The sequence below is a fragment of the Carassius auratus genome, chromosome 8 (genome assembly GCF_003368295.1).
Source record: "Carassius auratus strain Wakin chromosome 8, ASM336829v1, whole genome shotgun sequence".
In the NCBI taxonomy this organism is placed as follows: Eukaryota; Metazoa; Chordata; class Actinopteri; order Cypriniformes; family Cyprinidae; genus Carassius; species Carassius auratus.
The window spans coordinates 26,828,300-27,051,894 of record NC_039250.1 but is presented as its reverse complement, the minus strand read 5'-3'; the positions used below and the strand labels follow the sequence as shown (position 1 = coordinate 27,051,894).

The 223,595-nt window shown below is 37.9% G+C and overlaps 12 protein-coding genes across 28 annotated transcripts in view; 10 read left to right on the top strand and 2 right to left on the bottom strand.

Annotated features, from left to right (window-relative positions):
• Window positions 1–15,155: 15,155 nt before the first annotated feature.
• Window positions 15,156–22,902, top strand: LOC113107821 (nuclear factor 7, ovary). Its single transcript, XM_026270571.1, has 6 exons — window positions 15,156–15,699; window positions 15,779–15,874; window positions 21,652–21,882; window positions 21,964–21,986; window positions 22,063–22,181; window positions 22,388–22,902. The coding sequence occupies exons 1-6, from the start codon at window positions 15,307–15,309 to the stop codon at window positions 22,885–22,887; spliced, it is 1,362 nt and encodes a 453-aa protein (XP_026126356.1). The 5' UTR covers window positions 15,156–15,306; the 3' UTR covers window positions 22,888–22,902.
• Window positions 22,903–26,505: 3,603 nt separating this feature from the next.
• Window positions 26,506–34,243, top strand: LOC113107820 (nuclear factor 7, ovary-like). The gene is made up of 6 exons (XM_026270569.1): window positions 26,506–27,174; window positions 27,254–27,349; window positions 30,843–31,073; window positions 31,155–31,177; window positions 31,258–31,376; window positions 31,583–34,243. The coding sequence occupies exons 1-6, from the start codon at window positions 26,788–26,790 to the stop codon at window positions 32,080–32,082; spliced, it is 1,356 nt and encodes a 451-aa protein (XP_026126354.1). The 5' UTR covers window positions 26,506–26,787; the 3' UTR covers window positions 32,083–34,243.
• Window positions 34,244–35,694: 1,451 nt separating this feature from the next.
• On the top strand, window positions 35,695–47,852 carry LOC113107819 (nuclear factor 7, ovary-like). Its single transcript, XM_026270568.1, has 6 exons — window positions 35,695–36,447; window positions 36,527–36,622; window positions 40,103–40,333; window positions 40,415–40,437; window positions 40,518–40,636; window positions 47,048–47,852. Exons 1-6 carry the CDS (start codon window positions 36,061–36,063, stop codon window positions 47,545–47,547), a joined length of 1,356 nt encoding a protein of 451 aa, XP_026126353.1. The 5' UTR covers window positions 35,695–36,060; the 3' UTR covers window positions 47,548–47,852.
• A 16,760-nt stretch (window positions 47,853–64,612) lies between these two features.
• tprg1l (tumor protein p63 regulated 1-like) lies at window positions 64,613–71,851 on the top strand. Its single transcript, XM_026270566.1, has 6 exons — window positions 64,613–64,896; window positions 66,521–66,612; window positions 66,819–66,869; window positions 66,950–67,075; window positions 67,225–67,378; window positions 68,643–71,851. The coding sequence occupies exons 1-6, from the start codon at window positions 64,723–64,725 to the stop codon at window positions 68,835–68,837; spliced, it is 792 nt and encodes a 263-aa protein (XP_026126351.1). The 5' UTR covers window positions 64,613–64,722; the 3' UTR covers window positions 68,838–71,851.
• Window positions 71,852–72,066: 215 nt separating this feature from the next.
• Window positions 72,067–82,004, bottom strand: wrap73 (WD repeat containing, antisense to TP73). The gene is made up of 13 exons (XM_026270565.1): window positions 81,863–82,004; window positions 81,029–81,101; window positions 80,772–80,924; window positions 80,350–80,466; window positions 77,815–77,887; window positions 76,832–76,935; window positions 75,949–76,035; window positions 75,340–75,474; window positions 75,171–75,248; window positions 74,245–74,347; window positions 73,641–73,766; window positions 72,993–73,184; window positions 72,067–72,714 (listed from the first exon to the last, which is right to left on the bottom strand). Exons 2-13 carry the CDS (start codon window positions 81,095–81,097, stop codon window positions 72,605–72,607), a joined length of 1,347 nt encoding a protein of 448 aa, XP_026126350.1. The 5' UTR covers window positions 81,098–81,101; window positions 81,863–82,004; the 3' UTR covers window positions 72,067–72,604.
• Window positions 82,005–82,092: 88 nt separating this feature from the next.
• tp73 (tumor protein p73) lies at window positions 82,093–125,019 on the top strand. Of its 4 annotated transcripts, XM_026270561.1 has the most exons (14): window positions 82,093–82,722; window positions 86,700–86,795; window positions 86,951–87,089; window positions 93,009–93,254; window positions 113,330–113,516; window positions 114,692–114,807; window positions 115,906–116,015; window positions 116,483–116,625; window positions 116,719–116,807; window positions 116,884–117,008; window positions 117,867–118,015; window positions 118,899–119,031; window positions 121,738–121,831; window positions 124,100–125,019. In XM_026270561.1, exons 2-14 carry the CDS (start codon window positions 86,737–86,739, stop codon window positions 124,424–124,426), a joined length of 1,917 nt encoding a protein of 638 aa, XP_026126346.1. In that variant the 5' UTR covers window positions 82,093–82,722; window positions 86,700–86,736; the 3' UTR covers window positions 124,427–125,019. The 4 variants fall into 4 exon arrangements, with proteins under 4 accessions (XP_026126346.1, XP_026126345.1, XP_026126348.1 ...); XM_026270560.1 differs by lacking the exon at window positions 82,093–82,722 and having other exon boundaries at window positions 86,683–86,795; XM_026270563.1 differs by lacking the exon at window positions 82,093–82,722 and having other exon boundaries at window positions 86,684–86,795; window positions 121,692–121,831; window positions 124,100–124,265.
• On the bottom strand, window positions 99,396–102,280 carry LOC113107816 (zinc finger BED domain-containing protein 1-like). The gene is made up of 2 exons (XM_026270564.1): window positions 101,040–102,280; window positions 99,396–100,735 (listed from the first exon to the last, which is right to left on the bottom strand). The coding sequence occupies exons 1-2, from the start codon at window positions 102,060–102,062 to the stop codon at window positions 99,944–99,946; spliced, it is 1,815 nt and encodes a 604-aa protein (XP_026126349.1). The 5' UTR covers window positions 102,063–102,280; the 3' UTR covers window positions 99,396–99,943.
• Window positions 125,020–131,298: 6,279 nt separating the features above from the next.
• On the top strand, window positions 131,299–136,666 carry rer1 (retention in endoplasmic reticulum sorting receptor 1). Of its 4 annotated transcripts, none has more exons than XM_026270559.1 (8): window positions 131,299–131,440; window positions 133,124–133,209; window positions 133,302–133,406; window positions 133,562–133,661; window positions 133,748–133,826; window positions 134,956–135,091; window positions 135,215–135,269; window positions 136,201–136,666. In XM_026270559.1, exons 2-8 carry the CDS (start codon window positions 133,129–133,131, stop codon window positions 136,209–136,211), a joined length of 567 nt encoding a protein of 188 aa, XP_026126344.1. In that variant the 5' UTR covers window positions 131,299–131,440; window positions 133,124–133,128; the 3' UTR covers window positions 136,212–136,666. The 4 variants fall into 4 exon arrangements, with proteins under 4 accessions (XP_026126344.1, XP_026126341.1, XP_026126340.1 ...); XM_026270556.1 differs by having other exon boundaries at window positions 135,215–135,343; XM_026270555.1 differs by lacking the exon at window positions 136,201–136,666 and having other exon boundaries at window positions 135,215–136,135.
• A 1,340-nt stretch (window positions 136,667–138,006) lies between these two features.
• Window positions 138,007–184,386, top strand: aak1a (AP2 associated kinase 1a). Of its 8 annotated transcripts, none has more exons than XM_026270552.1 (19): window positions 138,007–138,990; window positions 152,384–152,502; window positions 154,197–154,305; window positions 154,389–154,531; window positions 155,936–156,057; window positions 156,144–156,225; window positions 156,383–156,515; window positions 157,115–157,218; window positions 159,529–159,608; window positions 159,737–159,894; window positions 163,605–163,774; window positions 165,398–165,591; window positions 166,254–166,432; window positions 166,562–166,648; window positions 170,044–170,145; window positions 170,554–170,622; window positions 172,647–172,802; window positions 173,393–173,509; window positions 175,360–177,265. In XM_026270552.1, exons 1-19 carry the CDS (start codon window positions 138,837–138,839, stop codon window positions 175,452–175,454), a joined length of 2,373 nt encoding a protein of 790 aa, XP_026126337.1. In that variant the 5' UTR covers window positions 138,007–138,836; the 3' UTR covers window positions 175,455–177,265. The 8 variants fall into 8 exon arrangements, with proteins under 8 accessions (XP_026126337.1, XP_026126329.1, XP_026126330.1 ...); XM_026270544.1 differs by lacking the exon at window positions 175,360–177,265 and adding an exon at window positions 181,827–184,386 and having other exon boundaries at window positions 138,008–138,990; XM_026270545.1 differs by lacking the exons at window positions 170,044–170,145; window positions 175,360–177,265 and adding an exon at window positions 181,827–184,386 and having other exon boundaries at window positions 138,008–138,990.
• Window positions 184,387–184,786: 400 nt separating this feature from the next.
• On the top strand, window positions 184,787–195,114 carry ddx51 (DEAD (Asp-Glu-Ala-Asp) box polypeptide 51). Of its 2 annotated transcripts, none has more exons than XM_026270553.1 (16): window positions 184,787–184,969; window positions 185,432–185,748; window positions 186,495–186,682; window positions 186,770–186,920; window positions 187,151–187,296; window positions 187,627–187,698; window positions 187,778–187,884; window positions 187,976–188,084; window positions 189,722–189,864; window positions 190,057–190,234; window positions 190,311–190,426; window positions 191,472–191,588; window positions 191,677–191,778; window positions 191,872–191,935; window positions 192,067–192,201; window positions 194,974–195,114. In XM_026270553.1, the coding sequence occupies exons 1-16, from the start codon at window positions 184,947–184,949 to the stop codon at window positions 194,998–195,000; spliced, it is 1,995 nt and encodes a 664-aa protein (XP_026126338.1). In that variant the 5' UTR covers window positions 184,787–184,946; the 3' UTR covers window positions 195,001–195,114. The 2 variants fall into 2 exon arrangements, with proteins under 2 accessions (XP_026126338.1, XP_026126339.1); XM_026270554.1 differs by lacking the exon at window positions 194,974–195,114 and adding an exon at window positions 193,218–193,277.
• Window positions 195,115–195,869: 755 nt separating this feature from the next.
• Window positions 195,870–202,358, top strand: golm1 (golgi membrane protein 1). Of its 3 annotated transcripts, none has more exons than XM_026270542.1 (10): window positions 195,870–196,026; window positions 197,319–197,488; window positions 197,580–197,759; window positions 199,344–199,398; window positions 199,489–199,591; window positions 199,685–199,790; window positions 199,868–200,039; window positions 200,969–201,103; window positions 201,201–201,365; window positions 201,572–202,358. In XM_026270542.1, the coding sequence occupies exons 2-10, from the start codon at window positions 197,357–197,359 to the stop codon at window positions 201,685–201,687; spliced, it is 1,164 nt and encodes a 387-aa protein (XP_026126327.1). In that variant the 5' UTR covers window positions 195,870–196,026; window positions 197,319–197,356; the 3' UTR covers window positions 201,688–202,358. The 3 variants fall into 3 exon arrangements, with proteins under 3 accessions (XP_026126327.1, XP_026126326.1, XP_026126328.1); XM_026270541.1 differs by having other exon boundaries at window positions 201,183–201,365; XM_026270543.1 differs by having other exon boundaries at window positions 201,204–201,365; window positions 201,572–202,353.
• A 17,516-nt stretch (window positions 202,359–219,874) lies between these two features.
• LOC113106795 (taste receptor type 1 member 1-like) overlaps window positions 219,875–223,595 on the top strand; it is a 3,874-nt gene continuing 153 nt past the window's right edge. Inside the window, exons 1-6 of the mRNA XM_026268818.1 lie at window positions 219,875–220,056; window positions 220,168–220,465; window positions 220,606–221,352; window positions 221,606–221,818; window positions 222,386–222,506; window positions 222,814–223,595. The exon at window positions 222,814–223,595 is cut by the window's right edge and continues 153 nt beyond it. Of these exons, the coding sequence (XP_026124603.1) occupies window positions 219,875–220,056; window positions 220,168–220,465; window positions 220,606–221,352; window positions 221,606–221,818; window positions 222,386–222,506; window positions 222,814–223,595 (2,343 nt within the window). The remainder of the gene's footprint in view (window positions 220,057–220,167; window positions 220,466–220,605; window positions 221,353–221,605; window positions 221,819–222,385; window positions 222,507–222,813) is intronic.

Sequence of the window (223,595 nt, the reverse complement as noted above, 5' to 3'; positions counted from 1 at the left end):
CTATGGTCTCAACATGACACAGATATTGGATTAATAAAATCAGCAAATCCAGTAAGAGTTCAACTTAAGCCAAATGCACGTCTACCTAGAAAAGCACAATATCCTTTACGGGCAGATGCTGAAGCAGGAATAAAGGAGACAATTGAATGCTTAGTGAAGGCAGGAGTATTGATAGAAACTACTAGTTACTGTAACACTCCAATTATGCCTGTAATCAAATCAGACAAAAACAGATGGTTACTTGTTCATGATTTACGAACAATAAATGACATAATGGAAGATTTGCCAGCTGAGGTACCAAACCCGCACACTTTACTGACAAATGTCCCTCCTGATGCCAAATACTTTACTGTAATTGATCTTAGCTCTGCCTACTTCAGTGTACCACTTGCAGAAGAAAGTAGATATCTATTTGCATTTACACATGCAAATAAACAATATACATGTTCTAAAATTCCCCAGGGATATAAACATTCACCACATATATTCAACAAGATTCTTAAGGCTGATTTAGAAGATCTCGTAATAGATGGTACACTATTACAATACATGGATGATTTAATTATCTGTTCTACCTCACTAGAACAATATCACAAAGATTCAATTAAGGTGTTGACAAAATTAGCACAAGGAGGACACAAGGTGTCTAAAAATAAATTGCAGTATTGCCAGCCTCAAGTGGAATACTTGGGAAGATTAATTGCATTTGGCACACAAGCTATAGCTCCAGCTCAATTAGAAGGTATAAGTAAAACACCATTACCTCAGACAGTAGGACAAATGATGACTTTTTTAGGAATGACTGGTTTTAGTGCCGACTGGATAGAAGACTATGCAGTAAAGACAGGGCCTTTGAGAGAAATGATGAAACAAGCAGGATTACAACATTTAAGCAATCCATTAAAATGGAACACAGATGCCTTACTAGCATTTGAAACAATAAAAAATGAATTACAACAGGCCCCTGCCCTGGGAATGGCAGAATATGATAAAATGTTTCATCTATATGTGGCAAATAGAGTTGATGGTTATGCATCAGCTGTATTGATGCAAGAAACCTGTAGTGGAAGGAGAAAACAGCCTATAGCATACTACAGCACAAAGTTAGACAATGTAGCCCAGGGACACCCACCATGTTACCAACAGGGTTTAGCTGCAGTGTATTATGCTTATGAAAAAGCATACACAATAACTATGGGGTACCCAGTAACTATATATACCCATCACAAAGTTGTGGAATTAATAGAGCAAGGGAAATTTGTTCTGACACAAGCTCGAATTCTAGCCTATTCCTCATTACTCATATCCAGATGTTACCATTAAAAGATGCCATACAGTTAATCCAGCTGAATTAATTCCTTTGGCTTTTGAAGGAGAACCTCATGAGTGTGTGAATGAGTCCTTAGCATTTACTAGATTACGACCAGATCTGGAATCAACACCTATTCTGAAGCACAAGTTACTTACTTTGTAGATGGTTCTAGCTTTAGAGATAACGAAGGAAATCATACAGGATATTCAGTAGTGAAGAAAAACAAAAAAGAATTTGAATCTGTGATATCACAACATTGTGTATATCCTTGCTCTGCTCAATTAGCAGAATTAAAAGCTCTCACAACTGCATGTCAGTTAGCAAAAGGACAAACTGCTAACATTTTTACAGATTCAGCGTATGCTCATGGTGTATGTCATCTATTCGGAGCAGTGTGGAAACAAAGAGCTTCAAAAGGGAAGACAAACACCCCCCCTTTTTGATCGCACATTCCAGTGAAACAGAGGCACACACATTCATGAGACGCACATACATTCACAAACAGGCTCAAGCATCTTTGGCTAGCCCATGGACCTTTTTTTTTACTAAAACTACCTCTAAATGTATTTTAATGTCTCCCTTTTTGTGCTCAAATGTATGTATGCGGCATAGTGGAATATATGAATGTTACTGTGTGTTTAATGCAAACTTTATATGCATTTAGTTAAGAAGAACTCTGTATCTCTGTATACTGGATTGGTAAAATCATAGTTCTTAGTGTCTGTATAATCGTAAAAACACGACTGTAATGAATCTTGATAGCAAATTACAAAAAGATGCATTGTTTCAGAGGAACGATCTTGCTTAAGAAAAATGTTTAATTTTGTCATCGCCATAAATTAGACCAGTGGGCGGAGATCAGCAAACAAAGAAGATTTTTCCCGCCTTAGTTTGTTTACACTTCATTGGCTCATACTGTAAAATAGGTGTAAACCTAGATTTACGTAAAAGCTCAGGGAGAAAAGGGGGTTCCCAGCTTTGAAACCGGACTTCAAGAAGTTCTCCGTTTATTCTTCTTTACTTTTCGTTTCATTCTAGTTTTCGTTCAATTGTCTTCACGAGCCAAACGAACTTAAGTCTAATCATCTTTTGGCAAAGTTTACCTTCGCGTTAACCATCGAGCTCACGCATCATCTGCTCTGGAAAGATCCGCGGTGAGGCCGCACGGACGGACAATTTGAGCGCAGCTACGCACAAGAGCCAGATCAAAGCAAGTACTTTCTTATATCGCAACTAAAATTGCTGTTTAAGGTTGTCTAGGCTATTCCATGTTTGTGAAATTATTCAATGACTTGGGGTCTCTTGCAAAGTTAACTGTTTGAAATTGTCACGCTGCGATTGGTTCTCACTTTCACTTTCTCTCCCTCTCTCTCTCTTTATCTCTCTCTCTCTCATTTATCTCATTATTATTCTTGTTCGTTTACCTTGTTTAAATTGTATTTTCGTTTTGCTATATACTCATATTTACTCCGTGTGAATTGTAGTTATGTACTCTTTAGTCTGTTTTTATTAAATCCTATAATTTGCTTGAATTGAATTGTTTTATTGCTCATTGAGATCGAAGTCCCTGAATCGTGTGATCTACGCTACAAGCTTTGTTTTATATGAATTAATTTCAGTAATCTTAGTAGTACAGACACAGAAAATATAGTTTTTTCCTGATCAGAAGATTAATATTTATTGGAGTTTGTAAGAAGAGTATTTTTATTGAATTTTGATAAGGAAGTCTAGCTTCCAGTTCGCTGGACGAAAAGATTGTCTAAATTAACTTAAATTAATTCTAGTAAAGGTTACCTTTAAATGATTAAATATTCCCTCTTTGGGTAATTTAATATTTGTAAGCAATAAGCACATTATATTCATAGACTCATGAATATTCACTTCATTTGAGTTAATTATTCCCCAGAAAGTGATTGTTGCTACAGTGACACCAATAGGCCATATTCCAACACCTGAAGGCCCCTTTAAACATCTTGCATGCGATTATGTGGATATGATAAAGCGTGTACAAGGCAAAAGATACATGCTTGTTATCATAGACAGGTTTAGCAGATGGGTGGAGGCAGTACCATCCGCAGATCTAGGAGCAGGAACGGTAATTACATTTCTAACAAGAGAGGTAATTCCTAGATTTGGAATTCCATCAGAAATAAGTTCAGATAATGGGTCGGCATTCATACAAAAAACTGTGAAACAAGTGTTGCAACAATTAAGAATAAAACAGAGACTAGGATGCGTTTATAGACCTCAATCACAAGGGTCAGTGGAGAGGGTTAATGGAGTTATCAAGGCCAAAATAAACAAAATATGTGAAACCACTAAACTTAATTGGATTGATGCATTACCGCTCGCACTAATGAGCTATCGCATGCAAACTAAAAGGGACATGCACTTAACACCACATGAAATGCTTACGGGTCGACCCATGCCTCTGCCATATTGTAGAGGTCCCTATAAAGGGCCGCCTCTAGAACAATTACAAATGGAACTTCGCTCTTATATGAAGAAACTAACTGCCATACATAAAGCTATCTATTTACAGGAAAAAAGAAAAGAGTCCAGAGAGGAATTGGAGACTGCCTGTCCAGTTGCTCCAGGGGACCAAATTTATCTGAGGGTATTCCGGAGAAAGTGGAATGAGCCCAGGAGAGAAGGACCCTACACAGTGGTGAGAGCTACTCCAACAGCAGTCCAAGTGGAGGGAAGCACAACCTGGTATCATCTAAACCACTGTACTAGAGTTCCCACAGGAAAGGAAAACAGACAACCAGATATTCAGGAGAGAGCAATGAGGAAAAATCAGAGACACATGATGAAGTGCAAACTGACGAGAGCTCTTTCCTCCTGTCAGACAAAATGGAGAGGACAGAGAATAAGTCTCACAACATGTCTGAAGACCATTCTATGCCTAATGCATCTCATAATGCAGACTCAAACTCAACCAATAGAAAGCAACCTGACTTCCCTTCAATTGACTTTACAACCTTTGAACAAAAGTGACAATGTGATCAACTCAACAGAACCAATGATAATCAAAAATCGTAGAGACATTGATTATGATGTTCAAGGTGATGAAGACTTTAGTCAAATTGATGCATTATGGGATACAGCCCAAAATAATGAATGGTATAAATGGGCAGCCTTTACAGCTAAAGAAACAGGAAAAGAAAATTGCTTGCTGTGCTCCAAATCTCCGTTAAACAAAGTAATAGCCATACCAAATCCATATGACTACCGAAAATGCAAAAAAGCATGCCCAATTTAGGAGAAACTTTTGTCATTTAACAGATTTTACCAGGCCATATTGTATTGCTGAATGCCTAGGATTTTTAGGAAAAATCCTAAATTAACAGATTATTTCTTTAGACCACTCTGGGGATCCTGGTGTCAGTATTCAGATATCGGTCAACATATAAAAATTGAAAAACAAAAAGTAGAGATTCCAAAATTGTATAGTATAGATTATAAACAAGAATATGAGTGTTTCCATAAACCAAAAGGAACCCAAGATGTGGGTAAATTCAAAGGAAGATGTGCTATTATTTGGTATATAGATAAGAAAAATTCTTGGAAATCAGGAGTTCCTTCTAGAGCTCCAGAACTTTTAGCATTCGGAACAACTAAATGAAGTAAGATAGCACCTGAAAAATGTGAAAATCAAACTATAGCCTTACCTGCAATAGAAATTTATGAAGATCAATCAATCAATCAATCAATCAATCAATCAATCAATCACCTTTATTTATATAGCGCTTTAAACAAAATACATTGCGTCAAAGAACTGAACAACATTCATTTGGAAAACAGTGTCTCAATAATGCAAAATGATAGTTAAGGCAGTTCATCATTGAATTTAGTGATGTCATCTCTGTTCAGTTAAATAGTGTCTGTGCATTTATTTGCAATCAAGTCAATGATATCGCTGTAGATGAAGTGACCCCAACTAAGCAAGCCAGAGGCGACAGTTGGGGGGCCAGTTCTCCTCTGACCAGACGAAACCAGTAGTTCAATTCCAGGCTGCAGCAAAGTCAGATTGTGCAGAAGAATCATCTGTTTCCTGTGGTCTTGTACTGGTGGTCCTCTGAGACAAGGTCTTTACAGGGGATCTGTATCTGGGGCTCTAGTTGTCCTGGTCTCTGCTGTCTTTCTGGGCAGTAGAGGTCCTTTCTAGGTGCTGATCCACCATCTGGTCTGGATACGTACTGGATCTGGGTGACTGCAGTGACCCTCTGATCTGGATACAGACTGGATCTGGTGGCCACGGTGACCTCGGAACAAGAGAGAAACAGACAAATATTAGCGTAGATGCCATTCTTCTAATGATGTAGAAGGTACATGTTATGTGAACTGTTTCCGGTTCCGGTTTACCTAATTAATGCAGCCTAAAAATCCTTTAACGGATTTGAATATTAAAAGCACATTAGTATGTTATGTGTAAGCCAGGTTAAAGAGATGGGTCTTTAATCTAGATTTAAACTGCAAGAGTGTGTCTGCCCTCCCGAACAATGTTAGGTAGGTTATTCCAGAGTTTAAAATCTATAAGATGTTTGATAGGGAGCCAGTGCAGTGTTGACAGGACCGGCTAATATGGTCATACTTCCTGGTTCTAGCAAGAACTCTTGCTGCTGCATTTTGGACTAGCTGTAGTTTGTTTACTAAGCGTGCAGAACAACCACCCAATAAAGCATTACAATAGTCTAACCTTGAAGTCATAAATGCATGGATTAACATTTCTGCATTTGACATTGAGAGCATAGGCCGTAATTTAGATATATTTTTGAGATGGAAAAATGCAGTTTTACAAATCCTAGAAACATGGCTTTCTAAAGAAAGATTGTGATCAAGTAGCACACCTAGGTTCCTAACTGATGACGAAGAATTGACAGAGCAACCATCAAGTCTTAGACAGTGTTCTAGGTTATTACAAGCAGAGTTTTTAGGCCCTATAATTAACACCTCTGTTTTTTTCTGAATTTAGCAGTAAGAAATTACTTGTCATTCAATTTTTTATATCAACTATGCATTCCATTAGTTTTCCAAATTGGTGTGTTTCACAGGTACTCCATACTGCACTTGTGATCGATATGAGACATCTTCATTCACTGCTACGAACTGATGGCGGTCATATAAGTACGATTTAAACCATGCTAATGAACTTCCACTGATGCCAACAAAGTGTTCAAGTCTATGCAAAAGAATGCTGTGGTCAATTGTGTCAAATGCAGCATTAAGATCCAATGAAACTAATAGAGAGATACACCCACGATCAAATGATAAGAGCAGATCATTTGTAACTCTAAGGAGAGCAGTCTCAGTACTATGATACGGTCTAAATCCTGACTGGAAATCCTCACATATACCATTTTTTTCTAAGAAGGAATATAATTGTAAGGATACCACCTTTTCTAGTATCTTGGACAGAAAAGGGATATTCGAGATTGGTCTATAATTAACAAGTTCTTTGGGGTCTTTGAGGCTTAATAACAGCCAGTTTGAAGGTTTTGGGGACATATCCTGATCATAAAGATCAATCATTAATAATAGCAGATTTCTTTTGGATCTGTGGAGGTGAAATATTATTGCCTTCTTTACCAGTTGGATGGAAAGGTACATGTGTAAGAGTACGGTTACTTCAAGAAGTTAGCATGGCACAATGGGGAACAGAACAGAGCACGAACAAGGAAGACAATAGAACTAAAAGGGGATACGAGCCAACCCCAATGTATATTTAGACTCAATTGGACAGCCAAGAGGAATTCCTAATAAATTCAAGGCAAGAAATGAAATAAAAGGAGGTTTTGAGTCAATCCTGGTTTGGATCACACCAAACAAAAATACAGAGTGGATTAATTATATTTATTATAATCAACAAAGATTCATTAATTATACTGATGAGGCGTTAACCTTATTAGGCGACCAAGTGCATGCAACAAGTAGAATGACATTGCAAAACAGACAGGCTCTTAATTGGCTCTTGGCAGACAAGGGAGGAGTTTGTGTTATGTTTGTGTCATGGTCTTGTCATGATCCTGTCTCTATCTCTCTCTTTTTCTCTCTCTGTCTCCCCCTGCTGGTTTATCCCCTCCTGTCTCCCTCGCTCTTCGCTTCTGTGTCACAGCTGTCTTCACTTCTCATTAAGATGATTTCCCCTCCACCTGGTTCTCATCCTGCCTCGTTATTTGGGCTACTTCTACCCTCTCGTTCCCGTGTCTCTTTGTCAGATTGTTACTTCCGTATGAAGCCGTTGCCTTTGACGTCTACGTTAGCAATTGGTCCAGCGAGTGGCAGCCCGTTCCAGACCGCCGTTGAGCACCAGGGCGTCCTCCTCGGGAAGCATGAGGAGGACATCTCCGCGACCTGACACGCCGTTGGTTCTTTGGCCGCCCAGATGTCCGAGCTGTCCAGCCAGGTCCACAACCTCCGTCTCCAGCCTTCCGCCTCTTATTGTCCTCCTGGTCAGACGGAGCCTCGGATAAACAATCCTCCGGCCTATTCGAGTGAGCCAACCCAGTGCCGCGATTTCCTTACCCAGTGCGAGGTGGTTTTCTCGCTCCAGCCCGTCACATATGCTAAGGAGAGGGCCAAGGTGGCTTTCGTTCTTTCACTCCTCCACGGGCGGGCTCGCGAATGGGGAACGGCCAACTGGGAGACTGAGGCAGAGTGCATCTCAAGCTTTGAGCGCTTCAAGGAGGAGATGATCCGGGTCTTCGACCGCTCCGCCTACGGAGAGGAGGCTTCCTGTCGGCTTTCCACACTCCGGCAGGGAAGACGGTCCGTGCCGGATTTCTCCGTTGAGTTCCGGACCCTCGCTACCACCTGTGGGTTGAACCAACCCGCTCTGACTGCTCGCTTCCTAGAGGGCTTGTCTCCAGAGGTGCGGGACGAGGTCCTCGTCCGTGAGATCCCCGCCCGGCTCGACGACCTTATCGACCTGGCCATCCGGGTGGAGAGACAGTTTGATCAGCGCCGTCGTGCTCATCGCCTAGAGGAGAGTCTCTTCTCGCCGCCTCGAGTCAACCCCTCCCACTCAGAACCGGAACCCATGCAGCTGGGTGGCCTGCGTATTTCACCTAAGGAGCGTCAGAGGAGGATCTCTAACCGCCTCTGCATGTACTGTGCTAGTGCCTCTCACTTTGTGTTTTCGTGTCCAGTAAAAGCAAACACTCGCCAGTAGGAGGAGGGTTACTGGCGAGCGCTACCACTAAGACCATCCCTTCCACTTCCTGCACGACACTTCCAGCGCATCTCCAGTGGGCGGGGTCGTCAGCCTCCTGTGCGGCCTTGATCGACTCTGGGGCCGAGGGAAACTTTGTGGATGAGAAGTGGGCGCTCCAACAAGGTATTCCGCTCACACCGCTAAGAGACTCCACTTCTTTATTTGCCCTTGACGGCAGTGCCCTACCTAGGGTACAGAAACAGACTATCCCATTAACTCTAACCGTTTCTGGCAACCATAAAGAGACAGTTTCCTTTTTTATTTTTCAGTCTCCTTTTACTCCTTTAGTACTGGGGCACCCTTGGTTAGAACTTCACAATCCACACATTGACTGGGCTAAGGGGTTTGTTTTGTCTTGGAAGTTGTCGTGTCATGTTAAGTGTTTAGCCTCGGCTGTTCCCCCCGTGTCTTCTGTTTCTGTGTTGCAGGAGGAGACGGGAGATCTGACTGGGGTACCGGAGGAGTATCTCGATTTGCGAGGGGTTTTCAGCTCGTTCTCGAGCCATGTCTCTTCCGCCCCACCGTCCGTATGACTGCGCTATTGATCTCCGCCCGGGGACCACGCCCCCTCGGGGTAGGCTCTATTCTCTTTCTGCTCCCGAACGGGAGGCTTTATAGAATTATTTATCTGAGTCTCTCAGCGCCGGCACAATCGTTCCGTCCTCGTCGCCTGCCGGCGCCGGATTCTTTTTTGTTAAAAAGAAAGACGGCTCTTTACGCCCATGCATAGATTATCGGGGGCTGAACGACATCACTGTTAAGAATCGTTACCCCCTGCCACTGATGTCCTCAGCCTTTGATATCCTGCAGGGGGCAAAAGTCTTTACCAAGCTCGACCTACGTAACGCTTACCATCTCGTACGCATTCGGGAGGGGGACGAGTGGAAGACCGCCTTTAACACGCCCCTCGGCCACTTCGAGTATAGGGTCCTTCCCTTCGGATTGGTTAACGCCCCCGCTGTCTTTCAAGCTCTGATCAATGACGTCCTTCGGGATATGCTCAATTTATTTGTTTTTGTCTATCTCGATGACATTTTGATTTTTTCGCCCTTTCTCCAGATTCACGTGCAGCACGTTCGCCGCGTTCTCCAACGTTTGCTTGAGAATCGACTCTTTGTTAAGGCCGAGAAGTGCTCCTTTCATGCTTCGTCTATAACGTTTTTAGGCTCCGTTATCTCAGCAGAGGGGATCAGTATGGACCCTACCAAGGTCCAGGCCGTGCTCGATTGGCCCGTCCCTGATTCTCGTGTCTCGCTACAGCGCTTTCTCGGTTTTGCTAATTTTTATCGCCGCTTTATACGCAACTTCAGTCAGGTGGCCGCGCCACTCACCGCCCTCACTTCGGTTAAATCTCGTTTCGGTTGGTCCGGTTCTGCGCAGGAGGCGTTTGACCGACTTAAGACCCTTTTTACGTCCGCACCCATCCTCCGCACTCCAGATAGCTCAAGACAGTTTATCGTTGAGGTCGACGCCTCCGAGGTAGGGGTGGGAGCCGTTCTTTCCCAGCGGTCAGCGTCGGATAATAAGATACACCCTTGCGTGTACTTCTCCCACCGCCTCTCCCCCGCTGAACGTAATTATGATGTCGGGAATCGTGAGCTCCTCGCCATCCGCCTGGCATTGGGAGAGTGGCGGCAGTGGTTAGAGGGTTCCTCTGTCCCTTTTATTGTTTTGACGGATCATCGCAATTTAGAATACATTCACTCCGCCAAGAGATTGAACTCACGTCAGGCTCGTTGGGCCCTTTTCTTTACGCGTTTTGATTTTGTCATTTCATACCGTCCGGGCTCTAAGAACGGTAAACCAGACGCGTTGTCTCGACTTTTCGATCCCTCGATCGGCCGCACCCCCCGAGAGGAGATTATTCCTCCCGGTCGGGTGGTGGGGGCTACGATCTGGGGGATCGAGAGACAGGTTAAGCGCGCTCTCTCTCACGTCGCTACTCCCCGTAACTGCCCTAGGGGCAGCCTCTTTGTCCCAGTTCCCACACGATTAGCAGTTCTTCAATGGGCCCATTCCTCTAAACTAGCGGTTCATCCCGGTGCTCGAGGTACTATCGCATTTATCCGCCAGCGTTTCTGGTGGCCCTCTTTAGAACGTGATGCGCGCCGTTTTATCGCTGCCTGCTCTGTTTGTGCCCAGACCAAAGCGGGCAACTCTCCGCCTGCTGGTCTCCTCCGACCGCTACCTGTTCCCTCTCGCCCGTGGTCCCATATAGCTCTCGACTTTATCACCGGTCTTCCGCCCTCAGCCGGTAAGACTGTCATCCTGACGGTAGTCGACCGCTTCTCTAAATCGGCGCACTTCATTCCTCTTACCAAACTGCCCTCTGCTAAGGAAACGGCCCAGATTATGATTGATAATGTGTTTAAGTATCACGGGTTGCCCACCGACGTCGTGTCCGATAGGGGTCCGCAATTCGCCTCGCAGTTCTGGAAAGAATTTTGCCGTCTCATAGGTGCCACTGCTAGCCTTTCCTCGGGTTTTCACCCACAGACTAATGGCCAGGCCGAGCGAGCCAATCAGATTGTCGCCCGCATGCTCCGCAGTCTAGCCTTTCGCAATCCCTCCTCTTGGGCCGAACAGCTTTCCTGGGCTGAGTATGCTCATAATTCCCTCCCTTCCTCGGCCTCTGGTATCTCTCCCTTTCAGTGTTGCCTCGGCTATCAACCGCCCTTATTTTCATCCCAAGAGACCGATTCTCACTGCCCGTCCATTCAGACCTTTATCAGTCGCTGTAAGTGAACCTGGAAGAGGGTGAGATCCGCACTTTGTCGTTCTAAGAGACGCATGTGCGTGGCTGCTAATAGATCGCGTGTCAAAAGTCCTCGCTATGTCGCGGGTCAGAAGGTTTGGCTTTCTACATCTAATTTACCCCTCCAGTCTGACTCCCGTAAACTGGCCCCCCGCTTCATCGGGCCGTTCCGCATTATCAAGATCGTTAACCCTGTCGCCGTCAAACTCTGGTTGCCGCAGAATCTTCGTCGTGTTCACCCGGTGTTTCACGTCTCCTGCATTAAACCGGCCTCTCGCTCCCCCCCTCCCACATCCTTCTCTGCCGTTCGTATCGAAGACTCCCCGGTCTACACCGTCCGCAGGATCATAGATAGGCGGCGTCGGGGTCGTGGACACCAATATTTAGTCGATTGGGAGGGGTATGGTCCTGAGGAGAGGAGTTGGGTCTCCCCTAAGGATATCCTGGACCCCTCGCTCATTGATGATTTCCTCCGGTCTCGCCAGCATTTCCCCGCTGGAGTGCCGGGAGGCGCTCTTTAAGGAGAGGGTACTGTCATGGTCTTGTCATGATCCTGTCTCTATCTCTCTCTTTTTCTCTCTCTGTCTCCCCCTGCTGGTTTATCCCCTCCTGTCTCCCTCGCTCTTCGCTTCTGTGTCACAGCTGTCTTCACTTCTCATTAAGATGATTTCCCCTCCACCTGGTTCTCATCCTGCCTCGTTATTTGGGCTACTTGTACCCTCTCGTTCCCGTGTCTCTTTGTCAGATTGTTACTTCCGTATGAAGCCGTTGCCTTTGGCGTCTACGTTAGCAATTGGTCCTGTCCTGTCCTGTCCTGTCTAGTCAGGGTTAAGTTAGTTTTCTGCTATCATTACCTGTACATCTCTGTGCTCACCCATTGCACCCCACAGAACCTTACCTGCTGCTCTACGCCGCGACCGCCCCGCTCTGCGAGCTCCGATCCCCGGTTCTCCCCTGAGCCCGGTCAAGCCTCCGCCTCGCCAGCCTTCTGGTCATTCCAGCCACAGAGGTTTCCTGTGTTATTTATACCCAGCCTTCGGGTCTTCCTTGGTTCTCATCTTTTGTACTCCTTAGTTGGATTTTCCTGTGGCTTTCCTTTGTTTAATTAAAGACTGTCATTTTGCCCTCGCACTTGAGTCCTCTCTCTTCAATACCCATCACAGTTTGGAGATCAATGTTGTACATTTATCCCAAATAACACCGCCCCTGGAGGAGCTTTCAGTGAAGTTATGACAAAAATTAAAAAAATTAAGAAATGAAATTACAGCAAATGCCGGAAGAGACCAACACATTTGGGATTGGATTGATGTGGAATTTGGAGCATGGGGAGCATGGTTTGTTAAACTAGGGATGTTTTTAGGAGTTGCCATATTAATAGGAGGATTATTATTTTGCTGTGTATTACCGTTATTAACATCATTAATCGTCAATGCTACTGTTAAGCAAATGGAAGTGATAAAAGTCCCGAATAATCAACAAAGGATCACTGAAAGGAGTCTGGAGGAATATTATGAAGGATGGCTAAACTAACTGAACTTAAATGAGCAAACTTTTGATGATAGTTCTATTGACTCTAATGAGGATGATGAAGATGTCTAAAGGTGAACCATACCCTGGATATAAGTGCCAGTTTAACTTCGGCCCTGGGAGGCTCTCTACGATACATAAGGTATCTGAGCTGAAGATCAACTTTTATAATCTTGTGATATTCAATAATTGATGTAATGTATGTATTTTATGTCTTTTATAAATAACTGCGATAACCACAGTAAATGCTGAACCAATTGCACGCTCAAGCTTATAACATTGTGTACTATTAAAGAAGGAGTTAGGGAGACTGGATCTTTTACTCCCTCCTCATCAAAAAAGGAGAGAGATGTTTGGTCCAGTAATCCCTCAGAGTGGAATTTCATAATCTAGTCACTGGTGATGATACAATGTGACTTATTTAGTCACTAGGTAGTGTAACTAATATGACTGGATTATGGAGTAGCACTCTGGATAAGAACAATCAAATGTGAGACTTATTAAGTCTCAAAGGGGAGAATATGTGAATGTGAATCTAGCCATTTTTGTCTGCTAGTATTATTCTATTATATTCTATAGGTAATAGAAAGTTGCCTACGTGCTGGAATGTACAAAACTGATGAGAAATATGGTCAGACATATATACAGGGCCTTTCTTTAGAATAAATCAAGCAGGGGGCCTCTCCTCTCTAGGGAGGTATTAAAATTGTAATCATAAAGAAAAGTTTGACTATGTGGAACCGCCCCATATAGTGTATTTAAGGAGATACCAAATAACATTCGAGAGATCTCCTTGCAAAGACTCTCACTTTATTTTGCTTAAAATAAAGTATTTTCTTCTGAGAGAAAAATCCCTGACTGAGTGTGATTCTTCTGAGAACCGGCAGACGACACTACACCAGTTTGTTGACATGACAAAGTTAAAAAAAAAAAAAAAATTATTTACCCATTAGGCACAGCCAGACTTTTTGCCTTTATTAGTGTCAAAGATAGATGTGTTGATAGATGTGAAATTATCAACATATTCAATTCAAAACCCAGACAATGACTATGACTTGTTTAGAACAGATATCAATAGAAGAGTGAGCACAAGTGAGACCCAGAATTATTATTTCTCTTTTCTATCACACTGTCTAGCCTATCCCAATAACCACATTTGGGGTCTTAGCCCCTTGAGTTTGTGCATATGTGGCAGGAAGTGCATGCAGATGTCTGTCCCAGCTCTTAAAAATGCCAAAGTTCAGTTCTCTAAATGCACACAAAACCCACACCACATCTATCAATTCTGTGGAACGCTATTTGAGGCTAAGCTTTTCCATTTATTAATCATGTTCAAGAAATCACTAATGCAGGCATGCGCCCAGAATTTTTTGATTAAACATAAAGTGTGCATAACTTCATTGGTACGGAGATGAGTGTATGTTTTGCAAAACAATTGCAATTGCTTTTTATCAGTTATATAAGAATAACCACAATTAAATTGTGTCATACAAAGGGACATTCAAGTCAGAGATGGAAGAAACAATAATAGAAAAGACGGCAAGGCAAAGTATGTTCAATTTGTGGAGTGAATGAAGGATGAGAGGAGCAAAATGTAGATGCAGAATATGGAGCTTTAAAATATGCACACAATTAAAGTTCATTTAATGTGTTAAGAGAACATAGACAGAAAAAGCCTGATTACCATTCTAACTCTTTTTTAGCTTTTGTTAGACTATCTGTTATTGCATTTGTTATAGTAACTTTTTTAAAATGTTGCATGAGTTTATAATATTTAGATTTCTATTCAGATTTTATCAAACATGTTCTATCAGTTATTTTGAATTTCACACATAGATTGAGTTAAATGATGATTTTTTTCTCAAAGCATAGGCTTTTTTTGGGGGGGGGGGTACATATGTTGTTGAACATGTATGCTTGGTCATATGGGTTAATAAATCATGTGTTTTGTTGTTGTTGTTTGATCATTTTTAATAAATAATGGGATGACCCACTTTACCAGACCAAGGCATGCCCACCATAAAAGAAATGAAATTTTTGATCTCAGAATGTTTATTGGTATTAATGGTAATCAAACTCAAATATTAAAGGTGGACCTTGAGGTTAACTAAAATAATAAAGCAAAGAAAAGAAGTATAACAACAAAAACATTTAGGAATATAAATGACATTTTACAAAAAGTGGCTCACTTTGTTCCTCTAATGAAAAGTTAACCACTATTGTGGTTTTAATGCTAGCTTGTGCTTATTTGTGCAAAATACAGGAAATGCGTCATTAACTGTAGGTAGACAAGTACTCAAGTACCGATACCACAGGTGTTGTTATTATTTCCTACTTGACAAAAGCAAAAAAGATTCAGTGATCAATGAAGAACAATGATAAAAACTTTAAGGATCTTGTAGAAGTTTGACTCTAAACAGACAACAGAACTTTGTGATTATTGTGTTTGTTTTATTTTTTCTTAAAGTTTCAATTGCTGGAGCTCAAACAGTGAAAATGGATTCACTAACTGTAGAGGAACTTTCTTGCCCTGTGTGTCTTGAAATCTTTAAGGATCCTCTTCAATTATCATGCAATCACAATGTCTGTAAAGAGTGTCTGCAACAGCTGTGGAGAACCAAGGAAACTCGGGAGTGTCCTGTCTGCGGGGGAACATCCTCAAAAAATCCTTCCTGTAATCTTGTGTTAAAAAACTTGTGCAAGTCATTCCTGAAGGAGAGAAATAAGAGGTGTTTAGCAGGATCTGAAGAGATCTGCAGTTTACATGGTAAGAAACTCAAACTCGTCTGTCTGGAGGACAAACAGCCTGTGTGTTCAGTGTGCAGAAATACACAGAAATATGCCAATCAAACGTTCAGACCCATCAGTGAAGTTGTTCCATCATGTAAGGTAAGACAGGTTTACATGAGGATAAGTATAACTTATATTACAGAAAGAGTGTCTTATGGATTTTCACTTTGAATTTCAGGAGGAGCTCAATGCAGCACTGAAGTCCTTACAAGAGAAACTTAAACAGAAAGAAAACCTTAAAAGAGAGTTTGAGAAAACAGTTCAACATATCAGGGTGAGGATTAATTCTACTGACACATTAAATCATTAAATTACTAAATTACTAAATATTGAATAGTTCAATTCAATTCAATTCAAGTTTATTTGTATAGCGCTCTTTACAATACAAATCGTTACAAAGCAACTTTACAGAAAATTACGTTTCTACAATATTTAGTAGTAGCTTATGGTGGTGACTGTCAGTTTGTGCACGTTTGACAGGATTTTAAAATTAATACAAGCTGTAGTCTGCCAGACGATGAACATTATTAATATGATTCATTAATAATTATTATATGATTCAGTTGTACACTTGATTCAGTTGTACACTTGTAGCAATATTTGTTAGTTCTGTTTGTTGATTCAGGGTTAGCATCATCTGAGGTCCTCTGATGGTCAGCATCATCTCTTCTCAGGTGTTCTGGTTCCAGACTGGAGCTTGTGTAAATCCTAGTTACATGGCAAAACATAGAAACAAATAGAGACATTGGCATAGCTGCTTATCCAACAAAGTAAAATTAGTTTAACCAAAGCTAATGAATAAGTATGCACATTTGATCAGATGCAGCTACACTCTAGAGATATCTTTAAGAGATACATTTATTTGAATGCTTGGCGAAAGAGATGCATTTTTAATCTAGATTTAAACAGAGAGAGTGTGTCTGAACCCTGAACATTATCAGGAAGGCTATTCCGGAGTTTGGGAGCCAAATGTGAGAAAGCTCTACCTCCTTTAGTGGACTTTGCTATCCTAGGAACTACCAAAAGTCCAGCGTTTTGTGACCTTAGGGAGCGTGATGGATTGTAACGTGGTAGAAGTCCTTATGAAAGGAAAATATATTTACAAATATATTTTTTAAAATATATTGTGATATATTGTAATATATTATTTTCCCTTTTTATTTTCTCATATTTTATATATTTGAACACATTTAATAATATATTGATGATACATATATTATATAATATATTGCAAAAAATACAAATGATTGCCGCTTTCAATATATTGCAATATATTGGAAAAAATAAATATATATAAGAATATATGCCTAATATATTACATGATATTTTCCAATATACTGCAATATATTTTTGTTTCAAAAGGGAGGCTAGTTAGGTACGCAGGAGCTAAACCATTTAGGCCCTTATAGGTAATTAATGATAATTTGTAACTGATATGGAACTTACTGGAACTGGAATAGGTAGCCAGTGCTGAGACTGTAAAATTGGGGTAATGATTATATTTTCTTGACCTCGTAAGGACTCTAGCTGCTGCATTTTGGACTACCTCTAGCTTGTTTATTGAAGATGCAGGGCAACCACCTACAAGTGCATTACACTAGTCCAGTCTAGAGGTCATCTGCATCAGAAACAGATAACATGTTTCGTAGCTTGGCAATGTTTCTAAGATGGAAGAATGCAGTTTTTGTAACATGGGAAATATGATTTTCAAAAGACAAATTGCGGTCTAATATAACAACCAGATTTTTGACTGTAGAGGAAGTAACAGTACATCCGTCTAGTTGCAGATTGTAATCTACAAGATTCTGTTTAGTGTTTTTTGGTCCAATAATTAATTATCTTATCCGAATTTAATTGGAGAAAATTATTTGTCATCCAATATTTTACATTTTTAACATACTCTGTTAGCTTAGATAATTTAGAAGTTTCATCTGGTCTCGTTGAGATACATAGCTGAGTATCATCAGCATAACAGTGGAAACTAATTCCGTATTTTCTAATAATATTACCAAGGGGCAACATGTATATTGAAAATACAAGGGGACCTAGGACGGATCCTTATGGCATTCCATATTTTACTGATGATAAATGAGAGGACACCCCATTTAAGTAAACAAAATGGTAGTGATCGGACAGGTAGGATCTAAACCATCTTAGAGCCTGCCCTTGAATACCTGTATAGTTTTGTATTCGATCTATGAGTATGTCATGATCTATGGTGTCGAACGCAGCACTAAGATCAAGTAAGACTAGAAATGAGATGCAGCCTTGATCTGACGCAAGAAGCAGGTCATTTGTAATTTTAACAAGTGCAGTTTCTGTGCTATGGTGGGGCCTGAAACCTGACTGAAATTCTTCATACAGATCATTTTTGTGCAGGAAGGAGCTCAACTGAGCAGACACAACTTTTTCTAAAATTTTAGACATAAATAGAAGATTTGAAATAGGCCTGTCATTTGCCTGTACACTAGGATCTAGTTTTGGTTTCTTAATAAGAGGCTTAATAACCACCAGCTTGAATGGTTTTGGGATGTGACCTAAAGATAACGACGAGTTAATGATATTGAGAAGCGGTTCTTCGGCTACAGTTAACAACTCTTCAGTAATTTAGTGGGTACAGGATCTAATAAACATGTTGTTGGTTTAGATACAGTGATAAGTTTATTTAGTTCTTCCTGTCCTATGGTTGTAAAGCACCGCAGTTTATCTTTGGATGCGATGGATGAAACTGAAGTGTTAGACGCTGTAGAATCTACATTCGCTATTGTATTTCTAATGTTATCTATTTTTAGTGAAGAAATTCATAAAGTCATTACTATTAAACGTTGGTGGCATATTTGAATCAGGTGGCGTCTGGCAATTTGTTAATTTAGCCACTGTGCTAAATAAAAACCTTGGATTGTTTTGGTTATTTTCTATGAGTTTGTGTATATGCTCTGCCCTAGCAGTTTTTAGAGCCTGTCTATAGCTGGACATACTGTTTTTCCATGCAATTCTAAAAACTTCCAAGTTAGTTTTTCTCCATTTGCGTTCAAGACTATGAGTTACTTTCTTGAGAGAGTGAGTATTACTGTTATACCATGGCACAGTACATTTTTCTCTAACCTTTTTCAGTTTGATAGGGGCAACAGCTTTTAATGTATTAGAGAAAATAGTGCCCATGTTGTCAGTCATTTTGTCTAATTCATGTGTATTTTTGGGTACAAATAGCAGTTGAGATAGATCAGGCAGGTTATTTGCGAATCTTTCTTTGGTGGCTGGAACAATAGTTCTGCCCAGACGGTATCGCTGAGACATATAGTTAATATCAGTGATATGCAACATGCACGATACAAGGAAATGGTCTGTAATATCATCACTTTGAGGTACAATATCTATAGCAGTAAGATCGATTCCATGACATATAATTAAATCTAGTGTATGATTAAAATGATGAGTGGGCCCGGTGACATTTTGCTTGACTCCAAAGGAGTTTATTAGGTCAGTAAACGCAAGTCCTAATGCATCATTTGTATTATCAACGTGAATATTAAAATCTCCCATGATTAGCACCTTGTCAACTGTAACTAGAAGGTCTGAGAGGAAATCTACAATTTTTTTTTAAGAATTCTGTATACGGCCCTGGTGGTCTATACAAAGTAGCCAGAGCAAGAGATACATTAGATTTCTTTTGCACATCTGACAGTGTAACATTAAGAAGAAGTATTTCGAATAAGTTAAACCTGTATCCTGTTTTCTGGGTAACATTGAGAATATCACTATATATTGTTGCAACACCTCCGCCACGACCAGTCTGACGGGGCTCATGCTTATAACAGTAGTTTGGTGGAGTAGACTCATTTAGACCAAAATAATAATTTGGTTTTAGCCAGGTTTCAGTCAAGCATAGTACATCAAAACTATTATCTGTGATCATTTCATTTACAATAACAGCTTAGGGTGTGAGTGATCTAATTTTTATGAGCCCAAACTTTAAAAATTGTTTTTGTTCATTTACTGTACATGTTTCTGGTTTAATCACGATAAGATTTTTTCTAGATCCTACATTATATTTATATTTCGACATCACTATTCAGGGAACAGACACAGTCTTAATAGTTTTTACAGCACAAGTACTTTTATCATTTAAGCGGGTGGAACAAAACTCATCATAATAGTTATTTGAGAATTGTCTTACTAGTCACATGGAGCGAAGTGTCCTGGAGATGTTGTCAGAGAGCAGCCCCGCTCCGATTCTGCTGGGGTGCAATCCATCAGCGCGAAACAGCCTAGGATGCCCCCAGAAAAGATTCCAGTTATTGACAAATAGCAGTTTCTGTTCTTTACACCATGACAACAACCATTCATCCATCCGCTGAATGGTCATCATCTTCCGCTTAATCCGGGGCCGGGTCGCGGGGGCAACAGTCTAAGCAGAGACGCCCAGACTTCCCTCTCCCTAGCCACTTCTTCCAGCTCTTCCGGGGGGACCCCGAGGCGTTCCCAGGCCAGCCGGGAGACATAGTCCCTCCAGCGTGTCCTAGGTCTTCCCCGGGGCCTCCTCCCGGTGAGACGTGCCTGTAACACCTCCCTGGGAAGGCGTCCAGGAGGCATCCGAAATAGATGCCCGAGCCACCTCAGCTGGCTCCTCTCGATGTGGAGGAGCAACGGCTCTACTCTGAGCTCCTCCCGAGTGACCGAGCTTCTCACCCTATCTCTAAGGGAGCGCCCAGCCACCCGACGGAGAAAGCTCATTTCGGCCGCCTGTATCCGGGATCTTGACCCACAGCTCACGAACAACCATTAATTTAAAGCAAAAAGTCTGCTTCCCCACGGCCTCGAGCTCACAATGTGTCCCCACCTGCAATCAAAGGTGGACATTCATCCACCATTAAAGCAAGCAACAATGAGTACAGCGAAGTGTCCTGGAGATGTTGTCAGAGAGCAGCCCCGCTCCGATTCTGCTGGGGTGCAATCCATCAGCGCGAAACAGCCTAGGATGCCCCCAGAAAAGATTCCAGTTATTGACAAATAGCAGTTTCTGTTCTTTACACCATGACACATTACCACAAATGTGTGTGGTAATGTGTGTGAATATAGTATTAGCAATGTAAGTGCGTTTAGCAACAACCACGCTTGCTGATGCTAATGGGCTATAAGCTAATAGCTGACCCGGGAGATCAAAATAAAACTAATGATAGCGAGGTGCTCTGATTGTTTTTGTTGTAGAATACAATAGAGGATATATTCACACGTTATATAAACGGAAACGATGGTGTATAAAAATTATTTTTAAGTTAAAAATAGTCGATAAAAAGAATATAGTGACGGAGCTCAAACGCAGTACAGACACCAACAACAAACAGGAAGTGACGCGCCATATAATAGAACAGCTTAATTTTTGTCAGACATAATTACATGTTCCTTTAACGACTGTAACACTGTAAACATATATATCTCTTTTAAACCTTAGCATTCTCTATTATAATTGTATTTATTTTTTTATTATATAAAAAACACTTGACCCTCTAACACTTGCACTCTATTCGTTTTCTAACTGCTTGTTTTCTTTAACAACAAAAAAGCCTCTAACTCTAGCTTTCTCTTTTCTCTCACTTTTTCTATAATATTTTGAAAGTCTCTTGACTCCTCACATTCAGTTATGAATTACACGCACATGAATGATAAATGATAGTATTTTTTTTTTTTTCAAAATGGCTAAATTTGATAAAGTTGAGTAGTTGCATCACTGCATTAATTGATCGACCTGGGTATAAGCACAGTGAAACACATAAAAACAAGAAAAGACTGAATTGACCAATAATGTCTCAAGGATCATACTGTAGGTCCACAATTCTCAAATGTCTGATTAATATGGAAAATGTGCCTTTTCATGCAGACATGGTTGCCACATTTTCGAAAGTTTGTTTTAAAACGATATTAATGACTTTTACAATATTACTTCAGAAAGTTAAAGTTGTAGTTAACTATCTAACATTTAGCAACTCATTCTTCATGCTGCTACAGAATTAGTTTAATCTTTGAGATGAACTGAATGTGATTTGATTTCAGTCTCAAGCGGAATACACAGAGCATCAGATTAAAGAGCAGTTTAAGAAGCTTCGTCAGTTTCTTAGAGATGAAGAAACATCTACAATTATTGCACTGAGGGAGGAAGAGGACCAGAAGAAGCAGAACATGAAAGAAAAGCTGGATGACATGAACAGACAAATCTCAGCTCTTTCACACACTATCAGAGATTTGGAGGAGACAATGAAGACTAATGACGTCTGCTTTCTAAAGGTCTGAATTCAGATCATTCATTGACTGATTCATTGATGAATGATGGACTTGTTGATGATAAATTGTATGTTTGTTCTGCAGAAGTTTCCAGTCACGATGGAAAGGTGAGTGATCTGCTGGTGTTTTCTCTGCTTCTTAAGCCAAAGCCACTCCAGTTCTGACCTATGAATCTTCTTCCAGAGTCCAGATCTCACAGCCAGATCCACAGATGCCTTCTGGAGTTTTAATTGATCTGCCCCGTTACTTGGGCAACCTGCCATACAGAGTCTGGAAGAAAATGCTGAACTCTGTCCAAAAGAGTGAGTCTGGAAGCAATCTGTCCTGTTGCACACACACTGGAAATGATGCATGGGGGGAGACTGAAAGAATTAGCATTGATTTTTGCACAGTGAGAGGAAGATGTCTGATGTCGAATTGACATAATTCATAATAATCTGTGTACACTTCACTCTTTATCATTGTATGAGCATCATAATAAAAGCACCTGTTGGTTTTGTCTTATCAGCTCCAGTGACTCTGGATCCAAACACGGCTCATCCACATCTCATCCTGTCTAATGATCTGACGCGTGTCAGATACATTTGGGACGAACAACAGCTCCCTGATAATCAAGAGAGATTTGATATCTGTGAGTGTGTTCTGGGTTCAGAGGGTTTTAACTCAGGAATGCACTTCTGGGAAGTGGAGGTTGAAGAGAGTGAATGCTGGAGTCTTGGAGTAACTACAGCATTAAACCAAAGGAAAGGACGTGATTTCTGTAACTCGAATGTCTGGTGTGTGCAGTATGATCCATACAAACTGCTTGGGCCTGGTTTTCCTGTTAAACAGGAGCTTAAGTGTGTGAGAGTTGATCTGGACTATGACAGAGGAACAGTATCATTCTCTGATCCTGTAACTTACACACATATACACACATTCACAACCACCTTCCCTGACGTCATCTTTCCATTTTTCTGTAATCTTGATGAAGTTAAGTGTCTGAGGATTTTACCAGTTAAACTGTAAAAACAATCACTGAATCACTTAATAAATTTAAATGCATTTACTTGTGCCATCTTACATATTTACTATGTTAAAGTCTGAATTTTGCGAAAATTAATCTCAACATATTTTACAAAAGCGAGCGAGGAACAGTTATGTTGCCCTTTTCACAGCCTCTCACTGAGTGAAGACACTTCAATTTCTCAAACAATCCAATGTCTTACAACCAAGCTTTTTCTTCCTTTCTTATATTTGCTCTCTCTGCATCAGCTCATTCGTTGTGTTGATGGGGCACAGGTGTGACCACTCAGCCCGTGATGAGCAGGTGCAGGTGTGACTGCTCAGTTTTTAGGGTGACGCTAATGAGAGCTCGGGACACGTGTCCCTCTCCACCGCGGCGTACCTTTGTTCCGCTGGGGTCAGCTTTCGGCTTATGTATATCACCGGGTGTTCCTCACCGTCGTGGCCCCAACCTGGTGTAGGATGAGTCCATCTGCAACAGGAAGGGGCAGTTGAAGTCAGGGGCTCAAAGGTGACGCTTCCGTCTCGGGGGACCACGGGACCTTCTCCGGCTGCCCCTTCCTGGTCAGGTCTGTCAGGGGAGAAGCTAAGGAGGAGAAGTTAGGGATAAAGCAGCGGTAGTACCCTGCCAACCCCAAAAAGGCTCATCCCTGCATCTTGGAGGTGGTCAGCGGCGTGGGGAGGATAGCTGCCACCTTCTCTTGTGGTCTAATGAGTCCGCAACCCACCTGGTACCCCAGGTACTTAGCGTCGGCGAGGGCCAGATGACACTTCCGAGGGTTGGCGGTCAGGCCAGCCTGGCGTAGTTCCAACAGCACCCTCTGCAACCCCTCGACATTGTCCCTCCAAGTCTCTGAATAAATGACGTCGTCGAGGTAGGCCGCCATATATGCTTCGTGCAGCCGGAGGAGGACATCCATCAAATGTTGGAAAGTTGCCCGGGCCCCATGTAGGCCGAAGGGAAGGACCCGGTACTGCCTGTAGCCACTTGGGGTAGAGAATGAGATGAACCGGACCCTTCCCAAATGGTCCAACAACTCATCGACACAGGGTATTGTGTAGCAGTCAAATTCAGAGACTTCGTTAAGGTGGCGGAAGGCGTTACAGAAGCAGAGGGTGCCGTCGGGCTTTGGAACCATGACGATGAAGCTGGACCATGGGCTGCATGATGGTTCAATTACCCCTAAGCTCAGTATTTCCTGTACCTCTTCCTCGATGGCGGGTCGCCGAGCCTCCGGGACACGGTAGGGCCACTGCCGGACAATGGTCCCCGGTGATGTGCGGACATCATGCGCCAAGATGTGGGTCCGCCCAGGCTGGAGGGAGAACTCATCCAGAAACTGATTTTCCAGGTGTTGCAGCTCCGACTTCTGGGCGGCGGAGAGTTGGGGGATCCATATCAACAACCACGGGAGTCAAGCTGGTGTAGGCAGAGAGCTGGGGCACAGTCCCGACCCAGCGCTCCAGAAGATTGATGTGGTAGAGCTGATCTGCTTTCCTTTTGCCTGGTTGCCGCACACTGTACGTAACGGGCCAATCTTTTCGGTGACAGTGTACAGTCCCTGCCAGGTGGCTACGAACTTGTAGGCAGCTGTGGGAACCAGAACGTGGTCTCCTCGCTGGAACTCCCGTGGTTGGGCTGCCCGGTTGTAGTGACACTGCTGCGCTTGTTGTGCCTTGACGAGGTGTTCCTGGACGATGGGCATGACTTGGTCGATCTGCTCCTGCATCTTACGCACGTGTTCCATGGGCAACGTCAAGCAGACCGCGGAGTTGTCGGCCGAAGAGCAGCTCAAATGGCGTAAAGCTGGTGGAGGCCTGAGGGATCTCTCGGATACCGAAGACAGTGTTGTGCCTGAACGCGTTCATTGAACGATAGTTCATGAACTCGTTCATATTTTGGGCGAACGTGAACTGAACGTGCTTTATTAATGCCTGATGAACGTTACTGTCAACTCGTTCATTCAAAACCCGGCTAAAACACACCGTAAACGGGTCTTAATATGTAGCGGAAAAACACCCAATCTGGCAACACCAGCCACCAGTGTCCCACCGCCGTCCGCCGCATGCGTGACGCCTCATCAAACCTCACCGACCTTGTCATAAACATCATAAAATTATTTTAAATGATCATACACCTTCTTGCTACATGCTGCTGTTGCCTCCGTGCTTTAAAAAAAAAAAAAAGCATGGAGGCGACAGCAGCATGTAGCAAGAAGGCGTATGATCATTTAAAATAATTTTATGATGTTTATGACAAGGTCGGTGAGAATGGGAGACAAAGCATTAAAGTAACAAGGGGGAAATGCTGTCCCCTCAATGCTAATGTAAACCCTGGTTGGATAAGGATTCAAAATTGGATATGAAGATATTGTCATTGTTAAAACTGATAAAATAATTGCTGTCTGTGATTCTATATGGGCTGTTGCAATAATTTTGAAAAATAATAGCTCACAGCAACATATGGAAAAAAAGAACTATGAACTATGTTCATCTTTGGAACTGTGTGAACTTAGTTCAAAATTTTGTAGTTTGAACGATGAACTGAACTAGTTCATTTTAAAATTTGTGAATTGAACTTTGAACTAGTTCATGTAGAAAGTGAACTTTCCCAACACTGACCGAAGAGCAGTGTGGGTCCTTGCTCTCCCGTGCGCAGTGGGGCTGGCGGTCACACACTGCTCTCTGTAGAAACACATAGAGTAAGGAATTAGCCAAGTCTTGTAGAGACATCGCTCACCTCTGCGTTCGTTTGCTGGGTTTAAATAACCAGAGCTTGATGGGGTGCAGGTGTGGCCTCTCAGCCTGTGATGAGCAGGTACAGGTGTGACTGCTCAATTTCCACGGCGATGCTGACGAGATCAATATATCTGTGAAACTTGTGTTAACACATGTAAGATAGATTTTTGTTGTTTATTGGGTTAAATAGAGAAAATAAAGTATAAGTGCCATCTAGTGTATATGTTGTGTGAATTACAAGTATATAATATTCACCACTGTTTTCATAAAAATATATATAAAAATCAAATGTATTTACCCATTAGGCACAGCCAGACTTTTTGCATTTAATGATGTATATACTAATTTAAATGTTTTTGTAATTAAAAAATAATAATATATTATTGAGAGATTAATATTTTATTTTCACATAATTTTTTCTACTGAAACTGATCTGTTATGCACTAAAAATGTTTCAATGTAGATTACCCTGTTTACCCTATGTATTAAATTATTTCATTATGTATTTTACAATTTAGATGTTTCTACATTTATTCACTTTTGATTAATTTGGTCCTCAATATATAGGTTTTTCTGTAAAATATTTTATGACATTGAATTCAACTATTAGAATTAAGAAGTGAAATAATAATATCTTATTTGAAAAAGATAATAATTTATATAGCATAATCTAATACTTTATCATGTATTATGTATTAAGATCTGCTATATGTATCCCCAACTTCTGTTTGACTTCTTGCTAAAGCATTGTATTTAATTTTTTTTATTCTGATAATTATTAGTTTTATAAAAACTAATCTTATTCACGGCAAGGGCTTTACATATTTTACACTTGTCACCTTATGAATTTTTGCTGATCAAATTGTTATCCGATTGGATATAACTGTTCCAGTTACACTTGGCCACGTAAATGTGTTTCTGCAAAACGAATATAAATATGATCTCAAACACACATTTAAAAAGAGTGGCTCACTTTACCTGCATTTACTCTAAAAAAAGTTCTGCACTCTTGTGGCCTTCATGCCCAATTGGGCCAAATGCAGGAAATACGTCATATACTCTATATAGACAAGTGCTCAATTGCAAAGAGAACAGGGTGAGGTTATTTTTTTTTTATAAATTTTTTTTTCTAATATTTCGATTCCTGAAGCACAGACAGTGCAAATGGATTCACAAACTGTAAAGGAACTTTCTTGCCCTATGTGTCTTGAAATCTTTAAGGATCCTCTTCAATTATCATGCAATCATAATGTCTGTAAAGAGTGTCTGCAACAGATGTGGAGAACCAAGGAAACTCGGGAGTGTCCTGTCTGCGGGGGAACATCCTCAAAAAATCCTTCCTGTAATCTTGTGTTAAAAAACTTGTGCAAGTCATTCCTGAAGGAGAGAAATAAGAGGTGTTTAGCAGGGTCTGAAGAGATCTGCAGTTTACATGGTAAGAAACTCAAACTCGTCTGTCTGGAGGACAAACAGCCGGTGTGTTCAGTGTGCAGCCAGAAATATGCCAACCAAACGTTCAGACCCATCAGTGAAGTTGTCCCATCATATAAGGTAAGACAGGTTTACATGAGGATAAGTATTACTTATATTACAGAAAGAGTGTCTTATAGATTTTCACTTTAAATTTCAGGAGGAGCTCAATGCAGCACTGAAGTCCTTTCAAGAGAAACTTAAACAGAAAGAAAACCTTAAAAGAGAGTTTGAGAAAACAGTTCAACATATCAGGGTGAGGATTGATTCTACTGACACATTTCAAGACTAAATAATGAACAGTTTAATTTATTTGTCAGAAGAAAAAATAATTTAAATAAAAAATATTCAAAATACACCAAATATTTTTATTTGGTGTATTTTTTATTATTCTCTGGTTGTAAGTGGCTTTGGATAAAAGTGTCTGCTAAATGAATAAATGTAAATGTAAACATGTAGGACTAGATAAAAGGAAACATATTAGGCTAAAGGGGGTCAGGAAATTTAGAGAGTTGAAATAGAAGCTATTTTTGTGAAACTATAAGAATTGAAATTATGATATGATTAGCAGAGGCAACATAACTTTTTTTTTATTTTTGTATTTTACTTATTATTAGTGGTGCTTGCCATAGGCAAATATTATTATTATTTTACGGGGGTTTGGAGTCTGTATGGGTTTGTTCTACCTCATTTAGGGGTGGGTGATATAATAAAAATTTACCACATTTTATTTTAGAAAGATCAAGATTTTATCCAGATTTTTTCTCATGTTGGTTTTTCTATTTTGCAAGCTGTTTGAGCATCACAGCCAAACTAATTTCCCTTTTATAAAGCCTTTTAAGGTAACAAAATATGAAAAAGTGTGGCAGATATTTAGGCCAAAGTGCATGGGTAAAGATAAAAATCTTTGTCATTATTTTATCTTTGTTATTAAAAAAATAGAACAAATATACAAATTAAAAAAACAGATATTATACAAATAAAGTTACAAATTATTACAAATTGCAAATTATTTTCAGGTACAAGAGATGTATTTAGCAGGAGCATTAAAAACATTGAATGAACAAATATAAAAATAAAACACTACACTGATTCCTATTAAAGCAACTGAATTAAAGTTTTTCAGGCAAGAGTATTGAGTGATTTTTCTCTGTGTGTTTGGTGTTTTATTAACATTAAAGGAATAATTCACCTAAAAATTTAAATATTGAAGAAAAAAATCTGAATGAGTTTCCTTCTTCTGCTAAACATAAACACTATTTTGAAGAAGGTGGAAAACCAAACAGTTGCTGGTTCACAGTGACTTCCAGAGTATTTTTCCCCCTACTATCATAAGTTATAAGTTAATGTGGACCAGCAACTGGTTATCAGCTTCTTCAAATAATCTTCTTTGTGTGCAGCACAAGAAAGAAATTAATATACTGAAGGTTTGGGACAACATGTGAGTGAATAAACAATGACAGAAATTACATTTTAGGATGAATTATCCCTTTTATTACAGTCGTCAGCATGTCGACTGTTTATTTCAGTTGTTTATTTCAGTACATGTATCCGTTTATTTCAGTTTTTTACTTTCACTGTAGACATATCCAACTGAGTCTATACATAAACCATGTGTTTTGACAGTATTAGCACAAAACATAACTTAGTAATCAGGTACAGTTTGAAGGGCTTTTTCGTTTTCGTGCTGCGCTTTGATGGTGCTCAGAAAGACCGCACGTCTGAATTAAAGCAGATGCAAAAAAAAAAAAAAACTGAATTTGTCCCGCTGAGTTAACTCTGATGTTAATGTATGTCACAGTATATTGATTCCGCTGGGCCAGAACTGCAGCTGATAGAATATGTGCAGCAGCACAATGCAACAATATTTCTTCGAAAGCAGATAGTGGAGACAATTTTAATGTCCACAACCAAAAATATTATCATCCTATCCTCAGCAGAAATTGAGGACAGGGGGCAGACCGGACCGCTAGGGCACTTTAGCGTTGGACCTCAAAGTCGCAGGGGCTAAGACCACCTAAAATTACATTTATTTGAAAGCAATTGTGAGAGCACTATTATGAGTAAATTAGTCCTGCCTGTCTGTGCAGTGTCCCTCTACTTATACTGAAGCTGTGGATTTTGATTACTTCAAAACACAAATAAATTTTCGCTATAACTTTTCTGTTTCCAAGCATTTTATTGAAAAATCAGGGCAGCGTGTGTGTGATCCGTTATGTGTCTGTATGTGAGTGCGTGCACTCCTTGTAAGTAAAACTTGTTTAGAACGGCTTACGTCATTCATTTTGCTATTGATTGAGCAGTAATGGAGCCCTCTTAGAGCGAGCGGAAACCAGAATCCTCTGACTTTCAGACAAAACCTGTTTCAGTCAAAATCAGGCTGTTCAGCTCTCGATGCACTTCGATCCCATACGCTGCTTTGGGTGGCAAATGGGGTGGCAAAACTAATTTTCCCTTGTGGATACGCCACTGCTTTAAAGCTCTGCCAGGTAAACATTTCATTAGTGTTCTTTTCTCACATGATGCACTTTTTCTGAGCACGTACGACCAAAGCACGTGCACTGTCAAACAGCGCCAAACTGGATTTTTGTTGGGTCAGACCCATCTGCTAGCGATGGAAAAATATACACAAAACAATCACCATTTACATTTTAATTTATCATCAGAGGGACAGATCATTTCTCAAGGGAGGCAGGACTTATCCTAGGGGAGGCACTGCCTCCCCCTAGACACGCCCCTGTTACCAGCACTCATAACATCAGCACAGAATCAGTTCAGAATCAATCTCTAAAGCCCCTTTCACACTGCCATTCCGGCAAATACAGGGGTAAAGTGTTCCTGTAATTGTTCCCTGGTGGCTAGATTTGGCACTTTCACACTGCCAGTGATGACCTGGTATATGTGCGTGCTTTCACACACAGCCCTTGAAGATCCCGTAACGACACGTGACATCAGCGCGTGATGTGTAATGTACGAGTTGACAACGCTTGGCACGTTATACTTTAACTGAAGCAAGCAAACGATCTCGGCGTCAGCGCGGAAAGTGAGGAACTAACTGATCTCTGCTTCATTACAGTTTGCACATATTTTTTCGTCGCGAATGTTGATCTTCCTTCAAAACAGCCGGTAAAAGAATCGCGCGATAACGCGCGTCATCACTTCGTTACGGAATTAGATCTGGCTTTTGTTCACACAGCACTCGTTCCGGATCGATTACCGCAATGTTATTAGGTCCCCGACCCGGGTTCAATTCGGTAATCAATTCCGGGACGTGGTTGCTTTCACACAGAAGGCGACCAGGCAATGTTACGGGAATATTGCGGGTCCGACGTGCAGTGTGAAAGGGGCTTAAATGAACCAGTTTGGTACAGACGCGCTGTGTGTCAGCAGTGGCAGTATGGCGATTTTTGTTCACTTATAGTAAAGTGCTTCTTTTGATCGAGCATCTGCCTGAAATTTACGTGATGAACAGGTTGTGCATTTATCATATTTTCATCAAATTTAGTATGGAAATTAAAAAAAAAGTTATTTTAAACACTTTTTAAAAGTTAAGGTGCTATACTTACAAAACTGTAATTTTGTGAAGAGAAATATCAGTATTTTCACCCTACAGACACAGACCATCTATTACAATACTGCTTCAGAAAGTTAAAGTTTTAGTTAACTAACTAACATTTAGCAACTCATTCTTCATGCTGCTACAGAATTAGTTTAATCTTTGAGATGAATTGACTGTGGTTTGATTTCAGTCTCAAGCTGAATACACAGAGTATCAGATTAAAGAGCAGTTTAAGAAGCTTCGTCAGTTTCTTAGAGATGAAGAAAAATCTACAATTATTGCACTGAGGGAGGAAGAGGACCAGAAGAAGCAGAACATGAAGGAAAAGCTGGATGACATGAACAGACAAATCTCAGCTCTTTCACACACTATCAGAGATTTGGAGGAGACAATGAAGGCTAATGACATCTGCTTTCTAAAGGTCTGAATTCAGATAATTTGTTGACTGATTCATTGATGATTGATGAACTTGTTGATGATAAATTGTATGTTCGTTCTGCAGAAGTTTCCAGTCACTATGGAAAGGTGTGTGATCTGCTGGTGTTTGTTTTCTCTGCTTCTTAAGCCAAAGCCACTCCAGTTCTGACCCATGAATCTTCTTCCAGAGTCCAGATCTCACAGCCAGATCCACAGATGCCTTCTGGAGTTTTAATTGATCTGCCCCGTTACTTGGGCAACCTGCCATACAGAGTCTGGAAGAAAATGCTGAACTCTGTCCAAAAGAGTGAGTCTGGAAGCAATCTGTCCTGTTGCACACACACTGGAAATGATGCATGGGGGGAGACTGAAAGAATTAGCATTGATTTTTGCACAGTGAGAGGAAGATGTCTGATGTCGAATTGACATAATTCATAATAATCTGTGTACACTTCACTCTTTATCATTATATGAGCATCATAATAAAAGCACCTGTTGGTTTTGTCTTATCAGCTCCAGTGACTCTGGATCCAAACACGGCTCATCCACATCTCATCCTGTCTAATGATCTGACGCGTGTCAGATACATTTGGGACGAACAACAGCTCCCTGATAATCAAGAGAGATTTGATATCTGTGAGTGTGTTCTGGGTTCAGAGGGTTTTAACTCAGGAATGCACTTCTGGGAAGTAGAGGTTGAAGAGAGTGAATGCTGGAGTCTTGGAGTAACTACAGCATTAAACCAAAGGAAAGGACGTGATTTCTGTAACTCGAATGTCTGGTGTGTGCAGTATGATCCATACAAACTGCTTGGGCCTGGTTTTCCTGTTAAACAGGAGCTTAAGTGTGTGAGAGTTGATCTGGACTATGACAGAGGAACAGTATCATTCTCTGATCCTGTAACTTACACACATATACACACATTCACAACCACCTTCCCTGACGTCATCTTTCCATTTTTCTGTAATCTTGATGAAGTTAAGTGTCTGAGGATTTTACCAGTTAAACTGTAAAAACAATCACTGAATCACTTAATAAATTTAAATGCATTTACTTGTGCCATCTTACATATTTACTATGTTAAAGTCTGAATTTTGCGAAAATTAATCTCAACATATTTTACAAAAGCGAGCGAGGAACAGTTATGTTGCCCTTTTCATAGCCTCTCACTGAGTGAAGACACTTCAATTTCTCAAACAATCCAATGTCTTACAACCAAGCTTTTTCTTCCTTTCTTATATTTGCTCTCTCTGCATCAGCTCATTCGTTGTGTTGATGGGGCACAGGTGTGACCACTCAGCCCGTGATGAGCAGGTGCAGGTGTGACTGCTCAGTTTTTAGGGTGACGCTAATGAGAGCTCGGGACACGTGTCCCTCTCCACCGCGGCGTACCTTTGTTCCGCTGGGGTCAGCTTTCGGCTTATGTATATCACCGGGTGTTCCTCACCGTCGTGGCCCCAACCTGGTGTAGGATGAGTCCGTCTGCAACAGGAAGGGGCAGTTGAAGTCAGGGGCTCAAAGGTGACGCTTCCGTCTCGGGGGACCACGGGACCTTCTCCGGCTGCCCCTTCCTGGTCAGGTCTGTCAGGGGAGAAGCTAAGGAGGAGAAGTTAGGGATAAAGCAGTGGTAGTACCCTGCCAACCCCAAAAAGGCTCATCCCTGCATCTTGGAGGTGGTCAGCGGCGTGGGGAGGATAGCTGCCACCTTCTCTTGTGGTCTAATGAGTCCGCAACCCACCTGGTACCCCAGGTACTTAGCGTCGGCGAGGGCCAGATGACACTTCCGAGGGTTGGCGGTCAGGCCAGCCTGGCGTAGTTCCAACAGCACCCTCTGCAACCCCTCGACATTGTCCCTCCAAGTCTCTGAATAAATGACGTCGTCGAGGTAGGCCGCCATATATGCTTTGTGCAGCCGGAGGAGGACATCCATCAAATGTTGGAAAGTTGCCCGGGCCCCATGTAGGCCGAAGGGAAGGACCCGGTACTGCCTGTAGCCACTTGGGGTAGAGAATGAGATGAACCGGACCCTTCCCAAATGGTCCAACAACTCATCGACACAGGGTATTGTGTAGCAGTCAAATTCAGAGACTTCGTTAAGGTGGCGGAAGGCGTTACAGAAGCAGAGGGTTCCGTCTGGCTTTGGAACCATGACGATGAAGCTGGACCATGGGCTGCATGATGGTTCAATTACCCCTAAGCTCAGCATCTCCTGTACCTCTTCCTCGATGGCGTGTCGCCGAGCCTCCGGGACACGGTAGGGCCACTGCCGGACAATGGTCCCCGGTGATGTGCGGACATCATGCGCCAAGATGTGGGTCCGCCCAGGCTGGGGGGAGAACACATCCAGAAACTGAGTGTCCAGGTGTTGCAGCTCCGACTTCTGGGCGGCGGAGAGTTGGGGGATCCATATCAACAACCACGGGAGTCAAGCTGGTGTAGGCAGAGAGCTGGGGCACAGTCCCGACCCAGCGCTCCAGAAGATTGATGTGGTAGAGCTGATCTGCTTTCCTTTTGCCTGGTTGCCGCACACTGTACGTAACGGGCCAATCTTTTCGGTGACAGTGTACAGTCCCTGCCAGGTGGCTACGAACTTGTAGGCAGCTGTGGGAACCAGAACGTGGTCTCCTCGCTGGAACTCCCGTGGTTGGGCTGCCCGGTTGTAGTGACACTGCTGCGCTTGTTGTGCCTTGACGAGGTGTTCCTGGACGATGGGCATGACTTGGTCGATCTGCTCCTGCATCTTACGCACGTGTTCCATGGGCAACGTCAAGCAGACCGCGGAGTTGTCGGCCGAAGAGCAGCTCAAATGGCGTAAAGCTGGTGGAGGCCTGAGGGATCTCTCGGATACCGAAGACAGTGTTGTGCCTGAACGCGTTCATTGAACGATAGTTCATGAACTCGTTCATATTTTGGGCGAACGTGAACTGAACGTGCTTTATTAATGCCTGATGAACGTTACTGTCAACTCGTTCATTCTGGTGTCTGTGAACGGCACGCTCTCTCAGGTTAACTTCGTTCAATAGGGTGCCAGATTTCTATAGAGCCTTTCAGGCGAAAACCCGGCTAAAACACACCGTAAACGGGTCTTAATATGTAGCGGAAAAACACCCAATCTGGCAACACCAGCCACCAGTGTCCCACCGCCGTCCGCCGCATGCGTGACGCCTCATCAAACCTCACCGACCTTGTCATAAACATCATAAAATTATTTTAAATGATCATACACCTTCTTGCTACATGCTGCTGTTGCCTCCGTGCTTTAAAAAAAAAAAAAAGCATGGAGGCGACAGCAGCATGTAGCAAGAAGGCGTATGATCATTTAAAATAATTTTATGATGTTTATGACAAGGTCGGTGAGAATGGGAAACAAAGCATTAAAGTAACAAGGGGGAAATGCTGTCCCCTCAATGCTAATGTAAACCCTGGTTGGATAAGGATTCAAAATTGGATATGAAGATATTGTCATTGTTAAAACTGATAAAATAATTGCTGTCTGTGATTCTATATGGGCTGTTGCAATAATTTTGAAAAATAATAGCTCACAGCAACATATGGAAAAAAAGAACTATGAACTATGTTCATCTTTGGAACTGTGTGAACTTAGTTCAAAATTTTGTAGTTTGAACGATGAACTGAACTAGTTCATTTTAAAATTTGTGAATTGAACTTTGAACTAGTTCATGTAGAAAGTGAACTTTCCCAACACTGACCGAAGAGCAGTGTGGGTCCTTGCTCTCCCGTGCGCAGTGGGGCTGGCGGTCACACACTGCTCTCTGTAGAAACACATAGAGTAAGGAATTAGCCAAGTCTTGTAGAGACATCTTTCACCTCTGCGTTCGTTTGCTGGGTTTAAATAACCAGAGCTTGATGGGGTGCAGGTGTGGCCTCTCAGCCTGTGATGAGCAGGTACAGGTGTGACTGCTCAATTTCCACGGCGATGCTGACGAGATCAATATATCTGTGAAACTTGTGTTAACACATGTAAGATAGATTTTTGTTGTTTATTGGGTTAAATAGAGAAAATAAAGTATAAGTGCCATCTAGTGTATATGTTGTGTGAATTACAAGTAAATAATATTCACCACTGTTTTCATAAAAATATATATAAAAATCAAATGTATTTACCCATTAGGCACAGCCAGACTTTTTGCATTTAATGATGAATATACTAATTTAAATGTTTTTGTAATTAAAAAATAATAATATATTATTGAGAGATTAATATTTTATTTTCACATAATTTTTTCTACTGAAACTGATCTGTTATGCACTAAAAATGTTTCAATGTAGATTACCCTGTTTACCCTATGTATTAAATTATTTCATTATGTATTTTACAATTTAGATGTTTCTACATTTATTCACTTTTGATTAATTTGGTCCTCAATATATAGGTTTTTCTGTAAAATATTTTATGACATTGAATTCAACTATTAGAATTAAGAAGTGAAATAATAATATCTTATTTGAAAAAGATAATAATTTATATAGCATAATCTAATACTTTATCATGTATTATGTATTAAGATCTGCTATATGTATCCCCAACTTCTGTTTGACTTCTTGCTAAAGCATTGTATTTAATTTTTTTTATTCTGATAATTATTAGTTTTATAAAAACTAATCTTATTCACGGCAAGAGCTTTACATATTTTACACTTGTCACCTTATGAATTTTTGCTGATCAAATTGTTATCCGATTGGATATAACTGTTCCAGTTACACTTGGCCACGTAAATGTGTTTCTGCAAAACGAATATAAATATGATCTCAAACACACATTTAAAAAGAGTGGCTCACTTTACCTGCATTTACTCTAAAAAAAGTTCTGCACTCTTGTGGCCTTCATGCCCAATTGGGCCAAATGCAGGAAATACGTCATATACTCTATATAGACAAGTGCTCAATTGCAAAGAGAACAGGGTGAGGTTATTTTTTTTTTTTTTTTTTTTTTTTCTAATATTTCGATTCCTGAAGCACAGACAGTGCAAATGGATTCACAAACTGTAAAGGAACTTTCTTGCCCTATGTGTCTTGAAATCTTTAAGGATCCTCTTCAATTATCATGCAATCATAATGTCTGTAAAGAGTGTCTGCAACAGCTGTGGAGAACCAAGGAAACTCGGGAGTGTCCTGTCTGCGGGGGAACATCCTCAAAAAATCCTTCCTGTAATCTTGTGTTAAAAAACTTGTGCAAGTCATTCCTGAAGGAGAGAAATAAGAGGCATTCAGCAAGATCTGAAGAGATCTGCAGTTTACACGGTAAGAAACTCAAACTCGTCTGTCTGGAGGACAAACAGCCGGTGTGTTCAGTGTGCAGCCAGAAATATGCCAATCAAACGTTCAGACCCATCAGTGAAGTTGTCCCATCATATAAGGTAAGACAGGTTTACATGAGGATAAGTATTACTTATATTACAGAAAGAGTGTCTTATAGATTTTCACTTTAAATTTCAGGAGGAGCTCAATGCAGCACTGAAGTCCTTTCAAGAGAAACTTAAACAGAAAGAAAACCTTAAAAGAGAGTTTGAGAAAACAGTTCAACATATCAGGGTGAGGATTGATTCTACTGACACATTTCAAGACTAAATAATGAACAGTTTAATTTATTTGTCAGAAGAAAAAATAATTTAAATAAAAAATATTCAAAATACACCAAATATTTTTATTTGGTGTATTTTTTATTATTCTCTGGTTGTAAGTGGCTTTGGATAAAAGTGTCTGCTAAATGAATAAATGTAAATGTAAACATGTAGGACTAGATAAAAGGAAACATATTAGGCTAAAGGGGGTCAGGAAATTTAGAGAGTTGAAATAGAAGCTATTTTTGTGAAACTATAAGACTTGAAATTATGATATGATTAGCAGAGGCAACATAACTTTTTTTTTTATTTTTGTATTTTACTTATTATTAGTGGTGCTTGCCATAGGCAAATATTATTATTATTTTACGGGGGTTTGGAGTCTGTATGGGTTTGTTCTACCTCATTTAGGGGTGGGTGATATAATAAAAATTTACCACATTTTATTTTAGAAAGATCATGATTTTATCTAGATTTTTTCTCATGTTGGTTTTTCTATTTTGCAAGCTGTTTGAGCATCACAGCCAAACTAATTTCCCTTTTATAAAGCCTTTTAAGGTAACAAAATAGGAAAAAGTGTGGCAGATATTTAGGCCAAAGTGCATGGGTAAAGATAAAAATCTTTGTCATTATTTTATCTTTGTTATTAAAAAAATAGAACAAATATACAAATTAAAAAAACAGATATTATACAAATAAAGTTACAAATTATTACAAATTGCAAATTATTTTCAGGTACAAGAGATGTATTTAGCAGGAGCATTAAAAACATTGAATGAACAAATATAAAAATAAAACACTACACTGATTCCTATTAAAGCAACTGAATTAAAGTTTTTCTGGCAAGAGTATTGAGTGATTTTTCTCTGTGTGTTTGGTGTTTTATTAACATTAAAGGAATAATTCACCTAAAAATTTAAATATTGAAGAAAAAAATCTGAATGAGTTTCCTTCTTCTGCTAAACATAAACACTATTTTGAAGAAGGTGGAAAACCAAACAGTTGCTGGTTCACAGTGACTTCCAGAGTATTTTTCCCCCTACTATCATAAGTTAATGTGGACCAGCAACTGTTTGGTTATCAGCTTCTTCAAATAATCTTCTTTGTGTGCAGCACAAGAAAGAAATTAATATACTGAAGGTTTGGGACAACATGTGAGTGAATAAACAATGACAGAAATTACATTTTAGGATGAATTATCCCTTTTATTACAGTCGTCAGCATGTCGACTGTTTATTTCAGTTGTTTATTTCAGTACATGTATCCGTTTATTTCAGTTTTTTACTTTCACTGTAGACATATCCAACTGAGTCTATACATAAACCATGTGTTTTGACAGTATTAGCACAAAACATAACTTAGTAATCAGGTACAGTTTGAAGGGCTTTTTCGTTTTCGTGCTGCGCTTTGATGGTGCTCAGAAAGACCGCACGTCTGAATTAAAGCAGATGCAAAAAAAAAAAAAACTGAATTTGTCCCGCTGAGTTAACTCTGATGTTAATGTATGTCACAGTATATTGATTCCGCTGGGCCAGAACTGCAGCTGATAGAATATGTGCAGCAGCACAATGCAACAATATTTCTTCGAAAGCAGATAGTGGAGACAATTTTAATGTCCACAACCAAAAATATTATCATCCTATCCTCAGCAGAAATTGAGGACAGGGGGCAGACCGGACCGCTAGGGCACTTTAGCGTTGGACCTCAAAGTCGCAGGGGCTCAGACCACCTAAAATTACATTTATTTGAAAGCAATTGTGAGAGCACTATTATGAGTAAATTAGTCCTGCCTGTCTGTGCAGTGTCCCTCTACTTATACTGAAGCTGTGGATTTTGATTACTTCAAAACACAAATAAATTTTCGCTATAACTTTTCTGTTTCCAAGCATTTTATTGAAAAATCAGGGCAGCGTGTGTGTGATCCGTTATGTGTCTGTATGTGAGTGCGTGCACTCCTTGTAAGTAAAACTTGTTTAGAACGGCTTACGTCATTCATTTTGCTATTGATTGAGCAGTAATGGAGCCCTCTTAGAGCGAGCGGAAACCAGAATCCTCTGACTTTCCGAAAAAACCTGTTTCAGTCAAAATCAAGCTGTTCAGCTCTCAATGCACTTCGATCCCATACGCTGCTTTGGGTGGCAAATGGGGTGGCAAATCTAATTTTCCCTTGTGGATACGCCACTGCTTTAAAGCTCTGCCAGGTAAACATTTCATTAGTGTTCTTTTCTCACATGATGCACTTTTTCTGAGCACGTACGACCAAAGCACGTGCACTGTCAAACAGCGCCAAACTGGATTTTTGTTGGGTCAGACCCATCTGCTAGCGATGGAAAAATATACACAAAACAATCACCATTTACATTTTAATTTATCATCAGAGGGACAGATCATTTCTCAGGGGAGGCAGGACTTATCCTAGGGGAGGCACTGCCTCCCCCTAGACACGCCCCTGTTACCAGCACTCATAACATCAGCACAGAATCAGTTCAGAATCAATCTCTAAAGCCCCTTTCACACTGCCATTCCGGCAAATACAGGGGTAAAGTGTTCCTGTAATTGTTCCCTGGTCGCTAGATTTGGCACTTTCACACTGCCAGTGATGACCCGGTATATGTGTGTGCTTTCACACACAACCCTTGAAGATCCCGTAACGACACGTGACATCAGCGCGTGATGTGTAATGTACGAGTCGACAACGCTTGGCACGTTATACTTTAACTGAAGCAAGCAAACGATCTCGGCGTCAGCGCGGAAAGTGAGGAACTAACTGATCTCTGCTTCATTACAGTTTGCACATATGTTTTCGTCGCGAATGTTGATCTTCCTTCAAAACAGCCGGTAAAAGAATCGCGCTTTAACGCACGTCATCACTTCGTTACGGAATTAGATCTGGCTTTTGTTCACACAGCACTCGTTCCGGATCGATTACCGCAATGTTACTAGGTCCCCGACCCGGGTTCAATTCGGTAATCAATTCCGGGACGTGGTTGCTTTCACACAGAAGGCGACCAGGCAATGTTACGGGAATATTGCGGGTCCGACGTGCAGTGTGAAAGGGGCTTAAAAGAACCAGTTCGGTACAGACGCGCTGTGTGTCAGCAGTGGCAGTATGGCGATTTTTGTTCACTTATAGTAAAGTGCTTCTTTTGATCGAGCATCTGCCTGAAATTTACGTATGTGCATTTATCATATTTTCATCAAATTTAGTATGGAAATTAAAAAAAAAGTTATTTTAAACACTTTTTAAAAGTTAAGGTGCTATACTTACAAAACTGTAATTTTGTGAAGAGAAATATCAGTATTTTCACCCTACAGACACAGACCATCTATTACAATACTGCTTCAGAAAGTTAAAATTTTAGTTAACTAACTAACATTTAGCAACTCATTCTTCATGCTGCTACAGAATTAGTTTAATCTTTGAGATGAATTGACTGTGGTTTGATTTCAGTCTCAAGCTGAATACACAGAGAATCAGATTAAAGAGCGGTTTAAGAAGCTTCGTCAGTTTCTTAGAGATGAAGAAACATCTACAATTATTGCACTGAGGGAGGAAGAGGACCAGAAGAAGCAGAACATGAAGGAAAAGCTGGATGACATGAACAGACAAATCTCAGCTCTTTCACACACTATCAGAGATTTGGAGGAGACAATGAAGGCTAATGACATCTGCTTTCTAAAGGTCTGAATTCAGATAATTTGTTGACTGATTCATTGATGATTGATGAACTTGTTGATGATAAATTGTATGTTCGTTCTGCAGAAGTTTCCAGTCACGATGGAAAGGTGAGTGATCTGCTGGTGTTTGTTTTCTCTGCTTCTTAAGCCAAAGCCACTCCAGTTCTGACCCATGAATGTTCTTCCAGAGTCCAGATCTCACAGCCAGATCCACAGATGCCTTCTGGAGTTTTAATTTATGTGCCCCGTTACTTGGGTAACCTGCCATACAGAGTCTGGAAGAAAATGCTGAACTCTGTCCAAAAGAGTAAGTCTGGAAACAATCTGTACTGTTGCACACACACTGGAAATGATGCAGGGGTCATTAACTGGCAAAGGTGGATGGTCACAATCACTGTGTCACATGTCCGGGCATCAAGCATGCTGAGTTGGTGTGTTTGGATGAGTCATGCACGCACTGGGGGAAGATGACCATTTCTGAGTTGCAATCGAGACCTGGTACTTTGGTTAGTAGCCTGGGTGGTCTGAGGGTTATGGTGAGGTTTTTCCATCCAAAGAACAAACCTTCCAGGGCACCTCACATGCTCTGTGACCAGTGGAGTTGCCCGGGGAATGTGGTGGAGCTAATTGGAGTATAACAGCCATATCCTTAGGTGCACCTCCCGATTCTTCCTGGAGATGTACGAGGAGCTTATTAGATTGGATGGCACCTTTTACTGCCAGAAACAGGCCCAGTATCTCCACCCTCGACTCACTATCCTCCAAGGTGGGGCAACCAAGGGGTACACGGGGGTCCAGGCCTCCACCTAGCCTGGCAGCAAGCATAAAGGTAGGAAGTTCAGGGTTGGGTGACCCAGAGATGGAGAAGACAACTCTACAGGTGGTTTGTACAGGCTATGTGTAGCACACTTCAAATTGCAAAGTAAAAAAAGTTTCAGACAGTTTTTCTGTGATGTGGTAAGGTTGGGGGGTGTTTGGAGGAGGTGGAGGAGGTGATATGGCCCATGTTTCAGGTGGTAGGGGGTTTGTGTGGGGTTTCAGAGGAGGGTGGGGTGATTTGAGTTCAGGGCTCTCAAAGCCTGGGGAAAAAAGCTGTTGAGCATTCTGGCGGAGCTGGTTCTGATGCTCTGGAACACTCTTCCTGATGGTGGGAGATGGAAGAGACTGTGGGAGGGATAGGTGGGGTCCTTCACAATACTGTTGGCTTAGTTGGAGCATCGTGTAAGGAAAATGTCCTGGGTGGAGAGGAGGGGGGCACCAATGATCTTTGCAGCTGTGTTCACTGTCCACTGGAGGGTCTTGTGGTCTCACTACAGTTCCCTACAGTGATGCAGCTTGTCAGCATGCTCTCAATGGTACCCCTGAAGATGGGTGGAGGGAGACTTGCTCTTTTCAGCCGGCAGAGAAAGTGTAGGTGCTGTTGTGCCTTCTTGGAGAGTGACATGGTATTGGTGGTCCAGGTGAGAGACTCTGTTATGTGCAACCCCAGGAATTTAGTCGAGCTGTCGATGGTCAAGTAAAGTCAAGTCTGCTTTATTGTTAATTCATCCACATGTACAGCATATACATACAGGGAACTGAAATTGCATCACTCTCAGACTCTTGGTGCACACCAGTAACACTAACAGTAGAACATAAAGATACAGATAGATACAGATTAAATATAAAATACAACTATAAAAATAAGTAGGGCTGTGCAAAAAATCAAATGCGATTTTCATGCGCATCTCGTCAGTAATGGGGCTCCTAGTATATATCCAGCACGTGCGTTCAGATCAGGATTGCCAGGTTTTCAAAACAAAACCTGCTCAATTGCTTCTCGAAACTATAAAATAAAATAGACATTTTTTGGCGGGTTGCCTTGGTATTATTCGTATTTTATGGGCTAAACATCATGTTATTGGGACTGGGGTCGCTTCGACCCGCGAGCATGAAAAACAACCACAGACTTAGCAACACTGGTTGGCCTTTACCACACAGAGCTGTAGTTCATTGACAATCTACACAAAATCGATTTCAAAATCACAGGGGATTAATTGCCGATTTTGAAAGCGATTTTGTGTAGATTGTCAGTGAACTACAGCTCTGTGTAGTAAATGCCGCTCCACCGGAACCAGTGTTGCCAAGTTTGCGGTTGTTTTTCATGTCGGAGGGTTAAAGTGTCCCCAATCCCAATAACATGATATTTAGCCCCTAAAAGCCAAAGTGTACAGAGGCAACCCTGCCAAAAACATGTATTTTAACCTGGAAACGTGGCTGGACTAGCAACCCTGATCTGAACGCAAGTGTTGGAGATATACTACTTATTACAGGAGCGCCTTTACTGATGAGATGTGCATGGAAATTGCATTCAAGTTTTTGCACAGCCCTACAGATAAGGACATGTAAAAAAATATATAAAGTTATGGGATTATTGTATTGAATGCTGAGCTGTCGATGTCGATGTCGAAGTCGATGAACAGCTTTCTAACATAGGAGTCTTTATCCTCTAGGTGAGTAAGAGCCAGGTGGAGGGTGGACGGTTTGCAAACTGGAGCGGATTGAGTGTGTTGGGGAGGCTGGTTTTGATGTTTTGCATAACTAACCTCTCAAAGCACTTCATCATGAGTCAGCACTTTGGAGCTGTGCAGCATGCAGCTGAAATCTTTCAGTACATGGCCAGGTATGTTGTAAGTACCCATTGCATTGCAAGGGTTAATCCTAGATAGGGTCTATCTTAATTTTGCCTGGTGTCCCCAAATTCAGGGGCATCCAGTGCCCCTAAGTGAAGGCTGGCAATGCTCATGTCTTGTGCCACCCCAGGAGGTAGCAGATACCATCACTTCAGCACGAGCACCATCTACTAGCCACGCTTATGCCTTGAAGTAGAACCTGTTCATCAAGTGGTTTTCATCTCAATGAGAGGACCCCCGAAGGTGCTTGATCAGAGCCGTGATTTCCTTCCTGCAGCATGGGTGGGAGTGAAGGCTCCCTCCACCCTCAAAGTATGTGCTGCTGCAATTTCTGCTTATCATGCCCCATAAGAGGCAAGGCAGTAGGGAAACACAAAATGCTCATTAGGTTCCTCAGGGGGGTGGGAAGTTTAAATCCTCGTCGCCTTACCTCCATACCCTCTTTGGATTTGGCTCTGGTGCCTAGAGCGCTTCAGAATGTCCCATTCAAGCCTTTGCAATCAGCAGAACTAAATATTCTAGCTATGAAAACTTTGCTACTGATTGCTTTGGCCTTTATCAGGATGGTAAGTGACCGGCTGACTCCAGTGTAATTTTAAACTCTCATACTGGCTACATACCTGGTCCCTGAATAAAGTGGTAGGAACCAGGTGGTGCACCTGTAAGTGTTGCCCCTGGAAGAGGCAGACCCAGCTCTAGCTTTGCTCTGATCCTGTCCATGCTCTGCAACTGTACATGGACTGAAGGCAAAGCTTCAGGACCACATAGCAGTACTGTCTGTCATGGAGGCCAGTAGAAGGGTGAAGGCTGTCTCTAAGCAGAGGATGTCCCACTGGATAGTTTGATCCCATCACCTTGGCTTACCAAGCTCAATGAATGCCTTGCCCACTCAGGTTACTAGCTCACTGGGAACCACCCAACACTTTTGCTAAATTCTCAGCCTTCATGTTGAACCGGTCTCTTCCTTTGTTCTAACTTCATATGGGTAGAAACACCAAGAGGCCCAGCTTAGGGTCGGCTTGCATCATAGTAAGTGTTAATTTTGCTCCAGAGAGTTGCTGGTTGGGCAGACCATTTTGAGTTCCTCCATTACCTTCAGCAGCCAGACATGGTGGAACACCCAGCACCAGGCCTTCATTTGCTGTATTCCTGAAAACCAGTGTTAGGCTGGGTGCCCATGTGTAGTGACCCTAAATGGATTCCATATGTGTATTCTTACATTGTATAGTTTCTAAGCCTGTGCCTTCTGCAAAAATCTAGCCTCCTCTCTAACTAAGTCTGAGCCACCCCAGAGATTTCCATATGCAGTAAGTCTTCCACACGCAGTAAGTCCATATGTGTAAATTCCACTTAGAACCTCCGTTCTGAGGATGTGGCTTCCGCAGTGTTCCTTTCCAGGGTGATGAGCACACACTTTCCCAGTGTTATCCAAGCCTCACCAAGTCCTATTTTCTGCCCTAATAGGCATTGATTTATCATTCTTAAGGACACTGTAAGGGCAGCATCAGTGGTGTTTTAGTAGGGATTCCCAATTCATCAGTACATTGAAAGTGACCGACTGAAAGGGAGCGCCTCGGTTACCCCTCATTTTCTGAAGGAGGGAACAGATAGATACATCATGTCCCATCACCACAGTTTCTGGGTCACTATTAATACCTACATAGCAGGGCATTGCGGTCAGATGCAATTGTTGCATGCCAATGTGCATTGGCTCATTTAGTTTTCATTCCAAGTCGATTTGTCTCTCTGGCGAGATTCCCAATTTGTCAATCACAGACATTATGTCTCCATTCCCTTCTTCAGGGAACAAGGGTTACACAAGTAACTGAGATGAAAGTGAAAGTGACGTGACATACAGCCAAGTATGGTGACCCATAATTTGTGCTCTGCATTTAACCCATCCAAAGTGCACACACATAGCAGTGAACACACACACACCGTGAACACACACCCTGAGTAGTGGGCTGCAGCACCTGGGGAGCAGTTGGGGGTTCAGTCACGGGAGAGAGCGCTGTACATTTACCCCACCAACAGTCCCTGCCGGCCTGAGACTTAAACTCGCAACCTATGGATTACTAGTCCAAATCTCTTACCATTAGGCCACAACTTCCCCTTACTGTGTTACTGATGTTACTGTGATACATATCCACAAAACAGCTTAAGGCTAAAAGTAGCTCCTAACTCTCTGATTTAGAAGAAAATCTTAAAAAAACAAAAAATAACTCCACATGAAGTGGCGAAATCACTCAGTCCGTGACGGACAAATCATTAACAGCTGGTCTGTGTGGTAATATAGTACATTAGGCAGGACATCCATATGCTCACCTAAGATTCATCGACCTCAAATATGATTTATCATATGAGATATGTACAGTATGTAGTTGCAAATTTACATGGCAGCTCAATCTAATGTTAACCTTGAAAAAAGTTAGCATGTTTGTGCAGAGTTTGGAAGCTGAACAGTAGCGCGCTTGATCTACTGCAGGAAAGATGGAGGCACTGCTGCGATCATTTTAAAATACTTCTTAAAATACTTCATAATTTTGGACATACAGATAAGAGTAATGAATCTTTTGTATCTGTAAAGACTGTGTGCACTCAGAATAGCAACAAAAAGTTGCACTTTTGTAAAATAATGAAAGTAAACATGATGTGCTTTCTGCCATCTTGGACTCTGTGAACTTGAGCATGTCACTCTGTGTATGCTTGCCTTATTACAGACATGAAAAATATGTCTATAGAGAATGAAATGAACCAATTCAAACAGAAAACAAATATTCTCACATTATGAAATCCGCATGAAACATGCATACAGGTGGTGCAGAGATTAGTCACTGTTGCAGACTTCATCTCTTAAACCGAAAACAGAAAGCACTAGTGTAACAATAAATTACAACATTACAATAAATTAAAATGTTAATGCAGTGTACTTGCTGTATTTCCTTAACAAGTTCACAATTATCATATTTGACAGTGCGCTGAGGCAAGCCTTTTTGCATGCGCTTGAGCACTTTTTACTCTATGTAGGCAATTAAAGGCTCATTATTATGATATATATGGTTTATTAATAAAACTGCGACTAATAGTTGACTAATGCTTACAATGTACGACTTCTAGTAGACCAGACAGTCCTAATGCATATTGACTAATTGTTTTGAAAATTAGCTGAATTATATAGCCTACTTGTTTAATAAGTAACACTTGGCCTGCATTCTAAAATCTTTTATTGAATATGGCAACATAATATTGCGCTCTGCGAATAAATCTCTGACAAAGACTATCAGCCTATCACTGTGTATAGTTAATAAGAATGCTGACATCATGCATAGCAACAAGGTCAACCCCGCCCTTACTCTTAACTTAAAACTTAAAACTAAAAGAGAACTCTTAGTGGTAAGATAAAATGTTTTGTGAAAACAGGCCCTGATCTCTACAGTTATGTTTAAATGCTTGTATTTGTCAGTATCAGGCCCTATCCACACAAACACAGTTATTTTTAAAACCGCAGCTTTTTCTACACGGTTTGGCCATTCGTCCACACAAAAAGCAAATCCAGGTCACTGAAGAAAAAAAAAAAAAACAATCCCTGCCAGGGGGAAGATTTTCAAAAACTCTGGTCACAGTGCTATTGTGTAGACAGTGTTTTTGGTTTGTGATGTCGGAGCCTGCCGTGTTATCACCACCTAATGGAAACTTTTTCAGGCTTCTGATTGGCCAACATGGCTTTACAGTTACCAGTAATTCTTAGCATGTGTTTTCATATTCATGTGGATGGAGATATTTTTTTTAAATCAGAAAGAAGGATAACTCTGTTTATAAAAATACCTGTCTAGGTGTGGACATGGCCTCAGTTGACATCAGATGCAAATCTGAAATTTCTCAAGCACATATTTACTATAGCAACACTGACAGCGATCAGAGGAAAATGTCTGATGTGCTTGATCAATAGGATGAGTGTCATTATTAATAATAATCTGTGATCGGTTCATTTTTTTATCATTATATGAGTATCAGAATAAAAGCACCTATTGATTTTGTCTCATCAGCTCCAGTGACTCTGGATCCAAACACGGCTCATCCACATCTCATCCTGTCTAATGATCTGACCAGTGTGAAATACATCTCGGACAAACAACAGCTTCCTGATAATCAAGAGAGATTTGACATCTGTGGTTGTGTTCTGGGTTCAGAGGGTTTTAACTCAGGAATGCACTTCTGGGAAGTGGAGGTTGAAGAGAGTGAATGCTGGAGTCTTGGAGTAACTACAGAATTAAACAAAAGGAAGGACCTTGGTTTATTTATGGCTGATGTCTGGTGTGTGCAGTATGATCCATACAGACTGCTTGGGCCTGGTTTTCCTGTTAAACAGGAACTTAAGTGTGTGAGAGTTGATCTGGACTATGACGGAGGAACAGTATCATTCTCTGATCCTGTAACTGACACACATATACACACATTCACAACCACCTTCACTGACGTCATCTTTCCATTTTTCTGTAATCTTGATGAACATAACTGTCTTCGAATTTTACCAGTTAAACTGTAAAAGCAGAAAATCAATGAAGCATAATTTGGGTCATATGTATAAAGCTGCTCAGAGTAAAATAATATTCTAGAGGGTCTTGGAATATTGTAATCTTAAGTTATTCAGAGTTTAACAAGTGATATGATACGGTCTAATCATTTATTAAATTTGAATGAATTGTTTTAAACTCTTTTACTGTGAAAATCTAAATGTTAATAAAACCTTTCAAATCAATGATGAAGATAATCAACCATTCATTTCTTTATTATTACTTGGAATTCACTTTACAGTAGTCAAGTAAGTAATCATGTGCATCCAGCAGCATGCTGTATAAATCCCAGTAACAGTGAAAATCGTACTCAGTTACTTAACGTAACCTAAGTTCCCTGAGATGCTAATATGGGGGAAAAAAAAAATTCTCCTGAACTATAGCCTTTTTTCATTCATGCAGTGAAACAGCGCATCCAGTGGTTCGTGCAGTAAATTTAAAAACTAACCAATGGCTAGGCAGTGGAGCTGCACGAGCCTAAGGTGACGAAGCCCGCCAAGCCTGCCAAAGCCCGCCAGAATGGGCGGGGCGATCTGACTATATAACAAGCGTTCAGCAAAGGATTGTCAGGTTACTTTGACTGAAGCAATAACTGAGTCTTGCAGCTACATAGCATGGCTAGCAACAAAGTACTCACTCCTGTATTTCAGGGAACCGAGTTTACGCTAAGTAAATGAGTACATTTCCTTTGCCTTCTGTACTGCATCTTGCCAGAAGCATATGGGAACACAGTACAATCACGCCATCCTATGAATGTAGTGGAACGATTAAGATTTCAAACTTCCATAAGCAATCTATTGCAATAGAGAAGTTAAGATGGGTTAAACCCCTGTGGTCACACCTGGCCTGGTTAATCGTTCCAATTTACTCCTGCTACTTCGACACCCAGGGGCCAAGAGGTGATAGGTGAACTGATGCAAGGGGAAGTCATGGCCTAATGGTTAGAGAGTCGGACTCCCAATTGAAAGGTTGTGAGTTCGAGTCCTGGGCCGGCAGGAATTGTGGGTGGGGGGAGTGCATGTACAGTTCTCTCTTTACCTTCAATACCATGACTTTAGGTGCCCTTGAGCAAGGCACTGAACCCCCAACTGCTCCCTGGGCGCCGCAGTAAAAATGGCTGCCCACTGCTCCGGGTGTGTGTTCAGAGTGTGTGTGTGTGTGTGTTCACATTACGCAGCACGTGTCACACTGAGACTTCCAGGATATATAACATTGCAAATGTAGATGGCGAGGCCAAGCAGGCAGCCTCACAAATATCTGCAATGGACACATCACTGGACTATGCCCAAGACGAGACAATGCCTCTAGGTGAGCAGGTCCGTACTCCAATAAGGTCATTGAAGGCCCAAGGAAGTGTACGCCAGCGAGATGGAGTCTACTATCCATCTAGGGAGTCTTTGCTTCGTGACCAGGGCAGAGAGCTCTGACGGGGCAGAGCAGAGATAGCTCTCTATCCTCTTAAGCCCTATTCGGACGGGACTAGTTTTACAGGGGGTCGTTAGAAAAATCTGCGTTTCACAGACGTACTTGGTGATTTTAATCCCGTCCGAATCTGCCACGTCTGTGTTTTTCTCACACAACCTCTGTGATAATTCCAGAGCAAATTACCTACTGTTTTTCAGCAAACTCAGTGATCCTGTGAGAAAACTGATCCCGTCCAAATGCGAATGTCTGTGATTGCCGGTGATATTTTATTTCACAACGCGTTTCCTTTTGTTTTTGGCCAACGTGAATTACTGTCGATACTCTTACCGTGCGCATGTCTGATATATTTGCTTACCGCCAAATAAATAATAATAATAAAATCAAGAGCAAGATCAAGTAATACCGGCTATTGTAATATCAGCATCAGGTAAGATTACTCACGTTCATTTATGTACTCAGTTATATAATGTTTTAATTACATTTCACTAGCTAGGACCACGCCACAAACCAGCTATGCAACTGGGGAAGAGTAGAAAGAGGATGAAGGGGTCGAGGGAATGGGATGATGGTCAGGTTGATCAGGGAATCTTGAATTGATGGCTCAGGGAGACTCAGGGTGGGGGTACCGTCTCTAGCGTATATTTAGGCCAGACAATGAGGACCCTGATACAACCTGATAGAAATATAATGTGGGATAAGGTTGGTTGAATGGATGAGAAAGGGAGGGAAGGGTGGGTTCTCGAGAACAAGACTAGCAGAGTGGTGTGAGGTGGCCCGGTATATACGGAGGTTTGGAAGTCAGGTGATTGTTTGAGGCGTGGCCCTGCTCCTGAACTTTAGTTAACCTCACTTAACCCCATTTAATACAAAAATAAATAAATAAAAAAGGAAAACAAGTTAAACTAAAGGAACCACACATTAACATGGTTTTGTTATACTAGCCATTTAGTATTTATTGTGTAATAATACTAAGGCAATCATTCTGAATGAATGCAATGCACGCATACAGAGCGCGCAGTCTCTGTGACGCCCAGATGCACAAAACAGACCCTCCCACCTCTGTAATAAACACGGAGATGTTAGTCCTGTCCGAATTGGTACAGTATTGTTCAAAATAATAGCAGTACAATGTGACTAACCAGAATAATCAAGGTTTTTAGTATATTTTTTATTGCTACGTGGCAAACAAGTTACCAGTAGGTTCAGTAGATTGTCAGAAAACAAACAAGACCCAGCATTCATGATATGCACGCTCTTAAGGCTGTGCAATTGGGCAATTAGTTGAAAGGGGTGTGTTCAAAAAAATAGCAGTGTCTACCTTTGTACAAACTCAAAACTATTTTGTACAAACATTTTTTTTTCTGGGATTTAGCAATCCTGTGAATCACTAAACTAATATTTAGTTGTATGACCACAGTTTTTTAACACTGCTTGACATCTGTGTGGCATGGAGTCAACCAACTTGTGGCACCTCTCAGCTGTTATTCCACTCCATGATTCTTTAACAACATTCCACAATTCATTCACATTTCTTGGTTTTGCTTCAGAAACAGCATTTTTGATATCACCCCACAAGTTCTCAATTGGATTAAGGTCTGGAGATTGGGCTGGCCACTCCATAACATTAATTTTGTTGGTTTGGAACCAAGACTTTGCCCGTTTACTAGTGTGTTTTGGCTCATTGTCTTGTTGAAACAACCATTTCAAGGGCATGTCCTCTTCAGCATAGGGCAACATGACCTCTTCAAGTATTTTAACATATGCAAACTGATCCATGATCCCTGGTATGCGATAAATAGGCCCAACACCATAGTAGGAGAAACATGCCCATATCATGATGCTTGCACCTCCATGCTTCACTGTCTTCACTGTGTACTGTGGCTTGAATTCAGAGTTTGGGGGTCGTCTCACAAACTGCCTGTGGCCCTCGGACCCAAAAAGAACAATTTTACTCTCATCAGTCCACAAAATGTTCCTCCATTTCTCTTTAGGCCAGTTGATGTGTTCTTTGGCAAATTGTAATCTCTTCTGCACATGCCTTTTTTTTAACAGAGGGACTTTGCGGGGGATTCTTGAAAATAGCTTAGCTTCACACAGACGTCTTCTAACTGTCACAGTACTTACAGGTAACTCCAGACTGTCTTTGATCATCCTGGAGGTGATCATTGGCTGAGCACCACACCCATCAGTCTCCCCAAGAAGCTAGGGAGACGGTTTTCGTGGGAATCTGCCTCGGAATCCTCGGCGTTAGAATCAGCCCTGCCTGAGACCGAACTTCCCCAACCAGTCTCAGACCCAGCTGTGACCTCTGCAACGCGGCCAAGGAGAAAGAGGAGGAAGAAGGGGTCTTCCGGTCCTGCGTCAGTGAGCGCGGACCCCGAGCCAGCTGCGGTGAGCACGGACCCTGTATATACCAAGTATATTTGTTCCGCCTAAATAAAGATCGCTTCATCCCAACTTCTTCCTCATCAGCATTTCCCACATTTTCACAGCAGCTTTATCAAGAACAGGATTGCTCTGTGGTAAGTGATGTGGGTCAAAGACAAGGAGTAGAAGAAGAGAGTAGTTGAATTAGTAAAGTGCTTAATAGGGACTCACAACGGAGGCAGGCATTTAAATCTAACCTAATGTGTGCGTTCCCCTCAATTTTTTGGTCAAGTCAAATGTGTTCATAGAGGTTTCTATGGGCCAATGCGAATAAAAAAAAAAAAAAAAAAAAGATACGATATTGTCGGACCTGACTTTTTATACTTATCCAAAACAAGATGTGATATGCATGGCCGTACACAGGCTTTGGAGGGATGACTATTTTTAAAGCTTACCCTATTTATTGTATCAAAATGTACTATATTTAAAGGTGGATAATTTTATCAGTTGTTTATTGCAACAATACATAACTACAATAAATTTGTCTAGTGCTCTTATGAAAGTTTATAGCATGATTTGTGAATTTTTTTGCCAGATATTGATACTGAAACAAACAAAAAACTTTTTTTCCAATGGCCTTTAAGGTGGATGGACATAGACCAGAAGTGAAGCGGTCTTGTAAAACTAAAGAACTGAGCCAACAGAGCAGTGGATGGGGTCACACTGATGTTGGTAACACCAAGAAGATAAACATTCAATTTGAGTCTATAATGTTCCCTCGTAGCTGGAGCTCTAGAGCTAAGAATGGTCTCCACAACATCAGTTGAGAGACCATTCTTTATGAGTTGCCTCAATCCTCTGTACTATCTACAGGACCCATTGAGATAAATTCGGCAGACTTTTCCATTTTGTCAGACATTCTACTAAGGGAACTAGCCTCTCAAGGCTGGCCTCTGGTGTAATTTGAACAGCTAGTTCGGGGACCTGAAGCCGAAGCGCAGGAACCACCCGAGCTAACTGCTCTTGAACCCCCCTCAGAGGGAACGAGCCTGACATTGCGTCCCGAGGCACCAAGGGTGGCGGGGTCGGCAGGACGGCCCCGTTAGAGCATCAAGACGGGACGGGCACCGTATACTGAGGTGTACACCGCACCGTCTCGATTGGGGCTGCCCTCACAGGTCTGACCCATTTGGCGTTAGGACCTTTTCTTCTGAGCCTAAGCTTTCTTAGCGAGAAGAACGGTCCTCGGATCCGGCTTCTGCTTAGATTGCTTTGGCTGTGAGTGCTGGCTTGGTCCCCATGATTTTTGAGGATGAGGGCGAGACGCAACACTCGCTTTTTGAAACACATGATATGAGGAGCATGACGGCTGGAGCTGCCTTGCACGCCCAGCAGCCTCAGGAGGATTAGATCGGCAAGGGAGAAAACTTTTAAAAGCTTCAGATTGTTTTTTTATTTTCTTGAAATCTTTCAACCACTTCATTCACAGCATTACCAAACAGACCTTCATGAGAAATGGGAGCGTCTAAAAGAAAATATCTATCTTTATATTTAATATCTGAAAGATTAAGCCAAAGGTGTCTTTCTGTAGAAACCAAAGCAGCCATAGATCTACCAATAGCACGTGCTGTTTCTTTAGTCGCCCTTAGAGAGAAATCCGTAGCCCGACGAAGTTCACGAATTTCGTCACAGCTGACTCCCTCACTGTTATCTAACTCCCCCAGCAGCTCAGCCTGATAAGCCTGAAGCAAAGCCATCGAGTGAAGGCAAGCTTCAGCCTGACCTGCTGCTGTGTAAGCTTTACCCACTAAATTAGATGTCATCTTTAAAGGCTTCGTGGACAAAGTCAGGTTCTTAATAGATGATGCTGAACCAGGGGAAAGATAGCTCGCGAGCGTCTGTTCCGCCCGGGGGATCGCATCATAACCATTTTCTTTCAGCCCTGAAAAGACGTGACGAATATGGCTTATTCCACGATCTAGACAGCTCACTATGAAGATCAGGGAAAAATGGAAGACCCCATGATGTAGGAGATGTTTCAGAAGACAGAGAACGCTTGTCTAATTTGCTTTTAGGACGAGCGCTCTGTTTATCAGATGGCCAAGATATATGTATCTCATATACACTACCATTTTTCCAGAACTTAATCACGTCTCAGCTGAACTTCCAGAGCCTCGTCACATCCTGTCTGTTGCACCCAGCAATGTTCTCTCAGCCTGTTGTGTTGCTGTCAAGGAGACTGTTACTGCTGTGGAACCTCCAGAGGTGGCGGCAACTGCTGCAGAACCTTCGGAGGCATCAGTAGTATCCATCCATGAATTTTCGTCATGTCCTGTCACGGCTATGGAGGCCGCCTATGAACTCATTGCATGTCCTGATATGGCCACAGAGACTGCTCAGGAACTCACTGCTTGTCCTGTCACGGCCATGAAGGCCATCCATGAACTCACCACCTGCCCTGTCATGGCCAAGGAGGCCATCTACCATCTCATCACGGCCACGGAGGCCCCAATTAACCTGTCCATGTTCTCTGTTTCAGTCCTACCTGACCAGACTTGCTCTGCTGTGCCATCGACTCCACTGTGGTGTTCCTAACAGTCCAGTCCAGGTTTCTGTCTCATCTGCTGGACTGTGGTGGTCCTCTGCTCGCCTTGGTGGGCTTCTATCCTGTATGCTCAGCTGTGGTGGTGCTCTCCGCTCCACCGCCCTCCAAAATTGTATAGAACGTCTGGAAGCTGCTCCTTGGAGGAGGAAGGCTATGTCACGATCTCTAGCTGGAAAGCCCGTGAGCTTCATTAGAGGGCACTACATTTCAGACTTTTGCCACTTCACCCAGGACTCCATTTCCCATAATCCTTTGCCAGGACTCCTCATCGATTGCGATCGCCTGTCTCTCATCACCTCATCAGTCTCGCACATAAATATTGTGCACAGCCACACACACTTTGCTGATTATTGTTTAGCCTGTGTCCTGTTTCTTGTAATCCATTTTTTCCCTTGCTTTGCATTGCCTTCTTGTTTTTTTGACCTTGGACTGTTTATATGATTACTCTTTTTGTCTCGCCCTGGATTGTACCTGTTTGCTGGTGTTCTTGACCTTTGCCAGTTCACTGACTCCTCTTTGTCTTTGTATGGGATATTATTGTTTGCTGGTATTGGACCCTGCCTGTCTGACCATGTCTACAAATAAAGCCTGCATTTGGATCCTCAACTTTGTTGTCATGCCTCCCATCGTAACGATTTTCTAGTAGGTAACAAATATACTTAGGGGAAATGTATCAGAGTAAAAGTATAGATTTTAATATATATAGTATAGATATCTCTCTCCACACCAATTACTGAAACAAGACACAGGTGTTGGTTATTTCCTCTTAACCCACTCACTCACAGGCTGTGTCCGAAATCGAATACTTCTCTACTATATAGTGTGGAAAAAGCAGTATGCGACAAATTAGTATGTTTGAATCTTTTGCGTTCATAAAAGAGTAGGCGAGAATTGCAATAACTCTAGCGAGATTCAGTTGTATGTATACTTAATTTGCGTTCTAATATGTCTACTCCCCTACCATATAGTAGGGAAAAAAAGTATGTGAAGAAAGAAGTATGTTCGAAACCTTAAACCATAAAACAGTAGGCGAGTAATCCCCGGATGTCCTACTGCTTCAGCGAAGATTCTGAAGGGTTCATCGTGGGATACTTTTCAATCCCAGAATGCCACGCGAAAGGGATGAATCGTCATCGAACGTGAAGGAGAGCAGCGTAGAGGGTATTTACAAAGGTGAGTATTATAAAACAAAACACGGTTCCCATGTGATCGTATTTGTTGAGCAAAATCTTATTTGTTGAGCTACTGTAAAGTAAACTGTTGATTTGTTAAGGTGTAAATATGCTAGCCAGTAAAATCATAGTATATTTGTGATGAAAAACAACATCAAAACATGTTTTATTATGTAAAGCGAACAGCAGATCTCCAGTAAGCATATGTACGTCTCGAAAGTGGATTTGCATGAACCATATACATCTTAACGACGATTAATTGTCTGTTTAATATGAGACAGATAAATGTTCTAAGAGAACTGCAAAAGAGCAAATCACATGAACAGACATCGGAGTGAGAGATGTGTGTGTTATTATGTAGAATCAACTGTCTACATTGCTTTAGATGAATGTAAGTAATGTAAATAAATAAATCTACATTAAGTAAACATAAATTATCTATTTCATTTGACCATTAGTGTTGTTGATAAATTGTGGAGCTCTTGTGCTAGATAAAGTGAGTGATCACATCAGCATCTATCTCAACATGTAAATGCAGTATATCACAGATAAATGACAGAGGAGACTGACTCTTGTCTGGATGTTACAGGGACAGATGAGACACACGTGTGTTTATCTGCTGCAGAGAGACTGATGAAGAAATGCTACCATCAAAGATTCTCAGTGAGTACACTACAGTCATCAAAACATATTTTAAATCTTAAGTTGTAGTTTATTAATAAACAGTTATTACAGCACTTTTCTGATTCTTGTTTGCTGTACATTTGATGCAGATCTTTTGTGGTGGAGCAGGTGACAGCAGCATCTGTGGAAAAAACCTGAAAGAAAAATCTAAAGTAAGATCATTCTGTTACTTCTAATACAGAAATGAAATGACACTGTGCTGTCAAAATGACAGCTTTTGTTTTGTGTTTGTGCATCTTTATAGGATCTGAAATGTCTGCAGACTGCTGTGTGTACTGAGGATGGAGAAGATGGAGTGCCATGGGTGAAATGCTCCATCACTGCATCTCCTCTTGTTTTCTCATCAGGACCAGATGCTGCTGTGGTCTCTTCATCTTCAGTGACCCCAGAGCCAGCGAGAACATCTAGAGAAAGACCAAAAGACACTGAGGATGTGATTTTGGTCAAGTTTGTTCTGCTGATTTCTGTTCATACAACATCACTCAATAAAGCCTGAGTTTCAGAAGTTTATAAAGTATCATCAAATAATGTCACAAAGAATCTGAAAGTCAGGCTCCATTGACTCATACTGTATGGACACAAACCAGCAGGAGAAACTTGACCAAAATTACCTTTTATGTTCAGGCAAAGGATTGAACAGAATGGAGGCAAGTCATTAATGACTGAATTTATATGATTACCTGACCCTTTAAAACCCCAAATAGAAACTGTATTAAATGTATGCACGCATTAATATTATAGTAGAACATTGAAGAAAAGAAGCTTTAAGAAATAAGCAGCTTTATTAAGCATTTTTCTGCCCAAGCCACAAAAAAAGCATTCACAAAATTTACATTTACATGTATTAATTTGCCAGACACTTTTATCTGAAGTGAATTACAGTGCTGTTATTATAGGATCTCAATCCCTCTGGAGTCACCTGGAGTAAAGACACACCGGTGGAGATTGATCCAGCAACCTTCTGCTCACCAGTTCAGTTCACTAAATCACAGAAATAATGAAGCTTTATCAAATTAACATGCAATTGTAAAAATATACAATTTAATTCAGCAATAAATAGAATGCTGACAACATGATATAATGTGTTTTACTCTGTGTAAATGTTTTACGGGTCGTGGTGCTCATGGAGAGCAGACACAGCAGCAGTCAGATCGTCCCGCACATGTTCTCCTGCTCTTGTTCAGGGTCTTCATCATGGTCTTCCTCATCCTCTCTGTGCATTCAGAAAAGGACTCGATGTCCCTCTCTCATCATGATCAGATTCAGTCTGACTGCAGCAGTGAGGGACCTGATGGACGTATGTGGGTTCACCGTCTGTAAACATTCAAATACAGAACAATTTCTGAATAAAGTTTTGTTTCATGTGTTGTTGACTTGTATTTTATTTATTGTGACGGTTACTTTTATTTATTATTTTACTTGTTTATTCATGTCTCCTGTTGATGTCAGTAAATAAAGTATAGCCTAATTGTTTCATTAACACATACATTGATTTATTACTTGACTGAATATTTAGATGTATTCATCTTAGCTGCATTTGTCTAGTGTGAAGTTATGCATAGATAGGAAAAAAACGAATTACAATTTGTTTTACAAAAAATATATATAATTATTAGTCACCATTTATCATTATTATTGTTGATAAGTGTTGGGGTGGGCTAGAAATGCTTTCTGAGGTAATCTTAATTTCTAAGTAGTAATACTTACATTTTTCAAGTGTAAAATCAACATTCTTCTCCAAAGTCGAGATCTTCACCACCTGATCAACGTCTTATTTGTGCAGATATTACAAATACCTGCAAAAGCTGAGGAAAACCGTACGAGGTAGGGTTATGGAGTTACTGATGCTATGAAGGGTTTAATCTTCAAGGATTAAACTGTGGGTCATTTCAATAGAGTTAAAACATAAAAACAACACAAATATATTGGTTAAACTACAATAACAATAAAAGGGCATTTGTGTATTCAACAAGACCGACCACAAAAGGAGCAAATTGCATCAACATCAAAATATTTAGGTAGTAAATAAACCTGTAGCAGTCAGTCACATATTTGAAGTTGTTATAACGTCATAGGTCACGATACGTAAACATGGCGGAATTCATTAATACTCAACGAGATTTGGCTGTAGAGTACGTACTCTTTTAGCGCTCGTTAAGTATGTACTTATTGAAATTTAGTACCTACTCGTTAAGTATGCGATTTCGGACGCAGCCACTGTTTGTCTCCTTGCCACATATTGGTCTAAATTAGTCTACTCCACCAAATTACTGTTATAAGCATGAGCCCCGTCAGACTGGTCATAGCACACAATATATTGTGATATTCTCAATGTTACCCAGAAAACAGGATTCAGTTTTAACTCATTCTAAATACTTCTGCTTAATGTTACACTGTTAGGTATGCAAAATAAATATATTTTATCCCTTGCTCTGGCTACTGTGTATAGACCACCAGGGCCATATACAGAATTACTAAAAGAATTTGCAGATTTCCTCTCAGACCTTTTGGTTACAGTTGATAAAGCGATTGAAAGATTTTAATATTTACATTTATAATACAAATGATGCATTAGGACTTGCGTTTACTGACCTAATAAATTATTTTGGAATCAAGCAAAATGTCACCGGGCCCACTCATTGTTTTAATCATACACTAGATTGAATTATATCGCATGGAATCGACCTTACTGATATATATATCGTACCTCAAAGTGATGATGTTATTGCCCATTTCAATAAATAATACTATTTGCTCTATGCACACAGCGCTCTGTGTAGATGTCCTTAATATGTGGCAGTGAAGCACCAATGATTTTTTTCAGCAGTTCTCACAATCCTGTTCAGTTTATGTCTCTCCTCTGCCATTCTGTTTCCAAACCAGCATGAGATGCAATATGTGAGAATGCTCTCAATAGTGCCTCTATAGAACATGGTCAAGGCTGGAATAGGGAGATCCACCCTCTTCAGTCTACAGAGAGAATGAAGATGCTGTTGGGCCCTCTTAATTATGTTGTGTTGTCACTGGAGGTTAGCTCATTGGTCAGATGGACCCCCAGGAACTTGACACTGTGTACTATATCCACCTCAGAACCACTTATAGTCAGTGGGAGATGGTGCCAGTGACTAGTCCTCCTGAAGTCGACAACCATCTCCTTGGTTTTATTGGTGTTAAGGACAAGATTGTGTGTTTTACACCATGCTATCAACTTTTGCACCTCCTCTCTGTAAGCCATGGCCAACAACTGTAGTCCTGTCAGCGAACTTTAAAATATGATTGGTGTTAAAACTAGCAGAACAGTCATGTGTCAACAAAGTAAACAGTAAAGGGCTAAGTACACACCCTTGTGGTGATCCTGTGCTTACTGTGATTGTCTTTGATATTTTGTTACCTATTCTGACTGTCTGCCGCCTCTCCGTCAAAAAGTCCAAAATCCATCTACACATGCCAAGATCCACTCCCAGCAATAGCAACTTTTCAGTAAGTTGTTGTGACAGAATTGTATTAAAAGCAGAGCTAAAATTAACAAATAAAATTCTTGCGTATGTGTTCCTGTTTTCCAAATGTGTCAAACTGAGGTGAAGCATGATTTGATGTGGTTCATAACAAGCTGCTCAAAGCATTTGATAACTATTGGGGTCAGGGCTACAGGACGGTAATCATCCATGGTGGCTGGATTTGGCGTCTTGGGCAAGGGTATTATAGTTGCACTCTTAAAACAGATGGGAACTCTGGCTTGGCTGAGGGAGATGTTAAATATGTCTGTGAAGACATCCTTTAGCTGTTCTGCACATTTCTTTAGCACGCAACCTGGGATGTGATCTGGACCATCCACCTTTCGAGGGTTGATTTTTTAGAAAACCCTCTACACGCTGTCTGACGTCAGTTGGAATGCCTGGTTGATGGGAGGCAGCACCTGCCTTTGTGCTAGTTTATCATCTTTAATCTCAAACCTAGAGAAAAGGGTGTTAAGATTATCTGGTAGAGAGGGATCATTTTCTGTTGTCTGGACAGTAGGCTTATAGTCTATAGCTGTCTGAAATCCCTGCCATAACCGCCATGTGTCCCTGGCGTCATTACAATTACTTGACAACTTTTTTCCATACTCTCTTTTAGCCTCTCGAATTGCTCTCTTTAGGTAATTTCTTGCTAAATTGTACGCATCAGTGTCACCGGATCTAAATGCAGCATCCTGAAGCCTTAGCAATGTTCGAACCTTTGATGTAAGCCAACACTTATCAGTTGGACGCAGCTTGACAGATTTTGTAACAGTCACATCATCAATGCATTTGCTAATAAATCCCAACACAGTCTCTGTATATTCCTCTAGGTTTGTACAGTCCTCCGATGTTACTGCTTCCTTAAAAATGTTCCATTGTGTACACTCAAAGCAGCCCTGTTAGGATGAGAAAGCCAACTGTGGCCACACTCTAATTTCCTTGACCACTGGTGGCTCCTGTCTCACTCTAGGTCTGTATTCAGGCTTCAACAGAATAGTCAAATTGTCAGAGCTGCCAATAGGAGGTAATGCATTCTTGATGTTTGTGTATAATCAAGTGATGATCAAGTGTATTTTTTCCTGTTTTTGCACATGTAACATGCTGGTAAAATGAGGTAAAACAGACTTCCGATTAGCCTTGTTAAAATCCCCAGCAACGATGAAAAATGCATCTGGATTGGTTGCCTGTAGCTGACTCAGAGTTTTGTAAAGTTCTCCCATAACCTGCTTTACATCTGCATTTGGAGGAACATACTGCAGTAATAAAAATTGCTGCCAGTTCACGTGGTAAATAAAAAAGGTCTGCATTTCACAGTCATAAGCTCCACATCAAGAGAACAGGATTTAATAATCGTCCTAGCATCATAGCACCACAAATTGTTTGTGTAAATTGCAAGGCCTCCTCCTCGGAGCTTACCTGATGTTGACATCACTCTATCCACTCTATGGAGTGTTAACTTCATTTTATATTTGACTTCATTTTATATTTGATCTAGTTATTTTTTTTAGGCTTTAATGTTAATGTTATCTGTATGCACCGGGGTCTGAGAGTAACGCAATTTCGATTCTCTGTATGTATGTACTGTACATGTGGAAATTGACAATAAAGCAGACTTGAACTTGAACTTGAACTTAACCCAGCTAGCTCAATTCCGGAGTCTGGGATTTTGTCCATCAGCCACATTTCTGTAAACACAAAGACGCAACAATCCCATACTCCACGTACTCTTTTTCTCTGAATAAAGAAACTCGTAGTCTTAAGCACAAATGGAGAAATTCTTATTTGGACGTTTTTAGAACTGCGTGGAAATGTCCAGCTATAGACAGGCCCTAAAAACTGTGCTTCAACTCATTGAAAATAACCAAAACAATCTAAGGTTTTTATTTAGCACAGTGGCTAGATTAACAAATAACCAGACATCACCTGATTCAAATATTCCATCAATGTTTAATAGTAATGACTTTATGAATTTCTTCACTGATAAAATAGATAAAATCAGAAATACAATAACAAATGTTCATACAAATAGTCATTACTATTAAACGTTGATGATTCTACTGCGTCTAATCCTTCAGTTTCATCCATCGCACCCAAAGATAAACTGCAGTGCTTTACAACTATAGGACAGGAAAAGCTAAATAAAGTTATCACTGTATCTAAACGAACAACATGTTTATTCGATCCTGTACCATTACCTTGTTTCTTACGTTGTGGCTCCGTAGAAGCAGTTTTTGTAAAAATAGGCTAACGATTGCATCATAACCTGCAACTCTCTGTCACACAGTAGAGAAATTACCACATGGACAGGAGGAGAAGCTCGCAGGCAATCTTTTACTGTCTATAAGGCTATCGGGGGGGGGGGGGGGGTGGAGGCATGAAGTCAAGGGAGAAGCCCATAGAGAGTCCATAAAATCAACGGGACAAAATTATTCAACAACGTTTCGGTGGGTGATTCAGATTTCTCGTGGCACTGCGATTAGAAGACTTACAATTGTCAGATGACCCCCAGGAAGAGTGTGCTTCTAACTGACTTCAGTTGTCTACGTTGAATCCAATGGGGTCGCTGTGTCCATTTCTTTTACTGTCTATTGTATTTACAAGTTGACAAGTCTTAATTACTACGTCGTTCTTTCAATAACTCACAAGAAAGAGTTTTTTTTTTTTAAAGCAGTTCACGAAATGCAACATGCCACATGGCTACTCAAATGAATTTTCACCTATAGGTTAAAAAATTGATAGGATTTTTCGTTTTTAAAATGTAATTAACTAGCTTCATACTAAGAAATTAACCAATTCAAATTTATACAACAACTAAAATATTGATTTCAACACAAATTTACCATCAACACAGCAGATGCTTCATCCATCGATTCTGCCATGTTTTTGTTGACACACCTCCAACTCGGAAACTCTGAGCTTAAAGAAAATTCACTTCAGGGTTCAGACAGAGTTCAGGGTTCAGACACACTCTCTCTGTTTAAATCTAGATTAAAAACACATCTCTCTCGCCAAGCATTCAAATAATGTATCTCTTAAATTTTGAGTGTAGTTGCATCTGATCAAATGTGCATTCTTATTCATCAGCTTGGGTTAAACTAATTTTACTTTGTTGGATCAGCAGCTATCCTAATGATGTCTCTATTTCGTTTCTATGTTTCGCCACGGGATTTACATCCCGTGGTAACTAGGATTTACACAAGCTCCATTCTGGACCCTGAATCAACAAACAGAACTAACAATTATTGCTACATGTGTGACTGCATCATATAATAATTATTAATTAATAATATTAATTACGTTCATCGTCTGGCTGACTATGTCTTGTATTCATTTTTTTCTAAAGATCCTGTCAAACGTGCACAAACTGACAGTCACCACCATACGCTACTACTAAATATTGTAGAAACATAATTTTCTGTAAAATTGCTTTGTAACGATTTGTATTGTAAAAAGAGTTATACAAATAAACTTGAATTGAATTGAAGGTGAAGTGACATTCAGCCAAGTATGGTGACCCATACTTAGAATTTGTGCTCTGCATTTAACCCATCCGAAGTAAACACACACAGAGCAGTGAACACACACACACACACACACTGTGAACACACACCCGGAGCAGTGGGCAGCCATTTATGCTGCGGTGCCCGGGGAGCAGTTGAGGGTTCGATGCCTTGCTCATTGGCAACTAAGTCGTGGTATTGAAGGAGGAGAGAGCACTGTAGATGCACTCCCCCCAACCAAAATTCCTGTCAGCCCGAGACTAGAACTCACAACCCTTCAATTGCAAGTCCGACTCTCTAACCATTAGGCCATGACTTATTATTATTATTTTTTTTTTCGAAGGAAGTGGGAAGTGTTTCCGGTTCCGGTTTACCTAATTAATGCAGCCTAAAACTCCTTTAACGGATCTGGATATTAAAAGCATATTAGTATGTTATGTGTAAGCCAGGTAAGCCAAGACTTGCTCCCATATCAGTCACTGACTTTGCAGGCAGCGTTTTTGCACGAAGGCACCTCATGAAACTGATTTCGGACAGGCTTCTGAGGCAGAGTAACGGTTTAATGATCTATAGCAAAATATAGAGTGCTTTGGTTATAACTAAGTGGACATTTTATTACTGCAATATTAATTTCTCACCAGAAATGACATAAAAAGAGGAAAACGTTGATCAAAAACATACGAAGGTATGCATATGAAGGTGACAGGAACTGAAGCTTACAATGAATTTGGACGTGTCTTAATGCCTTCCTACACTGAAATGCATCCTCCGAAGACAGCATTTTTTAGTTTTCAGATGCAGGCCTAGTGTAAGCTGCAATACGGAGCCAGTTTATTGTCAGAGTTTTGTCTTATTCATAGTTCCTAGTTCAGTTTAGTTTTTCTGTGTATAGATCCTTGCCTTTGGTTTTAAGATTGCCCTGTGGTCTTGCCGTTTTACCGTTTGCCCCTGCCCCTGCCTGGACTGTTATCTTGTGGCTGGATTATCTCTCTCTGTCTAGCCCTCCGGATGTTGTTCGCTGACTGGAGACCCTCGTCTGGATTATTCTTGTGTCTTGCCCGTCCCATACCTGTTTGCCACTGTTCGGCCCTACCTGCTTTTTGACCATGTTTATAAATAAAAAGCTTGCACTTGGATCCGCTCTCCTCTCATCTCGTCGGCTCTGTTACAGTTTCATATATCATATACATTACTATAAATCACAGCTATAGGTACAACGTGCATAATTATTTATTTCATATATGGTCTAATTGCTTGTAAATGGTTTTTAATTTTCATGAAGAATTTTTTGTCATTATTTGAATATGTAATCCTGAAAGCCGTAAAAAAGCATTCATAATAAATGCATAACAAATAAATGTGACCCCCTACTTACAAAATGCAAAAAGGGTAATTTTGAACTACAGAAAAAACTGTGAGAAATGTCAAAAATAAATAAATAAAAATCTCAATGCGCCAAACAAATTTTTTTTTCTGAGAGGAGTAAGCCTAACATTTTCTCTGCTCACTTCTCTGCACTAGGCTAATTTCTTTCTTATTTCTTTTCTGTTAATCTGTTATTTTATAAATGTAAAAAATCCATAAAATTGTAATCTGATTATAAGCATTATAAATTAAAATGCAGCAGACTTTACTGTAATATGAGTAGCCGACTTGATTTTTGGAATCTGATCACATAATGCAGTCATGTAATCAGTTTCTACACAGCTCTGCTGCGATTTCAGCGAGACCATTTTTGGCTGAACTGTTCCTTTAAAAATCCGAATGTAACTCATAAACAGACCGGGTCCCTTTAAATCGTGCGTGGAGTGGAGCAGGAGGGTGTTCCCCTGCTGGACCTGAGCGCAGTCACTCTCTACAGATATCTGCGGCTCGTTCTCGTCGCTTTAGTGAAATGCTGCAGCTGAATGACAGCGTAGACCCGGAGAGCCCGGACTGTGATGATGGGCTGGATTTGGCCCGATCTGGAGCCTCGGTGGCCTGCTGCACCCCGCTACAGACCCTCACGCCTTTTAAAGTCCACAACCCAACCATGCGAGCCAAAGTCAAGGATTATTTCGTCTTTAGGGTGAGTAAGTAGCCCAGTATTTGCTACAACACGCCCGGACTCGATAGTAAAGGTTGTACTATGTGTACAGTTGTTTGCATCTAAGGGTGTTTACTTGACTAGATGGGGTTGTATAGCAAAACCTTAAGAAGCTTCCTATCAAACGTAAACGTGCCTATCATCATAGGCACATTTATGCGATATAGCCTCCTCGAATCGCACTTCGGTAAACAACGCTACATAGGGACCTCGCCAGTTATTGTGATGCGGCCATTTGTTTGTGCCCTCATAAACAGCGATCTCTTTTAGCTGGAATGAAAGCAAAACATGTAGTAACCTTGTAACATTAATTATGAACCACTAACTAGAATAAGGAACCCCAGTTAACAGTTTAAATCACTGATTAATGTGACATAAAATTGATTACCCTTTCAATTTTACCCCAAAAGAGGCAAAGACGATGTGAAACTGTGTTCAGAATGGAATCCTGATATAGTGTGTAATGTGTAGCCCACTGTATATACTGTACACTGAACACTACACTTTAAAATGGTATACAGTGGAAACATTTGAAGGAGAGTCCAATTATTTTGCATTTATGGCGCACAATGTTTACATTTTTGACAGCAAACATAAAAAAAGTAGGCTGCTTACTGTCTTGTATTGCAAAAGAGTTTTGCTGGTGTTGAGGTTTAAGATTAGGGACAACGTTTGTGAATTTATTGAAATGAATCGGGGATGACCATTATAATGGAGCCCACCGTTTAATCTTTCTTTCTTTTCAGAATTATGAAGATGTAAATGCCATAATTCTAATGAATTATAATTTACTACCTGAAACATATAGACAAAATATTTAATCCTTTAACTGATATTCTGGTTTGTGATGTTCCTTTTCCTTTCTATGACACTTTGTATAAAAGTATCTACTTTATAAATAGATGTAAATGTTGAGAGCAGCCTGTTATTTTGTGCGTGTGTGTGATTTCAGTTGTTTTAGAATTTGATCATATATTTAGAATAAATTTTGAACACATTCAATGCATCGTGATTTCTGGAGTTTTGACACTCAAATCATGTTTTGTGTTCGATCTTGAGCTGTTGTCATCTGTGGATGTGGACTAAGTGGTTCTCAACCAAGATGACTTAAAAATATTTTAAATAAGACGAAACAAATAAAAATTAGGAAATATCTTATCTTTTAATTCACCTCTCTACAACTTGTTCATTTAAAGAACCAGGATTCCCAATGTCTGGGAAAGACTAAATATATGAGGGATCCTAACTATAAAGGCGTATTTTCTTGACCTGAAAAGGTAAAAAATAACACATTTTGAATATATGCTTTTCTGTTTGTGCCAAAATATAAATATAAAGAAGTTGGAAAAGAATGGAAAAATGTTTTTAAAACTTTTTTGCTTACCCTGTAAACCACAAACACCCGGACAAGTCATGGGGCCACCGAACACCTTTTTTGGGGGAAATGGAAACCTTGGAGTCAAAAAGTTGAGAACCACTGGCCTATAAGGATTTTAACTACACCGTAGACATAAGTTGTATCTTTTCTTTTCATTTTTTGACATCACTTTGCTGTAGTTTCAAGCATCTAGTCCTAAATAAGCAGCTGTTTCTGTTGTGGTCTCAGCCAGGAACGATAGAGCAGGCGGTCAATGATATCCGCACGGTTGCCTTGCCTTCAGAAGACGGAGAGGTTCTGAGCGTGTGGCTCCTAACAGAGTGAGTCCATTGCCACCCTTTTATAGCACAATGTCAGTTTACTTTTATTGCATGCATTATTTTTTTAAATGAACAGAATCTAGATTGCAAGCTTTACACAACAACATACATCGAAGTACTGATGCTTACATCTGATAACTTCACTATACCGCTTCTCTGTTATGTCTGTTCAGCCAGATTCATGCGCTCTTTATATTCTACCACAGAATTGATCACTGGAACAATGAAAAAGAGAGACTGGTTCTCATAACTGAGAGGTAAGAAAGGCGGTCATCGTTGAGAATTTAATACGTTAGTATCAGGAAGCGCTTCTGAACGAGCCGCTGGTTTGTTGCAGGTCTCTGCTGGTGTGCAAATATGACTTCATAAACCTCCAGTGTCAGCAGGTCGTCAGAGTTTCCCTGAACGCTGTGGACACCATCTCAATCGGCGAGTTCGAGTTCCCCCCGAAGTCCCTCAACAAGTAAGACCCTTCATTCTCGTGCACAAAATGTAATCCTGTTGATGTGGCATTGTAATTATATGTCATAGTTTTCTCCACGTTTTGTTATTGTACATTATATAGCAGACATCTGAATGAGGTTTAGGCAGTGTTATACTCTGTGTGTGAAGGAGAGAGGGAACCGGTATCCGTGTCCAGTGGGATAAGAGACCAAGACCTTCGTTCGTGAATCGCTGGAACCCGTGGTCCACTGACGTACCCTACGCCACCTTCACGGGACACCCCATGGCACACGCGGATGAGAAGGTGGCCTCGCTCTGTCAGGTGCGTGTGCTTCCTGCTAGAGCTTGATTCATAGTGATATGTCTGTTTTCAGTACTCGTCTTCTGCGGTTTGGAGACCAGCTGCATTCTCTTCTCTCTGACACGCATAGCAGTATAGTGCTGCACTGTGTGTTTCAGAGAAATGTCCAAGATGTGGGAATATGTGTATAAATGTATTTTTGTTTTTTTTTATATATTTTAATAAACCAGGGACAACAGATAAAAAATTGTCCATCTTAGCAAACATTTTATATTCAGTTTATGCATTAGAGATGTGCATTTTCAATGATTAAATAAATAATAAATGAATTAATGTGCACACAAGGAAGTGCGTGATCTGGTGTTTGCTGCGTCTCAGATCGACGTGGTTTACAGAAAATCAAACAAACTGCATGTGCTGGGAGTTTAAGCTTTTGCACGTTCACATCATTTACAACATTTTTGAGGATTCAAAGCTAATAAAATAAAAGCTCAACTTTTGCAAGAGAAGAAATAAAAAGTATTGTAAATGTACTAGTGTAAAGTAAAAATAAATATATTAATAAAATATCATGCAGTTATATTACAATAGTAATATTTCTTTCTTGTAGTAGTATTATTAGTGTTATATAATTCTTGATATATATATATATATATATATATATATATATATATTAAAAAAAAATTGTCACTTTGAAAAATAAAAACGACGTTGTGTCAATCATGTTTACACATTGCCTCTGAAAATTCAGATCAGGTTAGATTTTCTGCGTTTCTGCATGTGCAAAAATTTCGGACTCTTTCGGACTTTATGATTTTAATAAGGCATATTTTTTAAAAAATTTTTATCCATCTATCTGTCTCTCTCTCTCTCATTTATATATACACACACACATATATATATATATATATATATATGAGAGAGAGAGAGAGACAGATAGATAGATAACAATTTTCAAAAATTCTATTCTAAGATTTATATATATATATAATATTATTATTATTATATATATATATTTTTTTTATGGTATTGTATCAAATTTAAAAATTCCATTATCACGACAACACTACTTCATACAAAAATTTATTTTAAAATGAAAAAAAAAAAAAAACACCCTTAATATGAAATCCTAAACTTTTACAATTCTCAAAATGAAAATTCGAGCAGTGCTTGACTGGCTGTCAAATAAGCAATCAAAGACTTCTGGTTCTGCCCTACAAGACATCTCGATCTCATGACTGTATATATAAGTCCAATAAACATTTCATTCTGTTCTCCGTTGAAGCTTGAGAATTTCAAGACGCAGCTCGTCCAGGCTGTGAAAAAAGCCCATAAAGACTTCCCCATCCCAGGACGAGCCAATGGTGTGCTGATACTGGAGCGGCCGCTCCTGATCGAGACTTACCTGGGCATCATGTCCTTCATCAACAATGAAGCCAAAATGGGCTACGCCATGACAAGAGGAAAAATCGGCTTTTAACTTCTGAATTCTCCCTCCATCTCTCTCATCCTCCAGTCAAGTGCTGTTTCTGAGTGATATGTTTTTGATTGAGTATGTGTGTCCAGTACATACTACGTGTTTTGTTGTGTGGATAGTGTGTGAAATGGGCCAGTGGTCACTGCAACAGGATGTGCCTGAATGAAGCCAAACCTCTTCCTCCATTCACATGTAGTAAAACAAGAAGCTTTTCTAATGTGTTTGAATGGTTTGAAGAATTAAGTTTGTTTGTGTTACTGGCATGCTTTATTGACCATTGAATATTTTTAACAAATATTGTGGCAGTCCGCTAGTTTGTAGGTTGACTGAATGACTTAAGGAAGCCCTTTTCAGATGGTTTAGGGTTAAGTGCAGTGCTAAATTCCTCCTTCCCTGTGTTGCTGTCAACATAACATAACATGCCAACTTTCTACTGTTAACAAAAACTTGCAATGCTTGCTCCGCCTCCAGTTTCTTCTGATTGGTCCACTGATCGGAGCCTTCACTGATGAGTGGTGCAGCGTGTTAAAGATTAAATACTTTTAGCTTGACACAGCATCTTAAAATGCGTGAAGCTCATGTGCGAGACATTGCAAAAGATGTGATTCGCGAGGGCAACAGTCCTACAGGTCCATCTACAGCGTTTACGTGGAGAAAAAAACAATAAAAAAAAAGTGCACTGGAATGGAAAAAGTGCATAATGTCTGAACGGCCTCTAGTGGAATAAAAAAAACCTTTTTTTTTTTTTTTAAATTTAACTGTTTTGTAACCTTAATGCAAAAACTTAACTCAATACTCATGGCAGGATGCTCAAACAAACAAATAAATAAATGCACAAGAAGCATCGCAATGGCCGTAAACATCCGTTTGTGTTTGGCTGTAGCAACAGAGCTTTAATGGGGTTTAATTATTATTTTTTTAAGCTTCCATTTAACCACATCAGCACCAAACAGATGAATAATAGGCCAAACAGTCCTGAAACAGGGAGTTTTGTCTGCTAGGGTGGTGTTGGCGCAGATGATGAGATACCTGGGTTCAAATCCACTGTGAGACACCAATGTGTCCCTGAGCAAGACACTTAACCCCTAGCTGCTCCAGAGGCATGTGACCTCTGACATACATAGCAATTGTAAGTTGCTTTGGATAAAAGCATCAGCTAAATGATTAAATGTAAATGTAGATCCAACGAAAATACATGTGGTGAAATCCATTTAATACTTGTATAGTTAAAGAAACATAACATAGTTGCTACTTACGGATATAATTTTATTATAAAAATGTGATGTTAATCAATCTGGTTGCATTCAAGATGTTGCATTCTCAACATTTAGAATTTCTGGTAAAGTTGCGACCTGAATCATATATTTGTTTTTTTTGTTAATGTTAATCTGATTGTGATGAATTAATGGGAGAAAAAAAATTCTAGGGTTTCAATTTGGTTCTATGCATGGCTTGTTGATTGCATTTGAAAGGTAAAAATAAATAATTATGCACAGACGAATCATTCACAATACAATCTATAACATGCATTTGAAAAATAGATTTCCATTTCATACCGACTTTAAATACGAGTGGAGTTTAGAGATTCAACTGCAAACAAATGAGTTCACAATTGATCACAAAACCAAAATTATATATATATATGTATGTATATATATATTTTACAAATGATTTGCATGAAAATGTGTTTGGTTTGTTTTATGAATAGGGTTTTATGTGGCTAAAAAGATTTCAAAACTTAAACAGAACTACTATCAAAACACAACTAAGGCTTATATTATATCAGATGTATTTATTTTACTCGTAACTGCAGTGCTTTTACAGAGAGGTTGAAACTCTCTGAATAAAGATAATTTGGACTGTTAATGAAGATACTAATTAAGATTTTGCTTTAGTACTTTGGTATTGCTGAAATGAGATCTCTAATAATCTCTCTTTTGATTTCTTCAGATCTAGACCCATGAGTCCTTTAAATTTATATTCAATACCATCTGTCCTCTTTGCAAAATGTAACACTTTTGCATAAAGTAAATAAAGCTTAATTCAAAATGTATATGGTCACATTGCAATTATCAATGTGTGAAATAACTGTTGTAACGAACAAACAGTACTGATAGCGTTATTTTTAGATATAACACCGGCTTGGATAAAAAAAATTAATCACAGCATGAAAGACAGAGGACATGCATCCTCAAGTGTGTCCACAGGAAGCAAGAGTCATATCTCAAAATGAATTTCAGGTCTTCTTGTGGCTGCTGTAGCGTAATTCTGTTACACGTGATTTATGTTTGTGTGCTTATCATGAGTTATGCCTTATTTCTTTAACCTAAAAGACAATGTTATTTCCTGCCTAAGTTACAGAAAGTTCAGATGAAGTTAAGCTTTTCTTTTTAACCAAGGTAAATAGATGGGTGTTTGATGCTGTTAATTTCTCAGGGGTCGACAGATTGGCTTTAATTGAACTGTTTGTTAAAGGATGCATGACATGTCAAGGCTGCTGCTGTTGAGAGATTACGGGTTCTGATCATTTTTATTTTTTTATACATACGCACTTTTGTTGGTCAGTGTCTGGATTTTTCTTTTTTTTTTTTGCTATGCTTCCAGAAACAGTTGTAACCTTGTTGAAATTATGTCTTGGATGTTTCGATTTTTAAACAGGCATCAGTTGTTGTTGTTGTTGTTTTTTGGTTTTAAAATGTAATGTAAAGTTGTGCATGATTATGCCTGCAATTTGTGTGTATAATTTGTAAATCATAGCCTCACCCAGTGTAAGCACTTTTTCCTCTGCTCAAAAATACATGTAATTTTTCAACTGAAAATTATTTGCATTACCTATTCATTCATGTTATTATAGTAAAATACGGTTTCTATATCACCCAAATCTGAACTCTTCCAGGTTTCTTTTAAAGATTATTCCTAAAATGTAATTAAAAAAAATATTGTCTTGAATGCCATCAGACTGATTTCTGTAATATAACCATCATGCTTCAAGTAAAATTATGGTTATTTTAACACTTTTCAATTGTCATATGTCTTATTTGTACAAAATGCAAGGTTGAATCTCACAAAATTCGACAAGAACAGAAAAAAAAAAAAAAAAAATTGTGAGATTAAGTACAAATCCACACAAATCGTCATTAATTGAATGTAAATCAATCAACATTTTTTGTTAAATGTTCTTGATGGGTGTTATGAGACTCACCATTATCTCTTAAAAAGAAGGGAAAAAACCTTAAGGGAAACAAATGTAGAAAACTTTATTACAAAAAGCAGCTCTAAATTTATAAAAAATAAATCTAGTCTTAAAACCTTAAACATTAAGGAAAAACAAGGAAATACAACAGACATTGTCATTCACATTCATCTAAAAACACCACAGCTACAAAAACAGCAAATCTGAAGTGACATAAATGTGATGTGTTTGTATGATATATTTGGTCCTCCAAAACAGATATTTCGCTTGTGTAAGGCCATAAAGCAGCAGATCAAAGCATCGGCTCATTTGCACTAGGCTGTGTTTGCTAAATATCTAGTGCTCTACTTAAGAACACAAGCCACATTTTATTCCCTCAAAGACTATTTTACTCATTATAGCACGTGCTCTATTGAAAATCATAATTTTGTGTCAAGATGAAAAAGTTCTAAAGTGCTGATGCCACAGTGTTTGTCTCGAGTTGGAGAGCAGGTTTCTTACGCTCATGCGGCAGCAGTTTTTATTCTGTAGGACTGCAGAAACAGACTCTGAGGAGTGCGATGTGACGAGCTTTGGTTTATTTCTCCTCCTCTGCTTCCACGTAACACAGGCAGATGTGCTCTTTTGAGAGCAGGACGAGCGAGCTGCCACTGCAGTGCCAGAACAGAGACTGCACCTGAAAACTGCCTGCGAGGAAACAGAAAAAGAAGTTAGATGTTTCCAAACAACTTCCTTATTTGCAAGCAACTCCTTTTATTGTTAAGGGTAAATTTGTTATCTTAAAAAAGGCTGATACAATCAAACCTGTGACTGCACATCAGTTAAGTTGTATAGTAATGCAAAAATATTTTCCTTTAAAGAACTATTTTTTTCTGGAGTGGGGGGGTCATTGTCTTTCTTGATAACAGTAATTAGCTTACAGTGAGACTAGCGAGGCATGCACTGTGGTAAAACTGGATCCATACCTTCAACTGGTACATTCACAGACACGCAGCCAGCTGGTGACCACAGATAAACTTTGGTGTTTCCGGTGCAGAGAGCCAGACGGGGTCGGCGTGGGTCCCAGACAAAGCAGCGCACAGGGGCCGTCTGCTCCAGGACGGCCAGCAGACTGAGTCTCTGCATGTCCCACACCCACAGGCTCTGAGGCATGTTATCTGACGGACGTTACAAGCAGTGTTAGTGGAAACCAATAAACACGAGTCTATGAGCCACAGTTGTCAGGACGTCTGAATAGGCAGAATAAAGTCTGTTCAATGCAAGGGACTTTCCTAGGGCACCAAATGGCTCTGAAAAGCTGATACAGGCTGGCATTAGTTGAATGTAATGCTGAGCAATGAACAAAAGGCATAAAGAGCGAGATGAACTACACAGCTAGATGGAGCTGTTCCCACAGTACAGTTTAACATTGTTATTTCTGGGGCTAGAAAAGTCATGAAATATAATAAAATCTTAACATGTAATGGATGTATAAATATTCACCTGCAGTAACTAGTATTAACTGAATATAAATATTAGTTCTCATCTATAAAATTTTCACTTACTAGAAATTGCTCTTGATATGTGATCTATGAAATCTTTAATGTAAGTTTCCGGGTTCATGATCGCCTCACCATTCTTTGTAGCAAGGAAGCGATTATCAGCACTGAAAGCCAGAGCGGAGATGCCGATTTTTGGGTTGGCTCGTTCTGGATCGGGCTTGATTACTGGCACCTGGGCTGGCAGTTGTGTGATCTCATCTGAAACAAGGCAAGTCTAGCTGATCAAAATGTTAAGCACAGTTTTCACAATTTAAATGCATTTCACCACATAATTCTGGACTTAAGCTTATTTATTTATTTATTTATTTATAAAGCACTTTCACACAAAGCTGGGTATCATCCATGTACACATGGAAGGACACTCCATATTTCTCAAAGATAGCACCCATCAGTAGCATAAATATAGAAAATAAAATTGGGGCAAGAATTGAGCCCTGTGGCACCCCACAAGCAAGTGGACGCGCATCTACGGACTGCTATCAACAGTCCAGTAATAGAAACATTTACTCATAATTTTTAATGACCAGCCACTATGTTAAATCTACGGACTCCACTGAAACAGTGCTGTCCGCATAGCAGGTAATATTAGTGCCAGGGCACATAAGACAGCCTTCTCACATTATAAACTTAGTTTACCCATCAGGAAATGAGTCCTACCAAGATTAATGACACTTACACTTGCTCTGTGTGCTAAACAGTGAATTATCCACAGTAAGCTGATGAATAGAAAGATCCTCACTGCCCACAACAGGTCTTTTCTCCACTTCCTTAAATACCACCTAGAAAACACACACACACACACACACACACACACACACACACACACAGACAGACACAGACACAGACACACACTTTGTTAGAGTATTCAACCAGAAATATATATTTTTTTCATTTATAAACATGTAAAATAACCCTCTCAAGGCAGGCATTGCTGATTTGCAACAGTTAAAAACTAACTACCTTATTACTCCAGATACATATTTGATGTATCTGGAGTACTAAAAACTTTTTACTAAAACTGAATTTGAGCCTGAGAGGGATAAACCCAGGCTTATTAGGAAAACGTGTTTATTGGGCAGTTTGGAGATGAAATGCCCTTTGAGTTATAGTAAAAATTTCTGATGTTACTAGAACTAAGCACTTTTTTTTTTTCCAATACTTGTACCTAAACACTCTTCATTGCAAGTACAATTCAGACTACCGCTGTATCAGGTGCGCTAACAAGCAAGTTTACTGCATAAGAAAAGGAGCTGGTTATGTCATGCAAACTACAAAACTAATTAGTTTATAAATCATGCACAATGGTAAAAGTGTTGAGGTTAAAAGTCTCTATTAATGGCTAATCTGTACCTGTAATCATAATTTCTGTGCAAAGAAATAAAAATGGTTGTTGTTCATTTCAACTGGAAACTGCAGTCAATTGTGAAAAAAATGTTTTAGTCTTTTTGCATAGGCAATTTTTTCCAATGAGCCCTTTATTTATTTTGTGGGTTATCTAAAATAGTCAGCCTTGTATAATTCATTTTCACCTCACACAAAGATTTTGTTACAACAGTGCTGATTAAAGTAAAGTTGAGAGAGTTTGTATCTCCAGACACGTACAGCTTTGGTGTTCATGATGGTGGCTGGATGCTCAAATTCTGTGATCTTCTTCCAGGTGATATGATTCAGGATCCGAACCTGATGGAAAGCCCATCAAAAACTCTCTTTTAGACAGATTATGTTATATAAAGCTGATATTTCCCACGTGTTTCTTGAAGAGATTGCCTACCTTCTCATCGTAGCTGCCAACGGCCAGGAACTGACTGCTGGGGCTCCAGGCGACAGACTTTATGCCAAGAGACCACTCATACGCACTGTAGGAGGACAACAGGCGACCGTCCAGCGAATATAATAGAATTTTATACTGAGGAGAGAGTTAATCTGAATAGTTAATTCATAAAATCATTAAACTAAAATTGCTTCCATGACAAAAATCGAATTCTGTTGATTAGCACCCTGTTGCTGCATCAGACAGACTGAGGGGTCAATTACACGACAATGTTTTCAGACAAAAATGGGAAACACGACAAAGGCGTCTAGAGGACTGAAAATGCCAACTACTGACCTGGCATCAAATACAGCGTTTTTGGCTTTTTTTGCAGATATGTGTAAACCCGGATCATTTTGAAAATGTTGTCGTGTATACGTGAAACTTTTTGAGAATGCAATGGAAAAACTTTTCCGTATTTGACTACATCGTTGTCACATAAATGTAGCCTGAGAATGAACCATTTGATAGCATAACAATTTGATCTTTGATCAATAACCTAAAACTGTTTGGGAAAGAAGTCTTTTGTGACCATAAGCAGTGATTTTCTTGAATGTTAAGACACACTACCTCGAGACAGCTGTCCCACACCGCAAGCACACAGCCGTTAGGAGACCACTCCAGCCCCGACAGATCCTGAGTCTCGCTCTCAAAATGCTACAGACAAAAAAAAAAAAAAAACACACAAAAAAAAAAAACACCTTACAAATGCCAGTCAACATCTCTTGCATCAAAAATGTAATACCTTTTACCACTATCACTCTCAAAAACATGCAACCCAAATTCCAAAGATTTGAGATTTTATTTGGTTTTTACATTTACTCTTATTTCACATTCTGATAATAATAATAATAATAATAATGTAAATCTGTAACATTTTAGTAATATTTGTTGTACATCCCTTATGGTTGGTTTTATATATATTTAAATATCACTATTACCATTAAAAATAAGTACATACTGTTATTTAATATTTACATGCTTTCATTACTACTAAAAAGCTTATTTACAAAAAAAGGTGATTAAATAACAACAATAATAATAAAAGTATATTTTTTATTATTATTTGTACACCAAACAAAGAGTTGTTCTTTTAAAAAATTACAAAAATGTTTGGTAACACTTTACAATAAAATCTAATTTGTTAACTTTTATGCAATAACTAACAATGAAAAACTTACATTTATTCTTTATTCAACTATTGTTAACGGGTGCAATTTTTAATCTCTAATAACATTATCTAAGATTAATAAATGCTGTAAAAAATAAAGTTAATTGTCAGTTCACTAATGTAATGCTACTAATGTAGCTACCAAATGTTTAATACAAGTATTTGAGAATCAAGTCATGCATCTTCATCTGAAGGTATTCAATGATTTTGCCAGTTTTTTCTTTGGGGGAGAGAATGGTGGAAGAGACACAACTGGATACTATCTTTGATATCTGCACTCACTCTGAGAAGATGCCAGTCATCACACACAAACACACTGATGTAGTCTTTACACTCCCGTCTCTCGGCCAGAGCCATATAACGACCGTCCGCACTGAAGTCCACTCCTGAAACACATTTGTATATTCAAAGCATTTTAGTTTTTTTGATGCAACTGCGCTACAGTAATCTGGGCACTGTATTAATCTAAACATGCTGCCCAATATAGCGGTCACCTCGGATTCACACTGACATCTAGTGACGTGGATGGAGCATCTCACTGAAGCATATTTCCAGTTACCTGTACTGCAAACAATCATCTCATTTGACAGCTGATTCAAAACGTTTGGTTCGGTAAGATGTTTTTATTTATACAGAAATTAATACTTTTATTTAACAAGGATGAAATGATCAAAAATGACATTTATGACATTATAATCAGTTTTTTTTTTCTTCTTCTTTTTCAAAAAGTAGCTTGACTATTGTTGAACTTCTTTAAATTATGAGCTACAGTATAAAAGCATCCTCCCCAACACTGGACAAATGTCAATTATGTTATGAATGGAATTGTCCTCCATAACTTTATCCAATGGCTGCAAAAAAGAAATGACTAAAATGTTCATAATTCACTCTGTTAGACGGAGAACACGATGCACCTTTCAACAGGAGTTTTCCATCAGCTGATCTGAAGGTTACAGCTCAATCTCCGGGCGACAGTGGAGACAGATACGGTGCTGGCCAGAAAATGTGAATCTATAGCAGTCATGCATGATCTGAACTTATTGTCTTCTGGAGTGTGAGTGGTCTTCATGCTGACAGGGGGTTATGAGGACTGCACATAGTTTACCAGCTGTCTGTGAGAGCTCACGCTGGCTAGACATCCAGGGATAAGACTTATATTACAGGTAAATACCCACATGATTCATGTTTCTGTGACCGTGTCCTCACATCTCCTCTCTCACAAACATTTATACAACTAGTTCTACATCTGACTCGCATTCACTCACCTTTCTGGCAGGCTTTAGGATACTTGATGTAGGAAACAGCTTTTGTGCACAGGGACCAGACAGTGACTCTCAACTGTGAGGAAAAAGAAACATTTTTTAATGGAAATATCTTTTATTTAAATTAAATCTGCACCTTCAGGTGGTCAGCAGTGAAACACAGGTCTGTGGTTTACAAGTGCTAGAAAATACACACTATACCGGACAAAGCTGACTGGGCAACAAAAAAAAAGGACATTCAAGTCAATGTCAAATAGTAAAAAAAAAGCAAACAAATTCTATTTGGATGAATTCAAAGGCAAAGGTAAATTAAGAGAAAACACATACATACATACATACATATATACACACACACACACACACAGATATATGGATAATAGGACAATATTTTGCCGAGATACAACTATTAAATCTGTAATCTGAGGATGCAAAAATTTACTGTGTGACTGGTTTTGTGCTCAAGGGTCACACACACACAAATTTTTTTGTATATATATATATAGTGCCTTGCGAAAGTATTCATACATTTATTTCACGTTTTGTTATGTTGCAGCCTTATGTTAAACTGCTTAAGTTATTAAATAAGTTAGTTATAATGAGTAGAAGAAAACACGATAAAAATCGTATCTGATCTTACTTCTGGTTCGTCCATCACATATGAAATAAAATGTGAAATCAAATGCAGTGTGGGGACATATTAATATAACTAGTATTAAAAAAAATAAAAATTTTGTGAGCTAAAAAAAAAAACTAGTGAGAATATGCCCGACATCAAGTACATGAGCAGTATTAAGTAAAAGGTTTAAACAGTTGTTTATGGACATCTGCTGTCCTAATCTGTTTCGTCCAGGCATCAATGGACTGTAAAATACTAAATTAAGCTGCTTTCCTTCAGCCAAGAGCACTGTGTTCTTATAATGACACAATGCAGTTGAATAGACCACTTATCATTTCTGCAAACTCAAGTGAATATACCAATCATACGTCATTGTGCTTCTCATGTTGACACCTACTCAGTATTCAATAAACTGGCCTGCCATGATGAACAACACAGCTCATAAAGTTTGCTGATGCTAACATATACAGTATTAGATGTCTAATATGCGCCTGCCACCTCAGATGCTATCCTCTAGGTGGCACCCTTGAGGAGCAAGCCGACTTTGTCTAATTTTCACTATGTACCATAAGAGGCTTTATAAAGGACCATTTGTAATAGTGGAAGTGTTATTATTAAAACAGATAGTGTACTGTTCATTTATGGCCTGTAACTGAGACGTCAGATGGAAGACAACAGACAAATGTCCAGCCGTCCGTCATTCAGCCTCCGACACACGAGACAAAGAGCAGGAATCCAGACAGACGGACACTTAACTCCAAGTGCGCACACACACACACACACACACACACAGCTGTCCAGCATCTCAACACCTGTCAGTAATTCTTGGAATCAAGAAGTTCAGGCGACAGACTACAGTGGCACTCGGCCCAAGTGTAATCCAGACAGACAGATAACATCATGTCCAAAAGGTTGCACAAGGGTTCACTGAAACAATATTTCACAATAAGTAACATTTTCCTTTATTTATTCATCTACTGTTCTATAATGTCTTTGTTTTTATTATTTTATTTGGCTTTTAATATTTCGAGTACCCTTTGCAAACTCAAAAATTTTCTGCATAATTTAGGTTTAGAAGCATCCCGTGATGTCATCGCAATGTGCATTCAGTCAAAGAAAGGCCTTGCGTTCTCATCAGGACCGATTTACAACAGCTACATTGGATAAACAAACCCAAAGCGGAACGAATCTGCGCAGACCGTTTATCTGCTCGAGCCGGGGACACGACACTATTTTTTTTGTTCTCATTTTTATACTTTGTCTCATGTTTTGTGTATTAACATGATCATAAGAAGTAGTGTTTAAAGCTGCGGTAGGTAACTTTTGACGCTCTAACAGTTAATAAACAGAACTGCTTGCGTCTTGCGGAACAACATCGTAGCCGGAACTACTTCTCTCTGTTTATGTCTATGAAGAATCACAAAGGTACTGTGTTACTCGGCCGCGGTACCCCGAAGCAATCTAAAATAGTCTGAATATAAACACTTATTATAGGTGCACCCTAGTGATTCAGGACAAGCTAAAAACACGGTTTGGAAAATGGATTCATGGTGTACTCGCTTATTATATAGATTTTTCTACATTTTGAACACAAACAAAGTTACGGACCGCAGCTCTGATTGGTTGTTTCTTACCGGGAGCGATGTATTTCTGCAAATGGCAATAGGACCACTGGGAGGAGCCAGAGGAGCTTGATTTTTTCACAGATTATCGGTCTCATATTCTACTGTCAGGACATAATGACAGGTTTAATAAATATGTAAAAAATATATATTTACAAAAGTTACCTACTGCAGCTTTAAACTCTCTTTTCTGATTGTGACCCCATTGAACGAATCAGTCCTGTGCATGGACTGTAAGTTATTTATGGGCAGCAACAGTTGACACGGTGCAAAACTGACTCCTCCTACCACCATACTTACACTGAACTCAGTGGTGTTGAGTATGTGTCGCCCGTCAGGACTCCAGCGTGATGAGACTAGTCCAATCGAACCCTCGTCTATCTTACAGTGCCAATCCGGCTGCTCTAGAGACCACACCTGAGAGAGCCAAAACACAGACACGCCAAGTCACTTCAGTAACAAACACATCTGAATCCTGTCGCCCTGTCGAATGGCTCAACATGAAGGACTGGCGCTTTCTTCCCTCACAGAGGTAAGCCGATTTAAATAGACAGGAGATTTTATGCAACTGCAGAAAAAGTGACACCTCAGATCATGCATCTTGTTGAGGAAACATATGGATGTACTTTTATAGCTTTTTTTCCAAGACCTTCTAGGTGAAGGCTAAAAACAGCCATGAAATTAGGTAAAAGTGTATTAATAAATGCAATGGGTTGTCATACCTGCACTAGTCCTCTTTTGTACATGGCACAGAGGATGAAGAGGGAGTCGGAGGACCACTCCATGTGCATCACCTGGTCCAGACATGTGTACAGGTGCACGATCTGAAGGCTGCTGAAATCACGGACCACCAGGCGGTACTGAACACAGGTGGCCTACAAGCCCAAATTAAAGATTTAAATCAGCTTGGAAGTATGCAATTCTAGCCATCATTTGATTTGTCATAAAAATGTTGATAGCTGTAAGAAAAGCATCTTACCAAATATTTCCCATCTGGAGAAACTTTGCACAATTGATTGGACTGCTTGAAGACCTCTGAGAAATTCATGTCACTGGAAACAAGAGTAAATCTTAAAATATTCATTTTTTTAGAGTTACTGTGTTGATGCATTCTTTGACAGTGAAATGCTAAATAAAGAGGTTGACGGTCGAAATCTATTCAAAGAATACTTCACCTCAAAATCAAAAGATATATTTTTTTCAGAAAATAAAATAAATAGTTTTGTTTAATAAGCCCATTTAAAGTACATTAAGATTTTAAGACATTTGACATTTTTAAAGTTTATTTGCATTTGTGATTCTCATTAGATTCACACTACTGTAGACCATTCTGAACGGTTTAAATCTCAATAAACCAGAATAAAGGCTATAAATCAGCATTAAATATATTACAACTTTTACCACTTCGCAGGAATAACGTTACTTAAATAATGCTCATAGTAAGTAATGTTCCAAGCAAAATACGTTTCTTGTTTCTAGTTTTTTGGCCTATGACGTTAACGTTTACAGGTGAGATTCACTCAGGTAACCTTAGGCAAGCTGGTAGATAAATGGTGTTAAATCTATTCTTTAAAGCACTTTTCGAGTATGTCAAAACTAGAATTTACTACCATAACGAATAATTCGACTATTTTTTTAAATGATGCGCTTTTAGAAACGACCAAAATAATTCATAAATGGTCTATCGTCAGGCTGAAAGAGACGTTAACGGCTCCGTATCAGGGCGCTTAACGTTACTAAAGTTACAAAACCGGTTACACGTCGAAATATCTGCTTTAACCGAACACTAGTTGTATGCGTGATAACAAGTTACCTTTTTGCGTATCGTACGCTCTGATCCGAAGACTTTTTTGATCAATTATTAAGACATTTGGAGGACAAAACAAAAAGACACTTGTTACAATCAAACGGTCTCTAATCCGAATCGCTTACTGTTTCGGAAGTGACGTTTACGAAAAACGTCATTTGTGTCATGCTGACGGCCAATCAGCGCCGCGCGTTATTGTCGGCGTCACAATGGAATTGTGGGAAATGTTGTTTCATCGTATATTTTCTAAGACGGAGATATGTTTTTACAATAAATATATTAACTACTCTCAGGCCGAGTACTTTTATGATTTTTTTTTAACTGTATGACTTTATTATTCCCGCGTATGGATTTCAAAGCAAATGCAAACACGTGTTTATGCTGTCAGTAGAGACTGGTGAATTAAATTGATGTCTACGGTTTTGTTAGGGACAGTTCTACAATCGAATTAGACTGTCACACCTCACGCATATAAAAATAAAGTGAGAATGTAAACGTCAAGCTTTAAGCACATGTATCGAGCTGGGATTAGTGTTTCCCGCTCGTGTGCGCCCAAACGGCGGCTAACGCCTCCTCCTCCGTCCCCCATCGGTCCCCATCAGTCCCAGCCCAACCCTCCACAGCCACGGCACTCACACTCCAGCAGCACATTACCCTACACCTGCATAATCAGCCTCATCTGCCTCGCTCGAGTCCCGCTGGTAACTTTAAGGAGAGATTCAAGGTCGTTTTGTTGTTCAATGACTTAGTTCGCAGCTCATCTGCTTCATGACAAAGCTGTAGGGTCAGCTGCAGGTCAAGGAAACTGATTTGGGGATCCAGAGAACATCGCCAGGTTGTTACAAGCCAGGAATATAACTTGTTTGGTAAGTAAATGTAATGCACATATAGTGCTTATGGTTTGTTTGAACTCTTTACTACATGTAGCTAGTTTCTGTCACGGTAAAAAAAAAAATACAATAAATAAAAAAAAGGTAGAGTTTCTGGGAATAATATCTAGTGGTCACATTGCTGAAGGTAAGCATTAAACCCACCCACTTTGAGTGAAACTCAGCGAGATCTCTTCATGCTTCAATCATTCACTACAATCGCTTATTATTATAGATATTATTATAATCGCTTACTATATTATTTGTGTTAGTTATGGAGATTAGTTGTATTGAAATTCGTTAATGATGATAAAAGAGCATATATATATATATATATCACCATAATGATCGAAGTTAATCGTAATTTAGTTATTTTTAACTAAGCATCTAAAGTGTACCATAGCGATTTAATTAGTTTTCGTTTGTCTATCAGCAGGAACATCGATCCGTGTCCCCAAGATGTGATGCAGTGGTCAGAGTTCACTATGATAATTTTCTGTCAACATGTACAGTAGACTAAACCTATGCTTGATAAGAAAGATGAACTTCTGAAGAGGGCGATTTTTTCCTTTTCCTTGTTTTTTTTTAATTTATTTATTTTTCACAAGTAGCCTATTCATTAAGCTCCAGCCTAACGTTACTTGATATCTGTTTTCTATTTCTTTATCCACTTGTGTAATGTATTAGACTATATTATATTTTATAAGATGATGTTATAGACTATTAAATTATATATTGTTATATTACTGTTAGCTTACATAATTATCCTATTAAATAGCTATTATGTCCTAATAATAGCTTATTAGCAAAGAAAATATAAACTAAATTAAAACGAAACATTCATATATCATAAATGATATTATAGGCTATAGTTAATGAGTGTTTGGATCGGTGTAATATGTTTTCATCGCAGCAGTGTTTGTGTGATGGTTGTCAAGGCTGCTGTTTTAGTTCAGCACTGAATGCACTTATTATAATCACCCGAAACAGTTTGTAGTCTGTGAATAGGCTACTAATTATTTTTATTTTTTTAATTTCCCAATCTTTTGGGGGCTCCTCTATTTTAACATAGGCTATTATCGAAAGTTGCGCGTGTCCGAGGAATATCAGAGCGCTTTCGGTCGATGACGCGTTCACCGCCGGTCAGTCGTGTGTCTGTTCGCCGTGAGCGTCGGTAAGATCGGATACAGCTTCATTAGGTGTACATGCAATGCCTTTGTCAAAAGATAATTCAATTGTTCGCTTGAATCCCTGTCGTGTGTGTATAATTGCTGCCAGAGCTGTGACTCCTCTCGAGGTGGCAGCTGTCACGGGAATACAGGTCAGGACGAGTAAACACGACGAGCCTCGGCGGTAAAACACTGAAGAGAAACCTAACCCTGATTCAGTTCATTCAGCTTCTCTAGCTGTTCACAGGGTTACACGATTTATTATGCCACTCTTTCTTTCTTTCTTTCTTTCTTTCTTTCTTTCTTTCTTTCTTTCTTTCTTTCTTTCTTTCTTTCTTTCTTTCTTTCTTTCTTTCTTTCTTTCTTTCTTTCTTTCTTTTCTTTCTTTCTTTCTTTCTTTCTTTCTGTCTTTCTTTCTTTTCTTTATTTCTTTTCTTTCTTTCTTTCTGATCAGTTTTAATTTATTTTTATTTATTTTTTTAATTTATGAGAACTGTCATTTGTTGATTGCTCTAATGTTAGGCCTTCATCTAACAAGCCGGGAAGTGGATATATATTTTTAGAATAGGTTATAATAAGACGAAGAAGCATTTTGGAGCCAAATTATATATGATTTTGTGAGGTGTGTTAAAAATGTGATGATGGATGTTCAGTCAGTTTTGTTTGCCTATAATAATTGATCTTCTGCCTCTTTCAGAGGAAGGTGTTGTGCGCGCAGTGTTACCGAGGGAACAGACGCGACGCGACGCGATGTGACGCGCGCTGCGCAACAGCGAATCTGGGTTCTGCCTGAAGGCACTTACAGGAGAAAACGTTTTCTTTTACATTTTAAATGTTTTCATTTTAAACGAGCGAATTTAGACCTATATAATTTAGAATTAAGGGGAGACCGGGCTATAGTTGTCACGGCGAAGGAATTATTCTTAACATCTGTTTTAAGTAAAATAATTGTGCGCATTTACTTGCAGAATGTTAATATTAAACGTTTCTAAAATCGTTAATTATTTTATCCAAATTACAGTTAGAAAATCTTTTTGTAAACAAGTGAAGATAAAACCGCTATTCCGAGATAGCAGCCTTTAACCGAAACAGTTTTCTCAAGAAAAGAATAGACTATTTTTAATATATATATATATATATATATATACACACACACACACACACAACTGATTAAGTTCTCTTTTAAATTTTTGCTGCTTCACAATTTACATGTTCGTAAAGTTGCATTTATGCCAAGTTCATTTTTTGTTGGTGACATGATTAATATCAAAATGTGTTTAATGAACTAAGCTTACTTTCTTTACAATATATATATTTCCTGGACAAAGACGTTGTGGATGTTCAGGGAATTTTTTAATCAAGCCCATATTGAATTTGAATTGAATAAAAAATAAAATAAAAACATCACAGGGGTAGAAATATTAACAACATATTATTATCATAGGATTTCTTTTTCTTTTTTTTTTCTTTTTTATAAGGTGAGTGCATTATTTAAGATATAGCCTAATTAATTTACATTCATGTGTAATTACATTTTTATAGGATATCTTATATGATATATTTGTCAGACTGTGTGGAAAAAAAAGAAAAATAGTACTGTGGTTATTATTTTCTTCAAATTTATCCCATTGCACAAGTATGAGTAAAATAAAACCAGCTTGGTGTCTTAAATATCATTCACAGTATGATTTATTGATGTTTTTTTTCTATTCAGTAACAATATATTAAGATATGTGTCTCCTATTTATCTTGCTTTTTCTTAAAAATTCAACATTCAAAAATTCATTTTGAATTCAATATTCAAAATGCATAAAATCATTTGAGTTGAAAATCTTGACCAGTGTTAATAAATGACATAACCTGCTCTCACGTCTGAACTGAGCTCTATGATAGTTGTATAATTATTTCTTCTCAGGTGTTTTAAAGTATGTTACAGTTGGGTTGCAGACTCACTCTCTGTGACTTGTTCTTGTGTGGTTAGGACAGTGGTTTATAGCCTCGTTTCCTGTGAGTAATGTGATGGAGGAAGTGTGTGCTACAGTGGAGCAGTGCAGGCAGGTTCGGACACGTCGAGCCTGGCATCTTTATTCTGAATCTGTGCATCCAGCCTCAGAATCAGCTGGGATTCAGACTTCAGGAGATGCGTTGGGCAGCAGGGTGGAAATGACTTTCAGATCGCACCCTCTGTGTTCAGTCTTTAAACAGCGGTGCAGTTCACAAAGAGTTATTCTACAGAGAAATCTAGTGTACATCTTCTTCAGAATCAGTGTCTGTTATAAAACTGCTGGATCCATTAATGAATGACGACTATGATTAAAATTCAGAGTCATTATGTTGGTATTATATGTCATTTGGAGGATTAGTTTCTTAATTTTTTTTTAATTTAATAAATACTAATTAATTAATTTCAAATGTAATTTTCATGAATCTCTTTTTAGAGTATTCAGCTCAGTTTGATAAAAAAAAAAAATATTTTTTTTAAAGGAATAAATCACCCTTAATTTCTCCTTCATGGTTTTTGTTTAATTATTTATTTTTACTATAAAACTGTATAGACACACACACAAGATGTAAAGCTTGAAAAAAAAGGTGTAAAGGGTAACCCTTAAAATGGTGATTTATTCCAGTCAAAAATATAATGTATAACAGCTGAATCAACCTAAATACATTAATTTATACGTCCAAAACTACTTTATTCTGGATAAATCAGGCAAAAATATCTATTTGACATAAACGTTTTTTTGTCATTTTACTGTTTCAAAGGTTGCTTTTGCTTTATGCATGTACCTCCGGTATGATTTTCAGTGTGATCTGCCCTGCGCTGGATCGTCCAACATCCAGGATGTCCCAGTCGTCCACCGCTGATGAGGGGACGACCTTTGAACACTTGTGGAGTACCCTGTGAGTTCATTTGCATAACACATATTAGCACAATTACAGGATGAACTGCTGTTTGTTTTTGTGAATTACAGTACAGTATGGGAATGCTTTTAAAGGACCTTTGGCGTGCTTATATCGGTTTGTGATTCACGTCGCTGCTCTCTGTGTTTTTACAGCGAGCCAGACAGCACATATTTTGAGCTTCCTCAGGCGGGACACTCAGGGGACAGGGTGGCCTCCAGCAGCAACCGCGCTGAAGTCTGCATGGACCTCTACCACATGAGAGACATGAGAGACATGAACGACAATGTCATGGTAAGAAGCCAGTGGAGAATTCACTGTGTGCAGAACAAACAAATCAGTAAAAATAGGGCACACTGCACACTGTACTTGAGTCTCTAAAGGTGTTTTACTTGTATTCTGAATTGTTTTGCATTGTCTGTGAAATTACTGGATAATATCCTGGCGGAAAATGACGGTCACATTATAAGCTCGATGCCATGGAAGAACCATTTCTGGTTCCACAAAGAATTAATTCAGTCAAAGCTTCTTTAAAGAACCGTCTCCTTCTCACCTCTTTATAATCTGAAGAACCTTCTTTCACCACAAAGAACCTTTTGTGAAACAGAAAGGATCATCAGATGTTAAAAGTTCTTTATGAAACCATTTAGACAAAAAAAAAAAAATAATCCTCTATGGCATCGTGAAGCACCTTTATTTTTAAGAGTTTATGTGGTTGATTTATATTTGTCTGTTGTATTTTGCTGTTACTAGTAGACATTTTTTTCCGATCAAAACTTTGTTGCTGCTTCTTTTAGGAGTTTTACTCATTTTAATAACCTTTTAGCTTGTTTGCAGTTCTGCACTTATAATGGATATTAATTAAAGGCATGAAAAATGTGGGTAGCGGAACAGTTGATGGCCCCCTCCCAAAACAAACGCATTAATAAATACTACCAAAATTCTTCAAAATACAGAATAAAGAAATTCATACAGGTTTGGAACAAGATGAGGAAATGGTGACAGAATGTTAATTTTTGGAAGACCTTTCCCTTTAATTTCATTGCAACTTCATGCCAACCGTGTGTTGGTTTTCCCTCCGTATCCATCAGGATTCCCTCCTCAGTCCCTAGTTTCCCTCTCCTGCGCTGTCTTTTCCCTCCTTCGGGTTCTGCAGCAGGCCGGTGTTTGAGAGGAGGTCGTGATTAATTAGAGAGAAAAGCCGAGCCTGGAGCATGACAGCTGCTCCTGCCTCCCAACAGAGCAGGAGACAGGGACACACAAAGACCCATCTAACCCCAAAATAGAAAGAAATATTTATATTTATATTATATATAAATATTTATATATAATATTATATATATTATAATATTTATATTATATTATATATTAATGTAATATATTATTATTATTTCCATATAAAAAATAAAATTTAGCATGAAAAAGGCAGCCGTTTTAGCGCATTTCCCCCATTCTCATTATCATAATTCATCTGAACATTATCCCTTTTTTTGTTATTTCGATTATTTTAAATTGTGTTTCACATTTGATTATTATTACTGATATAGTTGTTGTTGTTGTGTAAAAAAAAAAAAAAAAAAAAAGAAATGCTGTGTGTGCATTCAATTAAAAATTGCATTACAAATGCAAAGTGCAAAATCAAAACAAAATCATTATTGTATATCATTATTATATTATCAATTTAATTATATTGGCCTGTATAACACAATTGATAATATAATGATGATATACAATAATGATTTTGCTGCATTTTGCATTTTTAATGCATAAAAATTTTAATTTAATGATCATTGTGTAGATGTGCAAAACAAACAGAAGCAAAACAAACAAACAAAAAAGCATAATTTTCCTAAAATAACATATAATATAATATAATATAATATAGCCTGTGCTAATATATTTGAATTATTATTAGTATAATTTTTATGATCTAAACATCTTTTTGTCAAATGAGTTTGATGTGTTTTAATATGTACGCTGTTTTGCAGTGTCTATATTTGTAACTTTCTGCATCAATAGTTCCAGAATTCTGTAAATGATCTGTTCTAGGTTGTATGGATTTTCTTTTCTCCTTATTGAGATGTTTTGGTCGTTCACTTTAGGCTTTGACAAGCATTTTCAAGAATGAATTGATTTTCAGATGTTTGTTTTTCAATTGGCTCTTATGGGAAATTGCTCCAACCAGTATGTTATCAATTCTTTGTTTTTCTAGCAGTGAACAGTGTAGGTAATTTCTAAAATAATAAATATATATAAAAAAAATATTAATTTAATCTTACCTCCTTGGAAAAAAAAAGTGGTATAGTCCAAAAGACAAGTGGGCAAGTCCAGGCCTGCTTTTTTACTTAATGAATAGTCATGAGGCCAAAAAGTGGGAGGGCCAGAGATTTGTTGTTGGCTGCATCTAGAAGCTGACAGGGCAAGGAGAACTGGCGGAAAATCAGAAAAAGCGACTCAGAGTGCGTTACCTTTCCTGGAGTTGTTGTGTCAAGTTAGTTTCTCTGGGAGCATCTAAAGTGAAGACGTGAGACGTGAAGAAGTGAGAAGTGCAGAGCTCACCTGTGTTTAGGGTGAGGTCACATGACCAGAGCAGTGGGAGCATCTCCCCTGTCTGTTTCCTGCCCAGCGGGATCACTACAATGCTGTGTGTCCGAGACCTGCCTCTTTACTACAGCACGGTAGGTGAGCGGCTTCTCAACCATTCCACTCATTCTTCAGATTCATTGTGCCTGGCTTAAAACTTAATTTTATTTTATTTTATTTTATTTTATTTTATTTTATTTTATTTTATTTTATTGTTAATCATTATATTAAATTACATTTCTAAATGGATCTTCTATGACACATCTGTTAAAATACAAGTCTGTTTTTGTTAACTGATAACTGATTATAATATACTGCTTATAGTAGCTACTATTATAAATTGCACAGCTGCAAATGCTTGTAAATGCTTAAAAACCTTAATTTTGAATGATCCTCGAAAATGGCTTTTATATGAACATTTGAAAAAAAAAATCCTTTAAACATCTTGTGTTATTAATGTGAGATGAAACATGTGATGCTGCTCGATAGGAAACCTTTAGCTGTTTTAATGCTATAGCTGCAGTGTATCTTTAAACAGACACCTGTTGATGTGTCTTTCTGTGCACAGCTTGGGTTTTGCTTTGCTTCATTTTGAGGGATGGGAGAAATACTGCAACATGCAACATTTTGATATTTTGCAGTTTAGTTTAGTCATCTCACACCTGTAAACAAAGTCTACTTAAGTTCATTAAGATTCAACAGAGCAGTTTTAAATGGATGTGATAATGTCAGTCCTTCCAGTTTGCAGCAGAGGGGGCTGTTTTGTCATGTTAGTACAGGAAACATTTCTGCAGCTCACTGACACATCTGCATACTGTTCACTATGCCCTGGCAAAATCTGTCAGATATACTTTGAAATATATTAGATATAATATACAGTTTAAAGACTTGTGGTCGCATACAGTAGTTCATTGAACAGTATATGGGGTAAACTGTCACAATAAACCTGCCATTAAACACCTTATTACAGGCTTTACAGTAAAACATATTCATAAATCACACACACAAACAAAACAAAACAAAAACTAGTAAATAAAAAATGTACAAGCAAAAACATTTATTGTATAATGTATGCATTTATAACTTTTTAAAATGCATGTGACAACATGACCCACAATCCTTGATTATGGTTTGAATGAATGTCAGTGTGGCTGTCAGTTATAGTGAAAGCATATTGACCTTTCTTCATGATATAGATGGGCGAATTAATTATATATAATATACAGATAGACTGAGAGAGAGAGAGAGAGAGATAGAGAGAGAGATAGAGAGCATGTATGTGCAAAAATGTAATGTTGAATCATTTAATCAAACCGATACATGTGCACACAAACACACACACACACACAGCAATGCTTCTGTTGTGTTTCAACTTGTCGCAGAGCATATTTAGACTTACTGATGAGGCACACCTGTGTGTGTGTGTGTGTGTGTGAGTATGTGTGTGTGTGGTAGTCTCTGAAAGCGTTTCTCACATTGTATTGTTCATCTTAAGATCATTTATGGAAAGCACCCCTGTGAGGCAAAAACTAAGTTCAGAAATCTATTAGAAATCTCTTCTGGGGATAAAGATTACACTGATACAATGCAAGTGTCACTGAATGATTCTTCACATCAAGCAGGCTGCCGAGGAGAGATGTGGCTTGTAGTGGGCAGATTTGCAAAAACTGATTTTAGAAAAACTCATCTGTGTATCTTTAAACACTTTGCTTCATCTCTTGTTCTCTTTTCTGCGGTGCTTGCTTGAATGGTGTGATTAATGCAGGCAGGGACTTGAGAAAGTGTCTCCCGGCAAGTATATACTTGTGCAGGTGTTGTCTGACTGCCGATATGCCGTAATTAGGACAGTGTGTGTGGTTTCTGACCTCCGTCCCTCTGGACTCCACCCGCTCTGGTTCCCCGTGTCTCAGGTGGAGCAGACTTTGGGAGATGAGTGTTTCTGTGGGTTCATCAGTGTGTCGTTTGACAGCCGAGGACATGTGATTCTGTCAGTTTGGACGATGTACTGTGTGAAAAAGAAGGTAAAGACTTTTCTCTTCGCTTGACTTGTGTTGCAGTTTGGCTGTCTCATTTCACAGGGATCTGATTGGTCCACACGTTCTGTGGGAATCATTACCCATCATGCTTTTTCCCTGAACTTTGAGTTATTATATCCACACATGTCTGCACGAATCAAGTGATAATGTTAGTATTTCTGATTTATTAGTTTTTATTTATTGAGGTTTTGGTGATCATTTTATGTCATATTTATTTAATACCAGTGTAAAGTAGATCACATTTGATTTCTGTAAAAGCTAAGCTGTGGTTTCTTACCAGCCCAAGACGAAAGATCCCAGCCAAAGTCTCTCTGATACTGTGGTTTTTAGATATGTCTCTGGCTTCCACGTCTGAGTTTTTTTATTTCCACATTTTTTTGTAGTTAAAAATTGTAAGCCTGAAAAAAGTAATAAGCAACCTCTCTTCAACAAACTGCGTAATTCATTTATGTCCACGCAAATGTACAGAAGCCCATTTTTGCCACTGAATAAAAAAATTAAAAAGTTAATCATCACTTTTTATCACATAATTCAGAGAAAAAAGTCAGAATTGTGAGATACATACATTAAATTGCAAGTTATAAAGTCAGAACTCAGAATTGTGTGATATAAACTTGCAGTATTGCATACTTTTGTGAGATAAAATTGGCAATTTTCCTAATTGAAAAAGTCATAATTGTGAATATAAGTATAAACTAGATATACTGTATCTATAAAGCACAATGATATGCACTTGCAATTCTGACTTTTTCCTCAGAGTTGTGAGTTTATATCTTGTCATTCTGACTTTATAAACAAGCAATTTAAAAAGAAAAAAAGTCAGGATTGTGAGATAAAAAGTCAATAAAAAGTTCTTCAGTGGCGGAAACGGGCTTCCATACAAATGATATGGGATGATAAAAAAACAAAGTATGAATGATAGTAATGCTGACATTTCAAAATGACATACAGATCCATAGAGAAACCTTTTTGTCTAAATTTCATAAAGAACCTTTAACATCTAAAGTCTATGTGTTTAATTAATATTCTTTATATGTGCAAAACTGCAAACAAGCTAAACGGTTATTAAAATGAGTAAAACTCCTAAAAGAAGCAACAACTTGAATAAACTCCTTCTAAAAAGTTTTGATTGGGAAAAAAAATCATCTGCAAATGTGACATCGCTGTAAAGAACCTTTTGAAGCACCGTTTTTTTTTTTTAAAGAGTTATTCAGAAAGCATGGAAACAAATAAAACACAACAAAGAAAATCTGAGCTCATCAAAAGCATGAAAATTCATGTTTTGTTACCAGATTAGCTAATGTTATGATGCCATTATGAGCTGTGCTTTGAACACATCTGTCCAACTTGTGGTGGGCATGATCTGTGAGTTTTGTGTTTGTAAGTTAGAGAAGAGAATGGCAGGCAATTAGACATTGGACAGATTTGGGTTGTCTCCCTCTCGTACGTCCCATCGCGGTGTACCTGGAGCTCGAGAAGTGGAGTGGAAGGAGTCTTATCTCCTCCCTCTTCCCCTCAAAGTCAACTTTCTCCCTCCCTCCCTCCCACTCCTTCACCTGTCTCACCCTCCTTCTCTTTCTGCCTCTCCTCTCAGTCTCAGTACAGCCTACTGAGCAGCAGTATGGAACAAGGTTTGGGGAACAGAGCAGCGTCTAGCAGTCCCTACAGCTCAGAGACCGCCTCCAACGTGCCAACGCCGTCACCCTACTCCCAGCCGAACTCGACCTTCGAGGCTATGTCTCCAGCGCCGGCCATCCCCTCCAACACTGACTACCCCGGGCCGCACAACTTCGAGGTCACCTTCCAGCAGTCGAGCACGGCCAAGTCAGCCACCTGGACGGTGAGTACGGCGCCTCGGCTGTGGTGCAACTGTGTCACGTGAGCTCCTCGTGGACCCGTGCACACACACACACACACACACACACACACTTCTTTCCCCACACTCACTGACCATTTTCCTCGCAGTGTGCAGGCATAAGTTTTGCTCTACTTCAGTTGCTTGTTTGCACTTTCTTCACCGCCTCATTTTCTAAACTCTTATTTTGGCGGCGTCCCAGCTTTGTTCCTCTTTTTCAATCGTAGTTGAAATGAAACTTCTAGCAGAGTCGTGTGGTGCGACATGCTGTTGTTCTCCATATAACATACCCTGCTGTTAAAAAGTTTGGAGTCTGTACGATTTATAAATGCTTTTGAAAGAAAATTCTTACGTTCGCGCTCGAAGGCTGCATTTCTATGAGTAAAAATACAGTAATATTGTGAAATATTATTACAATTTAAAATAACTATTTACATTTTTGAAATATATTAAACTAGAGATTTGATGGTAAAACTGAATTTTTAACAGCCATTTTTCCAGTCTCCAGTGTCACATGATCCTTCAGAAATCATCCTAATATTTTATGAAAACTGCGATTTTTATTTTCTCTTAAGATTCTTTGATGAAACAATATATTTAATTTTATATATATATATATATATATATATATATATATATATATATATATATATATATATATATATATATATATATATTCAAAATAAAGAATGGAAAAGTCTTCACTGTCACTTTTGATAGTTAAAGCATCCTTGCTGAATAAAAGTATTAATTTCTTAAGAAAAATCCTACAGACACCAAACCTTTGAACCGTTATTGTATACCTTAGAATATATTTCTTATATTAGTAGTTTTATGACTTATTTCATGGACTTACGAGTTTTCAAAATAAACTATCGTTAGTTGTAAAAAATTTGACTAAAATTATGACAATTAACAGCATCTGAAATATATTTCTTCTCTTCAGCATTCAGATAACTTAAAACTTGATGTTAAAAGAATAAGGTATGTTGTTTATTCATTATTATTCTTCAGTCTAATTGCATGCACTTTTATGATTGTAGTTTTTGAAAGCAAACTGCTACAGACTGTTCTCAGCGCTGTCTTTGAGCTACAATAATAAAACCTTTATATTAACAGTCAGTTAAGTTTGTCTTGTCAAAAACGCTATGAAGTTGGACATTCCTTAGAAAACCCTTACAATGACAGAACCAACAAGTTTTAATTCTTCAGTGCATCTAATGTTCAGTTGTTTACATGTTTGCTTTGGATTTTAGAATTTGTTGGAGCTCAAAGCAAATTACTCTCAAACTCTTGCGTTTAGAATTTTAAGGTAACTAATGAAACTTGGAAGGCGAATTTCTTCTGAGTGGTTGCTTACAGAGTTCTTAAGCTTAAGTTATGGGTCAGTTCAGATCTGTATACGAGAGATAGTACTCATAAGGTTTTTCTTAAACAAAGCGCACAGGAAAAGAATCACAGTAATGTCAAGCAGAAGGAGCTTGAAACCAGAGCAGTCCTTGTTTTCCCCAAAGTCCAGTGTCACCATGAGGAAAGGTGCTACATCAGTCTGTCATGAAGATGACCCTCTGAAACAGGAGATGGGGCTCTTTCCTGGGTCAGTTGTTTGTAGGATGAAGTCAAGCGTGAGGCTTGGTCTCTGACTTTCTGTGGACGTGTAAAGTGATAGCAGTCCCAGGAAGGTGAGTGCCGTGGCCATCACTCAGTGAAGACTGTCACCTCGTTCCGCTCCGTTCTCAAAGACCAGGCCCCTGTGAGCAACAATAAGAGCAGGATAAGCTTTTAAAATGGGCATGAGTGAAGTCTGCAGCACAGATTGCTGTTTACGCTTTAGGATAAGAGATGCAGGCCCTGCATTTGACTGTGTTTGGCACTTTAGCTACACTGTAAAAAATTGTCCTGTAAATTAACGGTAGTATACTGGCAGCAGGGTTTCCAGCAGTGTACCGTAATTTTACAGTTTTATTACCGTTTTCTGAATTACGGCTTTTTTGTAAATTAACGGTAATATACTGGCAGCAGGGTTTCCAGCTGTGTACCGTTATTTTACAGTTTCCAGAATTACAGCTTTTCTGTAAATTAACAGTAATATACTGGCAGCAGGGTTTCCAGCTGTGTACCGTTATTTTACAGTTTTCTGAATTACAGCTTTTTTTGTAAATTAACAGTAATATACTGGCAGCAGGGTTTCCAGCGGTGTACCGTAATTTTTCAGGATCATTACTGTATTCTAGTTTTTTTTTTTTTTTTCTAAACCGTAGAACTGGCAATTTTGCCAACCATTAACTTTATTAAAAATACCTGTATTTTAACAAATTCACAAACTGGCATTTCATTTATACTAAAAAGTGGCAGCAAATAGACAGAAAAGAGAAGACCAAGGGGGTATTTCTTATAGAACACTATTTATTTAAGTGCCCAACCAATAATTCAAATGCTTTCTCAAAAAAAAAAAAATAAATAAGCAATCAAAATGGAAGAATCAGTCTTTGTATGTGTTAGAGAAAGATGAGATGAAGAGAGAAGAAAATTAACCAATTTACAAAACAGACAATGTGCAAAATGAACCCTGCAGAAGTCTGTGGACATATTTAAACTAATTTAAGTTGACCATATAAAACACAAAACAAGCAGCCGTTTTAGGTCTAGCTTTGTGCTATGAGTATGACAATGCATGGGCATGGGCTTGGAGTGTACGTTCCCCTAAAAACAGCCTTTAAGAAATTGCAAACAACTTCTGAACAAGAATTCTTATTTTGGTGTAATAAGTCAAAACCTGGCAAGGATTTGTAGAACAGTCCAAGAACGTTTCAGAAGCATAAAACTGTCACCAACTCTGATGCAAGTGTAGCCAGGGAGGGGTGTAGTCTGAAACATAAACATTGAGAAAAATCCTTTTTAAGTTAAAATAACATCAGCAGAATTTTAATAGAACGTAACAAAAAACATGTATACTGTATAATAATATAAAACATTTCAGAAACTTAGGACCCTACGATTTCCACGATGTGAAAAACATGGAGGCAATCACAGAATCAAATCATGAAAACTGAATTAGGCAAATAATGTGGATTGTCACAGAATTTGTCACATTTGTGATGAATACAATAAAATATTGTTGTACACTAACTGAAATCGCGATGTGGATTAGTGTATTAATTAATAAAAGTTGCAATATTATGTTAGAAGTTGTACTTATTTTTGTAAAGTTATCCAAAGGATTAATTAGTTAATCAAAAAAAGGAACACTAGATTAAAGGGGGGGGGGGGGGGTGAAATGCTATTTCATGCATACTGAGTTTTTTACACTGTTAAAGAGTTGGATTCCCATGCTAAACATGGACAAAGTTCCAAAAATACTCCTTCCGGTTTGTCACAAGTTTGGGAAAGTTTTTTTCGAGTATGGCTCTGTGTGACGTTAGATGGAGCAGAATTTCCTTATATGGGTCCTGAGGCACTTCTGCCGGAATAGCGCGCTCCCGTATAGCAGAGCACTGAGAGCACAACAGACTTCACTGATCAGAGCGAGAGCGTCGCCAAATGTCACAAAAGAAGTGTGTTTTTGGTTGCCAGGGCAAGACAACGCTGCACAGATTACCAAAAGAGAAACAGCATTAAGGGACCAGTGGATGGAGTTTATTTTTACAGAGCATCAACGGAGTTGTGCAAGTGTTTGTGTTTGTTCCCTGCATTTCGAAGATGCTTGTTTTACAAACAAGGCCCCGTTTGACGACGGATTTGCGTATCGTTTATTTCTTAAGGATGATGCAATCCAAACGAAAAAGGGTCACAATCGTGTGTTGGAACCGCAGGCGGTGAGTAAAACTGCTTCAAATATCTCTGCCTCCTTGTTAGTGTGTCCGCCTCCCATCGGAGACCCGGGTTCGAGCCCCGCTCGGAGCGAGTCGTTGCTGCTGCTGCTGCTTTCGTTCAGTTTCAGCCTCAGGATCTGATTCTGGATCATAAATAAACGGCTGAATCTGACTGTTAACCATGGTTTGTTTTGGATGATGGTTTTTTTTCCTCATGCTAATGTCACAACTTCAAAACGCTCTCGATGCAAAAGCCTACTGGCGCTCGTAATTCTTTAGCTCCGCCCACACGTCACATTAGTTTACAGAAAAGATAATCAATAGTTGCAGCTCTATCCCACATACACAAAAAAAAAAAATCAAGCGTCTTCACATCAATCCTTCAAAATAAAGGTTCGGTCTAATGTGATGTGATTGTGACGGAAATATATCACTTTTGTACAGTAGAATATGTCATTTTCAAAGTAATATAATAATACAAATAAGAATTATAGTAATAAAAATAATAATAATCATTAAAAATGATGTTTAAGGAATAATTACACAATTGTTATTCCATGTTTTAATTGTAACAGGAATAAAAATGGAATTTGAGAATAAAACATATTTCTAAAATGTATTTTAACCATTAAGATGTCATTTGAAAAAGTTAAAACAAAACAAAAAAAAATTATAAAACATATTTACTTAATTTCTTCATGAGTGTTAAGTTAAATATTAAGCAGATTTTACCTGAGAATGACAGGTGAGTTGCACTTTATATTAGAACAGTCAAATTTACTTATAATATACTTTTCGCAAAGTAAATCTTATTTAATTTTTTTCAAAGTTGAGCGCTTGCATACAATTTTTTATAATTCATAGAAATTGGAAATGCTTCTTTTCTCTTTTTTTTCTCATTGTTTCCACACTATTAGTATGACCAGTACTTAATTTGTAAATTGCTAGGTCCCGGAATAAAGTGGGGTGACCGGTTAGAGGACGGAGAGGTAACGGTGCATTTGAGCAACATTAGTGGACCAACTAAACTGATTAATAGTGTGCATGTACTCAAAAAAAAAAAAAAAAAAAAAAAATCATGGTTTTAATAAAATCATTATATTATTTCAACCTCGAAATTTTTTTGTGTGTTTGGATAGTTTTTGTGTAACCTGGGACTGAACAGTCGCAACAACATAGGGTTTGTAATGAGTGCGGACTGTATCCTCTTCAGGGTAGTTCTCAGTGCCACTGACAACTTTTTTTTGGGTCAAATATAGGTTTGTGGATTTTATTTATAAAACCGTTTCTTTGCTGTAAATTATTTTATTTTATGTAATGCAAACTACAGGGATAGTAGCCAAAATGAGTCACACCAGTCTTTTTCAACTGACTACTTTTAAATGTTGATTTTTTTTTTTGTTAAACAAGTTTAAATGTGAGAAATATTCTGTGTGTAAACTGTGAAATAAGTTGTATTAAGAACTGTATTTAATGAAAATGTATGTGTAACTTCACTTGCCTAGATGAAGTCCCATTTGAAGTCCATTCGATTTTTTTGTAGAGTGGCAACCTTTGGATTGACTGTAGTGGACTTCTTATTCACCACCTTCCCCGTCTTCCTGGAGACTACCTTGCCTCGGCAGGTCTTTGAGCCTCTTTCTGGGTTTATTCCATAGAACCATCTAAGGAAAGTTGCATTACACATTACCGAAGTGTATAATAACCATTTTTCAAAATTCTGATTAATTAATTTGGTTTAGAATTTAGATTAATTTTGTAAAACTTTATAATAAGTATAAAGTAATAAAGCACTTATAAATCATTTGCAAACGATCTATATATATATTCTGACTCGTTTCGATTTAATGTGGATCTACATGCCTTTCTCCTATCTTCTCTGTGTCTGGCATGCGAATAAAACCACATTTGACAGTGTTTCAGATGATGAACTGAAAAAACTGAAATGGAAGAACACAAGTAGAACACAGGAGAAAGGTTGAGGTAACTAGTTTGCAAATAATTTATTACTTTACTACTGTATACTTATTATAAAGTGTTACCACAGATTCTAAGAGAGTGATTAAAACATACGCAAAAAGGAAAACACTTACCTTTGAAAAAACTCTAACGTGCAACAAGCCTCCTCTTGATACTGCAGGTTGAAGATGTAGTACACAGCAAACACTGTTGCAACTGCAGTCAAAAATGTTGACTGGACACTCACAAAAAAAAAGAAAAAAAGAAGAAGCAATTTTAACAATTGTGCACAACAGCAATGTTAACAATTTTATATCTCAGCCATCAGTAAATGTTTCTTCTTCATCATGTGCAATAGGGCTGGGAATCACTGGGTACTTCACGATACGATACGATACGCGACACATTGCTCACGATATGATAATATCACGATATGACGATAATCAATATATTATCAGTAATAACTCACAATATATCATGTTTTAAGAAATAAGAAGTTTTTTTTTTAATTAGTAAAATGAGTCTCCATTTATTTATTTTTGGATGAAACAAAAACAAGTTGTGACTTAGTTGCAACAAAACAGTCACAGACACTATTTTAGTGTAACATTGCTGCAATCAGTAGTAATACTATGTCTTCGACAAACGGTGACACCATTTGGGTGCAAAACAGCTGTAAGGCTGAGGACAGATTCAGTGTAAACAATACTATATGATTGTCCTTCATAAACATGAACAGTGACACTATTAAGTGCAAGAAACATAAATCTTTGGGCTACTGCTTTCAAATAAAAAATAAAATATATCAGGGATAAAGTACATCTAAAATGTACCTAACTTAAAGTGCATTCAAAAATAAACATTTTTCAGAACAAAATAGAAAACAGCTTCATGTGATGCGTTTTATATGTTCATATTTTTCTTGAGAAAGAGGAGTTGGTCAGCATGTTCAGGAGTGAGTGAACTTCTTTGGGCACTGATAATATCTCCTGCAGTTGAAAAGACCCTCTCAGCTGCTACACTGGTCCCAGGAATACACAAATGCATATGGGCCAGCTTGGAAAGGAGAGGGAACACATGTTGCTGAGATTTCCACCACAACAGTGGATCTTCAGTGAGAGGCAGAGAAGGAGCATCTTGATATTGTTTTATCTCCTTCTCTGCAATTGAGGTTGCTGATGTAGAGACATAAGAGGTCTTCTTGAAGGTCTGACCAAGAAGATCAACAAGTGCAGACTTTCTTTTTTTTGCTGTGCAGGTCTCCTCTTCCTCTAAATCCCCCTGAACATCACCACAAGGCACTGGATCATCCTCTTTTAAAACTGCAGCTTTTGACTGTAGTTTTGCATAAGTGTCTTGCACTTCTTCAGGTGACAGAAATAAAAGGGATTTGAATCTAGGGTCCAGGGCTGAGGACATGCGTAGGAGATCTTTTTCCACCTCTGACTGATATCTCTTTGAAAGGTCTTGATTGATGGCTCCCTTAATCTCTCGAACCAGAGGGGAATCTTCTTCAGTGCTGGTTGTGTCTCGCAGCAGTTGGGCATGAAGAGGAGCAACCACTGAAATGGTGGGATTCTTTTCCTCACACATGATATTTGTTGCCACAAGCATTGGTCTAAATGCTTCCACCATCTCTTCAGCACTTGAGATGTCATTCTCTGTCAGAGCACAGTCAGTCACATTCTTTCTCACCTTAAGAAAAAAAAAAGAAAAATACAATTTATTAATAAAATGTATATAATTAGTGTTCTTTATTTTAAAGCAAATAAAGCATGAACTGTATGATGTAATCTAATGTTTTTATTTGGAGTTTATATATACAGTATATACCTATTTAATAGGTATAAAGTATTTATTCATTGTTTATTCATTGTATCAAGCAAGTTTATATCATATGAATTAGTATTTATTTACAAACTTATTAATTGTACACGATAAATTATTCACATTTATTACACATATAGATTACAACTTCTACATTGCAAACGTTTCTTACCTCTGGTGATAAGAGGGCAGCACAGACAGCTGGCTGTTGATCAAGAAACCTGAGCTTGTGAAGGGGGAGGCCAAGGAGTTCCTGGTTTCTTTTCAGTGCTTCTGCTCCAGTTGTGCTTCGATGAAAGAATGTTGAGATCCTCCTAACTTTGACAAGTACCTTGGTAACAGCAGCTATTTTCAGCGCACGTTGGGATGCAAGATTTAAAACATGAGCAAAACATCTAACATGTTGGTATCCTGTTAAGGATATTGCTACACGCATGTTTGATGCGTTGTCGGTGACAACCACTGGCTTCTTAGCGTCAAGATTCCACTCCCCCACTGCGGCTTTCAGTATATCGGCAATGTGTGTCCCAGTGTGCGTTTCGTGCATTGCTCGGGTTTGCAGGACATATGACTTAATTTCCCAGTCTTCGTTTATAAAATGTACAGTGACCGTTATGTAGGACTCTGTGGCTCTCGATGTCCATCCGTCACACGTGAGCCCTACTCTTTCTGCCGACTCGAGTGCCGACCCAACTTTAGCCCTGGTCTGGTCATAAAGTGCCGGAATCATTTTTTCAGCAAAATATTTCCGAGAGGGAATATCAAAGCGTGGCTCTAAGATATTCATTAAAAAGCAGAACCCTTCGTTCTCCACCTCGCTGTACGGACGGAGCCCTTTACACATGTAAACAGCGATCCCATTTGTGATTGACTTTGCCCTAGCAGAACAAGGTGGTAGCTTTGCCTGGAAAAGGGTGTTTACGCCGGGGTGTGTCGGCTTTGAGCCAGCACCAACCACGGCTTTCTCACAGAGCTCCGGGTGATGCCGCGAGAGGTGGCTGTGCATGTTGGTCGTGTTTCCCGTGTAGCGGACTTTTGCAAAGCAGTTCTTGCATATTGTGTAGTCCTTTTCTAGCTTTGCCCCGTCAGCACTGTTATAAAATCCAAAGTAAGCCCACACTTTGGATTTAAATGTTGCTGGAGCGTCCTTTAACTTCTTGCTCTCACTTCTACTTTTGTCGCTTGACTCCGCCATTTCAAGTGTGTGTACGTCTTCTTTTACGCTCACAACACAACAGCCAAACTCGCATCGCGCGCCCCCTATCTACTTCTGGAGAAGGGTCAAGGCATAATGAATACTAATAGAGCGTTTTATAACGGCTTTTTAAGATCGATACTTGGCAAGAGCGCATCGAGAATCGATCGCGGGAGGAAATATCGCGATATATTGCCATATCGATATTTTGGCGCACCCCTAATGTGCAATGACACACTAACCCAGCAAAATCAGATGAGGATTGGCAGGTAGATTGAGTGTCTTCTCAACATCAGATGCAGATGCTGCAACCTGTAGAGAACACACAATACACAAATAATAATATTACATAATATAATGTGGTGAAGTGGAAAGAAGAAAATAAAATACTTACATCTGCATGCGAATCCAGTCCATCTTCGTGTTCCTGGAAGTGGGACATTAACGTTAGAATCTTGACAAGCAGGTGTACCATATCTTTGTTCTCATCCAGGGACATCCTCCAACTCTTCATTAAAAACACTTAAAAATATTCTGTCTACTGCTCTCTCCTCTTCCTCTCTCTCTAACTCTCTCTCTCTCTCTCACACACACACACACACACTCTCTCTCTCTCTCTCTCTCTCTCTCTCTCTCACACACACACACACACACTCTCGCTCTCTCTCTCTCTCACACACACACACACACACACACACACTCTCGCTCTCTCTCTCTCACACACACACAAAGCTGTATTTGAGGCTGAGGAACAAGTTAGAATGTAAGTGAATGAAGTAACGTTTCCTCTGTGATATAGAGATTTGTGCCAATAAATCCAGTGCAAAATTAAAATTAAAATGTCCTCACATACAAAGCCCACTTTATTAACAATAAGTTATTTAGATTACACTCTAACTAGTTTTAAATACGACTTATATTGAAAGACTAATGTGTCACTCCGAAAAAAACAAACGTTTCTCACCATAACGTTAACGCTACTCTTTCCATCTATCCAATCAAGTGCTCATGCAAAAGGCGATGAGTTTATGCTTCCTAAGTAAAATTAAGTTTACAGGCCTATTTTCGATTTCCCAACATATAAGGATAATATATAAGTTACCAACTTTATACGCACCTAACTTAGCAACATTAATGCAAATAAAACAAATCCTCCATTTTAAACTACACTGGGTTGGCGCCATTGCAAAATGTAAATATAATTGTGCAAATAAGTGTTTCAGAAAATCAGGAAAACACACTTACTTCATATCCTCGTTATCTGCAATCTGTAATCGAGATTATATTTGAGATAATATCCGTTTTATTCACAGAGACTGATGATGCTTTTCTCTGGTATCAGACGCTAACCGTTGCTCCCCTCCCCCACCGATCACGTGCTCATCTTCTAAAGTTGCCAAATATGTTCAATTCATATCCAATTAAATAATCAGCGAACGCAAGTATTTTATATTTAACTATTTACAAGTTTAACATTTACAGGATTTTACACCAGGAAAGAAAAAAAAACGATGCAAATCCTTCACAAACACACTCATACACACTTAACTTTCAGGAGAAATTTGTAAAAATTGCATACATGCTAGTTCACCGTCTTGGCAAGATTTGTCAAAGGTAAATTAAAATATTGTTCCCACATTAAAAAAACGCTGCAGTTTAAGATAAAAATGTATTCAGACTTTGATCTGCTTACCTGTAAATGAGCCTCAACTTGAGATGAAATCCATAAAACTTTGACTGAAACCATGCTCCTCCATGTGTCGGCTAGCCTTTGGTTCCCCCTCTCCCACCGATCACGTGTGCATTTACGGTAAGACACCGTAATTTTAGAAAACAGTTCAGTACTGTATATTTACGCTGTTAATATGCTGTAAATTTACAGAAATTTTTTACAGTGTAGCGCCATAGATATAATGATACTGTTACATACTATCTCGTTTTCTTCTTCACGCACGTGGAATATTCCTTGCATAGTGGATCAGAGTTTTAGATTGGTTTAGATTTAATTAACCATCATGAGTTTTCAGGATTTTGAGCTTTCGACTCAAAGTGTGCATGAAATGAATCAAAATATTAATGTCAGCATTTCTGATCCTTACTGTGTTATATTTGTTTACCGATGACATTATTTCAGTCAGTGAAGAGTAGAAATAATGTTAGAAAGCACATCATTTGCTTAACCCTAACACTTTCTAGACCTGTTTAACTTTCCTTCTTCTGTTGTACATAAAATGTTTTTATTTCTGTTTAATTTTGTTCTATTTTTTTTTTAAATCTATTGGGTTCTGCAGAAAAAAGAAAGAAATGCAGGTTTGAAAGCAGCATGAGAGTGAGTAAATCCTTTTTGGGTGAAGTATGCGCTCAGTTTGAAGAATTTTGAAAATTTGCACGTGAAAAAATGTCAAAATATCACTTCTGCAATGACATCTATCTCTGAAGACTTTTGCATGATCCTGCATGCAAGTGATGCTCCATGCCACTAGTTGTCAGTGAGTCCAAGATTGTTGCTGTAGTGCAACATAAACAATAAAAATACATTACATGTATTAAATACATACATGTATTAAGTGCACCCTTAAAGGGCACATATTTTTGTTTATTTTGCAGTGGCTGATAGTTTAGTAGTGACATTACTTCTGCTGATGCAGCAAACAAAGTAGGCTACCAGTATGCCATTGTGGAAATATCTCATTGACTAATTATTCATTCATTCCAGAACCCCAAGAAGTCAATAACAGTAGGGTTATTAATAATTAAGAAAGTACTATTCAGCTGATCATGTGACAGCAGCATGATGCATTATTAAAGGTGCAGTAGGGAACTTTTGTAAAAAAAAAAAAATATTTTTTACATATTTATTAAACCTGTCATTATGTCCTGACAGTAGAATATGAGACAGATAATCTGTGAAAAAAATCAAGCTCCTCTGGCTCCTCCCAGTGTCCTATTGCCATTTGCAGAAAGTCATCCGCTCCCGGTAAGAAACAACCAATCAGAGCTGCGGTCCGTAACTTTGTTTGTGTTCAAAATGTAGAAAAATTTATATAATAAGTGAGTACACCATGAATCCATTTTCCAAACCATGTTTTTAGCTAGTCCTGAATCACTAGGGTGCACCTATAATAAGTGTTTATATTCAGACTATTTTAGATTGCTTCGGGGGTACCGTGGCGGAGTAACCCAGTGCCTTTGTGATTCTTCATAGACATAAACAGAGAGAAGTAGTTCCGGCTACGATGTTCTTCCGCAAGACGCAAGCAGTTCTGTTTATTAACCGCTAGAGCGTCAAAAGTTCCCTACCGCAGCTTTAAATGCATGTTAAAAACTGTATATAACTCAGTTATACTGAGCTTTTTTTAGTTGTAGTATTTTTTATTTTGTCAAAGCTTATTAGTAGGTTTCAATTAGTAATTTTAAATTTGTTATTTATAGTTTAATGAAGTTTACATCTTGTTGCCATTCACTCTTAAAATTAAAGGGTTTTGTATTTGTGCCATAGGTGAACCATTTATTTATTTATTCTTGGTTCCCCAAAGAACCTTTCAAAAACTGTTCCTAAAAGAACCACTTTTTCTTTAGAGAACATTTTAGCAATCTAAAGAACTGTTTTACTGTAAAGAACCTTTAGTGCAATGGAAATGTTCCATGGATGTTAAAGGTTCTTCATGGAAACATCAATACTAATAAAGAAATGTTATTGTTAAGAGTGTTGGGGATAGATTTACTAACAGCATTAAAATAGTCCTTTCAGGATTTACTGAAGGCACGTAGTGAAGAATTAGCACTTAAAAGGCGTGGACACTTATTTTTTGAATATGCATGAGTTTTCCTTTTCAGACACAAAATTTATGGGAGGAGAGAATTGCGCTTGTCATATTACTGGCATTTAATGCCCCCCCCCCCAAAAAAAAGCTTTTCTTAAACTATTTTGCGATCACCCGCAACTGATGGGCATGACCTCTGCATTCAGTTTGCACTGCGCTTGGTATATAGCGCTGGTCGATATGTAAATATGGTGTTGCGCGTGTATTCTTTAATTGTTAGTAAATCACCCACAGACATTTACGCACCCATCGCTGCTGTTTTGGAATTTTGCTCTTGCGCTAATTTGCTCTGTTTAGTAAAACTGGTCCTTGGTGTCTTCACCTCATATACAAACTGAAGACAGATTTCAAAGTAGATTCCGAAATTAGTATTGGTTCTTCTACGTAAAGTAACATTTCCAAAGGTGGCATTACGGGACGAAGATTATCTTGCATTTGATTGGACAGAAATATCTTTACGATTGTAAATGTAAGATGACTGTATGATCTATATTTTAGATGTTTTCCTGGAATCGGATCTTTAAAAAAGAGAAAAAAAAAAGCCAAGATGACTGTATGATCTATATTTTAGATGTTTTCCTGGAATCGGATCTTTAAAAAAGAGAAAAAAAAAAGCCACATCTGTTCTTAAATGTACTGTACATAGATTCATTTAAAGAATATCATAGATTCCACGCTTTTTTTGTAACTTCAGAACATCTACTAGATGCAAATGCCCATCATAGGCTGACAAGAAGAATTGTATTTTATTTTTATTTATTTATTTGTGACAGCTTTCGTTTTCACTCGGCCACCCACTTTAAAAGACCATGCAGTTGTTTACTTTATCCTCCAAAAGAATTGGAGAAAGGGAGAAATGGCTCAGGATTATTGTTAAGTTAAGTGGTATGCCAGTGTGAGCTCAAACTCAGGGAATTTCCAGGTGTAATACAAAGGCTTGCAGGCTGAGGATTAATGTGTAAGTGGTAAATGAGTCATTGTGTGGCGAACTGAGGGGTTAAAGCATGATGCTCTTTGGTTTGTGTAGCCTCGGGATGCTTTGGGAGAGGCATGGGGGCATTTTGACTGTAATCTATTTGATCCGCAGTGGGCTTCTCACTGCTACCTGAAGCAACATTCCTCTTAGCCAGCCTCATGGACGAACCATTCGTTAATTCTGCGTTTCACAATCAACTGTGGTAGAATAGTTGTGGTAATGCTTCCTCACTCGTATAAATCCTTCTGGCTTTGATGTTTGCCAATAATTATGCTTGTATTAAAGGTACAGGTTGTAGGACCTGCCACTAGAGGGCGCACTACCAAAACAATAACAATCGCGTGGTTTGATGACGCTAAGAAAGAGCGTGGAATGATGGGATTTGTTGTCTTTTACCCAACCGCTGACGGCCATCAATCAGCCGATATGAAAACGATTACCACTTGTTCAACAAATATATACACTCATGTATATTCAAACACAATAATTGGGCATACATAGCACGAGTAGATTACATACAAAGTCAATGCAAATACGCAAAATGCAAATCAGACGATGGAAAAGACGCGTCCTCACGCGGGTCTAGAGATGCGATGCCCCGCGTTTGGCCTGTATGCTCAATAATACTAATCTTGTTGATCATTATAATAGAATACGTTTTCTGTAAAGATATGAATCAAAACAACTCACCTGTCGAGTAAAACACAAGTGAGATCGGCATCTCTGTCTAGTTGAAGTTTGTCGCGAAGCTCTCTCCATCTAGAAAATGCAACAGCGATATTGATCCTCGCTCTTTCTCTCCTCTTGTCCCAAACTCTTCTTGGGTTGTTTGGTTGGCCGTACGCTTACGTTTACGGGAGCTGTCCTTGTCGACAGAACCAGTGGCAGACGGTAAACGGTAATTATGTTCTATAAATAAGTAACACAATCCACCATGAAACGTGCAAGAAGAAGTAAATAAGGAAGTGCTTGAAGCAAGCTAGTGGTTTGCTGGACGCTATACACTGCTTCCGCATTTGTCCTCGACACTGTTGTCATGTGGTTTCTACGTCAGTAAAGGCGGTAACAAAGGGAAACTAACGCCAATGACTGCACTGCCCCGTGTCACTGTTTAGAATGGGAATGTTCTCATGATTTACAAGTAGTTGAAAGCATTAGAGATATTGTTAGTAGTCAGCTGGACAAAATATATAAAACTAGCCTAGTGGTTTTTGTATATTTTACTGAAAATATCTTACAAATTGTACCTTTCATTGTTTTATTAAACCACATGTAATTTTCCGGAGGCAGGCAAAACATTCTACAAAATAACTTATTTTTTGTTGAGTGTTATAAAGATATTTATACAGGAGGATTGGAACAGTTTGAGGGTGAATAATTGTAACAGATTACATTTACAAAAATTACAGATTTTTTTTTTTTTTTGCTTTTATTTTTTTTCATTCAAACACTTTCCTTCTTATCATTCTCTGCTTTTATTTAGTAATAATAAATACGTTTGTAGGCAGTAATGCTCAAAATCGAGCAGTATTTCAGAGTCCAGGTCTCTGTCCTTGGTTCTGAAGTCCCTCCGTTCATTCAGCTGTGTTTATCAGGTGACCTTGTGTGAGCTCCTAAAGGTGGAGCTTTTTCATCGCTGAAAAGGTTTTAAGGTCATTTTCTGCTATCTTCCTGAATCATGTCTGTTTTTGCCTGGGCCTTTGCCTCTGTCTTTTTAGGCTCAAATTATGGTATGATATCACCGAGTGAATCATAAAAACAAACCGTGTGTTAGGGATAACTGTTTAAAAGCTTATAGGCTTAAAGCAGGGGCAGTCATAAGGGATGAAAATGAGTTCTGACACCTCAGCGTTTCCAATAAAGACCCTAACACTTTTTTTCATTGTTGGCGTATAAGTAGGGCAAGTCTGAGCACGTCTTTGCTTCTGGAGTATTTGAGGCTGATCTTCCTAGCTTTTACCCTCATAGTGAGCCAGCGGGTCTAAACACAGCCCGAACACAGCCAGCGCATCCTTCCTCTCAAAATGATTTCATACAAATGTGCAGGCACACAAACGGCAATATATTTATTAATTTTTAAATATAAAATCGATTGGTTCCTTCATAATTTTTTCTGGTTTGGGTATGACTTGTTTGCTGTGAACTTAAAGTGATAGTTCACCAAAAAATGAAAAATCATGCAAAGTCATCTTACTTGCATAGACCAAATATATACAAAATTAGCAGATTGTCAAAACTTTTTTTGTCCACCCATACAGTGAAAGTGGATTATAGGGACAGCTGTTCACCTTCATTGTGTGGAAAAGAGCATCTTGGACATTCTGCTTAATTGATCAGTCGCATCACCCATAATATATATATTTTTTTTATGCGAACTGTTCCTTATGCAATTTTAGCCAAAACTTTTAATTTAGTTTTAGCCTCAAATGTTGCTCAAAAATGTCTTCTCTTTCTGAATTCAGAGATCTGAAATGAAACTGAAACATGCCAAATGGTTTTCCCTTGAAATTACAGTTCGGAAAGAAATGTGTTTTTATTTTGGGGGGTTGAATATTTTAATTGTTTTGAAGAAAAAAAAAAAAGTTCTGCCCCTCCTTGTAAAGAATACTTGTTTCAGCATGTCAGGAAACAGCAGCCAACTCCAAAATATGATGCTCCAAAAATATGGAAATCAGTAATGTACTCTGAGCTCAGACGAGGCTCAAACAGACTTCAAGTGAATCCGAAAAACTTGAGAATAAATGTCATCAATGTGTGTAAAAATAACAAATATTTGTTTTGATATGATGTGGAGAAAAACTAAATAACAAAACAGTTTTTATCTGTACAGTGAAAGTAAGTGCGGTCCAAAACAACAGTGTGGGCATTGGACATTTTTCAAAATATCTTCTTTAGTTTTCCACAAAAAAAAAATTCTTACAGGAATGGCATGACAGTGAAAAAAATGATGGCAGAATTTTTATTTTTGGAGAGAAAAAAACAACAACAACATTGTGGCTCCTAAAAGAACATCCTCTGAAGAAATAAAAAATAAAAAACATTTGAACTATCTTTGTTTATTCTAACTATTCTATTATTGTAATATGTTTTAAATGACTGCAATATGTTTTTCATCATCATTTACTTTAAGTATTAAAACGATTAAGTCTTAATTTTTAAGAAACTTCATTTTTTTCTTTGTTTGTAGTGTGCAGCGCGTCTTGGGAGGCACGACGGAGCTGTAGCGTATGTGATGCTGGCTGCAGTTTCACAGGCGTTAGCATAGGCAGCACATTTGTGAATTTATTGATGGAGACGGGGAGTTGGCTGAATTTGCGGGTGGCATGCTGAAACTTGCCCATCAGCCTGTCAGACTCGTCATTATCACTTAGGCCGCCGAGCCTGCCTGAACCTGCGCCTTTCCAATGCTCACCTTCCTCCAGCCCATCATCTTATTCCACCTTACAACACTTACACTGGGTCTCCACTGCAGGCGAGCCACGCAGCTGCCAGTGTAATCAAGCAAGATGTCTACAAAACCACATGCATGTTTCCTGCTTTGTTTTGTGTGCTTGCAATCTAGAAAAAAATATTAAATGATTATATTAAATGTTATATTATTTCAGAGAATGTCACACATGTAGGTTCAGCTTTTGATAGTCCAGTTTACTGGGCTTTCGCTTGATTTGAGCCCTCAAGATTTCCTCGTCACTTCCGCGTTTAAGGTTAAAGACGTAAAAATTAAGGCTCTGATTAAAAACAGAAAGGGTTGGTTCTGACCATCTGATGCCAGACTTAAAAATGGTTCTTTGTTGTATTTGTGGCTTCATGAAGAAACTTTAACATCCATGGAATCTTTCCACTGGACAAAAAGAAAAATATAAATTCTGACTATAAAAATGTTCTTTGCAAAAGAAACAATGGTTCTTTTAAGGACTGATCACTGAATGGTTATTTTGGGAACCCAGAATTGTTCTTGCATCGCTATAAAAAAACACCTATTTGGAACCTTTATTTTAGTGTACAATAAACTTTTGAGCTAATAACTATTTATTCTCCAGTTAAGTTATTTAAACCTTTATGTAATATAACTTCAACAGCGATTAGCCACTCAAACCCTATGCAGCAAAAATGGTTCTTGATAACAGTCTTTGTTCTTTATTATACCGAAGATGTGATAAGACGTAAGAATCTATTGAACAATCTTTATATATATATATATATATAATAAAATAAAAAGTTCTTTATGGCATTTAAGGTTCCATGAAGAACCTTTAGAATCCTAGGAACCATTCCATAGCAAAAAAGGGTTCTAAATATATATTTATATATAAAAAAATGGTTTGTCACTAAAAGGTTCTTTGGAGAGCTTAAATGACTTTGTCTGTGGCATCGTTGTTTGGAACCTTTCGGTTTTTTATGAGTGTAGGACCATCACTAATGGACAGTGTTGGAGGTAATGCATTACAAGTAACTCGAGTTACGTTAATCAGATTACTCTTTTCAAGTAACTAGTAAAGTAAAGCATTTTTTTTTAATTTACAAGGAAATATCTCAGTTATTCTGTTTTCCCATTTATTGACTGAAATGTCTCCTGTCCCCATATTGGGAGAAATCAGAAGTACAGAGGCATTGTGTGCTCTGTGTGAACATGATGTAGTTCTAGACTAAATGTGAATGTGCATTAATTCATCCCACTCACATAAAAACAGATTTAGTAATCATAAAAATGAATTAAAACAGTGGAATGCCAACTCAGAATATGACACAAACCTGTAATAATTAACTGTTAAATAACACAAATGTATCTGATTTCATTTTATTAACTAATGTCTTTGCTGCTGACCTTTAATGATTTTAGTTCAACCATACTAATAAGCAAAACGACTTTAGATAAACTAACAATTGTGCTTCTTTCTTTGTTTGTTTTTATTGCTGAAGAGTGTTGAACCGTCTTCTCCTGTGTTCTACTCTACAAAATTTACTTTCCCTTCAACCTGAGGTTTATTCATTCTACTTTTTGGTGTGAAAGGGCTTTTATTTTTACAATCAAGCCCTGCTCATAAAAGTAGCGTAACACATTACTTTCCATTAAAAGTAACTAAGTAATGTAATTAGTTACTTTTTTAAGGGATTAACGCAATATTGTAATGCATTACAGTAACTTTCCCCAACACTGCTAATGGAGCTCGTTATGTTCCTGTGTGGTCACAACACATTGTTGTCCTTATCTTTCAAGCCATTTTTGAAATAATTTCAATTCTTTCAATGGATTGAGAATTTCAGCTGCAAGGTATTCCAGGAGTAGAGTGTATAATCGAGACATCTGCTCCCATCTCTCTCTCTCCTCTCTGAGTGTTTATGGGTGTTTGTTACTCATTTGAATAATCTCTCAGTGAAAGTGTGAGAGGAAGTTGTGCTGATGTTCTTACATTAGTAAAACAACTACAGCTAAACACTACTGTAAAAATACGGTCTCACTACTTTTACTGTAGATTTAAGAGATTAGCTGGGAAATCACTTTAAAGGAGTTTTTGTAGATTTTTCTGGAGATTGTAAACAAAGATACAGATGAATGATGAAACATTTGTAACAACTCGACACAAACGGTTAGTTTATCATAGTGTTGCTGGGTTTGCTCGTTTGTTCTGGGTGGTCATTGAGTCATAGTCTCTGTGATATTCATGCTCTAAATATGACTCACATCCGTCAAATAATATACATTTATCATCCACCATGTGAAATTGCAAACTGGACTTTGAAGACAGTACTATATCTTAAATATAATGATACGAACTTCATGTTTCTTTAGCATCTTATTAGAAATATAATTGAGTTCTGAAAAAGTTATATCATGTATCATCAGCCTTAGATTCAAGTCAGCTATTTTGGTTTGTTTAATTTTGACAGAGAATTTGATTCTAATAGGATTTAAGACAGATCAGATGTCACTTGTACTATTTAAGTCAGACTACTATATAATGTAGCTTTATGGGAAACACTTACGATTGTATGAAGTGCGGTTGCAACATCGGTGGCAGTGTTCATGATATTTATTCTGTTGCAGCACCTGGCATACAATCTCCCTTTCATAAAATCTGAATCACATTAATACAAGTCTGCACAAAGCAGGCTTGTACATTTGGTTTTTGAGGGAATATTTGGAATGTCTTTATAGTTTTAGACAGGATCTGACATGCTTGTGTGTGTGTCTGTGTGTGTGTGTGAGTGTGTGAAAGAAAGACCTCATCAGATGACGTCTTCTTCGTTTATAATCAGATGCCTTGTCTTCATCTATAAAGGATTATATTTTAAACATGCGTGGCCATCTAGCGTCATAAAGACAATCATATTTCCATGACAGACCCAGGACTGAAGTGTATTTTAGAAAAAGTATGCCTTTTTCAAATCTTGGTTTCACCAAGCAGTGTTTCAAATGTTTATTTCTGTATTTTTATATATATCTCTGCATATATATATTTGTGCAGTACTCTCCGTTGCTCAAGAAGCTGTACTGTCAGATCGCCAAGACCTGTCCGATTCAGATCAAGCTGGCTTCCTCGCCCCCAAACGGCAGCGTGATACGAGCCATGCCCATCTACAAGAAAGCCGAACACGTCACAGAGGTGGTCAAACGCTGTCCCAACCATGAACTCGGACGGGACTTCAATGAAAGTATGACAAAATTCAGTCTTTATTCATAAATGCAATAACTTGTTCTGTTATTTGACTGCTTGTGTTTACATTACATTTACTGATCTGACGTGTGGAAGCATTTATAACTAAAATAGGACATTTATACAGCAGCAGATTTAAAAGCATTTATTAATTAAACTCATTATTGAAACACACACCAATAACCTAACAAAAATAAAATGTGATAGTGACATTTTATTTAACTGTTTTTCTTGTTCTCAAAACAATCAAATTAATATTATTATACTAACCTGATAACATGAGGTTACATGCACAAAAGTCATTTTCCGATAAAAAAGAAATCAAACAAATTCAGATGAACGTTGAAATTGTATAACTTACAGATACAAATACAGCTGTCTGTTCTAGGATCTGTCTGTTATAAGATAAGATATGAATGTGAACATCATCCAGCTATCCATCATTTGACTAAAAACAACCGCCCACTAAAATCAGACTACCTTAGTGAAAAATACATATGCTTAGAAATACATTTATTTCATGCTAAGTGTACTACGAATACATTTCCATATTTATGTACTTAATAAATTGCACTTTTAGTATACTAAACTGGTTTACTTAAACTCTGCTAAATTGGAACAAGTAGTTTTGTACTTAATGCACTATAATTGCGCAGAAGTAGTGCTGAAGTTCAACTGAAGATATATCAAAGTATATTAGATTGTGCTAAAGTGCAGACCGATATTTAAAGACCGATATTATTCGGAGATCATGCAATCCTCATAAACAGTAACATTAAAACATATTTTAGGCTTAATAAATGTGCATGTGCACAAATACTACACCAAAAAAAGGTTCATTATAATTTTTATATCGGTAAATCTCGAGTTATCGGTCAGCCTAAAAACCTTAGACTCTGTGGTCAAATTATTAAGTCATTTGTCTTCAGCTTGTTCTGTCATATTTAATTTATTAAATAACTTTCAAGTATAAAAAGTAAAAATGTAAATGCAGATTGTCTGGTCTTGTTTCCAAAACATCAATGAGTGTATAACTAAATTGTGCGGTGAGGTTTTGAACTGAAAATAAAGCTAACTCGTACATTCACACTTTCATATGCCACAAAAGGAAATATTGCTGTTGTCCTTCCACTTCTAACTCCTAATCGTTCTTGTCCGGCTGCCTCTGTCCAGGTCAGACAGCTCCTGCCAGTCACTTGATTCGGGTGGAGGGCAATAATCTGTGTCAGTATGTGGATGATCCTGCGACGGGCCGACAGAGTGCTCTCGTCCCGTATGAGGCTCCACAGGTCAGTTCAGTCATTGCATGTAAGTCCCAGACTTATTTTAGTGTCAGTAGGTTTGTAATATGAATAAAATATTTAATGTATTAAATGTTAATATTTATTTTTTGTTCCTCATGCTTCATATAACATTCTAGTGCTGTTTTAGATCATGTACACTTTGTATATTTGTACCTGTTGTGGCACGACAGCTAACGAACATGAATTTCTTGCAGATGCATATTCATAAGTGCGCAAGTATATAGGTATTGATTGATGGTAAAATGACGAGTCAAAGCATGCAGTGATCATTCAGTTCAGGACGCTAAACGCGTTCTGACTGGCTATAAATAGCCCAGAGATTATTCTCAGTTATAATACCTGCAGTTATTCCTCTTTTTACACTGTTGCTTTGTTTTGTGTTGAATATCGAATGGTTGGCGCCACCTAGAGGTGCATATTTCTTGCATACTGTAAGTGCTGGTGTTCAATCACGAAATACATTGCGTTTTCTTTTAAATAATTTATTCAAAGAAATGTATTGATAATCAGCAGTTTTGAACTAAAACTGTATTGATAAACGTTTGACTGGTGACTATACAAAAAGGTCTCATTAGTCAACTTTTTATTAACGTTTAATTAGTTACATCATAAGTAAACAATGAACAATTTATTTGTTGCGATATTTGATGATATTCATTAACGTTAGTTAATAACAATACAATGGTTAGTTCATGTCAACTCAGATACGTTAAATAATATTAACTGATACAACATTTAGGCCTAAATATTTGTAATTGTATAATTAAATATTGAATTTAACATTACCTACATTCAGAATTAATGTAAATTAATACAGGCTTTAGAATTTATTTTCTTTTTTAGTTTGCTAACTAATACAGTTACATAATGTAACACTAACATAAATTATTTCTAGTTGTTACGTATTGTTAACGTCCCTCAGGATCCAGTGTTTTTGAATAAATCTAAACTAATTTATTAAAGTGAATTTAACTTCTCATTGCAAATATTTTTCTCTGAACAGCGCACTATGTCCTCTGTTTACAATATAATGCAATGCTTCTGGGACTGATTATCTGTCTCTTTTGTTATCTATTTGTCAAGGTGGGGACTGAGTTCACAACCATTCTGTATAATTTCATGTGCAACAGCAGTTGTGTCGGGGGAATGAACCGCAGGCCCATCCTCATCATCATCACGCTGGAGACACGAGAGTGAGTGAACACCTTTACCTCAGACACTTTCTCACGTTTACACTGAAATCTTTCTCTGCTTCCAAAAGAGTGGTTCTTAAAGGGACAGATCAGCCAAAGTTCTGTCATGATTTACTCACCCTGAAGTTGTTTCAGACCTGTTTCTTCTGCAGAACACAAAATAACTAACTTCAATAGATTAAATTATTTATTTTTTTAAATACTATGCAAGTCAAAGGGTACCAGAAACAGAAGAAAGAAACTCAAATCAGTTCGCAAACATTGATGACAGAATTCTCATTTTGGGTAAACTTTCCCTTTAAGTGGATTTGCTTCAGAACAACAAAAGTAAACAAAAACGTACTTCGAATTGAGCATTGAAATGTATTCTTTTAATTGTGAACTGCATGCAACAACAACATGCAACCTATTCACATGACGTAGGCTGCATGGTTTGGTTATGCTGAACTCTACCGTGTTTTCCGCAGCGGACAGGTTCTCGGCAGGCGTTCGTTTGAGGGCCGGATTTGTGCCTGTCCCGGTCGAGACCGCAAAGCAGACGAGGATCATTTCAGGGAGCAACAGGCTCTAAATGAGAGCGTGGCCAAAAATGGAAATGCCAATAAACGAAGTGAGCCATCAATGGATTTCCACCAGCACTTCATTCATCAGATCATTTCCAATACAAGTTTCCAATCTGGAGCTTCTGTTTCTGACCTCACAGATTTCAAACAGACTCCGGCCAACATTGCAGGCCCTTCCGTCAACATCAAGAAGAGGCGGCATGGAGAAGAGGAGATGTATTATATTCCAGTGAGTGTGGAAGCATGCAGCTTGATTTTCTAATACTTCTAGTAGTTCATTCTAATGTTTTTGGATTGGTTTGAAGGTGCGAGGCCGGGAAAACTTTGACATCCTGATGAAGATAAAGGACAGTCTGGAGCTTGTGGAGTTTGTACCACAACAGTTAGTGGATTCATACAGACAACAACAACAACAGCTCCTACAGAGACAGTGAGTCCTTATACAGACATCACACACTGCCGTAAAAAATTCAGAGTCTGGTTTTCTAAAGAAATTTACACTTTTATTCAGAAAGGATGCATTAAATTTATCAAAAGTATTTATAATGTTACAAAAGATTTATGTTTCAAATAAATGATGTTCTTTTAAACGTTTTATTAATCAAAGAATGGTTTCAGATGAAGTAACACAACTGTTTTCAACATCACAAGTGTTTCTTGAGCAACAAATGAGTATATTAGAATGATTTCTGAAGTATCGTGTGACACTGAAGACTGGAGTAAAGTAATCGGATTACTTTTTCAAGTAACTAGTAAAGTACCGTATTTTTCGGACTATAAGTCGCACCTGAGTATAAGTTGCATCAGTCCAAAAATACGTCATGATGAGGAAAAAAACAGATATAAGTAGCACAGGACTATAAGTCGCATTCATTTAGAACCAAGAGAAAACATTACCATCTCCAGCCGCGAGAGGGCGCTCTATGTTTTCAGTGTAGACTACAGGAGCAATGAGCAGCATAGAGCGCCCTCTCGCGGCTGGAGACGGTATTGTTTTATCTTGGTTAATTTCTCTCGGTTCATGTCAAATTAATTTTGATAAATAAGTCGCACCTGACTATAAGTCGCAGGACCAGTCAAACTATGAAAAAAAGTGCGACTTATAGTCCGGAAAATACGGTAACCGCATTACTTTTAAATTTACAACAAATTATCAGAACTGTCAGAACTCATATCAGTTCTGTCATATCAGAATTGTTTCATGATGACCTCTTCCTTAAGCGTCCAGTCTTCAGTGTTCCCCATTGAGTGCTGTATATTAAGTGTCTTACTCTCATGTGATTGACAGGAGTCACGTTGCCTCTCCGTGTTCATATGGCACTCTCAATAACATGAATAAGATCCAGGGGCCCATCAGCAAGCTCCCCTCAGTGAATCAGCTGGTGACACAGCAGACCCAGCAGAGCGCAGGACCCTCTGCGTCCATGACACACATGGGTGAGAGCCTACAAGTGCCTTCATATAAACCCTACATTTCATACAATTACCTTGTTGCAGTGGATTGTACATTAGCATTTTTTTCCAGTTTAATTTATTGGTCATGAAATTTAAGTCTGCATTATTTCACATCTCTCTCTCACACACAACACTTAAATGCTTTTAATTGCAATGAGGTGAAAATGTATTATAGTTTCAATGGTCACACTTAATATTAAGGTCCAATTTTCACAATTCACTAACTAGTAGCCATGATTTTTGGCCCGATTAACTCCTAATTACTGGTTATTAATAGTAAGGTAAAAGTGGTAGGATTAAGGGATCTAAAATGTAATCATGTTATCCATTAAAAAGTAACTGTAATCTGATTATTAGCATTTTAGTACATAATTTTGGGAATATGATTATGTAATCCAGACTACATGTTCATAGCTTTCAGTGACTTTCCTAAAATCCCTACAGGAAAACATGAATGGAGAATATTTTTATTAAAACTTTCAATATCAAACACACACATGGTTCTTTTCACGTGTACATGTAAGTGTACTTCTTTAAAGCATGACAAAAAAAAAATTATTAAAAAAATGCTTTAAAGTAAAACCTCTAAATTGACAGAGTGCACTTAAGTGTGCTTAGAAACATGAAAGTGCCTCTCTTTAAGTATGCTTAAGTGTCCTTTTATTTCACTACACAAGTACACCTTTTTAAAAGTGAACTGTTAAAATCTGAAGTACACTGCAAATGCACTTGTGTTTGATTTGCTTGGCTTTCACTGAATAAACAGCGAGACACTAACAGTGGCCCACATTTACTGGCTAAATCCCTTGTGACTGTCATCTGCTGGTTTGTGTGTTGACTGGTTCTGGTATGTTTGTGGCTGCAGGGACGAACATGCTGGGTGGACACCACATGCAGTCGAACGGCGATGTGAACGGAGCTCATGCGTCTCAGTCTATAGTGTCCACCTCTCACTGTACCCCTCCCCCTCCTTACAACCCCGACCCCAGCCTCGTCAGGTACTACACCCTGCAGTAGCACAACCTGACACACACACACACACACACACACACACACACACGAGCTACACATGCTTCTTATCATTTTAATAGCAATTTATTTTTACAACAGTGTGACTGAAATCAGCCTGACGTATCTAATTTTACAGAGATAAACCTTAAATCATTTTGTTTCTCCTTATCTTCATCATTTGTGACCCTGGAATCACAAAACCAGTCATAAGGGTCAATTTTATTTTATTTTAATTTGAGATGTATACATCATCTGGAAGTTGAATAAACAAGCTTTCCATTGATGTGTGGTTTGTTAGGATCAGGCTATATTTGGCCGAGATGCAACTATTTGAAAATCTGGAATCTGAAAAATTTAAATACTGAGAAAATCATCTTTAAAGTGGTCCACATGAAGTTCCTAGCAATGCATATTACTAATCAAATCTGAAGTTTTGATGTATTTACAGTAGGAAATCTACTAAATATCTTCATGGAACATGATCTTTACTTAATATCCTAATGATTTTTGGCCTAAAAGAAAAATCAATCATTTTGACCCTTACAATGTACTTTTGGCTATTATAAATATACCTCAGCGACTTCAGACTGATTTTGTGCTCCAGGGTCACATTTGTCTTTACATGGTTAATCATGTAATTACAGTATATTGATGTTATTTCTTCTGTGCTAATACACAAAAGAGGATTTTGTTTATAATGAAACCTTTGCTTTTAAAGAGGCTTTTGGTTTCTTTTTCAGATGTAGTAATTATTTGTACATACGAGTAAGATTTTTCTTACTATTCCTCTGCTGGTCAGAGAAACATTTTCAAATCACACTTTAGTGTGCAAAACATGTAACCTTTTTCATTTACTATACATATTCAGATGCCACTTTTTGTGTTAACATATCAATTTAATTATACTCATGACTGATTTATCACATGGGGCTGGACAGGGGGTGGCGAGGTGCCTTTCTGATTAATGGCCTGTGCTCTTTCATCATTTGGGTGAAACTCAAAAAAAAAAAAAAAAAAAAACATGTCTGGCACTCCCCAAAATCAAAAATATTATATTTTGCTTGATTGGATTTAAGCACCTTTTAAGATTTTTTATTTGTTGTTGTTTTTTGCACTGTAACATTATTTTCATGACAAACTAATTTCCCCCATAGATACACATTACTGTCATAGATTTATTTAATATTTTTATGTAATTCTATTTTTTATTAATAATATTAGGTAATTGTATTACTTTTTATTAATACTATTTTATTTTTCTAATATTAAATTGTTACAATATACATTTTTTAAATAGTATTATAAATATTACTTTTTTATTAAATAAAAAATAGTAATTATGAATTTTTAGCTACAGTAGTTGTTTTTCAGAAGTTTTTTATTAAAGAAACATTCATTTAAGACAGCACAACAAATACTTGTTAACAATTTAAATAATTTATCTCCTTTAATTTTTATTACAAATATGTAAATTGGTATAATATTTAAACATTTTAATATAAAATTTGTAATATAATAATGTCGTCAACAAAATCTTAATGGTGCTAATACATTCTTTTTTGGACTGAAATATTACACTGTTGGACATGTTTTTTTTTTTTGATTTACCTTCACCCAGTTAACTGTTCACGTTATTTACATGGCATTGTCATCTGTGCTACTTTGTCAGTCATAAGTCTTATATATTGGCACTTAGAGTGATATTTATTTTTAAACTAGATGTGTCATTTTCCAGACTCCATTGTCACAAATGTGCTTATTAATATCAGTGTTCCCTCTACATTTAATACTTAATGTATCAGGGTGAAATTAAAAGTCGGCGTCTAGAATTATGCCAAAGCAACCAATGTTTCTGAATCCATGTTTTGTTTAAAATGACATGCACATCTTCCTCTGCATACTTGTGGTTCTGTTTGTCTCAGTTGCTCTACCTTTAAAATAACTCTTGTCACCTTCATATTTACATTTCCTGTTTTGATTGTATCAAGCAATTCATTTTTTTATTGGTGAAATATTTATAATAAAAAGATCAATGCAATGAAAAACTTGTTATGCATCATTCATGTAATTGCATGTTGTGATTGCATTTTTATTTGTAAAATGAAACCATATGCACATTTTGAAATGTTAATTCACAAACATTTGCATGCAGCATTTCATTCAACTACACTACTGTTCAAAAGTTTGGGGTCAGTAAAGCTTTTTTTTATATTCAGCAAATATGTAGTCATGATAAAAATCATGAAAAAAAAATATATATATATATTATATTGTCAAAAAAAAGATATTAACCAGCAAAGATCCCTTTAAAAGGGATTCATGGTTTACACAAAAATATTTTAATAATAAAACAGTACAACTAATTACATTTTAAATTATATGTATCTATTAAAAATATATATAAATTGATTTTTTTATCAAATAAATGTAGTATTAATGAGAATGTGAGGGGAAAAAAAATCACCAAATTTCTGAATGGTAGTGTATATTGATTACAATACAGATGCTTTATTTTAATCAAGTCTTCTGTTGCCTGAATACACTTTCATTATCATTCCATCAGTTCTTGATAATAATCCCTGTGCAGATGCAAATGCCGTGGTGCTTGGCTTGTTATGTTCTCCATGGGTGAATATGTAATTCACAGGACGCAGCCGCTTGGTCTTAGTGGGATTCCTTTTCTCTCCGAACAGTTTCTTAACCAGCCTGGGCTGCCAAAACTGCATCGACTACTTCACATCACAGGGACTCCAGAGTGTCTACCACCTCCAGACTCTTTCCATGGAGGTAAACCAACAGTTCAGTCAATACACTCTTTCATTATTGGGTCATTCATGTTTTATCCTGTTCTCCATTCATTTTGTTTCCCGTAGGGATTTTAAAAAGTCACCAAAAGTTAAAAAACTATGAGCAGAGCTGGGTAGTAACTGATTTCATGAAATCTGGATTCATAAAAAATTAAGTACTTGTAACAATTATATTACATTTCAAAATGCTAATAATCAGATTACAGTTACTGTTTAATGGATAACTTGATTACATATTATTCACATAATGCCGGTAAATTATTCAAAACGTATTGATTCTCCTTAATTCTTTTTTCATTCTTTTTAATTTTCCCTTGTAAATTAACTTACACTTTTATACATTTTGGTAAAACTTGCTGTAATGTAATGTTTACTGCATTTCGTGATCAAATCATTTCAAATCATTTTTTTATCAATAATAATCCCATTCAAGTCTGTAATAAACAAATTAGGTCAAAAGTAATCGAAAAGTAATAGAAAAAAAGTCCACTTTAACTAATATGTGTGATTCAGATTATTTTTGTAAGTAATCTACCCAACAAAAAAACTAATTTGAACTAAAAATATACAAATATACAAGACTTAATGGTATTAGTGAAGGAAATGGAATCCCATGAAGCACTGCATACAACATAACTAAATAAATAAAAAATATATGGTAAAAAGTTAAAATACTAATTTAAACTAGCCAATTATATCTATAGAAACAGCATATTTTAAATTTATTGCAAAACACACACACACACAAATGTATACATACAAATTAGTGCTGTGAAACGATTAATCGTTTAACGTTTTTTTCTTACACAATATGTGTGTGTATACTATGTATTATGTAAATGAATAATACAAAAATAAATAAATATATATATAAATTTACCCACACATACACACGTGTATATATTTTTTTTATATTTGTATGGATTTACATGTATATATTTATATTCATATAATTTATATTATATATAAATATATTTAATATTTTAAAAAATGTTTATTAAATATATACGTGTGTGTGTGTGTGTGTGTGTGTACACGTAATACATATACACAGTACACACACATATATTCTGTATACAAAGACTTTTATTTTGGATGCAATTAATCATGATTAATCTTTTGACAGGGCTAATACAAATAAGCCTGCACAATAAGCCTGCACAATAAATAGAATTTCTAATCGTGATTACAATTATGGATGCCAGAATAACATAATCGTTCAAAGCAGTAATTAACCGTTCAGTCCACTTATGTTATTCTGCATGCTTAAGATGCATTTTTCTTTCTTTCTACTTGTTATCTTAAGGATTTTCCCCATTATTTTAATATAAGTTTTAGTATAACATTATAATAACATTAATTTTTTACTAGAAGTTGACTGATATGGGTTTTTCACTAGCCGATATTTAGAAATCGGGGCAGACGGTGGCTGATAAATGATGCCGATATTTAGAAATCAGGGCAGATGGCGGCTGATAAATGATGCCGATATTTAGAAATCAGGGCAGATGGCGGCTGATAAATGATGCAGATATTTAGAAACCTGGGCAGTCTCCGGCTGATAAATGATGCAGATATTTAGAAACCTGGGCAGTCTCCGGCTGATAAATGATGCAGATATTTAGAAACCTGGGCAGTCTCCGGCTGATAAATGATGCCGATATTTGGAAATCATGGAGAGGGTGGCTGATAAATGATGGCAATATTTAAAAATCAGGGCAGACGGTGGCTGATAAATGATGCCGATATTTAGAAATCATGGAGAGGGTGGCTGATAAATGATTGCAATATTTAAAAATCAGGGCAGCCGGTGGCTGATAAATGATGCCGATATTTGAAAATCAGGGAGCCGGTGGCTGATAAATGATGCCGACATTTGGAAATCATGGAGCTCAGTTTGAGTGTTTTCAGCTTGTTTATTTTCATATATAAATATGGCATGCTGTTGCATAAAACTATGGTATAAACAATTTAATGATTACATATTAAATAATCACAATTAATAATCGCAATTACAATTGCAAGGGAATAATCAACAATTATCATAATCGTGAAAGCCCTTAGTTTCCATGTTTTAAGGGTTCATTCCATAGTCGTAATGGTTTTTCTACTGTACCAACTGTATTTTCTATCCCCTTACCCTAAACCCAACCCCTTTACACAAAACTTTTTCAGATTATTATTATTATATTTATTCATTAAGTAGAAGTGTGGCCTTCATTGTAAGACACACTCTTGTGTTCCTCAGGACCTTGGGGCATTGAAGATCCCTGAGCAGTTCCGGATGGCGATCTGGAGGGGCCTGCAGGACATGAGACAGGGCCACGATTACGGCCAGCAGCTCATCCGCTCCAGCAGTAACATGGCCAGCATGGCCATCGGCGCCGGAGGAGAGCTGCAGCGGCAACGCGTCATGGAGGCTGTGCACTTCAGAGTGCGGCACACCATCACCATCCCCAACCGCAGCGCTCCCGCGGGAGCGGAGGAGTGGGCTGACTTCGGCTTTGACATGCCAGACTGCAGGATACACAAGCACTCCATTAAAGAGGAGTTCGCAGAGAGTGACGCTCGCTGAGAAAGACCCATCACTTTCCATGCATCGTCCGTACTGCTTTCTTTACTGCGATGGACAGTTTGCATTTCCATATAGTAGCACTTCCATATTTGGCAACAAGGGATTTGAGGAATAAAAAAACGATTCGCTTTGATGAAGACCAGGATTCAAATAGATAATTTTATTTGATTATCATTTGTGGCGTTATGCTTAAATCACATCACACTAAAAATTATCCAGTCGATAAAACAAATGATATTATTAGGATGCAGTTATGAACAGTTAAAAGCAGTGTATGATTTCTGAACATTATCTTATTTATTTCGGCTTGGTGTAAATAATAATTGTGCAATCATGTATTGAATTACGTGTGAAGTGATGCCCGTAGATCAAATGGATGCTTGACCCATAAAAAATCATACTTTATATTTACTTATTTTGAAAAGCGCAGGTTCATCAAAGCCAGACGTGTACAACTACGCATTCTGTATTTGAATAATTTTTCGCATTATAAGTTTCACTTATAATTAGTTAATTTTTCGTCAAAGTTTTACAATAACACTGATGAAAACAACACCATAAAAGTGAATTAAATTTTTTTAATTATTAGCATTTTTTAATACTAAGACACATTTTTTGAAGTGGCTTTTACACTGCAACTTTTTTATTTTATTTTATGAATTATATGTTAAAGGGATAGTTCAACCAAAAATTAAAATTATTTTATTAATGACTCGTTCCAAAGTCGTTCCAAACCCGTAAGACCTCCACTCATCTTCTGAACACAGTTTAAGATATTTTAGATTTAGTCCGAGAGCTCTCAGTCCCTCCATTGAAGCTGTGTGTAAGGTATACTGTCCATGTCCAGAAAGGTAAGAAAAACATCATCAAAGTAGTCCATGTGACATCAGAGGGTCAGTTAGAATATTTTGAAGCAGCGAAAATACATTTTGGTCCAAAAATAACAAAAACTACGACTTTATTCATCATTATCTTCTCTTCCGTGTCTGTTGTGAGAGAGTTCAAAACAAAGCAGTTTGTGATATCCGGTTCGCGAACGAATCATTCGATGTAACCGGATCTTTTTGAACCAGTCCACCAAATCGAACTGAATCGTTTGAAACGGTTCGAGTCTCCAATATGCATTAATCCTCAATTATTTAAGCGGTTAACTTTTTTAATGTGGCTGACATTAAATGTCACATGGACTACTTTGATGATGTTTTTCTTACCTTTCTGGACATGGACAGTAGACCGTACACACAGCTTCATTGGAGGGACTGAGAGCTTTCAGACTAAATCTAAAATATCTTAAACTGTGTTCCGAAGATAAACAGAGGTCTTACGGGTTTGGAACGACATGAAGGGTGAGTTATTAATTACATAATTTTTGGGTGAACTATCCCTTTAAGTATTATGTTATTGACAGGGAGACACTGGATCATCATAAGGGTTGTCAGAGTTGTAAAGTTTTGTGGTATTAGCCTTGCAGGACAAGGTTTTATTTATCATGCTGTACTAATATAATGTATATTTTTCCTTTACCATATGTAATCACTGTAAATGTCTCTAAATTTATTAAGGTTTTTATATCTTTTTTTTGGTAATAGAACAATTATGGCTCAGCCAAGGTATTAAAGTAGCATTTCATCCCCAGATTGCATATATATACACACACACACACACACATTATGATTTTATGATCAAAAAAGCACAAAAAAATAAGAATTTTGGAATAAATGTGCTGAATTGTAAACCTTTTTTTTTTTTTTTTTTGGAGCTGAAAAAGGATATACCTGGATATAATTTAGTGAGTTTCACCTCTACAACATAAAGGAACAAAAACTATGTACTGTTTAAAAACCTAACTCCACTTTAAAATCACTTTCAATATTGGTAGTACTAAGACGATGACAAAGTTTGAAGTACTTTTGTTCAGCAGACCCAGTACAATTATTTTCGTCTTGTTTTCCAAGTCTTGTTTAGCTGAAAAAATAGTAAAGGAAAGCAGGAAAGAGTTTCAGACAGAGCCGTCATCCAGGAACACTGTTCTTTATAAGAAATGTATTTATATTTCTTACATTCATAAAATCTGTGTATGAAACTGAACTAAGGGTCGCCTTGAACATTAATGATTTGGTGGATTGTATGCAGTTGGAGGTACATTTGTTACCTTTATTTAACAAGCAGATGTTTTTGTTAATAACTAGTGTTATCCATATAACCCCTTGTTGTTCATGTGATAAGAACAGCACATTTCAGTCCCAGGAGGTTAATCAAGGAAAACCTGCTGATTTAAATCAGCCGGGATGGTGAAATCCCATCATATAGATCAAAGCACTTTATGGCTTTAGGATATTGTAATCAATGTTATAATCACAGTTAATATCAGTCAGTATTATGTCATGCTGAGTCATTTTGACAACTACAGATTTTAGAAATGTTTTTAAGAGTTATCTTGTGTTTTCATTAAAAAGCTGTAACACTGTTTCTTTTTTATATTGCCACGTTTGAATGCTGTTAAGTGGTTTCTTTTTCAAATAAATACTGAAGTGTGCAAAATGAGGGTGTTAAGAGATGTGTCTTTAATCTGGATTTAAACAGTGCGAGAGTCTGAACACAGAGTATCTCAAAATATCCAAATATTTACATTACATTTACATTAAATGACCATCCCTACAGTATAAATTAATGGTATCTCTTGTTCTTTGAAACCACAATAATAGTTAAGACTGCTGACTTTTCAATAGTCCAGAAGACAGTCATTGACCCCCTTCACAAAGAGGGTAAGTCACAGAAGGTCATTACTGAAAGGGGTGGCTATTCACAGAGTGCTGTATCAAAGCATATTAAATGCAAAGTTGACAAAAGGTGCACAAACAAAAGGGATGAGCACAGCTTTGTTTAGATTGTCAGGAAAAGTCTATTCAAACACTTGGGAGAGCTTCACAAGGAGTGGACTGAAGCTGAAGTCAGTGCATCAAGAGTCACCACACTCCGACGTCTTCAGGAAAAAGCCAAACCATTTCTGAAACAGAAACCACATCAGAAGCATCTTACCTGGGCTAAGGAGAAAAAGATCTGGACTGTTGCTCATTGGTCCAAAGTTGTCTTTCAAGACAAAAGTAAATTTAGCATTTCCTTTGAAAATCAAGGTCTGGAGTCTGGAGGAAGACTGGAGAGGCACAGAATCCAAGCTGCTTGAAGTCCAGTGTGAAGTTTCTGAAGTCAGAGATGATTTGGAGAGCTGTGACATCTGCTGGTTTTGGTCCATTGTGTTTTATCAAGTCCAAAGTCAATGCAGAAGTCTACCAAGAGATTTTGGAGCACTTTATGCTTCCTTCTGCTGACAAGATTTATAGAGATGCACCTTCTAACATTGCCAAAACCACTTCCAAGAGGTTTGCTGACCATGTATTACTGTGTTAGATTGACCAGCCAGCATGCCTGACCTGAACCACATATGGCATCTGAGGGACATTTTCAAGAGAAAGATGAGAAACAGTCGATCCAACCATGATGAGATGAGCTGAAGGCCCGCTATTAAAGAAACCTGCGCTTCAATCGTCCCTCAGAAGTGCCACAGGCTGATCGTCGAATTGGTGCTTAAGGAGGCCTGACCAAGTATTGAGTCCCAAAATAAACATACTTTAAAGAACTTGAACTTTTCTTTGCAAATCCTTTTTTTTTTTTTTTTTTTATCTAAGGAAACATTCTAACATTTTGAGATTCTGGACTTCTGACTGTCATGAGCTGTAGGCCTAAGCTGTAATCATCAAAATGAAAACTTTTTTTATGTTTTACATTACATGTAATGAACCTGGAATGTGTCATGTGCCAGGTTTGATCCTTCCTTGTCTCTGTCTCTCTCCTCTTTAACATATTCTCTCTCTCCTATTCATATTCTCAGCTGTTCACTATTGTTATCGGCGCTCACCGCTCACCACACAAGGCTCTATTGCTGAAGAAAAAGCATATTGAAGCTTGTTTAAAGTTTTGTGTACCACATTTAGAGCTTGTGAAATACTGTGATAATATAGTCTGGTCAGATGAGACCAAAATTAAACTCTTTGGATGCCTTAATACACACCATGTTTGGAGGTCAAATGGCACAGCACATCAACCCCAAAATATAATGGTGTGGCACTGGCAAAATACATATAATTGAAGGAGGGATGAATCGAAAAATGTAGACATTCTTGATAAATATCTGCTGCCATCTACCAGGACGATGAAGATGAAACAAGGGTGGACATTTCAGCAACACAATGATCCCAAACACACAGCGAAGGAAACTCTCAACTGGTTTCAAAGAAAGAAAATAAAGCTTCTAGAATGGTCAGCTGATCACCTGACTTAAATCCAATAGAAAATAAGAACTACAGATCAGAGTTGCTGGGTTGAAAATAATACAAAAAGCTTAATCATCAGTTAAAAGAAGCAAGGGGATGACAAAAAGACCTCATTGAGCGTCAGTTTTCCACTTCAAAAAAAATAGTGGAATACAATGAAGGCTGTTACTAATATGGAATCAAATAGACCATTTATTAATACGAGTGATGATTTACAGAAAGCTAATGAATAGATTTTACCTGCGCTTTCAAACTCATGATTTTTCTGATAAATGCAGATCTGTTATTGGTTCTCTGACGGATGTTATGGGCAGCAGATTACAGCTAGACAGTTTTGAAAGTGCAGCTGCTATTTCATCAACTATGCTCAAGGAAATCTAAGGGAGCTGATGGGATCCCCGCCCAGCTTTTGAAAACCTGTGCTGAAGAACTTACTCCAGTGTGGTGTACACTCTTTCAGCGTTCATTGGACTCACATATAGTTCCTGCACTCTGGAAAAAAGCTGTGTTCATTCCTATTCTGAAAAAGCCACACCCGTCCGAGAATAATGATTTTAGACCTGTAGCATTGACATCAGTAATAATGAAATGCTTTGAGAAGTACATTGTGTCCATATTGAAAGTGAATTAATATCTAAACTAGATCCGTGGCAGTTTGCATACAGACAGGGCAAGACTACGGATGATGCAGTAAGAAGTATCACCCATCTAGTATCTAACCATCTGGAGCACTCAAAGGCATACGCACGCCTACTTTTTATTGATTTTAGTTCAGCTTTTAATACTTTGCAACCTTATTTATTATTGGAGAAATTAAAAGAGATGGATGTAAAATCCATTTATTTTTTAATGGTATTTTTCTTTTCTAAAGAATAGAACACAACAGGTTAAGATTAACAAGAAGATTTCCGACCCTCAGGATATTAGTACAGGAGACCCTCAAGGGTGTGTCAGCTCCCCGGTTCTCTTCACACTGTACACAAACAGTTGTGCGAGGAATAATAGTAACAGCTATATTGTGAAATGTAGAGATGATACTGCGATTCTGAGCTTATTATATAAAGATCAAGACATTTCGTCTTACTGCTCTGAGATTAATCAGTTTATAGAGTGGTGTGATGGCAACCACCTGATTGTGAATGTGAAGAAAACTGAAGAGATGATATTTAATCCAAAGTCAATCGGAAACCATAGCCCTATATATATATTCATGATGTTCCTGTCACACAAGTGTCCTCATATAAATATCTTGGTGTTTACATTGATTTTTCTCTAACATGGCAGGTTCATATAGATACCTTGTGCACTCAGCTGCAACAAAGAATATATTTTTTGAGAAGGACCAGACTTTACGGTGTCATTAGTAAGATTATGATGATGTTTTACCAGGTTATACTGGAGAATGTGATCAGATACGGAACACATCTTTGGTACAGTAATTTATCAGTACATCGGAAATCTAGGCTTGGACTTCTTATTAAAACGGTCATGAAGATCATGGGCAGAACAGAACCTTTTTATCTCCAGACCCTATATGAAAAATCTATACCGAGGGAGGCAAGATTATGTATAACACAACACATCCTGTTTTCTGAGTTTGAATTGTTGCCATTGGGGAGAAGATTATGAATGCCAAGCTGTAGACTACACCATTTCAAGAACTCATTCATTCCTTCAGCTGTTATGTTATTAAATAATATCAAGTAGAGATTATTATTCTAAGTTTGGTATTTGTGTAAGGGTTTTTTTTTCTCATAATTGTGTATTTTTCTTCTCTATTATTATGTTATGTGTTTGTTTTATATTTTTTGTCAATGCAGTGGTTGTATTCGTGAGCTCAAAACAAATTTCCCATTGGGACAATAAAGTATACCTAACCTAACCTACGGTTGTCTTTCTATCATCTCTAGCCAGTCTGCCCTTTCTCCTCTGACCTCTGACATCAACAAGGCATTTACATCCACACAACTGCCGGCTCACTGGATATTTTCTCATTTTCGGATCATTCTCTGTAAACCCTAGAGATGGTTGTGCTTGAAATACTCAGACCAAACCATCTGGCACCAACAACCATTCCACGTTCAAAGTCACTTAAATCCACTCTCTTCCCCATTCTGATGCTTGGTTTGAACTTCAGCAAGTCGTCTTCACCACAGATGCCTAAATGCATTGAGTTGCTGCCACGTGATTGGCTGATTAGCTGTTTGTTTTACCAAGTAATTATACAGGTTTACCTAGAGTGGCCTGCGAGTGTGTGTGTGTGTGTGTATATATATATATATATATATATAGAGCTACATATACACACAATTATACAAAATGCTAGTTTTAAAAGGTCAAGTTTTTTTTTAAACAACAAATAAAAAGAAAGTAGGTAGAATAGAAATAGAATAGAGAGTGCTCGGGCTGAGCTTTCCAACAGTTAATGTAAAGTCAGTGAAAATGATTTTGTGCCTCTTTGGGATGATAATAACAATAATGCGCCTTTCCCATTAAGAAACCAAAAAATCGAAACCTTGTGTGTGATTTCCAGCACATGCGGATGTGTGTGAACAGAAGTGAGTGTGTGTCGGTCCGAGGTCCAGCTCAGGGAGCGATGTGCTCCGCGCGCGGCTGCTGTGGTCTGACGTGCTGACGTGTTCACAGCAGCAGCAGCGCGAGACTGACACAGCGGCACAAGCGGGTAAGAGAAACACCATTCCTCTAATCTTACTCCTATTCTGAACCTCTCACAGGCACAACTACTCCTCGAGTATGCTAACTGTCCGTCTAATTGTATCGTCTTCACGTGGCATAACGATTGTACAATTATATTTTGTATAAGATGCCGTAAGAGATAGTGCTAGCAAAGTTTGCCTCTCAAACGCCTGCGTTCGGATTTCCCCGGAAGTGAGTTGTCCACTTTTCCGCATGTCTGCTGGTCTTTGTAGTTTCTTCTCGATGTCTCCCACGTTTAGTTGCGATTACACATTCACATACGAAAACTACAACCCGTGTGTTTCCGCTTGAGGCGACTTGTTTTGTGACGTAGGATGGGAAGTGTAGTTTACACGTAGGCGTCCGCATATTAAATCAACGGAGGACACCTGATTTAAAAACTACAGTAACCAGCATGCTTTGCGCCTTAAAGAAATCACTCAGCTGCGGCAAAGTGAGCTAAGCTAATAGCAAATTAGCTTACGAGGTCCGACTATTATCCTTCTAGTTACGTTATAAGTGATTTAATGAAATAAACGTTGAGGTTAGTGTCTGTTTCGCCAGTTGACTTATGAGAACAGACTGAGAATATCTCTGTACCGGAACTAAAGCTACTGTATATTTGCATGTTCTGTCCTGTTCGATGTAAATGTCAGGAAATAGACTCGGATCTGAACCGGGAATCGTAGCTTCTGCCCTAAAATAACAAGTTTTTGTTGACATATAAATATTATATGTCGGTATTCACCAAATTGATGCGTTAAATAACGTAGAAGTAATTGAAAGATGGAGGAATTAGTCTGATGAGCTGCTTTGGGGCTCCAAGTCTTTTACACCGACTCCAACCGGCTCTACTTTAAGTTTATGTGCCGGTTTTTTAAAGATAATCTTAGTTCAGTCTGATTTTTATACTCGAACAACCTCTTGTTCATTGACGTGGTTGTGTGTTGGACTTTTCCTCAGATTGTAGTTTAGCATACGGAGGCTTCCCCTTGATTTCTAACACCAGGAAATCAATCTTTAACGCACTCCGAAGTCAGTCTTATTTTATCATTGACGGACTTGTGCAGCACGTCACAGGGGCATTGTTTAGTCAACAAATATGTTTGGATTTCAAACCCAAAATGTCATTTAACACCACCCATAACCCCGCCTGGAAAGTGCCATTCATTGACAGTACAGAGCAAATAAGATGATCTAAAAAAAATAGAAATTGTATAAATAAAGGATTTACATTTTCATTGTTTGAGAAATGGTTGCTTTAAACCAATTCCTTAATTACACTTGCTTATTAGGAACATTTAGGAAATAAAGATAATGTACATTAAATCAGAGCTTTGTTTTCACATCACATCTTTTAGCTTTAATTTCTTTTAAGTCGAGACTCAACCTAATTTTGCTTTAGTGTAGAAAGGACAGCATCACAGTTGAAGCATAAAGCACTTTTAGAAATGTAAATGAGTGTGGTGTAGCTGTTCAACGGCATCACACGATATAAGAACAGTTATATTAAGCAGAGACGACAGCGGGATGTGATTGTGTACTCACTGGTCAGATTTATATTGTGTCATATCAGGGTAGAAAGGTAGCATTGTTTTGCATTGTGATTTAAACTGTAAAAATATTTCCATTTCCGCTGAACACTCGGTCCGTTCCTCTGAATTCACAGACAGAATGTCAGAAGGAGACAGTGCCGGTGAATCCATCCATGGGAAACCATCAGCGATCGGAAACTTCTTTAAACGGCTCGGGCAGGTCAGGCTCCTGGAAATGACTTTTCGACTGATTTTGAGATTGCAAGTCAGTGCTCTGGATAATCCCAGCTACACTTTCTCTTTGAAATGCAGATTTATCAGTCATGGTTGGACAAGTCAACACCGTTCTCAGCAGTCCGATGGGCGGTCACTCTTCTTCTAACGGCCATATATATGATCAGAGTATATATACTACAGGTAAAACCACCGTGATGCTGTTTATGAACAGTCACAGAATGCATCTGCTTTAATGTTATGGACACAGTTATCATGCTGCTGTAAACTCATTAGAAAGTAACTTTTTATTACAAAATGTGAATCAAATGTAATGAAACCCTTCTGTCTTTTATTAGGGGTGGTATATAGTCACATATGCTCTTGGGATCTACCACCTAAACCTCTTCATTGCTTTCCTCTCACCAAAAGTGGATCCCTCGTTGCTTGATGATCCAGGTAGGACCGGGTTTTAAACCAATCTCACTGTCCTCACTGATGTTTGTGTTGTTGTTCTCTTCCCGTAATCCGTGTCTCCTCTTCAGATGAGGGTCCAGCACTTCCCACGAAACAGAACGAGGAGTTCCGGCCGTTCATCAGGAGGTTGCCTGAATTCAAATTCTGGTAAGTTGTCACTTTCGGGAGTTTTAATGAATAGTCCAAGCAAAGATCTGTCAGAATTTGATCGCTAGTTTCTTTCTGCTGCTGCAGTTAAATTGAATTTACTGTGCAATGCAGATTGTTTCAGAGTTTGGCAAAATTTGGATGAATACATATGAAAAGTAGGGCTGATGCCTTTGTGCGAATGAGGGACACAGTTTTACAATAACTGACTGAAATCTATTACTATTGTACAGAAGAATGTACTCTTCAATGTAACAATAAAATAAATTGAAATTTATTAAAACCAAAAGAAACCCATATTTCATAAGTCAATGAATTGGAGATGCTTTTGATTTATTAAAATTTAATGGAAATATTAAAATGGAATCCAGAAAATAATGGAAAACAGAATTTGGTAAAAGATAAAACTGTAAAACTCAATTAATTAGACAGGCTGTTTGATTAATACAATTTAATTTAGCCATTAAAACAGAGTATAGAAAAATTAATTTGGAAATAAAATGGATTTCATAGGACCCTTATTTTTTAATACTTTTTTGTGGTAATAAAAATAGACGTAAGTGAACAATAGCCTTTAAAATTACTTAAAATACATATGTAATAGCAAGCAGTAATAATTAGTTCAAACAGTGTAATAAAATCAAGAAATCATATGGTTTTATTGAACAAAACCATTAAAATACATGATGTATAATAAACAATAGAGCTAACGTACTTTACGCAGTACAACAAAGGCCTGCAGAGATGATTACTGGTGATAGTGCAGAAAAAATACTTGTTTAATATTGACCAAGCACCATTTAATTCAAATGTCCACTTAATCTTTCATATTTGGCCATTTCTTTCTAAACATGTAAACTCCGAGTAAGGGTTTGAGCTTTTATTTTGAAACCGCGCGATAATGAGGTTTCTCCTGTGTTTGCGTGGATTTAAAAAAAAATCTACCCTCCAAATCTAATGAAATGGCGTGGTTGAAGTCCGATGTAAATGAAGTTCGAATAAAATCGATGAATGGCAACAGCCGTAGTTATTTTCTCAGTGTCTTTGATGTTCACATTACATAAATGTGTTGTATATTCCCTCCGAGCGCATTGATACCAGTGTGCGTTGTTTTTGGTTGATGTTTCAGGCATTCAGCGACGAAAGGCATCATCGTCGCTATGATTTGCACGTTCTTCGAAGCCTTCAACGTGCCAGTGTTCTGGCCCATCCTCGTAATGTATTTCATCATGCTGTTCTGCATCACCATGAAACGGCAGATCAAGGTTCGCAAGTGGAAGCTTTCCTTTACCAGCTATTTTAGTTCACAAAGCGGAGTTACCTAAAACTAGAGATTGATTTGCACCGAAACTGAAGTTCTTTGACTCTTTTTGTGTTTTCTTCCGCAGCACATGATCAAGTATAGATACCTGCCCTTCACACATGGGAAGAGGACTTACAGAGGCAAGGAAGACACAGCGAAAACATTTGCTAGTTAAAATTCCCCTTCCTGAAATCAAAGTTATTGATGAAGAATGGTGCGTAAAGGGGGTTGAGGTTTTCTTTTTTCTTTTGCTTTCTTTCTTTTTCGGAGTAAGGAGAAGCCAAGCCTGTTGAAACTTTTGAGCGACATGGATACTGTAATGCTGTCTTTAAGCGTTTGTGGTTTGGGCCTATGAGAAATGCTGTTGAGAGCTTTTACACGGGCAAATTTGAATATATTTGGACAACCAAGTATGAGATTTGACTCCTTATTTTCTCTGTGGTCCCCATTCTTCTTCAAACCAAGAGGATTTGGTAGACCGTCTTCTCCAGGATAGATTTAAAAAATGCTAGTTCATGCTAACTTTTCAATCATTTACCCACCTTTGTGTCATTTTCAATCAATATGGCTTTTTTCAGTGGAAAACGAAAGAGGGTGATATTTAGCGGAATGTACGCGCTGCTCTTTTCCATAGCTTTAACGTTCTGGAAAATAGCAGCATCAATATAATCTCATTTTGTGTTTCACTAGTGGAAATATGTTATTGGAATTAAATGGAGGTGAGAAGTGGACTACTACATGATTATTTATGAACATGGGATATAAATATAATATAAAGTAGCGGGAAGAGATGTCACTGATCATAGGGACTTGCCACATGTTAATAATTGCCTTTAATGAACATTTGTAATTCTCTTAATGTGCTGTAGCATTGTATTTGACACCTTGACCACATCCATGCGTGCTGTTTGTAAGTTATTCTTCAGTAGTTTAAACTCCCCTCACCTTGTACATCAGGTTTTTAACACAAGCGTGCATTCCATTAAAATAGTGTGATTCAAAGATATTGGCTGTATGTTTTTATCATTTAAGCATTCCCAGTAAAAACTTTCTCTCTTCTTTCTTTTACAGAGGAAACATAAAGTTGAGTGCTTTAACTATTACAAATGGATGGAGAGGGTTGAAGGATTTTTTTTCTTTTTTTTTTTTTTTTTTTGTGCTGGGCCATAACTACTAGTATAGTGATTTTTTTTTTGTTTTTTTTAAGTCAAATGGAAAGAACTTCAATAATCATTGGAGATGAGATGCATTTTCATATTAAAGTGCTTTTTTTCTTGGAGGGGGAGATATATATTAATTCAAATGTATATATATTTTTTAATGGTTAGCATGTTTTTTTTTGTTTTGTTTTTTTGGACAATGACTTTTACTGTATTAAATTAATCTTCATCAAAACAAAATAATAGATTTGTTGAAGACTTTGCATGTTTTAGGTTTTCTTGTGCTGCTGGTTAAAAGAAAACAAGATGATTTTAATAACTAAGTGTAAATTTTTCACTCGACATGCTATTAAAAGGCTGTGTCCCTTCACTGCTCATTACCTTTTTATTGTTTAATTTGAACTACATTTAATTAATGAATTGAGTTGTATCAATAATGATTTTAAACAATGTCTTTGTTAAACAGTAAATAATGCATAATTACAGAGCCCTAAACCAAACCCTAACCCTATAATAAATACATAATGTTACTCAGAATTAATTGTATAATTATTCTGTAACAAGGAGATCTTCAAAAAATAAAATTAAATCATGTCTCTCCAGAATATTTTGTTTGGGTTAATCAGAAATGAAGATAAGGTCAAATGTAATTGTGCATACAAATATGAATTTGTAATGCACAAAGAAGAACTATAAGTTTTTGTGGTGCTGAGATAAACACCATCTTACAACATTTTACATTTGCAGATATAGCACAGAAGCGCCAAAAAGACACTTCCACTTAAAAATGCAAGAATGTCATTGCATTAGGAAAAACATCAAAGCAGCTGTCATCTGCAGACGTAAGATGCTTGCTTTTCTCAGAACTGGTGTTATCTCTATTCTGAACAGTAAGGGAGAGAGGGATAAGATGTCTCAGCTGTAGTTTTCATGCAATGACACATTTAAGAAAGAGTCCACAGCTGACTGAGTGGCAAGTGATAAACATTTTTAACACTAAAAACTTCTGTGTGTCAAATGTCGGATGTGTTTGGTATGACAGCAAATGAGTTGAAGAAGTATATGAAAAATATAGAAATAACTAAGTGGATGTTACAGTCAACCAGACAAACTGTAAAAAAATGTCCTCACTTGTACTTGTTTTTACAAGAAATGTGTGGATTTTTTTTTCTACTTCAAAATATCATGTTTAATTCATTTAGTAAATTCTTGTTTCTTTGTAATTGTTTGTGAAATTTACTATCGATTTCTGAGTGAACACTCTTGAAACACCATTTTTTTTGTGCTTCCAGACTTAGTTTTGTGGTATTGTGGAGAAAGACATTTTCCTGTAGGGTGCAGCAGTGTCACAGCCATCGTGTCATTCTGACCAAATGCATCTTAATAATACTCTTTATTTGTTTGTTTGTTTATTTATTTTCATTATATGAGTTTCACATAAATTTAACGTCAATTATGTAATTATATTTCACAGTCGATATATGTGTCCCTGGACCATAAAAACATTAACATTAAAATTTATACAGCATCTGAAAGCTGAATAAATAAGCTTTATACATCGATATTTTGTTTGATAGAACAATATTTGGCTGAGATTCCGGTATATGAAAACCTGGAATCTGATGGTGCAAAAATAAATGAAAAATAACAAAAATAAATAAATAAAATCGCCTTTAAAGTTGCCCAAATCAAGTTTTTAACAATGCATATTACCAATTAAAAATAATAATAAGCTTTGATATATTTAAGTTAGAAAATGTACAAAATATCTTCATTTAACATTATTTTTACTTAATATTTTTACTAATGATTTTTGGCGTAAAAGAAACATCAATAACTGTGACTCATGCAGTTTATTGTTGGCTATTGCTACAAATATACGTTTGTTACTTGTGACAGGTTTTGTTCTCAAGGGTCACAAATGTTCAAATTTGATTTAATGTTATAACAATAATGTTGCGGCGTATCGGAGACGTCACCGCTGACGTCACCGCGTACCGTGGAACTACAACTACTGGAGCGACACGACCGAGTGCGTGCTGCCGCGCGCTTCAACGTTACTCCTCTTCTTAACCGGTGTATGGCTGCTCTCGTAACTTAACCCCGTCAGCCGGCAATGAGCGTACGCCGTCGCTCACTTTTCTCTCCAGGAAAACACCGTCGGACCGGCTGCTTCCCTCCTATCCCTTGCACTTCCGGGTGTCGAGCGAGCGTCTTTTCCCGAGGATCAGCTGTGATACTGAATGAGCAAAAGGCTGTGCTCCCGGTAATCGCAGGGCACGGTTAAAGACAGCGTGGCAGGAGGATTCCCGTTGCTGCCGCTCATATCATCTCTTCTGAGCAGCTGTATGAGACATGTGTCCTGTCTCTCTGAGCTGTTTTGGGTCTATGATAGTGTGATGACGCTCTGCTGAGCTCTGAGTTACACTGAGAGATCGTCGCGCTTTTCTCTATTTTGCGCATCCCACCGGCTGGAGAGCGACGCGCACGCGAGAGCCTGGCGGTTTTTCATTTTTTAATGAGGATTCAAGTATTACCGGTTGGACAATGAAGAAGTTCTTCGATGCCCGTCGGGAGATGGTGAGCTCCGGACCCGCGCCTGTAGCCGCTGCGGGGGGCGGCGCGGGGTCCGGCGCGTTTATCGGACGCGTTTTCTCTGTCGGACGATATCAAGTGACCGTGGAGGAGACTGTGGCGGAGGGTAAGCGACTTCATGCGTTCAAACAGCAGATGAAGTGTTTGTGCTGGGGATGCTTTTATGGTCTATGACTAAGACAATAAATAAGTAATGATGCCTCTGACGTCACTCCTCTAGTCCTTGCGTCATCTGAATAATGAGTTGTGCTGCCTCAGCAGAGGAGCTTTACTTTAGTTTTTAACACCAGAATTAAATTTGGTGATCATTTACCTACCCTCGTGGTGCTGCAAACTTGTGTGACCTAGTTTGTTCTGTGGAAGTATAAAGGAGATGTTTAGCAGAATGTCAAAGCTGCTCTTTTCCACATAGTGAAAGACTAGAGATGTCAAGCTCCAAAAGTGACAAACACAGCCAAAGTAACATTAAAGTATGACTCGTGAATCCGTTTTACAAATGATCTGAATTCATGTGTTAATTTTAGTCAGGAAGAGTTTAACATTTAAATCATTATTCATTATAGATCTTGCCCTGAGCCTGTATGCAACAGCAACAGCAGGTTTGACATGATTTAATGCCAAGCTGTATTGATTATTTTGTTTTATAAGCCATTTTTATGATATCTCTTTTGATTATTAAATGAAGAGATCGTGAAATAAAAACTTCAGTAAGAACTTTCATAATTTACTCCCTTTTTGTTCCAAACCCAATTTCTACCAAGGAAATAAAAAAAATATTAGGCCCAGACTTCTTTTTCAATTATTATTACTTATTGATCTTATAATATATGTGTATGTGCACTGTGTATATTTATTATGTATATATAAATATGCATGCATGTATATATTTAAGAAAAATTACTTTTTTATTTTGTTAAATATTTTAAGTTCTATAAATATAAACGTATTAAACATAAATATAAACATAATAAACATATACATAAACATAAATAAAAAATGTTTTACACATCTATACTGTATGTGTGTATTGATATACATAATAAATATGCACAAGTATACACGCGCACATTATGTAAACCAAAACTTTAATTTTGAATGCGATTTATCGTGATTAATCTTTTAACAACACATTATTATTATTATTATTATTATTATTATTATTATTATTATTATTGTTCTAAAATTTAAGATCAATTTTATGCTTGTGTAGTATGGAAAAAAGAGCATTGTAAACATTCTACATGATACATAATTTCATATTCTACAGAATAAATTAAGTCATACCGGTAGATTGACTTAAATGTGGGCATATGACAACAGTAATCCCTTTAAAAACGTGTTTCCCAGAGGTTCTGTAACTCATTGTGGTTCTGGCGTTAAACAAAGAAAGTTATTTATTCACAGGATGCATTCCATGAGTCATCAGCTTTATAAGTCAGGTTTGGAGTCATTCCCCGCTGATGCACTGAGGTGTCCGCAGAGGAGTCCTAATAGGGTCTTAATCAGGGTCTCGGGAACTCAAAACTGGTTATGGCGTGAGAGAAATTTTAAGCTACATCTTTTAGTGTTACGACTCACAATGCAAAGACATTGTGGAGTCACTGTGTCTCGCGGGAGACCCGAAGCATCACCCCCTATTTTTTTAAGGGAAAATATACAACCGAGTGTGATTTTTGTATTTGATATGCAAGTATGACATGATATTTTTATATTTTGGAGAGCAATGCATTGTGATTTCCTCAGATACTTTATGACCATGCTGACTTGATCTTCATCTCAGTATTTTTTTTCAAAGTGAGTACAAAAGAATGTCTCTTGGAACTTAACTTTAAAAAAAATAAATGTGGACAAATATAGTTTCTAAAAAAAAAACATTTAACAGATGAAGGCAGAAAATACACTATTTCAGTCCCTCACATTTGTTCCAGAGGAATTTAGGAAAACTAACACAACAGCTGAACTGTGAATGATTTCAGCTGTCTCTTCTGAAGAACAGCATCTAAACCTGTGCTCATGGCAGTACTTTAGTACAGTGGCCGGTTATGTTGTCTAAGACAGATTTTGTCAAGGTCTAGAAGCACAGTTCACTGGATGTTTGACTTCAGCCTATTCATTCAGATGAGTTTATGAGGCCTTCAAGCTTTATCTTAACGCTGTTAAACTATTACATCACTGACTCTGTCAGGCAGTCACCATTCACTGGCTTAAAGACTGAAAGGAAAACGTTTGAGGTTTCAACAGACAAACACACACACACACACACACACACATGCATGCACGCACGCACCGTAGACTTCATTCAAATGTAGACACGGATGTTTGGCCAAACTCAAACTTCTTTTTATGAACAGGCCAACAGTCAAACTAACTGTTAACTTCCAAGATTTTCAAGGTATTCTAGATAAGAAAACAATTTTTTTTTGAGTTGGCACTTTAAATTAAATTAAATTTATGCATTTAGCAGATGCTTCAAGCTAACAAAAATGCTCTACCACTACCGCTACAGGAACACTTTAATATGAATTCATACTATGTGGTATGTATGAATACGTAAGATAAAAAAAAAAAAAAAAAAACATAGGAGTTGTCACAAAACTGGAATTCATGACTTCGAAAACTAGTGATATTTGATAACATTTGATACCATGAGGAAAAACTGCTACAATATTAAAGGCAGAACATTTCAGTTTTTTATTGAAAGATAAATATAACTACGCTAGAACATGACAATGGCATACCGTATTTTTCACATTTTTTTTCATAGTTTGGCTGGTCCTGTCACTTATAGTCAGGTGCGACTTATTTATCAAAATTAAATTAATTTGACATGAACCGAGAGAAATTAACTAACAGAAAACATTACCGTCTCCAGCCGCGAGAGGGCGCTCTATGCTGCTCGGTGCTCCTGTAGCCTAGACTGAAGACATAGAGCGCCCTCTCGCGGCTGTAGACGGTAATGTTTTCTCTTGGTTCTTGGCTCTAAATAAATGCGACTTATAGTCCAGTGCGACTTATGTTTTTTTCCTCATCATGACGTATATTTGGACTAATACGACTTATTCTCAGATGTGACTTATAGTCCGAAAAATACGGTATATTTTTTACATTAAAGATGCTGTATGTAGGACTGACACCGAGTGGTTGAACTAGGTATTACAGTCCAAATTCAAAATATTTGAGAGCTTTTTTTTTCACCCAGCCCCTCCTCCTCAGACTTGATGCACACGCAGGTTTCACGATTGATGACATCAACAGGAATGAGTGCTCTTGACCATGACTGAAATGAAATTCACTATTTTTCCGCCAATTGGCAACCTGGGATTTGAGATACCATTGGGTAAACTGGCAGTGGGCGGATTTCACAAATCAAAACAAAGACCGACATTCTCGGCCCGGAATGAGCATTTCAAAGGAGAATGACTGACTGTAGTGTTGTTTTTCTGATAAACAAGTATGTTAACTTAGCATGTTTCTTAAATATCTGAAAACATATTATGTTTTTTTTTAAGCTTTAGTAGAGTCAAAAACTTACACACAGCAACTTTAAAGTTAAAATACTAGAGAAAAAACATTTTGGAGATATGGCAATTTCTTGGCACGATTCCACTGTCGAAAAGAAGTGGGAGCAAAAAAGATCAACTGATATCGGAATACCAATACTTCAGAAGAAGTATTTCAACTCTCTGATATTACAGTATTGAAAAAAATCGATATCTTTGACAACATTACTAGGGATGCACTGATACGCATTTAGGTGCCGATACCGATATCCAGTCATTTAGAGGGACATTTGTCGATACAGATACCAATATTTTGGTCAAAATTTTTCATTTGAGATGATTAATTAAAAAAAAAAAAAAAAATCAACATGTTTTCCATATTTCAGAGTAATTGGTCTTTTTATTGACTGGATATAGTAATTGGTACTGATACCGATTATTGGCCGATACATAAGTGCACCCTTAAACGCCCATGAAAGTCCAACAAAAATCTAACAATCAGTGGTGCTTAAGCAGATCGTATGAAAACATATGATTTACATAGTATGTACGATATATACATACTAGGGCTGCACGGTGTCATTTAAGCATCGATATCGCGATGTACGAATCCACGATAGTCACATCGCAGGATGTGCAATGTAGGCTGTTATAGTTGATCTGTTATTCATTAACCGTATGGGCCAGCTGCTCCCCGGCCCTTGACGAATGTGATCCACGGATTAATTGCACAGCTTAACCATCATAGAGGGAAAGTTTATCATTTGCATGTGTTTTTAAGTCCTGTCAGTTTAACAGGGCAGAGAGACAGCGAGAGAGAAAGAGAGAGAGAGGTCGCATGTTCACCGTCTTCAAACAACACAGGCGCTGTCTTGCTTTCTCTCCCTCGCACATATTAATCAGTTGAAAAGATTGTGTCGATGTTTAGATCATTTAAAATGAGAATGTAAGTGTGTTCACCCCATTTTTGTTTGTAAGAAAAAATTAGATTATATTTCATATTGCAATATATATCGCAGAAAAAAAAAATCGCAATGTCATTTTTTCCTAATATCGTGCAGCCCTAATACATACTATTAATGTTGAATAATCAGTTATAAGGTTAAGTATAAACATTGACTCTGTGGCACTGTCAAAACTTGCTATCATCTTAAATAGATGGTCGACCCCCTAAAAATTAAACTTCCATCCTGGACTGTCAGAACTGACTACTGAGAATGAACTAAAAACTAAAAATGCAAATTATCTAAATATAATGATTTATGAGTTAATTGTGCAGTCCACAAATGTGACTGTATGCTTATTTCAGGCTCATTACTCACAGAGCTACAGTAAACTCTCCAATGATGCTGGACTTCAGCAGCTTCATTATGGGAAGCTCAGCGGTTAGGTGTCTATGAGCTATACAAACGGTTTGAAGTAAATTGGATTAACACTGAAGACAGAAATGTAGGCTTGGCTCAATTAATGACGTAAATCTGAGAGGTTTTGCTTATCACCAATGCATGCCTCATGTGTTACATGATCTTTACTGCAGGCAGATCTTAATTTAAACAGGACAACTGAATGTCAGCAGCTGTGAGTGTCACCCATAACCTCTGGGGTCGATCCGAGACAGTTGCTAGATGGATTTGTATTTTTGTGCTGTTTGTGGTGGAATGTTTATGGCCTAGATGTAAAGAGGTTATTTGATCCATGCATGCCACACCACTAAAGAGGACATTTACATGTGCAGGGAAAAAGCCCATTGGTATACAACCTACTAATTTAGCATTCAGTATGTTTACTATGCCCAAGATTCATAATCACACAACATTGCACATTGCATCTGATCGTCCATTTGGGATGGACAACTGAGAAGGACAAGTCCATATGTGTTTTCCTCTTATTATTTGATCAGTCGGCCACAAGTTATTACATTATATTACAATAGAAGTTAAATTACAAATAAAATTATAACACACAGGCCAAATATACATTTATTTTTAAAACTAACTAGACACTGCTTAATTAAACATCATGAGTTTGTAGCGGTTTAAATTTGCTGCATCCAAATTTGAATAATATCTCTCCTATATAGCATTCAGAATTAACAAGTGCTGTGGTTTTCAAACTTTTTTTTTTTGGTCCCGCCCACTTTAAACCTTAAAATTCTGGAAAAATGCCATTGTATTGCACGGTTATCATTGAATATAATAAAATTTACAGCAGCTCTTTAAAAAAAAAAAATTATATTCAGTAAAATCATAACAAAAATTGAACGCCATCTTGGTGCACATTACTTCTATTCATGATTTTGTAGAAGTACAGTTTGTGCTCTGAACAAAGTCATTTAAATGCTCATGATATCATTATTACAATTTGCATAAATGTAATGAAACTCATAAATGTAAACTTCCCAGGGAGACTTGAATGCACCAAATGTCCCGAAACTTTCCTTAGCAAGAAGTGTGTATTTTCAGTTTCTTGAAGTTCAGGGGTGATCGTTGATGTTTTTGTCATCAGAATGATCTAAGAGATAAGAGAGCATCTTTGCCTCATTCTGAAAGTTAAATGGCACTGTGTGTGTGTGTGAATAATAGATGGTCAGCAACTCATTTGTTCATTAATGTTTCTAGTGGCCGCCATCTGTCGGCCTTTAGCTGTCATCCTCAGTGTGTGCTGTGTTGTATTAGTGGGTTCGGTTGGCTTTAGTTTAGTTTGTTTAAGGCTGATTTATACTTCTGCGTCGGACATACGCCATAGCCTCTACGCCGTAGGCTGTGTGTTGGTTTTCATTTATACTTCTGTGTCATTGTCCGCATCGGCGTGCAGTACAATATGCAAACCGCTAGTCTGCAGTGTCCACGGGCATGTTGATATGCAACCCGCAGACCACGGCAAAAGCTGAAGAAGAAGCAGCTTGTCTAAGAAGCATCAGCCGTGACAGCAGGAAATACATATCAAAGAACAGAACTACAAAAAGAGATGACAACGGAACGGCAGAAGATGGCATTCTTTCAATCTCTACAAGGACTTGTACCATGGCAGAACAATGGTTTGTCGCAGACAACAAAGTACTGCAGTGCTACATTTTTATAATAGATAAGACGCTTATTCTTTGCTTCATTTTATTGTGTAACATTAAAATATATTAAAGTGCAAAATACACACAAAATTCAAATACATACGGAGGAATGGGTACTAGCAGACCAATAACAGCGGTTGCAATCCGCATAGATTTGACACAACCTACGGCGTAGTTTCGACGCAGAAGTATAAATCAGCCTTAAGTCTAGGGGTGTAACGATACACAGATGTCACAATTCGGTACCTACCTCGGTTCGGGGTCCCGGTTCAATATGATATGACATGTAACGTCGCCTATATACATTCACCTAAAGGATTATTAGGAACACCATACTAACACTGTGTTTGACCCCTTTTTCACCTACAGAACTGCCTTAATTCTACGTGGCATTGATTCAACAAGGTGCTGAAAGCATTCTTTAGAAATGTTGGTCCATATTGACAGGATAGCATTTTGCAGTTGATGGAGATTTGTGGGATGCACATCCAGGGCACGAAGCTCCCGTTCCACCACATCCCAAAGATGAGATCTTGTGACTGTGGGGGCCATTTTAGTACAGTGAACTCATCGTCATGTTCAAGAAACCAATTTGAAATGATTTGAGCTTTGTGACATGGTGCATTATCCTGCTGGAAGTAGCCATCAGAGGATGGTACATGGTGGCCATAAAGGGATAGACAATCTTCAGAAACAATGCTCAGGTAGGCCGTGGCATTTAAACAATGCCCAATTGGCACTAAGGGGCCTAAAGTGTGCCAAGAAAACATCCCCCACACCATTACACCACCAGCACCAGCCTGAACAGTGGTAACAAGGCATGATGGATCCATGTTCTCATTCTGTTTACACCAAATTCTGATTCTACCATCTGAATGTCGCAACAAAAATCGAGACTCATCAGACCAGGCAACATTTTTCCAGTCTTCAACTGTCCAATTTTGGTGAGCTCATGCAAATTGTAGCCTCTTTTTCCTATTTGTAGTGGAGATGAGTGGTACCCGGTGGGGTCTTCTGCTGTTGTAGCCCATCCGTCTCAAGGTTGTGCGTGTTGTGGCTTCACAAACGCTTTGCTGCATACCTCGGTTGTAACGAGTGGTTATTATGGATGTTTTTCCCTTTTCATACCATTCTTTGTAAACCCTAGAAATGGTTGTGCGTGAAAATACCAGTAATTGAGCAGATTGTGAAATACTCACACCGGCCCGTCTGGCACCAACAACCATGCCACGCTCAAAATTGCTTAAATCACCTTTCTTTCCCATTCTGGCATTCAGTTTGGAGTTCAGGAGATTGTCTTGACCAGGACCACACCCCTAAATGCATTGAAGCAACTGCCATGTGATTGGTTGATTAGATAATTGCCTTAATAAGAAATTGAACTAATAATTTTTCCTAATAATCCTTTAGGTGAGTGTATGTTGAGTTTCAGTAATTGTGGCACCCATATTTGTTTACCAAAAGGAAACTCAAATGGCAGTAAGCAACATCCTGTTTGTTTTCTTTATTTTACAAAAGCACAATGTTTTTCATTGAGTCTCCACAAATAAAAGTAGACCTTTATACAGTGACACAAACTGTAAAACAAATATGCTTCACACATGCAGCATGAACAGTTTTGAACAATTAGATTGTATAATTTCGAAATTTTAAGTGAAAACAGAATAGTCCAACTTTATGTGAATGTAAATTCACTCTCTGTCAGCAGGTGGCACTTATGGAACAGCAGCGATACAACATTTTCTTGGTTACAGAGGTGCTTATAAACACCATTTAATATGCATTATACAGATGCAAGATGAAAAGAAAATACCATCTAAACCATACTTGCCAAGACAAATGCTTAAATTAATTTCATGTCAAAAATATTACTTCTATATATATAAAATTGTTTTTTTTTTTGTTTTTTTTACCTATCATTGTAAAATAAAATATTTTTTTATTACCTATATAGATGTTCTCGGGATTCCCAATGAGATTGTTTGTGATCAAACAATCATAAACTGATGCAAATTACAGTGTCATATGCCATAACATTTATTTACCTAATCTCTCACGTTTTAGCGACTCCGGCAAATCAGCTGTTCTCCCGTAGTAGACCATTAAAAGTAGAACGTCACGAAGTAGCAGTTAAATTCGCGCATGCGCAATATAACGCCAGAGTGGCGTTGCCGTTCCACCAGAGGCTGTTCGTTCTGAAACGACGCCCATGTACGGATGGTGCAGCAATATTGTTGTCCGGGTGGAAATCAGGAGAAATTCGGGAGAAAGGTCGGCCCGGGAGATTTTCGGGAGGGGCTTTGAAATTCGGGAGTCTCCCGGAAAAATCGGGAGGGTTGGCATGTATGTCTAAACTCTTCTAAAGCCAGTCAGTTCCCCTCGGAGATACATTCTCCCCCAATTGTTTTGTGATTTATTTACAATCTAAACCGACTCGAATTGTCATATTTTTATAAATTTATATATATATATATATATATATATATATATTAATTTATAAAAATATGACAATTCGAGTCGGTTTAGATTGTAAATAAATTCTACTAGCTCCATAGAAGACCGTTAATGATAAGGACAAAAATAGCACCCCTAGTAGAAACCTGAGGATGCAGTGCATATTAGTGGGTTATAATGGAAATGAAATCTCAATGTTTTTATAATGGCAGGTTGATTCCTCACATACAGTGCTTTGGGGTGTGTGTGAGTCGATGCTGAATAGATGAGTCATAGTTCTATGCTGCTAGTTCTGCCTGCTTCAACCTCCTGCGAGGAGATTTCTAACACACCAGAGAGGCGACAGGAAAGGAGAGATGGAGGGTGAAAGGAAATGATACCTCCTCTCCAACAAAGCAGTTCAAATTTAGCACAGTCCTGAGTCACTGTCTGTGTGTGTGTTTATGTTTGTGTGTGTGTCTGTTTGTATTGCTTCTGTTGCATTTTGGATTCCGTCCATTAATTAAGTCGGGGTGTTTTCTCTCTTATGCGGCAAGGGAGGCAATGTCTCCTAAAAAAAATGTGATGTGAAAGAATTAACAGTGAGATAATAAAACGTCTCTGTACAATAGAGAAATGACATGTGAGACACTCAGTGAAGAAACCCGAGTAGTGCATGCTGGGACACAGTGTTCACATCACAATGGAGGTGGTACAGAAGCATCAATGTACAGCATGGATTTTAAATCCAGAATTGTAACATGCCAATCATAGGGTTTGTGGAAGTCATTGTATTTAGGAATTGCATACATACAATGCATAATACAATGTTGGCAAAACTTTATATAAACACACTACACTCCTTTATTTAAATCTGTAAAACTGTTAACAATCGAAACAATGGGCTATTACGTTGTCTGAGTGTTTCTCAATTAAGTAAACATTGCTTTTCCAAGTAGTCCTTAAAGTAACAAAGAAATAAATTATGAGAAAAGAGTAGTTTTCATTTGTTGTAATTATTTAGTTGTTTGTATTAATTACATACATTCTGCTGATAAGGTTACACACCCCTGCAGAATGTGCAAAATTACTTGAATTGTCTTGATATTTCTTTAGTATTGTCCTGAATAAGCTATTTCAGGTGTTTACAGATATTTACAAGAGCAAAATAATAACTGACTTTATGAAAATGTATAAAAGCTATGTTAATGTTATGCCACATTTATCTCAGCATGGCAGAAGTTGAAAGATTGGATATTTTCCATCTAATGCCACATGTGATGTTTTCCTTTAAGATGCTGTAGTTACTTCTAGATTCATCATTGTAAAAAAGAAAGTGGGGTGATATTTATAGACCCTTACATAATCACATTCTCCGTTTACTTACAGCTACACCACACCTCATCCGAGGGCAATGTGTGTGTGTGTGTGTGAGAGAGAGACGCTGCAAGGGCACAGGCGTGGTTTGTTGTTTTTGAAGTAATTGCCATTTTCCGTGTGTTTGCATGTGTGTTTATCTGAACGCAGTCTGTATCTGACTCATGGTCAGGGTAAGGGCTGCACGATATTGGGAAAAATTGCGATATATTATTTTTTTCTGCGATATATATTGTGATTATGAAATCTAATCAAATGTTTTCTTACAAACAAAAATGGGGTGAGCACACTTACATTCTCATTTTAAATTATTTAAACATCGACACCATGTCAATTGATTAATATGCGCGAGGGAGAGTGAGCAAGACAGCGCTCGTGTTGTTTGAAGACAGTGCTCTCTCTCTCTCTTTCTCTCTCGCTGTCTCTCTGCCCTGTTAAACTGACAGGACTTAAAAACATGCAAATTATAAACTTCCACTCTATGATGGTTAAGCTTCGCAATTAATCCGCAAATCACATTCGTGAAGGGCCGGGGAGCAGCTGGCCCCATACAGTTAATGAATAACGGATTGACTACGACAGCCTACATCGCACATCCTGCGACGTGACTATCATGTATTTTCATTAAAAAACTAAATCTGTAGTTTGCTTAAAGGGGTCATAATCAAGCGATTTCAAGTTTTTCTTTCTCTTTGGAGTGTTACAAGCTGTTTGTGAATAGATAATATTCCTAAAGTTCCAAAGACTAAAGTCTCAAACCCAAAGAGATATTCTTTCTAAAAGTTAAGACTCGTCTACGCTCTCCTAAAACGCCTAGTTTAAACACCTCCACATGTTTACATCACTGTGTTGGAGATTTGCATAACACCACCCAAATGTTCATGCAAAGAAAGAAGGTGTAACCTTTGATTCTCGCTGTTGCGGCCAGCGATATGTTGTCGAAACGCTGTTTTATTGTGAAAGCGAAAATACATTTTTAGGCCTTTTAAAAAGAGGACATGACTAGAAATCAAAGTTGTATCTACAACACTGTTCCAGAACAGTTCACCCCAAATATTCAGATGTGTGCAGCACATTTTATGGACTGTTTCCTGATCCTGTGAGAGAAGACTATAATGCCGGCTGTTCTGACTCACAGACTGTAAGTACGTTTATATATGTAAAGAATTTGCCACTGATGATTCAAATGCTAATTTTGAGTAGTGTAGAGTAGAGCTTGTTGTTTGTTGTTTCTCCAATCACAAATGCAGACATGGTTTTATGTTTATGCGACGTGATGAAATGCGTAAAAACACAGTATAAGTCATTATAAACAGTAATAATGTCCCCACTGGATGCAACAAATGGCTTGTTTGTAATGGGTTTTATCATTTTCGTCAAATTATATTGACAAATATACTTTTTTTTTTTTAATTTCTGAACTTTTACAATGTTTTTATCGGGGGGAGGGGGGTATACAGAGCCTATATAATGATATGAAGAATCCATTTGAATCAAAAGTTTACTTGTGCATTTTGATTTCCCTCCCTCCGTCACCACTCATTTACCTTTAAATAATAGTAAATAGACATTTTATTTATTTTATTTTTTTTTTAATTGAAAGCCTAATTGAATATTGTGCTTGTAATCAATGTGGTTCTGTTCTTAAAGTTAAAAGAAAAATGATTTATTAACTTACAAATTTTTACATGTTATTATAGGTCTGAACTGAAGATGATAACAGTCTTGTTTTGGCTTTGCTTTTGCTAAATGATTTTCTTAGACAAATTTACTGAAAGGCTATAATGAAAGACTCATAGAAATGGATTCACAGTATGCCCACACTGACTATTCATGGACCATCAGACCAGCCCAAAATCTAAAGTCTGGATACATGAGACACTTATGTGGTTTCTGCCAAAACGAGCTATTTATTTTCAGACAGTAAAGTTCATTGTTAGTCTCACTGGGCCTTCGACAGGTTCAGGTTTCTAGGCTTCTAGAAAATTTCCCAAAGCGGGCCAAAATCTGTGAAGTTGTCCCTTTGCTCAGTTGGGTTTGAAGGCCTGATGTCGGAGTTGTGACACTTTCCACCCCTCACAATATTTTGTCCCATCCTAACTGCTGTGTAATCCGATGACCATACATCCGCTGTTTCAGTGTAACTTTACGTTGTGACAGTCTGGAGAGTGAGATTCTTGGATTTGCTGCCACAATGTTTGTAACTTTGGTGTCAGATTTTAAAAGTGTTAAAGTGTTGTTGTTGCTCATCCAGGTTTACTTGTACTTGATTGATAAGCCTGTGGGCAGACAGACAGTAGACAAGCCAGATAGTCCATTCATTCTTATGATGATGAACATGAAGGTGAAACTCTTGCTCTTGAGAAACCTCACAAAATCAGTCATTGTTTCCAAAATGTTCATAATATTAAAATTTTGTGTCTGCAAGACTCCATGCATGCAAAGCTGGAAATACATGCAAAGTGTATTTGGGAAAACGTTCGGTGTTGGTATCTGTACGCCAAAAAAAAAAAAAAAAAAAAAAAAAACGGTATTTCCTTTCATTTATGTGTGGATTGCATTCATGTAATTTCTTATGGTTAAATTACTAATGATGTAACATGTAGACATAAATATGTGGAAACAACCAGACAACGTGAAGTGTGCAAGAGAAACAATCAAACTTCTCCAGAGTCTCCATATGAGCCACACGATTTGAGGTATCAGTCCTAGCACAAACTTTAATACTTAAAGTAAGAGATTGGTTTAAACTACTAACCCCAAGTATGAGCATTAGTTATTGTGATGCATCAATGAATTTTCATTTGGACAGAGGGTTGCATTTCCACAGTCAATGCTCAGTCTTACTGTTAGACATAACCATATTAAAATGAGGTTAACCTATCAATAATATGATTATATACTGTGTGTCCACTGGTCACAGTTGGTCTGACAGCACAATGAAACCAGTGTCCAGTACCTCCTTATTTCCCTGGACAAAGGTTGTCTGTGTTCCTTGTGATACTGTGTTACATTAGTTGAATCTCAAATGAGATCGATTTGCCTTTCTCTGCATGTGAGCTCTCAGTAGCTTGACTGTCCTGCGTTTAAAGATTTTCAGGCTGTTGGTTTTCTGTCCACAGGTGGTTTTGCTATCGTTTTTCTGGTGAGGACTCATCAGGGCGTCCGCTGTGCACTTAAGAGAATGTATGTCAACAATGAACATGACCTTCAAGTATGCAAGAGGGAAATTCAGATTATGGTGAGACATTCCCTTATACACTGTTCTTTATTTAGTTAGTTATTTTTGTCAACTGTTAAAGTATGACACTTGACAGGGAATACACATGCTGATACTATAAACCCTGAGCACACTGTAAGTGGCTTTGGCTTATAATGTCTGCCAAATGAATAAAAGTTAATTATTAGATATCGCCACAAGCAGCCGTTATCTGGGCCCAAGCACTATGAGAAAAGGGGAGAAAACAACCACAAACTCTGGCAGAGAATAGACATCTAAAACTGTGAATTTTAATATAATGTTATTTTAGTTATACTGCGGCCTATTGGTGGGATTCTGACAGAAATTAGAGCGTCCTCACAATGATAGCTACCAAATTTCATGCAGGCACGATTTTGTGTTCAGGATGTATATAGACCAAGCGAGTATGGGCCATGAACAAAAAGTATATTAGCTTTTTCTGTGGAACATTTTTTGCAATATTTATAGATATAAGATACATACATACATATATATATATATATATATATGTATATACAATGTATTGCGGTTCACATTTTTGATAATAAACAGTAATATTATTACAATTTACAATAATGTTTATCTATTTCCATATACTTTAAAATGTAGTTTATTTCTGTGATCAATACTAGTCCAGTCTTCAGTGTCATGTGATCCTTCAAAAATCTGTAATATTCTGATTTATTATTAATATTGGAAAGGTTGTCCTTAATATTTTTCAAGACTTTTTGATGACACAAAATTTTAAAAGAATACATTTTTTGTAACCATGTCTTTTAATATATATATATATATATATATATATATATATATATATATATATATATATATATATATATATATATAATTTTTTTTTTTAATCAATTTAACATATCCTTGTTTAATAAAAGTAATTTCTTTAAAATATAAAATAAAATAGGTAAATGCATTGACCCAAAATATTTAACTGTGTATGTTACAAACAATATCTTTTCTATATTCTATATTTCTATTCTATTATCTATTTTTTTTTACTGGTATAAGTATACCAGTATATTTTACTGGTGGAAACCATTTTTCATTGTTTTCCAATTACAAAAAACAAACAAACAAGCAGTTACTTATTATTAATGCCAAAATACTTCTTCAATATTTTTGACCAAGATTTTGGGTTATGGTCATGTTTCATGCTTGTTTGGGCTGGTCCTTCATTCATGTTGACTCCAATACATCGTTAAACTAGAGTTTATTTTTTCGATTAGAAACCAACTGGCTTTACATTATCATCCCATACAAAATGATAATGATTAAATTTGCTGATGCTGACACAATGATATTTCATTGCTTCAGTTATGGCTGTTCTCCGTAGGTGTTTTTTTCCCCCCATCATCATTTGTCCTTTATTTGATTAAGCTCATCACTGTAATAGCACTGGGATTAGACCCTTAAAAACTGAGCCATGCGGTCTTGAAAGGATTTGAGGTCTCCTGTTCCTCATGTGTTGCTGTAAATACAGTACGGTGCCGGTAAAGGTCACTCGTGTCCTCTGGGACTGATTTCAGAATGGAAATCCAGTCTACTTCGCTGTGAGCCCTACTAAATAGACAAGAGGAAAATGTCAGCACTGTTTCATCATCACAGAGTGCCTTGCGGTTCCAAAATATTAGACGTTTTTACAGATTGTTCAATCTAAATGTGTTGGTTTTCTTAAACAGAGGGACCTGGTGGGGAACAAAAACATTGTTGGTTTCATGGACTCCAGCATCACAGCAGTCGGTTCAGGAGATGTTTGGGAAGTTCTCATATTGATGGACTTCTGTCGAGGTCAGTGTGTGTTCCTCTCTCGGGTTTTGGTGGTCTTGGCCTACTGTGCAGTATTTGTATGAGGTGTTTGTGTAATAATCCAGGTGGGCAGGTCGTGAACCTGATGAACCAGCGTTTGCAGACTGGATTCAGTGAGACGGAGGTGCTGCAGATCTTCTGTGACACATGTGAAGCTGTCGCTCGACTACATCAGTGCAAAACTCCCATCATCCACCGGGACCTGAAAGTATGGACTCTTATTATTTTAACAATTAGTTAACCCTAAAGGTTTTTTTTTATTTTTTATTACTTACATAGTCATTTAGTCACATGTTGGTTGTTCCAAACCTATATAACCTTGATTTTTGAAACACACAAAATGACATTTTTCAAATTGTTGAAGTCAGAATCGTGAGATATAAACTCATAATTGTAAGAAAATAGTATTTTCTTCAGAATTGGACCTTATCTCACAATTCCGAGATAAAAGAAGTCATAATTGGGAGATATAAATTAAATAAAGTGCGAATAAGTCAGAATTGCGATTTATAAAGTCAGAGTTGCGAGTATATATATATATATATATATATATATAAATATAAATATAAATATAAATATAAATAAAAGTTTCTATATGTCAAGTTTTTTTTTTTAGCAGTTTTCACAAGTCAGTTAAAATTAGTAGAACAGACAGTTGTTAGTACATAACTTTCGATATTTATTGCACGTCAACAGACAGCAAGAGTTTTATCCTGCACTTCATGTATTATCTTTGTAAGAAAAGTGGTTTTGGCCACTAGCTTTGTAGATGCGTGTGTATCACATTATATGTACACATTACATGCACGTTCTTGCCTTTGGCCACAATGAATTTAGAGTAGTGCTTATATCTTCACCTTGAAAATGCCAACTTTTCATCGGATTGCTCCTGACTCGCCATCTCTGCTGCTGCTGGGAATCTATTTAGCTATTGCGTGCGTGCAAGCTCGTGAATGGTGTGTGTTTGGTGCCACTGGCGTAAAAACACTGGCTCTGATTGGCTACCATGAAACACATGACTCTGCCTTAGCCAATCATAATCGCTAATCTCGTTATTAACCCACCTCCTCACTCGCTGTGTGAGCCAGGGGTGCGTTTTGGATTACATAGTTTATTAAATCAATGCATAGTAACGCACCGCATTTAACGTCCAGTAATGTTAACGGCGTTATAATGACGGGAAAAGTAATTAGTTAGATTACCCCGTTACTAAAAAAATAACGTTGTTACCTAACGCCATTCTTTTAAACGCCGTTATTCCAAACACTGTATATCACACAGTTCTGAGAAATACAATTGTGAGAAATAAACTTGCAATTGCAATAAAAAATAACCTTTTTACATATTTTTTTTTTTTATTCAGTAGCGGAGATGGTCTTCCATAGAAGCCAGTGTCTGTCAAGCTTCAAAATGACTATTTAAAAATGTATTGAGTGGACTATTCCTTTAATAAATGACTTTTGGTTTATTGTGTTTGTACCCTTTTTCAATTTTACCCATCTTCGAGCTCATTTGTGATGTACTATTATAACTATTTCAGTTCAGCTTTGCAAAAACTCAGACACAGCATACAGTTTTAGAAATGTGTGTCCTCTCTTTGTGTCTCTTTTAGGTGGAGAACATCTTGCTGCATGACAGAGGACATTATGTGTTGTGTGATTTTGGCAGTGCCATTAACCGCTCCCAGAATCCACAAACAGAAGGTGTGGCGGCCGTAGAAGAAGAAATCAAGAAGTGAGCATTGTTTTCTTTTTTATGTTATACACCACAGGGTTACGTTTCAATATTAATTGAATCTAATACTCTGTGTGTGTGTTAAGGTACACTACGCTTTCGTACCGGGCCCCAGAAATGGTGAATCTCTATGGGGGCAAAGTTATCACTACTAAAGCAGATATATGGGTGAGTCAAAGAGGAGAATAATTCAGTTAGCGACAATAACAGTGTGTTCCGGGAGTAGCCAAAGCTTTTGTCACTGTAGTTGATTGTTGGTGAACATGCATATCATTTTAAGCATCACAAAGGAGGTTTGATGACTCCTGCTCATTTGTGTCCTCAGGCTTTGGGCTGCTTGTTGTATAAGTTGTGTTATTTCACGTTGCCGTTTGGAGAGAGTCAGGTGGCCATCTGTGACGGCAGCTTCACCATCCCAGACAACTCTCGCTACTCACACGACATGCACGCTCTCATCCGTAAGTGCAGCTGATGACTGCTTTTGTCACGCACAATAATAAGGCTTTCATACGTACTTTACAAGTACTAATAAACAGCCAAAATGCTAGTAATATGCATACTAATAAGCAACTAGTTAATAGTTAATAATATAATAAATCACTAATGATATAATAATAGTTAGTGTTAATTACAGTTAATAGTGTTACAGTGTTTTCATAATAAGGTACATAAAGCTTGATTGTAAATAGTGTCCAAAAATATTGTTCACGTGTAAATTTATGTTTTAATGAAAGCATTATTAGGGACAAAACTGATGGTGGAACAACTAAGGACAGTCATTCAATTTTTGAAAAATAATTTTTTTTCACACAATAAATATTAAAGTAGTTTGTTTTCGCTCTTTGTTTAGATTACCATCAATATACATGTTTTGTACGTGTATGAATGTGTGTATATGTATATGTATATATATATATATATATATATATATATATATATATATATATATATTCATTATCTGGTACAATCAAAAAAAGAATTATTATTTATTTTTTCAATATTTAGCAAAACACTGTACACACTTGTGTTTTGATTTGTTTAATTTTTCCCGTCTCAGGTTACATGCTGGAGCCAGACCCTGACATAAGGCCAGATATCTACCAGGTGTCATATTTCGCCTTTAAACTGGCACGGAAAGAATGCCCAGTACAGAATATCCACGTAAGACCTGCTCATTCATACTCTCTACATCTCTCTCTCTGTTTCCTGTGCTATAACTACACAAGCTTCCTTGAGCACTTGCCCTGATCTACTCTCCTGTTATCCTGTCACACTCTACAGGGTTTTTGTTCGTATTCCAACACATACTTCTTAATCTATGTTTAATTCATGTCTATTCCTTTCAGTAGATATCGTAAGTGCTTGCACGTAACCACACAGGAAGTGGATTGTGGCTGGTGGCTGCAGGCTGGCACACATCCAGTAGCCCCTCCCACTCTGAGCAGTATTATTGATAGCATAATGGAAGCATTGAGTCATGATCAAAGACACATTAACAATGACACCCGCTAATGTCCTTTAGAGTTCAATACAGGAATGGCCTCTGTAAAAACTTTCAGTGTTTCTTTGACTGATTCTCCTGACGTAGGGATGTTTGGCTCAGACTGCGTCTACAAATAAATATCATAGCTAATGACATGTTTCATTACACAGATAAATGCATATCTTTTGTTGTTGATGATGTCATCTTCAGTTATTTTTATACATCCATGGAAATGAAAATACGCGCTTAAGAATGATGATTTCATAGGATGTGACATTAGCACAAATGTGGTATGGAACCATCTCTATGCTCAACTTTACATAAAAAATAAATAATGATAAGATTAAATTAATTAAAAAACTTAATAAAAACAGACTTTGAATTTCACCTGAAATAGAAAATGACAAATGTTTTCTTCATGTTAGTGGTCTACATGCACAGTAAATTGGTGTGTGTTATTTTAGTAGTATTTATATACTTTTTTCAGTATTTATTATTTGTTATTGATTCACTTTCATTGTTATATTTTTTGTTTTCATTTTAGTTTAAATGTTGTTATGTGCTTATTAGTCTTTTTACTTTATTTGCAATTCTAGCAATTTTAAACATTTTATTTTCAGTTCATTTTATTTATTTACAGTTTTTTTATTTCACCATAATTTCAATTAGCTAAAATTATTTCTGTAATTTTCAAACATTTATTTCAGCTAGTTGCCTACATGATATTTGTAATTTTCTATATGAATTTAAGTGCAAGTAGTTTTCTAAAGTTTATATTTAATTGCATTCCAGCTTTATTTTAATTAGCTAAACGATTTATTTGTGTGTGTGTGTGTTGAATTTCTTGTTTCACTGGAATGAATTGCAGATGTTTCATGTTGACTAAAGACAAACAAATACAAAATGTAACCAGTGTTGGGTGTAACTACTAAGTAATTGGTTACTGTAATTTTAAATAGTTTCCTGTAAAACGTACAATAAGCGATTACTATTTTTTTTTTTTTTCAGTCACTTATGTAATTGAACTTAATACTGTGTATAGACTGTAGAACATTTATATACAATATAATACAGTGTATTTAACATGAAATATTTAAAGTCTAACCTTAAAATGCATGCTTTTTATGTAAACTTATCACTTTATAGACTTTGAGTTAATAAGATTATTAGTAACTAGAGTGTTTAGTTCTCACTATTAACTAGTTGGTTTTCAACATGAATATTATTCAACATGTATTTTTTTTTTTTTTATTACTTAAAAGCACATATTAATGTCTTATTCTGAAGACTGAATTCTAAATCCTTACTGATACCCATTTCTTAAATCTTAATTGTCAGCAACTACTTTATTAAATATTAATAATCAGTAATTGGGAGTATTGAGGCAAAAGTATAGTTAGATCATAGTGAGAATTGGACCCTAATCTAAAGTGTTAACAGAATAACTTATGTAGTTATGTATTATTTATTTAAAAAAGAACTAAAAGAACCATTTCATGTCTATCCTTGTATCATTCATTAACTTTTCGATGTTGATATAGGATTTAGAAAGTAATAAGTAATTAAATACTTCTTGGAGAGAGTAATTTGTAAAGTAATCTGATGACACTGTTGAAGATGTAATTAGTAACTAGCTATCAATTCATTTTTTAGAGTAACTTACCCAACACTAAATGTCATAATTTAATTGTAACATTAAGTCCAAGTCAGATGAAAAGAGTTCACTCAAATAAAACACGGTTTATTCGACAAAAGATAATAATCCAAATAACAAGCAAACAGTGAGCAAAGCACGAACGATACCGGACAAGGAACTGAAGGCCTTAAATACACTGATGCAAATGAACTAAATGAGAGCCAAACAAGTTAATTAAACAGGCAGAGAAAGTATGAAAAGATGCAAGACAAGGAAGACCGAACCCAAACACAATGAAAACACAACACAAGTATAACAATAAACCGCAATAATATTCCACTTATTCCATTAGAATTCACCCATTCCAGCAAAACTCCCAGATCCAATCAGAGCCAGTGAAGCCGTGGCCAAGAAGAGCCAAAACAAAGCCAGGTGAGACCATTTGAGACTATTGAAGTCACGTTATGTTTCATTATATACTTTTGCTTCAGTTTTAGGATGCATATCGTGTTTCATATAGTGGTAGTTTTGATTCGACTTGAACTTTTGTTGTCATTCAGGCTCACTGATCCAATCCCTGCGACGGAGACCTCCATAGCACCACGGCAGCGTCCCAAGGCTGGCCAGGCTCAACCAATCGCAGGCATCCTGCCCATCCAACCAGCCCTCACCCCTCGTAAAAGACCCAGTGCACCTGTGGGACCCGGCCAGCCAATCAGTGAGTGTTCATCATTCACCGTCATCCAAAATCAGTCCTCATATGTGTGGCTTCAGTCTTTGAGGCTCACTCTCTTTTGAGTCACTGACGACTCTTCACACGTCTTCGGCTGACACACACACACACACACACCTCTAGTACTCCCACTGGTTCAATCAGTGCGCCATTACAGAGAGCTTTTAAAACCTCAGCTATTGAGCCCCTGACACACTCAATCCTAGGGCTGTAGTACTCGAGTCCGGTCTTGGACTCGAGTCCGGACTCGAGACATTTTTCTGTCGTCTCGGACTTGTCTCGGACTCTTTCCATTTGCACTCGGACTTGTCTCGGACTTGGCCATTGGACTCGCCAATCTTCTAGTTGGTCTCGACCGAGTCCAGCAAAAAAAAAAAATCTCCTTCAAAACAATAACACATTTGCATGATTTCGCGACTGAAAACGTGTGGGAAACGCTAGGCGCGCCGCTCTCCTTATTTCCAAAGCACTCTGTAATCTACGCTCGCGCTCCAGTGGCGTCTGCTGTTGCTGGGCAACCATGACTCGCTCTTCATGATGACGCAGAAGTTTCAGCAAAGAATAAATGGATTTCCAGCACTAAACATCCCTTGTAGTAACTCTGCTAATATATTCATTTACAAAATGGCTATCCTTGTACAGCTATGATCATCTGTTTCTCCATATTGACCAAGCTTTCAGTTCTGTTCCGGGAAAGGATGTGCATGACCAGCGGTGTACTTACTGCGACCTGAAAAGTTTCGATGTTTCTAATTTAATTTCTACCTGTTAGATTGTGTTTTATTTACGTCTACACCTAGATCGCCTCAAACGTCCCCTTTACAATAATGAAATACTAATTATTGTGTACTGTATAGGGGTTGCAAGACTACTGATTTCTGCTAGTAGATTTTTTAAAGAAAAAAATGCTAGAGTTACTGGACTACTCGTGGTTCATGCTATTGTAAATGAAAACACATTAAATAGTTATTTTTTTATCAATCAACACATATTCATGTATAGCCTTATGCAACAATTACATATGTAAATTTTAAAAACTTTATAATTATGACATTACATATTTAATTGTCATGTAACAGCCAGTATTTGTATCTGTTACAATCACAACACTTTTTTCGTATCTGCATTCGGATACAACATCATACAGTTACTTGATAAGACCCTTATTACTTTCTATATTTTTTTTCGTAGTTATCACTGAACAAGTATGTCGTGTTAAACTAAAATAATTATTAATTTTTAAAATAATATTTATCATGCAAGCAAAGAGATGTCATGACAAACGTTAAGTGATCATTCGAACACGACTGGATCCATTCAATGCGCACATTTTCATTACGCAGAACAGAACACTTGAGCGAGTCTTGATGTTAATGAACTTCACTTAACAGATGTGTGTGCCGCGCAAACCAGCAAAAGGTAAAGATGCAAACATGTAGGACAAGTAGACAATGTATCAGTATCTAAGCTGATTATTAGCCGACTATTGAACTGAATGGTTTTTGAGAGACTGAGACGCGCAACGCTGCTGTTTGATTGGTGAGCGCGCTGTGCTTATTCATTCGTTTCACATCGTAGCCTAAGCTTTAAATCATTGCCTTTTAAATATATACAATGATGCACAGAGAGGCGACCACAGCGTGTTTGATTTGCGCTCTTTCCACTCATGAAGTTTACATTCATTCACTTCTGGCGCTGATCCCCTGGCTCACCTGTTATCTAGCAAATTTATGTGCGCATGCCCAGTAGAGCCAAACGCCTTGCCTCGCCTAGCTTTGCAGCGCACATTTGTCATATCCCGAGCTTTGCATGTGTCTGTGCACTGTGCCAAGGCATCAGTCATATACATCTTTGACCACAGACATAATGTCAGCAAAAGCAGCATTAAGTAAATAAAATGAAAATAAAGTACATACAAATTATTTGACCTTACAGCTCCAAACTCTGTTCTAGAGGGCCAGTGTCCTTTAAAGTTTAGCTCCCAGGGTCGGACTGGGGGTAAAACCAGTGTTCATTACCAGGGCCCCAAAGGAAGAGAGGGCCCTTGAAAAGTATGAATCTGAAATTTATTTTATTTTACCTGGATATTTTCGTGGGGGGCATGGGGGCCCATCAGGACTGCCTATGTATAGGGCCCGGGATCTTGTGTAACGCCCCTGTTAGCTTTAACCCTAATTATACACACTTGAACCAGCTAATCAAGCTCTTACTAGACACACTAATCTTCCAGGTGTGTTAAGGCCAGTTGGAGCTAAACTTTTCAGGACATTAGCCATCCAGGATATAGTTTGGAGACCCCTGTCATACAGAGTTTTTACTTTGCACATGCTTTTTGATCATTACAAATAATAATGTAAAATTATTTTCTTAGAATAAGAGATATGCTGTCTCTCGCATCACATACATTATCAGAAGTTAATTATGTGGTCTTGAAGAAGACCCTTTTTTCTCTCATTTGGACTCGGTCTTGACTTGGACTCGAAAATTTTGGACTTGGACTTGACTTGGACTCGAACCTCTTTGGACTCGGTCTTGACTCGGTCTCGACTAGTCCTGGACTTGGACTTGACTTGGACTCGACAAAGCTGGACTTGACTACAGCTCTACTCAATCCTATCACGAAGCTGAAGTCAGTGCTAATTAAAGCCCTACATCATTGATAATGAATATCCCGGTGTATTGTTATTCTCGTGTAATGTTTTAGAACCCGATTATCTGGGCCAGGATAATAACACTGTCTTAACTTAGGATGACAAGTTTGTAAGTGGCTTTGGAAAAAAGCATCTACCAAATGAAAATGTTTAGTAATTTACCACTATAAATGTAAATACTATACTAAAGTGTTACCTTTTTTATTATATATCAATGCGAAGCTGGATTTTGGACTGGTTTGATTTTTGTGGGTGTGGCTTTCTAGCACGGTTCTAAATGTTAACATGTAAACCCTAACCACAATTTCATTTTTATTTCTTTCAAGAAATTAATACTTTTATAAATCAAGGATTTCACTTGACCAAAAATTACAATAAATATATTTATAATGCTCCAAAAAAATAATAGTTTTCAACATTGATAATAATAAATGTTCATTTTTAATTAGAAGAAAATATTTGCCATCACATGAATAAATTACATTTTAAAATGTATTCAAATAAACATTTTTTAATAATATTTCACAGTCTTAGTTTTTGCTGTATTTCTGATGCATAACCAAAATGTATATTCAAAATATGAACTCATTGATTAAATACTGTGCAGAATTACTGAAAATGCAGAATAATATCTAGTAGGAAAATAACAGAATAAGCTGACTTGCTATGCATATAGGCATATTCTAATAGCTGTGGACCAGGGATGTTTGACATATACTGAAAAGATTTAGCTGGAAAACAAAACATTAAGGGACATTATCAATATTGAGATTTTTCTCTGAATTTGACTCTGTATTTATCATTCATGGAGCCCTGAATATGACATATATAGTTAATTATGCCCCTCATTAAAGTGAAATCGTGACCATGATTTACCTTAATTCAAGCAAACTATTTTTTTAATTGTGGCCATGTCATGTGGCTATGTAGACGTTGGACTAGTTTCACGACTCTTCCTTTTCTCATGATTTGCAAGTATGAGAGTGGGGATTTTAGTGGCCTTTCTTTTTCATGTTTTTATTCAGTTTTTCTATTGGTTCACAGGTGTTAACAGTGCTCCCCAGCCTGTTTCCCAATCACAGGTTCCTGTCGCACAGCAACAAGCCACGCCCACTCCAATGCAGGCCACGCCCTCTCCACCCCAGGCCACACCCCAACATGCACAACTTTTTGTGCAGCAGCAAAACGCAGCCTTCTTTACTGCTCAACACCAGGTAACTGCTACATGAACCATTCTGGAAATACTTTTAAAATACTTTAAATAAATAATATAATTTAGAGTAAACATGAAATAAGATTTGACCTTATTTACTTTCTTAATACAGTAGTTCTCTTAATCCACTGCAAACTCAGATTTCAAGTCTGATTCTTACACTGATCACTCACTTTTCATGATCCAATCAAATCCAGATAGAGAAATACTCTACTTTAGTTGAATATGTCACACTATGGAAATAAAATGGCTTGTGAATTATTTTTCAAGTAAATTTTTTCAGCATGGGTTTCATTATTGTGATGTCAGTTGTTGCACCTAACTCCCATTTTAGCAGCAGCACTCAACGCAGACCTCCGTCTTACCTGGACAAACGGTTGCATCATCCTCCACCCCTGTGTCTAAACCTAAGAATAGGGCACCCCCTCCACCCATACACCACCCTCAAACCAACCGCCTCACAATATTGTCAGAAACCACACCGACAAAAACCAACGTGACGGCCCCAGCCCCGACTACAGAGTGTTCACATAGTAATAGTATAGATAGTGATATCACTGAGACCGTGTCTGCACAACCTAAAACCAAAGCTATGGCACCTCCACCCCCCATATCACACACCTCCACCCTTCCTCCACCTAAAACCACCTCGGCACCATCCGCTGACTCTGAAGTGGACCCAGAGCAGACGGTAACCCTCCCAACCTCTGTGGCTGCTCTGTTAGAGTGATTTTCCTTGCTTCCTTAAGCCTTGATCCTCCCCTTGGTGGCTTGTCTTGCATGGGATAGTTTACTCACAAATTAAATTAAATAAGTAAATGATGATTACCCAACTTGTGCAGTTTTTGCAAGTTGTTTCTAAGAATTTACATTGTTATGAAATCAGTAGGTGTTGACCGTTACTGTATATTATGCCTGCAGCTGCAGAGACAGGTGTCATGTACAACACAAGTGGAGGTGTTCGAACTATTAGCCATATTTAATTTCACGTGGATGAAAATGAGGCTGTGGATATATATAGACATGAAGGACCAGTAATGTTCAAAATGCACAGCTTGAAAACTTTTTAATGGAGGTTTTGATTACTGAAAGTTTTTTGGAAAGATGTTTTGTCATCTGAACAATTCGCATGTTGTTTAATAACAGTATTCATTCCTCATTGTCATTCCTGTCAAAAAGTTATAAAGTTGCTACTGCTACTGGTCATGACACATCTCTAAAAACCTCATGTTGTTCAGCAAGGAGGTCTAGAATCACTTCCTTTGTAATTAGACAAGAACCCAGGAAAATATGTGAAAAGAAGATTTTATGGATTTGGAGTGACATGAGGGCGAATAAATTAAAGTTTCTAACGGATAAGATTTTTTCTATAAAAATGAGTAGAAATGACTTGATTCATCTGACAACAGACATTTCACCTTTCAATATTTTCTAATTTCACAGATCCGCTTTTTAAGTCATTTAGATATCAGATTTGTCTTTTGTGTACATCTGAAGCTCTCTTTCTTCACCTTTCAAAGACCACCCTCTTTTCTACAGAATGTCTCTTTTGGTATCCTCTAAGAAATATCCTTCAGTTTTCACAGTGTGTAATGTTGTCTCTATACCTTTCTGTGTGTAAAAGTCTGTTGGCGGCAGTCGTGGGGTGCATAAAGTCGGCTCCTTGACTCCACCCTCTTCTCCCAAGACCGCCCCAAAAGGAGGCCACAGGCGAATCCTGAGTGATGTCACACACAGCACCATATTTGGAGTTCCTGTGAGCAAGTCCACTCAACTGCTTCAAGCTGCTGCTGCAGAGGCCAGCCTCAACAAGTCCAAGTAAATCAAAGAAATACATAATCATTTATAGTTTAGTTTTAACCATTCTCCAGCATTGAGTAAAGATTAAAATAAAGATTCTATTGAGGTAAGATTGGTATTACATCTAGCTAACGGAGTAGCAAAGTGGCAACATTAGGACTATTTAAATGTCACATCATGCAAAGTAAGTCAAGCCACTGTTTTTAACATCTGAATCTCATATTCTGAATAGGTCTAAGGTGGCATGCCAGCCTGGCACTCAGCTAGTTTTCCTGAAAAGTGTCCAAAACCCCTTCTAAGACCAGCCATCTTCTCAGACATGCCAAGCTGGCGGTCAACTAAAACTAGAAAACCACCTAAGGCTGCTTTAAGCTGTTTGTTTGTTCATTCTTTCAGCAGTTTCTTAATTATTTTTGGTTTGCTAGAGGTTAAAGGCTTGGCCATTCAGCATGCTCAATCGGCCAAAAAGCCTCAGATTGAGGCTTTTCACACTGGGAAAATGGATCTGAAAGACACTCAACGATGGCCTGAGATTTATGCAAAAATCGTATTGAAAATGCAAATAGTTTATATTTCATAGATGATAACTCAACACCACTAGCAAGCAACATACTGAGGTCATGCAAGAACACTGAGGTGGAACTTTTTGAAACATTGCTATTTTCCTCTCTCTGCTGTAGGTCAGCTAGCACCACTCCTTCTGGTTCTCCGTGTTCATCACAGCAGAGTGTTTATCAGTCAGGGGAGGCTTCTGGCCCCTCTGCTGGAGCCACAGCATCCTGGAACCCCTTCGGCGATGACAATTTCTCTAAACTCACAGCGGAAGAGTTGCTCAACAAGGATTTCGCCAAACTGGATGGTAAAACCAACGTTTTATATGAAATCAAGTTTTCAAAGTTATTTTTAGCACAGTATTTCTTTTAGTTGCCCAAACAACCATCTACAGCGAGACTACAGATACACTGTGGGTGTGTGTGTACCTTTGCAGTTAAGACAGCCGAGAGATCCTGCCCTGAAAATCTGATTTCTGGGCTGCAGTCTGTGTCTTCAAATAAAGGCTTTCTCCAGGGAAGAGGTACAGTCTATTTATCTCTCTATCTGTCTCTTTCTATGTCTCTCCCAATGCTTGCTGGGAATCTGGTAATGCTTAAGACACAACCGCAATGCAAAATTTGATTGTTTGAATTTAATGTTGAAAACTTGTACTGCACCTGGAACAGTTTCAACCAATGGGTGCTGGTGGATTTTCAGAGAGGGGGATAGTCCTTCACATTTTACTGCACACTCTGTAATGGAAGGCCAGTTTTTCCACAATCCACATAATTCCCAATGGATCACGTCCCACCCTGTATTTTATCTTGAATATCCTGTTTCACCCAGAAACATACCAGAAGTAAAATGGGTTGTGAATGTTGATTCATGACTTTGAAACACTCTGGCTTTTTCAGTGACTTTAAAAAGCAGTTAATGTACTTGACCTCCTCGAGCCTACCAGAAATAAAGTAACTTGTGCATCTCACTTGCTGGCAGCCTTACAATAAGCCTTTCCATTTCCTTTTTATAGAGATAAAGTCAGATAGGGTACTCTACCTGTTTCTTGGAAACATAGTGCATAAACACTGGTGTCAGTAATCAGATGCAGTTAAAGGGTAAACATTGATCAAGACTGTTATTAGGTGATTAAGACCTTTTATAGTTTCTCTTCACAGTAATTTGTAAATTCTTCTCTCGATGAGGCTTTTTCAGTACACTCTTAAAAATAAAGCTGATTCAAAAGGTTCTTCAATCGATGCCATAGAAGAACCATTTTTGGTTCCACAAAGACCCGTTCCTCTCTTTCTTACCTTTTAATAATTTGAAGAACATTATATCGCCACAACGTACCTCTTGAAAGGTTCTTCAGATGTTAAAGGTTCTTTGTGAACCCATTTAGACAAAAAGGTTCTTCTATGGCATCATGAAGCACCTTTTTATGTATTGCTCAAAACTAAGGTTAGGGATTTAGACAAGCTTTGGTGAGTAACTCATCCTTTAGCGCCAGTTATGCTACTGACATTAATGATACATGAAAGGTTATGACTTGTAGAGAAGAGCATCCTTTCTGCAGAAGTTAGCTCCAACACACCTGTCTGGAAGTTTTCTAGTGGTCCTGAAAACCGTGATGAGCTGGTTGAAGTGTTTTTACCTAAAGCTGGAGCTAAATTCTGCTGGATTGTGGCCCTGAAGGAACAAAATTTGGACACCTTTGTCATAGAGATTTAGGGCTGGGTTCTTTTGACATGGGTCAGTAAGCAATTGTCTAGCAACCTCTCAGGGATAGTTCACCCAAAGATAAATTCTGTCATTGTTCTTACTAGGGCTGCTCCCTAATAGTCAACTAATTATTAGTTATCCAGAAGAAGATTGGTCAACCAAAATTTTATTAGCCGCCAAACAAAATAAACAGGCAAAGTCACGCAGTCCGTGACTAACAGGTTGTAACAGCCAGTCTTACAGTACATCGGGCAGGACATCCAAATTAAATGTTTTATTTAATTTTAACACAAAGACGCGTGTCACTGCAGTTAAATTGGTGTCTATCATGATAAAACCTTAATATCTAACCTATATTATGATTTTGGAAATTTTAGAGAAATGTTTAATGAATGTATTACTGTTACTAAATCCATTAGATTTCAGCCAACTAAAATTACTGTAGATTTAGTTGATTAAAATTGGACTAAAACTAAAAACAAATCAGAAGACTAAAATATGATTAAAACTAAATGGCATTTTATACAAAAGACTAACCCTAACCAAATCAAAATTTGCTGTCAAAATTAACAACACAAATGAAGGTATTTTTTTATGAAACCTGGGAGATTTTTGTGCCTACACTCAAAATTTATTTAAACAAATGTAAAAAAAAAAAAAAATAATAATTATACCTTCAGTAAAACGGCCATATGTGGGATGTGTCACCATGGTTTTGTTTTTGTTTTCACGCAGGCACATTGAGGTAAAAAACGCTGAGTCTTTAGACTTTGACTCAAAAAGGAATTGCAGAATTCCGCTCAAATTTTTAATAAAAACTGTACTGTGAATGCCCGAGATAAAAGAGATGCATGCATGGTGAATCTCAACCGAAAGCGAGAGAGTGGATTAGCGTTTGGAGGTCTTGCGTAAGGTAATCCTTTCTGAATCTGATGACACACCAGATCATGCTGGGTAAATTTAAGGCACAGGTAAACCTTTTGAGAACCATGGGATGCATGTGTACTCTAGCTCCATGGTGATCTATGACACACACTTTTCCTGACATCATTAGTAGCCATATCTAGGGACCAATTGAGACCAGTAAGCAATCATCTTGTAACACTTTAGCAACCATCCAGGACACCCTAGAAACTGCATAATAATACGGTAAAAACTACTCAGGATACCTGAGAAACTGCGTAGCTATGCCCTGGAAACCTTTCACAATACTCTAGTTGCATCTGTTTATTCAGAAGCAGTTGAACTTTAAAACTTGAAGAGCTTTCTTGACTTCATTCATTTTTAAAGGTTGATGGTTCATTTTCTGCCTATAGTGAAAGGGGGAAAGCGAGTGTTCTGCTGTTCTGTGACCTGAGTACTCCCTCCTCTCCCCATACCCTCATCCCAAAGTCCTCTTTTCTATCACAGACTGTGAGTAATACTCCAGCACTGTAACAAGTCCAAATCTAAACTGATCCGCATGCTTCTGATTTAATGAAACCGTGCCAGTTGCATCATTCGGACTGTTTGCCAGTTTAACTAATAGCCTGTCTGCTAGCTCAAGTTATAACCCTGAACCTGTGAAATAAAGATTGGCTAACACAAATGATAGGTTTGTTTCAAACTGCAGTGTGCTACATGTGTGGTCTTCAGAATTCAAGTGTAAGTGTTCTGTTGTTACTGCATGCTCTTACAAATGTGGAAAGTTATTTGGCTATTCCAGATATACAAAATGATCAAACTAGCAATATATACAGTACATAAAGCATACTGAAGAGTGCAAGAAGTATGGTGATATGCCATTCCTCATCTCCTTTCTTTACTGTCTCCTCTCCTCTTCTCTCCTGTCCTCTCTTCCTTACTGTCTGTTTTCAAATTCATATGAGCTTTACTGGCATGACTTGCACAGCATTTCAAAAGCATTGTCCATTACATGAATAAGAAATAAAAAATTATATAATACATAACCTAAACAAGAATAGTTTTTGTCTGTTTACTTCTCCTCACTATCTCATCTCCCTTAACTTTTCCTTTTTTAACGTTTCTTTACTTATCCTCTCTTCTCCTCTCCCCACTGTTCCCTCCTCACCATCTGTTCTCTTCTCCTCCCTGTGTTCTGTCCTGTCCTCACTTTCTCCTCTGCCTTATAATTTCCTTGCTCTTTCCTTTCCTCCTCACTGTATATTCTCTCTCTTCTCTTTCCTTCTCACTGTCTCCTGTTCTGTCATGGAGTAGAGAAGTTGATTGAGGGTTTGAAGTCTCCAGAGCCCTCTTCCTCCCTGATTCTCCCTGACCTTCCCTTGAATGACCCCTTCAGCCCTGCAGACTGTATTCATGGTAACCAGCCGCTTGTCTTTTTAGTGTTGTTGTTGTTTTTATTTTTGGCTATGACCCCCCAACTGATAAATAGCGTCATTGGCCTTCATTGGTCTCCGTTGGTCTTTTAATGTTGATTGTTTTCTCAGTTCAGCTCAGAGTAACACCTGGAACTCCTGGACGTCCCTAATCATCCCTTTTAATGCCTACTCCTCCTTGTCTGTCCTGTACTTACAACCTCACAGCGGTCTCATCTCTCCACCTGTAGAGTTGTTGTAAACGGGCTTCATCTGTATATATAAAAGATCTGGTTTAGAGAGAGCTACTTCATGCAGGGTGTGAATTGATGTCACAGTGGTCATCTCTCTCACCTGTACCTTTGCTGCACAAAGCATCATATTTGCCCATTGTCTTTTTATATTTCTGCAGCTGAGATGGATTCTCTGATCCCTGGTCTGGATCCACTACAGACTGATCCTGGGTCAGCTGCACTACTAGGTCAGCAGTTCTGTAAATGTGATTCTATTCTTTATCATACAGCGGCTCGCTGAAGCACTGAATCTGCTGACATCAGGCTGGGAAAATCTGCAAGGTGTTCTGGATGACATAATTGCTTCTAGTTATGAACCTCCATAGTAGTAAAATAAGTAGACGGCATAACTGTTAGAATGAAACAAGTTTCCTGTAAATGGTTAAGGTTTTAAACAAATTCTATACTCTAACTATTGCACTTCAGTGCAGACCACTACTGAAGCAGAGTGAGTTGTCGCATGGTGCTTGGTAGATCACAGGTTAGTGATCACTGAATAAGGCATATCATTTTATTGAGATTGCTTTGGCCTATTTCCTGCTCTTTCAGCTATCAGTTATTAGATGTACTACATTTTCTAAGTGCAAGGATACAGGAAGTCCTTTATGCCCCATAGTATTCTTAAAAAAGAGAATCAATAAGAGCAGAAAGTCTGTCCACTGATGAAAACAAGCTGATCGGTTCTGCACAATAAGCACATGATCTTACCTAGCAGTGATATAACTTGTCATCGCTTGTTGATGAGAACATGTGGAGGGGTTTGGTAAAATGATGAGTACTTGATTATGTTGGCAGCAAAAAGAGTGAACCAATGGCACATTATTGCTCACACTAGGGTGATGACCTACAGAATATTTCTTTAAAAGCCACAAAGTGCTGAGTCATCTTTCCTGAAATTGATGCATGCATTCCAAGTTGGACTGTTATTTTGCCTGATTATTTTATCAGTAGAGCCATCTGGTGACCAAACAGCCAACTACATCCCAGTGTGTATATATTGTGGGCCAGTTGGCTTTACTTGGTAGTTATTTGTTTCGTTTGCATGCATAAATAGATATTTTCACTGATATCATCGTGGCCCCCAAAAATGATTTTGAAACTTGGTAGCATTTATTTAGTAGCCATTATTTTTGGCTGGAATATACAGTAGTTATTTTTACTGAATAATGAATTTGATAAAAGATGGATGAATAAATAAGGCTGTACACATGTGATATGGACTAGTGTCTGTGAATATGAAACCACACAATGACTGCTATTTATTCAGACATGAAGTCTGCATGTTCTGCGTGTGTCAGAGTGAGTGAGTGTTATGGTTTTGTCTACTACATACACACAAGTACTGTATGAGAACATTTGATTAAAACTATCATCACATATGACTATTTAGCGAGGGTCTTTTATATATGCATATATAAATATATAAAAATATTAAAATGTAATTATAGTACAGTTTATAATACAGTTAATAAAACATTGTTTTTAAGGAATATCACACAATTTTATGTCAATGTTTTAATGTAAACTGTAAACCTCTGTTTTTCAACACTTTGTGTAAAAAATGTAAAGTGTTCAATCATAAAACACTGAATCCAGACAAAAATGCAACAGATAACATAACTTCTAGAGAAAAAAATAAAATCATAGGGCACTAAAATTATTGAATTGGTAAAGTTTGCGAATTCAATTTAAAAACCCTTTTTGATTATTCAAATTTATTAACGCAGAATTTGGGGTAATAAAACAATTTGGGGAAAAAAAAATAAAACAGATTTCAAATGAATTGCTCTAAACACATTAACATTTCATGAGTTTGTGCAGTGTCTTTTTACTAAACTGTTGCTCCACTATGACAGTAGCTGACTTGAAAGAGAGTGCTGACCAAAAAATGAAGACTACAGCAAATATTTTTGTCTATTTGGCACATTCAGAACACAACTTCATGTAAAATCACGCTTTCGGAGAGTATTGTGGGCTTTTTTCACTTCTGCAGAGCTTCTCTCTAAGTTCTCACTGTCACTTTCTCCCCATCCTTTCTCTTCATATTCCCTTTGCATTGCCCTTTATCTGTCTTTATCTGCCGCATCTGAACTTTGTGGATGTACTTTTGTTCAGCACTCTCTCTATTCTCAATAATTTATTTCTCTTGTAACTCATCTTTCTGTTCTCTGTCATTATTATCTGCTCTTCACACTCGCCCTGTGTCCTCCAGAACCTTTGGTTGGACAGGATTCTCTTTTGGACGGGCCGCTTCTCTCCCACCCCTCTTCTGGGGATCTAATACTGGCCTCATCCCCCTCATCTCTCTCTACACCATCTATGGACCAGTTTACTATTACTGCTTTGAGCACTGGGCAGTTCCACCAGGGTAAGAAACATATGCACACTCACCTCATTGCATGTCGTTTATGTAACAAGTCATAATTTAAGTGAGTTTTCTTTTTGTATATTTGGCTTATTCGCTCGTCTGGAGATAACATTAATAGCTATGCAAGGTTTATTTTACACATTGCGTCAAAACGCATTGTGCTTTGTGTCATTGAGGCATTTACTCCAGCTCTGCTATAGCATGGTGCTAAAAACTCATGGGTGATTTCAACCAATGAGATTTCATAATGGGTTTCAAAACACAGCAGCAGAAATGGAAACCAGTTTTAATCAGCCTGTGAAATAGAAACCAGTTTTATTCAAGAAAAGGTTTTAGATTTTGAGCAAATAAATGAAATTAGCCAACATGCTGAGCCAAATTGATGGTTTATGCTCTCACAATAGGTCTTGACGCACTCCATGTTTCTGAAAGTCTTGACGCTCATTTAGGACGTTACTTAAGTTATCCACCTGCTCTTGCTTATTTATATTCGTCACTTACTTTTCCCCCTCTTTCAGACTTTCTTCGTAATCTCTTTGTCTTTTGTTTTCTCTCTGCCTGTCTGCTGTGGCACTAACCTCTTCCTGCAGCCTCTGATTCGGTTCACCAGGCTCTCTCAGGCTTCCAGTCCTCTGAGACTGGGGACCAAAGCTCAAGTAACCAGTTTGACCCAATTCCAGTGCTTCTCTCCAAAAGCTCCAGCCAAGGTAAGGGAGTTCAGAAAACAGCAAAAGTTTCTGGAAGAAAGCACATGCATTTAATTTCTCCACTGGTGTCTTTGACATTTTTTAACCTGGTTTTGAGTAGTGAAACAATAGGAAACAATTGTTTTGCAACACAAACTGATTTCACTCTGTCTTATAAATAACATGTCTGGATCATATTTCAGATGATTAATTAGACACTCTGATTGGTTTCGTGAACGTTACGCCCATTACTTATTAAGAGTATAGGGACAACCCATTACAAAAATAGTTTTTCCGTCTTTATAATAGCAAACTTGGCTTTGGACACGCCCTGAGTTCACCTGCGCCCTGCGCTTTACACTTTGTGCTTAGATCGTTAAAATAGGGCCCTAAATCAGCAAAGATTCATTCAAGTGATCAAAAGTGGCAGTAAGAAAATATATGCATATTTATTTTATTTTATGTTAAATACACTGAACAAAATTATAAACGCAACACTTTTGTTTTTGCTCCCATTTTTCATGAGCTGAACTTTTTCTGTGTACACAAAAGGCCTATTTCTCTCAAATATTGTTCAAATCTGTCTAAATCTGTGTTGGTGAGCACTTCTCCTTTGCTCAGCTAATCCATCCATCTCACAGGTGTAGCATATGAAGAAGCTGATAAGACAGCATGATTATTGCACAGGTGTGTCTTAGGCTGGCCAAAATAAAAGGCCTTCATTGGGGTCTCAACCTGACTGCAGATCGTCTTCGTGACACAAATGCTCACATTCGATGGCCCCATGTTGCAAGGATCTGTACACACTTCCTGGAAGCTGAAAACATCCCTGTTCTTGCATTGGCAGCATACTCACCAGACATGTCACCCATTGAGCATGTTTGGGATGCTCTGGATCGGCGTATACGACAGAACGTTCCAGTTCCTGCCAATATCCAGAAACTTACACAGCTATTGAAGAGGAGTGGACCAACATCCCACAGGCCAAATTCAACAACCTGATCAACTCTTTGTGAAGGAGATGTGTTACACTGCATGAGGCAAATTGTGGTCACACCAGATACTGACTGGTTTTCAGACACCTCCCCCCGGACCACCCAATACAGTAAAACTACACATTTTAGAGTGACCTTTTATTGTGGCCAGCCTAAGGCACATCTGTGTAATAATCCTGCTGTCTAATCACCATCTTGATATGCTACACCTGTGAGATGGATGGATTATCTCAACAAAAGAGAATTGCTCACTAACACAGATTTAGACAGATTTCTGAACAATATTTGAGAGAAATGGGTCTTTTGTGTAAATAGATAAAGTCTTAGATCTTTGAGTTCAGCTCATGAAAAATGGGGGCAAAAAAAAAAGTGTAATATAATTTATTTTCTTTTGATTTTGGGCTGAAGTACGACTTGGCTTTTTATCCATAAAATATTCAAGTAAGTGGGAGTCATGCACAACAAAAATAATATATTCTTTAAAATATGAACTATGACCTTAAAGTAGCATTAATTACTGCAAACATTATTGCGAACACAATTTACCCTTAAGACTATTTGGGGCTTTTTTTTCTTTCTTGCCATGCTCTTTAAAATATTCCGCTATTCCCACACACAATCCTTACTTTGATGCTGCTCCGTTATCTTTTAGCATTTTATGCTTTCTCTTTCCTGCTGTTCATCTGGTTTTTGCTTTTTCTCCTTCCTCTTTTCCTTTCTTTTCTCACCCCTCATCCCTCACTCGCCCTCCATCAACATCTTCTTTTCATCCTCATTCTCTCTCACACTTCTCATTGCTCACCTCTCCCCCTCTCCCTCTCTCTCTCTCCCTCTCTCTCTCTCTCTCTCTCTCTTCCTCTCTCCGGGATGTTCTAGGTGGTCACTCGCGCAGCAACAGTGGCAGTTCTGAGACCAGTCTGCCCTCGCTGGCACGCTCCCTTCTGCTGGTGGACCAACTCATCGACTTGTAGAGAGAGGCAGATGAATAGAGAGTCAGGGAGAGGGCAGTGTGCAATTCTTACAAATACAGCGAGAGCTTACAAACCTCAGTCTGAAGTAGTCCCATAAACCCTGTCCATCTTTACGCACAGTTCCCTTTGACATTCTTTTCACATTTGCTGTATGTCTCTCTTCTGCTGATCCATAAACATTCTCATCACTCTATCATTGATTTATATATTTCATGCTTTGGGATGTAAAACATGGCAACCAGTGATTATTTATGTCAACAAACCAAAGTACTCAAAAAGCTAATGGCTACCTTAAAACGCATATGCCGTTAAAACGGAAATGGAGCCTAGCTGTAAGTGTTAGTGCTCACATACTTATGTGTTGGTCCTTAAAAGTTGTAAAGTTAATATTTTAGCACCCATATTATTAATTAAGTAATTAGTAATTATCATCACCAATCAAACATATGAACTGCTGTAAATAAACACCTGTTGAGGTGTTTGTTAGAATCTGCCACAGCTGTATTCATCATTTCATCCCATCATTTATTTTTTCAGTCATTCGGTCTCTTCTGCTTCATTCATTTCTTCTTTTACTTGTCCATTTATACCCCATGCTTCTTTTTCTTTGCTTTTTGCGATGTCTGACAATAATTGTGCCATGTGCTTCCCCCATGGGATACATTTAATATTTATCATTTCAATCCAGTTATGTAAAGACACATAAAGGGTAAATGCACTATGTAGATGAAAAGAAAACATAACTCATATTGAGGGTGAATTAGGCTGTGATAGTACAGAATGAATGTACAAACTGCGAACCTGTATACATGCATTATTCTCAAGATAAATGTAATCTGAATATTTATCTGTATGTAGGTTTTCTTGTGTCACGTTCTGCCTCCGGGCCTGTCATGTGAAGGCTGGTTTGGATAAACTTGAATATACAGACAGATAGCGACTATCAGAGTTCTGCGGTTTTGAAAAGCTTCAGATTTCAATAGCATTTCATCTGTCAAGCTTGAAATGATAAATGTAAATATAAGCTGTTCCAAAACCTCATGAGCTGTGCCCTTAGGCAGCATTCAAGGCATTGTTTATTTTGTCATTACCTCCTCGAATACGAACCTCTATTTTAAATCTTAACCAATTATGATTTCAATTAATAGCAGATTTGTGTTTGTAAGTTAACTGTGTTTAGACTGAGCCTATGAAGGACTTCTCTTCCTGAGGTCTTGTCTACCACTGAACGTTTACCAGAAATAAGAGATTCAAATGAACCAATGACTCATTCTTGAGTTACTGCCGGAAAATAATTATATACACAATACAGATTTGGCAAAGTGTAAAGTTGGGTTGGAAAAGTCATGGATATTGCAACATCGAATATAATTTCTCCTAGTTATGTTTAACTGCTACTTCATCTATTTTGAGTAATGGGATTCTGATCTGTAAATTATTTGTTCAACTGAATCAGTTCTTTTGTGTTCAGATTGGTTCACAACTGGAGTGTGTTTCCCAAAAGCATCGTTAGCCAACTATGGTTGCTAGTTTCCTGAAACTGCATTGTAAAATTTTGATAATAGTCGAATAGTCATCAGCTGCCATGTTCATTCTGAAAAATTACGAAGCGTGCGACAATAAGATACTTCATGTAAATGTGATTTGAAAAAAGATTTGATTACTGTTGTTTTAAGTAAATGAACTTTAATAAAACTACACAATCATTAGCATTATTATTAACGACAGTCCTTTAAAGGGGGGGTGAAATGCTATTTCATGCATACTGAGTTTTTTACACTGTTAAAGAGTTGGATTCCCATGCTAAACATGGACAAAGTTTCAAAAATTAAGTTGTATGTTTGAAGGAGTTTTTTTGTTCCCAAAATACTCCTTCCGGTTTGTCACAAGTTTCGGAAAGTTTTTTTTCGAGTATGGTTCTGTGTGACGTTAGATGGAGCGGAATTTCCTTATATGGGTCCTAAGGCACTTCTGCCGGAAGAGCGCGCTCCCGTATAGCGAGGCAGAGCACAGACATTTCACTGATCAGAGCGATTCACTGATCAGAGCGAGAGCGTCGCGAAAAGTCACAAAAGAAGTGTGTTTTTGGTTGGCAGGGCAAGACAACCCTGCACAGATTACCAAAAAAAAAAACAGCATTAAGGGACCAGTGGATGGAGTTTATTTTTACAGAGCATCAACGGAGTTGTGCAAGTGTTTGTGTTTGTTCCCTGCACTTCCAAGATGCTTGTTTTACAAACATGCCCAGTTTGACGACGGATTTGCACATCGTTTTTTTCTTAAGGATGATGCAATCCCAAGGAAAAAGGGTCACGATCGTGTGTTGGAACCGCAGGCGGTGAGTAAAACTGCTTCAAATATCTCTGCCTCCTTGATAGTGCGTCCCCTCCCATCGGAGACCCGGGTTCGAGCCCCGCTCGGAGCGAGTCGTTGCTGCTGCTGCTTTCGTTCAGTTTCAGCCTCTGGATATGATTCTGGATCATAAATAAACGGCTGAATCTGACTGTAAGCCATGGTTTGTTTTGGATGATGTTGTTTCCCTCACGGTCACAGCTTCCAAACGCTCCCAATGCAAAAGCATACTGGCGCTCATGATTCTTTAGCTCCGCCCACACGTCACGCCTCCAGGCGCTCGTGTTTTTCCGGGAAAAATCGGTACAGACTATCTTTCTCTTATGACTATAATAAAACTAAAGACTTTTTGGATTTATGAAGGATGCAGTACTACTCTATATGTACTCAAGATTAACAGGATATTGAGTGAAAACTAGCATTTCACCCCCCCTTTAACAAAAATGGATCATACAACAGAGAAATGAACATGTTACTACTGTTTTAAGAAACAGTTGCAGCTAGCTAGTTCATAGTGTATCGTACTGTCGTAGTAAATCTGCAAATTCAGATGTTTTATGGGAAACGCATCCCTGAAGATCATCTGAACTAAAGAAGAATCAGTTTTTTAATTAATAATCACAAATGACTTGAAGTGTTATGGAAAAGTGCTAGAAATTAATTTACAAAATAAAATTTCTAGAAAGCAGGGCTTTATAATGCTAATGTGAATACCTATAATCCTGTAATATAATCTAATGACAAAATTAAACACACAGTATTGTACATTACTAAAAATTAAATCTCCATATGCTCTTGGAAATCTGAATGAATGGAAATCTGACAATAACTTAATATCCTTCAAGTTCACTATTTTTTTTGTTAATCGGCTGCACGGGTATAGTTGTCGGATTATGATAAATATAAAAAAAAAGTGAAATATTGACTTTTATATATCAGTCTATCACTATCCTAAAGCTGATTTTGTTTGACATGTAAACACTGACTCTTGACAAATCTCTGCAAAGGCATATTTATCATCACATATCAAATATAAACCATATAGAGCTCGATATGTCTTTCTGTACTATGTATGTACTGTATGATGTTTCATAATTAGATTTGTGGGCGCTTTAATAAAACAGAATCATTTCTTTTGCGATGTAACTGCTTATACATTGTGTTGTTGTTGTTGTTAAATGATAAGAGCATTGTTTTATTTTGAGTCATTGTTTTGTTCAAAGCTTGTGCAAATGTTGCATCGGAAGGCCATTGTTCTGTAATATTTCTACCTGATCTCATGAGAAAAAATAACTATTTACAAGCTATCTAATTTGTACCTGGCGTAAACACGCAATTTTTGGAAAAAAATCATAAGCGTGAGGGACCACCCTACATCTAACCATCAGTGGGACGTGAGCAAATTATTAAAAATGTAAAGATGCAATTGTACAAATTCATACATATAAGCCACCATTTTGTAGTTATAAAGTGTCATGAGATTGAATGTTTTCAGTGTTATCAAATCCTTCATTTCTTTTTTTTTTCTTTGCTTGTTTTAATGTGGCTAACCTATGCAATCTGACTGTAGTGCTCGTGTTAGATATGCCCCTAGTGGTGAGGCCAAGTCGGTCTTGTGTTGTTGTGTGAATTAGAGCCCATGTCAGGAGAAAACAACAACAACAAAAAAGTCTCTCTACTGGAATGCCATAGTTTTATCCATTTTTCTGTGTTATCGAGCGCCAAATTCTTTCTATTTTTATGCGACAGTGAAACTTCTGAAAAGGATATTAAATAAAAGCATAGATGGGAACAGATAGTTGTGTCCTAATCTGTTTTTTGTATGTGGCACATTCAAATGCAGTGACTTTACAGAAGATTTCCCCTTCACTTTCATTAAACTACAGCAAGATTTTTTGAAAATAAATAAAGAAAATCTTCAAATTACATTTCTAAATATATTAAAATTGAAAGATTTTAAATTGTAATGATATTTCTCAAATAAATGCAGTCCTGGTGAGCTATTTTTTTTTTTCTTTTAAGAATCTTTTTAAAAACAAACAAAAATCTGACTGTACACTTTTGAACGTTAGCGTATATTGCACATTTCTAACAGACTCCTGCATTATGACTTTGGTGAATATCGTGTTGGCAGTTTGGAGGAGACTGATGGGCAATAAAATGATAATGATTTTCAATTTATCATGCACAAGTAGGTGTTCAGTAGCACAGATGTTAAAGCTTTTTTTGTTAAGCTTTAGGTTTAGTGGCATCTCCCATTTATTGCACAGTTTTTGCCAAACATTGCATCCTGCCTCATGAGTGCTATTGAGTATATATTTGCAAACAAAAGCACATTTTACACCGATAATCTCTGCAGTGTGTTACGATGTCATCACTGTTTGAACTAATCTTAGTGCGCTGCTCTATTAATCCTGAGTTTAATGCCAACCATTTCCTTCATCCTGAAGGTAAGACTTACATCACGTCTCTGCTCTGATCTCAGTTCAGTCATTGTGTTTTCTGTTACCTCCTTGTTTCCATGGCTTTCGATGCTCATAGGGGCAGCTTTTAGAAATACACATCAAAACTAAATGGAAGTGGGATCACAAAAGACAAATGTTTTTGGAAACAAGGTTTGTGTTTGTCAGTGGTAGTAGCTGTGGTAGACGTTGACTGTTGGTGGTATCAGTCAATAGTACTCTATTTCTGTGGTTTATACTGTTGTAGAATGTGCTTTATTGTGTAGCTGTCTTGTGTAAATTAATGCTTAAAGGGTTAGTTCACCCAAAAATGAAAGTAAGGCTTTGTTTTACTCATCCCCGAGGCATCCTAGGTGTATATGACTTTCTTCTTCCAGACAAATCCAGTCGATAGATTAAAGTGATTATCACATTTTGAATATGGATATTTTTCTTACAAAAACACATTGAGTCACCACAGGAGGCCTTTGTTCACTCACCCCCCACAGAAAATGTAATTAATTTAACTCCGACTGGATTTGTCTGAAAGAAGAAAGTCATATACACCTAGGATGCCTCGGGGGTGAGTAAAACACAGAATAATTATCATTTTCGGGTGAAATAACTATTCATTAATTAGTCATTTTCCAAATTTTATTCTCTTGTTTGCCAAAAAATAATAAAATGCTGTCATTTACTCACTCTCATGATACAAACCTGTATGACTTTTTCATTTGTGGAACATTTTGAGAAATGCCTTTTTCCATTCAGTGGAAGTCAGTGGTCACCAAAAAGTGGTTTGGTTGCCAACATTCTTCCAAATATCTTTTGAAGAGGGAGTAGATGATGATCTGGACTGTCCTGTTTAAATCATTTTAAACGTACAGCTCCTCATCTTAAGGGATACTTTCTCTCATCATGTTATACCATAATATTGTTCCAAACCTGTCTGATCTTGTGGAACACAAAAACGAGAAATTTTGAGGAATGTACTTTTTTTTTTCTTCTTCTTCTCCTTCAATGAATTACAATGAATGGAGTGTGACACAGAGCACGATTTTGAAATCTGGATCGACCAATTGAAAAGACATGAATCAAAAGGCAGATTGACTTTTCAGCATCTCTCCCGAAATTCATCTCCCTATAAGCATCCATGATTTTCAGGGAAAAATGACTAAAATTTGGCAAATAGTGTCCACAGTGACTTCAGTGGACTTGAATGCTCCAATTTATAATTTTTACAAAAGAAAAACACTAAAATTCAATATATAATAAATTCATAATTCCTCCTTTTGTGTTATGTAAGTCATACGGATACGGAGTAAATGATGACAGAATATACATTTTTAGGGGATACAGTAATGTTGCAATGATTGTCCCAATACAGTCTGCACCAATAGACGATTCTGGTTATTTCTGATTATTTAATTCCGTAGATTTATAGAATTACACAATTTTTAGTTTTGGAAATGTTTTGGTCACTACCATTGATTGTCCCTGCAATTGAATTCATTCTGTAGCGTATTGGTGAAAATGTCTCTAGCTATGAATTTTCTTTTTACGCTGGTCTGTTTTGCAGAAGCCAGAAGCAAGGGTGATGGATATGGATCGCATTCGGAGGGAGGAGACCTCGAGAACCCTGTGGAGGAGGGCTGTCTTCATTCCAGCGATGAAGACGATGGAGAAACCGAAGGAGGGAGGTCACAGGTGAGCGGCGAAGAAACGCCAAGTCTGGACTGCAGCGGCTCCAGACCGCTACTTCAAGACTCGGATGACGATGACGACCAAAGTCCCGCATCTTCCAGAAACCTCCAGATGTCGTCCCAATCCGAGGGACCCGTTGAGAACCAGTCCACGCTGGCTTCTCAGAACCACTCGCCACAGCTGGTGTCACAAGCCCAACATTCGGGCGCGGATCAAAGCCTCGACATCTTTTCCAAAGCTCCGTTTCGAATCGGACAAGACCTAGAAGGCGACGGGGACGTGTTCGCAAATGCGCCGTTTCCTCGTCTTCCAGCTCCGGATATTTTCCTGCAGGCGCCCTTTGGGAGAAAGAAGGAAGCTTCTGGGAAGGTTTACACCAATCCAGGTTCTTCCCTTGACCAGAGCATCCTCGGCCAAGTGAGCCCTCTGCCCTTTCGACCCCAGGCACTTTCTAAGTATTCCCGACACTACGAAGAACCTGTGAACACAGCCCCTGAACACAGTCTGTCGTCTGATGGGACGTCCTCTGACCCCTTCGTCTCAGCACCCTTCCATCTTAAGGGCCGCCAGGATAAACGCTGAGAGAACGGCGTCTGTAAAGCCGCACCGTACTTTAGCCCCCTAAAAGATTTGAGCTTAACATAATAAAATGCTGTATACCGAGTCTAATTTATTCAAGAATGAAGCACATTTATGGCCTCTGGCTGTCTATCTCTGGGTCAGCGTTCGATTGTGTGACATCTTTTGCTACCTCAGATCATTCTCAGGCCGTCAAGCTTCATTTCTGTCCTGCGTATGTACCACGTCCACAGAAACCTGATTTAGCATGTTGTTTTACAAAGACGTTGGGTTGACTTCGATTATGAGCATGAGCTTAAAAAATGATTTACACCATTATGAAATGTTTGTATTATTGGCCATCCGTTTACGGACGGTACTTCTACTATCAAGGTATGCCAGACAGTTTGGTATAGCTCAGATCTGGCAAGAGTCGTTCATCTTAAAACAAAAAGAAAAAGAAAGAAAAAGAAACCGGGAAACATTCAGTCTAACTATTGATGAAATATATGTTGATGATTTGGTTTCTCAAAACACACACGAAGGTGTCAGCAAACATTTTAAATGAATTATTTGTTTTCATATCCAGGTCACATTTCACTCCAAATGTAAAAGAAATGGATTTTAAGCACCAAATTGTAACATTTTCATTAAAAGTTTCCCTCCAAATTATTTATTTTTTTGACGTTTGTTCTTTTTAAAAAAAAAATCAATTCAGTACAAGAGTACTACCATCATGTGTACTTTATAAAAGTGCTTTATATTTTAAATAAAATATCACTATGTGTGTGTGTGAATATATATATTCTATCTTAATGGTCCTAAAATAAGCTTCATTTTCATTAAATAAATATATATATATTTTTTTTTACCTTTCTTTTGATTTTAGGGTCACATGTGACCTGGACAAAATATGGCTGTCAAATTCATTATTATAGCTATGCGTATTTGTTATATTTGCATGGCTGAATGTGGAAAGCATGCAACTGTCAAACTTTGCCTTCACTTAAACATCACTAAAAAGTGTCTGCAAAAACCTGAATGTATTGCAATTTTGACATTATGTCTGACAGTTTCAAAATATTTTTATTTTTTCTTATCAAAAAACCCTTTAGATTATCCATGTTTTCATTCTGACTGCTCAAGAGTTTGCTCCAGCTGAGTATTTTCCTGATAATCATGTTTAGCAAGAAAGCCAATGAAAAGTTAGCAGATATAAGCAACACCGAATCTAGTGCACAGTATATTCATGAAAGTGAAAGCTAGTATACAGTGTTTAAAACGATCTTATGATGTTTTTTGTTCATTAAGCACATTAGTGCTGGGCTCACACTAAACAGCTGGATGTTAAATCCTATTAATGCTGGATTATATTGCACAAGACTGTAATGAAATGTGTTATTTAATTTCTAGTTCTCAATACACATTCCCTTTATGAAGTTTAAACACAGGCAGCTCTAGTACCAAGACGCTGTTATCTCTGCTTGTCACAATGTACAATAAATCAGTTATTAATTGCAATGTATGTACATGCAGATATGCTCATATTCAGTCCGATCCCATGAAACACGTTTCTTTTGCTGCATAGGTTTTCAGTACACCTGTAAGAATTAGGCAGGTGCATCACACACTTTTCACTGATACTAAGAGTTATGGGATAAAGTTTCTATTACAAGTGGTGCGGAAAGGTGTTTTACAGGAGTTTGAGATTGGGGATTGTTCATATTTTTTATGTTTAATGTCGAAACAGCCATGATTGTATGGTGGCCTTTTGAATGAATCCGGAAGGAGCTTGTCTTTTGAAATACTTGAGTTATGCAAAACACTCGCTGGTGTAGAATGTGTATGTAATAATAAACCAAACCTGTTTAAAAGATGTCGCTGTGTTGAATTGCTTAATACAGCAAACCAGAATGATTTCTGAAAACTGTGTTTCACTGAAGACCGCACATTTGCATCAAATTAATAATTTTTAAAACTATATTCAAATAGAATAAGGTTCTTTTAAATTGTAATACTGTAATATTTCACAATATGCTTTTACTGTATTTTGTGTCAAACACAGTGAAGGTCAAAATGACTAGAACAAGTATTTTAACCAGGTAAAAGACCGCAATCACAATGAATTGTGGGTAAAAAGTAGTGGACAAATGTAGGTAATGAAGTAGTTCACTCAGAATTCGGACAACACTACAAAATGGCTGACACCCCATATAGTGCACTATGTAGTGGATAGGGAGCGGTTTCGGAGCAGTTATTTCTGTGGACGGTCGCTACGTCATCAGTTCGCGACTGTAAAACAACCCACGTGGTCAACTAGGCTATGCACAGTCTCATTTCTGAAAACTGTAACATACATAGATACATACAATTATAAAATATATCTGACGGCGGAATTGAAATAAATGTTTACGTGGCGCTGACACGAGTCACTAGAATGGCACTGTTTATGATAAATAGGTAAGTATTCTTTACATCAAATGTATATAGCGTTCGCTGCATATGATATTTAGTTCATAGTTCTTAAAGTTAATTATTTTACCAGTTTAATCCTAAGTAATGGCTCTCAGTATTATTGCCGACTACATCGCACTTCTTTTGGGTTGTACAGCCTGGCATAGGACTCTTCTTCTTTAATTTACTTTAAAACACCTTTTTCTAATTATTCTATAATCATAGTAATTATACTTGAGACTTGAAACTTGATGTCCTATTATATTTCAAATTAATCTCGCATTGTAGTAAACTGCAAAAAGTATCATATGAAGAATTGTATATATATATATATATATATATATATATATATATATATATATATAAGCCTTTATACAGCTTCTCTTACAACTACATTCAGTTTAACCAATAATCTACATGTTAATCGTGTTATTTGTGAACCTGGTGTGGTATTGGTGTTGTGATCAGGTATTTAGGGGAGGAGGAGGGCAGTGAATCCAGCAAAGAGTCTCGCTCCAGAGCTTTACTAGCTAAACTTCAGGAGCAGGTCAAAGCCAGAGAACAGCAGAGCGTCTCAAACAGAGCTGATGAAGACGAGGACCACTGTGGGGGAGAAGTACAGAAGAAGAGAAAACACAAAGAACCGGAGACGGAGGGAGCGCAGCGTAAAACGAAGACGAGGGAACATGAGAGAAAAACTGATCTCACTGATGAAGTTGCCAGTCCGGCTAAAAAGAAGAAAAAACGGAAAACATTGTCCAGTGAAAAGGAGAGCACAAACACAGGTATCACTGCCGTACTGCTATGTTTGTTTATATTTAAATTAATTTAGACAAGCTTGGTGACTCTGACATGCTTTAGAACAAATAGGATTCAAGTTTGTATCCCATAACATTTTTTTTTAAAATAATAAAAGCATAAATCCCATATTTCCTGAAGAGAGAATGATTAGATACATAAGATAAACTACAACATTATGCCAAAAAATTTATATTTAATATTTTTGTGTTGCCTCAGCTGAAATTTAACAAAAAAAAAAAATTGAAATAATCAAGGAGTGATATTTTTTTTGTTGTTGTTTTTGGGCATTAAAACAATAAGACAAATATAATATTGTTCTGTTTGCTCAGTTTTTACATACATTTTTGTTTTTGCTGCATTTATCAAGCTCAAGCATTCAAACCTGTTACAAGAGTTATTATTAAAAAAGTAATCCAATCATAAAAAAAAAACCTTTATAAAATATATATTTATTAATAACTATAAATCAGCATTTACCAAAATAGTTAGCATGAAAAAAAAAATCCTTTCTTTTTTAATGTATACCATTTTTATATTTACTTAACATTTTGTTTTTAAAAATCAAAATAAAATCAGGGTCAAATAATCCTTTGTGAAAGTTAATCACCTTCTTAAATGAACATTTTTTGAATGAAAAACAAAATACTTTATTAAAAGTTTTAAGCTCTATCCTCTTTAACTGTTTTTGTGGAAGGTGCTTTTTTTAACAGAAATGTATTATTTCTTCTAGGAGATAAAGCATCCGATAATGAGACGTCTGTAGAGATCACAGAAACAAGTGAAAGTAGTCTAGAGGAAGGTCAGAAGACTGAGGAGTCTGTGGACCCTCAGATCAGTCAGGAGCCGAAGGAAGAGAGCGGCTCCTCCCAGACCACCTTCCACGTCCTGGGGGGCTTCGAAGAGAAGGCCGTGCAAAAGGTAGCTGGGAAATAAATATCTGTAAGTTCTGAATTCAACTGTTTTGGGTGTTGTGTCTTGTAGAGAAATGTTTTTGCACAATTACAGGTTAAAAGAGTATTGCCCCAGTGGTTGGCCCAGCCTGACGTTATTCAAAGAGACATTAAGAGCAACCTCATTCCCTTCAGTGAGGTGCCAGGCATCTGTCCCACACTCCTGAAGAAATTAGAAACCAACGGGATACAGAACTTCTTTCCAGGTAATTCACTGGCATTGCATTAAACACAATGCATTAATCGGATCATACAACAACATACAATGGCCCCTAACAGAGCGGAGAGTCTTTTTTCTGTCAATTTGCATGCATGTATTTGACTTTTATTTCCTAAGTATGTTAGATTGCATTCACTTTTTATCAAGAATTCACTGTTTGAGCAGAAGGGCATGTGAAGGTTGCAAACAAAGCATGATTTGGGTTTGTGTTTTCAGTTCAAGCTGAGGTCATCCCTGCCGTCATCGAGAGCGTGAGCTCAGGGCTGCTGCTCGGTCCAGGTGGCTACAGACCCAGAGACATCTGTGTTTCTGCACCTACAGGGAGTGGAAAAACCCTGGCGTTCGTCATACCTGTTGTACAGGTACATGTACAGTTGCATTCATGCTCATATTTGCATTGGAATGTGTTATGAAAAATTTAGCTATGGAGTTTATTTGGGTGATGTAAATGTAAAAAGATTAAGGTTTTGACATGCATTGCATTAAAATGCATTAAAGATACAGTAAAAGCATTAATATTGTGAAATAATATGACAAATAAGAAAAACTGTTCAAATGGAAATTATTCTTCCGCACCATTACTCCAGTCTTTAGTTTCACATGATCTTTCAGGAATAATTCTGAGATGCTGATTTGCTGCTCAAGAAATGTTTCTCGTTGAGTATAAGAGACAAAATCTATTTATATGGCAGGCATTGTCCAAGCGTGTGGTGTGTGAGGTCCGTGCGCTCGCTGTACTCCCCACCAAGGAGTTAGCACAACAGGTAATGATTATTAATCACTGGTTATTTGTCAGAACATATCCACCAGCATTCAACATGACCCTTGATTTCAAACCCACAGGTGTCAAAGGTGTTCAGCACATACACTGAGGGAACCGGTCTAAAGGTAGTCATGATCACAGGCCAGAAATCATTTGCTGCAGAGGAATCGGCGCTCTCTGAAAGCAGGTGAGTGGTTTGTTGGCTCATTGTATGTGAACCTGATGGACTATATTAGGAACTTAAATATTCTTCATTTAATCGTGGTGTCTTTGTGCAGAGGAGGTGTTAGCCACAGTTTGGCTGATATTGTCGTGGCCACGCCAGGCCGCCTGGTGGATCACATCAACAAAAACAGCAACTTCAGTCTACAACATCTGCGATTCCTGGTGAGCATCGGTACAAAGCAAGTGGACACCTGTAATAATGTCTTCAGTGAACTACTGGGAACCACAAAAATGACAGATATATTTATTGCTAATATATAGACCCTAGTAAATCAAAATGGGGGTTTTGTGGCCTTAGGTCTTTAGACATTCCTCTTTAAAAGAAAAGAAAGTGATCCACATTTGTTTTTTGACCACTGAAAATGTGTACAATTTACTCTTGGAGCCATATTGAAATTCAATTTTCTCTGGAACTGAACAATATAGGGCCTTAAAAATGTAGATACCAAAAGGAAAGTTTGCTAAGACCCAGTATCTCATAGAGCATTAAGATATCTTCAAAACTTCTTGAGCTATAGGCACATGCAAACTTTGGAGAAAAACTTGAAAATAGATGTTTCCCCATTTTTGAATGGTCACCATTGGCACATAATGCAAAAAAGTTAGCTAAAGTCTTTTTACTTATGGATTTTACTATCAGACCTTCCAATATCTGTGTAAAAGAAACATTACGATGCTGCTTTCTTTCTGAAATCATTTTTACTCCCCTTTAATTTGGCTCTGAATCTCAGTTGGAGATCGCTATTTTGACCCCCCTCTACAAAATAGTGGATTACTAAGTAAATATTCATCCTTTACATCTTATATTTTGGGTTTCATCACTGTATACTGTATGTTTATGTTTCTTCAGAAAAAAAAAAAATATATATATATATATATTGGCCAAATAAAACATTTGAGCTGGGGAAGTTGCTGAAATTTAGTTGATTTGACACGCATGACCTAATTGTAGTTTTACACAAAAAAATCAGCAAATCATCCTATTAGAATACTTTTTGAAGAATCATGTGACTCTGACGAATCTAATAATGGCTGCAAATTCAGCTCTCCATCACGAGATTATATTCCATTTAGAGAAATTAGTTTTTAAATTGTAATAATCTCACAATATTACTGTTTGATGTATTTTTGATCAAATAAATGCAGCCTTGGTCAGCAGAAGAGACTTAATTTAAATACATTTGAAACATTGCACTGTCCACAGTATAATGGTAGTCTACACTTGAAAATGAAAAAATTAAAATTTGCTAAAAATGTATCCACCCTTAAACCATCCAAGTTGTAGTTAAGTTTGTTTCTTCCCAGGAAAAGATTTGGAGACGTATCATTACATCATTTACTCGCCAATAGATCCTCTGCAGTGAATGGGTGCCGCCAAAATGAGTCCAAAAAGTTGACTTTTTGTTTTGTGAAGCAAAAAGTGTTTGTAAGAAACAAATTCATCATTAAGATATTAACTTCGAGCTAAAATGCCTCTATCTGTAAAATCGGTTCCTCCAGTAAACAAGTCAACTGGTCTGAATCAGGAGAGAAATATGCAAAGATCAAGCACCATTTACAAGTGGAAGCTTTATCACTGTTATTATGCATTATGGACTCATATTTTTGCCAGAAGCAATGGTTTAAAGGTAAACGCCTTGATGATATATTAATTTATTTTCTTTAGGATTGAAATCACATTTAACACAAAGGAATTCAAAGGGATTAAAGTCAGATGTGCATGTCTCTATCATGGCATCTTTCTATTTTCTGTACAGAAAGTGGGAAGACGGCTTTACAAAACCCTGTGTATGTTGTAGATTATTGACGAGGCGGACCGGATGATTGACGGCATGCATCAGTCGTGGCTCGCTCAGGTGACTAAAGCAGTGTACAGAAGCCCAGGTGACACACAGACGTCTGTTTTCAGGAGAATCCTGCCTGGCCCGATCACAGTGGCAAGGTAGGATGATTTCACCCAGAATATCAGCAAACTCAAATGACCCTCAGTTTTGACGGCGTCTTTGCCCACCTTTGAACTTTAGAGTAACATTGGATGAAGTGTCTTGCCTACCTCCCAAAACAAGAACCTGTGACTGCATTGCTAGTCTAAAACAAGCAGCTCAGTGTCTGTCTGTGTGTGTTTGTGCTTCAGTTTGACCCCTCCACAGATTCCTCTGCAGAAGCTGCTGTTTTCCGCCACCCTCACTCAAAACCCTGAGAAACTGCAGCTGCTGGATCTGCACCAGCCTCGACTCTTCAGTTCCACACACAGCAGGACAGAGACCAGCACACAAGGCCAGGACGCCTTTAACTTCCCTCAGGGTCTCGCTGTGAGTTTCACATTTCCTGGATGTTTACGGTCTAAACTGGCAACAGATCTTTAACACATGGGAATGTCTTATGCAGGAGTATTATGTCCCCTGCACCTTGAGCAAGAAACCGCTCCTCATCCTTCACTTCCTGCTTCGGCTCAAGTTCAGTCCTGCTCTGTGCTTCACAAACTCCAGAGAAGCAGCGCACCGGTAATGATGCATTTCTAAGCTACGGCAAATATTTACATCCAGGGCTTCAGGTCATGTCTAAATTAGTTGCAAATGTAAAAAATAAACAACTGCAGCAATTAATTAAACTGTAGTGACCACTACTAGCTGTAGAACTGTACATTAATTCTTTATTAGTTTTATATAATCTAAACGTTCACAAATCCGTTTTTCAATCTAGATATTTGAATAAATTTTGCCATTTGTTTACATTATTTGTTAAGTGTTCACGGATGTCTCTGCAAGGCATATATTATATCACATTACATTCATTTAATGTTTTTGTTTAATATGTTGATTGGCAAATTTCAGAATAAGCGGCAATACCTTTTTTAATATGACGTTCATCATTCAAAATTTGTGTTCATGTTTTTGAAAGAAGTCTTTCACCAAGGCAAGAAAAATACTGTGTGAACAATAACACCTGGAAATATTAGTACATTTGAAATGTTAAATTTGTATTTTAAATTACTTAATTTTTGTAACTATTATTAAAATTCAAATGTATTTTTAAAGTTGAAGAAATACATTATTCCAGTCTTCAGTGTCACGTGATCCTTCAGATCTGGCGCTCAAGAAGAGAAATGTTCTTTCATAAGTGGAAGACATGTCTTTAAATATGTATTTTTGCAGATTCAAGTTTGATGATTAGTAAACTTGAACTTTGAGATTTGAAACGTGAATCCGGTGCATTATGTATATTCATTTCATTTATCCAGGTTCATTACATTTGATTATAAAAACACTAATGAAAGAAAGTGCTTTTAAATGTGAATCTGTAATTTGGTGACTCCAGTAAGTGTCCAATAGTGTGGAGCCCTAGATATCGAATGTCAGTATAATCATGAATAATTCACAAGGATGATAAGAGAAGTCATCCACACACAAGAAAAGTAAGTGAACAGACTGTGCACAGAGCAAGGCGGTGCGTGTTTCAGAAGGACAATTCAGACAGGAAGTAACAAATAAGTGTTTAGCTGAATGTGTCAAAAAAAAAATAATAATAATAATAATCTCTTTCCCTCAGACTGTATTTGCTCGTGAAGCTGTTCGGCGGTGTGGAAGTGGCCGAGTTCTCCTCTAAACTCAACCCGAGTGAACGACAGAAAACACTGAAGGACTTTGAACAAGGGAAGATCCCACTGTACGTGCATGCCTCCAGAACCAAACCCCACACGATTTATACTAATCTGCTGATGAAATATTGTTTATATATTTATTTTTCATGTCAGGTTGATAAGCACAGATGCTGCTGCCAGAGGCATTGATATCAACGGTGTGAAATGTGTCATTAATTATGATGCTCCTCAATACATCCGAACATACATTCACAGGCAAGTCAACGTAATACAATAGAAGCCCAATACATGTGGGTATTATGTGTTTTCTTTCCATCATCAGTGTATTTGATGAGTTTTCTTTCACAGGGTGGGCAGAACAGCGAGAGCAGGGAAGGCTGGGTCAGCATTCACCTTCCTTTTAGAAGTGCAGGTCAGATTTACATCATAACTGGAATTGCATATCAGTCGGTTAGCATTTAGTAGACATTTATTTTGGGCAAAACCCATTTGGAGTGACTGATTGGTTGATTGTCACCAGAATTCTGCTTTAATACCTTTCAGGAGAAGAGTTTCTTGCAGATGGTGACAGATGCTGGCAGTCCTGGCATCGAGAGGCACTTTGTGAAACCACAAGCTCTTAAAAGCATGGAGACCCACTATGAGCAAACTCTGGCTGAGCTCGGCAACGTTGTGAAGGTAAAAGCAAAGCTGCAGAGCTGCCTGAGACCTTATCGACCTTATAGGTTTTCTAAAATACAGTCTTGTTCAAAATAATAGCAGTACAATGTGACTAACCAGAATAATCAAGGTTTTTAGTATATTTTTTATTGCTACGTGGCAAACAAGTTACCAGTAGGTTCAGTAGATTCTCAGAAAACAAACGAGACCCAGCATTCATGATATGCACGCTCTTAAGGCTGTGCAATTGGGCAATTAGTTGAAAGGGGTGTGTTCAAAAAAATAGCAGTGTCTACCTTTGACTGTACAAACTTAAAACTATTTTGTACAAACATTTTTTTTTCTGGGATTTAGCAATCCTGTGAATCACTAAACTAATATTTAGTTGTATGACCACAGTTTTTTAAAACTGCTTGACATCTGTGTGGCATGGAGTCAACCAACTTGTGGCACCTCTCAGCTGTTATTCCACTCCATGATTCTTTAACAACATTCCACAATTCATTCACATTTCTTGGTTTTGCTTCAGAAACAGCATTTTTGATATCACCCCACAAGTTCTCAATTGGATTAAGGTCTGGAGATTGGGCTGGCCACTCCATAACATTAATTTTGTTGGTTTGGAACCAAGACTTTGCCCGTTTACTAGTGTGTTTTGGGTCATTGTCTTGTTGAAACAACCATTTCAAGGGCATGTCCTCTTCAGCATAGGGCAACATGACCTCTTCAAGTATTTTAACATATGCAAACTGATCCATGATCCCTGGTATGCGATAAATAGGCCCAACACCATAGTAGGAGAAACATGCCCATATCATGATGCTTGCACCTCCATGCTTCACTGTCTTCACTGTGTACTGTGGCTTGAATTCAGAGTTTGGGGGTCGTCTCACAAACTGCCTGTGGCCCTTGGACCCAAAAAGAACAAGTTTACTCTCATCAGTCCACAAAATGTTCCTCCTTTTCTCTTTAGGCCAGTTGATGTGTTCTTTGGCAAATTGTAACCTCTTCTGCACATGCCTTTTTTTTAACAGAGGGACTTTGCGGGGGATTCTTGAAAATAGATTAGCTTCACACAGACGTCTTCTAACTGTCACAGTACTTACAGGTAACTCCAGACTGTCTTTGATCATCCTGGAGGTGATCATTGGCTGAGCCTTTGCCATTCTGGTTATTCTTCTATCCATTTTGATGGTTGTCTTCCGTTTTCTTCCACGTCTCTCTGGTTTTGCTCTCCATTTTAAGGCATTGGAGATCATTTTAGCTGAACAGCCTATCATTTTTTGCACCTCTTTATAGGTTTTCCCCTCTCTAATCAACTTTTTAATCAAAGTACGCTGTTCTTCTGAACAATGTCTTGAACGACCCATTTTCCTCAGCTTTCAAATGCATGTTCAACAAGTGTTGGCTTCATCCTTAAATAGGGGCCACCTGATTCACACCTGTTTCTTCACAAAATTGATGACCTCAGTGATTGAATGCCACACTGCTATTTTTTTGAACACATCCCTTTCAACTAATTCAACTAATTGCCCAATTGCACAGCCTTAAGAGCGTGCATATCATGAATGCTGGGTCTCATTTGTTTTCTGAGAATCTACTGAACCTACTGGTAACTTGTTTGCCACGTAGCAATAAAAAAATATACGAAAAACCTTGATTATTCTGGTTAGTCACATTGTACTGCTATTATTTTGAACAAGACTGTAAGTCATTTCATTTCATTCAACACCATTGTGTAGTCGGCATTTTAAATATTGATTATTTTTGTCATCTAATGTTTATATGGTTAAATAATACTGATAGAATGCCTTATTAAAAAGGTAAATATAACATTTGTTTTATTCTAAAATCTTAAATTGAAAATTGAATTAAAATCAAGCAGAGTTTTGCTACTTTAAATTCAGGAGCTGAATAGGAATTTTAATTTAATTTAATTTAAAAACAGACTATTTTTTACAGGAAAAGACTGTAAAAATGCTATAGGAAAACCTTGTAATTGGTTAACTGTAAAGTTACCTTACTGTATATGGTTTAAAAAAAAAACAAATGCTTTAAACTGGAGTTATATGTAATTTGATTTTAAAAATACTGTACAAATAATTATAATGTCACATAAGTTGTTTCTGAAAGTAAAAACTATGAATTGTGCATATTATGGTGCAAAAAACAGTAAAATGACATTCCTAGGCAAATTAAATACGCATAGCATGATTTTATGTTTATATTGAAATAAATTAGTTTCTTATTTTCGTCATCAGTAATGTGCATTTGGGTGTTTTGTGTTACATTTTCTGTTATTTAATGTTTATTGAATTATTTTTGTGTAATGTGAGTGACGCTGATGGTGTTTTTGTCATCTGTTTATGTCCGTGTGAATTGTCAGTATACGAGTTTTTATGGATGGCCCACTTAAGATGGCCTTCATGTGGCTTGCTTTTGTAATATACCATCTGTATTATCATGGTGGTTATCTGTACATTTGAAGTTAAAAAGCATGTTTTGGTAGTAGCTTTGCAGTAGCAGTATATTAAGATTACAACACATAATTAAATTCATGGTTATTAGTGAAAAATCTATACAGGCACTAATATATTTTACAGTGAATTTGTGGCAACCACAGCTGCTATGTTTTACCATAAATTTACCAAAATATATTTTTACAGTATGCACAACCCTGCTACACAGCCACTGTTGACTCACGTGTAACTTTATTCATGACTACAAGAGATTTCTACTATATTGGGCTCTAAGCTGTAATGCTAATTTTGATATTTCTTTGTTTTTAAGGAGGAAAATGCGAGGAAGCGTTTCTGAGGTGGAACTGACCTGAGCTGGACATCCGTTTGTTTTTAAATGTTTCTCAAAAAAGTAATTTCTGGACTGTAATGAAATGAGCTGCAAATGTTTTTAATAAAATGTAAAAAGAAATATTGGTATCCTTTCTAATTAAATGTTACATTATATACCCATGTTAAGTAATGCCCTTTCAGGTTTAAAAAAAAAAAAAAAAAAAAAAACCTGCTCAGAACTAGTAAAAGAAATGAAGCATGTGAATGGATAGAGACCATCACTTAACCTTGTTCTCCCAAGGGGAAAATCAGTTGTTGTTTTTCTTTTCAGTATGGTTTATTCACACAATTTTAATAACTCCAGACCATCTTTTATGTTACACATTAGTTTGGACCCTGATTGAACTGAGGGTTGAGACCAGCTCCGAGTCTCATTAACTGGTTTACCGGGTCACTAAGTTTGGAGTCAAAAGTCCAAATGCACAAATACCTGCTTTCTGTCTTCAACACAAATATCATGTATTCATTTTAACTGAAAGGATGAACTTTATAAATGTCAGTTTGGAGATTTTACAAATGAATGCCGTTTAAATAGTAACATATTTGTTGCCTAATACATGATTTGATATTTTGACTTTACGTTGTGAGAACCCATAACATGGTCATGTTAAATTTATGAAATATGGCTGATGGAAATGTATTTTTTTAATAAGCCCATAAATTGACAGTTTAACAAAATGTTATTTTTACGTGGTGACCACTTGCATATTTGAAATGCGAATGGTAAAAAGTCACAATAATATGATTTAGTTTAATTTAGATTGGGGAAAAGGGGAAAGTGTCGATTCACAAGCAGTACCTCAAAAACAACTTTAGGCGATGAATCCAGCGTTTCCTGAACAATAGTGAATCCGACCGAAGTGCGCATGCGCGTTGCCGTTCCACGCAAAATACTGCGGTTTATTGCGATTTCATCCCGGAAAGACTGTCTAATATCGGTATTTTCATGCTCCATCTCTGTTCCTGAAGAGACCTGCAACATTTAACCCCGGTAAGAACAATTTGACACTAATATATAACATGTATCTGCTATAAAAAGAGGAAAAGTGTGATGATAATAGTAACAGTAGCTGTATTAGCAAGCATGCTACTCGAACAAAAGCAGTTTCATAGTAAATCGATTTAAATGTTAAATGGATTTACACCATGTGTGACGTCATTGTATTATTGTAATATTTAATCGTATTATTATATTCTCATACAGTTTTGATCGTTCGTACAGCGTTTTCTCCCCACATTTGAAAGGGACAGTAGCAGTACTGTAGTAACGTGTTAGTGAGCATGATTAATAACACAGTTAATACATCACACTGATATGATTTATATACAATCTAACGTTACATTGCATTCTGTGCACAAGCACACTCGCTGTTCTCTGGAGTATATGTTTAGTGGTGGTGTCAATAAAAAGTGCAGACAGAGTAAATTAAGGCGGTTTGGTAAGTCGAACTGCAGCTTTTAATGGCACACCCAGAAAACAACAATAGTTCTTTGAGGACATAATATATAGTCAAAGATGTAGCTCATAGTTAAAGATAAAAAAAAATAAAATAAATAACTTTATCCAGAGGCCCAAACTGAGCAAAATATGCAATTTTGTGCAGTTGCTAATGATGAAATGGGCAAAAAGTGAGATGAAAATTAAATGTAAATTGCAATGTAAGTCTATGGCATCTTTATTGCTGCATGGTAGACTACATAATTGCATATTCATATAATTTGTCATTCTGTATCCTCCAAATAATGTCTTAGTGAAATGATATTTAAATACTTAATTTTATGATCAAAGCTATGTAGTTTTTTGTTTTTTTTTATTGTAGAGGCAAAACATGAAATGCAATGCAGTACAACAGATTGCGTGCATCAGGTTTTACCACAAAGTTGTAATATGATTAAGAAATAATGATCATGCATTGTCATCAGTCTGCTGTAGCACAACGCTTCTGCTTCAGTCATCTACACCTTTGCCCACTTCCGTGATGCTGTAAAAGTTTATCGCTGTGACATTTTGGACACTGTCTACCCTTATTGTATCTGTTGCTGCCACTTATTTGTATTTAATGCTCTGTCTGTGTTTACTGGTCACTAAAGTCACTCAATATCACTCAGTGCCCTCCATGTACGTCTATATGTGTTTATGTGAAGTCCTGTTATTGTCACTTTATGTCTGAGCCTCATCACAAGCATTTCAATGCCCAGTTTTCCCCAGTGTTAACTATGCAGATGATAAATACATGCCTCTTGACTTAAATGTGGCTATAAAGTTTGCTCTTTCTGTTTCAGAAACCCATTTTGCGGTGTTTGTGGGACTGTGACAGAGCATGATGGGTGCTCTTGGGAACAGTCGACGTGGCGGTCGCTCTCCTCCTTTGCTGGTGGCGGCTCTCGTCGCCTGCGTCCTCCTGCTCGGCTTCAACTACTGGGTCTCAAACTCAAGAAACGTCGAGCTGCAGGTTTGACACTCTGTGTTTAGATGTCGTCTGTGGCAAGTGGTGAAGTGAGTGGCTGTTAGCTATAATTTTTGTTGTTGTTGTTGTTCTCCAGAGTAGGTTGTTGGAGATGGAGAGCCGCATGAGGCAGCTGGCTGCAGACAGAGACCGAGAGCAGGAGAGCAAGCTGAAGGCCGTGGACGAGAAGCGCAGACAGGACGATCAGCTGGAGTTAATGCAGGAAACACACCAGAGACAGCAGGAGAACGCTCTCAACAGCTGGAAACACGAAAGAGTATGAAAACACGCAGCTTACACTCACTCACAGAGCTACTGATTGTGTGGGCCTTGGTCATTATTTGAAAATTATTGATTTTTATTATAATCAATACATTTGAATAACTAATCATTTTATTATAATAAATACAAGTCAAACGTTTGGAATAATGAAAATGTTTAAATTAAGGCTGTCAGTTTAACACATTAACTTAATTCATTAGTTAAAAAGATAAGATAAAGATATATTCATTAGATAAAAAATAACAGATTAACATATTTTAAATGGCCTCGCCCCCAGACCTGTACCTCATCTTACATTTCATTCAGCCGACTGTTGACAAATAAGACACAGGGCAACAACTCCATGAATGCAGTTATTTCCTAAAATTAAAGATTGTGGGGCAAAAATGCTCCTTTATGAGTTTTTGTCTCATATTTATATCATATGATATAAGCTGCGAGAGTAATATCACGAGTACTGTTGGTTTCAAATGCAAATGTGATTTTATACAACAAGTTAATACTGTGTCATATTTTAAACACAGTCATGTCTGTTTTGCTCAGTTTTGCCAACAAAAATATTACCAACACAGCAGTGTTTAGAGTCTGAATGATTTCGCGTTTTGAACAAATCGTGTGAATCAATGATTCAAAGACCCAACAGAAGCAACCAAACAACAAAAGAGCAATGATATGCAAGTATATTAGTATATTATCATAGTGTTAGATTTCAATTTCACAAAGAAACATGCAGCATTTTGTCCAAGCAGTAATAAAAGGACACATATAGTTTATCATTTGTCTTAAATCTCACTTTGCAAAAAAAAAAAAAAAAAAAGTTTTTATTTTGTTTTTAAAAAATATATATGGGGAAAATAAATTGACGCAATGCTGATTAAGAACCATTATTAATAATTGACCATCAGTAATAATAACTAAGCGGCAAATCATCAAATTAGAATGATTTCTAGAGGATCATGTGACACTAAAGACTGAAGTATCAGGAATAAATCCATTTTAAAATATATTAATATTAATATAGTACTAGGAAACATTTATTTTAAATTGTAATAATATTTCACAATATTACGGTTTTTACTGTATTTTTTGTCAAATACATGATTTCTTTCTTCTGCTGAGCACAAAAAAAGATCTTCAAAGTATTGTCTTTTATCTTCAACAGAAGAAATTCAGTTTTTCTACTGGAGCATAATTACAAAAACCTGTGCTCATTATAAAAATGCCTATGGTGTTATGAGTTTTTTTGTTTTTTCATGACATTTTCAGTTCTAGAAAGGTCAAATGTATAGCCTTTTACACAAAACCAGTTTCAGTGGACACCCATGTAAGTTTAGTTTGAGCGGTGTTCATGAGTAACTTAAGCTACAAGGCTAACCTGCTCTGGAGCTGGTTCTATTCTGGGTAAGAGATCACAAAACAAAACTGGACTGTAAGTAATGCTGTCTGTATAAGCAGGTCTGCTATTATACCCCAATTTGCTCTTTAGGTAGACAGGTCACTATGTTTTGATGGCCAGAAATGTCATATTGGATATGCTAGGTGTATGTTTTCATTTCTAAAAGTCTTTTCTCTGTCGTAGGAGAATCTGAAGCTCAACATTTCCTCCGGTGCTAAAACAGTGCAAGAGATGAAGAGTAAGCGTCTACCTCATATTTGTCCTATTGTATGTGCTCTATGATGCATATAGTCTTTCCTTCACATTACTGCTGATTTTTTGTATCTAGATCGAATGAAGTCATTAATGGAGGATGTCAATAAAATGCAGAGCGAGCTGAAATCCTGTCAAAGTAACATGGACACAATCAGTAAGAAAGCCACCAGTGAAACGTAGGTTCAGTTTGAATGCTCTAATCTACAATACAAAAGACATTACATTCCTTGCTCAGTATGATAATAGCTGTGTGGGATGGGATTGTGCAGGACTCAGTGTAACAAACAAATTGAGGCCATGAAAGAGGAATGCAATGCAAACATCGCAGCTGGCAAACTGGAAAAGCACAAAGCATCTGAGAAAGTTGCTCCACAGGTACAGCTATAAGCTATAAATGCCTTCTTTATAGTGATTCTCTTTCCCCCTTCACTGATACTCTCTGGCCTTCACAGAATGCTGATGGTTCCATGCAGAAAGTCAAAGCCAAATCTGATGTTCCCGCTACAGACCATTCAGATAAGAAAGGGGAAGAAATTCCAAAAGGCAAACCAGATGTGGATTCAAAGTCTAAAAAGGATGCTCACATCCAAACCAATGAGTTAGTTGTGGAAAAGGATGAGAACGGTATGAGTTGCTCGTTTAAGTCTTCTCTGTGGTTTCTAGGTGGTTGGTTGCTTGCGTTAGTCCCTTATTCAGTGCAAGTCAGATCACTCAGAAGAGTGATAGCAAAGCGCTCCTCAACAAACCACATGATTTTTGATGCAAGTAGTGCATGTTTAATGCATGTTTATTGATCTGATTTCAAACAATTTATCCATGCATATGTTTTATTTACCTTCACATCTCAAAATCCATTTGGAATTTAATGCTTAAACCTTTCCATGTTTCCTGATAATCACAGTACAGAAGAAAAGATCTGTTGCTACCTACATTTAATCATGACTTGCAACCTCTGGCTAAAATACAACTGGCCCTCTAGTGGCAGTCATAACGAATTGGAAATTTGCTCATTTGCTTGGACAGTTGCATACTGTTTTTACATAAATGTAAACACAACCGAGACTCAAATCACATCCAGAAATTCTGCACCTGCTCCCAATGCGACTCTCCATTGGAAATAAGTGACTTTGGGTATATACTGCCATTGTAAACAAAACTGTGAAAATGTGGTTTTAGGTTTCCATAATATCACTCTTATTAAATGTGCCCCTTTTAACACTGTTCACACCAGTGACAGTAACTATAAAGTTTTAATTATCAAGAGAACAGCAAGACAAATAGCAAAGTCCACAGCACAACTATTATAGTAAAAACAATAAAAAAAAAAAAAGACTTTCCAACTAAAAACATTGACAGTCAAGCAGAATCCACCTGACTCAAGCATTAAGAGCAGCAGACAAGATAACTTAGTATGGACGCTTTTATAGTTATCATTATAGTTATCACTCTTTGTTTGAACAGGGCTTCAGTCTTGTAACTGTATTACAAAAAAAAATTTAATTCTCCATGTACTTTCACCACGTGTTTTAACAACATTGTCTGCATCCTCTAAGATGCTGTAGTTTTACAAGACTCTCCCATTCCCACCTCCAAACCAACCAAGAAGAATGAGACTCGTAACAAACCAGCCAATGAAGAAGGTCCAGAAGCAGAGGTGGACGTTAAAGCGCCAGCTGCAAAGGATGCAGGTAGAGTAATGGAGAAAAGCCAGCCATCAAAGCACCACAAACACACACACACACACACATTACTCATTTGTTCATACAGATACTGTAATGGATGAAGCAGGGATTTTAGACCCAAAGGAAGATGACATGGAGATTGGAGAAGAGAATGAAGAAGGTGCCAAAATCGAGGACAGGAAAGAGGAAGACGCAGCAATTGGGAAAGAAGATGCCATTATGTACGACAATGAGGGCGAGATAGAAAAACAGCTCTCCAGGATTAAAGGTGCTCTTCAGTATCATGCAAACATATTCATGATATAATGTAATTAAACTAATATTGATTTATTTTACAAACTGAGGGCTGACTTTCTCATTTATTTTCTGTGGTAATTGACAGCATGAACAGATAATGTTTAATCTGCATTATCAAATGTCATTAGCAGTTTTGTCCTGTGCAATAAAATCACAAAGGATTTTCGGTTTTAACAGATGAAAATCTAGGTGCTGGTCAAGATCTAGAGGATGATGTGGCAAATTATAACGGTGATGATGACAACCAACCGGAGCCTGAGGATGAGAAGCAGGAAGAGCTTGCAGAGATGTAGTTCCTGGTCACATGATGTGCCTGCTGACAGCAACCATCCCTCAGCTAAAGACTGTCACAGACTCTCATTAGTGGCCCTTCTGAAGCTCCCGGCGGTGGGAAAGGACACCTGCTGTAAAGCCTGATTTGTGCTGGATGAATACTGCACTACTGTGTACTGAAGGATACAAGTTCAAATCCCATACGCCTTACCAGGACAGGCATGATGAAAACATTCTTTTTCTAGTCCTGATTTTAGGTTAAACTTGAATGTAACTACTACTCCTCTGATATCGAGCCTTTAAATGAATGCATCATGGTGGATTTTCCCTCTTAAATGAAAGACGCTTTGTTTTTGAACAAAATCAGCAGCTGTTCTGTTACAAAAGCTACTTTATCTTGTCTTCATGGTTTATGTTCTGTTTTGATGTCTAAACATTTTAGCAGCTGAAAATTGCATAGGAATATTAGATGTTTAGACTGAAAAAAGCACTTATCATCACTCATTTAACAGTGAAAACCGTGCTAGTCTTTTATTTGCTGTAAAATGTTACTTTTATGTTAATGTAAAGAACTGCTTTTAAATTTATTTTAACATTTAATGTTGGGAACTGGAATTTTATTTTATTTTTAAGAAAAATGGGTTTCTTACTGAATTTCTGATCTTATAATAAATATTTCTGTTGCACTTCTGCCGATAGTGTGCATTTAATGGGTTAAAAATAATACAATACAATATAATATAGGCTAATATTAAACATATTCTAAATTGCAGCCATGACCGATTTGATGATTGACAAACATGTCCGATTAGTGACACATCAGCAGGCTACTTGACGGCATAAAAGATGCAGGTAATAGAAACTATTTCATTACAGTCATATTTACATGAGAAATTATATTAATCTACCCAGTTGTTCTGTGTCGTTTATTGTAGCTACGTTAATTTTTATTCTTCATCCTAAACATATGAAACAATAATGGTGAACTTTTCAAAGAGTCCACTTCCAGATAACAGACTTAGGCTACAACATAATGTGAAAACTGATTTAGATTTGCTTTATACAGTTGTGGTTGATTATAATAATTTGGGGCTTTCACACTACGTACATAGTTGTAGGAACTAGCCAGATATTGTAACATAGTTTTTTTTAATATAAAATCAGCCGGTGTTTCGAATGCATTTGGCCAACCAGCTTACACTTACATCACTGATAGTTCCTACAGAACTGTTTTAGAAGGTGCTCTGAAGTATGAGCTAAATTAGTTCCTTCAAAATGGATTTCCTGGAACTAAAACTAAACTAAACTAAACTAAAGTTTCTAGTAACTTGTGGTGAAAATTCGCCTGTAAGCGAGTACTTTCACCAATAGGTATAGGAATTTTGAAAGCCCATATTAACATTACTTACTACCTACTTACTTGCTACTAGTGGTAATTAAATACATTTTTAAATACAGAGCAAGTACTTTAAAAGTGCATTTTAGTTCATATTCATGGTGTCCCGAAATAAAACAGTTGAGTACAGTACTGTTAGATGATCTTAAGTTTATCTTTAGAAGTATATTAAAGATCACATGATGTGGATTATTTTCTTTTTTTAAATGATTTTTTTATGTTTCCTGAGTTGTACTTTTATTATTAGTATGATTTTTACATTTAAAATGTAGAAATATAAGGCATTTTTATATCCTGATTTTAGTCCTCTGGCTAAAATTGAATGCTCTGTTTGAAGGGGCGTGTCTGCTGTGAGACTCAAAATAAAAGACAGCTGTTGTGATTGGCTGATATCTTTGCATTCAAAATGTGTATTACATGTGGAACCCCTCTCAAATACTTTTACTACATTTTTTCCCCCTTACTATTACAGCTGTCGAGATTAACAAATCGTGGAAGTGTTGATTATAGCATTATTATAGCATTATTTTTTTTGTTCCCTTTTAGTCAGTCACGTTCTATGTTATGTCAGAAAGATGTGATGGGAAAAGATGGTCTAGGAGGGAACGGAAAAGTTACATCAGAAAGATACTGAGGAATGGGGTTCTCGCCCGACAGCCCAATCACCTTAGAGTGGTAACAAAATGAGCCAAAGGTACACAAAGTACCTTGGTCTGCGGAATTTGCATTGCGAGCTCCGCCCCTTTGTGAGTGTATATAAGGAGCAGTGCGAGCAACTCGCACTCAAGTTTTTGCTTCGGAGCCAATCACATTGCTTGCTGCTTTCACCGGAGTGTTTACAAGCGAGTCAGCTGATGTTGGTGTTACGGCACGATTCAACGGTTCGTTTGGGCTTCCTGCATTTAGCTCCCGCGTTCCCCTGGGTGCTTCAGCACCACTGAAAGAGCTTTTTTCTCTCACTAAAAGAGTAAACGGCTTGAGTTTGCATCTTTTTAAAGATGTCATTTTGCTCGTGTTTTTCTGGGTGCTGTCGATATATGGCTCCTCATGACGGCCACGATTGCTGTAACACGTGTCATCACACTGAGACTGTGTTTGAGAATGACTCATGTTCTCATTGGGACATGAGCATCTCTGCGTTAAGATCAAGACTTGATTACCTTAAAAGGTATAGAGTCCCGTCTGTCACACCCTGTTCTAGCTCCCCTTTTTGTAAGAGGGCTATTTCGTCTGGTAAGCAGTCTGAGGCCATCAAAGACATTCTGCCTCGGTGGCCAACTTCTGCCTCAACACTGCCACTCGGTGCAGTTTCCACGCAGAGCCGACTCGAGAATGCATTGCCTTCTCATGCACTCTTTGCCACTTGGAATCAGACGAGTGTTCACACTCCGCTCCCACTAAGGGACGCTATGCCTCCCATGCCGGGGCTGTCTGTTCCACCTCGCTGCCCCACTGTGGGTACTTGGCCTCCCTTGACCTCAATGGATCGGTTTCTGGGAGCCAGGCTAGAGCTATGCGATTCAATTTGCCCATCGTCCCCCCAGGTTTTGGGGTGTTTGCGCGACAATGATGGGCAAGGATGCTCCCGTCATGCCCGTGGAGGTTGCAACCCTGCTGGTGGGTTACAGCCAATCCTGGAATTGTGCCTTGAATCGAGCTCTTCACAGACTTTCATTCAAGATGCTAACGCCCAAGCGCATTTACAAATGCAATTGTCTGTTGGTTTGGTTTGCAGCAATTAACTTGAAGGATGCGTACTTTCATGTCTCCATTCTTCCTCGACACAGACTGTTATGGTCTGGTGCACAGCTGGCCGCTGGGCCTGCGCAAGTATGTGTTTCCCCCAGTGAGCCTTCTTGCACAGATGTTGTGCAAGATCAGGGAGGAAGAGGAGCAGTTACTCATGGTTGGGCCTTTTAAGGGAAGTCGTGGCCTAATGGTTAGAGAGTCGGACTCCCAATCGAAAGGTTGTGAGTTCGAGTCCTGGGCCAGCAGGGACTCAATACCATGACTTAGGTGCCCTTGAGCAAGGCATCGAACCCCCAACTGCTCCCCGGGCGCCGCAGCATAAATGGCTGCCCACTGCTCCAGGTGTGTGTTCACAGTGTGTGTGTGTTCACTGCTCTGTGTGTGTGCACTTCGGATGGGTTAAATGCAGAGCACAAATTCTGAGTATGGGTCACCATACTTGGCTGAATGTCACTTTCACTTTTTTTTTTTTTTTTCGGCCCAGCCGGACCTGGTTCCCCGAAACTTGTACTCCTCGCGACAGCCCCTCCCTGGCGAATTCCTCTGAGGAAAGACCTTCTTTCTCTGAGACGGGGCACCCTCTGGCACCCACGTCCTGATCTTTGGAACCTACACGTGTACGTTCAAAAGATCAATATTGCTATAATTAGAGGCCAAGGTTGTTTAATAAAGCAATGAGCCTTGCTAAGTCATGTTTTTTGGAAAGCTTTGTCCAAAACTATAGACAAAGGCCCACTGTGAGATCTTGGTTAATCCCTTTGCTTTACTTAAACGTATCGGCTTAATTTATTTTAATTACACCTGTGCTTACTTCATGGCCACCTCTTTTTTAGATCGCTCACACATCAAACTTACTGACTAATGATCTGTGAAGAAGATGTCTCCTTCCTCTTCTGTCTTTATTTCTATTCTTGTCTCTGTGGGCAGTTCTTGAGTCCAGTGTTGATGTTAAGTTATAATGACCTCGTTACATTGTGATGCAAGATGTTATTCCATTTGGAAAGATATTTAATTTACTCCACTACAGTTGCAGCTTGAAGTCGCGCTGGTTTTAAAAAATATTTTGAAGGTATTAAAAAGGTAGTAAAAGGTATTAAATTTTACTTTAGAAGTTCTGTATATACCCTGTATACATACACACACAGAGTTAAAATGTGCTCTTTTCTTATCCCAGTGTCTATAATTTCACAATTTCATATAAATACTATTTCTTATTTAATATTGATAGGCTATTTAAGCACAATTGAAAAAAGATGATTTAAAAAAAAAAAAACTGTGATGTACTGTTGTGGACATCTGTTGCTTATTTTGCTCAATAATTGTTCTTATATAAGTCCCCTTGCCATCCAGCCATGTGTTAATGAAAATGACACCAAAACCCCAATTTTCAAAGCATGAAATGGCAGTTCTTTTGAAGGAGGAGGAAGATAATAAAATCCATCTATTTTCGAAGCTGAAAAACAGCATTACAACTGCTGACAAAAAGAAAAATTGGGCAGAAATCACTCAAAAAATAAATGTTGCTGGCTATGGGTACGAACAAAGTCACACCAGGCCTTCTCCAGCCTGGGCCTTCAAAATCACCAAAGGGTCATTGTCTATTACTCTCTTCCCCTGATTCACTTCCGTCGGAGTCCTCTGGCACAGAAGGCAATGCAGAAGTCAGGCAGTGTATATTAATGCAAACTGCAAATTCTGCAGTTTGCCAGTTGGCTGAAGAGGGTGCATGGCTTTGGTAATAGCTGGCTGCTGGGAGACAGAGGATATCCTCTTCGCCCATACCTCCTGACACCTGTGCAGCATCCAAGCACTATTGCCGTGTAAACCATTTGTTTAATCTGAGATAACTTCTGTTAAATATTTTGTTTATTTGCCAATATGCCCCTCCCCTGCCCCGTAGACTTAATTTAACACTTAAAATTTTTTAAAATACCGTTGCAGTGTATAAACTGTGTGTGTGTGTGTGTATATGGCCAGTGTGAATTCACCAAATACAACATGTTCCCGGATGATCAACATCCTTGTTGATCCTGCCAATCAACCAATCAGAACTGAGATATGACTTTTCAGGAAATATCTGTTTTAGGCTTACGATCGGGGTTAGGTGCTTCTACACCCTTGTTAATCAACTATCGTTTCACACTGATTTTAGGAATAAATTATGGGTAGGGATTGAGTTAAGTGTATTTTTGGACAATAATGTTGATCCAGGATCATGTCTTTCTTGGCAATCACGGCGACCATATATATATATATATATATATATATATATATATATATATATATATATATATATATATATATATATATATATATATACGTTGACCACAGTATGAGCACACAGTGAGTGTGCAGTGACATCATGTTGTGACCACAGTATGAGTGCACAGTGGGTGTGTTGTGACCTCACACTGACCACAGTATGAGCGCACAGTAAGTGTGCAGTGACCTCACATTGTGACCACATTACACAATAGCCAAACCATACATTGTTCATGAATAAATATGAATCTATAAAAAAAGTTGAATTATTTTAATTTCATTATTGAAGTTAAAATGTTTTAATTAAATAAATAATGTTTATTTTATAAATTGCATATTAAACATTGTGTTACTGGTAATATTATTTTATTTTTACAATCATTTCATGTATAAATTTCATTATTACAAATTATTCGTCCCTATTTATTTGAACACAAAAAAGCTTCTGGAAGAAATAAAGAAGTTGAATTTTGCACTCAATAGCCGTCAAGTGCAATACAATGATAATTATGATCCAACTATCAGTTATGCAGATGTGTTCTGGCACACCGATGTGAATCATCCATAGTTTGAGATGGTGGCCACATATGATAAACTTCCAGAAATTACTTTTACCATCGACAACAAAGGTTCTGTAAGTCAATTGTTGTTGAACCTAACACAATCTGAACATTTATCTTTACAGTTGTATACATTTTTCCAAAAGAAGGTAAAAGTTTTTTTTTTCTTCTAATTACTAACACATTCAGCAGATATCAATTTGATTACATTTGAAAAAAAAAAAAGCTTTATTTTAGCTTCACAACAACAGTTGGGAAAGCAGGATCTAATAATTTGTTGTGTTTAAGTATGTTTATGTAATTGGTATTTTGTAATTCACAGTCAGTTTATGGATATTATAATGTGTTCAGCTTTTAGGCTGTGTTAATTGTTTGAGGGCACTGGTCTTAGTTTATAGAAATGTGTAAATTATGTTTAAACACACCTTCACACCTTCTCATTCAAAGAGTTTTCTTTATTTTTATGACTATGAAAATTGTAGATTCACACTGAAGGCATCAAAACTATGAATTAACAAATGTGGAATTATATATGGAATTGTATACATAATAAAAAAGTGTGAAACAACTGAAAATATGTCATATTCTAGGTTCTTCAAAGTAGCCAACTTTTGCTTTGATTACTGCTTTGCACACTCTTGGTATTCTCTTGATGAGCTTCAAGAGGTAGTCACCTGAAATGGTCTTCCAACAGTCTTGAAGGAGTTCCCCGAGAGATGCTCAGCACTTGTTGGCCCTTTTACCTTCAGTCTGCAGTCTTTCCACATTTCCAAACGTTATAAATGTACACCTTTGCCACTGCAGCTGCAAAACGTACAATGTGTTAGATTGCATTGTGGAAAATATTATGTGCCGATCTAACATCTATTATATATAATGTGACAATTGCTGAGTGACTAATCTAAATTATTGTCACGTATGCAAAAGCATTTGAGCTAATTCAAATATGAGGTTGTAGGTTAAGCAAATGTAAAAATGTAAAGCATATGTGAATAAACTTTCTGACTGTGTCAATAGCAGTGTGTTTTCTTAAATAGTATAAAAAATGGCCTCTATTTATAAATAATTGGTAAGAACATTTGCCGCCAGTTTAATAATACTCAAAGTGCTGATCATTGCTGTCTCATCAGCTGCACAGCATTTAGTAAGTAAAAAAGTAAGCAACATTTCATTTATATAGCACTTTTAAAGCTACAACACACAAAGTGGTTTATACAATATAATAACACAATCATAAAAGATACATTTATGAAGTGCTATACACAATATAAGATAAAGCAAAAAAGATCAAACTCAAAAATACATTAAACATCATAAAATATTAAGAGCAAATCTATACAGGAATGTTTTCACGCAACATTTAAAAACAGACACTCATTCAGATGATCTAATATATACTGGAAACTATTCAATGGTTTTAGAGCCCTCACTGCAAATGCCCTATCTCTGGCACTGCCAGCAAATTATGTAGTCAAAAATTTAAAAGTTTTTCCCTCGAGTTTTTAAAAGGTTTCAGATATTTACATTTGCATTTAGTCGTTCAGCAGATGCTTTTATCCAAAGTGACTTACAAATGAGGGCAATGGAAGCAAACAAAATCAACAAAAGAGCAATGATACACAAGTCCTATAACAAGTCTCAGTTAGCTTAAATGCAGTACACGTAAGGGCTTTTAAATAATATAATAAATAAAAAGAATAGAAAAAGATGATTTTTTTAAGAACAGATTTAGAATAGTGAGTGCTAAAGTTAGAGGGTCAAATAAAGATAGAAGAGATGCGTTTTAAACCGATTTTTGAAGATGGCTAAGGACTCGGATTTAGTTGGGGAGGTCATTCCACCAGGAAGTCCCTAAAAGTGACTTTGTGCTTCTTTGGGATGGCACAATCCCCTTGATTCATTCACTTGCAGAACACAAGCTTCAACGTTAGTCTGAAGTAATTAAGTAACATATAAATGACAATGTTTTCAAAACAATTCATGTTTACACATAATTGTTATTAAGCCTCTCATCAAAAACCACAACTTGACCCCTTTTCTGTCCTTCTTAGAGAAAAAATGGTATATGTGAGGATTTCCAGTCAGGATTTAGACCGTATCATAGTACTGACACTTCTCTCCTTAGAGTTACAAATGATCTGCTCTTATCATCTGATCCTGGGTGTATCTCTCTATTAGTTTTATTGGATCTTAGTGCTGCGTTTGACACAATTGACCACAACATTCTTTTGCATAGACTTTGTTGAACACTTTGTTGGCATCAGTGGAAGTGCATTAGCATGGTTTAAATCGTACTTATATGACCGCCATCAGTTCGTAGCAATGAATGAAGATGTATCATATCGATCATAAGTGCTGTATGGAGTACCTCAAGGCTCAGTAATAGGCCCGCTACTCTTCACGCTTTATAGGTTACCCTTGGGTGATATCATCAGGAAACATGGTGTTAGCTTTCACTGTTATGCTGATGATACTCAGCTCTATATTTCTTCGCAGCCCGGTGAAACACACCAATTTGAAAAACTAATGGAATGCATAGTCGATATAAAAATCTGGATGACGAGTAATTTCTTACTGCTAAATTCTGAAAAAACAGAGGAGTTAATTATAGGACCTAAAAACTCTGCTTGTAATAACCTAGAACACTGCCTAAGACTTGATGGTTGCTCTGTCAATTCTTCGTCATCAGTTAGGAACCTAGGTGTGCTATTTGATCGCAATCTTTCCTTAGAAAGCCACGTTTCTAGCATTTGTAAAACTGCATTTTCGATCTCAAAAATATATCTAAATTGTGGCCTATGCTCTCAATGTCAAATGCAGAAATGTTAGTCCATGCATTTATGACCTCAAGGTTAGATTATTGTAATGCTTTATTGGGTGGTTGTTCTGCATGCTCAGTAAACAAACTACAGCTAGTCAAAAATGCAGCAGCCAGAGTTCTTACTAGAACCAGGAAGTATGACCATATTAGCCCGGTCCTGTCATCGCTGCACTGGCTCCCTATCAAACATTGTATAGATTTTAAAATATTGCTTATTACTTATAAAGCCCTGAATGGTTTAGCACCTCAGTATTTGAATAAGCTCCTTTTACATTATACTCCTCTACGTCCGCTACGTTCTCAAAACTCAGGCAATTTGGTAATACCTAGAATATCAAAATCAACTGCGAGCGGCAGATCCTTTTCCTAACCTACCTAACATTGTTCGGGAGGCACACACTCTTGCAGTTTAAATCTAGATTAAAGACCCATCTCTTTAACCTGGCATACATATAACATACTAATATGCTTTTAATATCCAAATCCGTTAAAGGATTTTTAGGCTGCATTAATTAGGTAAGCCGGAACCGGAAACACTTCACATAACACCCTATGTACTTGCTACATCATTAGAAGAATGGCATCTACACTAATATTTGTCTGTTTCTCTCTTGTTCCGAGGTCACCGTGGCCACCAGATCCAGTCTGTGTCCAGATCAGAGGGTCACTGCAGTCACCTGGATCCAGTAAGTATCCAGACCAGATGGTGGATCAGCACCTAGAAAGGACCACTATTGCCCTGAAAGACAGCGGATACCAGGACAACTAGAGTCCCAGATACAGATCTCCAGTAAAGACCTTGTCTCAGATAACCACCAGGATAAGACCACAGGAAACAGATGATTCTTCTGCACAATCTGACTTTGCTGCAGTCTGGAATTGAACTACTGGTTTCGTCTGGTCAGAGGAGAACTGGCCCCCCAACTGAGCCTGGTTTCTCCCAAGGTTTTTTTCTCCATTCTGTCACCGATGGAGTTTCAGTTCCTTGCCGCTGTCGCCTCTGGCTTGCTTAGTTGGGGTCAGTTTATCTACAGCGATATCGTTGACTTGATTGCAAATAAATGCACATACACTATTTAACTGAACAATGACATAACTGAATTCAATGATGAATTGCCTTTAAAGCTGCGGTACTTTTGACGCTCTAGCGGTTAATAAACAGAACTGCTTGCGTCTTGCGGAAGAACATCGTAGCTGGAACTACTTCTCTCTGTTTATGTCTATGAAGAATCACAAAGGTACTGGGTTACTCTGCTGCGGTACCCCCGAAGCAATCTAAAATAGTCCGAATATAAACACTTATTATAGGTGCACCCTAGTGATTCAGGACTAGCTAAAAACACGGTTTGGAAAATGGATTCAAGGTGTACTCAATTTTTATATACATTTTTCTACATTTTGAACACAAACAAAGTTACGGACCGCAGCTCTGATTGGTTGATTTCTTACCGGGAGCGGTCCGTAACTGCAAATGGCAATAGGACCACTGGGAGGAGCCAGAGGAGCTTGATTTTTTTCACAGATTATCTGTCTCATATTCTACTGTCAGGACATAATGACAGGTTTAACAAATACGTAAAAAATATATATTTACAAAAGTTACCTACTGCAGCTTTAACTATCATTTTGCATTATTGACACACTGTTTTCCAAATGAATGTTTTTTCAGTTGCTTTGACGCAATGTATTTAGTTTAAAGTGCTATATAAATAAAGGTGACATAAAATGTCCAAAAACGCTGTATTACGTATGTCAGGCCAGTAGTTGGCACTGTCAACTTTATCTTTATTAGTAAACAGTACCTGTAGTTAAGTATTGATATATATAATGTGTCTCTGCTGTTGGTTGTAATATTGGTGAAGTTAATCCACACTTTGCTGAAGAGGCATTAGCAAACTCTTGAGCAGCAACAACAGTACCATGTACTCCGCCATTGTTGTTTATGTTTGTTTGTACTTGCCTTTAAAATCGACACTTATTGCGCATGTCTACATACCTAACACATACAACGCATGCACATGATGTCACCGTTTTCAAAGATTACTGTATTGGGTATTTGGCATTTTCAAAAACTTGTACTTTGAAACCCGTTCTCAAAGTATGCATTTTTCAGTCCCCAAAATATGGAGCCAAAAGAGTCTCAATAAAGATAAATGCACACACTACATTCACATATGCACACACAAGATTCATACATGCACACACATGATTCATAAATACACACACAGGATACACAAATGCGCACAAAATTTACAAATGCACACACAAAATTTTAAAAGCTAAGAAGTTTCACAAATGCATACAAAATTCAGAAATGCACACAAAATTCAGAAATACACACACAATTCAGAAATGCAAACAACATTTACAAATGCACTCAAGATTCATAAATGCACAGGACAAGATTCAGAAATGTATTTCTGATGCACACACACATATATCTTTATTTACAAACTGCTTGCGGTCTGTGAACTTCACTGCATTTGTGTGTGAATTTTGAGACTCCCCTGACTTGGCTCGACACACAAATGCTTTTTTTAAACAGGGAATGATCAGCAACCAATCAGATATCTCCCTTCTTTTAGCCAATCACAAGAACGCACTCCACGTGGGGGATTGATTACTTATAAGCCAATCACATGAACGCGTTCATGTGTGGTGCGGCATATTATAGCCTACTTATTTATGAAATTGTATGAAAATACAAATGTTTAGATTACAATTCAGGTTTATTTTTTTATTTTATTTTTTACAATATATAAATTTAAAAATGTCTCAATACATATAGGCCAGTGACTGCAGAAAAAAAGTTAACCATGGATTCATAAATTTGCAGTAGGCAATTATTTCATTTTATTAAAATATTTTAATGAAAGTAAAAAAAAATTTACACCGTCTTGAATATTTAAATATATCTAAATATTCTTTTGGATGCAATATAGAAGTCACTTTAATTATAATATTCGGTCCCTACATGAAGAGAGAGTCAGTGGTCCGCCTCAAGAGGAAAGTGACTCTCTGGCTGCGCAAAGTGAGTCGCTGGCTGCTTGAGGAAAGTGAGTCGTTAGCTGAGGAAATTGAGTTGATCGCTTCGTGAGGAAAGTGAATCGCTCGCTCGACTTCGAAATTGAATCGTTCGCTGAGGAAAGTGAGTCGTTCGCTGCGTGAGGAAAGTGAATTGTTCGCTGAGGAAAGTGAGTCGCTCGCTGCGTGAGGAAAATGAGTCATTCACTGAATGAGGAAAGTGCATCGTTCGCTGCGTGAGGAAAGTGAGTCGTTCGCTGCATGAGGAAAGTGAGTCGTTCGCTGAGTGACTCGTGAGGAAAGTGAATCGTTCGATGAGGAAAGTGAGTCCGCTGCGAGAGGAAAGTGACTCTCCGGCTCTCTTGTAAATCAAGATATATGTGTGTGTGCATCACAAATACATTTCTGAATTTTGTCCTGTGCATTTGTGAATCTTGAGTGCATTTGTAAAAGTTGTTTGCATTTCTGAATTGTGTGTGCATTTCTGAATTTTGTATGCATTTGTGAATCTTCTGTGCTTTTTAAATTTTGTGTGTGCATTTGTGAATTTTGTGTGCATTTGTGTATCCTGTGTGTGTATTTATGAATTATGTGTGTGCATGTATGAATCCTATGTGTGCATATGTGAATGTAGTGTGAAGATAATGTAGATAAATCTTTATTGAGACTCTTTTGGCTCCATACCAAAATGCTGTTGCCGTGTAAAAGAAAGGGAAAAACAAATAAAAAGTTTCCCAATTTTGGCTGAAATTGTTTTTGTGTAAATGGCCTCTAAGACATTTCCCTGTTTCATACAGTCTCAGCAGCTCAGCTAAAAAAATAAAATAAAATAAAAATAAAAATACATCTTCCTTCTAATGTTAACAGATAAAATTCAAACACCAGTCTTTTTTAGATGGAGAACATCTGCACAACAGTGTAGATGTTAGGGCACACGCTCCTGCCCACTTGCTTCTCAAAACTAGCGTTTGCAGGAGGGCAGCATGCTGTAAGCTGCTGTCGAATCACAACACAGGAACCGCTGGCCCAATCAGAACTCGTTATGTATTTCTGAAGGAGTGACTTTATAGAACAAGGAAGACATCAGCCCGTTTTTATGACAGTGAGAACAGCGGTATACAGATAGGTAAATTGTGTGAAAAATACTATTTTTTTACACGCGAAACATGAACACATGTTATATTGCACACTGTAAACACAATCAAAGCTTCAAAAAAGTGCGTAAAACGGGACCTTTAATGGTAATACAATATTATTATATTACAATATTAAGCTTATGATGATCAGAACATCACTCTTACAGACACTTTACTGCACGAACAGGATCTTCTGCACTGAAACATGCCAGCACTGTCCTGTGTTCTGTTTTTTTGTGTATGTAGAACCTTACACCATGCTCTTTGCACTCAATAAAGAACCCCCAGAGGAATTTATTGCACTTCTGTTGTCTGTATGATCCATCTCCACACTAAATTGATGGAGAATGCGGGCATGAAAAAAGTGATCACTGTAAAGAGTGATGTGGCCCCGAGACCCATGGGAGCTGAGCGAGGCCAGTGGCATGCTAGTGCTCTGCGTTCTTTCTAAAAATCCTATATGGTGAGGGCTTTGCGCAGTTGCTTCCCTCTTCCAAAAGTTTCTCTCAGTACGCCGAGCACCCCCCGGGGCTGGCGTCCATAGAGAAGCTCGAAGGGGGAAAACCCCGTGGAGGCTTGCGGGACCTCTCGCACAGCGAATAACAAGGGCTCTAGCCACCTATCCCAATTTTTGGCGTCTTCGTGATCGAACTTACGGATCATGGAATTAAGTGTGCGATTAAATCGTTCGACCAGGCCGTCGGTTTGTGGGTGATAGACGCTAGTTCGAATCGATTTAATGCCCAACAATCCGTACAGTTCGCGTAGCGTACGTGACATAAACGTCGTGCCCTGATCGGTGAGGATTTCTTTTGGAACCCCCACCCGGGAGATAAGACGAAACAGGGCATCCACAACACAAGCAGCCACCGCTTCAGGATATCGCGTTACATAATCAACTATGACTAATGCAAAGCGATGTCCTCGTGCCGATCGCTCTAATGGCCCGATGAGGTCCATACCAATTCTCTCGAAGGGGACCTGCATTAAGGGAAGAGGGTGCAAAGGCGCTTTTGGGGCGGCCGGTGGGTTTACCAACTGACATTCCGGACAAGACGCGCACCACCTGCGCACGTTGTCATGAATGCCCGGCCAAAAGAAACGGGCCAACCTCTCGCGGTCCTCCTGCTGGGCCTGGACAATGGCCTGGAAACGCCTCTCCTGATCAGTCCTCAGATCCAGCAGGGCCTGGTGTTGTTCGCGGTGAAGGACCGCGAGGGAGGCGATGATGTCCGCAAGCGCTGTGGCGGCCGGACTTTGCATGGCAGCGGCGACGGTCCTACTTCCTCCCGGGTTTCAGCACCAGTGTAGCAAAGTTCGTGGGATGGAAGGAAGAGGACAAAGGGGTCGGCTGGACTGCTGACAGATTTATTGTAAACAAAAAGAACTAAAAAGTACAAACACCCAAACAGTGACTCTTATTCTGACACTTCAATACTATGTCCGTTTCACTCTTTCCGGCTCGCGTCAGCAGTCCGTCTCTCTCTCGCTTGCTTCCGTCTCTCCTGGCGTTTTATACTCTCTCCACGCCAATTACTAGAACAAGAAACAGGTGATGATAATTTCTGCCCAAATCACTCACTTACCGCTCGTCTCCTGATTCTCTCTCCCGCTGCAGACTTCGCTAAACCACGCCCCCCCTGCCACAAAAGGCATCTGTTAAATATTAGCGAAAGTTTGTTAATACACTTTTGAGTGATTCTGAGAATGGAACATTGATGAATCATGATAAAATACAAATTGGCTCTAAACATTCATGTTCAAAATTATACAACCCCCTTTGTGTAGAATCTTTTATTGTTTAAAATCACCAATACATGCTGTATTGTAAGTGCTTAGAAGCTTCTGTCACCTCTCTACTATAGTCTTGGCCCATTCCTTGCCTTGTCTGGTGGCTCTTTCCGTGGAGGACATTGAAGACATCTACATATTCGGAACCATGATAACAGGTCTTCTACTGATTGGATTATGCTTTGCCCTGGGTTATCAGAAAATTCAGAAGATGGGAACAGCTGTCCAAAGCCTCACAAGGCTGCCCATCATGATTGAAGCAGTGGGCAGAGTGGTCAGCATTGAGACTGGGACTATTAACCGCAATATGGATAACATCACGGTGAAGCTCACGGCTTTGGAAAAGAAAGGATTTGGAGACAATCATAGTGACCGTTAAATTGTAATGCGGCTACTAGACCAATGCGGTTCCACTCCCAGCTTGGCCTTGGCCCGTTTCCCACAGATACCTGGATTGTTGTTGACTCTGTCTAGGACCTGACCAAGGCTGTCTCCATGGCAACTTGCTTTGACGCTGTATAATCTGCAGACTGAGGCATCTAGAGAGAATTGCAACTCTCCAGGCCTACTAATACACGAACTACTAATACACGAACACATATACAGATATGCACTCACTTCCCCATCCCCATCACTCGCCTTTTCTGCTTTGTACCGCCAGTCTGTCAAGCGGGTCCATGACCAGCGCTTTCTAGCTGCAGGGTAGGACGGCTGCTGCCTGCACTAGATTACCTCGACCCTCCCAATTTCCATCCCTAGTTGCCAAGTCGTGTGTTTATGGTGTACGTGCTTTTGTTGCTGAGGTGTTTCTTCATGTTCCCATACTGTACTCCCAAAAGGAGCATAGTATGGGTGTTGGGTTTTTTTCTCCTCACTTTCCTAATGTTATGCTGTATTTCTTCCTGAATTCCCTGTCTTCCTGTTCTGTCCACCCCATTGTATGTATGTTGTGTATGTATGGACAGGTTGATGGCTAATTTTGCTGGTACTTGTGACTAGTGACAATAAAGGGCTACTACAACTACTACTACAGGCCACTCAAGTACATTCTATGACTGATCCCTGAGATCCCTTTGGGATGACTGTCCTGCAGGAAAGTCCATTGATCATCAGCTTCAGTCTTTGCACCAAAGGCATCATCACGATTCTAGTCAAAATGGCCTGATACTTCAAAGAATCCATGATGTCCTTCATACAGTCATGATTTCCACTTCCTTCTACAGTAAAGAAACCCCATAACAGGACTGATCCACCTCCAAGTTTGACGATGGAGATAGTGTTCTTCTGCTTATGAGCTTTGCCTTTTTTGCAGCAGACATACCGCTGATCCACACGTCCAAAAAGTTCCAGTTTGGTCACATCACTCCATAAAACATTCCTCCAGAGCTCCACAGGTCTACACAAATGAATTTGATCAAATTCAAGTTGGCCTTTTTTCTTCTTGATCAAGAGTGGTATTCTGCAAGATGTCTCTACATGAAGGACATACTTGTCTAGTGTTCTTCTTTCACACTGCATTGAAATCGGTTTCTCCTTTCTTCGGGTCATCTTGCAAGTCTTTGGCTGTACATTGAAGATTTTTCTCAGTTGCTCTGATTAAACATTTTATGATATTGCGTTTTTTCTTCAACACCCTCAAATGTTTTCTGGTAAAACACACTTTAAGCTAAGGAATAAGGCTGAGAGCTGTGTCTCTAGGAACTTTCAATGTCTTGGAAATCTTCATATAGCCTTAGCCTTTCTAAAGTAATACAATATTTATTCTCTTTAGCTTTTGTGAGATCTCTGTTGAAATTTTTGCTACTCAACTTCAACACATGCATGGGCTAACTGTATGTGTAACAGCTCAAGCTAAGTTTTATTACCCACCATGCAAATAAGTGATTTAAAAACCGCAATGTTGAATAATTATGGCATAGCAGTATTATAAAAAAATCTTATAAATCAAAATATTGCATTATATATTGACAATATTACTTTTAATATACCAGTGAACTGTTATAGATGCATTTTTTTTATTTTATCCTGGATCTTCAGAAAACCTCTTTTGATTGCAACTGTATCTAAACAGGATGTTGCTACTAATGATCTGTTGAGACAATTCCTTCAGCAAGCGTATGCAATACCAAGCGGTAGCCCCTGTTCTAAACTGACATTCATTTTCAAATTAGTAACGGAGGCTTCTGCTCATGTGATACTACTTTTGAGTGATATTGCTAATTTAACATGAATTCTTACTAAATATGCAGTTAAATCATGGGCTGTTGGTTGAATTGTGCTAGTGATGGAGTGGTAGTGGTCATTGTGTCCACCTTCTTAATTAGCACACCTAAAAGCCTATAGAAGGGTAATTGCTCAAATCAAAAATAAAGTTCACATTTAAGTGCAGGAAGTGAGCAATATAAATAACAAAAGCTTTTTCTTAGCCGATGGCTGTTATTCTAATTACAAATAAGTGCAATCAAAAATACAAATTACAACCGAAGAATAAAAGTAGAAGTTGGTAGAAAATGAAATTAATCTTCTTAACCGCAAGTCACAATGTAAACAATTTAAACAACAGATAAAGAAACAAAGTATTAAGGAAACACTAACACACTGCCACCTTCTTTGCTGACTAATCGCTTCTCATGCTAAAAACACTCTAAAACATACTAATCATACTAACAAAATGCTAAACATGCTAACAAATTGCTAATCATACAAGAAACATGATCATGTTAATCATGTTGAAACAGGGCATGCTACATGGTAATCATGTTAGAAACATGCTAACAATATGCTAATCATGCTAGAAACATGTTAGCAACCAGGTAATTTTGTTAAAACATATTAACATGTTAGCAACATGGTAATCATGATAAGACACATGCTAACAACATGAAAATCATGTTGAAACATGCTTTCAACATGTTAATTGTTAAAACATGCTAACAACATGCAAATCACATTAACACGTTAACAACATAGTAACATCCCTGTATCTTTCTAAACTTTAAAACTTCAAGCTTTTACAACTGCATTAATCATTACAGGCTAGGCTTTATCAAGCCATCTTCAAAGTTTGTTCTCAAACTTTACTCATCTAGTTAATATTGTTATCTATTTTTTTCACTGTCTGGAAAACATTTGTGAATGTAATCCAACTGTAAAACCCTGCTACAGCTTGCTACCGTCTGCAGCTTAGTTACAGCTTGTTTCACAAGAGTTTGTTTTGTAGATTTAAAAATGTGTAAAATTTGCTTTGTATGAGGAGACATTTGTGGTGTAATGCTCTATTTAATAACTGATTAACATATACTTTGTGTGTTAGACATGGAGATGGACATTTGTATCATGATTGAAAATGGTGGTTTAAGCAAATTGAAGTGTTTTAAGAAAATTAAGTTTAAATGTATGAGCCCGACTGTTCTCAAATGACTAGCCACTATACATTCCTGCTTCATGACCAGCAGTCCATCTTTAACCATGCTTCTCAATAGTATTTACACTTTCCTTTTGTGCTTTACTAATTGTTTCTTTTTCAAAGTTTCTTGCTCATCATCTGAATTCAGATTGGAGGGAGATTTCTTATTGGGTGGCCTTTTTGCTTTACATGAAATTGACCGTGTGACACCTGTTTTCATCCCGGAGACCACTGAATGTATCTGGTAAGCAAGGATATTTTACCAGTCTAGGCTTATCAGTAATTTAAACCAAAACAGCATTTCAAAGTCACATTTCAATTACATGTTATTAACTTCCACACTTACGTTTTTAAGGCAAAGTACCTCAAAATCTGGCTATAAAATATTGCAAGTAATGAGGTATGCTGTTGAAGAGATTAATAATTCCACAACTCTTCTGCCCAATGTTTCTCTGGGCTATGAAATTTATGACTATTGTTCTAACACAAGGAATTTCCATTCAGTCTTAAGTTTTATCTCAAATAATGGCTCAGTAAAATCTAAAGAAAAACTCAACAACTATCAGCCTAAAGTGATTGCTTTAACAGGACCATTTGGAAGCTCAAGAACTATAAGTGTTGCACCACTGTTCACAACGGAACTTATACCAATGGTAAATAATTTTACTTTTTACACAGTTTACAGAACAAAATGTTTACACAAGTAATTCCTTTATTTTGTTCAGGACTAGAAAGTTAAAGTTATTGACTGTTAATGAGTTGATGTTGATTGATGTTTTCTTCTCTTTCAAAGGTGAATTATGGAGCTGCTAGCTACGCATTAAGCAATAAACTTCAGTATCCTTCTTTTGTGAGAACAATCCCTAGCAACAAAGACCTGATAGAGATGATTATTCACATCATACGGTGGTTTGGATGGAACTGGGTTGCCTTTCTTGGTAGCCAAGATGATTACAGTTCAGATGGACTAAAGCTGTTTAATGAGTATATAAAAAATACTGGCATTTGTTTGGCCTATCAAGAGGGTCTAAGTCTAAATGCAAACTACAGTCTAACACTTAAGAAGATTGATAAGCTCAACATCAATGTCATTGTAATATTTGCTTTGACACAATATGCAAGCAAGTTTATCAAAGCAGCCATAGCAAATGACATGCGAGACAAAGTATGGATTGCAAGTCCATCGTGGGCTTTGAATCAACAGATTCCAAGAGAGCCAGGAATCAGGAAAATTGGCACAATCATTGGCATTGCAGATAGACTGTTGTCATTGCCCAGATTTAATGAATTTGTCTACAATAAAGCCAAAGGAACAGCTCATGCGGGCCATAATGACAAAGCTGTCCAGAATAAGAATGAGATATGTAATCAAGACTGTGATTACTGCTCTTTGATGACTGCAGAGGACATTATAAATGAGAGTCCCACACACGCCTTTGCCGTCTATTCTGCCATATATACCATAGCTCATGCGTTACATAAGGTTCTTCAGTGTGACATGAATGAATGCCACAAAAACATAACAGTTAAGCCATACATGGTAAGTGAATTTATTTGAATCCATTACGTTTAATTATTATTTTAATTACATTATTGAAGTAATGTTTTAATTACTTGAATAATTAATCATATTTATGTTTAACGAAACTGCATATTAAACTGTGTCTTTGCTTTTATTATTTCTACAATAGATCAACAAATAAAACTAAATATTAATTTTCTTAATGTTATTGTGCAGTTTTGTATAAATTTGTCTTTTTTTATTTTTATTTTTTTAATTGAACACAAAACAGCTTCTTGAAAAAATAAAGTTGTTGAATTTTCCACTCAATGGCCGTCAAGTGAAATACGATGATAATTATGATCCAACTATCAGTTATGCAGTTCTACTCTGGCACACTGATGTGAATCCTCCACAGTTTGAGATGGTGGGCACATATGATAAACTTCCAGAAATTAGATTTACCATCGACAACACTCTCATGCCCTGGCATGACAATGGTTCTGTAAGTCTTTATTTTTTCTTTTGTTGTTGATACTTCATCTAAACACTTTTAGTTTTATGCATTTCTCCAAATGAAGGTCAATTAAAAGACCTGCTTAAGCAACAAAAAATAATAAAATAAATAAATAAATCATCCTGATAAATGAGTAATGAAATTTGCTGTCGAGGAGATGAATAACTCCACCATTCTTTTACCCACAGTATCTCTGGGCTATGAATGTTTGACCATTGTTCTAATACAAATAACTTCCATTAAGTCTTAAGTTTCATCTACTTATGTACAGTAGCAGATATACATTTTATTACATTTGAATAAAGACTACAGAGCTTTATTTTAGCTGTCTGTTAACAGTTGTGAAAGCAGGATCTAATAATTTTTTGTTTAAGATAATTGTGTAATTGGTATTTTGTAATTCACACTCAGTTTATGGAAATTATAATTTTTTCAGTTTTCAGGCTGTGTTAATTGTTTGAGGGCACTGATTTTAGTTCATAGAAATGTGTGAATTATGTTTTTAAAAACTGTTAAAATGTTAACTTTAATAACAAATTTTCCTGTTCCATAAAGGTTCCTTTCTCAAACTGCTCTACTGAGTGTAAGGTGGGATATTCAAGGCAACAGGAAGGTTTTCATAGATGCTGTTTTACATGTACAAAATGTCCACGTAACAGCTATGTGGATTTTTCTAGTAAGTACCTTAGAAGGTGGTCAAGGTGATTGGTATTTATCTATCTATCTAATTAGAAAAATTGAGGGTAACCATTATGTTGACTTCCATTTTTTGTCCATACAGTGGAGGTCAATTGAAAGGACTATCCCTTGAGCTTCTTCAGTGTATTCTATCACCATAATACTTTACTAGAGTTATTGGTGCTTTTTGAAGTGTGATTTTAAAGCATAATATTTTCCCACATTTATTTATTTTAATTTTGGATTTTTTAGCAAAATATTACTACTAAACATTTAAATATATTATTTTGCTATTTTTTTTTCAGGGGACCCCTATACCTGTTTTCCATGTGCAGAGAGTGAATGGTCTGATGAGGGCAGCACAACATGTAAAACACGTTTGGTTGTCTATCCTCAGTTCACAGAAATTCCCTCCATCATTGTCATGATTTCAGCCGGATGCCTAATTATTCTCCTTATTGCCATATTTTGCCTTTTTGCATACAATTACGACACACCAGTGGTAAAGTCTGCTGGTGGCAGCATGTGTTTACTCATGTTGGCCAGTTTGATTTTGTCTAGTATAAGTGTTTTCTTTTTTTTTGGAAAACCTTCATCTATATTTTGCCTAATGAGAAATGCTATATTTACATTTTTCTTCACTGTCTGTATTTCCTGTTTGACTGTCCGTTCCTTTCAAATTGTTTGTGTTTTTAAAATGGCTACTCAATTCCCTAAGGTGTACAGCCTTTGGGTAAAACACAATGGCCAATGGCTCTTCATTGCATTTTCTTCTTTCATTCATTTAATTTCTTGTGTGATATGGATGACTGTCAATCCTGTCACGCTCATTGCTGACTCGTGGACTTTTAAAGACCAAATTATGCTCATCTGTGAAATGGGAAACACTATAACATTTAGCATAGTTGTGTTCATAAGTTGGTTTCTTGGTTTCCTGTGTCTCCTGTTTTCTTACATGGGAAGAGATTTGCCTAAAAATTACAATGAGGCCAAATCAATAACATTTAGTCTCATTTTGTACTATCTGACCTGGATTGCATATTTCACAGCATACCTCACTATCAAAAGCAAATACATTGTAATTTTA

Excerpts from the sequence above, each read along its gene's own strand:
- LOC113107819 (XM_026270568.1), top strand. The coding sequence starts at position 36,061 with ATGGATTCACAAACTGTAAAGGAACTTTCTTGCCCTATGTGTCTTGAA. Across the intron at positions 40,438-40,517 it reads TTTCCAGTCACGATGGAAAG|AGTCCAGATCTCACAGCCAG; the intron begins GTGAGTGATCTG and ends ATGTTCTTCCAG. Across the intron at positions 40,637-47,047 it reads GCTGAACTCTGTCCAAAAGA|CTCCAGTGACTCTGGATCCA; the intron begins GTAAGTCTGGAA and ends TTGTCTCATCAG.
- LOC113107821 (XM_026270571.1), top strand. The coding sequence starts at position 15,307 with ATGGATTCACTAACTGTAGAGGAACTTTCTTGCCCTGTGTGTCTTGAA. Across the intron at positions 15,700-15,778 it reads AAGTTGTTCCATCATGTAAG|GAGGAGCTCAATGCAGCACT; the intron begins GTAAGACAGGTT and ends TTTGAATTTCAG. Across the intron at positions 21,883-21,963 it reads ATGACGTCTGCTTTCTAAAG|AAGTTTCCAGTCACGATGGA; the intron begins GTCTGAATTCAG and ends TTTGTTCTGCAG.
- golm1 (XM_026270541.1), top strand. The coding sequence starts at position 197,357 with ATGATGGGTGCTCTTGGGAACAGTCGACGTGGCGGTCGCTCTCCTCCT. Across the intron at positions 197,489-197,579 it reads CAAGAAACGTCGAGCTGCAG|AGTAGGTTGTTGGAGATGGA; the intron begins GTTTGACACTCT and ends GTTGTTCTCCAG. Across the intron at positions 199,791-199,867 it reads CTGAGAAAGTTGCTCCACAG|AATGCTGATGGTTCCATGCA; the intron begins GTACAGCTATAA and ends TGGCCTTCACAG.
- tp73 (XM_026270560.1), top strand. The coding sequence starts at position 86,689 with ATGATTTTCAGTGTGATCTGCCCTGCGCTGGATCGTCCAACATCCAGG. Across the intron at positions 114,808-115,905 it reads TCCCGTATGAGGCTCCACAG|GTGGGGACTGAGTTCACAAC; the intron begins GTCAGTTCAGTC and ends CTATTTGTCAAG. Across the intron at positions 118,016-118,898 it reads TGCGTCCATGACACACATGG|GGACGAACATGCTGGGTGGA; the intron begins GTGAGAGCCTAC and ends TTGTGGCTGCAG.
- LOC113107820 (XM_026270569.1), top strand. The coding sequence starts at position 26,788 with ATGGATTCACAAACTGTAAAGGAACTTTCTTGCCCTATGTGTCTTGAA. Across the intron at positions 27,175-27,253 it reads AAGTTGTCCCATCATATAAG|GAGGAGCTCAATGCAGCACT; the intron begins GTAAGACAGGTT and ends TTTAAATTTCAG. Across the intron at positions 31,178-31,257 it reads TTTCCAGTCACTATGGAAAG|AGTCCAGATCTCACAGCCAG; the intron begins GTGTGTGATCTG and ends ATCTTCTTCCAG.
- LOC113107816 (XM_026270564.1), bottom strand. The coding sequence starts at position 102,062 with ATGGCGGAGTCAAGCGACAAAAGTAGAAGTGAGAGCAAGAAGTTAAAG. Across the intron at positions 100,736-101,039 it reads CTGCCCTCTTATCACCAGAG|GTGAGAAAGAATGTGACTGA; the intron begins GTAAGAAACGTT and ends TTTTTTCTTAAG.
- wrap73 (XM_026270565.1), bottom strand. The coding sequence starts at position 81,097 with ATGAATTTCTCAGAGGTCTTCAAGCAGTCCAATCAATTGTGCAAAGTT. Across the intron at positions 74,348-75,170 it reads CCATCATGAACACCAAAGCT|GTGGTATTTAAGGAAGTGGA; the intron begins GTACGTGTCTGG and ends TGTGTTTTCTAG. Across the intron at positions 73,185-73,640 it reads CTTCCTTGCTACAAAGAATG|ATAACATGCCTCAGAGCCTG; the intron begins GTGAGGCGATCA and ends AACGTCCGTCAG.
- aak1a (XM_026270544.1), top strand. The coding sequence starts at position 138,837 with ATGAAGAAGTTCTTCGATGCCCGTCGGGAGATGGTGAGCTCCGGACCC. Across the intron at positions 156,516-157,114 it reads CGACATGCACGCTCTCATCC|GTTACATGCTGGAGCCAGAC; the intron begins GTAAGTGCAGCT and ends TTCCCGTCTCAG. Across the intron at positions 159,609-159,736 it reads AAGAGCCAAAACAAAGCCAG|GCTCACTGATCCAATCCCTG; the intron begins GTGAGACCATTT and ends GTTGTCATTCAG.
- tprg1l (XM_026270566.1), top strand. The coding sequence starts at position 64,723 with ATGCTGCAGCTGAATGACAGCGTAGACCCGGAGAGCCCGGACTGTGAT. Across the intron at positions 66,613-66,818 it reads AGCGTGTGGCTCCTAACAGA|AATTGATCACTGGAACAATG; the intron begins GTGAGTCCATTG and ends ATTCTACCACAG. Across the intron at positions 66,870-66,949 it reads CTGGTTCTCATAACTGAGAG|GTCTCTGCTGGTGTGCAAAT; the intron begins GTAAGAAAGGCG and ends GGTTTGTTGCAG.
- ddx51 (XM_026270553.1), top strand. The coding sequence starts at position 184,947 with ATGGCACTGTTTATGATAAATAG. Across the intron at positions 190,235-190,310 it reads ACTTCCCTCAGGGTCTCGCT|GAGTATTATGTCCCCTGCAC; the intron begins GTGAGTTTCACA and ends TGTCTTATGCAG. Across the intron at positions 191,589-191,676 it reads GAACAAGGGAAGATCCCACT|GTTGATAAGCACAGATGCTG; the intron begins GTACGTGCATGC and ends TTTTCATGTCAG.
- rer1 (XM_026270556.1), top strand. The coding sequence starts at position 133,129 with ATGTCAGAAGGAGACAGTGCCGGTGAATCCATCCATGGGAAACCATCA. Across the intron at positions 133,407-133,561 it reads TCAGAGTATATATACTACAG|GGGTGGTATATAGTCACATA; the intron begins GTAAAACCACCG and ends GTCTTTTATTAG. Across the intron at positions 133,827-134,955 it reads TTGCCTGAATTCAAATTCTG|GCATTCAGCGACGAAAGGCA; the intron begins GTAAGTTGTCAC and ends TTGATGTTTCAG.